This window comes from Mustela erminea, chromosome 11, assembly GCF_009829155.1.
Source record: "Mustela erminea isolate mMusErm1 chromosome 11, mMusErm1.Pri, whole genome shotgun sequence".
NCBI classification, from domain to species: Eukaryota; Metazoa; Chordata; class Mammalia; order Carnivora; family Mustelidae; genus Mustela; species Mustela erminea.
In genome coordinates this window covers 70,067,396-70,277,932 of record NC_045624.1, presented here as the reverse complement: position 1 = coordinate 70,277,932, position 210,537 = coordinate 70,067,396, and the positions used below count along the sequence as shown (strand labels likewise).

The 210,537-nt window shown below is 37.9% G+C and overlaps 1 protein-coding gene and 2 long non-coding RNA genes across 5 annotated transcripts; 2 read left to right on the top strand and 1 right to left on the bottom strand.

Annotated features, from left to right (window-relative positions):
- Positions 1-41,031: 41,031 nt before the first annotated feature.
- On the top strand, positions 41,032-57,060 carry LOC116569069. Of its 3 annotated transcripts, none has more exons than XR_004276843.1 (4): positions 41,032-42,471; positions 42,683-42,807; positions 46,401-46,494; positions 47,807-57,060. It is a non-coding gene; the product is annotated as an uncharacterized LOC116569069 (long non-coding RNA). The 3 variants fall into 3 exon arrangements; XR_004276844.1 differs by having other exon boundaries at positions 42,674-42,807; XR_004276842.1 differs by having other exon boundaries at positions 41,032-42,807.
- On the bottom strand, positions 47,828-198,689 carry CALCR (calcitonin receptor). The gene is made up of 14 exons (XM_032305042.1): positions 198,651-198,689; positions 198,243-198,461; positions 108,858-108,938; positions 101,864-102,020; positions 99,412-99,522; positions 94,639-94,751; positions 92,165-92,256; positions 84,507-84,633; positions 67,075-67,228; positions 61,903-61,963; positions 61,751-61,817; positions 58,944-59,162; positions 58,183-58,224; positions 47,828-48,110 (listed from the first exon to the last, which is right to left on the bottom strand). Exons 3-14 carry the CDS (start codon positions 108,906-108,908, stop codon positions 47,850-47,852), a joined length of 1,455 nt encoding a protein of 484 aa, XP_032160933.1. The 5' UTR covers positions 108,909-108,938; positions 198,243-198,461; positions 198,651-198,689; the 3' UTR covers positions 47,828-47,849.
- LOC116569070 lies at positions 156,204-205,405 on the top strand. The gene is made up of 3 exons (XR_004276845.1): positions 156,204-156,273; positions 183,050-183,162; positions 205,298-205,405. It is a non-coding gene; the product is annotated as an uncharacterized LOC116569070 (long non-coding RNA).
- Positions 205,406-210,537: the final 5,132 nt, after the last annotated feature.

Sequence of the window (210,537 nt, the reverse complement as noted above, 5' to 3'; positions counted from 1 at the left end):
GACTCTTAATTCTGCATGGTGTTCGTCCAGGTGTACTGGGCATGACCTTTAGCATCAGTAGCTCCCAGAATCCTGAAGCATCATCTCGTGAGAAATGGGCCTTGTGTCCTGTGAGTCTCCAGGGAACTGAGGCAGGGAAGTGGAGGGCGAAAGGTGGCCCATGGTCCAAGCGTGGAGGCGAATAAGAAGGTGATCGCCACTCTGCCTTTCCCTGCAGATATTCATAACTGGTGTAGTGTAATACAAAGCACTTTTAGAATATATCTCTGTATGGGTGTTAGTATGTGTGTCTGTACCATGAATTTTTTGTTTTCAGCCTCTCACTTTACAGTTCATTCACTGTTAATATTGCTGTAAAACTTTCCTCTTGTAAAAAGGTATGAACTGGATGCTGTGATGGTCTACTTGTGGCATTAGAGTGTGTACTTGTAAGGCAGATTCTGCCAGTAGCCATTCTCCATATGCAGCCACCGGAAGAAAACAAATATGAAATAAACTTGGTCCTTGTGTTTAAATGACACATTCAGCTGGGACATAAAGAGCTAATCAGCTCATTTATTTCTCAGTTGATTAGGAGCTGCTTTTTTCTTCTTGTTTACTTGGACTTTATAGTGGCTTTCTTTAATTTCTAGTTTAGTTTGCCTTAGGTAGTATGAATAGCAATTTACCTACCGGATAGAATGTTTTCCAGGATGATAGGAATTGAGACAAAAGAATTACTTGTTAGGGAATCAACTATGCAGTCAGGCAGAACTTTTAACTTACCCATATCCTGCTTTGATGAATATTTTTGAAAAAGCTTTTTTTTTTTAATTTTTTATTTCGGTATAGCTTAATAAGTGCTTATTAACATCAAACCAGTAACAGGAGACTTGAGTTGTGAAATTACCTAATAACAAGAGAATTACCAGACATTATAGGTGATAATGAATTATAACCATATAACATTTTGTGAAACTACTTTTAAGATAAATATAATTTAAGAGCTTGAGAATATAAATGGAATTATCTGTATTCCAAAATTTTTACTTTACAAAAATTTTTTTGTTTCTAAGTTTTCCTGAACTTTGACCTTTTCATATGAAAGTGTCCTATGAAATTCAAGATTTTAAGTTGTTATGGGAGCATGATAAAATAGCATGCCCTGAAAAAAGAATGATTATTTCTATAAATACATTGCTTGCATTTAAAAATGCTAGGGAGATAAGAAACAGTTCAAGTGAACTAGTTCGCTTCAGTTTATAAAGCCTACAGAGATCTTGTAAGTTCACTTTAACTAGTAAGCTCATTTGCTCAGCTTACAAAATGAAATAGAATTTTGCTTGAAGCCAGGACCATATAGTGTTTTATCATATCTTTAAGCAGAATTTCCTTTGAAAATTTCTATTTAGCTGAGTGCTAAAGTGAAACTTTAAGTTAAATTGAATAGCTTTTTCTTTACCTGCTCACTGAAATGTAGTCATAAAAAAGACATGTAATTCAATTCGCTTTGAAAGCATAGTTAATCTTTTGTAATGAAAAATTGGACCTGAAGATGAAATGCAGATTGTGCTCAGAGCAAAATGAAGACATCCAGAGGAAAATATTTATATTTCTATATTTATCCTTTGGAGTAATTTTTAATGCAGACTTAATAGTTAAGACAAATAATATTTAACTATTGAGAATGATTAATGACAAAAAAATTATTAATAATCTGGTATGATCTTTGTAAATATTAAGACTAGTGCAGCTTTCTGCAGATATTCTTTTTTAGAATTATGGAAGATATTTGCTCAGTTCTTATCATCCACAAATTTTTAAAGGCCATCAGAAAGTTCAAGATGCATGACATTTCCAAGGACAAAACTATGTCAGACTTTCTACATGAGAATTCTTGTAGAAGAATTGGAAATAATGAAAATAATTGAAAATAATGCAGAAAAATAGTTCATTAACTCTGATAGACTTTGTCTGGCTGGTGCATCCTTTTGTGAATATTGCTGAATATACCTGCATCATTTGTTCAGTTTGAAAACAAACCCATAATTACATTCTCTCCTTTATTTGCTAGGGATGTTAGGGAAAGCGGCAGGAATTTGGCGAAGGATAACTAATCCCTCTATGGAACTTTGGCACTTTTATTGATATGATTTATTTAGAACATTTGTTTTTGTTTTGCTTTTTTGTTTTTGATGAAGAACCATTTTTATGAACTCCTTTGGTGATTACTTCTTGATCTCAAGACTGGGAAGACCCCACCCAGCTGAGGATCTCCAGATTCCCTCTTCATAAAGTTTTTCACACTGAGCTGAGCCTTTCAATTTAGAAAAGAGATTTTTTTTTTCATCTACAACCTATATTTTCTGTTTCTTTCCCAGTCCCTTGTTTCTTGGTTCTACCTACCAGTAACCAAAAGGATTTATGTTTTAAAGAAAATACATTTCCATACTGTGGGCATTTTGGTCCAACTACCACAAATAGCATACTAATCTTTGCCTTAGACAGGAGGGACGTTTCAGTCAGGGTTTCCATTTCAGCAGAAGTCCCTTCTGGAGCCTCCACTAAAGTGTAATTACACCCTCAGTTAGCCATTGGAAGAGAATTTTTCTGACTGCCTGCTGTCTACCTTATTTCTACTTCCTATCACAGTTCCACCTTTAAGAACCCAACCAAGATGCTGTACATTGCATGAAATCTGTCCTTTTCAGGAATAGGTGCTATAGGGCAGAAGTGATAGGGAATGGTGGTGGTAGTAGTGGTAATAGAATTTTAACAAGGAAGATTGCAGAAGATCTCTCTTGGAAGGAAATGAGGAGGCAAGCCACACAGTTATCTCAGGGTGTCATAGGCTGAGATAGTAGTAAATGCAAAGTGAAGGTTTAGGGCCAATGTGTCTGTTCTGAGAACTCTCAGAGGAGGCCAGCATGGCCCACACGGCAAGTGAGAGAGAGTGGGAGTAGAAAGGGTGTGACAGGAGGAGTCACACAGAGTGAAGGCCTATGAACCATGGAAAGGACTTTGGATTTTACTTGCAGATAGGAAGTATTTGAAAGATTGTGAGCAGAGGGGACACCTGATTTCTGACTTAGATTTTATCAACATCACTCTACCTAGGTATTGAGAAAAGGCCATAGGGAGACGAGGACTGAAGCAAGGAGACAAATTAAGAAGCTAATACAGTAAACCAAGAGCAGCATAATGGAGGCCTACACCTCAGGAGCTTTGGTGGATATGGTGAGCAGTGATCACATTCTGGATGCATTTCAAAGGTAGAGACAGGGTTTGTTGATTGGTTGTGGTGGTGTTTGAGAAAAGAGGAATTAAAGATGATTCCAAGACTTTCGCTTGAGAAAGCAGAAGTCTCTGGGAGAACTGGATTTGTGAAGATGATAAAAGAACAGTTGGACAGCTGAGGTTAAGTGACCCTAAGATACACCATTGGAGGTACAGAAGAGGCAGCTGTGCACATGAGTCTGGAGAAGAGGTCAGGGCTGTAGATATAAGTATGGGAATCACTGGCATATAGCAAACCCAAAGCTTTATTTAGGAGGCAGAAAAGTAGAATTTAATTTTTTAATTTATAATTTAATTATTTTAATTAATAAGCATTGGTCATAGAGTTTTCGTCCCTTTAGAGTTGCCATCTGCCTTGCAATTGAGCTCAGGACAATTTCTACTTCACACAGGATAGGTTAAGGAAGAGGCTTTCTTGGAGAAACTCATAAGGCTGGGAGAGCAAAAAGTACAGGCATTGCCTCCCACCCCCTTGGCATTGTCACTAGGAGAAATGAGACAGGGCTGGGAGCAGGCAGAGAGTGTTGGGGGGAGGGGCGGTGTGAGGTATTAATAGCAAATGTGAGAACAGTTGGCCACCTAGAGACCTGAAGCCTGTGGACAGTGTAGTTATTTGGCTGGGAAGCGGAAGCCATCTCCTTGGGGCAGATGACTTCCGGTGCAGCCCTTTCCCTAGCTACCTCATCACTGAGGCAACCAGAGTGAGCTCGAGGGTCCTGTCTTTGTCATGCTGTGGCTGGGCTCTAGTGGACTGGACAAATAGTTCCTGTCCTCAGGAGTTTAAATCTAGTAGGATAAACTGATGTAAGACATATTCCATTCTGGGGAGTACCCCAAAGGAGAATTCTGGAGTGGGAGTCAGGAACACAGAGGAAGACGTGTTCCAGTGGAGACTAAAGAAGAACAGGTGTTAGGGGAGAAGGCTGATGGAAGAGCGTGCTTGGGGATCAGCAAGGGCAGAGTGGTTGGCACCTGGAAGGGGCAGGGAATGGGGCATGGAGAGGATGGAGGAGATGTGGCGATCTTAGATACCTTGTGCAGCCAAGCAGGAGACGCAAATGAATAAAGCCACAAATCTTATTCAGTAGTGTTTGGCAGGCATTTTGAGATATGGGCAATGTGGGCCCGGCTGTTCTGGCAGGCATTCTGATTCAAATTTTAATGTCTGCATCCAAAGGAATGAAAGAGCTCCACTGGCCCATCAGCTACAGGGAGAAAGGGATTTGTATAGAGGAGGGAATTCTCCAGAACATCTATCTCTGTGTTCTCCTGTACATCTTCACAGCACTTAGCACAGAATCTCACTTCACTCCGAACTATATGGTGGATGGAGTGGTCAAATGGAATGCAAACACTCAAGCCCTTTGAACTAGAATTCTGCCCTAAACTGTCCTGAAGTGCTGTTTGGTGTCTCTGGGGCAGGCGTGTCCCAAGTATGCTTCGATATACCCCAGAGCTCCTTGAACTAGGTCAGACATGTAATTGCTGTTTGTTTCTTGACTTCTTAGTATTGTAGAAGGACGATTAATTACTCAGATTGTTGAAGAGAAGTGCACACTAGCATTGGAACCAAAACATAAGCAGTTTAAAAAGACGCAATAACTCACTTCAATTCCTTAACACCTTAACACCTGCTGACTGCCTGGGATGAAGCTTGAGGTGTTTTAATAGACTGCCCTAGACCAGTGGTTCTCAAAAGGATGGTCCCAGATCAGCAGCCTCAGAATCATCTGGGAACTGGTTAGACAGACAAATTCTCTGGCCTCACCAAAGACCTATGGAATCAGAAACTCTGGGGGTAGAACTGTGCAGTTGTTTGTTTTAAGATTTTATTTACTTATTTGACAGAGAGAGAGATCACAAGTTGGCAGAGAGGCAGACAGAAGAACGGGAAAGCAGGCTCCCCGCTGATCAGAGAGCCCAATGCGGGGCTCAGTCTTGGACCCTGAGATCATGACCTGAGCCGAAGACAGAGGTTTAACCCACTGAGACACCCAGCTGCCCCTGCAATGGATTTTTTAACATCCTGCTACGTACTGAACTTTGAGATCACTGACTTCATTCAAAGACACAGTGGGATGAGGTGGTATTTGCCTGAAACTTCCTTTCCCCTCACAGGGCTATAGGATAGCTATTTCAGACAGACCACAGAGAAAGCACCCCCTCTTTCTTTTTTTCTTTTTTTCTTTTTTTTTTTTACTGTTTTCAGACAATATTTTATGTTTGAACAGGCTAACAAATAATGCATTTCCTTCACATTGACTTGAGTGGGAAGAGATTTTCCCAGATTTTTAATTGGTGCAAGAGTCATGTGCATTGAGACCATGGAACTGGAGGAATAATGTATCATTTTAGAGAGATTTGGTCTTTGATTCTCTCAGCAGCTAATTCAGTCAGATAGAGTGAGAAGTCAGTTGGTAGGGGAAGCTTAGTATGAGCTGGATGTGCGTTGGTGGCTGGGGTTCTACTGGGTTCATACTCTTGCCCCTTATCTAGTCTCTAGTTACCCTCCTGTGCCATCATTTTAAAGTATTTCTGTATCTCTAAGATGGAAACAGTAATAGTACCTACTTCATAGAGCTTTTGTTTTGTGCAGATGGTGACTGGGGGCAGGGAGCTGCAGCAGTTTTCCCAAAGTCGCACTGTAAGTGACGGGACCAGAACTTGAGTCCAGTGTTCCTCCTGTCAGTCCTTCTAGTAGCCGTGTGATCCACATGTTGGCCACTGGTGGACCTCTCATATTTCTTCAGAATGCTGGTCTGCCTGAATTGCATCGCAGGATCATGCCTCGGCCATACATTTGCCTCCTTTCTGAGGAGCTAGTTGGCACTCTGCAGAATGTACACTGGTCCGCAGTGGGATTCTAAACACTTTTAGTGCTTCCAGATTTAATAGCAGAGCCTATTAGGGGTGAGTGATATCTCTTGATTTGGGGAATTGAGAATCAGTGATTATCCCATTATGACTGGCAAATGCTCAAGAGTCTTCCTTCGTGCATGCTCTTGGTAAACCATCCAAGGGACCCTCTTCTGACCTCAAGAAATTCAGGTGTGATTCATGGGACAGTGGTAGTGTTTTTGCTGCCATATCAGCTTCTAAGGAAATTTCAGGTGTTCTGTTCAGTTCCACTTCAGGTGTGGGGAAGGTTTTCTCCATATGGGGTCTTAAGTCTGGGGCTTTCAAGTGGTAGGTGGCCCACAGATAACAGGAATGTCCGTACTAGGCACCTCAGCACTTAGTCCCTTCTCTGCTCTCTTACCCACATGCAGAATGGCCTTCCCTCTTTTCTGCTTAGCTCTCTCCAGACTTTCCTTTTCCATCCCAGTCACCCTATTGCAACCTCTTTCCCTAGCCCCAGTTTTGGGGAACAGAAGGAGATTTCTATAAGTGAGCATGTTTTTGTTCACACTTAAATTGGGAGTTTCTCAGACTCATTAGTGCAGCTTTTTTGAGGGTTGAAGGAGGAAGAATGGCACTTGGATCTGTGAGAAGCAAAGAAAAGCAACAGAAGCGCAGAAAACCAACAGAGGCATTAATGGAGGCATAACCCTGCCATTTATCAGTATCTTAAGATTGTCAGGAGAGTATTCTCAATTCTTTGAGTAGATTTCTTTGTAGTTTGTAAATTTATAAATGCAAGGACCTGATATTTTCCTCTCCAGGCTCATATGTTCACACACATCTCCCTGTGCCCCCCAACTTCATTGACTAAACAAACAAATGTACTACCTGGTATCTGTTTCTTCAGATAATGGAATGGTTGTGTTAAAATTTATTTGGGCTGAGGTCCATTGGTTACCCCTTCTGAGTCATTAATCTTTGAGACAAGTCTTGTTCCAAGCAAACTACCTGCAGTTTGGTCCCTGAGACTTAAGTATGTGTCAGTAATAAAATTGTAAATGAGATTATAATTAATGCACACCAGGGACCGAGATTTGGCAGTTCCTGATATACTTTTCTCAGTAAGTACTTTTGTCTTTATGTTTAAAAGCTCACTGGTTGGAAGCTGGTTTAAGTGCTTTTCTAAGCATCTTGTAGAGGAAAGCCAAGGTGATCCTCATAAGTGAAGTTCCATTGCTCACCATGAGCACATTACAGCCGTTTTCAACATGTTGGCAATTTGAAGTGTTGTTTGGCTGGTGTTTAACCATAATAATAGGAACTTGGCTCTTGTGGTTCAAGGCATTTTGATGGTTGCTTTTTTCATTTTAAGCCAAAATGACGAGTTGGAGAGTCAAAAAATAGTAAAAACGGGTAACAATTGAGCATCCAAAAAAAAAAAAGACAGAAATCTCTTCACTATAACTTGGAGAGTCTACAGTGGATCTGCAGAGTTGGGAAAGTGGCAAGCAGGCAGGAAGTGTCCAGGAGTCTTTTGTAAACCCGAAGTGCAGTAACATCCTGTTCATCCAGGATCCAGTGAATCTGTACTGGGGGCAGCATATGGGCTCGGCAGCAGGGTTCTCAATATGTATCCCCAAGGAATAAGAAAGCAAAGTGCTGAGAAGCTTCCAGAATAATATCTAAGAGTTTTGAAGCGAGTAAGGAGTTTAGAGGTCACCTAGTGCAACCTTCTAAAAAAGTTACAGATGACCATGGCTGTTCCCAGGGGAGGATATCCTTTACAGCATTCCTCCTCATCCTAGCTACTTCCTGAGAATTTCCAGCAACAGGTAACTCACATTTTGAAAAGCTATTATCATCAGAAATCTTCCTGGATCTGAAACTACACTCCGTGATTCCTATTCTCATTGTCTTCTATTGTGCGCTATAATCAAGAATATAGAAATGCATCTGTCATATCAGATAAAGGGCTATTATCCAAAATCTATAAAGAACTTATCAAATTCAACATCCAAATAATCCAGTCAAGAAATAGAAGACATGAACAGACATTTCTCCAGAGAAGACATCCAGATGGCCAACAGACACATGAAAAATGTTCTACATCACTTGGCATCAGAGAAATACAAATCAAAACCACAATGAGATACCACCTCACACCAGTCAGAATGGCTAAAATTAACAAGTCAGGAAATGACAGATGCTGGTGAGGATGTGGAGAAAGGGTAACTTTCTACACTTTTGGTGGGAATGCAAGCTGGTGTAGCCACTCAGGAAAACAGCATGGAGTTTCCTCAAAAAGTTGAAAATAGAGATGCCCTACAACCCATCAAGTGCACTGCTGGGTATTTACCATAAAGGTACAGATGTAGTAATCCGAAGGGGCACCTGCACCCCAATGTTTATAGCAACAATGTCCACAATTGCCAAACTATTGAAAGAGCCCAGATATCCATCGACAGATGAGTGGATATAGGAAGATCTGATATACACACACACACACACACACACACACACCTACACAATGGAATAGTACTCAGCCATCAAAAAAATAAAATCTTGCCACTTGCAATGACATGGATAGAAGAACTAGAAGGTATTGTGCTTAGTGAAATAAGTCAGTCAGAGAAAGACAATTATATGATCTCACTGATATGTGGAATTTAAGAAACAAAACAGGATCATAGGGGAAGAGAGAGAGAGAAAAATAAGACGAAACCAGAGAGGGAGAAAAACCATGAGAGACTCTTTACTATAGGAAACAAACTGGGGGTTGCTGGAGGGGAGGCAGGTAGAGGGGATGGGGTAACTGAGTGATGGACATTAAGGAGGGCACACGATGTTATGAGCACTGGGTGTTATATGAGACTGAGGAATCACTGATCTCTACCTCTGAAACCAATAATACATTATATGTTAATTTAAAAAAATAAAGATTATTGCTTGACTAAAAAAAAAGTGTCTGTCTTCGCTCCATTAATGCCACCAGTAGCCGCATTAACTGATGATAACCAGATCACAAGCATAATGTCAACTCACTTTGAACTTCTAGTCCACTACAGATCTTAAGTTTATTCAGTGCTGTCAAAATCCTGTCCTCTTCAGCATTTGTACAGTAGATTGTTTTAAATGCCAGTTTAAGATCTTCTGTAATTTTCATCTAAAAAATATTATTTTGTTACTTTGGGCCTTATTTCAGCCTGTTTAGGATTTTTTGGTTCCAGAGTCTTCATCTAGAATGTGAAGCATGCCCTACTTTGCTGTCCAAGCAATAAGGAGGTATTTCTCGTAGGTCCTCAGTCAAGTGGGCAAGAGTGAGTGGGACAGAACCAAGGACAGAGCTCTCAGCCCTGGCACGAGGCAGCCCCAGTAATCAGAACTCTCTGAACAAGTATATAAGAGCCATGAATGCACTACCTTTTGTCACTTTCCCCATATTTTTCCATTTTGGCCACAAGGTAATAGGAGATTTTGTGAAATTCTTTGCTGGGAATTTCCCCCAAAATGGAAAGTGAAAATATTTTGATAATTCTTGTCCTCAACAAAAGCCTCACATAAAGGCTTTTGATGATGACATTTTAAATGTTTAAGTGTGAATTCTGCCAAGTATTCTCTGGTGAGTTCACCAGACAGTTGTGTGGGAAGCCTAATTTCTTTCAATACATTAGAATGTTGTTCACCTAATTCCAGACTTCAGGCATTCCCTGCCATTCATATAATTGTTCAGAAATTTTTGCTAATTCTTGTTCCTTTCTCACCACAAGAGGAAAATTTGAACTCATGTAAATCTCTAGGTGTTTGTGTACTTTGAAATATTACCCATCTTTGATTTCCATTTGTCTTTTTTTAATTTAAATTCAGTTAATTAACATATAAGGTATTATTAGTTTCAGAGGTAATTTAGTGATTCATCAGTTGCATATAACACCCAGAGCTCATTACATCAAGTGCCCTCCCTCGTACCCATCACCCAGTTACCCCATCCCCCACCCCTGCCCCTCCAGCAACCCTCAGTTTCTTTGATTTCCATTTAATCATGTTTATGTTTCCCTTTCTTACTGTAATGAACATTCTTTTTTTAAAAAAATCTAATTAATATCACTCCATATGCTTCAAGCAGTGGTGTGTTTTCCTCCTCCTTTCTGCTTGGTGTAAAAACACGTAGAGTCCTCTTGGAGCTTCTTTATCTCAGGTCATACTATGCTTTGACCTGAAAGGTTCCTTGTGACTCCTGTATTTGTTTTTGGTTAGGCACCCACCTTTCTTTTCACCTTTTGTTATTTTTTGCAGTGAAATGAGCAGAATATTCCTTGGGAAGCCACCTGATCATCTTCAGACAATTCTGTCTCCTTCCTCAGAAGGATTGTAATGTAATGATTGCTGGGAACTCTGTAGTCAAACTTTCTTTCCTCCCCTACCCCCACCACCCCCAACTCTTTTAAAATGTTCTTTTAGAGCTGAATTTCCTTTCAGTCCCTGGACACAGGACTGTAGTATCTTTTCCTGACCATTTTCTGACACCTGCTCTCTTTGGGGGAAACAGTATATGGGATAGTGGTTAAGCAACTCAGCTTCAGAATCTGTAACATGCTAGGCAAACTCGGACAAGTTACTTAACCTCCTTGTAACTCAGTTTGCTCATCTGTAAAATTGGAATAATTGAATAGTAGGTCACATTTTGTGGAGAATTAAATGAGATATGTAAAATTCTTAGTAAAATGCCTAACATGAGATAATCTATATTAGTTATTATTGCCCAGGGGCTATTTTTGACCATGCTACCATGAATCCTAGGAATTTGGTTCCATTCTTCCAGCATTCTCTTCATCTTCACTTTATTAATCAGTTCTTGAAGTTCAAAAAAGCTGCCTCTAGAGCTGCACGTTGGGCCCTACACAACTGCAGGGGGCAGCACTCACATGGACTGCACTGGGAATAGTGCCTCCTACAGTTGTGCCATGCACCGCACACTCATCCTTACTCCTTCCTGAATGATGCAACCATCAGCAAGGCAAAGCAAGACTTCCTCAGGTGCCTCTGCCTGTAGTAGACTAAGCTTCATAGAATATGTGCTCAATTTGAAGTCCACTTCTATGGTATAGTTTCACTGGAGCAAGTAGAACCCAAATTGGAAAGAGGATGGGATCAATGAAGGATGAACCGGAATGCGGAATAGTCATACAAATAGAACCTGCAGTTAGGATTAGATATTTCACCTCCCTTGGGCAAACTGCTTCCTCTCCAAGTGTGCAGTGATTCCTGTTTCGTCACCCACGTCAGCCTCTCACACCCAGGCTGTGCAGTTGAAGACATATGTGATGCTGTATGTTCCATAGTTCTGCAGGTGGATAATAATGAGTTTAGCTGGCTTTGCGTCAACTTCCTAGACTTCTCTAAAAAGAATGTGTCTTTATGGGAAATGAGAAAGCCATTATGATGTCTCTAAGATGTGTTAACGTTTTTCTGAGTAACTAATAAACACTTTTTTAACCTTAAGCCCATGTAGGCTTTCTCTTTGTTTTAGGCAAGTTTCCATATTTTCCATTGACATGGGAGTATGGAAGCTTCCACCTGGGGCAAGGTGTTCCTCATACTCCATAGGGCACCAGTTCAAAGAGATGACAGTTTAGAAGGACTCCTCATATTTGCTGTACAGCAGTCATTATACAATTTGATAAAAAGTGGTGCTTTAGGATTTATTTTGAAAGCAAGCTGTATCAGCTAGTAAGTTATTAACTCTTAATTGGTGTTGGTTTTTCTGTTTTCCCTTTATCTTGATTTCTATTGGAAAATAGACTTGGTCACTGTATGAATTGGAAATTTTAACCTACAATAGAGCAAATAGGTAGCACAAGCCTTGATGCCTTGACCACTTAACGATGTCTTAGGAATCTTACAAGGCAGACCAAAACCCAACCCTCAAGTGCCTTTGTGTTGACATGTTCCTAGAGCCTGTCCAGGTTTGTAACGTAATTATACCTCTGTCTAGTGAGAGAAACATAACCCACATGTAATTTCTTTGTTAGCCTGTTGATGTGTAGATTAGTTTTATTTCTTTTGAATGCTGAACAGCCTTTTTGTCCCTGAAATAACCCCCCCCCCTTTGTCATGGTGTATAATTCTTTTTATATATCACTGAATTCTATTTGTTAATATTCTTGAGAGCTTGTTTGGAGGTTCTAGCAGGGGAGTGCAGCTGTTCATGTACCCTTGACCGAAGAACAGTCCTTCTCTCTCTCTGAAGGTCGTCCTCTTCAACCCAGCATGCAGCTTCAGAAGGGACACACACACAGCAGTGAGGTGGGGAGGGGACACCTGCCTAGCCAGCCAGATCAGCCAATCAGTTCTGGCGATTGGTGACAGATGTCACAGCCAGATAGCCCTCATATTCTGTTTGTTAATATTCTTAAGGATTTTTGTGTCTATGTTCATGAGGAAAACTATAGTTGGTCTATAATTTTCTTTCTTAAACTTTGTAAAGTGTTGATATCGGGATAATAATAACTTTATAGAATGAATTAGGAAATATTTTGTCCTCTTCTATTTTATGGAAGATTGTTTAGAATTGGTGTTCATTCATCAGTGAAACAATCTAGGCCTAGAGATCTCTTTTTGGGGATAATTACAAATTACAAAATTATAAATTACAAATGCAATTACAAATTACAATTTACAAATTACAAATTACAAATGCAATTTCCTTAACATATATAGGGCTATTCAATAATCTATTCCATAGTGAGTTATAGTAGCTTGTGTTTTCGAATATTTGCTTCATTTCTTGTAAACGGTCAAATATATTTGTATGGAATTCTTCGTAATTTTCCCTGATTAGCTGTTTGGTGTCTGCAGGGTCTCTAGTAATACCTTTGTTTCTCTCCTGATTCTTTTTTCTTGTTTCACTTTTAAGTCTGTTAGGGTTTGTCCATCTTACTGATCTTAGCAAAGAATCAGTCCTTTATTTCATTTACTTTGTTCTTTTTTCAATTTCATTGATTTCTACTCTTATTTTGTTATTTCTTCTTTCTGTTTGCTTTGATATACATGTTTTCATTTGGTTCAATTTATCTTTTGATTTTCCCTGAGAATTCCTCTTTGACATAAAGATTATGTAGAGATATGTTGGTTCGTTTCCAAGTGTTTAGAGATTTCCTATTATCTTTCTGCTATTGATTACATTTTAATTCCATTGGAGTCAGTTCAGTGGAGAAAGGATAATGCACGAAAGCATTTGAAAAAAATGCATCATTCATTATAAAAACTGTCAGAGAAAGGAATAGAGGGGAACTTACTCAGGTTGCTAAAGGGTACCTACAAAAATCCTATAAGTAATATTATAGTTAATAGTGACAGACTGAATTCTTGCTCCCTAAGATTGGGAACAAAGCAAGGATGTCTGCTCTCAATAGTCTTACTCACTTTGACTTCAAGACTTATTATATCCACAGTAATCAAGATGGTTTAGTAGTGCTGTCAGGATAGACATATAGACCAATGGGACAGACTGGAAATTCCAGAAACAGAACCACACACATATATGGTTATATATTGATTTTTAACAAAGTACAGAGACCATTTACTGGAGAAAGATAGTCTTTTCCACAAATGGTGCTAATTGAGCCATTGGAGATATATATATATATATATATATATATATATATATATATATATATATAAAAGAATTGATCCATAATTTGCATCATATATAAAAATTAGCTCAAAAAAGGGGCGCCTGGGTGGGCCCAGTCAGTTAAGCATCTGCCTTCAGCACAGGTAAGGATCAAGCCCTGCATTGGTTCCTTGCTCAATGGGGAGCCTGCTTCTCCCTCTCCCTCTGCCTGTCACTCCTCCTGCTGCTTATGCTTTCCCCCTCTCTTTCTCTCTGTCAAATAAATAAAATCTTAAAAAAAAATGTAGCTCAAAATGGGTCCTAGATCTAAATATAAAAACTTAAATGTTTAAAGTTCCATAATGAAACATAGGGAAAATTATTTGGAACTTTGGATCAAGCAAAGATTTTTATTTTTAAGATTTTATTTATTTGAAAGAGAGAGAGAGTATGTGAGAGAGTGAGCAAGGGTAGGGGGCCAGGGGGAAGGGCAGAAGGAGAGAGAGAAGCAATCTCCCCACTGAGCAGGAAGCCTGATACTGGACTAGAACTCAGGACCCTGGGATCATGATCTGAGCAGAAGGCAGATGCTTAGCCCACTGAGCCACCCAGGAGGCCCAGGGCAAAGATTTCTTTTCTTTCTTTCTTTTTTTTCTTTTTTTAAGATTTTATTTATTTATTCATGAAGGCAGAGAGAGAGAGAGGCAGAGAGAAGCAGCTTCCCTGTGGAGCAGAGAGCCTGATGTGGGACTCAACCCCAGGACCTGGGATCATGACCTGAGCTAAAGGCAGATGTTTAACCTACTGAGGCAACTCAGGTACCTGGGGCAAAGAGTTCTTAAATTGAATACCAAAAACATCCATAAAAGAAATTCATAAGTTGTACTGCATAAAAATTAAGAACTTTGAAAGACATTATTAAAAGAAAAAAAAGACAAGCCTACAGACTGAGAGAACATATTTGCAAATCACATATCTAATTAAGGAATTGTATCTAGAATACATTAGGAATCCTCAAAATGTGATAATTAGGAAACAAAATTCCAATCAAAAACTGAACAAAGTATGTGACTATATACTTTACCAAAAAAGATATATTTGATTGCCAGTTAAGTACATGGAAAGATGCTCTCATTCAGTAGCTATCAAAGAATTGCAAATGTGGTTTATTGTGTCAATTTTGCCTCATAAAGCTGTTAAAAAACTTAAATATATTCATGTTCCCACTTGTCAGGATAATAAGTTCGATTTCAGTTATGTTTCCTAGGGCCCTTGTTTCTACTAAGGCCGTGGAGGAATTACAGGGACTTGTGTGGCTCTGGAAAATGGGTCAAAGTCTGTTGACCTTGGCCGCTACAGATGTTGCTGCACAGTTTGATTCTTGGGTCTGTCTGTGTTCTTGGACTTTAGACTCAAGTCTACCTCAGAGAAAACCTACTCACCTTTCTTTTGTACATATCAAAGGCTCAGACCCAGAGGCTGCCACAGCACCTAAGGGCTCTATAGCCACCCTCTCTAAGCTCCTTGCCTTCATATCCCATCCAGAGTCCTACACAAAACTGGGCCATAAAGGGATTGTCTACCCTTTCACAGGTGAGGCCATTTCTTCCTTCGTCCGTCCCTGGAGTCCTTTCCTCTCTTAGAAAGTCAGCTTTATTCCCCTGCATGAGCCTGAACCCAACCAAAAATCCCATGAGCTTTTGCTTTTTTTGAGGACCAATTAAACAGGAAGACCCTTTTTCATAGCTTGATATACTCCTATATGTCAGCATGTTTAATATCACTGAGGCCTGTCTGACTCTAAAACTCAAACTGCATCTGTAAACCCTTTGGGCTTGATATTTATTGACAAGATATTTCCAAGTATCTCAGTCTAGTAAATGAACACTCATTGGTACATATTTGAGGGGTTTTTGTTGTTATTTGTTTGACAATGATTAAAGACGTAATTCATAGTCATCACTCTCAAAATTCTCATTCAACCATGTCAATATAGTTGTAAGAGATGAACTGTATCTGTCTTCTCTTGTGGGTTGGCATTTTGACTAAATGTCATGATTTGTGCTTCATTAACTGTGTTTCTTTCTTCTAAAAAAAATGTTGGGAAATGCTATTTCATCAAAGCTTCTGATTATTTGAGATTTTACATTATGGGTTTTGTTTTTTGTTTTTAGATTTTATTTATTTATTTGAGAGAGAGAAGGATCAGGGGAAGGGGCAGAAGGAGAGAGAGAAACTCAAGTGGACTCCATGCTGAGCAGGGAGCCCAGTGCAGGACTCAGTCCCTCGACCCTGAGATCATGAGCTGAGTGGAAATCAAGAGTTGGACGCTAAAGGGACTGAGCCACCCAGCCACCCCTAGGCTATTTGGTTCTTCATGAAGGAAGCTTACAAGTTTCTTAAAGTTAGGGACAGTGAGACTCCCCAGCTTCAAATAATCTTAATGAATCTCAGTTGCACAAAATTTCATGAGGTATAATCTAGGTTGTGCAAAAAAAAATTCATAGCATAGAAATTCCAGTATTTCCAGGGAACACACTTAACCTCTGAAAATGTCCTGAGTAAAGTCCTTATTGAACTCAAACTTGTCCGTGTACCTCAGGCAGAGTAAGCCAAGGTCTAAGACACCGGTTTTGAAGACAAGAAAGCTTCATTATCAGAACTGCAGGGGATCACTCCCAACGCTGCCTTGCCCTGTTGAGCCTAGGGGCAGTTTACATACATGAGAAGAGGTTAAGGGGTTTCTTGAAACCTTAGGGGGAAGGATCTTGAAACAATTAGGAGGTATGCATTCTTCAGGACAGTGAGACTCTCTATTCAAGAGCTGGTAAGATCAGATACATCAGATAATTTGAAGACAAATGTTACAGTCCGGTCCCCATCAGGTGTCTACAGTGAGTAGGTACACAGAGGGTGGGGGTGAAAAAGCAAAAGGAGTCATTGATTGTGTGTAAGGTTAAAAGGTGCATAGAACAGGTAGGGGCCACAACAGAATGTGGGTGGGAGGAGAAGGGGCTAAAGAAGGAAATTGGAAGAAAACAGAGAAACCACAGCAGTTCCTTAAAGTAGTTCCTTTGGAGTTCATTCAAAGCTTAGAGTTAGGGTATCATGTCCCTTTCCAGAGGGATACTCTCCGGGGTTTCCTTTGTGTCTCTCAAATTGTGAGGTGACTACCTCTCTTTTAGTGAAGTGTTCAAACAAGCACATAGGAAGAAATGCCATCATGCTTAATCTCTGGGCAGGCTGGTGGTGAGACTTTCTTCCCCTGGCCTTCTTTTCCATTTCAGCTGGTCTTCACTTCACCCTCATTATGTGGGGCATCCATGGGAGTTAAAAGATCATTCACTGTTGGGGTGCCTGGGTAGCTCAGTGGGTTAAAGCCTCTGCCTTCGGCTCAGGTCATGATCTCATGGTCCTGGGATTGAGCCCCACATCATGCTCTCTGCTCAGCGGGGAGTCTGCTTCCTCCTCTCTCTCTGCCTGCCTCTGCCTCCTTGGATCTCTCTCTCTATGTCAAGTAAATAAATAAAATCTTAAAAAAAAAAGATCATTCACTGTTAAGTGGGGCATGCCTATTTCCCCTGCATGATTTGACCATTTTTCACACAGCAGCATTGTTCATGATGATTATGTGCAAATTAAAGAGTTCCAAAAAGTCACAAAATATTCAACAAAGAATGATATCTTCAGCAAGAGATTGGTTATGTTCTAGTCTTCCAAGTAAACTGCCCCATATCATCATAAATGCGGGGAGGAAAACCTCGCAGTCCATCTTTGGAGTTTACATTTGCTTCTGTGTCTTCCAGGCAGAGCTGTGTCAAGGCCACTGTAGGTTATTATTACACTAGCCTCACTTCTTGGATTCTTGGGACAGTTTTTGCTCAAGGGCATGATCTCTCATTATTAAAAAAAAACAGTTAAAATGTACAGCAATATGAGATTTGCTTTTCATATAATTATGTTTTTTTTTTCTAATGACAATAAATACAAACATCTGAAAAATTATCCTTAGTAGACCACGGCCTTGTTTTCAGAAAGCGTGGTCCAACCTGGTTCTCTGATGCCATCTGTTGAGCATGCCCTGTGCACCTCTCTGGCTTCAGCTGATGCTCTGGTTTTGCTCAGTCTGATCCAGCCACACTGTTCTCCCTGCTACCCACACATAGCAACCTCTCACTCCTTCCAGACCTCTGCCAATGCTTTTCGACCTGATCTTCCCATGGCTGGCTCTTGCCTGTTAGTGAGGACTCAGTGCAAATGCCATTTCCTTAGACATGCTTTCCTGGCAACCCTATCGGTAGTATCATACCTCCTGCAGCAGCCTAGTTTTTCCCTATTACATTCCCTTGTTTTGTGATCTTTTTCATAGCATTATCACTACTGGAAAAGTTTCACTTACTGTTATTCCTATCTACTGCTTGTTTTATTCCACTTGAATATAAGGTTCTCAATGGGGACTGTCATTTGTATCTGTCGCTGAACCCCTAGAGCTTAGTATCCAATAAATAAATTTTGAATGAATTAAAGTATACATTCAAAAATAAATATTGAGTGAGTTAATGAATTCCAGGCACTGTGTTTACTTGGCAGAGGATTTTTAGTCTTGGGAAGTCAAGACTTACCAGAATTTCTTCATTAAGCTGATGACAAATCTGAGACAAAGCGCTGTCTTCCCAGAAAACTGCAGAGGCCCCTGGAAGTCTGCTCGGGAAAGCCCGAGCCTGATAGTATAAGGAGCTCTGGAGTTGGACAGGCCAAGGTTTGTGGCCTTAAATGAATCGCTGGGCTTGTCTATACCTTGGTTTTCATAAATGAAAACCAGGAATGTTAATGACAGTAGCTCTGACACTGACCATCTCACCAGATTACTTTGCATAGCATGGACGGCAACAGAAATTTCAGGTTCTCTTTGGGTAAAAAATGGCTCTTTGGTTCTTTCTTCCTTTTGTGTCACTGGGAGTTTGTAGAGTTTTTTTGTATCAAAATTTGATACTTTTTTTTTTTTTTTGGAGGTTTTAAGTACTCTCTGTACCCAGCATGGGGCTTGAACTTACAACCCTGAGATCAAGAATCATAGGCTCCACTGACTGAACCAGCCAGGTGCCCCAACACATACATATGTGAGGTAAAACACATACATATCTTGAGGTATAATAGCTTCTACTGAACCATGGATTTGTTTCTCGACATCCCTTGATACAGAAAAACTCCTGAAAGATCTTCTAATTTGTGTGTAGTAGGAATGAGTGAGCCCATAAGGAATAAAATGTAGGGTCTAAAAAGTATTTTCTGGCTTGATATTTATCTAAAGTATTTTAATATTGTATTTTGTTGTAACGTATGCTCCATCCTGCTTCCAAAAGTAATTTGAAGCAGTCTGTTAGTAAAATATACATATAAAAAATAAATCAGGTATCATATGAAGAGAGAAAAAAGCTGTGCAGTTTCACCTTCCAGAGAAATAATGAAATGATACAAAAGAATTTGTGTCACCTTTTTGGCAGTCAAAGAAAAAGGGAAAATTGGATATGTCACATCGATACCAAGTCTACTTTCAGGCTAATCCAGGTGCATTTATAGGTACCAGAAAAAAATGATCCTCATTCCCTCTTAGGCAACTTTTTAATTTTTTAATTTTAATTTTTTTTTTTTAAACAAGACAGCTTTGCATTGGAGGATAACCACTCCTTGCAGGCAGGGCCCAGAGAAGAGGCCTTGGAGAACCTACCTGTTCATTAGAATACAGTTACTACAGGGATGTTTGTTTATCTTTCTATTTATTTAATTCTTTCTATTTATTTCTTTTGGAGATATGGAAGGTATAGGGACCATAATAGAATAGAACCTTGTAATGTGCTGTGATAACAAATCTGGACATTTACTGTTCCATTTGCCCTGCCTTCTTTCTCTCTTCTTTTGGGAATTGTATCTCTCATCTTCTGGAAGCCATTCTTTCCAGTCCAACAATGAGGGCACTTTCATGGTTTTATCTAGAATTCTGGTCTTGCTGGCCCAGTGACTGTTTTAATTATTGGGTCATAGAAAGACAGGCCTTGCTGTTCTCCTACCCTGCCTGTGATTGATTTGATTTTCTGACCCAAAACTCCCCATTCATTATCTAAGTTAGAACTGGGGTTGTTACATGGTCAAAGGGTCCTGACTACTTTTGATAGAGATCTGTACTTTTCACTTGCCCAGGACTCTTCTCTCCTTTTCTAGTAACAGCACTTTGATTTTACTTTTGGGAACCACCCCACCTTGGTCCTTGTAGATGGGGTCACAGGACTCTGACTCACAACCCCTCTGGTTGCAAGCATGGAAATAGGATTCAGGCATGGCAAGTGAGACTTATTTTCTGGATTCTAATTGGAACTAGGGGGGAAGAGAAGCTGGAAGTACCAGGAATTATTAAATGAAGAGGGCCTGCTGTCAATAAAGCTAACACAGAAAAGTAAAATTCAGAGAGGAGCAAGGGAAACTAAGTCCAGTTGATAACTTGAACTTTGGATCTTTCTATGCCTAAATTGAACCAACTTTGGCTTTTTCAGCTACATGAGCCAGTTGTTCCTTTTTCCCCCCTCACACTGGTTTGAGTTGGCTTTCTATCACTTGCAATTAAAATCCTTGGTTAATAACAATATCTGAAGTCAGCCTTACATTAATTGAGTATTAAGTGACTAGAGAGGGAAGCCCCAAAGCATCTTTATTCCATACACTAATTTAGGAATTTTCTTATGCTAAGAAAATTCTACCTTATGCTAAAGGTAGAAAACCAGATTTAAATAAGCCAGAAACTGGCACCATGGAATGTTGTTAATTGATGTCTATCCAGAAATAATTTCAAACTTCCTTAGTGAGAGAGCTACCAATAAGCCACTTAAAACCAGACCGTGCTATTTACACCATGGGAAGAATAAATTTATTGCAGTATATATCTTTTTTGTCAAAGGCACAGGAGTTACATTCCTTTCTACTCAAGTCTTTCCTAGGAGGATGCTTGGTCTTAACCCATTTTTATTATATTTGATCTACTATGTGGTAATGAACATAGAATATTCTAAAATCTTTTGGCTGAAAAATGAGTCAGTGCTTCAGTTAAAATGAAATGAATCAATGTTGTTCTTTGGCAGGGACTGACTTGTGATTTATTTTTTTAAAAAAAGGAAAAACATTCCCTGCCAGATCTATGTAGACAGACATTTTTCTGATATAATTTCTCCTTTATGAATAATTTCTTAGTCCTCATTCATTGTTGATAAATATCCTGTTCATTATCCAAAGGCACCTTTTGGAAATGTTTTAAGGCTTGGCAATGACAACTTTAACATATCACAGCTTCTTGTTTTTGAGAGTTTTTTTTTTTCTTTTTTAAGGTATTTCTTTTCTTTTTAAAAAATATTTTACTTATTTATTTATTTGACAGACAGAGATCTCAGGTAGGCAGAGACAGGCAGAGAGCCTGAGCAGAGAGCCTGATGTGGGGCTTGATCCCAGGACCCTGGGATCATGACCTGAGCTGAAGGCAGAGGCTTAACCCGCTGAGCCACCCAGGTGCCCCTTTTTGAGAATTCTTTTGTACTTTTAAGACCTTTTTTTAATGACGGCGTGTTTCCTCACTTTTGGTAAAACTTTCGGTCTTTGGTGAACTGATGTTACTCTGCCTGTCTCTGCTGCCTGGATAGATAAGAAAGTGTTTATTTGTTTGCTTGTTTTTTGTGTGTTTTAATGGAACCAGTGGGTTTTTTTTTTTCGTATTTACTATGGCACACAGAGTACTTTCCTATTCTTAAAAAAATCAGTAAGAACTTACATCCTTTTTGAATTCGTAATATCTTTGTAAAATTATTTTTATTGATTATTTCACATTGCCTAAAAATTCTAAGATTATATGAACTTCTTTAATTCAGAGTGTCAGGACTAGAATAATCACTCTTAGGCATGATACATTTGAGAGCTTCTTTCCCCAACAAAGCAAATGAGGAGGATGTAAATTGCAAAGCACTTTGTTATTTTGACGCTGTGTCAAAGCAAAAGGTTAATTATAATGTGTTTTAATCCTATTTTAAAAGGTAATTTGTAAAAAAAAAATAAGGTAATTTGTAGGAATTTGTTATGTAAATAAATTTAGTTCAGCACTCTCTAAACAAGGTGACTTCTAAGACAGTGTTCCTAAAAGAGTTCACTTTTTAGAGAGTACTTTTTAATTTTCACTTATGCAAAACTTAGGTCATGCTCAGATTGAAATATACTTTTTGAAAATTGGAAATTTAAAAATTAAGAATATTGAAATGAAATATTCAATATTTCATTATTTCAGTATTGAAATGATAAAAAGAATATTGAAGTGTTACAATACTTCCAGAGAAATACTTTCACAAAGAACTTTTTTTTTTCCTGAAGATTTTATTTATTTATTTGAAAGAAAGAGAGAGATCACAAAGGCAGAGGGAGAAGAAGAAGCAGACTTGCTGCTAAGCAGAAAGCCCAATCTGGGGCTTGATCCCAAGACCCAGAGATCATGACCTGAGCTGAAGGCAGGTGCTTAACCAACTGAGCCACCAAGGCACCCTAATAAATTTTAAACTAAAAAAATAAACCCAGAGAACAAAAACCCAATTGAAGTTATTAGTACACAGAAAATTATATTCAAATCTTAAATGGGAGATGGATTTTTTAAAATTATTTAAAAGCATAGCCAGGGATGCCTGGGTGCCTCAGTTGGTTAACATCTGCTTTTGGCTCAGGTCCTGATCCCAGGGTCCTGGGTTTGAGTCCCATATCGGGCTCCTTGCTCAGCAGGTGGCCTGTTTCTCCCTCTGCCTGCCACACCCCCTGCTTGTGCTCTCTGTCTCTAACAAATATATAAATAAAATCTTAAAAAGAAAGCAACCCCCCCAAAACAAAAACCAAAAACCATAGCTGAGGGAATTCCATACTTTTGGGAAGCAGATGTTCTTTCCATCCTACTCTAGAGAGTAATGTGTTCAGTCTTGACCATCTCATTACCTGAGAGATGTTGGCAAAATTGGAAGGAGTTCAGAGAGAAGTAGCGGATATGACCAATAGCCTGAAAATCTAATCCACAGGGAAAGATAGAGCAAAAGGCCGATAGCCTGCCTGGAAAGACTGGACAAGCAATTTGAGCAGACACTGGGTAGTGGTGGGGGGGAGGATAATCAGGGTCATAGCAGGAAGCAGCAGGGTGGAGGAAACAAAGTGGAGTGAGCCAGATCCATTAAGTCTCAGAATGGGAACCCACTGGGATTGTGGAAAGGATAAGACCGAATAGTTACACCTGGATAAATAAACTCACAAGCATGTGAAGGACTTTCAAAGGATAAACTCAGGCACATTAAGAAATTTTTAAGAGCTTACCTGAACAGAAATCAGTTCAAACCAGACATCACCAAAGCCAGAAGAGGTTAGGCGCACCCCAAGACAGGAGCTGGGGGTGAGACTTGTATAAACAAAGTGCTAGGGCAAGGAAAGGCCATTACTTGACTGACTAGAGCTCAAAGCCCAGTTTGCTGTTTGTGGTTGGTTGTCCTTAGGGTTTTGATTTTGTAACTTTCATAATCCAAGCCATTTGTAGCCTTAGATGTTGGTCTAGTTACCATGGTAGTGGAACCATCACGGGAAATTTATATGTACCCCATTTTTTTTGAAAGTGGAAGTTAACAGCATGCTTTCCTCTAAACATGGATTCGCCACATGTCTTTGTTAGAGGCAAGATGACCTGCTGCTTAGTTTCCAAAGTGTGGGCTAAATGAGTGTCAGTTTTCTGTCTTCTCAGCCAGCGTGGGGTCAACTCTGTACATTGGGTTTCTGTTTGTTAACATGATTAAACATGATCCTGACTTCAGAATGCTTTTTGACAGTTGAGTGGCTCTTTTTGAGTGTCTTCTCAATTGGAATAAAAAGTTGAAGCCCAAGCTTTGTCTTTTGGCTCTTCTCAACTGGGCTGTCCTCCTTCTTATTTGGGGAGATCTAAAATACCAATAGTCTTCCACTCCCTCCTTCAGACATAAAAGACTTAACAGGAAATTATCAGTTAAGCCTAAATTCCTTCTTCTCTTGAGGGCTACTCTGTTTGTCTTCTACATAGCCACAAGATCTAAAGTCTGGTGACCCTCTGTGATGATACCCTGCTCTTCACAGAGTTCTGGTAAGACCTTGGCTCTTGCTCTTTTCTATCGAATTTCTGTTTTCTCAAATTCTTGCATATTTATAATTACATGCATGGTATTTAGTATTGTGTTAACCTTTCTCCTTAACAAATTTGCATCTGACAATAGTCTTTCTCATACAGAGTCTTAATACAAAATGACTTACAAGGTGGGAATTTCAAACAATATGACATATTGACTACATTTAGTCCTATACCAGCTAGTTTTTTAGTCTCTAAGAGGAGGTAGTTTTCAAACAGAAAAATCAAAGGACTGTTTTCACAAGGGATTTTGTGAGGCTCAGAGGACACAAAGTAACACTTAGGTCCAGGTACTGGATCTCTTAGGAAATGCTCAGAGTACATTGTAATCTTTTCTTACCTAGAGAAGGACATTGCATCTGTCTGGTATATATCACTTCAGTGACTGTGTCATGTCACAACAGAAAGTTGGCTGTATGGACAAAAACCTACTATGTTTTTATAATATTTTATTTTTAAGTAATCTCTACACCCAGTGCGGGGCTCAAGCTCACAGCCCCAAGATCAAGAGTCACATGCTTTACTGACTGATCCAGACAGGCACACCAAAACTTAGTGTTTTGAACATTATCTTAGGGGGATTTCCTACTCATTAAAAAATCTTTAAGGAACTCTCTAGGGAATGCTAAAGTCAGGTCTTTTTTAAGTAACATAATTTGTCTTTCTATAGTTTCTTGGCTCCTTTCCTCCAAGATGAAAATAGGATGAAAATGTAAAGAGTCAAAAGGTAGTGGTTTGGGGAAGGAAGGACACTTTTTGGGGGGAGAAATCTGTTCTCTTATTAACTAGGAACTTATTTACTTAGGAAGTAGAACTTCCTGGGGGTAAAACTGTCCTTACAAGGGATGCAGGAAATTGCAGACCTTGGAACATTCTTACAGATGTGCAGATACGTCTGTGTTTATTGTCGATCTCATAGGAACAATTTTCAGAAATCAGAGACCCTCAACACAGGAGATTTTAAAACATGCCATTTGAACCACTCACAAGCAATCCCAAGGATCAGAAATGTAAGGTTCACTGAGGCACACATTTGAGTGACTTTCCACAGGAAGAATGAGTGAGGAAGGGTATTCCTTATCTGTGTAGGTAGATTAACAGACATTCAGATTGGGGAAAAGAAGGGCAGAGTTAAGTTATGAGAACACAGGAGCTCAAAGGTGGGATACTCCTGCTCACCTATAGAGCTGGTGCTTGGATCTCTGAGGTGAGGGCACAAAGCAGTGGTGCTTGGATCTTCCAAGGGGGAGAACTCAACAGGTGGTGTGCAGTGTGGTTGGTGCGGATGCTTCCGGGGCCCACACTGCATAGTGCTTGGATCCCTGATGCAGAGCAGTTGGCTGATGATCTGGAGGGTCTTAGGGTAGCTGGTCCTGGATGGGAGTGCTGAGAGAAGCTAGAGCTGGAGGGTCACCTGCAGTGGAGGAGGGATGCTGAGAGAATCTGGTCACCAGCTGGTGACTCCTACTGAACATCTTAGTAGGTGTCCAGCTGTCAAGGAATCTGGAGTCCCAGACTCAGTGTCCTAGAGCAGAATACATTTGAGAGGCTTAGTCCTGAGAGGCAGTTAGCCAGTAGCCCACACAGTAGCTCCACCCCATCTGTAGAAAGATTGGCTAACTTGTGTAAAGTTACAGCTAGAATGTAGAACAGTTAGGGTTCTTGGGTCAGTACATGGGTTGGAAGAAACCATTCTTTTTTTATGATACCCAGCTTCTGAGTGAAGAAAGTGTTCTGCTTTTAATTTGTTTTCCTGAAAAGAAATACCAATGAACCACATTAAAAATGCAACATATCTCAATGGTGGCACAAATAGCTATTAACAATATATGTACCTTATTGTTGGGATTGAATAGAGAGGAAATTTTTCATGGATACTACGTAATATATATTATTGAAATATATATTGAAATGTACTGTGGTCTGCTTTATTTTTCAAATTTGAAATGGCATTTTATGAATATAAGACTAATAGGTGCTTACCACGAAAATTCAGGAAAAAAACAGAAGTATTTAAAGAAGAAAATAAAAATCCCTAAATAGTTTAGGCCACCAACTAGGGGTAACCTCTGCTAACTTTCAGTAACTATCTTTCAGTATGGTGTGCTGTAAAATGAAAACAATCACCACATTCATTATTAAATATATATTTGAAATAAAATGAGCCGATTGCCAAATAACATAAATAACATATTTTATAACTATATTTTATAAAACAAAACAGTTTAATGAGAAGAAAAGCATTATCTTACATTTTTTAATCTCTCCCCCATGACTAGCTTAATGAAGACAACTGGATTCTTAGATCTGCTTCTTCATTCAACCTGTTGAAATAGATTGTTTTTGGTTGAAGTATATTAAAAAAATCTAGCCTCACACAGATATGTAGTAGAAAAAGGAAGAGTATTTTAATAACTCTTTTGGATAATTGTGGCTATTCTTTAATTCATAACCTAATGTCTTAAAGGTTAGGTGCAATGCAATCACAGTGTTTATGTTTTTTGAAGTTTTATCATTGCTAAAGAAAATTCTTCACACAGTCAAGAACTATAAAGCCAGAAGGAGCTTCATCTCAGATATGGAAATCAAGACACAGTATGTGAAAGAGCCAGGTTGAGAACACTGCTATTGGGACCCCCAAACCATGACCCTTTCAACAGGCTCCCCATCACCTCAAGTTTATCCAGCATGGTTTTTTGCCAAAAGGAATCTTTCCTTTTCAAGAAAATAAACATATTGATAAATTGTATTTTTTTAAATAATAGATAATAAGTTTCATTTTTCATGTCTGCTTCCTCCAAGTGACTCAGCTTTTTGAAGGCAGCAAGAGAGTTGGTTGAGTATTGCAGACTCTGAATCGAGCTTTTGGGGTCCTCTCTCCTAGAGGAGGTCCTATGGTGCAGTACCACACTTTTACCACTAGTAGGCACTCAAATACCTGTCTAACTGAGTCCATAAATAAAGAACAGACTGAAAATACCCTCGCAAAACTTTTTTTTTTTTTTTTTTAGGATTTTATTTTTAAGTAATTTCTACCCCCAAGGTGGGGATTAACCTACAACCCCGAGATCAAAAGTCACATGGTCCACCAATTGAGCCAGCCAGGTACCCCTGCAAAATGCTTTTCTGATGAAGTGCGTTATGAAGTTAACTTTATTCTTTAAAATTTTGTCACCTAATAATTAATGTAAGTAAGGCAGAAAATTTTTGTGAAATTGAGAATCATTTAGTTGTACTATTGTTCAGGAAGAAACACTTAAAAACATCTGGATTCTGCTTTCTTGACTTATGATATTAGTTTATTGTATTGCTTTATTTTCTTGTAGGTGGTAAAATAGTGATTCAAAGAATAGGATAAAATACAAATGTGACTCTTCTTTTTAGGTCCTTACTAACAGAGAAGGGGATCTTTTTCAGATTTTTTAAAGTTTTATTTATTTAAGTAATCTCTCCACCCAGTGGGCGGCTGAACTCATGACCTTGAGATCAAGAAGTGCTGGCCCCACCAACTGAGCCAGCCAGGCATTGCTTCAGATTTTTAGAGGGCTAGTTTATTCAGCAACTTTTTAATATTTAGGATTCAGTAAAACTCAATTTGGGTTTGGTTTCGTACTTCTATTTGTAATCTTTGATGTTGCATCCCTTTCAGGACTAATGTGATATGTGTGTTTGATTCATGAGTACTAAAAAATCCATAAACATTATAAATTAATAAATATGACAGAATTTCAAGCATGAAAAGTATTTCTATTAATAAAGATAAGGATTTTACCTTCAGTAAATAAAGTATGGCATGAGCTTACCTCCCCCAGAATCTGTTCAGAAATCTCAGAATTTGAACACTATTTTTCCTCTCCTTTGCTTCATATTCCTTTTGGGAAAATTCCTTCAACTATAATGTAAAGAAATCTAAAAGAAATACAAAGAAAGTCTCTTTAGTTTGGTTTTATTTTCTTCCATTTGGTTTTTCAAAATCTTAGTTGGAATTAAGAATAACTGCTCTCTCCTGGTGAAAATGTCTCTTGCCACCTACTGGTCGTGTGTCATTGAGCACCTTAGCTGGCTGAGGCTTTTGTGATCTGTAAAATGGTAATAATATCTTCCCTGTTAGAGTGTATGGGGGTATAAAATGAAATAATGTATATATAGCACTTAACCTAGCATGTGATCAAAGTAAAACTTCATATGTCATTATTGAAGAAACTTCTGATTTTCCAGATGAACCTGTATTCTTCCTTTCCTATGTAAAACACACTAGCAGATAGATAACCATGGCATGCTGAATGCTCCTGGCTAGAAAACACTCAAGAATGTGTGGTCAGGGACTAACAGCATTGGGATCACTGGCATTACCTTGTTAGAAATGCAGATTTTTAGGGGTATATAGGTGGTCCAGTCAATGGAGCGTCAGTGAGATCATGGTCTCAGGGTCCTGAGATCAAAGCCCTGAGTCAGGTTCCATGCTCAGTGGGGAGTCTGCTTGAAGATTCTCTGTCCCTCTACCCCTCTCCCTGCTCACATGCTTGCTCTCTTTCTCTCTCTCTCACATAAATAAATAAATAAATCTTTAAAAAAGAAAAGGAAATAGAGATTTTTTAGGTCTCAACCCCAGCCCTGCTGAATAGGATTCTATTTTAATGACCCTCTCCCTTCCCCAGGTGATTTGGAAACAGAGCTAAGTTTGAGAAGTACTAGGACAAGGACATCTGCTTAGCAAAAGTTTGCTTCAAAATCATGAGATACCAGTTCTTGCTTTTGTAGTTATATAATTTAACCGAGCATCACATAAAGCTAAATAAGCATATGAAAACAGTGTTGTCTTTAAGAAAACTAAGTTAAATGCTTTGAAACAACAATAATGGTGAATGAGTCATTAAAATTGCTCTTGAAATAAGTAAGGGTGAGACAACTGTAAAGATTGGAAAAATGGTAATAAAAAATTTATTGCAAACAGTAAAAACTTATCAAATTTGAGCTTTGAGTTCTTCTCTTGCATGTGTTAGCTTCTAGACTTCACTTTAAAGAAATTGAGCCATTTAGTCACTTTGTTGGCTGGGGCTGCTCTGAGAAGAGTATGTGCTCAGCTCAAAAGATAAGGTGAGCCTTATCTTTTGGGGATATTAACAGCTGATGGCTGCCAGCTCACCTTCCTAAAGGAAGAAACAAACAACACTCGCATTGTTTGCCACAAGCTCAATCTGTTTCTCTTTTGGCTTTTAAATCTGTAAACTGATGGATACATGCATGGTATAAATAATAACCCCATGAGACCAGTGTCTTATATACTTTGTTGGCCACAGAGTCTTACAAATGTGTGGACTTTGAATATCCTGAGTGCAAAAATAATTATGCATTTTAATGATGGTGTTTGGAATTTGACACTCAGTCATGCTCTCTGGATACGAGTCCCTATAAATATAGTCATCAGCAGCCATCCCCAGAACTACAAATTAAATCTTAACTGATTTTCAAATTATTTTGAATTTACTAATCAAAATTCTGCACACAAGTGGGCTCACTCAGGATGCATGATATACATCTAAACCACCAAGGAAATATCTGAGCAGAGTCAGCAGTTTGTCTTCTACCATCTCTACTAAATTTTACAGATGAGTAATAGCCAGTGGAGAAGAATGTTATATTATGCAAACGACATATCTGTTAAAGGGTTAGTATCCAAAATCTATAAAGAACTTACCAAACTTAACACCCCAAAAACAAATAACCCAGTTAAGAAGTGGGCAGAAGACATGAATAGACACTTTTCTAAAGAAGACATCCAGATGGCTAACAGACACATGAAAAGATGCTCAACATCACTCATCATCAGGGAAATACAATCAAAACCACGGTGAGATACCACCTCACACCTGTCAGAATGGCTAAAACTAATAACACAGGAAACAAAAGGTGTTGGCAAGAATGTGGAGAAAGGGGAACCCTCTTTCACTGTTGGTCAGAATGCAAATGTGCAGGCACTCTGGAGAACAGTTTGGAGGTTCCTCAAAAAGTTAAAAATAGAATTACCCTATAATCCAGCAATTGCACTATTAAGGATTTACCCAAAGGATACAAAAATACAGATTTGAAGACGTACATACACTCCAATGTTTATAACAGCATTACCAACAATAGTCAAACTAGGAGACAGCCCAAATATCTGTCAACTGATGAATGGGTAAAGAAGATGTGGGATATATATATGGAGTAGTACTCAGCCATCAAAAAGAATGAAATCTTGCCATTTGCAATGATGTAGATGGAGCTAGAGTAAATTATGCTAAGCAAAATAAGTCAGAGAAATACAAATATGATCTCACTTATATGTAGAATTTAAGAAAGGAAACAAATGAATGGGTGGGAAGGGGGTAAAGAAAATAGAGAGAGGGAAACAAGCCATAGGTGACACTTAATGATAGAGAATTGAGGGTTACTATAGGAAGGTGGGTGGGGAAGGGCTAGATGGGTGATAGGTATTAAGGTATTAAGGAAGGATTGTTGGGATGAGCACTGGGTGATGTATATAAGTGATGAGTCACTGCATTCTCTCAAAACCAATATTGTGCTGTATGTTAACTAACTAGAATTTGAATTAAAAAAAAAAACAAAACAAGGGGTGCCTGGGTGGCTCAGTGGGTTAAAGCCTCTGCCTTCAGCTCAGGTCATGATCTCAGGGTCCTGGGATCAAGCCCCGCATCGGGCTCTCTGCTCAGCAGGAGCCTGCTTCCCTCTCTCTCTCTGCCTGCCTCGCTGCCTACTTGGATCTCTGTCTGTCAAATAAATATATAAAATCTTAAACAAACAAACAAACAAACAAACAAACAAGGAAAGACAGATGTTAGGTGAAACATCTACCACAACCTCAAGCTTTCTCATGAAAACAAGCTGGTGTAAAAATAGTGACACTTAAAATGAGAAGACCTATTTTTAAGAACAGCCTCTATTATTTAGTTCCTAACTTAGTGTCATTAGGAAACGATTGATCAGTCTTCACAAATTGGCTTTGCACAGGAAAAAACACCACCAAATCAGTCTGGCTAGAGATTCTGGGGCCCTCCCAAACCTTTTCTGTTGAAGTATATTTTCTGGATTTGTGTGCATAAATTCTCAATTAGAAGTATTTACTCCGCCCCTCCCCCCACCGCTGCCAGGAGTTTGTAATCTATTCCCCCCTCTGGTGTCTGTCTGCAGTATTGCAGGTTCTCTGGAGCTGCTGCAAACCTGGCAGCTTTCTTTTGTTCTCAGCAGCCCCCAGGCTCCTAGAGTATTCTGGTCCCATCAGTGCCCCCAGTGAGTGAGACAGAAACAAGTCTCTCGGGCATTCCCTGGCCCCAAAAGCTGGAACATTAGAGGTACGCTCCAACTTTTTCTTTTCCCAGGGAGAAGCCTCTAGCTGAGTTGCTTAATAGACTTTCCCAGAATAATTCCGCCTTTGGTTAATTTTCAGAGTTTTGAAAATATTGATTTTGACAGATTTTGCCAGTGTTCTCATTGCTTTTATGGAGGAGCAGATTTTTGGAAGTCCTTACTCTGCCATTCTGGATATGCCTCTTCTCTATTTTGCCTTCATTCTTAAAAGATCCTTTGAATTCATGCATAATCTAGGTTGATATTAACTTTATTTTTATCTTATTGATTCTCTCATTCTGCTGTCTTCCATTGTTAATGTGGAGAACTAACTAATTCACTCATTAGGAAGTTAGTCTGTTTATTGTCATTGGTTTCTTTTTAAGAGTTCCTATTTTTGGATTCCTGTGAATTTAGTCTGTATGACTATGAATTTCTTTTTATTTAGTCTTCTTGGCCTTTATTGGGCTCCTTATGTCTGTGGATTAATGTGTGTGAAGTTTATGGAAAATTCTAAGTCATTATCTCTTCAAATACTACTTGCAATTCATTCTCTATTTTCATCCTTTTTGGAGCTCTGATTAAACAGATGTTAGACCTTCTCACATTTCTTAGCTTCTCTTCTACCTATTTCTCCTATCAAATTGTGTGAACTCCAGATATTTTTTTCTCACTCTTCTTTTAGTCTATGAATCCTCTATATCTCTGCCTTATCATCCATTAAACTCATCTACTGTCTCTCAAATATATTTTTCATAACAGAAATTATATTTGATTCTTTTACATACTATTCTTATTTTTTTATAATTTTTTATCTTCTGTAGATATCTTCATTCTTTTTTATATGTATCACATAGTCAGCAAAATTATTTCATAGTCTATAAAGTTTCAATATTGGTGTCTTTGCAAGTCTGTTTCTTTTCCTGTTCTCCTCATGAAACCTAGTTCTATGTGCCTAGTCATTTTTGGCTGTGTGCTGCACAGCATTTATTATTTTCCCCCGCTATGGGCAAAACTTATACTTACATTAAAAAAAAAGAACATTTGAGTTTGTTTTTGCTAAACCACAAGTGGATAGCACAAGTGTTTCTTTTTTTTTTAATTTATTTTTTATTTATTTCCAGCATAACAGTATTCATTATTTTTGCACCACACCCAGTGCTCCATGCAATCCATGCCCTCTATAATGCCCACCACCTGGTACCCCAACCTCCCACCCCCCACCCCTTTAAAACCCTCAGATTGTTTTTCAGAGTCCATAGTCTCTCATGGTTCACCTCCCCTTCCAATTTCCCCCAACTCCCTTCTCCTCTTTATCTCCCCATGTCCTTCATGTTATTTGTTATGTTCCACAAATAAGTGAAGCCATATGATAATTGATTCCTCTGCTTGACTTATTTCACTCAGCATAATCTCTTCCAGTCCTGTCCATGTTGCTATAAAAGTTGGGTATTGGTCCTTTCTGATGGAGGCATAATACTCCATAGTGTATATGGACCACATCTTCCTTATCCATTCGTCCGTTGAAGGGCATCTTGGTTCTTTCCATAGTTTGGCGACCGTGGCCATTGCTGCTATAAACATTGGGGTACAGATGGCCCTTCTTTTCACGACATCTGTATCTTTGGGTTAAATACCCAGGAGTGCAATTGCAGGGTCATAGGGAAGCTCTATTTTTAATTTCTTGAGGAATCTCCACACTGTTCTCCAAAGAGGCTGCACCAACTTGCATTCCCAACAATAGTGTAAGAGGGTTCCCCTTTCTCCACATCCCCTCCAACACATGTTGTTTCCTGTCTTGCTAATTTTGGCCATTCTAACTGGTGTAAGGTGGTATCTCAATGTGGTTTTAATTTGAATCTTCCTGATGGCTAGTGATGATGAACATTTTTTCATGTGTCTGATAGCCATTTGTATGTCTTCATTGGAGAAGTGTCTGTTCATATCTTCTGCCCATTTTTTGATATGCTTGTCTGTTTTGTGTGTGTTGAGTTTGAGGAGTTCTTTATAGATCCTGGATATCAACCTTTTGTCTGTACTGTCATTTGCAAATATCTTCTCCCATTCCGTGGGTTGCCTCTTTGTTTTGTTGACTGTTTCCTTTGCTGTGCAGAAGCTTTTGATTTTGATGAAGTCCCAAAAGTTCATTTTCGCTTTTGTTTCCTTTGCCTTTGGAGACATATCTTGAAAGAAGTTGCTGTGGCTGATATCGAAGAGATTACTGCCTATGTTCTCCTCTAGAATTCTGATGGATTCCTGTCTCACATTGAGGTCTTTTATCCATTTTGAATTTATCTTTGTGTACGGTGTAAGAGAATGGTCGAGTTTCATTCTTCTACATATAGCTGCCCAGTTTTCCCAGCACCATTTACTGAAGAGACTGTCTTTTTTCCACTGTATATTTTTTCCTGTTTTGTCAAAGATTATTTGACCATAGAGTTGAGGGCTCTCTACTATCTGGGCTCTCTACTCTGTTCCACTGGTTTATGCGTCTATTTTTATGCCAGTACCATGCTGTCTTGGTGATCACAACTTTGTAGTAAAGCTTAAAATCAGGTAACGTGATGCCCCCGTTTTATTTTTGTTTTTCAACATTTCCTTAGCGATTCGGGGTCTCTTCTGATTCCATACAAATTTTTGGATTATTTGCTCCAGCTCTTTGAAGAATACTGGTGGAATTTTGATTGGAATAGCATTAAAAGTATAGATTGCTCTAGGCAGTATAGACATAGAACAATATCTAGTAAAAAGATTGAAGCAGTGATCAAAAACCTCCCAAAAAACAAGAGCCCAGGACCTGATGGATTCCATCGGGGAATTCTACCAAGCTTTCAAAGAAGAAATAACACCTATTCTCCTGAAGCTGTTTCAAAATATTGAAGCAGAAGGAAAACTTCCAGACTCTTTCTATGAAGCCAGCATTACCTTGATCCCCAAACCAGGCAAAGGCCCTACCAAAAAGGAGAATTTCAGACCAATATCACTGATGAATATGGATGCTAAGATTCTCAACAAGATCCTAGCAAACAAGGGGGCACCTGGGTGGCTCAGTGAGTTAAAGATCCTAGCAAATAGGATCCAACAGCACATTAAAAAGATTATCCACCATGACCAGGTGGGATTCATCCCTGGGCTACAAGGATGGTTCAACATTCGCAAATCAATCAATGTGATAGAATAAATTAATAGGAGAAGAAAGAAGAACCACATGGTCCTCTCAATTGATGCAGAAAAAGCATTTGACAAAATCCAGCATCCGTTCCTGATTAAAACACTTCAAAGTATAGGGACAGAGGGAGTATTCCTGAACTTCATAAAATCTATCTATGAAAGACCCACAGCAAATATCATCCTCAATGGGAAAAAGCTTGCAGCCTTCCCATTGAGATCAGGAACACAAGGATGCCCACTCTCACCACTCTTGTTCAACACAGTATTAGAAGTCCTAGCAACAGCAATCAGACAACAAAGAGAAATAAAAGGTATCAAAATTGGCCACTCTCTCTCTTTGCAGATGACATGATTCTTTATATGGAAAACCCAAAAGACTCCACAACCAAACTACTAGAACTCACACAACAATTCAGCAACGTGGCAGGATACAAAGTCAGTGTACAGAATCAGTGGCTTTCTTATACACTAATAATGAAAATACAGAAAGGGAAATTAGAGAATCGATTCCATTTACTACGGCACCAAGAACCATAAGATACCTGGGAATAAACCTAACCAAAGAGGTAAAGGATCTGTCCTCAATGAACTACAGAACACTCATAAAAGAAATTGAAGAAGACACAAAAAGATGGAAGACCATTCCATGCTCTTGGATTGGAAGAATAAACATTGTTAAAATGTCTATACTGCCTAGAGCACAAATGTTTCTAAAGAACATAAACTGAATTCAAGAATTGAAATTCTCTAGTTTATCCTGAAGAGTGGGTTGGAATGTAATTCACCTTATGTAATGTATTTCACCTTAATTCACCCTCATCCTGAATCCTGACAGGTTAGCCTTTGGGGGATGAGTGCTTATTGTGGGGAAGGATTTCTTTTGTTAGTTGTTAGTTGTCTGTCTTCTATCAAAATTCAGGTTCACATCAGCAAATCACCTCAGTGTGTGAGTGGCTTCTGAGAGCACTTAACCATTTTGGGTTATTGTTTTCCATTGACTCTTGATTTTGTGTGTTGGTTTTTTTCTTCTTTTCATTTTTATGTTTTTAACAAGATGATTTTGTTATTTTATCAAAGTTTTTAGTGTTTTTCTGAAAAACTAGTCTGAACTACCTAACAAACCATTAATATAAATAAGAATTCTAGGGGTGCCTAGGTGGCTCAGTTCATTAAGCATCTGCTTTCAGCTCAGGTCATGATCTGAGTCCAGGTATCAAGCTCCAAATTGGGCTCCCTGCCCACTAGGGAGTTTACTCCCCCCCCCCCGCCCCTCCTCACCCCTTCTCATGCTTGCATTCTCTCTCTCTAAAATAAAATAAAATAAAGAAATAGAAATTCTAGTTGAACATATTTCTTCATAATGTGTTGTATCTCTGAGAGCTTCCTGAATACCATGCTGATTTCTTTAGACGCTCTTTCTCCCTTCCTCATTAGGTCTATTATTGGTTTTATAGGCATATCGATTATTTTTCCATATATTTTCAATATACTATTCTGGTCTTTCATTTCTTTGATAGTTGAGTTAAAATATATGTATACAATAAAGTTAAAATATATGTATAAAATATATGTATACAATAAATGTTTGATATCATTATACACACATATGCACACACACACACACATACGCACATGACATCACATCTTTCTACTGTTGACTCTCCAACTTTCTGTAACATGCATATGACAGTACTTCTCTTCTCAGAAATGTGTTAACATTTCTGATTCACTTTGTTACTGCCCCACTTCACATGTCATATAGTCTTTGTAGGATATAAGAATTATTTCTGACTTTCCTCCCAGATACTTTTCCATGAAATATATCCTGTTCTTCTTCAGTTTACTTTATTGGGCATACTAGGGTCCTCCAGAGAAGGTTGTGGAGCTATATCTGGGCACTATTCTTCCTTTTATTTTTCAGTTCAAAAATTTTTTTATTTTACCGATAGGTTTTCTGCCCAGTAGAATCCTCTCAGCCTGTAGGTTGAGCAGGCAGGTCCTCAGCAGACTCAATGTACTGTTGTAACTAAGATTCAGAAAACCAAATTCATTTTTCACTCAAATCCTCTTATTTTATCTTCTTTCCCTGACAAAGCTACTACCGTCATTTGGAAGAAGAAATGAAAACCATCTGTGCTTCCATGACCCTCAGCTTCTTACCTAAAACCCTCTGACAGGGATCATTTTTTATGACATTACTATTTATTCTTATAGGAGTAAGAAGAGTATGTCTGATGTATTTAATGAGCCTTGGCAAGCTTTTGTTCAAGGCTTAGACATATGTTCTAAGAAGCCAATTATCTTAGTCAGGGCACATTGTGATATTTGGACAGGAATCCACTGAAATTATTTCAAGGAAAAGAGCAATTAATTGTAAGAATACATGGCAATATTATAGAATCCAATTGTTGGAAATAAAGTCAGGTCTCTTGAGAGATAGAAAGCAATCAGGCAGCTATTTTTTCCATTTTTCTCTTCCTCTCTCCCCGTCCCTCCCTCCCAGCCTCTCTCTCTCTCTCTCTCTCTCTCTCATTCCTTGTCTCATTCCCTCAGTGTGTCTGTTTTGTTCTCCTGGTTCTCTTTCTTATCTATCACTGTATATCTGGCAAATATATCCGCCAACTCAGAATCTTTGGGGACTTTTATCTCCAAAGTCCATCACCGTGTAATTAATAATGTTTATGTTTCTTAGTTAGGATTCCTGAGACAGAGTTTGATTAGTTCAGGTTAGGTTATTTATCTGCTCATGGTCCAATGTACTGTGACAAAGACAGTGAGATCATGTGGTCTAAACAGAGCTGCCAAAGCATGGATGGGAGACAGATTCTCTTAGAGGTTTGGTGTGAATGGAGATGTGATGATTGGCTTATCAGTTCATCAACATACTGTTCTAGAATGGAGATTTATCCACTTCTTAAATGCACAAAGTATCTTCTCTGATTCAATTATTTCAGTATATGCCAAGTACAAGGGTAGACAGATTTTGTCTTGTTACTGAGTTTTAGATTGGTGGGGTTCTTGGTTGTCATTGCTGATTAAATGCTTAATAGATGTCATATAAATCAGGTCAAGAGTTATCTTTTTTAAAAGTATGCTTTACTAGTCACTAGGTTCCAAACTTTGGCTTTGCTTCCTTTCTAGACTTTCAGAATTTTTTCTTTCTAGTCTTCCACTGAACTGGAGGAGGGCTGCTTTCCCCCCAATACCTGTCAGTCCTAAAATATATAACATCTGTGAAAGTTTTGAATCAGTAAAAAATAATGCCCACTTTGCAGGTTTCCCTCTCTCACAAGATGAACTACAGACCTTGGTGGTTCTCCCTGGAAGCAGGCATGTTTCCATGTCTAATAGTGGCCCTGTTGTTCTGGTAAGGACTTCTCTGCTAACTAAGGAATCTGTGCATATCTCCATATACTTTTTAACCTTTTGGATGACCTCTTCTGTAACTTGCTTGTGCATATCCTATGCCAATATTTTTCTTGTTAATTTGCTGAAGTTCTTTTTATGTTCTAGGTATTAACTCAGTTTTATATTCCATCCTATCATTTGTCAGTTAGAGATATCTATTTAACAAGGGGACACTATTCCTTGTTGAACAGGTATATTGCTTTTGATGTAAACAAACTCACTGTTTTGTTTTATTTATTTATTTATTTTGACTTTTAGTTTATGGTATTTCTTTAAGAAGTCTTTCCCTGCCCTTAAGCCATTTGCTTACATATTCTTTTCATTCATGCATATATTTATCTTTCATAGTTAGATATTTAATAATATCCCTGGACTCTATCTTTTTATGTAGGATTAATAAGAGATCCAGTTTTATTGTTTCATGTTGTAAGCCAGTTTTTCTAACACCATCTATTAAACAAATCATTGTTTTCCCCTGATTTGTGGTACCATCTTTATTATATATTTTGGAAAATCTTATATATTTGGAAAATATTTTATGGTAGAAATGAACAATCCCTCAACAAATTTGATGTAACATACCTATAAAACCATCTAAGACTGTGGTTTTTGACTAGTTTATTCAAGTATTCTGTTTTTGCTGCCCAATTTGTCCATTTTTATCTATTTTTTCTGGAAATTTAGTTGTTTCTTTTAAGTTTTTCAAATTTATTAGTGTATGTTGGACTTTGAACATATACATATAGACATTATAATGCTCTTACTCTTTTTATAATCTCTGTGGTATCTTAATTATTCATCATTTTATTATTATTTTTTAAACTAAGCGTACTCTCTCTTTTTTCCTTAATCAGTCTTGTTAGAGGCCTTTTTAAAAAAATTTTTTTTCAAATAACCAAGTATTTGGTTTTGTTGCTCTTTTTTTTTTTTCATTATTGACTTCTGCTCTGAAACTTATATCCCTCTGTAATAGGTGTTTGATTGTTAGAACATTCAGTTCTTCCAGAGAAGACGAGGAAAGTAAATGAGAGGTATGAATAAAAAGTAGATTAGCAATCTGTGAGATACACTAGAATAATTTGCATAGAGCATTTGTGTGTTTAACATAGACTATAAGATATGGAGGAACCACAAGACACAAAGTATATATGCTATACCAAATATACCAAGGCATACAAACCCCGATATTAATGGTAACCTACGTATGCATGAGGCTTCTAAGACATTCAATAATCATGAGATTAAATATACTGCCCACATGACATCTATTCTAGTTCCTGTGTCCTCTGCCCAAGAAATACAGATAAAACCCATAGCTGTTAATTATGGTCATTGGCAAGCTGCGACTGTAGCCATGAGTCCTTCATCTCCCTGGTAGAGCAAGCACAGTGTGTTGACTCTAGGCATCCTCCCTCTTCTGTGCCCCTTTGCTCAAACCTCAACTCTATGCTTTTGGCAGGGAATATGTGGCCTAGAGAGGAAACATGATAGTATGGTTAGTGTATCCTGCTATACTCTACCATAAGATCTTCTTCTATAAGCTTCTCACTCTTTTCAGTTGATTAAATAAACTGCATGAATTGAGCATCTTAACTTGGTCTGTTAAGTCTTTTCAGGCCATGACTTCTGAGTTAGCCTGCCTGACAGTGTACTTGGAGAATACCATCACCTCAGGGGAATTTCTCATGTAACTTTTTCCTTCTTATGTTTTTCTGCTTTCATTCTGTTGCTCACCATCTTATTTCCTCTCGGATAAATATATCTAAAGTGTCCTCCCACTACCCTATGAGATCCACAGCACTGGTTTGAACTATGAGTTTGCCCATAGGCCAGAAGCATACATGGAACCTTAAGCTCACCTTCCTTATTTGTATCAAATGATGACCAGTATACTGATCTCCCATCCCTTTGCTTATGGCAAGAGATGGCTTCACTTAGATTGGAAAAAAAAAAAAAAGTTTAAGTGTCCTTCAAGGAACTGCTTTTGTATGCCCTGTAAATTTAGAGATGTGGTGCTAAATAGCATTAATGGTTAAAAACTAGTTATGACAGTAATGTAAGACAGTCACCATCCTATAATTTTAAATATTCTTTTAAAAATAAGGGTTATATTAAAATATTTATTTTCAACATAAGGCTGCTGAACCTATGATTTTGATATTTATTTCTAATCCTATTGCTTTATGGTCAGAGATCTTCTGAATGGTATTAGTCATTTGGAATTAATAGAGGTTTTCTTTATGATCTTAAAGATGGCATTTTTGTACATTCTGTGTATATGCAAAAGGAATGTGTATTTCCTGTTTGTTGAGCATAGCTAATGTATTTTCAATAGCTTGAGTTTGGTAATTATATTTTCCAGATATTTTTGTAACACTTCTAACATTTTATTTGCTTCATCTGTCAGATTCTGAGGCAGGTATGTTAAAATCATCAACTACAATTGGGGCACCTGGTGGTTCAGTCAGTTAAGCTTTGGATTCTTGATTTTAGTTTGGGTCATGATCTCAGGATCACAGTCTCAGAGTCATGAGATCAAGCCCCATGGGGATCCCTGTGCTCATTTGAGAATCTGCTTGAGATTCTCCTTCCTTTTCCCTCTGCCCCTTTCCCCCCAAATAAATAAACAAAACTTAAAAAAAACCCAACATTATAGTTGATAAATTACATATTTTTTCCTGGAGTTCTTTCAGTATTTATGCATTTTAAAGCTGTATTTTAGAATGTGTATAAATTTATGATGGTTATAATCTTGTTCAATTATTTCTTTTACTGGCACATGATTTCCCTTATGATTTTTTTGTCTTAAATTCTATTTAGTCAGACATTAAGAAACAACCCCATATTTCTTGGGTTCACATTTCCCTAACAAAACTTTTCCCACCGATTTTCAACCTTTTATTTTCTTTTTGTCTTATGGTCTTATGTGTATCTCTTGTTGCCTGTATGTTGTGGGGCTTTATTTTTTTTTAAATTTGAGATTCTCTGTTTTAATTGGTGACCACAACTGCTGTATTATAATTAATGATATATTAAGACTGTTTCATACATGTTAAGACCCATATTCATGTTTATTTACCCATATTGCTTTCTTTCTTCTTCTTCTTTTTTATTTTTTAAAGATTTTATTTATTTGACAGACAGAGATCACAAGTAGGCAGAGGGCAGAGAGAGAGGGGGAGACAGGCTCCCCGCCGAGCAGAGAGCCTGATGCGGGGCTTGATCCCAGGACCCTGAGATTTTAGCGCTGTTTGTCATAAGACTTTCACTTACTGATTTTCAAGAAGGGAGGCCTGCACAGAGAGGACAATAAAGACCACGGACATGAACTCACCCATGGAACTCAGCGTCAGGTGATGAAGAGAGGCAGAGTGGAGAAGGAAAAGGTTCGAGGAACTGTAGCACCATCTCCACCTCTAGAAATTGACCCTGGAGAAACTACAGAAATGGAGGGCACACATGCCGAAGGCAGAGGCTTTAACCCACGGACCCAGGTGCCCCAAGCCCATATTGCTTTCTTAATTACCCCAATCTCGATCCTCCTCTCTCCCCCCACCAAAAAACTCAGAAAAGCTTCAGCTACTTGGTATGTTGCTCTTGTCCCCAGTCTTGTCAATATCAATAAGAATTCTAGTTTGGGGTATTTATTTAGTAACACTTGAGTTTTCTTATTTGAGGTCTCTTTAATTAATTAAAAAAATATATTTGTATGTTTTTGGTCTCCTTCTGGGACTCCTGTTGTCTACACACTGGCACTTCCACCTCTGTTTTCTATTTTCTGTCTTTTCTGTTTTCTATCTCTTTATTCTTTCCTGCTTCCTCTGGGGGATATTCCTAATCAGATCTTCTTACTAATTCATTTAAAAGCTGTGTCCACCTTACTAATTAACTGTTATTCATTGCAATTATTGCATGTAGTGTGATTTATTTCAGCCATTGCATTTATTCATAAACAGTATTCCCCTGGGTTCTTTTGTATTCTTTCTTGTTCCTTGCTGTATTGTTAATAATCTTTCCTTATGTCCTTCAATATATGTTTTCAAGCTTATTTGGAATTTTTAATCAGCATTTCCTAATCACACTGGTTTATTGTAGACTTTGTTTAGTTTGTTGGCTCTCCTTGGGAATGGTTCTATTCTGGAGACGTTGAATTGTCTTGGCCTATGAGCCTCTGACTTTGGAGTAATTGGTCTCTAAAGTTTCTTGGGGAGTGGCCAAAGACCAAGCCACGGCTTTCTGGATCCTGGTGAATTTAAGGACAATGGGGGAGTGAGTCCCAGGGTAAAGACCAAGTCACCTTGGGGTATCCTGGATACTTTCCTGGGCTGCTACTCCACAGGAACACTTACACCTGGCCACTAAAGGAAAGTATTGGGATAAGACACTCCCCTCCCCACCCCACCCAAGTTATAATGCACCAGTCTAGCCGTGCTGGAGAGGAAACGAAGGGCAGGAATGGATGCCCAGGGTAGCAACTTAGTGCAAACTTACTTGTTTTCATGAACCCCTTACTCCTTTAAGGTTCTTATGCTGCTGTGAGAGTATTCTGTGGACCCTGGGACCAGCAGTGAGGCCTGTGGCTGTAGGGGAGGTCCCAAGCCCTGAGAAGGTGAAGAGCAGAACACAATAAAAGTCTGTCCTGTGCTCTATTGCTGTGGCATCCAGCCGTTGTCTAGACCCCTTCCTCTCCTCAAAGTGGTGTACTCATTTGAGAAACCTAGAGTTTTTCGTTTTTATTTCTTTTTTCCTTTTCCTTTTTTCCCCATTAAATGCTAATTCCTAAAATGCATGTGTGCCCTCCATTTCTGTAGTTTCTCCAGGGTCAATTTCTGGAGGTGGAGCCAGCAGCCCTAACTACTTTGCCCTGTTGGCTGGTGCTACAGTTCCTCGAACCTTTTCCTCCTCCACTCTGCCTCACTTCATCACCTGACGCTGAGTTCCATGGGTGAGTTCATGTCCGTGGTCTTTATTGTCCTCTCTGTGCAGGCCTCCCTTCTTGAAAATCAGTAAGTGAAAGTCTTATGACAAACAGCGCTAAAATCAGCCCTCCTTCCTCTTCTTCCGCTCTGCCGCAGGTCTCAAGTTAGGCCTGGGGTGTCCACTGAGAATTTCCCAAAGCATGTTTTTTTCTCCCTAATGTCTGCACAAAGACTCCATCTTGAAATGGAAAAGCTGCAGACTGGCACTGTGTGAAAAAAAAAATGAAGAAACCCTTTAAGCTGTAGAAAGCTGAATTTCATCTAAAGACTACTCATTTTTTTTAAGGAATCCATGGACCATGAATTAAGTTAATTTTGGACCAAAAGAGAAACATGTTATGAACAATCTCTATCCTCTTGGCCAACAGGAGACAATGATCTGTATCCTTTAGAGTCAAGAGGGGAACGGACAGTCTTTCTTTGAGAGACAGGATGGTGGGACCACCCAACCAAGAAGGCAGTTTCAAAAACAAAGGCACTGGCTACTCTTGATTCAAATCCTAGCCTGGCCACTTACTACTAATTGTGTGACTGTGGTAGGTGCATTATTTAACTCCTCCTTCACTTAGTTTCCTCATCACTAAAATGGGGGATAAAACCAGTTTCAGTGATTACAAAGAGTAAGTAAGCTAGTGTCTAGGAGTCCATTCATATCGACTACAGTATTTCCGTGATTGGAGTTCCTTTCTTTTGTCTTCTTCTTTTTTTTTCTTTTGTCTTCTTAAATCATCTCTATTTAAGGGATGCTCTCCATAACATGAACCACCCCTGACAATACCCCTCTTCTGATGACAGCACGCAGAAGCTGTCATGCTCGAGCACAGGAGGGAAATGTTTGCAGCCATGAGAGTAGCCACACACCGTGCTGTGTGCACATGTTGGGACGTCGCAGCTGGGTGTACGCTTTGGTGCAGGGCGTCTGTGTGAGACAAGTCTGTGTGAGCACTAGCCTCGATTAGCCAGTCTGGCAGGGGTGTGTGGACACGGACTTCCTGTCTCTTCTGAATGCATTTTCTTTCCTCCCCTCTTTAAAGACATCTCAACTGGTTTTACTGAATTTCTGTTCAGCACTTCTCTTGTAGTACTTCGAGATTTTGTTGGGAAGTGATTTCTCCAAATTAAAATAAGATAAGTCTCTTAAGTAGAGGAGATGGCAGTGACATGCAGCTGCATTGCTGGTCAGTCAGCCAAGAGGGTTTCTGGAAAGTTAGAGACAAGGCATTGAATTTCTGTAAGTGGAAATTTCTGTAAGTTGGATCAGTGACCTGAGAGCCTGGTTGGTCAATGTTTAAGATAATGGAAAATCTCTGAAATCTTTCAGAGATGCTCACTAATCCAAATGGAGGAAGGCATGTTATTAGAAAATCTTCCTGACCTGAGTTACGCTGAGTTTTCACTCCTTCAGTGCTTCATATTACTTACAGGGGGTAAACAGATGTTAATCCTGTGTCCCGAAGAACAAAAATAATCAGAAGGATAGCTCTTACTTTTCAAATGTGTTTTTTCCTCGTTACTTGACTCTCACAGGCACGTATCATTCTTTCTTTTATGTTTCCAGTTATTGTTTTCTCCCCTCTCGCCCCGCTGCAGACACATAAATTACCCATGGATTAATTCACTAAAATCAATCTTATGTAAGCTTAAGCTAGGAGTGAGCCATCTTGTCTCCCCTCTCAAAATAATAAATGGAGTCTACTTCTGAGTGTACCTGATTGTGTTTCTAAATATGGCTTCTGATCTCACCTCTTCAGGCATAACCTTATATTAAACTCTAAAGCATTAACTCCCCTGATAAGCAGTTGAATGGTAATCTAGCCAATGGAAGAATCACTGTTTCAGGCCTTGTTCTTAAGAAAATGAATTTATGCAGAGATCTTGTTCTGAGAATGTTTCTAATAGCTTGAGCTGCCCCACTGAGCACTAATAAAGAGGAAAGGTCACATTCAGCTACCAGTTCCAACCGCACGGGTCCCTTCGTTCTTCCCCTCCAAAGATGTCAGTGGTTATGGCTTTAGGGTAATGGTTCACTTAGTCGGTTTTGATTTGTACCATTGACTCAGGAAAGAAGCAGTCACCACTGCCAAGAAACTTTGCCAGGATAACTACTGTTAATAACTATTTGTTGTGGAGCTAGATGAAAAGTGTCTGAAATGTCTGTTGAATCAATGATAATGAATGAAGGAATGAATGAACAGGGTTGGAGCTCCATAACAATAGTGTTTCTGTCATTTCTTTTTCAACATCTTTCCCTCTTTCAAGAACCATGATATCTTTCAAAGGTCTGTTTTGTAGTGGGGATCAAAGCAGGTGGGAAACTGACCATCTGAGTTAAAGCTGTCCTCTTGAAGAATCAGGTTTTATGGTATGATGGAAAATTACTTTTGTTTTTCAGGATCACAAGGGTAATAATATCTATCTGTATTGTCTACTGGGACACAAAGGGAAAGACGTAGTCCTTATGTATCTTTTCTGGAAAAGTTCTCCAGCTCTCAGGAGGACAGTAGTTGAATAGTACGCAGAACCTACACATCCTTCCTGTTCCCCTTTATTTGCCTATCACAGTTCTCATTTAATCCTCATTTTTTCCATTTTATGCTTTCTAGATCTGAAAATCTTTCCAATAGTGGTCTTTATGCATTCTAATGACATTTAATTAGTCGCCTTCGGTCCCATCTTAGTCTCTCTCCCAGACTATATTAAAAATCAATGATTGTGACAATTCTAATGATCTGATGTGATGTTGGACAGTTCAAGTCTGGTCCCAGAATAATGAAAAAAAAAAAAAAAGTCTAGAACAATAAAAGGATACTTCTTGCCCTAGATTTCTTTGCTGTGCTCCCCAAATTTACACTGTAGAGATCAACAGTTGTGTGTGGTTTTTGCATTTTCCAGGGTATGAGAACTGTGCTTTGGAGTTTATAGCAAAGTTGAAGATGGAAGCTGATTACACTGACAAAGACAATAACCTCAATGTTTTTACATTTGGTTTTCTAACCTATTTGGATTATCTTTCCCCTTCCTGCTACCCAAATTAAGTGGGATGTTAGCCGCGCATGACTGAAATGAAAAAATGAGCATGGAATGAGCTGGAGACATGATGAATGAATGAAAGATGACAATATATTTCTGTAGAAAAATATGCACATATACATCTTTTTGCTTTTAACATACTCTGTATTAATTTATACATATACATAGCGTAAGCAGTTCACATCATTTTGGCACTATGTATAATTCTACGGTAAGCTGTGTTGTTTCGTCAGCCCCTACTATAATAGCACAATAATGTTTAGAATATCTAGCAATATATTATCACATTTGTACTAGAGCTGCCTCAAATACTCTGTTTTCCATGTTTGTAAACGAAAATAGGAACACCACTACATAAATACTGTGATTGGAAAAATACCTTCTCTTCAATTCCTCCCTTACATTCAGTAAAGGAGACATAAACCACTTTAGTATCCAAAATACATTTTCACTGAAGGAATATAATTTTCTTTGGGTGCACTAAATATCTAACCGTAAACAAATCAACTTTTTGTTTTTCCACAACTAGATCACCTCTGAAAGGCAGTGGCATCGACATAGATGAGATCTGGGATTTGAAGGGTTTCAATGGATCTCCCCGTTTGGCACAAAATCAAATGATGGTAACTCTGATTACTGTTGCAAATCCACAAATGAACTTTAGGTGCTGGTAACGATAACTGGTTTGTTCAGGGATTTTTGAAGATTTTTTGATGAGGATGTAAGGAGAGATATGGGAATATAATATTGGGCTTTAATAAGACCCTCTACTTTTATTTTAAATGAACTGGTAGATGGTTCAACTCGTAGCAGTTACTTTTCCTCCTCCTATTTTGCTAATAGCATCAAACCAAAGGTCAACTACAAACTGATTTCTAATTAGCCCTACTGAATCTTCCTGGAAAAGACCGAGATCTTGTTAAGCTTTGAAGCTGGGTGGAAGGCAGTTAATGGATTTATATGGAGTCTTTTAATTACCAGTCTTAAACAAATTTATCTTTTACTGCTAGATAGCACCCAAGGGCAAGAGGTAATCTGCTTTATAAACCTTAGAGTGATTTGCTTTATAAATCCTGGAGCTTAAGAAAGTGAAAAACTCTCTTTAAAGAGAATATTCTCTTCCACTAGAAATTATATTTTTGGCAGTTTTGTGAAAAATTTAGTGATGGATTCTTTGTGACCTCCCAATTTATAAATGTCAGCAACCAAAGCACACTCAACGTGAGGGCCAGTTCTTACGGCAGTTAGGGCCTGTTTGACAGACAGGATTATCCAAAACCACGCTGAGCATACGATATTAATAAACCAGTTAACAAACTGGCCCATCTAATGTTTTAAGCAAATTGACGCTAAATTTCTTTTTCATCCAAAACATTACCTCTTCCTGCCAAATGCAGGTCTCCCCTCTACCTTCTTAGTCATCTCTATGTAAGAAAGCCACTTGGTCTTGCAGAGGTCATGTAATTTGTGCGGTTTACATTGTGAGGATGGTAAAACATCTGAGTAACATCAGAATTGATTGAAATAAAAAAATTAAAAATCAGATCCATAGCCAAATACAGAAATATTCTAATTCAAAGTCTAGAGTTAAAAAGAAAAATAGTGACCGTGCTTTTAATTTTTCAAAGTTATAAATGGCTCAAGATTAACAAGGAGCACCCTGTTTCTGAACTAGGTCAATTTAATTGTGTTTTTCTTGGATACTTTGCTTGCATTACTAAGACAACTGCATCTCAGTCCCAGATGAAAGATGGGGTTCACAAGGGATGCAGTGGGAGACCCCATTCCTAGACTGTCTCCCACAGCAATAGTACCAAGGATAACTTTCTCCAGATTTACTATGGACAAATTCACTTAATAATTCTTCACAAATGATATGCTCAGCTCCTGGGAGGATGGGGATCACTTTAAACGGATGGTCTGTCTGTCTCCCAGGAAATGAAGGCTCAGTGATCACGATGCTGCGCTAGCTTCACATTCAAGCGGATGACTCTTGCTCAATGATTTCCAAAGCAATGACCTCGGCACCCCCTTCGCCCAGGTTGTCGGCGGCTTCGTTCCTCGGCTCCTGGTGGCAGATGTAAACCGGGATGTCCCCGGCTTCGGCCGCGGCGGCGGCAGCGGCGGCGGCGGCGGCGGCAGCGGCATTGGCCGCGGAGCGGCGGGGGTTCCTTCGCCCCCAGCGCTGATCCCACTGGGTTTTAAACTGCGCCCATTGGCGCTTCACGGTGGTTTGGACCTGAAAGAGAAAAGGGAACCTTGTTTTGGTATAATTGTCGGAAACGACCCAAGCCAAGCTTATGGCCACAGTTCGTGGAGCTTATCAGAGGCCAAAGGAGGCTGAGTTGTAATTCTGATCCGAAGGACCCTGCAGTACACACGCTCTGGTTGGGGAATATATACCATCTTGGGAGAAGAATCTTTAAGTCAGAGAAACGAGTTGCTTGCCTAAGCTACCAGGGGCAAGGTCGTTTGCTCTTTTTGAGCAAAAGTCTCTTCTTTAGCTCTCCTGTCCAATGAATGAAAATTGCCTTGGTTTTATTATATCCATTATGGTATAGGTGTCCTATCAGAGGAAAAGATTTTTGAAAAGTTTTTATCTGCTACCACCTCTGATAATGCAGAAATTTTTATCTAAACCTAAACATATTACTGTTTACATACATATACATATACATATACATATACATATGCATGTACCACAGCACAGCCCGGGGTTTCATTATAAGGGCTTCATACTGTGGATTTTCCTTTCTCCAGCATGGCTTGAGATGGGACACCCCGGATAAAACTCTGGTTAATGTAGTACGAAGCTTTTAAGAATAAAATTTCAATCTCTTCCTATGAAAAAAATTCTAATATGTAAACAAACTTACCAAACTTGCTTTACAAATATGATAAACTGTATAGTAGAGAAGGAAAAGATGCTAAAGTCAGGAAGTTCTAAATACAAAAACCGCAATAACCACCGCGGAAAAGCAGTAATGCTGCTTGTCTAGCTCTGCTTTCTTCAGAACTGAGTTCAGTTTAGTCTTTAAGTTCCTCTTCCCTGTCATCTCCTAACTTCTGGCTTTTCTCTATAGCTGAGCAAGACCAAAAGAGAGATTATTGCTGCAGTATCTATTTTACATTTCTGATTTTCTATGGCTCAGTACAGGAGATATGCTTTTATACAAAATATTTGCATCGATTTATTAATACATCTTTCGTTATCTTGCTACCAAACTTGACTGTAAGACCTAACCATTCTGGGGGCACAGAAGGGGGAATCCGGCAACAGTATGACCTGAGATAAAGCATGTAACGAGTTAATTGTGAAGAGCCAAATTTGTCTGAATCTAAAAGAAGATATAAATGATAGTACAACATACTAATGTTATAAACCGATATGCATGATAGAAGGCTGAATAATTTCTGTGGCAAATACATTTTCTGTGTATCATAGCAGAACAGTCTTTCCAAATAATTATTCGTATTTGTCATATCCTTTTAAATATTTTACTCAGAAAAAGGCAAAACAGTCAAATGATTCATCACAGACAAGAGGGTATGAAACTTGTCACTGAGGAGAGGTTCTTCTTCATATCGCAGAGCAGCCATCAAGTTCAAGATGACAAATGGTAGACGAATTTGGTAATCCAATCATTCGGAATTACTGTGGCAACAAACTGTTTTTGTGTTTTTAGTTTTTTGGAGGTGATGAGTGTGTGAGTGTACTCTCTAATGTGCATCTATCTAATTTTATTTAAAAGAGACAAACACCAAAACTTTAAGTGCCATGGTCAAGCTGTGCACCTTGTATCCGAACCTTGTGTTGACAAAAGACGTACTGAGGGTCATGGACAGCATGAAAACTTGGAGCTGTCGCTGTTATTTTCTGAGGGCTTACCACATGCCATTTTCCAGGCTCTTGTTTAGCATGAACTTATTTAATCCTGCTGATTTAATGGCTTTTGTTCCCTTCACTTTCCATATGGGGGCTGAGGTTATGTAACGTGTCCAGGGTCAGAACCGCTGGAATGTGGTGGAACCACCACACCAGGGGAAGCTCGTGGCTCCTGACCATGTGCTTGGCCACAGTACACACTGTAGATAGCTGATCCTCAAGTTCTGAACTGAACTGAAAATAGAATTTGTTTCTTGTGGTCATTGCTTAGGCAGGATGAGAGCACTAAGTGTTGACACATCGACTCCAAAGACTGTGCTCTTTGGGTTTGGGTCCCAGCTTATTGCCTGCATAGGCTTTTTTGTCTTTTGGTTTTTTGTTTTTTTCTTTCTTAGATTTTTCTCCTTTGTAAAAAGGAGATCAGGACATGAATTCAGTTATGAGTAAGATTTACTGAGGTTATTTGAATCACCTCATACGATGTTGGTGCGTAGCAGCAGTAATTTCCTACTTTTTCTCCCATTCTCACCCCTTGCTAACCCCACCTCCCACCACCTCCAAGGTTCTGCCAGTCAATGTGGCTGGATTTGAGAGTCAGGTATCTCCCTTTTGATAGTCTGACACCTTCAGGCTCCTCTCCAGCCTAGTTCTTTATTAGGGCTATTTACTGGTTGAAAATTAATTCATATAAGTGTTTTGCTTCCTTTGCTTTCCTAAGCACATTAGTGCAAGAGGTACAGATGGAAGGTGTAACACAGCTGGAAGGGACAAGATGGATTGGAGGAATAGAAGAGGCAGAGATGAGGAAGAATGAAACAGTAAAGAAGAAAAGCAATTAGGACAGTTTATCTGCATTTAGTGCCGAATAACTGAGCATTGACTAGTTTGTTCCCCCTCTGTGACATTTCTGTCTAGAGGTCAAGACACAAAGAGAAGATAAAGTCTGAAGGATTGGGTCCATTTACTCTCTCTAATTGAAACAATGTGCTCTTGCTCACAGCGGCTTCCTGCACTCGGCTGCTGCCATTCAAAACAGCAGTAAGGGGGACATACTCCGAATGGGCTGAACTGGACTGGGGTTACTCTCTTCAGAAGGAATTCAGTCCATACCCAGAGTGACCTGAAATCTTGGTTTGATGGTTTTGTCCTTTAGCTATTTACCCCAAATGCCTCTATTTCAGTCACCCGGCCAGCACAGATAGAAGGGATTCAGGTTCTGTAAGAGCACTTAGACACCAGGCACAGAGCTGCTATCAGGGGCAGGAGTGGAAAATTCCTGTCATTCTACTGCTTTTGTCTGAGTTGGCTCATCTCTCTGCCAGAGTGGTTTTAAGCCACTTATGGCCTTGACCTGAATTCTCCAAAATTAACAAACTGCTTGTCTCTCTCCACCAGCTATATCGTTTCTTCCCATCAGGTCTCTCTGCTCATGCTGCTCCCTCTGACCGGAATGGCCCTCTCCCACCCTTCACTGGTGCCCAAACTTGTTTTTCAGGACTCAACTCTGTTTCTGTAGGAAACTTTTCTTGATCCTTTGATACAGACAGAGTCAGGAGTCTCTCTTCCGTGCTCTTGTTGCAGTAACCTATACTCATTATTGCTCTTACTGCGCTATAACATTGTGACTTGCTGTGTCTCTCTCTCCTCCTGTACAAGAAAATTCTGAAAAGCAGGAACCATGTCTTGTCCATTTTTGTATTCCCAGAACATGTCATGCTGTTGGGCATACAGCAGTTCTTCAACAAATACTTGCGGACTGTCAACATCCATTCTAGAATGAGTTCATAACTCTTTCTGCCAAGAAAATGATCACTAATGACCATAATTAGTGCACTGATATCCGGTGGTACCAGGGTGGGGAGCTGAAAGCATCTAGGACAAACCTTATGGAGAAATTGAAATGTTCTTTCATGGGTTTTGATATGAGACCTAGAATCATTGCTTTTTGAGAACTTGAATTCCTTCCAGAGGTAAACCGTAAGCTACTGGGTGTTGGATCACCTACAACTGTTGCTAGGTCTTCTCTCATGCCATGGAGTGTGTTTTTGGGAACTGCTCTTGAGCTCCAATGAGTTGCTACTTTTGGAAATGAGCAGAAGCAGGCACTTGTTGGCAACCAGCTGGGCAGGGAAGGAAGAATGTCATTGGGTCACATCACACCACCTTTCTGTTCTTTTTCCACCTATAGCATCATTTCCCTAGGTCTCATTCGATGCCATGAAAGAAAGGACTGAACTTTGGGTCAAGAAACTCACTCTGCCCACATTAGCCTTGTAATCTTGGGTAGGATAGTTAACCTCTTTGAGACTCCTTTCTTCAATACAATTCTTCTACCTCACCTTGCTGTTGGAAGGATTAAATTGTGACAGTATATATCAAAGTGGCATCTAAGCTTTAAAGTACTACACAGGGAGGCTACTGTTATTATTGCTATTACTGTACTGTTATTACGGCAGGATGGTGACCTCAAGTCTTCAGACTAAAATGAAACTCTTCTGTCATATTCTTTTTTGGAGGGTGGTAGTGCTAAGAAAATACAAAGACCTCTCAATGACACACATAGTTGCTGATCTCATACATTCTACACTAGGTCTCTACAGAGTGCTCCATGGCCCAGGCTTGCTACTTCCTGGATTTCTTTTGGATTTCTATACCATTTATTTTTCTGTTGGGACTAGCCAAGAGATGGCATGGTTTTATTTGGGTCATACTATCTATTAAATGTAGGTCCTTAATGCTTTAAATGCCAGGTTTATAATCTAGGAACCATCAAATGCCCTGTTGAGGAATTAGGAAATATACTGCTTCAGCATATTTTTGGAGAAGCGATGTCCCTAGACAAAGGGAATTGACAGTTTCCGTGGATTCAGCATCTCTCAAATACCAACACTGTCTTTATAGATAAAACTCACACGGATATTTAGAGGTATTCGAAGCAGACAGTTTAAGTTTAGAGTGAGTTTGTAAAAGTGCCCAGAGGACGAAAAAAAAAAAAAAAAGGCTTTGTTTCTCCTCACGTTTTAAGAAAATAATCCCCATTGGCATATCCATGCGTATTAATGAAGTACCCTGCCCAGCATGAGGCCAAAGGGTTTGAGGCCTATTTTATGTTTTTAATATTATTATTATTACAGAAATGTTCATAGCCTTCTATAATTGCATTCCCGAATTATAATCTATTCTTTTGTGTGGAGATGGCAATCTGCTTCAATTTGTAAACCACACATATAAGAATAGGCCCTTAGCAGGATGTAAAAGACACTTGAATAATTATAGTTTAATAGGGCAATTATCTCCTACAATACCACAGGTTGAGCTTGATGCTGCTTTGATCACTAAAATAAGGTCATTGAATCTGTTTGGGGAAAAAAAAAAGACCAGGGAGACTTTTCATTGCTCTTGAAAAGCATCAGAAATGTTAGGAGTTACCAATGTGGTAAATATAACATACAAAGTTTTGAATTATATAGATTCATCACTCCTTATAAAAGCAATTAACACAGATCACTTTACATTTTCCCTAATTATATCAGTTTCTTTATTAACCACTTTAAAAAATAGAGCCCTGATCTGATGGTTTGAAGTCATAAGTATTACACCTGGCTCTAGCATTAACCATCTATATGAGGTTGGTATATTTGGGCCTCAGTTTCTACATCTGTGAAAAAGAAAATCAGGTCAGAATCTTCACAGTTGGACTTGAATGCTTTCATCTTTGGCCTTAGTTTTCCTCAAGTTCAGCATAAGCACCAGAAGTTATATACTGTTGAGTGGAAGGTGGGATTTATTCCTAGGAGTTTTGATCCATTGGATAGAAAGATTTTTCAAACCTGCTCCCTCATACCTTCACTTGCTGATGCCACAACTCAACAGGCCTGCTGCAATCGAAATTTAAGATTAAAAATCATGAACTTTAAAAACATTTTAGATCCACTTGGAGGTATGCTTTAAATGCTTTTATATGACTTTCTGAGGTGGAACCCCTATTAAACCCTGTTAATTAGATACTGAGGGATGCTTCTGAATATTATTCATAAAGTTGTCACTGATATTTTTTTCACCTTTTGGAGCATTATCTTTACTGATCTTTTTCTTACAGAATGTACATGCCCTACAGTTTGAGATAAATTGGGTACTTCATGATCATAAGACCAGGCTTTCTAATTCCCATTCACTATGTACTCTTCTAGTCTGTAGAAGCTTTCTTGTTCTAGAAGACACCAACAAATAAATATCATCTATGATAAGGTTAATATTTTTGAAAATATTTAACTATTATATTTCCTAAATAACATTACCCTGCAACTCCCTAGTTTATTAAGTCATGGCCATTCATTGCTTGAAGAACAAATTAGATTTTGCCTAGAGTGGGTTCTCAAAGTGTGTTCTCTGATCAGCAGCATCAGCTTCACCTGGAAACCTGTCAGAAATGCAAATTCCTCAGGCCTCATCCCTGTCCTCCTGAATAGGAAACTCTTCTGAGGGGCCAAGCACTCTATGTTTTAACAAACTTTCCCTGGCAATTCTGATGCACACGAAAGTTTGAGAATACTGGTCTGGAACAAAGAAATCACTGTTTAGCTTTGAGTCTCAAAGCTGACTTTCTTGAATCTCTAGAAGGACAACAGCTTTGAAAACCAGGTTTTATTGAGTGAGAAAAAGAATTTCTAAATAGAAAAGCTTATCTTTGCATTATGAAGTGAAAACTATGCTACCCTGGAAAAAGAATTTTACTAAAAGCCATAGTATAGAGGACACACAAGATACAGTGTAGGGAGAGTCCCCTGAGGATAGGAAGGAGCCGTGGTTAGTACAAAGCCCTTCCAGTCCTGAGGGGGAGAGAGATATACAGAGACACAAATGACCTTGCATTTCCCCTTCATGGTGGGAATACCTGGGGAAATGGGGAGAAGACACTCAACAGTATATAACTTCTGGTGCTTATGCTTATACCCCAGTATAGCAAGTCTTTCTCTTTGATTCTGAGAGCACAGTCTAGAAATTGATAGCCATGTAAAGAAGTCCCACACTTGGCTTGGAACCATGTCCAAGCTGGTGCCTGAGCGGTGGAGTGGGAATGGCTATGACATGTGCTAAAGACAGACTCGTAGGCCCTTCACAGTGTGAAGAAAGGAGGCTGACCCTCTGGGGTCCTTGGGTGGGTAGAAAAGAGAACTGGTGAGGCAGAACAAGGCTAGGGCCTGGTCAAGGAAGCGACACACTAGAAGGATCTCTAGGCTCCTCAGGAGTGAGGGAGCCACCCTGAGTGTCAGCAGGGCCTACCAACTGCACCTTTGGATGAAGGCTTTGGAACCAAATATTTTCTAGAAAGAGACTGCCGTCTCTTAGAAGCTGGTGGGATGGGCTCTCTAAAGCAAGACAAGTTACAACAAAAAAAAGCAGTGGTAGTTTCCATCCACTCCAATCTGTTACTGTTAAATTGAGATCTTTCTGATCATGCTACTTTGATCGACAAACGATTTTGCCCACAGTGCATGGACAATAGCAAGACCCATGGAAAGGGAGAACAACCACTGTCTTGTTGGTGCTCTCTCTATTTTTAAGATGTGACTCAGAACCGCTGGGCATCTTTGTAGCCGTCATCATCTCTTTGAGGTCCCTTACATACTTAATAATACATGGTCAACATCCATACTCTTAGAAGACTTGTAGGAAATACGTGATCCATAAGCATGCCCTCGTGGGTGCTTCCTGATTCCTACTCCTGTCATTCTCCAAATTCCTTCCCTGCTTCTAGTCTATCTGTCGGTATTTGACCAATTTCCATAATGGGAATCACTGACAACATGCAGGTAAGAAATGAAAATGAAAACCTCCTTCTGCACTGTCGAGCTGCCATCTCAGCCCCCTAGATCTTTGCTAAAACTCAACGTGCTCCCAGCCAAGCCCACACACTTCTCTGGCAGTGGCAGTGGCAGCTTCGAGACCCACCTGCAGGGCTGCATGCCCTGCCGGGTTGATGGGGGTATAGACAGCACCTTCACAGAAGGCCCAGTGGAGAGCTGCAAATCTAAAATTCATGGGGCTGTGATGTTACATTTGGCACAGTACAAAATTTCTATCTTATTAGAAATGTCACACTGGTAGCTTCCCCAGTAAAAGAATCCTAATTAAAATGGAGATGGTTTCTTGGCTTTGAAAAGCAGAGATAACATACTCAAATGAAATAGAAATGTTCAATTGTTAGGAGGACTTCTTGTCTTGCTCTCTATGCCTGATGCTTCAAAGACAGTGTCATGGTTAAAACAGAGGAAGGGGGGTGAAGTATTTTTGCAAATGCCTACAATCCTCTCATGTTTTCAAGGTATGCCCCTTCTGAACCTGATTTTTATGTTAGCCCTATAGAGATATTGCTTTAGGTGGAAAATTTATTTGTATGGCACCTGAAATAACTTATAAGACAGATTATGCATTCATAGAAATTGATATAAAGAGAGGATGTCCTAAACCATATTTATTTATTTATTTGGTTTTTGCTATTCTTAAAACAAACAAAAAAACCAAAGAGACACTAACAGCTGACAGCAGAAGGGTGACTTTTCATTTCTACCCCAGGCCTTCAGTCTAGCCCCTAGTGATGGTGAATGGACGATCTATTTCTGCTGAATGAAGGAATGAGGTTGTGGGTGAATGGATGAAGGGAGGAGTAAAATGTACCAATTAAAAAGTAGAATGAGAGCGACAAAAATCTTATAAAGCAGTGACAAGGTTGGAGATAAATAATACGTCATAGAACAGCAAAATCTTATAGGTGCTCCCTGATAACCGAAGAAATACAGAGTAGAGAATTAAAGATCAATTGATTCTGGTTAGAAAACTTTCTAATTACTAATAGGAAAAATCTTAACATTTGTTGATCTCTTCACCAAATGGTATTTTTCTTGGTATAGAATTATTCTAAATAGGGATCAACGTAAAGTGACAAAAAATAATTGCACATTACAATTCATGTGGTATATAACTAGAAAAAGTATATGAGCAAAGCTCCAGGGAGGAATCATAGACATATTATAGTGTAGTGGAATATTTAGTTCATTTAATTAAGAATCAGGAAATCTAGGTTCTAGTCCTGGTTGTGGAACTATGACTGTGACATTGTACCAGTCACACGTTCTTCCTAGAGTGTAGGCTTCTCACCTGAAAAATGAGGGAGCTTACAAACTGTGTTTCTTGAAAGCCTGGGTCTTCTTTGGTACAAATTTAAGCAGCTCCACTTTTTTTTTTTTTTTAAAGATTCCATCTATTCACTTGACAGACAGAGATCACAAGCAGGCAGAGAGGCAGGCAGAGAGAGAGAGAGAGGAGGAAGCAGGCTCCCCGCAGAGCAGAGAGCCCGATGCGGGGCTCGATCCCAGGACCCTGGGATCACGACTGGGGCTGAAGGCAGAGGCTTTAACCCACTGAGCCACCCAGCCGCCCCAAAGCAGCTCCACTTTTAAAAAAGAAATTCCAGTGTAATTAACATATATGTTGCAAATGGCAAGATTTTACTGTTTTATGTCTGAGTAATATTCCATTGTATGTATGTACCAGAACTACTTTATCCTTTCATCCTTCAAGGGACACTTGGGCTGCTTCCATTTCTTGGCTATTATAAATAATGCTGCTATAAACATAGGGGTACATATATCTCTTTGAATAAGTGTTTTCATATTCTTTGGGTAAATAGCCAGTAGTGGAATTACCAGATCATATGATAGTTCTATTTCTAATTTTCCAAGGAGCCTCCATGCTATTTCCCACAGTGGCTGCACCAGTTTGCATTAGGGAGTAAGCAGCTTCATGTTTCTACTTCACAGTTGGGGTCCCAGGCAAGAAGATTTCATTGCAAGAAAGGGCACTCTGGCTAACCTCCCCCTGACAACACTGGCCATGTGGATCTCTAGATTTCACTGAGCTAAATATTCAGATAATAAATTACTTATATGAGGCTCCTTTTGGGGTCTTAACTTCAGGAGGACTGCCACCATCTCGAAGACGTGGTGTGACACTGGCACCAAGCAACAGGACAAGAAAGCGGTGAACCAGTTCACACTGGCTGGATCCTGGCTCAGCCCCAGGGAGGAGCTGAGTCTTCCAAAAGGATGGCAGCATGACTTCTCTTTCTAGGAGAATCCAGAATAGCTCTCACTCTTGCTGCTCCAGGGACTGACCAGCTTAAGATGCCATCCAATGAAATCAGAACATAGCTGCCCATGTGGGTCATATCTACAATTCTCCCATAGAAACACAGATAAGATTCATGTGAAGTAGTGGAAAAATACATGATCCTGTATGTCACGAAACCCCGTGAGGTCAACTGCAGAAGTGAGAGCAAATGAAATGTGACCAGAGGCCCTTTGGGAACTGTAAAGTGCTGGCTTTGTATCAACGAGTGATGGTATTCTGTGAAATGCACGCTTACCTCGTTGTTGCAGAAGCAGTAGATCACGGCGACAAAGAATCCCTTAAAAGAGAAGGAAAAATAGAACTGAGATTATTTTGGGGTGCGTTACATTGTTTAGGAATCAATATTAATAGACAGCCTGAAGAGGAGCATTTCACTATTGCATTAGCAAGTCAAGGCTCGATGAAAGACAATTACTAGCACACTCATATTCAGTGCTTCACTATAAGAATATTCTAGTTTAAGGGGGTACAGCTTCCACCTTGGGGTCCACTGGAGACATTTCCTACTGACAGGAACATCTGCCTCATGGCATTGGTGACTGTGTTTTCATGGCATTGGTGACTGTGATGCTAGCTATCAGGTTGGGAAACTGATTGGCAGTGGTTATGTTGATCTTCAAAACTCCCCCTCATAAAGGCAAAACAAATGTGCTTTCCCTCGAACTACTGGGTAGGGGAAGGAAAGGTTGAAAGGACGGTGGGAATAGAAACTCTGTCCTCAGTACTCAGTGCTGTGCAGTGGGTCAGTCCCTGGACAAGTATTTGTCCTCAGAAAGATGTGTTCTCAAAGCTCATCCTCCCCCTGTTTTCCTTCCTTGGTTTCGAGATTCAAAAATAAAAGGGGGAAACAGGTAATGAGAAAAAGAGAAGCTGTATCCCTTCCAGGTTATATATATTTGCAAAGGTCCTTCTGATCACAGATGGACCTTAGAAGTGCTTCTGCCTACATCAACTAGCTGAGCAAACAGCTGATCAATACACCACCGGCTTCTTTACCTGGAAGTGAATCAGAGAGTGCATCAGGTAATCGTAGATCTTCCCAAGCATCTTGTTGGAAGGCCTCCAGGGAAAGACGACAAACTGGATTCCGAGCAGGGGCACCAGGATCAGAGTGGCCCTCACGGCCTTCAGATACATGTGCGATTCCGCCTCCTGGGTCTCCCTCAGCTTGCTCACGAGCACCCGGACGATGTTGAGCAGGAAGAAGAAATTGACCTGCAAAGATGTGACGTTATGAGCAAATCATCCAGGTCCGGCCAACTTAAGGATGACTGCTTTCCTTGACTCTTGTTGATCTCAGCCTGGGAGCAGATGTCACAGGACAGGAGAGACGGCGTGTGAGTTGGTGTAATAAGCTCGGCATTACCGGGTGCAGCCGTAAAACCAAAGACCCTCTCCAGACCTGAATTAATGTTTCCCTTTTTTTTTTATTTTTGTCCAAATGAGAAAACATTTTTTTTGCATAAGTAAATAAATTAAATTTAATCCCAATGAGGGTAGTTTATTCATCACTTTGATTTTTATGATTTTTCCGAAGGAGAGTCATAACCAACACTTTCAGATCTTGTTTTCTGGTCATTTCATTACAGAGATTTTCCCCTTAGGCAGGACTACTTCCCAGAAAGTGAAATGAGGACCGAAGAATTCATCTCTGAAGTTTATGTAGTAGAGACAGCTCTCCCAGCCCTCTTTTCTTTCTAATAACATTTTTTAAAGAACATGACTTCATTCAGGTGTAAGGCACATTCAGTAAATTAGAGACTTTAAGTTTACATTCAAGAAGTTTAGAGAAATGTAGGTATCTGGGTAGCAACCCCTCCCAACAAGACAAGAGCATTTTCATTACCCTAGAAAGTTCTCTCCCGCTTCAACAACCCCTCCACCTCAATCGACCACTAATTTCTATTACCACAGAAGTGGAGTGTTATACAGTATGTACTCTTTCATGTCTGGCTTCTTTGGCTTGACATATTATCTGTGAGATTCATTCACATTGTGTATATTGGCATTTCATTCCTTTTTATTGCTGAGTAGTACTCCATTACATGGATAATACACATAATTTGTTTATTCATTCTATTGTTGATGGAAATTGGCAAGGTTTCACAATTTGACTATTACAAATTAACATGCTATGATTATTTGTATACAAGTCTTTGTGTGGACCTATGTTTTTGTGTCTCTTGAGTAAGAGAGTACTCTTGAAGTACTTCTTCAGGAGTCGAACTGCCTGTTGATATGATAAATGTATATTTAACTTTATAAGAAACTGGCAAACTGTCTTCCAAAGAAGTGGCTTCATTTTACATCCCCTCTAGCTCTAGCTGAGCATTCCAGTTGTTCTCTACCCTTGCCAAGTCTTGGTATGGTCACACTTTTTAATATTAGCCATTGCAGTGGGTCCCAAACTACTTTTGGCTATGGAGATTAATTTTGAAACCAAAGTTGTTTTTATTTTTTTTTTTTTATTTTTTTTTTTTAAAGATTTTTTTTATTTATTTGTCAGAGAGAGAGAGAGGGAGAGAGAGTGAGCACAGGTAGACAGAATGGCAGGCAGAGGCAGAGGGAGAAGCAGGCTCCCTGCCGAGCAAGGAGCCCAATGTGGGACTCGATCCCAGGACGCTGGGATCATGACCTGAGCCGAAGGCCGCTGCTTAACCAACTGAGCCAAGTTGTTTTTAAAATTTAATTGATGATTTATTTTTAAGTGATTAGTGTGATTTTTCCACCCAGAAAAGAAATAAACATAGTTGCCCCCAAAACTCAAGAAAGAAGAGAGACCTTTAGTAATAATTGAACTCTTATGAGGTATTGAAATATTCAAGATCCACATCCATGGGTCTTTGTCAGCACAGTTGGGCTCTGAAGGAGGGCAAAAGAAATTGAGTGTGCACTGGAGAGACTGGGGCAGTGGGAAGTCAGGTTGGATGATGACTTGGTTTGACCAGTTTCTAATGGATACTTCTTCAGTACATGAGCAGAACATGGTTTATGACTCGGACTGTTTTCGTTTTTCTTTTTCCAAGGGAAAAGCACTGCTTTTGAGGCTAGTGGGAAAAAATAGTGTCTAAATATTAAATGGGCTGGTTGTCATGCTCACTACCATAGAGTAAACCTTGGGTAAAAACAAAGAGCTTGGAAATACATGCAGATGGTCATGTTCTCCTCAACCCCAACTTTTTACTAGTCATGTAATTTGGGAATGCATTTACTTGAATCTTTGGGTCTAGTTTTCTTAATGAGTACCAATAGTCCTGATGCATCTACTTCGAAGGGCTGCTGTTAGGAAGAGCCTGGCAATGTACATGCAGGCAGTGTACAATCCTGAAGTGTATGCTCAGTGGTAGTTCCCACAATGGCTCACGGACCAGAGATGAAATGAGAGATGGTTTTGTTTGGCAGAGACCAGGGAAAAAGGTGCAGAGGGACTCTGATTTTTTACTTTCTTTCTCAGTAACATTCTTCAGTCCCTTGATCTTTGCCTTTAATGAGGAGCACGTAGGTATAGCGTTGTTTCAAGAAAACTGTATTTTTGTGACGGCGGGTATAGAAATGAACTTAATGCAACCCTTCCCCAACGGTGTTAAATAAAAATTGTTTTTTTCATTTAAAGATCCTCAAATCGAATTGTTACAGATGATCTCATTACAGATCATCATTACCTTAGCCTAATTTTGAAGTCCTGAGCCATATGGGACACAGGGCCATCTTTACAGAAATCTTCACAAAGAGATAACACTTAATAATGGATTTAAAAAGCAATTCTCAACAACAACAACAAGATAAATAAAAGCAATTCTCACCACCAGTGCGGCCATGACGGGACCGTGGATGATGTAAAGCAGATGGGTTTCCACACTCAGCCAGCAGCTGAAAACAAGGAGGGAGGGAATACATGAATATAAATGCATTTTACTTACAAATACGTTCACTTGAAAACCACCCAAATACGTACTTGTCATTGAAGTACAGAGCCCGAGTAATCGCATGGATAGTGGTTGGCACCAGCGGGAACCCTAAAAATGTGAAAAAGCAGAAATCACACCTGATTTCTTGATCTTAAGCTACAACAGTGATTGCGTGGAAAATGGTAGTTTATCTTCAAAATAGGTGGCAAATTTTAATATCTCTGTCAAGATACTTCCCTGATGTTTTTACACAAACTATTTTTGGTCAATCCCGATAATTATTCTCTTGGTTAGAACATCACGTGCTTTCAGTGAAGAGCATCTTTTGTGCTCTTTTGTGAAGAGCATCCAGGTAATTAAAAGTCTTTAACAGATATTCCAGGATGGTAGGTACCTTGTTACTCTCACTGTGACCATTACACCATCGTTATGTCTGTGGTGATGACTGTTAGTTGAGACCACAAAGCTCTTCACTGCATGCGAGCTAGACTCTTTAATAGACGGAGTTAGGTCACCACGGAGGGCAATGACTTGGGATAGCTTACGGAGACAATAGCCTGATTGCTCTGAAATCCTTGTTGATGTTCATAATATTTCTTGTAGGCTTTTCTTTTTCCTGTCTGTTTATATCACATGTATCGATTCCATTGTCTTTCCATTAGAATATTTCAGGGCACGACTGCCTTCCCTGCCCTCTGTAAGTTCTGCCTGTGGAACCTCTATGAAGGCAACTTGGAGTCTACCTCCCTCACTGAACTCTAAGTTCTAGTAAAAAGCAACTTTGAATTTATAAACAGAATGATAGGGGTCATTATTGGCAATGCATTCTGTCAGGGTACCTCTTTTTAAAATCAATTTTCATTCTATAAGTGTCATCTAGAATACAGTTGTGGTTCTTGCAAAATAGTTTTTTTTCCCCCTCAGATATACCCCAGCCCAACAGAATATTGCTTGATTTGGTTGAGACATTTGTAGAAAGAGCTTTTAGAATTATCATCAGATTGAGAAATGTATCTCAGAAGTGAGTTAGACCTCCACATTTTTATTTTCTGTGAATTCTATGCAAAAAGACATTGCCTCAGAATATTGAGTTTTCACCTGAGAACAACCTCAGCTTCTTAACCCGTGAAGCATATAATTCAATAAGGCCATTGATTAAATGCTTGGCCTGAGAGAATTTTGAGTTAGACTCTTTACACAAAACATAATTGTGTTTTATTCACGGCAGTTCTAACATATCATTTCCCCACTTGGGTTTTAGAAACAGAAATTCATTTTCTCAATATATTCTGAAACATACGTTTTAGAATTAGCAGAAGAAGCATATGGAGTTCTCCCTCCCACCTCATCATTTTGTAGAGAGGAGGATGTGTTCCTTATTGTACAGAGGAGTGCAGACCCCAACTCTGCTCATTCCTAGTGCTCTTTGCCTTGTTTGAGGCAGTTTGTTTTCCCTTCCTCTTCCTCTTATCCCCCAGGCCCCAAGAACCCTAAAGGCCCTTCCTGCCACCGAAGTTGAAGAGTGTAAAAATAATCCCTTCTCCCTAGGATTCTTTTTTTTTTTTTTTTAAAGGGGGACTAGATAAATTCTGTGTGTTCATTGTAAGAGTCCACAGAGGGAATTTCCTTCTTTAATTTATAAGAAGAGGAGAAAGAGCAAGGCGAAGAATCAATCAGGAGGGGGCTGTAAAACAAATAATTTACTTCTGAGAACTAAACCTCACTATTTGAAGTTGCTTCGATTTGAGAGAAATCAACTAGTAAGTGGCCCTGTGCAGATTTGTAAGGGAGTAACTACCAAAAAAAAAAAAAAAAAAGCATTCTTTCAATTTCTGTTGGGGAGAATTACACCACTGGACACTTTCCTCCAAGAGGGTGATGTTCCTTATGTCTTTTATAATTTTTAGGATCTGTTCCAGATCCTGGAGTGGGTAATACTATTCACAGCTGACAAGAATGGATGGGACATACGTCACCTGTAAACAAAGTCACATCTTCGGGCACAGCTTTCTTGCACCAAATCTTCGGCTGTCCCACTCTCACACTCCTTTCAAAGCACAGGTTTTACCTTATTTCATGGCACCATAAAATTTAGGAACTATCATACTTTTTAGGTGTGAAAATAATTTCAAAAGGACAATAAAAATATTACCCAGTAGAAATTTCTTCCTCTCTGCTCCACTAGAAATTCTTTAAAGATTCTGTGACACTATTTTTCTTGAGGCATTATTTCAGTTGTGCCTTTAGCTGTTTTCCTCCTACCCAAAGACAATGCTTGCCCAAATTCTAGGACAGAACTATTGCTTCAAAAGACATCATCATGGTTGTCTCTCAGTTTTGTTCTCAAACACGGTAAAGGGTTTGGTGGAATTTTGGAGCAAGTGCACGCACGCGCATGTGTGCAGGGGTAGAGTAAGATAGATTTAGGTCTGACCTGCTAAAAAATAATTACATTTTAGAACTATATTGGTTGACTATTTGTCTTTCCAAACATCTGTCTAGGGGGAAGTGCAAATTCTCATTCTTTTAAATTTATGATTCCATGCTTACCTTACTGAGTGAGTGTAATGTTCCTTAGGATCCCACTTCAATCATTCTGATAAAGTTTTAAGTATTTTCTGATTAAGGAAGGTTCAGGGATCCCATAAATATTTTTACTTATTTTTATTACCTTCTTTTTGATACAGCTGAACAGCTTGTTCCATTTTCCCTTTGAATTGTTTATGCGTGTTAAGCAGATGTCTTCATCGAGCTGTCTATGATGATGTCAAAAGTTTCATAACTAATTCACAATGCATCAGAATGGAAAGAGTAATTATAAATTGTGCCTTCCAGGGTGCCCTCATCTCTGTTGAATGTCACAGGCAAGAATAAATTTATAGCCTTTTTCCTCCATGGAAAAATTTCTGAGTATGGTAGATAGATGTTTTTGAATAGTCAAAACCAGTATAAGAAATACGCCATAGATTTTATTTTAAAGGAAAAAAGTAAAATACATCCCACAGAAATGGTGTGTGTGTGTGTGTGTGTGTGTGTGTGTGTGTGTGTGGCAGGCCAGGGGTGGGATGTTATTTTCAGGTCTTCAGTTGGAAGGCATCTGACCAGCACCAATCATTACTATTGTAATGATCAGAATTACTATTGGGGGGCATTGAACTGTATTCAGTTGATTCCTGGTATGATTAGCTTTGGAGGACAAGAAATCTCTGACAAGGTACATATGAGGCTGAGAAGGTCAGTTAAAGGTAAGATCAGCCTCTTTGTGGAAGGTTGCGACTAAAAGAAAAAAAATAATGAAAGGCCATTTTGTTCTTTGTATTCTATGTGTTTTGAGGTCAAGGAAGAGCAAGAGAACCTAGCACTGGACGTGAGACTGGCAGGACAGTCACAAGCCTGCTTTCTAATCTCGCTGGATGGTTAAGGTAACAGAATGAGGAGATCATGGGGGAACAGTGGTGAGGTGGTTTGGGGAATATTCTAGATGGGCTGTCCAGGTCACAAAGACCCCTCTCCCCTTTTTTTGGATGGGTCACACATTTCCAGACATGTTTGCACTATGTGATCATCTCCCTCTCAAAGTCCGTAGCCATGATTCTTTGAGCCAGGTCTGGCCCCTGAGTTTAGTTGGACTGATCAGATTCTCTTGTCCTGCTATTCAGAATTGGGACTTAAAGACAAGCATCTAGTCTTTTTATGTATCTGGAACAGAAAAATGTGAGCTCAGGAAAATCTGGGGTAGCTTGTACTGGCCATTAGGATTGGAGACCCTGTGATCCATGGTCTATAGAAACAGAGAAGGATAAAACGATGCTTAGGGGAAAACAAAACAAAACAGAAAAAAAGATAGAGGGAGAGTGCTCCTTTTCTAGTCCCAGTGTGCAACCCTTTTAGTAGCTTTGGTGGCATTTCAGCCCTTGACTTCCAGGAGATACTATAGATTCTCTTTTTGCTTAAGTTAGAAAATCTTGTTCTCTGTTACTTGCAACCATGATCAGTTCATTGATGACACACCCCAAATATCTGCTCCACTAACCCACCATTATACATTTGTCCTATTGGTTTGGGGTCATATGTTTTGTTAAAGTCCATATACACCTGTTAGGAAGGGTGTTACTGAAACAAGTATCACATAGGACCAGGCCTGGTGTAGATTGTGAAAGACTTTAGGTCACTTACATGACTTCCCAGATATATTTCCATACCTTGGTGACAATGCCTGTTGAGTAGGGGTTTAAGTACAAAGGTTCATGTTTTCAGGAAACCTTTGGATTATCTTCTCATTAACTCTTTCCTTTTCTATCAATATTTTTAGGGGCTCTCCCAAATGCCACATGAAAGAGTGGGCTTAACTGAGGATAATCCACAGCTTCTGCTCCAAGAGCCACAGTCACTAATCAGTGAACAATAAGGGCAAACGTTTGGCTCTACAGTCAGGAACTTTCTCTGGTATGGGAGGTTCACAGGATGGGTCTTTTTGTTTTGTTTTGTTTTGTTTTTGACAGCATGCTTTTTGGTTTCAGACCTTTTCCCCTCTCCCTGGTTTCCTTCCATCAGAGTGAGCTAGACTTTAGCATCCCCTGGGGGAAGGGGAGAAATTTTAGAGTGGCCTCATTGACCTCAGCACCCTACCTTAGTCAATCTGTGCAGAAGCAACGATGATTTAAGCAACCAGCTACAGGCTTTTCAAAGCCATTGCCATGCACTGTGGAGTCCCGTGAGGTTATTTATGTCTATTGTTCGGTGATAGTGTACCTCCTGACCTTTCACTGGAGGAGTCCTGCTGATGGATTGATAGGAAGGAATGTTTTTGAGGGAGGGAAGTCGTGCCCGAATGGAGGAGATACAGAATCGAAAATGTGAAACTCTATTTTGCACTACAAACAGGTGATAAATAAAACTGAAGGGAGAGTCTGATCAGATCTTCTCTCAGTCAAGGCACATTTGTCCATCTGTACTTGGGGTCTGCTTCCTGGTGAAACACATAACCACACTCCTCCTTCTCTGTCCTGACTCCCACACTGATCACAATCCATATGAACCTATTAAAGGGCTTCTACCAAGCTCTCTTGGAGACTGAACTCCTGCCCCAACCTGTGTCGCATCATTCCTCGCAAGACCTAGACTCCTGATCATTTTTTGAGACCAAGACTAGAAGAAGACTGTAAATTTACAGAGAGTGGTGAAGGTGACTCAAAACTCAGCTGAAAAAAAATACATACCCCAGCCCAAGAGATAATACCAGCGCAGGTGCTGCTCCTCGGTGAACACGGCCACCACGATGAGGGTGTGCAGATAGATTCCTTCACAGAGCATCCAGAAATAATTGCATGCCATCATGTACTGGTGAAAGAAATGCAAAATCTTGCAGCTCAGCTGTCAGAAAGAAAGGGAAGAAGTCAGTGGAAGGTATTGGCAAGAGTGTGACTGTGAACAGAGGGTAAATGTTTAATACGAACCAAAGGATTTGCATTCAACCTGTCCCAGGCATCTGTGGACATGTGCCACCCTCTGTCCCCACAAATCAGAATGACAGTGCATAGACCATTAGTATTGCATTCGTATTACAGGTAAACAGCCATTTAGGGCAATGGAAGCCATGTCCTCAAAGTGTTCTTTTCCTGTTACATTCTGGTGACTTATATAGACTCAACAGGTTGATTTCCCTGCATTGTTTCTGAGCCTATAGTTTTTGAGCATCCAAGGATTTTTCACATGACTTTTATGGCCCCTTTTCTGTGGCCAATGAGGCGAATAACCCAGAAATTGTTTATGATGCTCCTAAAGTCCATTGATCTGTTGATGATGTCTCATTAGCAATACAGAGGAGAGAACCAAGTGATAAATTTCTCATGTAGGAGCCAGGACCTATGCTGAACCCATCTGATGTGAGTGATTTTATTTTCATATGGGAGGCTTAGCTTCTAAATTGGGATCCACATGTTTGGTGCACAGAGATTAGGAATAGATCCTTGTTTAGTACTAAGTGTAGAGGTAGGAACCACATCTCTGGGGAATCAGATCAGGTACATATTGTCTGTATAGAAATAATTATTGCTTAAACTGCATAACAGAACATCCTAAATTATTTCATAGTCACCTTTAGAATAGGTCTTCTCATTTTGGTACCACGAATATTTTGGACTAGATGATTTATTGTCATTCTTATGAGGTGCTGTCCTGTGCATTGTTGGGCACTTAGGCTCATTCCTGACCTCTGTCCATTAGACACCAGTAACAGCCCTGACCCATTCGTAACATCAAAAATGTCTCCAGACATTTCCAAATATACTATGGGGAGCAAAATGTTCCTGGTTGAGGAGCGCTACCCTAAGATATTTAACTGCACTTAACTCTCTGTAGCAACAACGACAACAACAACAGACGTTAGGTTTTAGAGATAATTTTTTGCATTATTATTTTGCCAACTTCTCTGCTTTACATCATGTTGCTCCCTATTGCATTTTGAATCTGACTGATTTCAGGCTTTCTTTTTTACAAAGTAAGAAAGCCATAACATGACTTTCAGTGCTGCACTAACCTTTTCAGGACTGCACATTTCTATTTAATGCATAGCCGTAATAATTTATTTACTGAGAATCCAATGTGCTCAATCCTTCTGGGACTCATAGAACATAGGAAAATGCCAGCTGGGTTCACAAGAAAGCAAATACTGCATTTTTCAGAGACAGAAGCAACTTCTGATTCTGACCAAAGTGGAAGAGCAGTGCACAGAATTCAAAACATCAGGTGACCCAAAATAATTTATATTTGGCTTAGGAAGGCACTGACTTTTTTTTTTGTTTTTTCCTCTATCTGAACACCTTCCTGAGTGGAATTATTTGATTTAATTTTATATGAGTTTGCATTTGCTAAGCAAATACTTGTTAGGTGCACATGAACTCAAACATATAGCTGAAATAAGAAATGCAGTTGATACTCTGCATTCATTTTGAAGACTACTCTTATTTGAAAGCTCTATGCCTTCCGGGTCGAGAATCCCAGTGTAGAATACTTAGGTGGCTGCCACTCAAAGAGGAAGAGAGAGGAAAAAGATAAAGACAACAGCCCTGTGCAAAGAGGTGGCTCTTTGTCACCCGGAGCAGTCTGGCTTATGTTTTATATACAGTCACTTCTCATTATTCACAATAGTTATGTTCTGCAAAGTTACTGCAAAAACTAAATTAGCAAATACTGAGCTATTGTTCCAAAGGGAAATACAGGGTCAGGTTCCTCTAAGCCTCTGGTCTAAATATTTTCATCCACCAATCAATATATAACTTTTATTTGTTTCTGTTTAAAGAGAACTTATTTATTTTATTTTGTTCATTTACTAACATTGAACTCATGGCTAACAACACTATAACTTCTGCCTGAGGGAGACTCATCTAACATACCTATTTTTTTTTTTCTGTTAGATACATCATAGCCTTCTTGTGTTTAGGAAGATGATAGCATTTAGGCATTGCGCTTGGGGATCATTTTAAGTAATTAAATCACTAACAAAAAGCACAAAAATGTGGAATTAAATAGACTGTGAAAAGGACATTTACACTATGTGAGATGAAATAAGAAGACAGAGTGTTGCCTTGTACAGAATGTGTACATCAAGTGACTCAGTGTTTTTGCTACTCTGTGGATGTCTGTGAATGACCATGAAAACCCTGAGAATATGGATTTTGGACTTACAAGTAAATTTTTAGCAAGTAAGCAAATTTTCAAATATGGAATCTTTGAATAAAGAGGATCATTTGTATTTGGGTTCAGGGTAAGATATTTTTTGAGGCTAAATGGCTCAAAAGTTCACAAAAAGTCTGAAAATCAACAGTCTATTAGTTTTTCCTCCCAATATATCATGGACATAATTTGATATATCTAGATGATCAAGATGATTATTAAAATTTTTATAAAATTCATCACCACTTAGATCAGTGGTTCATAACTAGGGTTGTTCATCAGTATCACCTGGGGAACACTTACGAAATACGTGTAACTAGACCTAACTCCCTTGTGTATTTTCAAAATATTTTAGGAGTTTCTAATTTAGGTTCCTAGTAAAGAATCACATGCCTGAGATATTCAAGGTCATTCAGGTGCATTCAACAAACATTTATGGAAAACCTATTATGAGACAAGAACTCTAGTATCTCTGTGAATATCAAGATAAATAAGGTATAGTCATATAATCTCTGACTTGATTACAACTCTTCCCTCAAGGATGGAGTAAACCAGGCATTCAACAAAGAGACAGGTCCTCTTGCCTAAGGTTAGTCCTCCCCATCATTCTGGGATGGTTTTCTGCTTAGCAGCATCAGGTAATAAGAGATTAATTCTGAGATTAAATTAGCTAAACAGCTCTTTGACTATTATTCCAGGAAGCAGTCATAATACTATAATTTTGTATAGATTAATGATTTCCTAAATTGCAAGAAATAATCCATATTCAAATACAACTAGACTACTCCCAAGTAAAACAACAAATGTTCCAAGTCAAAAATATATGGAATTTGTGAATTATGCTCTATTTTATTTTCTTTATTATTATGGGCAAAAAAGAGATAATTCTGTGAATGATATGTATCCTAAGAAGTAAAAGCAGTACTATCCACTTTGGCTTCAGATGAATTGTATCACCATTCAGTGTCTTCATTATCTGTTTGTATTTCAATAAAATATAAGATTTTTTGAGCAATAATGTCACTATCAAGAGAAGAGATCCTATAGTTTTCTTGATTTAGTATATTCATTAGACAAATCTATGTTTTCATCACATGGCATGAAGAGCCTTTATAGTAATTTGATTAAAAATGGAATTGGAATTATAGCAAAAAGATTTTCTTTAGTCTAATCAATTAAGTCAACCTCAAAATTTTATGGAATGTTGATGTTCAGTTGCGCATTTTATTCCAATTATATCTCTCAACCACACTTAAGAATAATTCTTCTCATCTGCATAGCATAGAAAATAATGTGTGTCAGTGTTTTTAAGAACAATTCAGTGGGGACACCTGGGTGGCTCAGTTGGTTAAGCATCTGACTCTGGGTTTCAGTTCAGGTCATGATCTCAGGGTTGTGGGATCAAGCCCTGTGTCAGGGTCCATGCTCAGCTCAGAGTCTCCTTGGGATTCTCTCTCTCCCTTCCTCTGCCCTTACTCATGACCATTTTCTCTCTCTCTCTCTCTCTCTCTCTCTCTCAAATAAATAAATAAATCTTTAAACAAAAACATTCAATGGGGGAAAGAATGCCTCCATAAGAAAGCTGCCTTGGAATTTTTTGGCTTTTTAGAAAAGACCAACCTAAGAACAGGTGGTCAATATTTTGAGGTGTTCTTTGATTGTGCTGGGGACAAGGGAAGGGTTTGGGGATAAGAAGTAGAAAGGAAATCAGCACTGATATATGGAAGCAATTCAGGTAACAGTAGGTCACAGCCTATATCCTACTTTTAAGCCATTGAAGAATCTACCATGAACCATTCTTGGTACCTTTGCCCTATGGGTATGTTACCAGGTCTGAAAGGGAGCTAGGGAATACCATCTCACTTCTCAGAACTCACTCCACCATCTTCGAAATGTTTGATATGTCACATAATTTCATTTCTTTAGTTTAAGACTATTTCCTTATTAAAATGCCATACCTCTGGAAAGGATTACACATTTAATCCTATCATTCATAGAAACCTTAGAGTGGAAGGACTGAAGACATTAAAGGGAATGGGAATGGAGAACCATAGGAAATGCAGATGGGGAATGTGGCATAACAGATACTTCTTACTCTTGGACTGGATTACAGGCGTTAGGTTGGAAGATTAAAGTCGTCAAACAGCAACCATACTCCCAAGAAACCTAGAGTCTTGAAGGCCCAGAGAAGTGCTGCCAAAGGTAAGCTTTCTACACTGGAAATCTTTGGCAAGGGCCAAGCCAGTACGTATTTCGTTCACATAATATATTATATATGTGACAAAAAACTCTTCTCTTCTACAAAATACTTGCAATTTCTGCCTTTCATTGGTAAAATGAAGTATCAGGTGAACAGGTCCAGCTTCTTATTAATTCTGTCAAGTCAAAGCTGCCAGGTTTGTTATGTTTTAAAGTAGAAAGTTTAAAGTTTCCTCTAGGTTCAGAGTGATTTCCAGTGATTAAGCATGATTATTTATGTTTCCCTGAAGCTTCAAAAAAGGTTTCTCATCAGTTCATTTTAGCACAGAAGGAAGGGTGCAAAGTTATATTTACTTGAGCCAGGGAAGAAGAATCGATAAGTCAATCTAGATACTTGCTGGAAGGAAAAGACATTTTTAGAAATGCTGTTTAATAAAGAATTGTGGTCTACATTGGTTAAATTTGCCAGGTTAATTTTTTATTATATTTTACTTAATGGACATTTAGATTACATATTAAGTGAACATGTAATTGCTATTAAATATGTGTCTACTTGATCATCTTTTTGTCTCTGCAGTTTCTCCTATCTGGACCCTCAGAATTTAAACCCAGTAACATTTATTTATTTATTTATTTATCTTTTTAATTATCTATTATTCATGAGAGACACACAGAGAGAGGCAGAGGCAGAGGGAGAAGCAGGCTGCTTGCTGAGCAGGGAGCCCGACACGGGACTCAGTCCCAGGACGTTGGGATCATGATCCGAGCTAAAGACAGATGCTTAAGCATCTGAGTGATGCAGGCGCCCCAACTCAATAATATTTATACAAAAGGTGAGCAGTAGATGCCAATTAAATCTAAATGAATATGGTTTTGGGTAGTGTTTATAATGTTGTTCACTAAAAATATTTTGATACCTACTTTGATTTTTTCTCAGGTATCAAAATAAGAGCTGCTTAATCAAGATTTGGCAAATAAATTCCAGAGTCCTTTTTTCCTAACAGACCTATGGTTCTTGCAAATGTCTGAAGGGGTCAGGCTATTGACATCAATAAAAAACCTACAGTGCTGGACAGGATCCCTGTTAGGGGTGCCCCCCTGAGTCTCTGCCATGTTCTTCTAAGTTTTGATATCTTTAGAAGGTAGCATTCCCAACATCAGCAATTCCCTGTCCTTTATACCCTATGGCCCTGCTAAAGCAGTTCCTTTTCTTTGCACAGAGGTCTTCAAGCTGGGCATACAAAGTCTTCTTTCTGAAAACACTTCCAATTTTCATGATTTGCAGTTTATCTTAATATATTCCCTGGCTTGAGATAATGGTAAAATAACATATTTTAAAATATAGTCACCTATAAACCTGGTAGTTTAATTTTGATAATATACCTCCTTTTTACTCTGTCACAGTGGTTCACATTTTTCAATTATTTACACCGCATGCAAATCATCCAGAACTTTTCAAGGCCTTTGAGCTTATTACATGTAAAATCCATAATCATTTTTTTCTCATAAAGGAGAGATGCAAGACTTATTTATCAGCTGAGTTCAATTGCATGTGACAGGAAGACGGATGCTCTCTATTGAAGTACTATTTATGTATGCAGTTGAAACATTTTTCTACAATGGCCATCGTTATATGAGACCTATTTAAAAAGTATGTCTTTTGCTGCTTCCCTTATCATTTCAATTAAAAGAAAACAAGGTTTTGTCTGAGTCAAATATGCTCAGTATCTCTTCTACCCACCCCATCATTCCAAATAGCACTTCTTTAGAAAACAGAAAATCAAAAGAAAACATGCTCTCAAATGATTGAAAAAGGTCCTACGTTATGGGACCTTTCATCAGTCTGCCCCCTATCTGTGAGAAGGAATTTCGATTTCAGGATCATTTTGAAGTATTATTATTGGAGAAGGGTTTCCATAATTAGCTTTTGGTTTTACGTGAAGAAGTTTACAAGTGTTCCCGTTCTCTGTGATATGATGGGAAGTGTGTGTTTATTTCTCATTCATTATAAACACTACTGAACCCAGTTATAAGACCAAAATAAAACAGGAGATCCTAGATCAGATGAGATGAGGGATGCTGAGAAGAGTTTTATTTCCCTTACTTAATTATTTGAGGTTGTGAATTGTCTTGAGACATGTCATGAGGGAATGAGGTATCTGAATATTTTGGTAGATAATCAAAGGAAGAGAAATTATTTTACATTTTTAGAGTTAAGGACTTACTTTTTCAATCTTTTCTATTACTTTTCTTTTCTAAAACAATATCAGTTTTACAAAGTCTCCCAAACAGTATCCATTTTACAAAGTTTCCAAAAAGACTTGGCAAAAAATTAGTGATGTTATTTATCACTGCCATTTTCTCCCTTTTGTAAGTGGTTCCTTATTATTCTGGAAGCTATCTGAAAGCAAGGAACTCAGCACTCCAAGGAGAGAAAGTTGCTCAGAAAAACAACCCATCCTCAAACTTTTGTGTGCCTAAGCATTTCTGTAGAGGAAAGTATATTGTACTTGATAGATGATTTAAGGGATGTTTGAGGATAATTTTGGTTATTTGAGAATGTTATTTTTATAGGCAAATGTTAATATCCAACACAGCTACTATACAACTCCACAATACTGCCTCTCTCTTTAGGTCTTCATTTTAAGGATGATAATCTATAAATTTATAAGCAAAACTTTATATTGTTTTTTAAAGATTTTTATTTTGGGGGGAGAGAGAGAGTGAGAGCATAAGAGGGGGGAGGGTCAGAGGGAGAAGCAGACTCCCCACTGATCAGGGAGCCCAAAGTGGGGCTCAATCCCAGGACCCTGGGATCATGACCTGAGCCAAAGGCAGAAGCTTAACCAACTGAGCCACCCAGGTGCCCCAAAACTTTATATTCTTTAAATCAATTTCTTTATTAGGTGACTGATCATTTCCTGCTATTAGGAATGTTATGTTTCCCTAACATATCAACCATTGGACTACATTCCAAATGTGCAGAGTTTAGAGGGAGAAATGAGAACGTTTCTCTGGAATGTGATATATTTATATCAAAGGTAGCTTACATCTGGCCTGGTGCCTCATGACCTCAAATTTCAGTTTTCAGTGAAGATTTTCACTTTCTTGTTTTCTTCATAGGTTTTTCCTGCCTATTGTATGTCTGCTTTTCAGACTAGCATTTAACTTGCTCTAGTCATAGGACTGTAAATTTTCTTTTCTTGGGTGTTTTTATTTCTAAATGTTAATTTCTAAATCCCCAAGGTCTCTTTATCTTCCTAGGAGGGAGATTTTTTGATTACTTTTTTCAGGGCAACTTCTCTTTAGAGCTTTTTGGGGAGCTTTAGTAGTGCTACCCCAGAGAAGTTTTTCTGTGTCATTCACAGTTATCTGAGGATGTTATGTGAATCAGGAAAAACTGGAGAGGATTTCCTCCAGTTTCTCTAAGAAAATATGACATACTGGGCCCAGGTGCAAGGGAAGAAGTGTTTTATACTTTCAGAGTCAATGTGGGGTTTCCTCTGGAAAAAGCAGTCAGGGCTGTAGGGGCAATGCTGTCTCCTGTGAATGACTGCTTGGATTAGGACTTTATCTATGTTCTAATCACTTCCACACAGACCACCAGGATTGGTTACAGGTGAAAACTGGGATGAAACCATCCAGAAAAACTAGGAGATGGGGAGGAGTGGTGAGTAAAAATATAGAGAAAAAAATCCTTGTGGGAGAGAGGTAGGTTAATCACAACTAAAAGCCAAAACAAAAAGGATTCCGATCTTCTGGCTGATTTTGTTGGAGTCTGTTAAGTTTCTGGAAATCACATTTTTGTTCGTCTGTGAATGTTCCAGAAGATCTGGCCAACAGATATATGTATGTCAACAAGGCACCAGCTGGTTCTGTGTCTCTGGCTTGTTTTGTCTCTTGTATCTACGTGATGTGTAGATCATTCTGTCTTGTATGGGCATAAACTTTTGGGACATGAAGGCTTCATCTCCGTGATCTTCCTTGAATTATTTGGAACTGAAGTGAATGCCACTGTGAATTTTGGACAAACATTTTGTTTGTCTACCAGGGAGGATGGATTAAATGAGACTGACATTGAGTAAGGTTGGTAATTTCCCCAGCTCTCTTCTATTGAAGTGAGAGGGTTATTTTGATACATGGAGAACTCAAAAGGAATATTGCTTAACTTTTCCTCTCCATCCCTTCATATATCTCACAAGGTTGAAAATGCCCTTTAATCTACTCCTTTAGAAAAAATATTTATTTATTTTAGAAAGGGAAGTGGCAGAGGGAGGGAGAAAGAGAGAGAGAATCTCAAGCAGACTCTGTGTTGAGTGTGAAGCCCTATGTGGGACTTGATCCCACACACGGAGATCATGACTGGAGCCAAAACCAAGAGTTGAATGCTCAACCAACTTGTGCAACCAAAGTGCCCCTAATCTACTCTTTGATATTAAATTCTAAAAGGGGTAGCTATGGTTTACTTACAGGAATCTGAGTTCCTGAAAGCATTTTAAAATGCAACCCTGCAAATATGTCCAGGTCAAATGTAAATAATGAAAGCATCCATAGTCATTATCTTCCTATCGGGGTGATTTTCTGAAATATTAGGATGCATCAAAATCACTGGCAGAGCCTGTTAAAACACAGGTTCTTGGGCTCTAGCAGAAGAGATCATGATTTAGAAGGTCTAACATGGGACCTGAGATTCTACACTTCCAGGGAGCATGTGGGCATCCTGATGCTGTTGGTCCATGGGCCACTCTGAATCGGTTTAGATTATAGAAGGAAATTCTTCAGTATCTGATTCCTGTTTTGGTTACTCACTGGTCCTCCAGTGTTTATAATGCTAATTACCTGTGTTTCAGTAGAAGCACAATGCAGTGGGGCAAGTCCCGACTTAGATGCACATGTACACCAAAACCTCATGAGGAGGGATCACAGTACTTTTTGTCAAGACGGCAGGGCAGTTGATAAATGAAGGAGCAAAAGGCACTCATATAAACTCAAAAACTGTCTTTAAAGCTAGCTGAATGAAGGAGTAAAATCCCCCAGTCAGAAAGTCAGCATTAAATAACTTTGTAAGGAAGTACTGCAGTCTTTCTCCAGAGGAATTTAAGAATGTAACATTTGCAATTAAATGTGAGTCTGTCAGGCAGTCCTGGGCTGATTTCTGATAAAGCGTCAGAGAAAATGAGCTTGAGTCTATGGAACGGTTGGGATTCGGTGTTTAGGGGGAAAGAAGGCACGGGAGATAAAAGTCCCAACTAAGATAAGAATGTTGGAAGATGACCTACAGATTGGCAAAGGAAGCACTCTGGAAGTGTTCAGAAAACAAAGCCACAGTAAACAGAACAGCAGGATACACACATGATGGGAAAAAAAAACACAGCTTGTTAAGAATGCAACAGGGGAATACAAATTAACAGCTTGCCACGCTCAAGGGTGTTTCTCTATATGGTATAATGAGGATATTATGTCATTCTTCACTAGAGGTTCTCAAGCCATGACTGACTGAATTTTATTTTCTCAGACCACTGCCCTTTCGGTGATTTCCGATTTACTAACCTCTGAGTATTCTCTGTATTCTGTTTTTCCACTTAGTCCCTTTTAGATTGAAGCAGTTTTATTTTATTTATTTATTTGTTTGTTTGTTTATTTATTTATTTTTACAAATGCTCTTAAGTTTCCAAATTTATGCTGTGTAATGCAGAAATGAAACTAGGTGCCCCGGGAGAAAATGACAGTGCTTAAGGCCTACCAACCATGATAACAACTATCATATAAATAACAATAGCTAACATTTGAGAGTTGTTCTGTGCCAGAACGCTCTGAAGATTTTTAGGTGTATCCGTTCATTTAACCCTCGCAAACGACTCTGTGAGGAAGGTGCGATTATCATCTGCACTTTACACGTTAGAAAAGTGAGGTTAAGGACATTGCTTAACGGCGCAGAATAATCTGTACATTAGGTTTAAGAGCTAAGGATTTGAGATCCTGTAAGACCAGTAAGATCAATGCTACAGTACTGGGAGCAATCCTGCTACGTACAAACTGACTGGGCTCCTTAGCCTTCTAGCAATGAACCAACAGAATGTACCACCACTGGAGGGTACAAAATTCTTTCTATCGCAACTATAAGCTTTTTTTTTTTTTTTTTTTAATTTAATTTTAGAGTCCATAGTCTCTCATGGTTCACCTCCCCTTCCAATTTCCCCCAACTCCCTTCTCCACTCTAAGTCCCCATGTCCTCCATGCTATTTGTAAATTTTATTTTTATTTTATTTTATTTTTTTTTAAATTTTTTATTTTTTATAAACATATATTTTTATCCCCAGGGGTACAGGTCTGTGAATCACCAGGTTTACACACTTCACAGCACTCACCAAAGCACATACCCTCCCCAATGTCCATAATCCCACCCCCTTCTCCCAAACCCCCTCCCCCCAGCAACCCTCAGTTTGTTTTGTGAGATTAAGAGTCACTTATGGTTTGTCTCCCTCCCAATCCCATCTTGTTTCATTTATTCATGCTTAGCGAAATAAGTCAAGCAGAGAAAGACAACTATCATATGATCTCCCTGATATGAGGAAGTGGTGATGCAACATGGGGGCTTAAGTGGGTAGGAGAAGAATAAAAGCAACTATAAGCTTTTTGAGAGTGAAAACAAATCTGTAAGAAATTCATAATAGCGTAGCGGCAAATGTTGACATGAAGCCTCACTACCTAAACCATCTCACAAGGTACCATTTGTAATCACTGATTTCCTATGAAGAGGAACCACCCAGATTGGCCCGATGAGAGAAAATACAGGTTGGGTTGATGTTTTATAGCCATTTTTAGCAATAAGTTCTTCAAATCCATATAGGAAAGTGGTCTCTTATAAATAACAAATTTTAAAGGAAATAAAGCAATCCTCCATACTTCTCTGCACCATATGAACTTGGATAAAATACCACTTATTGGTTTCGATGTCTAAATGAAATAGCATAAATGACCAGAGTAGGCTATTTCCTTACCACCATTCTCCTGCATTGTCCTTCAAATCCAACATACTTTTTCATTCCCAGTCTAATTTCTTCCATAGGCTACTAAAGTGAATAATTTCAATATATTTTTACCTGCAGTGATCTCTCTCGTCTCAAAAACTGCTGTCCCTGTCACCTCTCTCACACTGAGATGCCCTCCCTGGTACCAGCCTCCTCTGGACTGGGTATGAGGAGTCCTGTTTCCAACCTGGGTTTCATCTGTCTCTGGTGTCTCAGTTCTGGGCATCCATTCCAAACTGAGCTTCCTACAGCTAGGATGAAGTTCTGACATAGTCTGGTGGCTCAACTGTCCCAAACAAATTAGAATTAGAAGAAATTCACTTTGTTTTTCACAACTTAGGACTGATTTGACTTTACTTATGTAAGAGGCTACAGAAAATGTGACTGGATGATTTTGACTTTTGAAGTGCAAAGTGCCCAGTTTCCCAGTAAAATCTAATCTCCCTGTATTGTCCCTTTTAGACCTGGAGAAAAAGTGCAGAGAGATATTTCTTTCTAGAAAATGACAAATATGCTGCCAGCTTCCTTTAGATGCAGTAAGAACAATGCTTTTAATTCTGCCTCCTGACTCTCTACATGAAGATCATCAAATAAGCAGAAAGAACAAGAAAATGAAATTTTAGATATTATGGAAATGAAATGCTCAAATGACACAAATGACAATGGGCAATTTTCACATCACTCAATAAACTGAGGCTCTATTCAGCCCTTATTTATGCCATGAGTTATTTTGAGTTTAACTTTTTAAAAAAGAATGTCAAGGAATGAAATTCTCACCCTTGGTTTTACAGCAGAGAATCTGCCTAACTTAAAAAAATTTCAAGGAATGAAACTAACTACTTAGATGGGTAAGGGGGCACAAACCCAAGGGGATTCCCTACTGAGGAGTGAGAACATTGTTTTCTTTTTCCCCCCCAAAAATAAACTCTTATAGAAGTAGTACAACAGCATTTGGGAGGATGCAGCCTCCTTTCACAAGAAATAACTTTCTTTTTAATATATTCCCTTGGGCACTGGGAAGGAAAATCTTTTTGCCTCTTAACTGCTGATTCAGTGACCTGAGAATTGGGTCAAAATGAAAAAAATGATCCACAACGCTGCTTTCAGTTTGCTTAAGAGAAAAAGTATCTTTAAATTATATATATATATATATATATATATATATATATATATATATATATATGACACATACCTGAATCATAGGTAAATGGAATGCTGATAAAAATGCCTTAATTTATGGCTGCAGTTATATATTTTTTGTTAGTTATCATTTCAATTGATATGTGTAATTTGACAATATCCAATAACTTCCCTTTTTCAAAAATTTCTTGTGGGTTTGGTTTTTGGTTTTTTGTTTTTTGTTGTTGTTGTTGTTGTTTTTGGTGGGAGCCTTTTCTTGGGTTTTTCTTTAATATCTCCACTCTTCTTGGCTATGGAGAACCTTAATCTAAGTTTCCTGGAATGTCGCTTTTTCAAGAAAAATATATTTTAAATAATTTAGTTAAAATACATTTTAAATATACAATTTTGCATGTGACTTAGTAATATATTGATGACCTGATTCTCAGTGTTGAGACGTTATTTTGTCTGGCTCTTTAGAGATGGAGAACTTTACCCTTAGGAAAGATGGGGCTTTCCTACTTAAACTTTTCCTACTTCTTCTTTATCCCCTATAAATTTAATTATATTACAACAGGGAAATTTCTCCTTTCTTGATGCCTGGATTTATGGTTTCAACTGCAGTTCACTTTCAGAGTCTGCTGGATGGGAAGCAATACTTAATAAATTGGGCCTCTATGAACCCATTTATAACAGAATATCTATTTTCAAGAGGAGCTATAACACAGATTTTGTCTCTCTTGGAAATAAACAGTTCAAGGTTGAGTATCATATAAAACATCCTACTCAAGGGTTCTTTCTTGCCCTTTGTTGAACTTTGTTTGCTTAGACAGAGCAGCCCTGTGTTGTTTGCATATGAGAAAAGATTTAGCAAGATCCCACTGGAAAACAATGACTGTTGCAAATAGAAAACATACTAAACACAAATGACATCGTTTTGGGGGGCCAAGTGCATTATGCTTCACAACTTGCAAACATGAATTAATTTTTGTCATTGTAGCCATTTCTTTTTAGCCAACACTATTTGTATGTATTTGGTAAACAGGGCAAATTTCCAAATTTTGTCTTATGGAATAAAAAGACTTTTGGAAATGTGAAAGGGGGCACAGGGTGTTCACACATTATGACTGTTTCCTGTTTCCCACTGTCAGTGGCTTATTATTGGTGGCTTATTTTCATTTTGTCTGCCCTCAGAGGAGATGAGGCTTCTCTTTCAGGCACACAGACCTTTTGCTCCTTTGTTTTCCATTAAAAAAAAAAAAATTACAAACACTTGGAAATAGGTAAACAAAGGGCTGAACCCCTCATGTATGGTTATGAGACATAGGAAACTGTTTCCACATGAGGTGTGGTCCATTTCTAGGGATTATCGTAAATAGCGATGTTCCCCAAATGCTATGAAATTCAGTTTAGCTTAAAGACTAAAATTTGAGTTTGGGGCACTCAATAAACACTTGATTGATTGGATTAGATTCTACCTTTCAAGATTTTACAATTTTGTTTCCTAGGAAGTTTGTTCTTGGATAGCTTAAGTAACAATTCTGTTAGGTTAACAATATATTGGTTGGCAGAACCAGGTGTTAGTCATGCCATAAAGATAAGCTTCTTTCCTTTTTTTCAAACTTAGGTCACTGAGAGTCCCTAATGTGTGCAACAGAGCCAACCTCACTCCTCTATAAGAAAGCTTACTCTTAATTTCTCTGTCTCCTCTATGCTCACACTTCTCTTCTCCCAGGAGATCAGCTGCCTTGTACTTGAACTGGGTCCCTAGACATCTGCTTACAGGCTTTATTATAGGTTTCCAAGTAATAGAGAAGCTACAAGGCAAAGTCAGGTTGACCTGGTGGTGGCTAGCAGGCAGTGTGTGCATGGTGACTGGCCAAGTATACAGGCACGTCTGCCCCTAAAGTATCCTATGAAAGTGAAAACATCCAGTGATAACTCATGAGCTGTTAAGAGCAATGAGTAAACTAATAGATGAGTTAGGGAAGCCAAGTGCAGAGACCAAGGGCATTAGTTACAGGGCAAGAGTTAGCAATCACTTGTGAGCAATCACTTGCAATATTGTGCCCTCGGGAATTTTTAAAAGCTTTATGCTTCTTTTGGGACTCCAAGACAAGTTCTTGGAAGTAAGCAGGGCAGTTTTTATTTTTCTTGTTGATGGATAAGGTTAAATGGCTTCTGTAATTCAATAGTGAATCTGAAAGAATCCTGAATTTAGACTATTTAGGGAAGATAGTATGTTTAGTATGGTCTTACAATGGATGAAAAGCCCCTTCACCCTACAAGCCTCTAGAGAGTGGGCTGTGGAATGATACAGGAGATGGGTAGGAGACCCCCACAAAAGTGATGGGAGAAAGCCTTCTCAAGAATTTACAATACTTCATAATGTGACCACTGAGCACTGCATTGATTCTTTAATGACTCAGTGCCATTTCCTGGCCTCCTCCATACAGATAGTAACTTTTTCAGGATTTCCACACTTAATGGGGTATGGGAAACCAAAACTTTGAATCTTTTTTGCTGAGAAATGCTTAGTTAATTGCTTCTACATCTTAATAGGAGTTAGCGTCCCTAATTAAATATATGTATTCGATTATGGACAATTACCACTTTGGAATGGCTCAGCCCATTTCTTTCTTTCTTTCTTTCTTTCTTTCTTTCTTTCTTTCTTTCTTTCTTTCTTTCTTTCTTTCTTTTTTAACTTTTTAAAAAATTTAAATACAATTAACATATAATATATTAATGACTTCAGGGGTAGAGGTCAGTGATTTCATCAGTCTTATAGAATACCCAGTGCTCATTACATCACGTGCCCTCCTTAATGTTCATCACCCACTTACCCTACCCCCCACCCCCTCCCTTCCAGCAACCTTCAGTTTGTTTCCTATGATTAAGAATCTCTTATGGTTTGTCTCCTTCTCCGATTTTGTCTTGTTTTATTTTTTCCTCTCTTCCTCTATGATCCTGTTTTGTTTCTTAAATTCCATATATGAGTGAGATCATATGGTAATTGTCTTTATGTGATTGACTTATTTCACTTAGCTTAATACTCTCTAGTTCCAACCACTTTGTTGGAACTTTTATTTATTTATTTATTTATTTTGATTGAGGCCATTTCTTTAAGAACAATTCTTCCTAAGGAAATAAATCAAGAGCACAATGTGGTATATAGAAGAGAGGATGGGCTTCTGAGTGAGACATGTCTGGGTTTGAGTCCCATCTCTAAATAACCACAGGACAGAGGACCCATCCCTTCACTGAATCTCAGTGTACTCAGTTAATAATGGGAATAATATCCATCCTTTGCTGGAGTCTTGGGAAGACTAGATGAAACGAAATTATTTTTATTGAAATCAGTTGACATTAAAAAAGAAAACTCATTGGGGCATCTGGGTGGCACAGTCTGTTAGGCCTCTGCCTTCAGCTCAGGTCATGATCTCAGGGTCCTGGGATCGAGCCCAGCATCAGGCTCTCTGCTCAGCAGAGAGCCTGCTTCCCGCTCTCTCTCTGCCTGCCTCTCTGCCTACTTATGATCTCTCTCTCTCTGTCAAATAAATAAATAAAATCTTAAAAAAAAAAACATAAAAAAGAAAACTCATGAAGATAAACCCATTGGAACACATTCTGCAGGTAAGCTAAGAAGAGATGCCATGGTTTTAAAAGATGGACCATAATATCCTTCTAAATACATTCACAGTGCAAAAATGATTAGCAGTGTGGATTTGTTAGAAGCCAAATTAAGCTGCTTTCCCATGCCATGCCACTGTCACGCAGGATGCATGCTCTGGGCAGATTTCACGCATTTTTGTCTTTGGGTTGGCGGAGCTGTCAAACGCCAGTTTTGAAAGATGAGGCTATCTACAGATGCTTGCATAACACAGTTAAGCAGAGAAACAAAAATGAAAATATCCTTGGTCATTCACTGGGTGCTAGATAGCTCCTGTTAGTGCTTTCAGATGCACTCTTCACCCTGCTCCCACCGCCCTGGGCCCAGAGAAACCCATCTGTACATCTCCACCAGGGCTTCCTTGTCCTCTGGTTTATGATTGAGCTCAGTCAATGGGGATCAACAGCAGAGACTGGGAGAATACACTGACTAAGCTCAGAGTATTTAAAACCTTTTCAAGCCATACAGACATAAAATATGACAGTATTTATATGGCTTACCAGGTAGATACATAGCTACTTATAGCTCAGTTGGCTGGCACAAGCCCAGCCCAGTGCCAGGACACGAAGGGGATTCCTATATAGGCTTACCTGTAACCCATTAGTGACACACTGAGGCATTGCCTTAGTACACCTCGTATTACCTATATTCATAAGTTGTGCTCAGTAAACTTCCCATAGATGTGAATACATTTTTTATTAGTAGTAAAAAGTCTTGATTTGTTGTACAATTCTTATTTGGTTATGACTGAATTACTCCCAACTCTTTACTACTGCATATAGCAATTAGTTCCAATAACTGGATAGAAATGATACACCATGCTTTTTGCAAAACTCAACTGTAAAAGTCAGTATGATCACACATGTAGCTCTCTAAGTCAGACAAATAGCATCACATTCACTATTTACAGGGACTAGGTCCTTAAGAATAAATCACGAACGAATCATGCAATGCTTACAGGATCCCTTCTCACAAGCTCTCCATTGGGTACGACTTCAACCAGGTGGATGATGATAATCATGGAATTCAGAATGTAAGTCAGAAACATGTTCTTGTGCAGAGTCACCCTTTGACAGCCAAGGCTCCTGGAAGAAAATGTAACAGAAAGCATTATCTAGTGCCAAAATGTTGAAGTACCTGGAAAAAAAGTTTTGGTAATATTTGTAATATTTCCTTTAACAATAGGTGAGAGTTCTGTAGAAATAAGTGAGGCTGGTCCCAGCTTAAAGGCTTATCACCACTTTTCTGCCTGATTTTTAAAAAACAAGTTTCCAGTCACGGAAGCTCCTAGTTTTCAGCCCTCAGCATGACTTCATACAATAACTGAAAGAGTGAGTGATAAAATCACTTTTAATTATAGCAAATGTCATGAAATTAATTAAGAGAAGGACTCTTACAAGAGAAACCATTAGGGTTGGGAGGGTGCTTCTGATGAAAAGTCGAATATTCATTGATGTAACCAGGCAGAAATCGTGTGGCAAATGGGATAACAGAGCATGAAGTCAGAACCAAGGCTGCCCTTGACAAAGTACTGAATTTGTGTCCTTGACCGATCCCAGACTTTATTAAATCTCCATCATTCTTCTCTTTTGCCATTTCTTCTATCATTTTCTTATTTCTCATAACTAGAATCAATTCTGTGGTTCTCCCTTTCCACATCCTCCTGATGGTGGAGCTCAGACACAGTCAGAGAATTCTAAATAGGCTCAAATTTGATCTCATTAGGAGGCATATTGTGGTTTCCATCTGAGGAAACCCATCCAAGTTCTGCCGATTATTGGCATAGCCATTTCCCACCTTTTGGGTACTAAACAATTTGTTGGATTTTTCATTCCTCTCTCCTCCACTTCATAAGCTTGTACATATGTATTTGTGTGAATGAGCACATAAATAAATATTAGTTTGAATATCCTATTTTACTTCTCGATGCAAACAGAGAGAATCCTGTAGGATGGCTATAACAAAATTGGAATGATTATCCTTGATGAACAAAAATCTTGCATTTACCATAATTGATCCTGTCAAAAAATGTTTAACATAATATGAAAATTCAAAACATTCAGTTAATGATGCCAATGATTGATCACAGTAACTATTTCTAAAAAATTTTTCATGGAAGGAAATTAGGATTCTAGGAATTTTGAAAAGGGAATTCTGGGGAAAGATGAAATATGAGAATGGTCTGGGTTTATTTACAATGCTTTCCTAAATTTCAAATCAAAAGAAAATGTAATTATCTGTAGTAAAAAGTATATTTAAGTAATGAGATCATCTGTTAGGGCATTTTTTGATTATTGTAGCTACATCTTCCAACTTTCAGGAAGCAAAGCCATTCATAAATAGTAAATACAGAATATTTTAAAATTTGCATCTTGTTGATCAGGGATAGAATGCAGAACTTAATATCCAGGAAGGGTTTAGAGAAGAACTTACACACACACACACATCCATGTACTACTTTATTTGGCAGCAGAAAGCTCTGTTAAATAAACCAAATATAATTGGTTTTATAATAGTATTATAAAAGTAGGTTGCAAACTTAAGGCTTTAAAAAGAAAAAATTATTTATGCAAAACATCATACCCATTTATCCTGCATAAACTCTTCATTATTGAGACTGCTACATTAAACATGTGACCTGCCATTTTTCATAGAGTCATAATAGCATTTTATAATTCTTCTCACTGCGGGGCAAGTATCTGTGGTCTCATTATTGGATTCAGCCTGGATAAATCAACAGCAGTTGACATGATCCAGAACTAAAGAGTATAGATAGATGCATCAAAGAGCGTCGCTATTCTCATGCCTGTTTTTCTTTTGACCAGGTAGAGTTCAATAATCTGCCAATGTACGACATCAGTGTAAAGGACTGGTTAATACTCAAAACTCAAAAATCAAAATCAGAAATATACTTCCTTCGCTTCTAGCTTATTACTCCATCACCCTCTTGTCCCTGCTTTATTATTTTTTGTTCTTAACACCACCTCCTGACATATCATCTATCTGTTTATTTGCCTCTTATTTTCTCTGTTTCTGTCACCAGAGTGGGGGTGCTAAAGGAATTCATTCTGTCCACCTAGAAGAGGGTCTGATATCCTACAGGGTTTGATACTCATGTTTTTAAATTAAAAATCTTTACATAAGAGCTGTTTGCTTCTTCACGCTGTGACCAGTAAACAGCTTTCTAGTACCTCAAAGAATTACTTAAATGCTAGATTGTCTCATATCTTATACTTTGTATCATACTGAACACTTGCCAAGTTCTTGCTGTAGGTATTAACTAACTAATATTGGACATTATGCTGTTGTTCAACAGTAGCAAAAACCTCTATCTAGTGCAGTATTATGTACATAATGAGAAAATGATCTGGTTTAAAGCTGTTAGGTTCCAAAGGAAGAATATGACTAGTATAGAATATGAGTTTCTGTGTCTTAAAGTTTCAATATAATTTCTGCTTATTGAGTTTAAAAAATTTTATTACACTTACTTGATGACATTTACACTAAGCTTTTTGAAGCAAGTTAGAGGTACTTTAAGTTTATTAAAATTCACTCAGTAATCCAACACATATTACTGTGTACCCATTTGATAATCCAACACACACTACTGTATGATTCAGACCTTCTGGTAGATACTAGGGATATATGGGTGAACAAAACAGACAGCTTCTGTCTACGGGGACCTTATATGCTACATAATTATTTATTTACTCTTATTAGGATAACTGTTCTGAAGGAGAGGCACAGGATGCTAAAGAGGTTAACTGAACTTAACATAAGGAATTAGGTGTTCAATTGTTTTCAATGCGAATATTTTGTTGCTTGAATGAACATGATCTGTCAGATCTGAAATGTCTTAAGTAGAAAACAGCACAAAACTGATATTAGCTATTCTTCATGCCTCTTTTTTTTTTCTTTTTAAGATTTTATTTATTTGACAGAAAGATCACAAGTAGGCAGAGAGGCAGGCAGAGAAAGAGGAGGAAGTAGGCTCCCTGCTGAGCAGAGAGCCCGACTCAGGGCTCAGGGCTCGATCCCAGGACCCTGAGATCATGACCTGAGCCAGAGGCAGAGGCTTAATCCACTGAGCCACCCAGAGGCCCCTATACTTCATGCCTCTTGATGAAAATAGGTATTTATTTAGATAGACCAAACATTCCTTGCTTTTTGAATGGCAGGGAACCCCAAGTACTATAGATTCTTTTTTTTTTTTTTTTTAATAGCAGGATGATAAGACAACATCTACTTCTGTCTTGGCCCAACCAAAGTGTCATTCAGATGTGAGGAAGCGATAATGATTTACTTAGATATGACTCTCAAGATGCCATATTTTAAGGCTCAAACTTAATGTTATTTTCATGGTTTTAGTTTACTCGGTGTGAATCTTCCACAGTGAAAAATGTTTCAAGTAATTGGGACATTAGATATGCATGTGTGTGATTTGGGGGAGCTTGTAGTTGTATGAGAAGGCATTTAATATTTGCCTTAAGTTTTGCAGATTGTGTAAACCAGTTTGATATCACAGGATAAGGAACAGCAGTGTTCAGTTCTTTGTAAGACTGTAATGATAATCATATGCAAAGTAAATAAGGAAAGAAGTCAGTCATAAACCAAGTAAAAGCTGTTTTGAGTTTACTGGTACATGTGAAAATATGCATTGCAATACCTGCTGTGATTGATACAAGCAGTTGTAGCTTTCTGTGTAACTCAAAGTTTTCTTTACCTGGCTATCCTATCTTGTTCACAATGGACAAGACAAGTGAGGGGAAGGGAGGGAATGTGGAATGGATTGCATTAAAACTCCTAGAAAAATTCGACACCCAGTGTCTTATACATCTTTCCTCTCTGACAAGAGACTTTATACTTTTTGATTTAACACAGAATCTTTTTCCTTACGGAACTCCTTTTCAATCATTATTCTTGTCTCTTTTCCTATTACTGCTGTTTTGTGAGGGAAGAGTTTGCCAAGACATGAGCAACAGTTATCTTTTGTGTCCTGTCATGTCAAGGGTGGGTTGGGAGAAAGGAGGCCGGCTGTCTTTGGTGCCATTGATTGAGTGGTGTTTCTGGAGCACTAGGAAGGCAACCAGAGATGTATAATAGTGGCTACTCTACAAGTACAAGATAAAGTGTTAACTCTTCATCCACTTTGTAGATGTGACAGAGAGTAACAGTGCATAGTGAGTGTGTAGCGAGGAATCAGTATTGCTTCTGGAGGTCCCCGTGGAAGCCCTGTTTTTGTATTGATACGGCCAAGGTAATGTAACATAGACAATGCAGAGCAATAAAGACACCCCCTGTCTTCCAACATAGATCTCTATCCACTTTCAGGCAAGAGTAATTAATATTCAAAATTCAACAATCAGTAAGGCATGAGTATCAAACAGTCAAAATGGATGTTAATGAATGTTTGATTGTGGTGATTTTTTGAGAGAAAACAGTGAGATGTTTTAGTAATTTAGGATGATTCCACAGAAATGTCAATTGGTAAATTCCAAGTGGAACTGATGGGGTAAGTGAATTTTATTGCAAACTTGCTTAAAATGGTCAGGGAACAAACACAGATAAATGCACTTATGGGACTTTCTCAAGACCGTCTTCCCTAAGGGGATCTTCATCTTAACTCTCTTGTTGACATTTACTATGGCATCTAGTAGTGAGGGAGTCTTGCTGAATAAATTTGATGTTTCTATTTAATCCCTCTCCATATTGTTGCTTCTAACTATTTTTCCTGCAAAGAAAATGAGTATATATGTGAGTAATCTCCCAGATTTTTAGCAGCAAAGTAATGGCAGTTCCACAGCCTCCTGTATATTTAGTAACTGTAAATTCCTCTGCAGGCTTTCTTAGCCTGCTGGTTTGAGGGGGACACCTGCAGGGTTATTCCTTTTTATAGACCCTATAAGGCATATTTTATGAGTTGAGAGTGAGATTTCAGTGGGATGATTATGAATGGGGCATTAGGTCTCAAAAGTGGAGCTGGGTGTAACTTCTCATTTTGGTTTCATGAAAGTTTTATGAAATTGATTAGATTTTGCAGAATAACTCTAGCCTGGGAATGCAGAATTAAGCAAGGGAGTGATGATTATATTTTTGCTCAGGTTTCACACAGATGATGCCACTTAAGCACATAAATCATAAAAGCTTCCATTGTAATGTGCAGTAAAGACGTTAAGGCTGATGTTGAGAATTTGAAAACAATTCTGGGGAAATGTTGCTAATTAAAAGATAAAATCCAGTGATAGATCAGAATTACCTTTCATTTTTTGCTTTTAATATTTATGAAATGCAAATATACAGAAAAAATCTGAACATTCAGAAATATACTTTAATTTTTTTTCATACTTTAATTTGAAGAAAACAGATGCCCTTGATATTTTTAATTTGGGTAGGTTTAAGATAAAATTAAGAACAAGTATTAAAATCAGATGTGACTGCTTTTCGATCTTAATATTGGTATCTCAGCATGTATGTTTTTCATATCCTATCTGTCTCTGGTTGTGTGTACTCTGGAGAACAAGCTATTTCAGTTTCTGTCTTCCCATTACCGTATTCAGATTATAAATCAATAAGACTTGATTTTCCTCCTAAGATTTAAGTTGCTGTTTGGTAGGCTTCTGGAATTGAGAGACAGTAGGACAAAATTAGGTGCTTTCTAGACAATCTGCCCCCAGATTCTCTCAGGGGTTTGATCAGACTAATTCTGTTCTGGGTCTAACTGGACCAGTTGAGAAATACTTTACTTACGTGCTGTACTTTTAAACACACATCTTCCATGAAGATAGAAATTAGTATTAATATAGAAATGAGTGCTGAAGGAATATTCTTATTTTCTTTGCTGATTTGGCTCTCACGTCTCACTGATTTAAGTGACTTATTTAAGTGACTGTAGAAATAAGGAACTAAGAAATATCCCATTGACACTTTATTATCTTTAAACTCCTGAATACATGTATTAGTTACACCATTACCAATTTGGGGGCTGTTTCTTTCAGTTTTTTTCCTTTCAATTTTTTTATGGTTATATTAAAAATTTTAAAGGATAGAATTTTAGTGACAGACTTTTTAATCAAAGTTATATGGGAGCCATGATGATATATTTATTCACCATGGTCAAGTGCAGTTGAAAAATGGATAGAAATTCCAAGATTAATCATGCTATGTGTTTACTCTGAGATATATATATATATATATATATATATATATATATATATATATATATATATATATCTTTCTCCAGTTAAACCACATATGGAAGGAGCTTATTCTCTGTTTATTTAAATTATTATTTATTTACTATTACTTAATTATTATTATTCAGTTAACAAAAAATTGCTACTCAGTTACATTGCTTGGTCAGAGTAAGAACTTTGACTATGTAAGATATAGACCTAATGTGACAGTGGTATAAGATGAAGGCAAAGATTAAAAAGGGTCAAAGGAAAAATAATAATAGTGGTTGTGTTCAGATGTGCTTACAGGTGTTCAGCTTAATTTTCTTTAGTAGTAGCATGATAATATCTTGACAAAAATCAAATTAAGATTCTGTTATACTATGTATGAATCACTGTATATTTACTTACATTATATATCTAGTTATATTATCACCTCTTTAAAGTGTGGAGGATTATTTGTAGTCTGAGCCTATGAAGGAGCTTTTCTTGACCCTTTGTATAATTCCACACAACTAAAGAACATATTAGTTGAAGGAGACAGCCCAGAAGTTTAGACATTATTCAGAGTTCTCATGAAAGAGTAATATAGTGCCTCCTGCCTTTGATTCACAGAAATCACACTAAATATAGGACATGTCTAGGACTGAATTGAACACACATTACCATCTCACACGTATGATGCAGTCATTCCTGAAAAACAGATTCAATGCTTCCAATTCTCCTTTATTACAAAATCAATACTTATATCAACTTAATCATTTTGCCATAGATTCTGCAATCAAGTGCCTAGACATGGCCTTGAAATAGAAACCTCCCTGGGATTTTACTCCTCAGAGTGTTAGAAGATAACTGGTTGATGATGCTCGGCTTGCAAGGGCAAAATATTGACACTTAACTCTTCTTCCAGAATCTGCTTGGTCCCAGCTGAGTGAGTCAGGACCAGAAGGGAGCCTTACCTTCCTTCTATGGCTAAACACCATTCTGCGCTCACTAGCTACACTTCTCTTCCGGCCGAATCCACCTGTGACAAGCTCACAATTAGACACGGTGCATTTGAGTCTCTGGCCATGGCCTCCATATTTTAGGAAGAGGGTGAAAGAAGGAAGAGGAGCCTCTCCTGAGTAGTTCTGCAACTTTAGCCGTGGTAAGTGGAGCCTTTCACTTGTTAACCCAATGTACCTACAGGCTCACAGGACTATTTCATTTGGGGAAGAAGTCATATTACCTTTGAAAATTATATGAATGCATCTTATTTTCCTCAGAGATAGGGTTAAAAAGCCTGTTTTAAGTAATTCCACTTTCCTTACTACTCCATGATTCCCAGTGTTGCATTTCTCTTGTGGTTTGCAGAAGACGACCCTTATCCTAACTCGTACAGTTAACCATTTATTTCAGTACCTTAAAGAAGAAAATAAAAAGCAGATGCTATAAGGGTACTTACTTGAAAAACACGAAAATCCCCAGCGAAATCACCAAGGTGAAAATCGACAAAGAATGGCCCACAATAGCCAAGTAGTACAGAACGTACGCATTCTGGAACAACAATAACAAAACAGTTATAAAAATGAACAGGCAAATAAATGATAATAGAGGAGGGAAAATAGTTTATATCTTTAATACCAGTGTAAATCAACAATTGTTCTCATCCTTTAAAAAATCCACTAAAATTACAACAAATGTTTCAGAGAATTAAATTATATTGGGGTTAACAGGTTAAAATTTTACAAGATTATCAGTTATATTAGAAGATGCATGATGTGGTGGGAAGAACATCAGACTGGATTCATTAGTACTGTTCTTTACTCAGAGTACTAATCATTAAGCCTTTGTGTGACTCTCATAAGTCAGTCACTTCGCCCCTCTGGATCTCGGTAGGCCTCATCTCTAAAATAGTTTGGTCAAAACTAAATGATTTTTAAAACAATTATCTGCTGTGTATAAGAAACATCATTAACTACTGGGATACAGACATTCTGAACATAAAAGGACAGGAAAAGATGATCTATGCAAACACTAACCACAAGAAAACTGGTATTATATCATAGAGTCCAGATGTTAAGTCAGGAAGACAGAACAATTTTTAATTTCTATTAACTTAATAATATAAACTTAAACCACATAAAGCATAAAGCAAAAAGTGACACCATGCTCAATAGAATGTTTCTGAACATATGATACAAATGCAGTGTAGATAAGTTGGATCATTTCTATGCAGTTTTTTTAATTCCTGGGAGAAATGTGGCAGTTAGGTATAGATCATTATGCTTCAACATTTGATTCTTGTGAATTTCCTTGTGAAGAGCCTGATATGGAAGCACTGATTCTGCTAAAAAGCTCTCAAAGCACGCAGTCTTTTGTTTGTTGATATGCATTTTTGCTGGACAGAAACAAATATTGCCTTTCTAGGCTTTAGAATTTCAAAATGAACTAATCAACTTCTCCTGAATGGTGGCTGTTGTACCTCTTGATGGGGCATTTACATATTATTATTTGCCAATTTCATTGATAACTACCTTCCTAATGGCACCATTTTTATCCTTGCAGAAATGATGACAAAGTTGGAATAGTTGGTTTATAGCCAGAGCTGATAAAGACTTCAAAATAGCGTACACTCCCCTTCTTAGAAAGTATTTAGGAGTCTCTGCACGAAAACAAATACTCAGCTCCTGTCTTTTCTCCCACCAGTTTATTTTCTGGCTACTTTTCTGACTTCACCAACTAGATAAAACTAGGAGTGGCACTTTCTAAGAGTTCCTTCTTTTAAACAGTTCACGATATAGAATCCTCTTGCCATTTAAAATACTGTTTTTAATTTGGATATATAGCTGTGCCCCTAACCTCTGTCACTATTTTATTTTTATCTCTGTATATTTTATTTTTTTATTTTTTTTTAATTTATTTTTTTATTATTATTATTATTTTTTAATATTTAATTAATTTTTTTTTAATTTCCAGCATAACAGTATTCATTATTTTTGCACCACACCCCGTGCTCCATGCAATCCGTGCCCTCTATAATACCCACCACCTGGTACCCCAACCTCCCACCCCCCGTCCCTTCAAAACCCTCAGATTGTTTTTCAGAGTCCATAGTCTCTCATGGTATATTTTATTTTTAAGAAAACTTTATATAACAATAGGTTTCCACTGTAGCACCAGGAGGCTGCTCATGGCGTAGCCTGTGTGGTTAAATACTGACTGACTCTTTCCCCCAGCACCTTGGGGAGAGGAGGCTAACTGTGGGCTTGGTGAGGTTTTTGTTGTTGTTGTTGTTGTTGTTGTTTTCCGATTTCTCATGCATTTGGAGAGTACGTATCTGGGTTTTTCCCATTGGCTTAAATGTTTCTGAGTTGAGACGATATTACGAATATTTAACAGGGGGTAAGACATAAATACTAACAAATCAGAATAGACAAAACTGCCACACCTGTATCAACAGGTAGCTGAGAAGTCTCATTCTAAGTGTTCCTTCAAAGCCTGATAGGAAAACTATAATGGGCATCCTCAGGCAGGGAACTGGGGGCAACTGTCACTTTCTGACTTGGGGAAAAAATTTGTGATTTTCGCACTCTTCTGGTAGAAGACCTAAGATCTTAGATCTTAGAGAGTCCTTGGAAATGCTGCCTAACATCTGGCATCGTGAGAAATCCCATCATCTCTTCCATGGACAATATTTCCCTCGTTATAAATGGCCTGATTCTCTTGGAACTCTTCGACACTAAGTTCCAACCAAGAAGTAAAATGTCATTTTCTCTAATGCTATTTCAGAAAGTCCCTAGAACTCACAGGCCATGATATAATTTTCTTCTAGAGAACCGTTTGGCTTCTTGGTAGCAGGTATTTTAGTTATGCATACATTTCTATGTAAAAATAATGACATTCTCACCCAATACCCAAACTGGAAATGAAACCCACCTTCAGTTTCTCAGGAGTGAAAGCGTTACACATAGTATAGTTGGACCAGGTTCGATTGTTCTCAGGATGCTTATACCACTCCCCGTTCTCATCACAGTATTTTGTAACCTTTTCTGTTAATTAGACATAACAGTTATTACATTGCGATCTCAAAACACCAAGAAGGAAAAATAAGGCTTACAAGCCATTCCACAGCATTAATTACTTTATAGAACTTGAACATGAATATAGGTCAAAGGAGACTACCATGAATCATTCATTTTACAAGATGTTTTAGTACGTGTTGTCTCGTTTTATCTTCAGCAAAGCCAAGTAAAGCAGAGGTTGCTATCTCCGCTTTACAAACAGGAAACAGAGTGAGAGAGGTTATAGAGTCTGAAGTCACCAGAGAGTGGGTCAGCTGGGATCTAATCTCAGGCCCATCGCATTCAGAAGTGCTACCTCTACTGTACCTCATATTTTTTAACAAACCCTACATTTCTGATTTTAGATAGGAACTATGTGGGACTGGCAAGACCATACTTATGCTTAATGTAAATTTGTTAGAAAGTTACATAGAAGAATTTTAAATTGTGAATTTGCTGAGACAGTCATCAGACAAAAACTATTTAAAGAATCACAATTGGACCCCAACAATATTTCAGAAAGGGTTAGGACTAATCAACATAGAAAAACTGATAGTGACAACGGGTCCATGGTTTTGCTAATGTTATTTGTCAATGATGACCATTCCAAGCTTATTTGCAATTTTAAAAAAGTGGCTTGTAATGAAGCATTTTATCTTTATTGCATTGTCAGAAAGTAGCTTACTATTTTATCAAAAGGAAATAAATTCTGACAAAGCTATTTAGCTACAAAAGACAAATTCTATGGAAGAGGGTGGGATGTTCCCCCTGAAAAAGTCTGTTCCAATCATGGACAAGACTGTAGGAGATATTAATTTGTTCTGATGTCACCAAAGTCTGGGTCTAGGCATTTCCTGGTTCTACCCATTGCAGCTATAAGAACTTGTCCTTCTCCACCTGGCAAATCTTTAAGTATTTGATGAAAGGATATGTCTACTCTAACTTCCTTTTCCAAACCAAACATCCCCATTTACTCACAATATACAGTTTGGTGTCCCTTCACTGCCTGGAGCCACTCGGCATGTGCTCGATATTGGTATTTCTCTCTGAAATACTCTGTTTGGACTGCCCCATGATGAGGACAGCTTGCTGGGGTGCCTGGGTGGCTCAGTGGCTTAACCCACTGCCTTCGGCTCAGGTCATGATCTCAGGGTCCTGGGATCGAGCCCCACATTGGGCTCTCTGCTCAGCGGGGAGCCTGCTTCTTCCTCTCTCTCTGTCTGCCTCTCTGCCTGCTTGTGATCTCTCTGTCAAATAAATAAAATCTTAAAAAAAAAAAAAAAAAGAGGACAACATGCTCAGAATTTCACTCCAAGGGGGAGCTTTTTACAGATTCTCAGGCCCAATCCCCAGAGATTCAAATTTGCTTATCTGAAGAGGTAACCAGGCATCAGCATTTAAAAAAAAACTCAACAATTCCGAAGGGTATCAAGGTTGAGAATCATGGTCCTAAACTGTATATTGACCTTCTTGCCTCTTTGCCATTAACGTTGATTGAGTGTTTGACATTAAGAGCAGCGCCCTAAGCATATCCTTGTTAAATGTGCTTTTTACATTCTAGCATATTCCTATAGGCTACCAGCCTCTTTTGAATTTCAGTGCTGTTATTCACTCTATCACAACCTGTCTTTTACCAAACACTTCATCTTAAAATGAAATCTCTGTCATTTCATTAAACTGTTTTGTTTATTATTAAAATATAGCCTTGGGTCAATGGTAAAATCCTAAGAATTTAAGTGTGTTGGATATACATATTTTTACGTTTTTTTTTCTTTTGAAGTAGATTCCCCCACCACCACACGCCCGCCCCCCCCCCCCACAACTTGAGAGGGTTCTTTCTAAAAACCAGGCTGATAAGATGGATCTATGCCTGGAAATCCATGTTTTGCTGACCAAAAGCTTGCCTTTTAGTCAATAATTATAGCCACTTTGGCAAGAGCCCATTGCTGCTCTGTAACGGCCTTGTAGCCTCTATTACAGAAAAGCTCTTTATGCCAATCAAGTTATCTCTAATGTAGTTGTCAAGTCCAGATGAATGAAGCATCATTTATTGGGAAGAGTCAGTAAAAGCCAAAAAGATGATCATCAAACAGCCCTGAGTTGGAGTTTACAGGAAAGTAGTGCTGAGGAGGGCAGGGCACTCAGCCCTGCCTCTGCACAATGAAAATTTTCAGAAGTGGCTGGCTTGAATTGGTCTTTAAAGTAGTCCCCTGTAATCTCATTTTCATTATCTCTGTCTTACTCGGGTAGAATTTCAGATCTCATCCTTGCTGGAAGCGCCAAAGCATTTCTTAAACACTGACACAGGGATAGATGAATTTCTCTGCTTTAATCTGGATTCTGGAAACTTTCTTGCCTAGATTTTACCATTTGACGATTGTTTTCTATCTTAACTGAAATTCTCACTTTTGTAACCTCTTGTCATTCATACTCAGTGAGCAAAGGAACACAGATGGATGGACTGGTTGACCATGAAAGGTGGTAGAAACTCTGACCAAGAAACTTGTGGAAAAATCTGAAAGTCAGGGTTGTTTTTTCCAAGTCTCTTACACGTGAAACAAACACTGATTCCTCTCTTTAAAATGCTATTTCTAGTTCAGACCAGATAATTCAGTGAAGATCTTCTTATCAGGACCTTCCCTTCTACTGACTGAATGTTCCTCTTCCATGGAACCACTTCCAAAAGGATACTGAGGGAAGGAGGAAAATGAGCACCGTGAAGTGCGGAGGGCTCACTGTGTTCTTCTTTATCACATCTTGTGAGAAGAGGTCTGGAGCTTGAAGTGGAATGACCCGCTCCCCTGGGGCCCCGCCAGCCAGTTCATCCTGTGGGGCAGCTTAAACACACTCTGCAGCCTCAGGCTCGCTCTACTCTCCCCAGCAAACCTCGCCTGTTAACTGGGGCTTAACTGTGCCTGTAGCTTCCATTCATCATGGGGGTCTCTTTTATAACTAAGATACATACTCCCTTTTCAGTCTCTTAATCTCGGTTAATGCTTCAATGGGACAGATTTTCTATCTAGTTTCTCGGAACAAAGTTTTTCTGGCCCCAACACCGCTAGTCCCTGAAGCTAGCTGGCTACTGCTTTTTACCTCTCTGGGACCCGCCTTCCTCCATTGTCTGTATCACTCTCATCTGATGCCGCTGGTACAGCTACTCAGTGTACTGGCTGAACTTTCCAGGCATCTGCCTCTTTCTTTATTTTTCTTTATTTTATTTTATTTTCTTAACACACTTTCATCTTGACTGCATGTTTCATCACAAGCAGAACTTTAAGAGATCTTCATGTCCAGGTTATACTCCAAACTAATTAATTCAGAATGTCTGGGGTGGTACAAGGCATCAGGATTTTGATAAGTTTTCAAGGTTCTTAGCCAAGTCGAGAATCACTCACCACCAGCCCCTATCCAAATCCATTCCCGGTCCTTCATGTGTCTACTCTCTGGCCTGAGGCTGTAAGACAAACTCAGATACCTCTTTCCACATTCTTTGCGTTGCTCCTGACCACTAACCACTGAGCATCATGGATTCCAGACCTCGAATCTATCTGGATAGCTGACGTTTCTGAGATACGTCGCATCAGCCCCCCTAGCTTCTTCCTTACTCCACTTGGTAGATGGTACCCCTAGACTCTCATCCTCTCCATGTATCCTGATTCAATTTCCAGTTATACCAGTGTGGCTAGATGAAGGCCTGAAGGAAAAACATGTCTTCCCTAGGAAATTAACATTTTTTTTTTTTAAGTATTCTAAGTGCTTTTAATCTGCATGAGTGAGTGTGCATGGGGAATTAGCAATACTGTTTCTCAAATGCTTTTCCAAGGCTGTTGTACTGACTTGTAAAGAGAGGGTTAGGTAAGAGCTCAGGAGACTTGGTTCGCTTGCAATTTTGTATCAAATATTGTGTGAGTATATACATTTAGATAATATACATGAAATTGTTTTGAAAAGTAAAAAATGATACTCAATGAGAAGTATTCCTATGTTACTTTTATAACTAAAATGAATTTGGTGTCACTTATTTATTTAACACACATTTGTTGACCGCTCACGTTGTACAGGGCCTGGAGGGGGATGTTAGTATGATCCATTCATTTTATCATTAGTTTTATTTACCAAACATATATTAATAATTTACTGTTGGAAAAGAAATCTAGCAAGTGTCTAGAGTTACTATCTTCTGATTTCTTTTCCTTTACACATGACAGTTTTATATAACTTCCAGTGTTACATAAAATTTCCATTGTGTGTACTCTACCAGTCTCATATACAGAAAGTCTAGATCAAGTATTTGCATAAGTCATCAAACGTGTGACAGCTGAAAACTGAAAAACAACCACCTTTAAGTAAAACCTCAAGAGTTAAAAAATTAATTTAAAATTAAGTATTTGAAATATATAAAAATCTAACTTTCATTTAGAATTGGAGACCCATGTGCACATTGGACCAGTAACATGACCTAAAAAATAAGGAGAGCTTGAAATACTTGTACAACTGGGTGATATTTCACGTGAAGAAAGGCTTCAGAAAGTGCTGAAACACATAGAGTATGATTAGATAGGTATCCTTTACATCGGATTTTCTTTTCAGAACCATGAAAATTCTAAAGGCTTTATAGCAAAATATGAAATAAAAAGAAATATTTTACCTGTTGGATCAAAGTCTGGAAAGTAATCTGGGCAGTACTGATGGGACAATACTCCAGCCGGTGTATCATCCCAACACAGCCATCCATCCCAGGTACGGTTGCAATACGGACCTGATGATTCAGAAAGAAATTAATATTGACGTTGGAAAAAGTTGCAGAATCATCAACAGGACTTAACAGTGTTCGATAGGATCTAGCCATTTAACAGTTATTCTGGAGCTCTCTATGTGCATATAGAAATGTTAGAAAGAACAGCAGCAGCAACAAAATAAAGATATTAACTTTACCAACTCTTAATCAAATTTACATTTTTATAGGTTTTCTCCATTTGCTCTTCAAAAGACATGCATGTCGTCTGTATGGAATCTTTCCTCCAAAATCTTTCCTTTAAAATATCTTCAGAGGGGTGCCTGGGTGGCTCAGTGGGCTAAAGCCTCTGCCTTGGGCTCAGGGTCCTGGGATCAAACCCTGCATCAGAATCTCTGCTCAGCGGGGAGCCTGCTTCCATTCCTCTCTGCCTACCTCTCTGCCTGCTTGTGGTCTCTGTCTGTCAAATAAATGAATAAAATCTTTTTTTTAAAAAAAGAAAATATCTTCAGAAATGCTGCAAAGAAATCTTGCGCAAGTATATGCAATATCACCCCTGGATAAGAGGCTTAATTTGAAAAAATTCTATGGCTTTAGAACATACAGATCTTCCTAAACATTAACTTAAAATTGGTTGCCTTGGATGGCTCTATTCTTAATTTTTTTAAAGATCTATTTATTTTCTTGAGAGAGAGAGAGCAAGAGAGTACACACAAGAGCAGGGGAGGAGCAGAGGGAGAAGGCAAGAGAAAATCCTCAGACTCCCCGCTGAGTACAGAGCCTGACTCAGGGCTTAATCCCACAACCCTGAGATCATGATCTGAACAGAAATCTGGAGTCAGATGCTTAACAGACTGAGCCGCCCAGGCATCCCTTGGATAATTCTATTCTTAATCCAAGGGTTTAAAATTCAATTGTTCAAAATTCCTATTGGAGTTGCATTTGTAGACAGTTAACAGATTACGTATAAAACTAGTCTTATTATTTTAGAATCACACTTTATTAGTGACCAAAGCAATGCTCAGTTTGAGCAGTTTATGTATTTATCAGCTTTGGCTCCAAGTAGTTTCTCACTCCTTTCAAAATTTAATCTACCCTAACACGTGAAGATTTGCCTCTATAAAGCTATCCAAAAGAATAAGACTCAGCCTTGGAAGTCAGTTCTTAGAGAGAAAGAGAGAGAGAAAGGAAGGAAGGAAAGAAGGAAGGAAGGACGGACAAGAAAGGAAGAGAGGGAGACAGATGGGGACGGTGGGAGGGAGGGAGGAGAAAGAAAGGAATAGAAAAGAAAAGAGCAAAAAGATTAAAAAGAAAAGAAAAAAATCTCAATATAATGATCACAGTATGAAAGTTCAGCCTCCCCAAATGATTAGGTGTGAAGTAGTGCAGGAGCCTGCTCTCACTTGGTCTCCAAAAATAAATTTCGTGTTTCTATGATTTCATTTGTTTCAGAGGAATGGTTTGTCTGTGGGCAGAGCCACATCTAATAACTTTTCAGGTTCTTAAAAAAACATTAAAACTATGCAGACGGAAGAATAACATGTACCTGTCTTTTAATTGTCTTGAGTTTTGTTTAAAGGAAAATGCTAAAAATAGGAACTAGAAATTAAAACTTTAACTATTTGAAGACAAACCACACGTAGAAATAGAATATACTTAAAAAATATTCCCCCTACCAAGCGGTGTTATCTTAGAATATACAAGGGTACACATGGTCTTGTTGGGACTTTTCAAATGCTTTAGGGGACAGGGGAGAGAACTGGATGTAGTAATGTTTGGCAATCACATAGCCTTCTATAGCTAATAGAATGAGCTTGGTTCTGAAAATATTTGAACAGTCCCACAGAGCATTCTAGAGAAGGTGATAGATAAACAACGCCTGCCTAGGAGACAGATTTTACTAGTTCCTCTGAGAACTGGGGGTAGAAAAGAGAAAGGAATAGCCAGAGTTGCCAACCCATTGACAGTTAAGGAAAGATACTGCCTCATTAACCCAAGCCAGACAGGGTTTTGACAGGATTGACCTGAGGCTAATTCTCTGCCCAATATTTTCCACTTCACTTCCTGTCATTTTCCAGTTCGTTTCCATCACTTAGCCCTGTATTGTTCCTCCGTGCCAGGTGTGAATACTGAGTTATTATAGTAATTTTGTCATAGGTGCTGCTGTTAGCCCAAAACCAGTTGGGTGAGCCTGGGCAAAGAAAGTAGACATGTCTCCAACATGAAATACACAAACATACCATAATTTGAAAACCACTGTTAAAAATGCTGGCATATTAAAATTAGTCAAAACATATTTATCCATGGAAGAAAATGAGCCTTTAATGATGCTTGAAAACATATTTGCGGAGATCCATCTTCTTACCTTCTCCTTGGTATGGGGGTAACTGCTGCATGCGGTCATAGCATTTGTACTGCGCATCCGACATTTTCTTTCGTCCTAGGACGTACAGAAATGGCTCGGACTTCATATTGGGAGGATAGGTGTTATTCGAATTGGCAGGAAGAATTGGGGTTGGGTGCTGTATTTAAAAAAAAAAACATTGGTTACTTACACAGAGCGGGAATGGGTGAATGCAAAAATAAATGAAACAATCAAAAAGTTTGAAAACATTTTCCTTCATGAGTAACAATTATGAATAGTCTCCACATAGGATATTTTTCTTCGTAACTAAAATGTATATTTATATTTCATCTACAAATTCCACCTACAAATTTCACATTTGTATTTGTTCCATTCACTGCTAAAAATGTATAGCACCCACCCAAACCCACGCACCTCTTTATCATATAAGAGTGTTTTAATTTTATTATCACTGTAAAGTTTATAAGTAAACAAAACAAATAACCTGATTTCCAAAAAATACTAACATTACATCAATTTTGCCCTCTTTGGAACTTCTAATAATCATGAGTCATACTATTAAAAATAGATATATTACTGCAATAAATAAGCTTTTATATTAGATTATTTTAGCTTTTTAAAAATTTGTGCTTAGAATATGTACACTGCCAAAAATTCACCCCAGTTTTTCCACAGAACAAACAAAATCTGTTCTTCTGAGATATTCTGCGTTTGATGCTTGGCCTCAATATCTTTAATTTGGTTTCATCAGCAGATGATTTACACAGGGTATTTATTCTCATTGCTGAAAACCAATGTAAATCTTAAATATTTCTCCTAGTGCTTCTGCTTTTTTGGTTCAGGTGGACAAGGGTCACGATCACCATCTGACCCATCGTCCCAAGTTGTGTTTATTTAGAGTTCAATCTCTTTTGTGGCTGTGATGTTTTTGGTGGTGCCTGAATCTGTGATTTTCTATATCTGTTTTCCACATAGAGACTTTTTTCAGAGAAGACTGCAAGCTTCAGCCCGCACTGACTTTTCTTCTTCTAAAGTTAAGAATACTCCTTGCTCTTTTTCTATCACACCTGTTAAACACACTGTTTATTTGGCCTTATTCTGTCTAAATTATTCTAAGATTAAAGTTTCCCCAAATGTACCGATGGCAGAAATAGCGTTGGGTACTTTTTTTTTTAATGCCTCACAGTCTCTAAAACAAACTCGTTTTTATTAACTTGAGCTGTATAGGTCAGGCGACTCATAGGAGAACCACCTTGTTTTCCAGTGTGTGTCATCGTGAAGACGGGCGTCCTGTCCTCTAAGATAGTGTGGCACTAAATGCTAAACTATACAGTGCATGATACAGCAACAATTCAGAACAGACAGAGGGCAGAGAGCAAGAACAGTCAGGGATGACTACAGATAACAAGGGAGACTTGGAATTGGACTTCGAGTGCCTGTCCAAGCCGAGGAGAGGGAAAGCTTTCTGGATGGAGGGAAAGCAACGCATCTAAGTTCCAGAGGTAGGAAGTGACATGTGTGAGACACTGCAAGGAAACCATCCTTCCTGGAGGGGAGCATCTTTGGGGGTTAGTAATAAATGGAGTCAAGGAAAATCAGGAAATACAGAGCCCTAAGAAAATAAATACAAAGTGCATGGTGCAATGAAAGGTTCAATACATTTTAGCTAATGTTACTACAACGTGACTAAAATAAAAATCTCATGCCAGTTTTTGATCAGTGAAGGTTGCGAAAGGAAAGTGTTAGGAAAATTCATGTGGTGGGCATCAGATGTCCACAGATCAGAGCTGGGGAGGGAGCCAGGAAGCCCAAGGCGTGACTGGATCACAGCAGGAGGGAGCAGGGAAGCACAGCCCTCAGCATTCTCTCAAATAATAAAAAGATATATTTGAATGTAAGGAAATACAAGGAAAGGAGAACAGTAATAGTCTGATAGCTCTGATATTTTAACCCATATAATGGAAAAAGTGGGAGTGCCCTGAGAAGGGAGAAGTTGGGCAAAGAAAACCCTTAGAGGGGGAAGAAGGTAAGTTCTCTTTTGTACTTGTTTTGAAGGTGCCAGCAAGCCATCGAGGCAGAAATTGCTTACCAACAGAAGAGGTTCTGAATACTTGATACTTCTAACTCTAGATGGACACTTACTGTGAGTATGGCTGATACTACTCTTTAACTATTAGGATTATTTCTAATTTTAATGCCTCTTGAGTGTATGACAATGAAAAGAGAAATTAATGTACTGGCAGAAATTATTTAAAAATGTACAGATCCTTTACCAATGTAGTTGAACATCATTGTGCCGTCATATAACCCTTTCTTACTTATTTTAAGACCAACCAATTGGCAAATAGTCGTTGTTTGCTAGGAAGTCAAGCATTATGCTAGAAACTGAGGATACAGTGCTGGATAAAACAAGCATAGATCCTGCCCTCGTGGAGCTTACAGACTAGCAAGAAGGAGCAACATCATAAAATATTTTCAGACACCAGAAATTGTGACAGTAAAGAATCATCAATCACTGAATGCTCAGAAATTCCTTCAGGAATTGGAATGTGTTTTGGGAGTAACAAAGACTTATTTTGAAGAGATTTCATGTTAAGACTTCATTTTGAAATATTTATTTCAAAATGAAGTCTTAACATGAAATCTCTTCAAATATTTCTTTATTAAAATTTTAGGTCAGATCTCAACTCCTTTATTAAACTTCTAAAATATAATTCATCACATTATCCTAAAAAAAAAAAAGACTTCATTTTGGATTGTATCAACCTACATTTGTATGAACACACGTGTCTGTGCATGTTTTAATAATCTCACTAGAGATCACCATAACCATGGTCTTTAATAGATCATTGTGTTCCTTACAATAAGAGATATTAATTACAGGTTAACCTTGGGCATCTATTTTACATTTTTTGTGCCTCTATTCTTAGAATCTTTCATTGACATGAGAATTATCATTTCATGTATTACTTATTTATGGGCCGTCTTTCTCACCATATGCAAATCATATTAGAGGATGGAATGTGATGTCATATATAAAATTTATATTTTAGATATTAGGGACTATTTTTTTTAAGTTTGGCATTCTTTCCAGAAGTAACGTTCTGAATTCTATCTTTAAATGGACTGGGCAGCCAGTTAAGAAATGTTCCTGGAAACCATGGTGGGGGGCATTATGTACAAAGATATCAAGAGGAAAACCCTGTACTTGTAGTTTCAATTACAGCATTATTTGTTCTAATGCAGTTTTAACACCAGTAACAGTATAGATATGACCATCTGAAAGAGCAGGTGTCAATCATGTGGACGATAGTAGCATCAATCCTACCATTCTTGCAATATTGAAACAAACTCCAGTGAACTTGGTTTGGAGCCTGGTTCCATAGAGATTGTTTCAACACTGAAGGAATGAGAAATTAGAACTCCTGTTGTAGATAAGCCATAGTGGTCTGAGTCTGCTCCTTGTCTGGTTCGTGTGTGAGCTTGATGATGGAATCTTTCCAGTGGTAACTGAATGTTTCAGTGATTTTTTTTCTGAAAATAACATACACATTGAGGAATTCTGTCTATGTAGGTGGACATAGACAATTCTTTTTATGTATATATATACATTATTATTATTATTTATGTGTATATACATAAATATATATTTTTTATGTATATATATTATATATATATATAATTCCAAAAATGGAATTACTACTGCTTGACAATAATACATATACAAATTTCATAAAGTTCATTGGACATACACACTTTTTGCTGACAATTTTGTACCAATAAAAATGGCTAGTGAGGTGGTAGAGTTTTCAGCAATATAGAGGCAAAATAGAAGCATAGTGAGTAGATAAGACCACCAAGAAATGTGAAAGATTTAAAAAAATTTTACCTATCATAAGTATTACATTTATGTTATATATTTGGGGTGTAAATAAATATTTTATGCTCACGTGAGGGTAGAGATGAGATGTTAAGGGCACATTGCTTTTGTGGATAACGATTGGTACTCAAAGGTTTACATACATCTTACATGATTTTACATGATTTTTCCAAAGCAAAACAAAAACCAACCTCTTAATTGTTGTCCTGTGCAGCAGTTTAGCCACCGTATATGTGATGTCACTCCTAAAGGTGCAAGCAAATGGCGCCACAAATACGACTGCCAAGCTGCCACCAATACCTGTAGTCCTCAGCCGAAACACCGCTGGTTCTTTCGGGTAATAAATACTCTGCTTCCCACATGCCGGGTACTGTTCTAGGTGCTGGAGACTCAGCAGTGAAGAAGACTAGCCAGGTCCCTGCCCTCATGGGGCTTACATTCTAGGTTTCGTGCACACTTGTCATGGAGTTTAGTGGAAAGCAATCTGGTTTGAATGGTCATGGAGTCAAGGAATTCCTACTTTGATGTAAGACAACCAGCCTACTTTTGGGTTACAGGTGGTTTCTAGAAGCACAGAGACAAAAATAATTACAGGACTGTTCTGTGTAAAACTTTAAGAAACGGTCCATCTCTTCAGTGGTTTAAACCTAATGAACGTGGGAACCCATGCAATGGTGCTAGCATAGGGAAAGATTCCTAATGATTGTCAGAGACAGAACTACTCTAAAAGGAACATGATTCTAGAATCCACAACCTGATAGAACCAACAGGATTCTGATGTCGCCATCCTTAATACTGACAATGTAGATGTTAGGATTTTATTTGTAGGTTTCAGTTACTTACACTTTTCAAAATAACAATGGATAAAACAGAACTTTGTAAAGTATTAGCCCTGGTTTTTCCAGATAGCATCAGATGGTTGGTGTCCTATGTACTTTCTATGTAAGCATTATATAAACAACAAAACTGCTGCATAATTTTAAATTCTAAGCAAATAAGGGAATGCAGCTTAATTAACAACAGAATGCTTCTCCAAAGAATCTAGTTTTTCTATGTCCTCATCATCGTTGTTATAATTATCATCATCACTACATTTTTGAGGCTCGCTATGTGTCAAGCCCTGTCCTAAGTCTATTTATTGCATTACTGTAGGTAAGGGAGAGAAAGTGAGGGGATGGTTTTGCTTAATGTAAACTTAGGCTCATGGAATGTGGTAACAAACTGATACTTTAAAGAGCATTTGGAAATCAGGTTGGTAGAATTCAACAGACACACTCATAGTGGTTTTTCAAACCAATGTACTTAAGAAATAATATTTTATAGTGATTTAAATCAATATCGCTTTATTAAAAAATTTATTTTCTTGGAGGAGTATCCATTGTGAAACACAATGAATGTTTTAGGAGGAAACCAACATATCAAAAATTTTTTATGGTAGAATTCTCCAAATCAAATATATGAACCAAATACAGGATAAAGAAGCAAATTTCTCTTTGTCACAGCAGAGAGCACAAAATCACTCAGGTACCTGTGCAGCATGTTTGCTAGCAAAGAGATGCTCACAAATCAGAAAACTTTTTTGTCCATGGCTCAAATACATGAAATTCTTTTAATGTCTGAATTATAAGATATATTGGGTAAAAGTTTTGAATAACATATCAGAAATGATCTCTCATCTTTGCAGTAGTATTCAAACTGTCTTATTTGTATCGAGTAAGTTACTTTAGTAACTTAGTAACTACTTTTGTTCTGTCACTGTTGAATATAATTATATGGTTTATGAAATAAAATTATTTAGAAATATTTACATGTAATTGATCACAAGGGTTTAATTTAGCTCTAAAAATAATAATATCAATTATGAATTGGCATATACCACTATTTCTGCAACTATAGAATCTCATATAAGTCATGGGCAGTTAGAGACAAAATTAAATATGCTAGTAGTTCCTAAAATATTCTTGTTTAAGTGTTTTTATTATATTTACAATGACATGAAGTTACTTCCATTTCCAAATACTGGATTACTTTTAGAAAATTATACTGTATTTTATCTAAAGATTAAAATAATACAACAATATTACATAATAAAATAGACTATACTCATTATCCAAGTAGATACAAAAGGGCCACATTAACAATCATACCCATAGACCATTTATTTAATGTATATCACTACAAAATAAAAATTCCCTTAAAAATGAGATGAACATTTTTGGAATATTAGTACTTTTCCCTGAATAATGTTAAGAGAAATAGTTTATGCAAACTTGTAAGCCTATGACTACTCGTGAATTAAAAAGGTAGGTTCTGGAACCCTGGGAGAGTTTTGTTTAGGTGACTATAATAATATCAGGTACTGACTGATTTTTATTGCCCTTATGATTCATTGGTCACTGTTGTTCTGATGTGCTAGAAAGGATAAGGATAAAGACAACTCCTAATTTATTTATGTAAAATTTACTCATCTCTCTTTCATGTGTGTTGTGGAAGCTGATATGATGGTGGGTTAGTGAAGTCAACACAAATAAATAGACAGGCCCCGGTAGCATTTTCTAAGATAATTGCAGTTCTGACTTCTTGCTAACCATTTAGAAATAAAACAATATAAAAGCTCATAAATTGGACATGATTTAAAAGGTTAGAGAAGGAGTTATGAAGTGACATTGGTCTGTTAAGACTTAAGATTATTAGTTTTTTTGAGGGATGCATTTAAAATTAATAACCTGACTGAAAGTGTTCAGATGTTTGAAAAAGACAGGAGCCTAGAAACTGTGTTTCAAATCCACCTGTCTAACATGAAAAATGTTTTACCCAGGAACATTATTAACCTTTCATGTTAAATTCCAAGATAATGTGGATATGTTTCAAGTTAATGCTAAAGTTTTGTAAACAAAGCTCACATTTCTCAGGGAACCATAACACTAATCTAAATTGGGAAAATTCAGAGTGTGGATCTGTTAACAAAATATCAAGAAAAGGACAGTTTTGAGGAACTTATGGCTGGTGGAACTTAGTTTTGGCAAGATGTCTACCCTTCCAAATGTCTATTCAATCGTACGCTCTATTTCAGCATTCTTGATTAATGTAGCTTAAAAATGATGTTTTACTTACATTTAGAAAGATGAAGAGTACCAAGCACCGGCGTGTGAATGTGAACTTCATTTTTGGTTTTTGAAGATGGTCGTCCAAATCCTAGAAAAACATAAATGTAACAAAGACATTTACATTAATAAATACAGCTTTAATCTTGACTAGAGTTCATTTCTTTTTCTTCTCTTTCTATTTCACTTGGAGAGGATCATGTCCCAAGACACTCTACATAAAATTCATGTATGTAAGCAATATGCTGGGGATGCAAATATAGTCGCATGTTCTACGCCCCTTCCTTCCAGCCAGGGAGGACTGGTGTCTGGTCGTTGTCAAAAGTCCTTTTATGAAATTCCGGAGCCACCTTTACCTATCAGGACCAAAATAAAGGATTCGGAGAAATCAAGAGCAGCCAATGTGGACTTCAGTTAGTCCGTGGCATCAGTAAAACTACTGAAAATTTCAGTGGAAACATCCACAAAGAAATCATTTCACTGGACAGGAACAAATACGACCTAACGATTTGTGAAGGATCATTAGTCATCCCTCTAGGTAATTTAAGGCCACCTTTGACTTGAGTAGTCTTATTTAGAGCCTTGAGCATTTTTCTTTCCTACAAAATTTTCTACAAGCTTCAAGTTGCTACTAAGAATGAATTTCTTCGCCCTGGATCATTGAATTGAAACTTTAATTTCTGCTGTTGGCTGTTAATAATTTCGATTATTTATGTTTATAAATGATACAGATCTGTTTACAAGGTTTGTAGATACTTTTTTTGTTCCTGTTCATAGATGGGAAGCTTCCTTATAACTGATGCAGAGAAAAATTAGTCCTTCAAATACTGCTGTATTTTCAGGAAAACAAAAAAAGGGGTGTTTCTATTGAAACTGTACTAAATTTTTGCCTACAATTTACCTTGTTAAATACTGTAGATAAATTGCTAAGACTCATAGCCAAATAGATAACACTAATGCTTTGTTTAAAAAAAACCAAAAAAAAAAAACCAAACAAACAAAACAAAAAAAAACATGAGCAGTGGTGTTTAATGAAGTTACGGCATCTGTCCTAATTAGTTTCTTAAATACATTTACTACTTAATGGTTTTGAAACAACTGTTTAATTTTTAAAATTTTTGAAAACTTGCTAATAACCTTTGTTCAGAATTTAGTAGACTGTTTAATGTGGGACATCAAGTACATAATGAAAGATGCTTGAAATGCTTTTGTTATTTCAGGCAAATCAAATTAAATCAAACTATCAAACTTAAAAAAAAAAAAAAAAAGAATGAATTTCTTCAATAGCAAGGATTGACTATGTCACCCAACAGCTCACCATTCCTTCTCACAAGCATGTAAGAGAAACATGCGGCTGTGTCACAAATAACAATTTTTCGTGACTGTGCAGATAATTTTACACAAGGAAAGATAATAAAAAAGCAAAAAATTAAATATGTATATATATATATATTTTTTTTTTCATCAGTGATATTTGTGTGAAACTGTATTTCACCTAAGGGTGAGTGGTTATGACTGCATCATATGTCTTATACTTTCTCCCAGGTCTAAGTTAGTATCTACATTGTTTGCCTGGTTTACTGGCTCCCAAACGAGTAAGTTGTATTCCATTTATATATTAGTACTATGGGAAGAGAAAATGAAGAAGAAATTAAAGTTTTCTCCCAGTTTGCTAGCCCGGGTAAAAGGACGGACAGTGAAGGAATTCAAGAAGACAAGGAGGGGAAAGAGAAGGAGATTTTAATTTGTCTTCTCCCTCAATGGAAAATATTGCTACCTGAGTATTAGATGAGTCTTATTCTGGGGTGAAAGGTAGGACTTTTGAAATGTATTATGGGGGGGAAAAAAGAAATGTATTATGGGTACTCATGAAATTAACACAGCTTCCCTTAACTAGATCCTGCTTTTTTAGAGGGAAATTATAGACATACATTGAATTTCTAAAGGTCTGCTGCTTATGGTGGTCCTATGATTTAGCCTCTGAGAGAAGCAGGATGTGTGGAACATGATGGGTGCCAGAATTAAAAGCCAGATCTCTTCTTCAGATGATAGTCCTACTCATTAATTCCAAATGTGAGGGCTAAGCACAGTGAGAAGTCAGCTTTTCTATGAAGGTGAATATGGGGTGATTAGGCAGTTAATTGGCTTGTTCTATCTATGTCATATATTTGATGTCATTTGACAGTTGCTAGGTTTTGGCTCAACAGTATTGTTACCATGAGGAGCATTAGAGGTTGTGGGACAATTGCCCCCTTGAAGGTGAGTGAGGCTTCCCAGTCATTTTGCTATAGGGAAGGGAAGCCCCATGGTTTCATAGCCCCACACACTGCTTTTATGATTGTACCATGAACAACTAAGGGGAATGAAAATAGTATGGACATGGAGCTCAGTGAGTATTTGGAGATGACAGAGTGGTTTAGTCAAAAAACAGAGTCCTTTCCTTTTTCCTATTAAGTGAAGAGGTCTATAACTTTAAATATTCTTGCCTTATTTTGAACTATAACAAATTTCTCATGTGCAACTTTATAGAAGATCTGGGCTATACTGAACCTGCCTCTAGTCAGAAAGGTTCAGTTGTAATTCTCCCAGGTTAAAACAGCACTTTTCAGATATGCCTCTCTTTGAGAGAAGTATTTCATGGTGATCTGAGAAGAGGAGAAGGAGAACATGGAAGTAGAAATAGTGAATAAAGACAGGGCTTCATGAATTTAAGGGAGAAAAACATGGCAAAAAAAAAAAAAGGTAGAATCAGAATGGAGAATGAAGGGGCACCTGGGTGGTTCAGTGGGTTAAAGCCTCTGCCTTCGGCTTGGGTCATGGTCCCGGGGTCCTGGGATTGAGCCCTGTGTTGGGTTTTCTGCTCTGCTGGGAGCCTGCTTCCTCTTCTCTCTCTCTGCCTGCCTCTCTGCCTGCCTCTTTGCCTGCCTCTCTGCCTACTTGTGATCTCTGTCAAATAAATTAATAAAATCCTAAAAAAAAAAAAAAAAGAATGGAGAATGAAGTAATTCACCTTCACGAAGATTCTTTCAAGGAAAGAGGGAAAAAAAAGGATGAAGTTAAAAAGAATGACAGACATGGAGAACCCAAACGAACTAACAGAGACCTATAGCTTAGTTGAATGGATGATTAAAGAACGGATAGATTGCAGTGTGGACTCTCAGGAAAGACTAACCTGGAAAGACTGACCTGAAATTTCCAACAGGTAGGGTTCAGAATTCAGTGACTCTGAAGAGAACTGTTTTAGCCTAAGGCTTAGAGAGTTAAACCTGCACCCAAACAGGAAAGGACAAAGTCGGGCAAACAGCGGCTAATGGAGATAAATATGAAACTTGGAAATGTTCGATTTGGAGTGGTATTTCTGAGACAGGTAGCCTGTGATCAGACAGTCATCTGGAATCCTGGAAAATGACTCTGAGAAACCAGAACAAAGCTTGACTTTGACATTAGATGATTTATTTGTTTACTTCCTGATGTTTTCCCTATTCCTTCTCTACAGGAAGGACTTTATTCAGTTTTGCCACCCAAGAACCTAGAAAGAAATCTGGAACACAGTAAGCGCTCTGTGAATGTTGGTTGCTTAGTTTAAGGGGTGATGTAGGGTCAGAATGTGGTAAGACAGCAAGCATTATTCTTTTCCCAAAGAGCCCTAATTGTAGAGCCAAGAGATTCTAATTTCTACTTTTACTTTTATGATTTCTTTTATTTTGGACAAGTAGCTTCACCTCTATGCCACTTCCCTGTCTATGTAAAGACTCCTTGGCCAGTCCTCCTTTGACTAGAAGAACACACTTCCATATGTGAAACATATTGATTCCCCTGGATCTGTCCAGCAGTCTAATTACTTAGTGCAGTGGTTTCTAAGATGTCTTTTAGGCACCCTTTTTAAAAAAAAGATAAAAGCTTGGGGCGCCTGGGTGGCTCAATGGGTTAAAGCCTCTCTGCCTTCAGCTCAGGTCATGATTTCAGGGTCCTGGAATCAAGCCCCGCATCGAGCCTCTGCTCAGCAGGGAGCCTGCTTCCTCCTCTCTCTCTATCTCTCTCTCTTTGCCTGCCTCTCTGCCTACTTGTGATCTCTATCTGTCAAATAAATAAATAAAACCTTAAAAAAATAAAAAAATAAAAAAGATAAAAGCTATTATGGAAGCCCCATATAGAAACCAGATGAAGGTAGAGTCTAAAAACTTGAGTGTGGAGTTTGATACAGAACATGGAAATGAAATAACCTTGGACAGTGGTTCAGCTACTGGGTAGGACAACAGAATCTGCCCTGGTTTGAATCCACAAAGGAGCACTCATCACTAATCTGCTCCCTAGAAAATTGTATTCCTTTGTTCCAGGGATGAGCTGGTCAGTGGAAACCACTTCTATTAATACACTCAGTCTAAATCACTAATTCAATGATGATGATTGAATAGAATAATCTTCATTTAAGGAGAACAAATTTCCTTGACATGTAAAGTTACATTGTATTTATTTATTTATTTTTTGTGGAAAGAATATGAAATGTCAAAGTCTGAAAATAATGTGTCTATTCTCATAGATCAGCATTTCCAAAAGTGTATTCCATAGAATAGCAGTAATCCCATGAGAAGCAGCATAAAATAAAGTTTCCATGGCCAAAAATGTTTAGGAAATTAAGCATTTCCTATATTCTTCTTAGAGATCTACCATAGACATTAGCACATTAAAGTAGCTAATTTTCCTGTACCAAAACCACTAGTTTGACTTCATTAAGTCTTCATTCTCCAAGCCTGTTTGACGATGAAAAAAAACCTTTTTTTTTTGTAATCACGGTTATTAGCCCATCTACAGAATATACTTTGGAAAATGCTCTTTTGGCTCGATGGCAATTTCTAACCCACCATAGTCTATTAAGTTTGCAAGTCATGAGAAAGAGCTGCCCTTTTACTTAAAAATTTCTTTTTTCTTCTCCATGGAGCAAAAGTGGAATTTCTGAGGTCTTAAATATTCCCCAGCCTTGGTACAAAGCCCAAAGCTATAAAAGGCATCTCAGAGGCAATTGCTCCTTTGGAGCATTATTCTTTAAGATCCTCTCCCCTAATACCCTGGCTATGAGAACAGGAGAGGGATGGGGGTATGGGCAAAGAGCAGGAAGGAGAAGAAACAGGCACTGCTTATCTCAGAGTAGCTATAGCCTTTTGTCTATAATCCATTTTGTCTATAATCCATTGTCTATATAATCCATTTTGCCTAGAATCCATTGCCTAGAATCCATTTCAAATCTGAAATTTGACATTTGTTTTGAAGACAGATCTATCTAGTAAGCTTCTGTAGGTATAGTCCAAGTGGACAGGTAAATAAATATATTTTGTGAAGCCACAAGGTCTGCTGGTTTGTTGCCTTAACAATGCCTTCTGTTTGGATAACGCCTTGATTACATGATCTATTTGGAAATCGTTCTTCATTACTACAGGAACTCACTTGCCAAGATACAATGTCATCATAAACCCAATTTCTGTTGGCCTATTATGCAAAGCAAAACAACTTTTTGCTTCTCATCATGGGTTTAAAATGCTCATCTGACTCCAAGCTCCAAGTTTAGTTAGTAAGAATTGGTATTTCTGCCTTGGGGAGCTGTTTTTGGTAAACAGGTTGGCACGTCATGTAAAAGAGTCTAGATGAGAAGGGAAGCAGAATAAAAATGATGTCATATTGGAAAAAAATGACTTTTCCTTTGACTCTTGTCAAGGGCCCGATGTAGTAAGTGTTCAATAAACATTTATCGAATGAAAAAGATAGATTGCCTCTAAGCAGTTGGCTAGGCAACATTAATCAGTGAGAAATCTTGGAGAAGTGGTTCAGAATCATGTGCAGTTCAAAACTGTGACATTACTCAAATGGATACTATTAATGAATAATTAGGTAGTACTTCATTAATTAAGACTAATTTGAGGAAAAGGCATTGTGACCTCATCAATCCTTTCTAGTACTGGATCTACAATAGCAGCCATGATAGAGAAAGGAAAGACAGGAACTGTTTGGCTCAAATCAGTTTAATTAAAAGCACATCATGCACTTATTATGTGTGTTTTAATACCATCTCAGGATAAAGTTTAACTTCAATATGTGAGAGGTTAGAAGAAAAATAGTCCAGTTTAAAGAATCAGCATGAGCAAAGATGAGGATGTGGGTATCATTGACTATATTGAAGAAACTCTAATTGGGCTGATTTTGAAGTTCATGTTCTTAGTCATTACACATATACTGCCATCTGACATGAAAGGAATACTCAGCTTTGGACAAATGGAATTTGAGTTGTCAACAGGGTCATACGTATGGAGAACCTAAAATGCACCTGATTTTTTTTTAGAGATTTTATTTATTTGCTAGAGAGAGAAAGAGAGAGAGTACTAGCAAGGGGGGAGTGGCAGACAGAGGGAGAGGGAGAAGCAGGCTCTCTGCTGAGCAGGGAGCCTGACATGGAGTTTGATCCCAGGACCCTGGGATCATGATCTGAGCTGAAGGCAGCCATTTAACTGACTGAGCCACACAGCCACCCCCAAATGCACCTGATTGTAAATAACAGCTTTACAGCTTCTGTATAAATTCATAACTTAATACGCTCATGGTTTCTGTTGAGATCAGCTATGGTGAATATGGTAAGAGGAGTCATTGCAGTGTAATAGAAAAAAAAATCTTGGGCTAAGGAATAAGGAATCTACATTCTAATCCTAAAATAACCTCAAACTCATCATGTGACTCTTTTTAACATTTTTAAATTTTTTTTATTAACATATAATGTATTATTAGCCCCAGGGGTACAGGTCTGTGAATCGCCAGGTTTATACACTTCACAGCACTCACCATAGTACATAACCTCCCCAATGTCCATAACCCCACCACCTTCTCCCTACTCATCATATGACTCTTAAGCATGTTACTGCACCTTTCTGGACCTCAATTTAATTATCTATAAATTAGACAATTGGACTATAATTAAGGGTTCTTCATACTCCAACATTGGCTCTAAATGGAACTGTAATAAAATATAAAAAAGACATTTTGGAGAAAGGGAAACCATAGCAATTAGATAAATATTGGGTCTTTCTGACCCTCCAATAGAAAATAAACAAAGACATCATTTTTCACATTATGTTCTCTAAAATATGACCATTGTGACCACTCATTTAATAATGAAAAAGGAAGGAGTAGTTCACAAGGACAAGGTTTGAGAAATATGGAACACTATGTGGTCTTTTCTGGAAAAAAATTTTATATTTATGTTAGGATACTAAAGTTTCTGAGAAGTCCTGCAACAATGGACCCTCTAACAAATTCACTTAAGTTAGCTCTTGTTATCAATTACTTCACCATTAATAATGTGTAATTAACACTCAAGGAATGGACAGGCAAATTTAACTAATGGTTGACTTTCACTGATTTCAGTGAATGAAAGCTATGCTACTCTTTAGGAGCAGAAAGACTGTAGTTACAGGCAACTGTTACAGATTTATTAGCATCTCTTTATTATACTGGAATAGAAATGACAGGTCTTTGCCACAACTTATCTAGATTTCTGTAACTCTGATGAATAGATGATTTAGTTGAATATGTTGGTGCTATTACAGCATAGGGAGTACAGCCAAATATATATATATATATATATATATATATATATATATATATATATCCTTTGTTTTGAAAGTCTGCTTTCACAAATATGGATATATGAAAAGTGTTCTTCTTTCTTACCCAGAAGACTTCCTGCTAGGTGATGTACTGCTTGATTCAAATTATAAACTCTTTTAAGTCAAATAGTCCAACACACATCAAACCATCCTATAAATACCAACAGGAATTCAAAATTGTGGGTTTATGATTTGGTCCTTATTTACACATTATTGTGTCCTAATACACCTTTGACAAACTTCTTCTTTCAGAAAAAGATATGCCTGATTTCACTGGGTGGTGGAACTGGAAGAGACTCCAGAATTCAGATTTTCCAAAACTCTCACTATAGAGGTGAGTTAACGAAAGCCTACTGAAGTGATTTCCCTCAAATTGGTTAGGAGGCTAGTGGAAGAGCTCTAGTTAAACCCCTGTTATATTCCCAAATGGGTGTACACTGTAAACCCCTACAATGCCTCACCTCAAAGGTTTTTTCTAGCTTCAGCCTTCTGCTAGTAAAGCCTGTAAGGTCCAGTCTAGTTGGGATAGAAATAATCCACAACCACAGCTCATCCTTGTGCCAGTGTGTTTCCTCTTATTCACCCTCATGAGTTCCATTTGGTTCTGATTTCAAAGATACCTTGGGGAAGAAGATGCTTAGGCCTGAATAAAGTGGATTAAATAAAGGAATACCCTGTGGTATTATTCAAAATGGCTAACAGTGGCTGCTATTTCCACATCCACCAATCAGAACAACCACTGACTATTAACCACAGCTCTGTTGTGCCAGTGCTCACCAGCTGTAGGCCAGCGGTGGAGTTCTCCTCTTCCCTCCTCTATCCCATGGTGCTGGTGTTCACTGTGCATGTATCTCCGTATGTTTGTGTTTGCAGAAATGAAGGGGGAGTGGAATGAAGCAGAGAGCTCTTATTGTATTTATAAATTCACTCATCAAATATTTACTGAGTCAGATGTACTTTTTGCTCTTAGGCGCCATTATGTACTACAGAGAATGCCTGAGTGGGAACTACTCTTATGGACCCCCTTTATTTATATATTCTTCCCAATCCCTTCACCATTTCTGGGATTGTACATGAAGATATTTCACTGAGAACCTTACAAGGGACAAGTCTCTTCCTGTTTTTCCAATTCTAGTAGCATATATTTACTAATAGAGAAAGGCACTATCGGATATAATTTAATCATTACAAAGCTTTCCTTTTCTTCCTATTAAATTATTTAAGGGCCCATTTCCCTGAAATCTGAGTGCCTTGGAAATTATCCTTTTTGCAGGGCTATGTAAGCAGTTCAAAGTTTCTGTAAAATTAGCTGGATTCCCTCAAAAAACAGAGATTCAGTGGGATTAATGACATCAGGGATGGCCAGCCAAGCTGGAACCCTCAATGTCAGCCATGATGATGCAAATGGTTTTCACCATAGCAGTTGTTTCCCACCATGACCTTAACAGCTAATATTCAAGATGGCAGTCTAAGGAACTTGTCTAAAAGGATGGTATCAAAGTAAATTTCAATATGAGAATTTAGTATTTCAGGTGAAGCCAACATTTTGCAACCTGCTTTATTAAACAAAGCTTTGTACTTTCTTTTTAAGATTTTATTTATTGATTTGTGAGAGAAAGAGAGAGAGAGAGAATAAATAGTGGGGAGGACCAGAAGGGGGAGAGAGTGAGAGAGAAAGAGAGAGGCAGACTCCCTGCTGAGCAGGGGGCGTGATGCGGGGCTCAATCCCAGGACCCTGGAATCATGACCTGGGCCAAAGGCAGACACTTAACCAACTGAGCCACTCAGGAACCTTGGTACTTTCTTTATTAAAATAAAACTTGCATGTGACTCACTTTGTCAATTCACTTTTTTAAAATTATATATGTGAAGAAGCTTTGGTCCCTAAAATAAGACTTGGCCAATCTGACATTTAATTAGGAATACCAAAGAAGTAATCTTAATGCATGTGATTTGGTTTGGGGATATAGATGGGACAATAACTGAGAAGCAGGCAGCCAAGTTCAGTGAATTCAGAATGTGTCTGGGAGACATCTAGATAATCTCCATCCATACGTAATCCTTATTCATATTTTCCCAATCTGTGGCTGAATTTCTATGACAGCTCTTTGTACTTCCCCTGCCTCCCTCTGGTGGTTTGCATTCAGTGATAGTAGCTAACAGAAACACTGGAGAGGTTAAGTGCTAGAATTCATGTTGTGCCAATGAAGTGAACTGGAGTAACTGAGTTGACCAAGAGTTTACTCAAACAGGACCTGTGACTCTTTCCAAAGGAAACTTGACTGGCAACTGCTTCTCTAATGTCAGCTGACTAACATAAGTTCACTGCTCTGCTGTTGCTATTGGGCAGAATAGCTAATGGGCAGGTCTTCCTGGGACCTGAACTAACTGCTGGCAGGAAGGGGATAGGTAATAGAGCTCTTCCCTTAGCCTCTCTGTTCTCTGCTGAACTTAAGGCTTTAGGTTCAGGAAAGTGTTTTTTTTTTTTTTTTTTTTTTTTTTTTTAAGATTTTATTTATTTGTTTGAGAGAGAGAGATTGAGAGTGAGAGAGAACATGAGAGATGAGAAGGTCAGGGGGAGAAGCAGAGTCCCCATGGAGCTGGGAGCCCAAAGCAGGACTTGATCCAAGAATTCCAGGATCATGACCTAAGCAGAAAGCAGTCCCCCAGCCAACTGAGCCACCCAGGCGCCCTCAGTTAAGTTTTGATATTCTTTGCAAAGATATAAATGGAACCTACTGTTTATTAAGAAAACCTATTATTATCATGGCTGATTGATACACAGGACTATATAGTACTCTTTAGCCAAAGTAAAATACGTATTAAAATGGACTTATTATTATTTTTTTTTAAAGAAAGGACTGATGGGAAAGGAAGGAAGGAAACTAAAATGAACCGAGTGCACACCAAGAGCTGGGTAATTATATTTATAACATTATCCTCACATCAAATGCAAATAAACATTATCCCCACTTTATGCATAAGGAAACAAAAGTTTGCAGATGTTAAGTGATTTTACTAAGTTCTCACAGTCAATGAGGGGGGCAGAGACAAAATTTGAAAACAGTGCTTCAAAACCACACTCTTCATATTTTACACTGATTCTAGAAGTACAGACATTTAAAATCAATATTAGGTAATGACAGTTTGAAAATAAGTTGTCAGTAATTTTTATTTTTTAGAAAGAATTGTCTGTGCTTTAAAAAGTGTGTGAAATTTTGCTTTGGAAAATGTGTAGAAGTTTGGTAGACATTTATTGCCTCTTAAATTGACAATTTGAAGATCGTTAAATATATTTAACACATATTTCATTCTTTCTCTTGGTTTAGATATTATACATTATATTTTATAGAATTCTAATTTGTCATATGTTTTTAATAATTAATTACAAATAATGACAATATATTTCCCTTTAGAGCCTCTTCATGAATATTCCTTGTTGAAGGTTTTTGGTGGTTATAATGGATGAAAACTAAGAATCCTTATTGGCCCATAATCTAAAAAACATTAAGAGATTTATGACCACTCATTTAAAAATCATTAGATGGGACACCAGGGGTGGCTCAGTCAGTTAAGCCTCCAACTCTAAATTTTGGCTCAGGTCCTGATCTCAGGGTTGTGAGACAGAATGTCTCATTGGGCTCCATACTGGGTGTGAAGCCTGCTTAAGATCCTCTCTGTCTCTCTCCCTCTGCCCCTCCCTCCCAACCAAATAAAACTGTTAGACAAATATTATTTTCCTAGGTCAACTGTATTAACTATACTGACTTTTACCTAAATCATACAAGTAAACTAACAATCATACTTTGGAATGATTATTGCTTAATGACAAATGTAAATTATTTATATTCTTTTTTCATACTTCTCTGTATTGAAGCAATTATTCACAAGTGCTTCAATGTCAGTTTCAAGGTTGCTCTCTGTGGAGTTGTGCTAATTCCAAAGTTGGTCACCAAGGTGAATATTGGGCTAGATTACAACTAATACTCCTCAATTAACTGCTTCAATATTCTTACAATACGTAATTTAAAAATGCAGTACTATATTCTCTCCTTCTATCAGAATTAAATGCAGAGTCTATACACACAAAGATAATTAAGATCAAAATCAAAATACTCAATTCATCAAGGATCTTCTTAGCCCTGTATCAGTGGTAAGGCTAATGTTGATCCCAGGGCTCTCCTAAACCAAAGAACTGGGGGAAATAGAGCCAGCCAAATGTTTCCATCTGGTCCATAACACATAACAAAGAAACTTTCAAACATAAAAAACAACAATTTTAGGGGGTGCCTGGGTGGCTCAGTTGGTTAAGCCTCTGCCTTCGGCTCAGGTCATGATCCCAGGGTCCTGGGATCGAGCCCCACATTGGGCTCCCTGTTCAACAAAGAGCCTGCTTCTCTGTCTGCCCTTCTGCTCTTTCTCTCTCTCTCTCAAATAAATAAATAAATAAAATCTTTTAAAAAATGTTTTAAAAAAATGCAACACCTTTAGGAGTGGTTTGCTCATATTGCCATCAGTTAATACTTTGCTAAATGCCTCGGAGGTTCATAATTCAGGGCACTGGATCAATTGCAGTTCAATTCTAATTTGTCTCCCTAGAACAGAGATGTTTCTTATGGAGCTCTGTGCAAATTCGAAACTTGAAACGGGCAGCAAACATCACTGTAAAGTGCCCAAGCCCACCTACTATATATATATGTGCGCATGTATATATACACATATATACACACACACATATATATACATATATATATCCACATATACATACATATATGTATACATATATATATACCCACAACTGACAGAAAGTTGACATGACCCCATGGGCTGACAATATTTACTAGAACGGGAAACAAAATCAATAGCACAATTGGAAACATAGTCTAGAAACTGTTACCTTGACTTATTTTTAAGACTAGGATATTTATCACAGTTTTTTAATTAAAACTCGGTGTTTCTTGAAAAATAAAATAGCAAAAGTCCTATTCAATTATAAGAAGACAATATGGAAGAACTTGATTGTCATATAGATGAGTCCTATGGCAAAAATGTGGTTTGCTATTTTCACACAATACTATCAAAGACACAAAATTCAACGGCACCCCATTTAAGAGCAATGATAATATTATGATCAGCAGCACATTTTTCCTTGTATCAACATAAATTTTAGATGCTTAGAAAACAAATCAGAATATGTCTCTTTTGGCTAATTTAGTGGAAGCAGGAAAAAATACTGCAACATAAGGGTTCATGCATTTTAACATAATTTCTTGATGGGATTTTACCACAGGAAAGCTTAAATATTATAAGCATTATACTAATGGGGATATATAACTATCTTCTGGCAAAGTTTTGCTTTATTAACTGCATAAGTTTGTAAACTATAAACAACTTTACAATATGTGTCAAAATCCTTAAAACATGGAGATCCTTTGATGTGATTTTTTTCTAAATATATAATCATAAATTGGCTCATATTTAATTATAGAAATAGCCATTATAATATTGTCTACTGTGGTGGAATTTGGAAATAATCTAAATGCTCAAAATAATGGATTTGTTAAATAAACTTTAGTACATCGACGCTATGGAAATCTGTGCAGCCATTGAAAATTGTATTAGGATATTTAATTATCTTATTACATATTTATTACATTAACACTTCTGAAAAGGACTACAAATTGAATGTACTGCATAATCTTGTTTTTGTAAAAAAATATATATATATATGCACAGAAGAACAACTTGAAGAATAGAATAAAATGTATTTTCTGAGTTCTTTTTTTTTTTTTAAGATTTTATTTATTTGAGAGAGAGAGACAGAGCATGAGCAGAGGGGAGAAGACAGAGGGAGAAGCAGACTCCCCGCTGAGCAGGGAGCCTATTGCGGGACCCAGGGATCGTGACCTGAGCCGAAGGCAGACGCTTAACCGGCTGAGCCACCCAGGTGCCCTCGTGTTCTGAGTTCTTCTTAGGCAGCAGGCACTATCAATGTACTATTTTCCTTAATTCCTTCAGTAGCCTTTCTGGGCAGATAATATTGTTATTATAATTTTGTAGCTGTGGAAACTGAGCCTTAGGGGCTAGGTAAAATATTAGATTGGCTGTGTAATAAACAACCCCCCAAGTCTCAGTGGCCTAAAATTACAGGTATTTATTATTACTATTATTATGTTTTGCTCAAGTGACTTGGAGCTACGGGGCAGCTGAGGCTCCCTCCCTAGATCTCCTTCCTCCGAGACTTTTTTTCTGTGACCAAGGCTGAAGGAGCAGCAGGGAACCTGATCGTGTTGCTGTCCTGGCAGGGGGTTGTCAGGCCAGAGAAGCCAAACTACAAAATGGCATTTCAAACTTCGCTCCGATGGGGTAAGACACAGCTTCTCAGTCACCTCGCACTGACCTAAGCAAGTCACAACATGAAGCCCAAAGTCAATGTATCAGGAACAAATAATCCTTTTCTGAGAGAGAAAGTAAATAATTAGAAACACACACACACACACACACACACACACACACGCACCCCGGGACAACTGCACAAATTTTCACAGTAGAGTCATGGCAAAGAGGATACTAAAACCTCACCAGGAGGTGGGTTTGCAGGTGATTTTCTTTTGCTTATCTGCATTTTCTAACTTCTATAATGTGTAGGAATTGCATGTGAAATATAGAGGGAGGGGGGGAGAGAACACAAAATAAACTAACTTGGATTTATTCTGGGCTTTATTTGGTGTTGCTAATAGGAAGTTCCCTGTGGTGTAGCGGAGAATAAGAATGCTTTACAGAGGAGAAGAGAAAGTGACGCTCATCTCACCTTAATTGTTTGGCCCTGCTTTTAATCTGTTTTCTGGTAACTGGAAAAATACTTTAAAAAAATGTTTGACAATAATCCCCGATAAGGAATACCCCACAGATTAAAAGAGGGCACTTCAACCAAGTGGGAGTGCCATTTCGGAGCGGCCCATTCTCTGTAATTAAAGCTTCATTCATGATACCAAAGTAAGTTGCAATTAAAAAAATGAGTTAGTACTAAATTAGCAATATGTTTAAGACAGAATGTCTGCTGGTCTTTCTAATTACATCTCTTAAGAGTGTCCTGATGGTGATTAGCTGTTAAAAATATATTTCACAGCCTGATGATTCACAGACCTGTACCCCTGGGGCAAATAATACATTATATGTTAATAAAAAAATAATAATAAATATATTTATTTATTACATTCACAAATGTAATTACTAAACTATAAAGGGAAATGAATCTCAGTGGCCAATGAGGAATAGTCATAATATACCCATAAAAACAACTGCAAACAAAAGCGGAACACGTTTGGTGATATTATAGAAAATTGCCCAAGTTTTCCATTTTACCTCTTATCACTGTTTTGCTTCTTTGGAAATTCCCACAAGCAGGAGAAAAAAAAAAACACAACATATTCTATCTTACATTTCATATCTGCCTTTCCTAATGAGCATTATGGTAACATTACTTAAATGTAGCTAAAAATAGGTAAATTTTGCAACATCTGTGTTTGAAATAAAGGCAAGGCCTGACTGCAAAATAACAGACCATAAGATAGTTACAGTATCTAACCTCAGCAATAACTGGTACTCAAAGAATGCCAGCAGGAATTCTTTAACCACATACTGTTTTCTCTATTCAGCAATATTTTTCCTTTCTCTCACTGCATGTGAAATCTGTGATCTGCCATCTTGGACAGACACTCAAATAATACTTGTAAATAAGATAGGCTTCTATATCTATATAGTCCTTAAGATTATAAGATCAAAAAGAGAGAAATGTTCAAAATGTTCAATGACTAGGCTTGTGATATCTATCGGACGGAAAAAAAAAAGCCCCATTGGCAGCTCTGTGTAAATTACACCCATGGTATATCTTGAAATGGTATTTTTTTTAGCATGACATTTCTCAGGAAGAGAGAGGTGTTACATAAACGTTCAAAAAACAAAACTAAAAAAAAAAAAAAAAAAGCCAACCCTCAGCCACACCATCAAAAAACTACAATAAAAAATAAGCAAAGCACTTGAATGGAAATGTCTCCAAAGAAGAAATACAAATGGCCAATAAGCACATGAAAAGATGCTCAACATCACTAATCACGAGGGAAATACAAATCAAAACCACAGTGAGATACCACCTCGGTGGGAAATTAGAGAGGTTACTGTTTCATGGGTACACCATTTCAGTTCTGCAGGATAAAAAAAGTTCTGGAGATGGATGGTGGTGCTCGTTACACAGCTAGGTGAATGTACTTAATGCCATGGAACTGTGTACTTAAAAATGGTTAAGATGGTGAATTCTGTGTTATGTGTATTTCACCACAGTGAAAAATAAAAATAATAGAAGAAAAGACAACAGAAAAAAAAAAAAAAGAAGAAGCTCTGAATAGTCTCATTTTGAGTTCATCACTGACATGATGGGAAAGGATGAAGTAACTGCCTGGGATGGGGTTGAGGGGGGGATAGGAAGTGCCAGGTTGCACATAAGGATTCAAGACCCAGCTCTGCGATCCACTGCTTGTGGGAATCTGGGCAAGACAGGACTGTGGATGTGTACAATAAGAAACCACACTATAAGCGCCCTGACTTCTAGTAACTCTACAATTGTATGAAGATGGAGAATGATGAACAGAGAATTAAGCTCCACAATACTCAGTGACTGGGGACAAAGGAAGAAGGAGACCAAAGATTTCCTAGGGCCTAGAGGATACATTGTGTACTCTTCTCTCTCCCTATCAGGCAAGATCCCTTCTCCCCTCTGGAGGACAGCGTGCCAAACATGGAAAACTCAGTTCCATGACATAGCTTAGAGAGGAGCAGATGTCTTGCTTCCCTAGAGAATGGTTTGGAAAGAATCATAAGGACATCCATTCCTGGATAGCTCCAGAACGTGGCCAAGAAATAGAAGACATTCAATCAGGGCTATTAGCTATTTCAATAGCTCTTCTCTTTTCCTTGTGGGCATTACACAATTCCTAGTGAAAGTGCAGTGACAGCTGCCTTGTGCCACCATCAGAAACGGAGTGCTGTGTCATCAAAATGCTTCACTGGGTGGTTTTGCCCAGTTAATAAGCACATGAGTGCTGAAATCATCATAAAAAAGAAACAACAACAACAAAAAAAGCATAAAACAAAACTGAATCATACACTAAGACAAAAAAACAGTAAGATTCTCAATAGAAACTAGTCAAATCTCCAATGTACTTAGGTCAACAAAAGAGAAGACCAAGTCAAAGCAAAATGTAATATATATTTTCCAGTTGTCTATATTGGAAGTATGGCTATCAGAAGGCATGTGGACTAACAAAGGAGGGTGGGCTTTTTTTTTTTTTAATACACTCCTATTAAAGCATCAAAGCAATTGTTTTTAAAGCAATTTAACTGAATTTAAGCCTTGATTCTGTTTCCACTGACATTGAATTCTCACATAGCAATGAACAAAATGAAAGTCATAACTGTAAAGAGTTGAGTGGTCTAGTGGGTTGGGTCATTACAATATATTTAATTAACCCAATCTGAAATGAAGCCCATCAGGGGCATCACAGATAGAGGGACATATGGAGCTATTTGTATGCTAACCACTGTGTGCCTAGGGCAGTGCTTAAGGCCTTCACTCACATCACCTGAATTAACTCCACAGCCACAAGAGGGGAGGTTCATAGGTGAGAAAGTGGCAGATCTGGGATTCAATATCAGATCGTAAGATCTTGCACTCCAGGGACCCAGTGAATTTGTAGTAAACTCTCCCTGATTTTAATTTCCACAGAGTTGGGTTAAAATTTGGGAAATTGAGTTCCTCTTTCCTGCTTCCTTGTTCAAAATTAAACAAACTGGGACTCAGTACAGAAAACAACTGGCTATGTCTTTTCTACTTCTCACTAGTCACAAAACGACTGACATAAGCTGTGCATTCTGACAGTCAGGAGTATTTGGAGAATTAATTTCAAATAGATTGCACTTATATTATGCCAAAATAAGTGTCAGGAGAGAGTAAATCAATTAATGAAGTGAAAATTTCAGACACACTAGGAGTTAGATATTAGGTAGATATGTGGTTCTCACATCAGTTTATGGGTGACTTGAGCAAAGGAATTCAAGAATCATTTGTCCCACCCATTTAGTCTTCTACTCCATGTGTGTACACAAATGTGGACTCATATACGTATTCTTTTTTGGATTTGACCGGAAAAAGATGTTATTTGTTCATGCTAAGAATGAAAGTGTGGGAAGTGATTATAGACCAAAATTTCATAAGCATCAGTGTTACAAGAAAGAAGTTCATGAGCCATCTAAAAAGCTTTGTGACCTTCATTTATAAAAGAAGAACTTTAGATATTTTCCCAAACAGGTCACTAAATTTTAAATACACCAGAATTATAGGGACTCTGATAAATAGATTGTAAGAAATGTTTGATATGATCTAAGATTTTCATTTTTATAGGATATAATATATAATAATTATCATGATTGGGTAATGTGTAAAGCTTTCAACATTGCCTTTATATTATGGTATCAAGGAAAATTTTATACATGTACTTCTTTATGAATGTATTTTTAGAATTAAGTTAGTTTTGAAGGACTCTTCAGTTGAGATTTGACTTAAGGGTCATTCAGTTAATGATGCTTGAGTCAAGGACTCTGTCCCAGTTACATTTTTAATTCAAGGACTATGTTTTACATTCTAAAAATATTAGAAAATGATTTCCAAAATAAATTGATAGAAGTTTCAAAAAGGACTTGGACCATCTCCTTGTTTAGTGGTTAGAAAGGATGAATTAATAAAGAGGTTCTTCTTGGGACCTATACAACAAAATAACTTTGACATCAGATTGAAAGAATTAGAAAGATTTTTCATCTTATTTTTTAATACTGTGTCTTTGTGTATGTATTTAAGTTATTCTATGGAGTATAATGAGAGATGGTTAAAAAAGATAACAACAGTGGCTCCTTGTGTCAGTAGCCAAACTGGTAATAGCATGTCAAAACCATTTGAATCTACTAAATTATGTTGATATTTGCCCAACTATAACAGCAACAGTAGGGCTGAAAAAAGAAAAAACAAAACAAAAAGGAAAGAAAGAAATAGACTATTTTCCAAAACAAGATGTCATTGTAGTAAGTTTAAAAACAAAAATAAGGGTGCCTGGGTGGCTCAGTGGGTTAAGCCTCTGCCTTCAGCTCAGGTCATGATCCCAGGGTCCAGGGATGGAGCCCCGCATCAGGATCCCTGCAGGGAGCCTGCTTTCCCCTCTGTCTCTGCTCCCCTCTCTGCCTACTTGTGATCTCTCTCTCTCTCTGTCAAAAAAATAAATAAAATCTTTTAAAAAATAAAAAAAATAAAAAGTAAAACTAAGGTTTCCCATCAAGAAATCAAATTGGCTAGATGTTTTAAAATGTTTTAACTTTTCTGGTTATTTTGCATTAATCACAGTAGAAAATAATATCCTGTTGGGTTAAAAATTTGTCGATGATTCCTATCTTTCAACATTCAGATATATATATTTTTTAATATTCTTAAATAATGAGAAATTTTCTAATATACCTTTATATAATAAGTTTCTCATGGGTTTGGACTATGAACCTGCTTATTCATATTGGAAATAAAGCCAATAAAATTCTACTTCTCTCCTATGAATAAATAGGAGGAAAAAATTACAATGTTAATAAAAAGAAGTCTTTTTATATTTTTCAGCATGTATATACTCTGCAATGTTTCTGAAAGATAAAATGGTTCAGTGTATATATTGACATATATATGTTGACATATAATAACATACATATGCATTGTGTTAAGGACTATGCCGGCACTAGAAACGCAACTGTGAGTAAAAAAGGCACAAGCAATTCTCTCTCAGAGTTACATTCTATATAAAGATATAGAGAAGAAAAGATGTAAGTTCTAGGTTCTAGGAGACATTTAGTTGCCTTACTTCACTCAAATGCCCAAGATGTATGGCAATTATTTCCTGACTTCTTGAGAAGTCACGATGGGGCTAAAGTCCCTCTCATTTCCCAAATGCTGTGGAAAATAATAAAGAGAAAATTGTCGTTATTTTTTTTTTCAAGAGTCTTACTTAACCATCATTTATATAGCATTAATAAGCCAGAGTGTGAAGCTAGAGCATAAAATCAGAACACTAAATGTGGAGGGTATATACTGGGTATATGTGGGTTTTTTTGAGGGCATATGTTGCTTAAGCTTGACTGGCTTTAGGCTTTTCAGAGATATATTCTTGATGGAGTTGTACTCTCTTGCCTCATTTATATAAAATGATGATGGACATTGTTTTCAACTTGTACCGGGCTCCCATAAATAGTCTCTGACTTGTGGCAGAAAGTATTCTCCCCAGCCCCACATTATCTTCTTACAATGTGATGTGGACACTTTTCTAAGAGTTGGGGACTATGGTCCCTCCTCTTGAATCTGGGTACTTCAGTAACTGACCTGGCCCTTGGGAGTGTGGCAGAAGTAACTCTTCATGCCTTTCCAAGCTCGTCTAATTTTTCTTGGCTCTCTCTTTTTCTTGAGACACTTGCTCCTGCACTCAGCCACCATGCAGTAAGGAAGCCCAGACCACAACACAGGGAAGGGCCAAGTATGGCTGTTGTGATCATTAGTCCGAGCACTAGCAGCCACAGATGTAATGAATTAGCCTTCGGATGATGATTCTAGCCTGCTACCTATGAGACTTCCCGCTGAAGCTTCAGACATCAAGGAACAAAGTCAAGTTGTTTCCACTATGCCCTATCTAAATTCCTGGTCCACAGAAATGGTGAGATATAATAAATGATTTTTATTGTTTGAAGCTACTAAATGTTAGGGTAATTTTTTTATGCAACAATAGTTAGCCATATTAAAATATGGCTCAAGGACTTCAGGTAAAAGTTTAAGTTGCTCTGCCACTAACTAGATGTTTTAGTCTAGTATAACAAAGTCTTGCATAAGCCGCAATACCTTCTGGGTCTCAGTTTCTCCAACTTCTAGTTGAGAAAATTGAAACAGGTCCCTTTTAGCCTTAGGATCCAAGATTCTGTGATGGGGGCATTCTAAATAAGGGCGTATCAAGAGATGTACCCAATGGGTATTTGTTGAATGAATGAACAACTCAAAAGTAAAATAATAGCCATTAACCAAATGCTTTAGAGTGAATGGAGTGGAATCAATATATTGATTGTCCTAAACACAGTGATACACATTTACAACATTCTCAAACACAATGAAATGCTATACGGAAGATAGATGTTTTTGCTTGTGGTTTTCAGGATGGAAGGAAGGTAGACCAGTGGTCATTACCCACCACCTTCATTTTACAGACACAAAAACAGGATAGACAATATTAAAAGTCACACAGGTAAAATGCAGTAGCAAGTGCAAGCTGCAGATCCAAGCGGTATTCTGTATTGCGTCATGGTTAGAAGCTCCAGGGTTTCTCAAGCCTCGATGCAGATTAGAATCACCTGGGGAACGTTCAAAACACACTAGTGTCCTGGCTTCTCATTCAGGACTCTGACTCTCCGGGTGTGGCCCAGGTGTTGGTAAGGAAACATCCCAGAGAGAAGCCTGGCTAGAGCTAAAATTAACTCTTAGCTCTTCGTTTTACTCTTGCTTTTCACTTTTCCTGAGTCTCTACCTGGAGAGAGACAGAGAAGAGAGGAAAAGGGAACTTCTCTGTCAGGAGGAGGCATTTGGTATCTTCTTTATTTTTAAACAAAATGATCCTTTAAAAAAATTTTTTTTAAAGATTTTATTTATTTATTTGAGAGAGGGGGAGAGAGAGAGCACAGGCTGGGGAAGGAGCATAGGGAGAGGGAGAAGCAGCACCCCGCTGAACAGAGAGCCAGATGTGAGGTTCCATCCCAGGACCCCGGGACCCGTGGGGCTCGAGCCCAGCACCCCAGGATCATGACCTCAGTTGAAGGCAGATGATTAACCAAGTGAGCCACCTAGGGGCCCCAGAAACAAAATGATCCTTAACTTAAATGAAGGAACTAGTTAAAGGGAACAAAATGACACGAAAATCCTAGAATTCGTCTTTCTTGATCACAGAAAACCCAACTTCTGTGTTAAAAATCCTGTGTGGCAGAAACAGAGTGGGACACAAAGGAAAAGACCACCCTGCAAGACTGTGACTCAGCTGACCCAGAATGAAGATCTACACCAGGTAAGTGGGCATCAATTTGTCATTCTCAGAACCATTAGCCAGGAAATACGACCTTCAGCTAATCAGACCAAATGTTTTTGCTTGAAAGATGACCTGGTTTTAGTGAGACAGCATAAAGTTTTGGTTCTAGGAGTTGGACTCAGCCTGTGGGATCTCTGAGACTAAGCTAAGGGAAGAGCAAGGCACAGTGGCACCGGGTTGGTTCAGATGAAAGCATGGCAAAAAGGAATCCCATAGATTCGGGGAAAAGAATTTTGCCTATAGATTCGTGGGCAAAATTCTTTTTCCCAAATCTCTTAAACTGTCCCCAATGCTATTCATTATTAGGCAGGAAATAATCTTATCTTGCACATTTCTGAAAATCTAATTTGGGGAGCCATTCTCTCAAGAGTTGCTGGCAACTCTGGGACTCGAGTTATTAGAAATGTGATATTGTTATCAGGATAAGAGAAGATCCTAATAGGGTATTTAAGAGCTAACAGGCTTCCTAACCTCATATCATATAAATAAACTAATGCCCTAGGTCCTTTTGGACCTTTTAGTACGTATGACAAAAACAAAACAAAATGAAAAAACTTTCAAGACAACTCAGCAAAAAATTCCAATTTAGAATCAATCTAAAACTTTGGAGGTCAGCTGCTTTCAAAGCAGAAACTTGCTTTATTTTCTTTCTAAAGACTTTGGTCAAAGCAACGTTTGGAAAACTCACATTTGGATATTAACTTTTTGCCAAATACAGAAGTTCTTAGTTTATTTTCTCAATGGAAATCATCCCATTAGGTGAATCTGATTTATTCCAGTAATAGTATTGCATTTATAGACTATGTCCCTAAGGACTTAGCACCAAATAAATTACATATATGGTATCAGTATATCATGAAAGTTTAAATACAAAACTAAAAAAAATCTCTATTGTAAAAGTAGTAATATTTAATTCTAAATAGAAAATGTGAATATGCATAGTCTAAAAACAAAAATTTGGTTTCCCTACATCATTAGTTTAACTTAAAGCTTCCCTATAAGTCATATTAATTAAGCATTATATTTATAGTACTTTTACTAATTTTTTAATATAGAAGGGATTTTCAGAGCTGATTTGGAATGATCTGTAGCTTAAAAAAAAAAAAAAAGGGCAAAACCAGAAGTCTTTTCTAAAGGCTTTTGAGTTGTTTTTCCCTGTCATAAGCAAAGGCATTTAATTCTGTTATTTCACTGGAACTCGGGTGGAGTCATGAGAACTCTATAGTTATTTACATATTTACATGGATGATATAAAAATGTGTCTTCCCTTAAAAACTATAGTTTGAAGTCAGAGCTGGTCAGCAATTCTGCTCCGTATCTTCCTGGTTCAGAGTAACATGAACTAAGACCTTCCAGAAGGAGGCATTCAGCAGGAGTAGCGGGGCTTTCCTAAGGGAGCTTCAATCAGTCTTTTCAGAAAAGTTAGGAGTAACTCTGCAGTTTGCATATGTCGCTTCAAATCCTTCATCTCTAAGCCCGGACCAAGAGAACTAGGGAGTCACTAGAGTGTTAACTGGGGGAGCGGTGGGATTCTGCTTTAGAGAATGGATTGGGGAAAAGCAGTTCTAGTGGCAGGGACAGTCAGGGAGCCGAAGCCTGGGGCATTGGGAAAGACTTCAAGGGGGAGATGAGAAGAGAAAGTTAAGTACAAAAATATGCAAGATGGTAAAAAAAAAATGCTTAAGGACACAAACACATGCAATGAAGAAAATCACAGAGATCATAAGTAGACATTTTAGAAGAACAAATAATAGTTACTTCCGAGGGGGAAGGGAATCAGGCGAGATGGGGGGAGGAGTCATAGGGTACTGCTCATGATCTTCCTAAACTCAAAACTGTCGGAGACCTGGTATGGCCAGGCATCGTGCTAGTTACCTTCCTGACAACCCTGTGTGGGACACAGCCTCTTCATTTTATTGAGGAAGACACTGCATCCCAGAGAGATTAAGAGATTTATTCAAAGTCTTCCATTTAGGAAGAGGCAGAGTTTAAATTCAAACCCAAGTTTTTCTGACTCGACAGCCTCTGTTTTCATTGTCCAATAGTACCTCATGGTGGTTTTCTCATTTTAGAAAAGCATTTCTTTTGTTTTATGGTACCACAACTTGTAATAAAAGTAATTCAGAGCCTTAAAAGTATACGTAACATGAGATTTTTTTGCAATGTACAGGGGATCAACGATCATTTGGTGAATATAAACATGGGGGTACCCTCTTGCTTAAACAAATCCAGCTGGAGATCCTCAAATATTTAAGATAATTATATTTTTGATACTATGAATTATTACGACTTACACAGACAACCTGAAAAGTCTAATTAAAAAGCAACCCTCAGCGTGGAAGAGGCTCTCCAGCAACTCTTCAACAGCGCCATGCATTTGACAGCATCTGCCCCTTACACACACAAGAGTGTTCTGTGATTCCATAGAAAATTATCTGGTTCTAAATAGCACTCATAAATTTTTTTTTCTCAATAAATGGGAACACTGACATAATTTATGATAACTACTTTCCTTCCAACATATGATTACTGTACTTAGGAACTGGCATCTAACGAATCAGGCTGGAAGCTGGGCATGTAACAAAATATTAGGGTAAACCAGAGGCTCCACAGAGGCCAGGAGTGACATAAACACTCTCCAAATACATGTGCACCCCCAAATCCCGACACTGAGGTGCTGCAGGAGGCTGCTCTTCCCCAGGGCTCTGTGCTTCCCAAAGGCCCAAGACTTGCCTTCACCTTCATCCTGACTCTTCTCCTCTTGCTGTGCTTCTGGGATGGTCTTTTTTTTCTCTTCTTTTAAAGATTTTATTTATCCATATGACAGAGATCACCAGTAGGCAGAGAGGCAGTCAGAGAGAGAGGGGGAAGCAGGCTCCCTGCTGAGCAGAGAGCCTGATATGGGGCTTGATCCCAGGACGCTGAGATCATGACCCGGAGCGTAAGACAGAGGCTTAACACACTGAGCCACCCAGGCGTCCCTGGGATGGTCTTAAAGTAATACTGCTTTCAAAGGAAACTGGGGTGAGTAATCCCAAAGGACAATTAGAAGTCTCAAATATTCCACAGAGGATGTGAAAACAAATTATTTATTTTCATAGAAGAAAAAAATTATGTATTTTCACAGAAGATCAAACTGATCATTCGTGTTAATACAAGTTAAAATGGAAAAAAAAAATCTTGCTAACAACATCTGCTCAGAGTAAAAGTATGTATGTGTTTATTTGCTGGGATATTCTGTTGAATACTGCAATACAGAACCACAGGTTTCTTCCAGAACAACTGACTTATTTATTTTTTAAAGATTTTGAGAGAGTGAGATAGAAAGAGAGAACAGCTGGTATGAAAGATATTTCTTCTGTTTTTATATTTCCATTCACTTGAATTTTTCTTTTGTGTTTTATTCTTAATATTTCTACATATTTTTAAAAGGTGATATTTTCTAGAATGTTGTGTTTTCAGTAAAACCTCTTGAAGTATCGGCATGGCATCGTGAAATGACCAACAAGGTTTGAAACCCCGCTGAGGCATTTAGGGGCTGTGTGACCTTGGGAAAGTCAGTCAATCTCTCTGAGGCGCCATTTTCTTATTTGAAAAATGGGGATCATAATACTTGTCTTCCAGTGTTAATGTGAACTTCAAGGAGGTTGGGTCCATAAAACATTTGACATGCAATAAACTATTCAATATATGGACACATTTTTATTGTGACCTGAGCCTGTTCCACTTCTCTTTGAGAACAAACTATAATTTGAGAATGTAGCCTCTAGAAAGCCTGAGAAGTCAGGGAGAGAAGGCCCAGATACAGTCAGGGAAGTAGAAAGTCCTTAGAAAGCATATAGAATTGAGATAATAACCTTTAAGTCTTTGTGCAGTAAGATTATTAGGAGAGAGTTATATATTTATGGGGTTGTTTTTGCATATTCCTGGTAAATTTTTTCCTTTTATAACAAAATAAAATTTTACACATTAAGAAGAAAAGTTCTTTTCAGACACCTACAATCCTCTACACCATCTTATCTTATTATAATGATAAAGAAAAAATTTCAATGGGATCTTAAAATTATTCTGCTGTTAAACCAGGCTTTTCAAATAATCTCAAATATGCTATTGATGCTATTAGCCAGGTTTTTCCATGTGCCCTGTGAATAGCCTTATATCTTAAAAAGTGATATCTTGGGGTGCCTGGGAGGCTCAATCAGTTAAGTGTTTGCCTTCAGCTCAGGTCATGATCCCAGTGTCCTGGGATCCAGCCCTGTGTCAGAGTCCCTGCTCAGTGGGGAGTCTGCTTCTTCCTCCCCCTGCTCTTGTGCTCTCTTCTCTCTCTCCCTCCCTCTCAAATAAATAAATAAAATCTTAAAAAAAAAAAAAAACACTGATATCTTACTGACACTCCCTGAAGAAAGGATTCAGCAAATAACAGTGGTGGTAATAATAGCTAATATTATTAGCATTTGCTATGTATTAACAATGTTCAAAGTGCTTTAAGTATGTTGTCTCATTTAACTCTCACAGTAATGGATGGAGTAAGTATTACTGTTACTCCCATTTTACAGATTAAAAAATGAGGCACAGAGAGATTAAGAAGAGAAGGAGTAACTGACATATGTTCTGAGAACATCAGTGTTAAGGCATATTGCTCTAGATATCCTGGAAGCAAAGGAGCGAAGACCTTTCAAATTAAAGAAATAAGGAGAAAGGGAGTGTGACAATGAGAACAATAGAACACAGCATTCCTATCTTTCTTCTTCCTTTCTATGGAAAGCTTCCTTTGAGTATATAATCCATATGTAGAACCAGTTCTGTATCCCGAACAGATGGAGAAAGCATTTTAGGGAGTGCCCTAGGTAGTCATGAGGTAGTGTTTATAAGTAAAATTAGAAGGAAACTTTTAAAAATGTAAATAACTATTAGAGTTACAAATATTAATATTTAAGTGATATTACTGATCCATACTTTTGTCCTGGTTTTACCACTTACTGTACCTATATCATCTCAGGCTAGTCAATGAATGGCTCTAGTTCCCCATCTATAAAATGAAAGTGCTTTATTAGCTGCTATCTAAGGTCCCTAGAAACTTGACATTCTCTGGTTCTTGTAACAGCTCAGGAAACTTCATCCTAAAATTTATATGATGTTCTGATCTTTAATATATTTTGAGACCAAGGTCCTTATCAAATTGCACTTGACCTCTACCCACAAGGCCAACTTCTTGTCTTAGTCATTGAAACTAAGTCATGAGAGATTTCATTTGCCTTGAAAACAGGGAAAATGATACTGACATCCTATAGATCTAATCTGCTCCACTCTGGCTGCTGACTGGGTTATTTCTGTTGTGATTCTGGTCTAATAAAAAAATTAGTATGTTCCAGTTGTGGCCACAATGAAGAGAACCCATCTTAGGGGAATTATGCATACCTTTGACATAATGAGAATAAACTACTGGTTAACTCCTAGGGGAAGGGAGGAGATGGAAGACTTCTTTACTATTATATGGTAGGATGAAATTTTTATTTTAAAGTCCCAATGTTTCTGCAGAATAATTAGCACATTTGCTTGTGTCATTCCCAATCTTCTTACATACCAAGAGTAGATCCCTCATGCCAGAAGAGATCAGAAAGGTACAGGCAGGATTCATCTGAAGATTAGCATTCCTAAGAGTGAATCACTCTGAATCTTGAATCTTATGCTACATTATATTTTGCAATTGATTACTATATCCATGATCTTAACTGTACCTCATGACAGCACTTAATGGGGAGAACAAATGGAAATATGTTCATTATATAGATAAGGAAATGAGGCTTAGATAAATGGAACTTGCTCACATTTTACCACATACACAAAGGCTAGATATAGCCATTATTACCCAAATTATAAGTGCTAGAAACAGGACTAGAACCTAGATCTTTCCATTAGATGGCCCATTTTCTTTTGCACTATCACATGTATATGTTTGTATATATATGTGTGTGTGTGTGTATACAGATTAAGATTATTTATCTCTTTTTGGAGGATGATAGGTGATGTTTCCCATAATGCTACCTATTTTCCAAAAGGAACTAAATAACCAAAAAATAACAATCAGTTACTAAAAGTCTTTCATAAAATACAAATGGCCCTGAAAAGAGTATTGTGTTGTATCACTCAAATAATCATGGGTTTCCGGAGACCACTTTAAGATGCAGAGCTCTAAAAGCATAGCATTGACAGTAAAAAGGAGTTATGTATCAGAGCTGAGAGTAAGTCCAAGGAGGACAGGCTTGGGAAGACACTGGGATGTTTTTGCCCATTAGAACCAGGAGAACGTGCAATCGTCGGTGTTTGAGAAGAGGATACTACAAAGTTGCCAATAGGGTATCAAGATAAGCCATTATTCACAGCTTTGCCTCTGCCTAAACTATAAGGGGCTTCACGAGTCATTCCATCTTAACACAGGGAGCTAGAACTGAAGGTTTTTCCTATAACCCAAAGTCTTATCATAGTACCATACATAGCCCAAACTCTGAAAATGCTTTTACACTTAGGAAATTTGGAATACTGGAAAAGCCTGTGCATTATTATTCTGAAAAGATCTGGGTTTGATTTGGGATCTCTCTCTTTTTTTTTTTTATTTGCTAGCCATATGGTCCTGGATCAATGACCTGTATCTTTGAGACAGATATCAATCCTATAGAATTTAGATGACATTGATAATTATCATGCCTCTTCACATGGGAAGATTAAATAATTATATACAATAAATTATATAGGATAAACTATGATTGATTAGTGCACATAAATTATTACTATTTCTATTTTTCAAAAACACTTTTTAAATATAGCATAGTAATTCATAACAATCCATAACAATGCCCTCTTTTACAAGACAAAGAACTAAGAGCAGATGGAACTATATAGAGAGAAAAGACAACTTTAAATTATTCTCATATTCAAGCTACTAAAACTTTAAGGATTTGAGATATTAAATACACACACACACACACACACACACACCACACTTCTCTGTACATAGTTACTGTGAAGGCAGCCTGACTCCTAAACCCCTTAGGATTACTTTCTATCTTATAGCTATAATGAAGATATATTTTCTATCCAAGATAGGAAATCTTGTTGAGTAAAATACTGACTGAAGGAGAACTTTAAAAGGGATTATTTCAGTACAACTATATAGAAAATCCAGAAATAAGTCCAACTCCACGTGGGAATTTATTATAGGGTAAGGGTGGCATCTGATGTCAGTAGGGAAAAGACGGATTACTTAATAAATGGTGCTAGAACAACTGAAAAGCCATTTGGGGAAAAACTGGGTTCTTCTTCATTCCCTACTTAATCGTATTTTAGATAAATAAAATAAGTAAATGTAAAAACACACAACATTAAAAATAACAAACATATGATTGTTTTTATAATCATGGAATAGAAAAAACTCCACCAGGCGTGTCAAACTCAGGAGGCATAAAAAACAAGATTGGTAATTCAGACAAGATAGGAATTTAAAACTTCTTCACAACACCACATACATACAGCAAAACATAAATAAGCAGAACACAAACTAGGAACTAGGGAAAATATTCATGACTTATATGACAGAAAATACTCTAAAATCTTTAACAAAAACAAAAATCAGTAAGATGAAAAACTCAATAAAAACAGACAAAATAAAATAGAAATGACCAATTCAAATATGGGAAAACTCCACTCATAATTAATGAAATACTTATGTTGTTAATAATTAATTATTATTATTAAGCTCTATTCATAATTAAATAACTGAAAATTAATGTGAGGAACTTTCCCACCTGTTAGTTCAGCAAAGACTAAAATGTCTTATTATCCAGCACTTTTCCTTGTTGTTGGGAGTATAGGGGTACAATTTTCTTGAAGGGCATTAACTATAAAAATTTAACCCATCTAGTTCCAAGAATTTTTCTGTAGGGTTAACTAGTATGAGCATGTGCAGACCATCAAGAATGTTTGGTTACAGCAGTTTTTAAAGCAGACAAAATTTGGAAACAGTCTAGAATAGTTATTTTTCATCAATGAAATGGAGCATTAACTATTAAAAAGGAGCTCAATCTGTATGGGATAATATGGAAAGATCTTCATGATTCACTAAGTTAAAAATACATAACACTTTTTATATTTGATCTCATTTATGTTTAACATAAACATATATTTGCATTTACCAAAAAAGCATCCAGAAAGGTACAAAAATTAGGGACGCCTGGGTGGCTCAGTCATTGTCTGCCTTCGGCTTAGGTCATGATCCCAGAGTCCTGGAATCGAACCCTACATCAGGCTCCCTGCTCAGTGGGGAGGTGTGCTTCTCCCTCTCCCACTCCCATTGTGTTCCCTCACTCACTGTGCCTCTCTCTGTCAAATAATAAATAAAATCTTAAAAAAAAAATTGTTTACAGTAGATTCTTCTGGGCAGTTGAGTTGTAGAATTGAGAGAAAAAACTTCCATTTTTATGTAAATCTTCTACATCATTTACTTTTTAAAAAAAGATTTTATTTATTTATTTGACAGAGAGAGAGAGAGAGGGAGAGAGCAAAAACAAGCAGGGGAATTACAGGCAGGGGAGAAGCAGGCTCCCGCTCAGCAAGGAGCCTGATGTGGGGCTTGATCCCAGGGCACTGGGATCATGACCTGAGCCAAAGGCATGGCTTAACTGACTGAGCCACCCAGGCACAAACCCCATCATGTACTTTTTAGTGACCAAGTTTATTTTATAATAACAAACTTAAACCATGCTAAATGAATGTGAGTTACGTTCATTAACTGCTATTCATAATCTTCTAGGGGACTTAGAGTCTTATATGAAGACCTTTCCTGTAGACTTTAAAGACTTCTAGTCTTCCCTCATAACATACCGATCTTTTCCTCTGCTTTATCTGTTCTATGAATTTAATTTTTATAAATTTGGTTGTCATTTTATCTAGAATTCTTTATATTGTCATAATTACTTGATTGCTTTAATATTATTAGCCTAAATAAAAATTGATTATCTACCATCAAAATAATAATTTTAAAATAAATTATTTATAAGGCAATGATTCTAGAATTAGACTTTCCCCCCTTATATATTCTTTCTCACAAAAAATAAATCATTAATTAATTTAAAAAAGAAAGATATTATGCCACCTGAAAACCGTCTGGAGGTAAATAACAAAGGATAGAGCATCATCAACTTATTTTTAATTAGCTTATTCCTGTTTTGTTCGTTTGTGTAAAATAGGCTAAGAAAATTGAGGTGACTTAGCCATTACATTATTAATGTTAATGTTTTAAAGTAGCATTACTAAAAATGTTGCTTCATAATAGTGAGCTCCTTGAAATGTAATAGAATAGAGGAATTTAAAAGTTAACCCCTTCAAATGAACACTAGAGAATACTTCATCCATGAATGTGTCCCTGGCTTCAGCACATTCTTCATTTATCTCCTTTCTTATCACTTAAAACCTAGAAAAATTATTTTGAGTTTTTTTTCTCCAATAGTTTCAAATACAAACAGTTGCCTACTTCATTCTACATGGTAAATTCCTCTCCATAAAGACTTAATTTTGACAAGCTTCTACAGCCCTCACTTTTCTTTTTGGTGGTGTTCTTGGTAGCTACACAAAGGGTGCTTAGTGAAAGCTTTAAAAATGAACTAGAGATAAAAGGATGGATAAATGAGTGTATTTGTACCATAATCACTAGGTTTCCTACTAGCTGCTCTAACTTGACTATGACGTTATCTATAGCAGGGACTGCTTTCTGTCGACCACTGTGTTCCTGTCATCTACTAGGTATTCGATAATGTGTGCTGAATGAACCAATGAATCAAGTCTATCACTTTTAGGTCTTCAATTTTTTTCGGCTTTTATTTGGGTATGTGTCTCATGTCTTCAACTATATCAGTAACTCTTAAGAGAGTGGGACTATATTTTATTGGTCTTGTGCTTAGCAGAGTGCCTTGAACAAAGCAACACTTCCAAACTCAATGCAAAACATTCCCCTTGATTGGTTTTTTAAACCTAGAGATTGTTCCTTTATTTTTAAGTCTAAACCATAACAGTGAGATAAAACTTAGGTCAACATAAAAAAGTTTTCAATAAGTAGATATTAAAAATCCAATATCAAGTTCCAATATCTAATATTTTGATAATGAGGTAGATTTCCCTTTGAAGTCGTTTGTTTCTAAGTTCTCAAATCTAACAAATATGCATAATAATGCCTAGAAATTTCTATAATGGATGCCCATACTTTATAGAAATTTATTTTAGATAATATATTTATAACTCTAAGACTCTCTGATTATAGCATTCTGTAATTACATTTCCTATTTCCATACTTAAATATTTTTCATCATAGAGGTAACAACCACTCATTAAATAAAATGGAAAAAATATGTAGAATGAAGAAAATTGGCTAGAGTCCCACCACCCCAACACAACTACCTCCAATATTTCAGTCTATTTTTTCCAATGTATTTTTGTACACATATTTATAATTTTCTCTTCTAAGTTATAATCAAATTATAATCTTATATCTCATATGTTTTATTTATTAAGTTTATTTCTGCTTAAGGAAAAAAAAATGCCTTCTAGTACTAAGTAAGCAAATTTAATTTCAAGTTGTTCCCAAAACTTACTGATTGTGTTCTCCTTTGCCAAGGAACTCATATATGCAATTGACTTCAAAGAATTATCAAAATAAATAAAAACAAAATAAATAAAAGTGAAATTATAAAAAAAACCAAAATAAATAAAAGTGAAACTAATGTATGTCTGTCAGAGAGTGTGTATAATTTTTACAGATAGCTGTATCTTTAGTTCTTTGTCCCTAAGTAGATAATGAGACTATTAACTTTTTCAGAAAACGAATTCCAAAGGTACTCATAATAAAGTATCTTTTAAAGAAAGTGAATTTTGTGTCCCTATTGGTTTTTACTATAAAACTGAAATTTTTAGGTCAAGTCATATGACCTCTGCAAGCATAGGCTCTTCATCTTTAAAAATAAAAGGCTAATATAAACATTCACCTTATACGTTTGAAGAATTAAAGTAACTAATGCTTGTGATGTACTTAGAGAAGTGCCTGAACACATAAAAAGTGCTTCATAAACGTCAATTATAATGATCATTAGTGGGCAAGTTACATGGTCAAATAGTAACCTCAGATCTTGAGGTTGAATTTTTTCCTTTCCTGGCTTCAATTAAATAGAAAATTATAATCTTCTTCTTCTTTTTACATATTTTTTACATATTGCTCTTTTAGAAATCACTTAAATATTCCTGTCTTTCCCATTCTATACTTTCCTATCTTCCCAATTTGACCAATTCAAAAAATATTCAAAAACATGACCTTTAACACTGACTCTCTGCTGTACCTTTCTCCAATTATTTGCATTTCTTACAGAATCTGGATTTAGTATAACAGAAGTTGGTAGGCTATTAGAGATATGTAAGCTATCTCAGAAGGTACCTGGTTGGATTTCTCAGAACTATGTTCACACTAATAACATGAAATAACTGGGGCACCCGGGTGGCTCAGTCCTTAAGCGTCTGCCTTCAGCTCAGGTCATGGTCTTGGGTCCTGGGATAGAGTCCTACACATAGGGCTCCCAGCTCAGCGGGAAGCCTGCTTCTCCCTCTCACACTCCCCCTGCTCATGTTCCCTCTCTTGCTGTGTCTCTCTCTGTCAAATAAATAAATAAAATCTTAAAAAGAAGAAAAGGAAAGAAATAACTATCCCATCAAAGGTAGAGAGCTTTTCAAATTAAGGTTGAGAGCAGCAGACGATATAGAGCAGATAATAGTGTATATGCTAGACACAAAACAAAGGAAACCAGGAGCCAGGAACTCAAGTTGTGTCTGCCTTGCCACATGGCAATCTATCCCTTCCAGTATCAGGACCACACTATACTCATTGATATCAAGGCTGGAGATTTTGCCATAGGGATTTAAGTCAGTAGGTCTGTCAATTTGAAAGTTTAGGAATTTAGGCCAGTTAGGAATTAGATTGACAACAGTTAATCAGTGTCGATCCTTAGGTTATCTTCCTTCCTCCTTCACTTTTTAGCTTTCTCAGAAACAGCTTTATTACAAGTGTTCTTAAACACTTTACATGCATTACAGTAGGTGTATTAACTTCCTATCAGATTATTTCTTTGACTATGGAATATTTCAGTAGCAGTTTCAATATTTCTTTTGGGTAATGTTCTTTATGTGTTTAGAGACTTGTTTCATATTAAGTTAATCTAAACGTGAATGCTCTTTGGAAAAGAATTATCATGTGTAGGAAAAATCAGCGTTCAATCTCAGTGGAACAAGTTAGCAAACTTGGAATTCACATTTTTGCTTTCATTGTCACTTCTAGTCATAGGAAATGAACAAGGATAGACGAAATGTGATTGGAATCAATGGACATTTGTCAATGAACTAATTTGATGAGGAGCCGATATAAAGATTAGAAACCACTATTCCAAAAGGATTCATGGGCAGTGAAACACAGACTGAGGCTTTAGCACCTATCTGTGTGAATTGGATTGTTTTTTGTTTGTTCAGGTGAGAAAACTTAGACCCTGAGTTTACAAAGCAATTTTCCCCAAGATGACCCTGATGTACAATAGCAGGGAATGGTGGAGACAACACCTCTTTTGGCATTTATTCTTTTGTTTGTATCAATTCATCATACTGTTATTATCCTTTGGAGATAAGTGGTCAATACAGAACAGTGTAAAGAAGGGGGAAAAATAAAGTATTACTGATACTGATTCAGAGACAAGACAAAGAAAAAATTAGCTTGCAATTTATAATGAATATTTTGAATTGCTTAGATTTGTATAGGGGTTCTATTGCAGTAGGGTCATAAAGACTTTCAGGATATGGAGAGACTATAAAATAATGTAAGATGATAACTTAAGAAATATTATTTCAATTAGGCAGATCATACAGTTTATATTATTGCAAAAAGAAGCAAAATGACTCCATGTTATTTGTCAATATAGAGAGAGTACAAGATGTTAGTTCTTATAACTATGTAAGTATTAGAAGTTTATTCAACAGCATAGCTCCTTATGACTTAAATAAAAATTTTTTCTAAAGAGTAGAGAGAGAATCTATGTTTGACAGTGTAAATTTACGAGCAGACGTAAGATACCAAAATTCTAGCTTTGGGTCTTTCATTCCCAGAATACATGACAATAGGTTAGCTATTCTTTTGATATAAGGTGAACTAAATTACTCCAATAACATAAAACTATGAGTCAAAATAAAATAGTTCTGAGAAAAAAAAATCTATTCTTCATAACTGCTTTTCTCCCCAAATTTAGATTTGTATTATGGAATGAATTTTTATTTATAAAGAGTGATCATATATAAAAGTAGCTTTAAAACTTTTAGCTGAACTTCAAATTCACTCAATAATGTATATTCCTCATTCTCTGTCAAATAGATGGCTTGGCAAAAGAGTGAATTTTAAGTATATATATAAATAAAAAATACTGATATGTATTTCAGATTCACATATTTATAGACAGTAAAATGACTTCATACAAATCTACATTTATACAAATTCAAATAAATACATATTTATATCAACTTATAAATTTACACAAATTTACATATAACTTTTAAAAGTTAATTTATATTATGTACTATTCATTAAAAAGCATGCATTTATATTTAAATTTTATATCTAAATATTATTCATCTATTTAAAGGGTGTCCCAAAAATATTCATATAGTTTTAAATTTTAATCACTTCTGAACCATAAATGCTATAAATTTACAAAAGTAACACTCGAAAATTTAATTACTTAAATTTATTTTATACTTATTTAGTACTGTGATTTTCTAGTAATAAATTTTTTACCAAAATAAAATTTTTTAGATCCTCTGATTAAAGATGACAAACAACTGAAGTAGGTAGACATCTTCAGAAAAATGACTGACTCTTGGAAAAAAGCATCCAAAACAAAGTATACCCACTTCAAAACAACGTCGAGGGTTAACTCTGTTTATAGGCTTCTGAAACAAAACAAAGCCCGCAGCCATTATAAAAGATAGACATAAACAACAGAAGCACTTCACCAAACAGAAGCCTATTTCACCGGGGCAGAATTCTGTATTTCATGCAGGTTTGCTCTAGTGGGGACGGAAATACTATGTTGGGGTCAAAACGACTGAAGGTGATATATCTTTGCAGGAAACAGACCTGCACAGGTTTAATGACAGATATGGGGTTTTTGTTGTTCATTTCCTCAAGGTGACCATTTTCAGTTTAACTTAGTAAGCTTACTCAAAAAGCATAGTGGTCTACTGGCTTATTTGAGGTTCCAGAGTATAAGATACTGCTAGCTACTGCCCTGAAATATTGGTCTTTTTTTGTTCAAAATGTCTGCAACTACTTAATAAGTGCCCTGACACCCGTGTGATTAGTCCAAAAATTAAGTCTATGTTCAAATAGATTCTGTAGCTTACTAACAAAGATTATCAGTTAGTCTGAACACTTTCAGGCACACTTCTGCACTCATTTCTACATTACCAGCACCTTGTACATTGTTTGGTCCAAAGTATACCCTCAATAATGTTTGGGAAGTTGCTGTGAAATTTTAAATTTTATGGTGTAATATAAATAACTTCTAAAAGAGTATTGTTCATTTAAATACATCAAAACCATTTTATTTGAAAAAATTATTTGAAAAGACTTCAATGGGAAAAAATTAGAATATATCTTACTCATATTTGGCCTTTAAAGAACAAATTAAACCCTAACAAAAAGCCATGCTGAAACGTTCTAGTCAAAGTTTCATAATACCTATTTTACCTTAAAGTACTTGTCCCTGAATAAAGCTTCTTTTTTTTTTCAAATATTTTATTTATTCATTTGACAGAGAGAGAGAGAGAGATCACAAGTAGGCCGAGCAGTAGGCAGAGAGAGAGGGGGAAGCAGGCTCCCCACAGAGCAGAGAGCCCGATGCGGGGCTGAATCCCAGGACCCTGCGATCATGATCTGAGCCGAAGGCAGAGGCTTAACCCACTGAGCCACCCTGGTGCCCCTGAGTAAAACTTCTGATTTACCCTCACTTATGTTACTAACTTAGCCTGAAATATAAATATAAATATAAATATATATATATATATATATATATATATAGAGAGAGAGAGAGAGAGAGAGAGAGAGTATTTAACCAACTTTATTGGAGATTTTGTGAAAGAGGAATGTTTGGCTTTATTTTTGTGGGAAATGATGATCTTCAACTTCTCTGGGAGGGATGCTGTGTTCTATAGCTGTAGGCACTGGCCTGAAATATGATCATAGGCAAATTAGTTTATTTCAATGCCTGTTGCATGCATTGCATGCGTGGATAACTCTATGAAGTGAATGAAATTTGACAAGCAGCTACATGATAAAGATAGAAGTATGTATTTCACATAGTTTCAAAGTAAAGAAACAATTTGAAGAACCATAAAACTGCATATTTGATCTGATTTTTTCACTTATTTTAAGTCATCCCATAAGTAACAGAAATCCTTTCATTTGTCTTCCTTATTCCTTTTTAATTCCATGTTTGAATATCTTGTATCTGGGACTTACAACTGTGATTAAAATGTAGGGTCATGGGACAGTTTCAACCACAGTTCAGCTAGAACACTAAGTATTTATTCAATGAATGAATGGATGAATGAAAAAGCTTTGGGCAAGGTCAGTAATTACCACTCTAAAAATACTTAGAGTGGTCATTGGAAAGATAGTACAGTAAAAGTAATGCATGTGAAGGCAAAATTTTCTTCTATGGTTAGATTAATGGTTCAATTTGTACTCTCCTTAAAATAACAAAAGCCTCACGGACATCACTATTTGTACATGTGAAACAGAGTTCTTTTTTTTTTTTTTTTACTTCTATCAGTACTCATGTTTTACAGCATGAACTCTCAAGAAAACTGGTTTATCAAATTGAGCAAAGATACAGTAATAAGTGCTTTGACCATTATTCTAGAAAGTTAAGTTCTGAAAGGAGCTCTTTTCTATTAAAAATGTTCTCACAAAACTATGTAATTGTTCCTCCTATGTAATTGGGGAAATACAGTGTTTGAGAGGTTAGGTGATCCTCATTAGGAAGTCCGTGGCAGACAGAGGTAGTAAATTTATAAATCAAAATATTCAGATTTTTGCTGAGTTTCAGTTTGTCCAATTCCATTTTGCTTAGTTTCAGTTTGTCCAATTCCATTTTCACTGTCCAATTCCATTGCTCTCCTGCCAGTGGAGAATAGTCCCTAGTCCTTAAGTGCTAGACTGAACTGGGGTCTCAGCAGGTAGGCCAGTTTTTTCATTCTAGAAACTGTGTAGATTGCATGACTATAGACTTTATTCCCACCTCTTAATTAATGCCGCATCATACAAAAGAGTTGGCTCAATTTCATTTATTTGGATTTGTGCAATATATTAGACAGGAGGTCCATAATTTCCCTTACATAAGAAGTGCTTAAGATCATCCACCAGTGGTGCATTTTAAAATTCATTAAAGATCTCTGACATGTTCTTCTATTAGCAAGGTTCCAGAGAGCACAGATGGCAATTAGTCACACAGGTGTTTAGTGGTTAACTTCTTTGATTGAGGAGAGTAGCACCATCCATGAAAAGAAACTCTAAATCTCCAGAAACATTCAAAGTATTAGATGTTGTTCAGAGCGTCTCTTATCAGTATTCTAACTTTCTAGATTCTTATATAAATTCGCTGCTTATAATAAGTGACACCTTGTACACCTTAAACTTATGTAATGTTGTATGTCAATTATATCTCAATAATGCAGAGGAACATAAGTCTTTATTCATTTGCAAGCTTTCAAAATGGCTGATTGATGGAAAATGCCATCCTGGCAGGATGGAGGGTCCTTTAAGCCAGTGGTTCTCCAAGTGTAGTCCCTGGATCAGCATTATCTGCATCACTTGGGAGCTGGTTAGAAATGCAAATTCGTTGGCCCCACCCCAGGCCTCTTGAGCCAGAAACTGGTGAGGATGCCCAGCAATCAGGCTTTTACAAACCCTGCAGATGATTCCCATGCAAGCGAAAATTTGAGAACCCCTGTTGTCAGCTGGTTGGAGGTGCCCGGAAAAAGGGCTCTCCAGAGAGAACACAGTAGAATGTAAAAATTAAAGTATTATTACAATTTATATTATATTTAAGTTATAAAACATTGGTCATGAACAGGATGTTTAATTCTTATTTTAATTTCTTCATTTTGAATTCAATAGAATTAATGGATTTGAATTAATAATTGAGGACTATGAGGATGGTAAAGTGACTTCACTTTGTGAACAATTGGCTTAGGCAACGGGGATGGAAGTCAGTGAGTGTGGGAACCTAGACTGAGTTGCTGTTCAAGTCTGCACGTTGGCAGGGGCCTGAGATGCTAAATTATCACCTTTGGTGTTCCACGTGTCCCTCTAGCATGTCATATGACTTCAGGAATATTTCCTTCAATCATACATTGCCTTTACATATCACAAAATAGAGGTGAAAATTAAAAAACATTTTGGAAGATGGAAAAATTAGCCAATTTTCAATCTCGTGAGCCAATTACGAAAAAGTATTTCTTTTCCTTGAGTTAATTTTTACATATTCTTCAAAGCAATTCCAGAACTTCATGGCAGTATGAATGGATGTGGCCATACAATTATATTTACATTCTTTTAGTCCTTATTTCTTTTATTCTGTTCATCTTTGTATTGGTTTCCAGGTCAACAGTGCCAACAGTGAAAGCCACCACTATTAGAAGCTTAAGAACAAACAAAAAAGGACTCTTCTAGTTTTAGGATAATTGAAACAACCCCAATAATATGGTGGCCAAAGTATTAATCAAAATTCAGTATGTAGCTAAAATTTTAATATGTTGAAATCATCATCAACAAATTGTCACAGAAGTTGTCTTTAAATTGCAGCTGAAGAATATTTAATATACCAAATAAATAAATCAACAAAACTCATAATGCTGTTAATATTCACTCCAAATTAAAAAGAGCACTCGTGGGCGTCTGGATGGCTCAGTGGGTTGAGCCTCTGCCTTCAGCTCAGGTCATGATCTCAGGGTTCTGGGATCGAGTCCTGCATCGGGCTCTCTGCTCAGTGGGTAGCCTCCTTCCTCCTCTTTCTCTCTTTGCCTGCCTCTCCGCTTACTTGTGATTTCTGTCAAATAAATAAATAAAATCTTTAAAAAAAAGAGCACTCTTTCTGAGATTTTAAAAAACTACTTATATATATAAACTGTAAGAAGAGTCTGAGTCTTACTGTTCTAGTCACTACTGAGTACTCTCCAATACTGTCTACAAATAGCCATGCAGAAATCATGATCGTAACTGTGTGATATGAACAAAAGACAATAGTAGTCAAGTAATCAATATTCTCACTACTTCAGAACTTCTCTCTTTCTCAGTTTTGGGAAAGATACTGCATGATTAAGTCTATCCAAAGGCAAGTGCAGGCTCTATAATAAATAGCTATACCTACAAGCCCTGAAGAGATTATGTCTGCTGTTGGAAAGGTATAGCTCCAAGGGTGTGATGCTAAAGACAGGAAGAAAACTCTCGTCAGTCTTTCAGTCCACTCCACTATCCACCGGTCACTAGTCTATCTCTAGAAGCCCTTCTGTTGCACGTGTTGCTGTCTGCTGCATCGCCTTTCACCTTAGGCAGAATAGAATAATATTCAGGAGGTTAAAAAAGACCCCAAGCCAGCAGAAAATGTGGTTTATTGACAGGACGCTTTACAGATGGATAATGATAGTAATGAGAAAGCTGCATAATTGCTCTTTGTGGTGGGCCAAAACCTCAGTCAATGGCTGATACACACGGAACAAAATTATTAAGGCACTTTATTTCAGAGCTGGAATGGTTTCCAAATTAGAACAGACCCGCTAACAGTCCATCTGGCTAGGTTTTGGAACGGTAGACAGATTGCGGCCTATGGATGCAATTCTTTAGAATAAAAACAAACGGCAGAGGTGCTCCTTTGCCAAAAAACCCAACGGATTTTTGCAGGGATTTCATAAACACCTACATCATAGAGCCATGATTGCTCATGTCCAAAGCAGAAAAATCTCAGGAAAGATGTGAGTATTCAATGTCATTGGTGTGAAAGATAATTTCCCATTTTCTGGTAAATGCAGAAATGCTTGGCAAACTAGGTCGGAGATCAGTTTATCTGGCTGGTATGCTTTACAAAAGATCAACATACTGCCAAACCAGTCGGGAAAAGTGGCGCTCTGGCTTTCCTTTATAGGATTCTGGTATACACAAGAGCCGTAGAGAACCAAGACTTGTTTGGATCATGGTTAAAACTAGAGCTGGCCTTATATTTAGGAAGAGCGTGATCATATGATCCAGTTGGTTAACTATCAACTCCTTTAGTTAGTTTTGCCAATTTCAAATAGTCCCTTTCTGCTCAGAGAGAGAATATGGAATAAAAACGTCCAAAGGATCTACAGTTCCGTATCAAAGAGAAGAGCTCAGATTTGTTTGTTTTAGGCACATGCAATCCAACCCAGGGAACATAGCCCAGGGGAGACCACCCTATAGACGGGTGAGGGGTGGCTCTAGGGGGCTTCTGAACTTTGTGGTAAAATGCAAATTGGAGGAACCAAAGCCCTCTTTGTCTCCCTCCTTGGTTAACTCCCGGCATTCATGCATTAAAGGGTTGCACAACCCCTTTTGTCTTTCCACATCAAGGCCAAGCAGAGAGGAAAGACTACACTAAAAATGAGGAAAGCCCAGTGGCACAGGATAGGTGACCTGGCTCACACCAGGCAGTCAGTAAACAGACCACAGAACAGGATGAATTAATTCTAGCCTCAGTGCTGCTGATAACTACCTAGTCAAGCTTAACTACTTTCCTTTTCTGAGGAAAGGGATGATAACTGCGCTTACCTCCCAGGACAAGTATGAAGTGGAACAATACCTAGAAACACATCTTAGGAAGTCTGAGGGATTAAAGATGTTATGTCTTTAAAAGTCACCCAGGAACTACCATTTTAGAGGATAAAAGTGGCTCATTTTCTCATTGTTATTCCTGTTTTATTCAATAAAATAGATAATCTAAATCGAAGAATATTTTTTCCCATGATTTTCATTTTGAATAAGCCATAACTGTATTTGACAGACACTTTCATTTTTCCTTGAATTAACCAAAATACCCAAGACACGGCTCAGCACCAATTATCCAATATGACTTTATTTTTGCAAAAAGTTCTAATCATCTTCCTAATCTGGCAATCTTTCCTCCAAAAGCCTGACATTTTTTTTTTTAAAAAACAAATTATGCTTCATGTTTTCAATTGAAATCTTAGCCTTTGACCTCTGCTGAAATGCAAAGACCAAGGAGGGATAAAGCACTAAGCTGCTATTGGTTTTTGTGTTTTTTGTTTTTTTTGTTTTTTTATGTGGCAATGAAAGGGGAGGTCTCAATGGGGGAGGATATTGAAGAAAAGACAAAAAAGACTTGGCACTGTTGGATGAGGAGACATGGACTGGGAAGTGAGGTGGGGGGACACGCTGTAATAAAAAACCACTCATTTCATCCTTTTACTGTGGATGCACCCTGATTGAAGAAGAATGGAAACATGAATCCTTTGCTCACAGGTTTAGTAGCTAAGTAGATCTAAAATGTACAGAGATAAGCTATTAACATTTTATGAGTCTTTTCCCCCCTTGCCCAGTAAAGTCAGAAAGTACTTTTTCTTTTCTTTCCTTCCTTTCTTTTTTTTTTTTTTGCTATGTTATTTCTTTGAGAAATAAATTTGGGGGGTCATTGCTCAAGGTCAGTCTGTTCTGACCTTTCCGATGTTTATTTAGCAGTTGGCATACTCTTACCATCCTGGAGACCCCTCTCTATCCCATATTTCAAAGTGGAAAACAAACCAAGCACCACTAGCTAACAAAAGATCCCTTTATCTAACAGAGGGATGATTTTGAAGATGGAGCTTTTAAAAGAATGCTATAAAAGAGAAGGCTAACTATGAGCATTTTGTCCATGTCAGAAAGCTTTGTATCAAAATAGCTAAAAATAAAACCAAGAAACATGATTTTACTATACACCTATCACATGTTTGGCAAGTATTCCATATTACCAGTAATATTTTCCACAGCCCTAAAAAGTATGAATTAGTAGTTTCTGTTGAAATGGTTGAACGTCAAGCTGAGCAAGTGTAAAAAGCATGGTCCAAACTGTACAGGGAGCAAATGGAGGCTTTGGGATTTGTAAATTAGAGGAATATGCCTCCAAAGCCCATTTACTTCCCACTACACTATGCTGCCTCTTACAATACGATCTCTTTTCCTTTGAATAAAGATGCAAATGTAGGTAGGCATTACTTCTGTTTCTACCCATGTTAGCACCCCTTCAAATAAAATTCAGAAGTTTTACAAAGTATGGTATAAAAAGAAACCATTCTTACGAAGAATTTGCATTTCTTTGAGTGATAATGAGGGATTACTAAACTCACATGTAACAGTGATTGCAGAACTGAGGATAATATTTTTGTGAAACAAGTTTCATTACATTTTTTCTTCCCCATTTTTCAGTAAAATTATATCAGAAGGCTTTAGTGAAGAAAAACACAGATACTACAAGAAATATTCACCTTTACACAAGTCCAAAGAGCATACAGTATTTAGAAATACATAAATAATCCCATATAGAACTAATTATATACTCATACAAAAGAGATAACATTCACTGAGTTATATTAGGTATTTTATGCAAGGGTCAGTCTATATAAAAACCAAAGGAGACTGATTACTATCCTTATCTTAACAGATGAGAAAACAGATTCAGAGAATTAAAAATTTGCCCAACATCGCTAACTTAGTCAATGATAGGGTTATAATGCTAATCTTAATTCAGTAAATTGCCTCTCGACATTATTTATAGTTATTTTATGGCTATTCACAATAATTCTCCTGTAATTATTCATGTGAATATATGAAAAAAAAAGTATAAATTTCACTGTCATTGAATCTGGCTGACTTATAATTTTTTAACTCTATACTTTTGCTCTATTTTTCCAAGTTGATCAGCCTTTCTTCCAATCATAATATATGGCTTATCTGAGACCCTGGCAATTGTATAACTAAAATATACTAGATAATTCATACCAAACAAGCTGAAATACAAATTTTATTCTTCATATTTAACAAAAATTCCACCTAGCTGGGTATTTTACCATGCAACCTTAACTTCCTTGAGTACACAGGGCTGTCTTGTTTAACATTTTATTCTTGTAAGCACTTGTAAAATGGAGACATTGAGAACCTCTGTCTTACAGGAGTTAAGTATGAGGATTACTTGACATGATGTATGCTAAAGTCTTTTTTAAATTGAAAACTAGTATACAGATAAAGATAATTATCTTGCTGCTGCTTCCATCAATAAGCTCAAGTTTACAGCTTTTGAATGAGTGAATGAATGAATTAATGTTCTCACAGAGACCAAACACTGTCTGTCCTTGGCTCAGTAGTTTTCACTTGAGATATAGAGAACATTGCCAAAGAATTTGAAAATTGAAAGATTTCCTATTGAAACCCCGAAGTAAATAACCTTGGCTGATCTATTCAGGGCTGTAAATACTCTTTAAGCACTTGCTCTTGGCCTAAGAGGCAGTGTGATCATTTTTCTGACCTAATTATGAAGTTGGATGCAGACTGAGCCACAGTGTAGGACTTTTGGAATACTAAAGCAGACTGAACTCTGTTAACTAATGCCATGACATCTAAAGTTCTCTGGTGAGAAACAGATTTTTCAATTTTTAAAAAACCTTTGCACTTGTTATTTGCATCTTCTCAAATCTCAATCTTCTTTTTTTAAATTTTATTTTATTTATTTATTTTTAAAGATTTTATTTATTTGACAGACAGAGATCACAAGTAGGCAGAGAGGCAGGCAGAGAGAGAGAGGGGTGGAAGCAGGCTCCCCGCGGAGCAGAGAGCACAAAGCGCGGCTCGATCCCAGGACCCCAGGATCATGACCTGAGCCAAAGGCAGAGGCCTTAACCCACTGAGCCACCCAGGCATCCCAAATCTCAATTTTCTTAACCTTTGTTGAGTTGCATGATTTTACCTCCTTGTTTAATATCATATATGTTTATGTGCATGCACCAAGATGGAAAATTCCTTCAGGTTAGTATTTTGCTATTCTGTCTAAGAAGGAGTAAGTTAATTGGCGAGGCTGTCCAGAAGTTCTTTCTTACATCTAGTCATCGATTTTAAGTGGTGAGGGCATGGAAGAAGTATAAGAGCATTTTAAAAGTGCGAAATAAATCCTGATAGCTGTTTTCTACGTTAAATGCTTTTTGCCCCTAGACAGACACATGCTATTTCATGGAAGTGAGTGGCACACTTTGTGACCAGTCCTGGGCATTAATTTTGTTCCTGCTCTATTGATCAGTGTAAAGAGATCTATCTTATGTGCCACGCACTTCTGTTTAAGAAAGGTTAATGGTTCCTGTTTAACTGGTTTTGGAAAGAAAAGCTAGAGATCTTAGAGAAAACTTCTGAGCTCTTATTACATTATATAAAAAAAAACCAAACAAACCTGAAAGTCTCTAAAAAATCATAGAGAATTGTAAAGAGCACCATTTCCCCCCACCCAAGGGTAAAGCAGTTTTTTTGTTTTTGTTTTTTTTTTTTTTAAAAACATGTTTAATGACTTCTTTATATTCTTGTATATTTTCAGAAAGTTTCTTTTGGGTCATTTTTGTTATAAGGAATTAGTGAGGAATTTAAATACGGACCCTGGATTAAAGAAATAGTATTGTTAAATAGTCATATTGTTAAATAAATACCACTGCTAAATGATGTGTGGCTATGTAAGAGGATGTACTTATTTTTAGAAAATGCACCCTGAGGTATTTAAGGGTAAAGGAGTGCAGTGTTTTCAGTTTACTCATAAATGGCCCCAAAATAATTATAAAAAATGATAAAATGAGTTGGTAAATTGGCATGAAGGATATATAGGAGTTCCTTATATTATTCTTGTGTCTTTTTTGCAAGTTTGAGGTTTTTTGAAAATAAACTAAAGAAATACACTGATACTAAGGAAAAGTTATGAAACCATTTTCTTCATTTCAAATAAGCATTTGTAAAACATTTATTAAGCCATAAGTAATGTAAAGTTTAGTGAAGGAATAAGAAGATTTTTCTTCTCTTAAACTCTGGTCCAGATTTTAGGCTAAAGTATGATTCTCTGAATGACCATTTTCTAATATGGCTAGTGCTTTAGGGAGATTCAGCTCTTTGAGGGAGAAAGTGCTCGTGAGGCTCCTCCATGGAACCATGGTGTATTAGAAAAATTAAAACAAAAGCTGGTGGTAGAAGTCAGAGTAGAGTTCAAGTTTTAGAACAGGTTATTATTGCCATTTTACTCTGCTCAGTGGACAAGGTCCTGGGCGTTTGTGTATCACCTGGTAAGCAGGGTTTTCTTAGTCTTGTTCTACATCACACACTTTTTCCACTTTTCAACCTTTCTCTTTGGTATTAATACAATTAAATGAAATTATACTTCAAACATTCTAAAACTTATAGATACAACTTATAGATAAATGAAATGAAAACTTATAGATACAACTATCCATTTCATCCTTTTCTTAAACTTTGTAGAATCCCATAGCTTTTCAATGTCACTCCATTTTTTTCCCTACTACAAGTTTAAGGTTAGTCTATGTAATTAGCTTCTTATTTGATTTTTAAAATAATTTTATATTAAGAATTAACAAAAATAATTCTATCAGTCATGTAATCAGCTCTTTACAATTCTTTGAATGAATCACTTTCTTCAAATATATATACTCAAACCATTTGAATGAAAAATCAACATTTTTGTTCTCTTGCATAAGAGAACAAACAACATGTTTGATAGATTTTTTTTTTCCTCAACAAATTAATGAGGTTAGCTGGTTATTATGGACTCTTAGTCAAAGCCCAGGACAATTTATACTATTCCACTGATAAATGTCCATTTACTTTATTTAGAACGGGTATGATGAAAAATAAAACTTTATCTTTTTCTAGTAGAAAATTAGCCAGGCAATATATGCTCAACACATGCCTTTTAAAATAGCACTAACTGATCCACTAAACTGTAGCACTGATCATTTTGCTATCATAATGGATAATTAACGAAGGACATAGAAAACATAATAAGGAGCTGACTTAAAATTTAATTTTTAATAAACCTAAACATTCAAAATACAAATAAAAATAAAATGTCATAAAGTCTCTTCCTTTATTAGGACCACTGCGGTTACTGCCATAACCAAAAACAGTCCAAAATGCATAATTCTATTTTCTGCTGAAAAAGCAGACAGACCTGAATCATCAATCTTTTAGTGTGTCTGACTTTCTGGATGGATGATTATCTAGTTTATTCCCACCCTCTGGGGTATTCCCGGCAGTTTTAGTGTGAGAAAGTATTTATTTCCTGTCTCAGTTCCTCCTGCTGCAGTTTTATGACGCTTACTCTTCTTCCGCAGAGGTGGTGGACGTGTGGTTGGCCTCGTCATCCATTTAACATCACTGCCTGCTCACGTCCACCCTCAGGTCATTGTTCTCGCCTGGGCAAGATAGTTCTGATCCCCTTCACACTGAAAACATCCCATTTCTCTTTCCTTAAAATGTCCTTGCCTTCTTTCCTGTATTCCAGTGATTCTTAACAATTTGGGGGGGGTGGTTTCCACATCTTTTCAAGAATTTTTTTTTTTAAGATTTTATTTATTTGTTAGAGAGTGTGCATAAGCAGGGGGAGCTGTAGTCAAGGAGTCCACTGAGCAAGGAGCCCCATGCGGGACTCAGTCCTAGGACCCTGGGATCATGACCTGAGCTGGAGTCATATGCTTAATGGACTGAGCCACCCAGGCGTCCCCCCCTTTTGAGAATCAGATGGAAGCCTTGGAGCCTCCCTCCAAGCAGATGGCCACATATGTTCAAGACTTTGTATGCTGTTTCAGGATTTGTTCTACCTGGTAGCCTGTATGTGCACCCTTCAGGAAAGCAGTTATTGAGATAAGAATGTCCTTTAGTCAGTTGTTTAAATAAGTTTAAGCTGGGTTCCTCAGACCAACCCTCTGAGATACTAACTGAGTAGAGCCACAGAGGGACTTAGCATCTGCATGGTAACAAAGTCTCGGTGACACTGATGTTTGAAGACCACAGCACACTCCAAGAAAGACTCCTCTGGGGTCGAGGAGCCTCAGCTGAGTTATTTCCACTCCCTGCCCTCTCTAGATTTTGTGTTTCTTACCTCCTAGAAAATTTAAACTTAGAGAACCTATATACTTTATTTAGTTTACAACATGCTATGTTGTTGTATGTTATTGTGTTTCAAAAAAAAGGCTCCCCAGATAATTTTCTTTTATATGTAAAAAGTTCACTCTAATCCCCAGCATAAGGATTTATGAAAATCCAATCAATTGCAGCAAAGTCCCATTTCCTTTCTGAAGTTTTCTGTGGAATTTTTAGCTCATAATGGTCTAAATTTATTGACCACTTGTTTGGCAAGTGTATTACATTTTGGGCATTCGAGACCTTAATTGCTATTTAGAAAAAATATATGATATCTTATTTCTCCCATTTTTTTAAACTGAGGTATAATTGATATATAACATTGTATTAGCTTCAACAGCATAATAAGTTGATATTTGTATACATGGCAAAATAATCACCATAATGTCTAGTTATCTCTCACCATTCATAGTTACCAATTTTTTTTCTTCTGATGAGAATTTTTAAGATCTGGGGATGCATGGATGGCTTAGTAGGTTAAGCATTTTCTGAATTCAGCTCAGGTCATGATCTCAGGGTCTTGGGATCAAACCCCACATGGGGCTCCCTGCTAAGCAGGGAGCCTCTTTCTCCCTCTCCTCCCTGCTTGTGCTCTCTCTCACTATCTCTCTCTCTCTCTCTCAAATAAATAAATAAAATCTTTTTTTTTTAAAAAGAACTTCTAAGATCTATTCTCTTAATAATATGGTGATTTTAATTAATACTGTATTGTATACAAGCACTTTCAAAGACAAGGATTTAGTACAGATCTGTATAACTACTTATTGCTCAGCCCAGTGTCCCAGGAAGTGAGGAACTTAATAAATCTTTGTTGGTTGATAAATGTATGATTAAGGGAAGAAATGTTCCCCTGAAATCAGTAATTTTCCTTAAAAGTCTATGACAGTGTACTCTTTGGCCAGTGACATCCAGTAAGTTATTTCTTCATGGCATAGGTTCCTCGAGTCAGACATATCTGACCTAGGATTACATCAACTCTGATACTTGTTTGTTGTGTGTTCTTGGGCAAGTTAGTGAATGCCTCAGAAGGTACTCAGTAAATTATTTGATTTCTTGGTGATGTTGGACTTTTCTTTCTTTCTTTCTTTCTTTCTTTCTTTCTTTCTTTCTTTCTTTTAAAAGATTTTAAAAGGGGATGCATGGATGGCTGGGGGCAGGCAGAGGGAGAGGGAGAAGCAGGTTCCCCCCTCAGCAGAGAGCCCAATGTGGGGCTTGATCCCAGGACTCAGGATCATGACCCAAGCCAAAGGCAGACACTTAACCAACTGAGCCACCCAGGCACACCAATGTTGGCCTTTTATAGCATGTGGTAAGCAAAATTGTAAGATGACCCCCAAGATTCTTTCCCCACTGGTGTACTGTCCCAGTATAATACATGCCCCTTGAGTGTGAGCAGGATTATGAATATATTCTAATTCAGTCCCATGATTAGACAGTGCCATGTGACTAGAGTGAAGAGTTTTTGAAAATATAATTAAGGTTTCAATTCTGCTGACTTTGACTTAATCAAATTGAAGATTTTCCTGGGTGGGCCTGAGTTACTCAGAAGAACTGGACCTTTCTAGAAATCAAAAACTAGAAGAATAAAAGGACCTAAGACAGGGGTCACATGATAGGGAACTATTAGCACCCTTTAAGAGCTAAGAGAGATCCCTGGTCTATAGCAAGCAAGAAAGTTGGGATTTCAATCCTGCAACCATCAAGAAAACAGGAATTCCTATCCTATAATAATAGGAAACTAAATTCTTCCAACAACCTTGAAACATCCTTGGGAAAGCCCGCCCCCCACCCCAACTCTGATGAGACCCGAGCAGGGCTGATACCATGATTTCAACCTTGGAGGACCATGATCAGAGAAGAAAGCTAGTAATAGAAAGCTAAGACATTGCATAACAAGCTTATGAATGATGATTTAAGTGGGAAAAACCACAAGTTATACCTTGAAGTTTTCAAATCCAAATAAAAAACTTAAAAATAAGAGAAAGAAACAGATAAATGGACCACTTTCTCTTCCTGTAAGCTTCCTTTAAGATTTCTATTCTGATTTGGCATTGTAAGCTGATCTTCCTAATGCCAAACTGAATATGTGTTAGTCATTTATTGTATAGAACATCATAGTGTTCCACTAGGAAACAATTTATGGTCACTTTTTTTCTGTGACACATAAATAAATTTTGAAGCATTTTTCTATGTTTAATACATTTTCATAATTTTCAGAATAAAACATACTTCTGAAAGCACTTCTACAGTAGAATCATGACATTTCCTTGCTGGGTGTACAAACCCAGTCTATAATAAAGGTTCCATTCTTTTTCAGTGTAATATAGTTAATAAAATTTCTAAGTATGGGTCATTATATCTTATTAACCATGAAAACCAGACTAAGAGTTCAATTCTTATTTGCCATCTCAGTGATTAGCATTTAACGGGGGAAAAATAATCAGCGAAACAGGACAGCTAAGAGTTTGTCTTCCACATTAAACTGAAATAAATTGAGGTTGGGAAGTGTTGATTAAGTTTGCACCAGCCTTTAGGAAGCTCTCTGAGAAGCCACCATCTTTTAAAAGGGGACAAGAAGCAAGCAGATGTTAGCAATTATAGCAGAATGCCTCATATTTAGTGAAATGTCTCTGGGTCCTTTGCTTATATGAATTAAAATATGATCCCACCCCCCACCCCCTGCCTAAAGTAGAGTAGTTGAGATTTTAACTAAGTCTTTAGAAAAGATAGCATGTATAGGTATAATTTAGAGCTGTGGCTACATATTTTGGCCACTATTAACTTAAAAATTCCTTTCAGGGCAGGAATTTTATAAAGAAAAGCATTTATTGTGTTGACTTTACTGAGGAAACAACATGAGAGTTCATTGAGAAGTACCTCCTCGAGGAACCTAATATATAGTTAGGTAACTTAAGTATAAAGTTAGACCCTCATTCTATTTGCTCCTGCCATATGAGATACTGAACGTCCGGTAAAATGAGTAAGAATGTGAAGGGCGCCATTAGAGAAAGACCACTGAAGCCCTAAAGAATTTCACTAGGTCCTTTAATGCGAATTATTAAGAAAAAAATTCCAAACGATCATAGAAAAATTGAGCTGGAACTTGTTTTCTAAAAAGAATTGCCAATTTAGCTCAATTTTGATTCTGACCGTTTTAAGTGTCTGGGAAGGTATCATTTTCTTTGTTTTCACAGTATAACTGACAACTGTCATTTCAGGTTATTTCTCAAATATTTTTGCTAAGATTTAATTAACAGGCATACCAAAACATTGTGGGCTGTTTTTCTTTTCTTTTTCTTTTTTTTTTTTTTTTTATCATCAGGCGATACTGTTTTGCAAAAAATGCAACTGATCATTGATAAGAAAATGGTCATTAACAATCCCAGGTGTCACTAAAATCTCATGGAGGAACAAATAAGGGGAAAATAATGAAGGGGATTTCATTGATAAAGAAAAATATTACACAACACACACACACACACACAGAACTATGAATAATATATTTTAAAAGTAAAAGTGGAATTAGCTATAATCCTAAAAGCAATATTTGTATTTAAGTGTTCTATAGGAAGATTATCACTTGGCTGTGGTGTGTTAGACTAAGCTTTAAAAATTTGATGGACTTTGGTTCAGGTAGTTTTTTCTTTTTTAAAGATTTTATTTGTTTATTTGAAAGAGAGAGAGAGACAGAGAGAGAACATGAGGGCAGGAGGAAGGGGCAGAAGGAGAGGGAGACACAGGTTCTCGGCTCAGCAGGGGCTTGATCCCAGGACCCTGAGACCTGAGCTGAAGGCAGCGGTGTAACTAACTGAGCCAACCAGGAGCCCCAGTTCAGGTGGTTTTTAAAATATATTATTTGTCTATATTAAATGCAGAGATTATATATTTATTTATTTGTTTTTTAAAGATTTTATTTATCAGATAGAGATCACAAGTAGGCAGAGAGGCAGGCAGAGAGAGAGAGGGAGAAGTAGGCTCCCTGCTGAGCAGAGAGCACTCGGGGCTCAATCCCAGGACCCTGGGATCACGACCTGAGCTGAAGGCAGAGGCTTTAACCCACTGAGCCACCCAGGCGCCCCTATATATTTAATTAGAATTTTATTGAAACAAGTAAAGGCAGATGTGGTGGATCATAATGATATGGAAATCTTGTATAAAAAGAAGGAAAAAATGAGCAATCAATCCTGAGAACATATGTATGAAATTGAAGGAAAATTTTTAAGAGCATTTCCTTTAAGATGTCTCCTTATGTAAATCATCTGGGAGCATTTACTATCCGGAGAAATAAAATGGCCATTGCAGTTCCCATTACCGTCTTGAGCTGAATTCGGTAATGTGGTGTGTTAGACTAAGATGGCCATTGCAGTTCCCATTACCGTCTTGAGCTGAATTCTCCTGGAGCTCCAGGATTCCATTCATCTCATTCCACTCTATTAGAACCTCAAAGATTTTAAACATTGCATTAGGAGTTTCTGCATATCCACAGAAACAGAGTGTGCAACAACTGGTTCAGTTATTTCTGGCACCCTTCTGAATTGAATCCTGGGGACTGGCAAACTAGCATGAGTGTCCGAAGGAGGCCGGATGTTAAGTGTGAAGTGCGGAGTGCTGCCCTGCCTAACATATTAACATTTAAAAAAAGCTAATTAAAAACTCTACCAGTCCAAATGTGCCAAATCTGGTGTGCAGATTACTCTTTGAGGGATGAGGGTGATCTCATTTTCTATCATAGCCACTCTTCTAGTTCAGGTTCTCAGTGTTTTGGGTTCTTTGGATGTACTATGGAGCTGGAACATATTCTGATTCCTTTGGATCAGAACACTGACTCCTTGTCCTTTGGAGAGCTCAGCTGAAATAACACCTTCTCAGGCACACCTTCTCTGACCACCTGAGCTCCTCCTATTATCCTTTAACCTATCACTTTCCTCTCTTGTATTTATCATAATGCATAATTATATATTCCTCATTGACCACAAGCTTCATGAAGGAAGGGATCAGTGTTCACTCAGTACTCAGCGCTGTGTGTGGCACACGGTAACTACTTAGTAAATGTAGGTGAAATGAATGAATGAATTATTTAAGAATTAAGAAAAAGTATGGAGGAAATGACTTTTAAGTTGAAAACCCAAGGATCCCTAAGAGTTAGCAAGGCAAAGGGACACTGAGTTGGGCGGGGTAGGAGTGGAGAATTCCATGGCAAAGGCTATGATGGGAAGAGAGCATGGAATGCTCTGGGAATTGAAAGAAGCCTTCCTTTGACAAGACTCCAGAGAGTAAGTAGAAAGAGGCAGTTCATACGTTTTATGGTCTGAACTGGAAGACCCATGTCAAAGAAGGATCTATGGGACAATTGTCTGCTGCCATGGATATCTCAGGTTTGCAGTGGAATGAAGCAGATGAGCAGAGAGCAGCAGAGATGAGAGCTAGAGAGTACTGCCAGGCTTCCTCAAAGCTTTCAATGTCTAGTTCCATTCCCTAGAGTGGGGGGCAAAAGAGGGAATTAGAGAGTAGCTTCTTTAAGCTGCCCTATGATCCTTCCAACAAAACACCAGTCACTAAGGTGACTGCAAATTAGTTTCTGTTGGTGTGAAATAAAAAGCACTGATTAATTCAACAGGATTTGAGGGGCAGGTGGCTCAATCTTGGGCTTGGTGAGTTTTCAGTACTTGTGAAAAAGTTGCATAAGTACATTAACTAGGAAGACAGGAGTCAACCATTAGGATACGGTTCTCATATATGAAGGTTCTACTTAAATACAGTCACTCTGTCTTTGGCAAAGTTGGTTGAAAGTATTTTGTGCTGATGCTCAACATTTTTCATAAGTGGAAACATGATCAAATTTTGTTTGAATTGAGATTTGGCAAAAAGTTTATCTTTGCTGATATACTTCCTATTTTGATCTCAGTATAATTCAGTGTGCTTGTTTGTATTTACTGCAGGAAAACTGAATGCAAACTTAATACCCAGTGGTAATCAATTTATCTTAAATGCCTAGTGAACTCCAATTTTCCTTATTCCCTTTAAATAATTTATATTGTTTTATCCCCAATTGTCCTGTTTTTAAAATATGCTCAAACTTTAAGAGCGCTAAAGATGTATGCATTCATTATATTTAAGTGGTATCACAGAGAATGGGAATATATAAATATCAGCATTCCTCTATAAATCAACTTAGCTCAACTTCTCTCTCCATTTATAATCAATAAGGGAGGAGTCAATCAAAGTAGAGTACAATATTGGTAGCAAAAAAATCTATTTCATTAAGAAAAATGACAAGTGATTTGTTATTAAAACTCATTGTAGCCTTATAAAGAGCCTTAAAATTTCAGATGTGTTTTGAGTTTATAATTTGTACCTATGATTGCCATGCAAATTCATTCCACTGGGCTGAACAATAGATACAAATTGGATTATAAACTCCAAAGTAACAAAATCAAATTATGGCTTTGTAAATGAAACATGAAACTGAGCACTGAATTCTTTTTAGCATAAAAGAGCAACAGAATTGAAGCTAAGCGATAGAAACTGGGAGAAGAGAGTTCACTGCTGCATTTGCATTAAGAATTGAGTTTAGAACAATACATTGCAAGGTTTTATAATTAAAAAATCAGTTGCTGGAGTATTTTATGTTCTTTTGGGATATGCTAAACAATCTGTGGATGAGAGGGCATCTCAAGGTTATGATCGGTATAAGAACATATGAAAACAGTTTGGCAGAGTGCAGGTCAAGTTCCCGTCCGTCCATTTGTCCATCCACAAATACCATGTTTACTGCGAGGCTGGAACTAGTCACCCTTCTTAAAGGGCTTGGCCTGTGACCATTCATTGTAAACTGGGTCCTTGGACTTCTAATTAATTGCTATAATCTGCTACATGGCATCGTAAGAGTTTCTGTTGTTTTTGCTTTCTGAGCTCATTGCTTTCTGAGAAGTCCATTGATAAGCATGTTGAAATTCAATTTAGTGGTTGATTTGGGATTATAAAAATAGTTTGAAGTCATTACATAAATTTGGAGAAATGTGAAAAATGCAGTAGAGAAAAAAATACCCATATCTGATAAATAGGTGACAATCATTGTTGTCATTTTGATATTTACCTCTCAGTCTTTCTCATATAAATACTATAATGTATATATATACATACACATACATTTGGGATCTTACTGTACTAGTTTTTTTCTTGGTCAAGTTTTGATTATGAGTTTTTTTGCATGCTAAAAATTTTTAAAAATAAATTCTTAGCAATTATAAAACAGTCTATCAAATTGTTAAACCTCCTATATTTAGTCTTTTTTGTTACTGATTATTTTTTTCCAGTAATGGCCTATTATTATTACAACTAGTAATTAGTAATTGCCACATGTGATAGAAATTACTATAGGACTTCTAAATTTTAAATTCAATAGAAATTAAAACTAAATAAAACATAGACACAGCAGAGTAGAGAGAAACTGGAAAATATACAGCAAAACTTATGATCAGTCATGCCAATTATGACAACAAACATAGTTGGAATATATTTCTCCATTGAAAGACACTAACTTTGGGTTTGGTTATAAAATTTTACTATATGCTGCTTACACTGATAAGAAATGAAATAAAATGATATAAAAATGAATACATAAAATAGATAAAATATGGTCTGATGCCAAATAAAATGGAAAAAGTTGAAAATTGAAATCAGGTGGTACAGAGTCTCCCCTCTCCACATCCGAGTGTAAGCTGGATGTTATAATTTAAAAAGAAAAAAAAATGTCTTCAGTTTTATGAGCAAGTATAGCACATATATTTTTTATACTAATTTACATATCTCTCAGTGAATTTCACATATTTTAAGACTTTTTCCACCCTTTTGAGGATTTGTTTTCCATTTTCTTTGCATAGTTTCATATCAGTTTGACTCAGTTTTTGAAAGAATTTTAAAACACTCCACATAGTTGTGTTGTTAATAATTTGTCACACAGATTATAATTTTGCCTTTGTCTATGTAAATTTTTGCTTATGGAGTTTTTTTGAACATACAGAAGAGCTCAAGAGTTTGTGGTCCAAAACTGTGGTCCAGTTTTGAGCTTTGTGATTTTTTTTCTTTTGTTCTTTTCCTTAGAATGGCCTGAGATACGTGTTCACCTTTCTCTAATTCTTTTTCATGAGTCTTTTAACTGGAAGTTGGGACAAGACTCATCAGACTCCCTAGCAATGGTGTGGCCTGTATGGCCGTTTCCTTATAAAGGCAGACTTGGCCAGGGGGAGCTTGTGGCAAATCTTCCCACAGCCTTCTTCCAACTGCGAAACAGCAAAGATATTTATGTCACTGGGAATCTCTACACCTGTGGTCAGGGATTTCATGCTGCTCAGGGCTCATTTCATGCAGAGCAGCAGGAAAGGCTGCTGTCCCACTTTCCCAGGGCTGACCATGAACTCATCTTCTCGTGAGCTGTCCCACACTCTCCCTGGCCTGCCAGAGGAGGGCTGGACACATGTTGCATGGTACTGCTGTCTGGCCTTTCTCTGTAGGCTGCTTCGTGCACGAGGTTGGACCTGCATGTTAAATTGGCGGAACTGAGAGAATAAAATGTCCATGAGATAATGGATCTTGGCTGACTTTGTAAACTGGGAGGCCCTGATATTATTATCAGGAAAGAAAAAAGTCACCTATTGGGCCCTTCGGTAAAATGTGACTTTTGGGTATGCTGTTGCTTTTTATGTCCCAAAGCCCCAAATCCTGTCCTCTTGCCAAGTGTAGAGTGCTAGCTAGTTGGTTAAATTTAGACTTAGAAGGGTGAGGTAATTTTGATAAAAGAATGTGAACTATGCACTGTAAATTCTGCTTCTAGATGCACAGGCTCAAATGAAGCAAGCATTGGCTAAGAAATTGCATTTAGCAGAAACTTAACGCGGTGTCTCCTAGAACCGGCATGATACCGAACTGAGAAATCCAGGTCTGAAGGTCTTGTCTGCCGGATTTCGATGATGTTTTGCCAAAGAAATGATGGAAGTCCCATCTTTGGGGCAGCTGACGCGAGGCTGGCCAGGACCTTGAGAACATGTTTTTAAAAGACCCTATGCTGGCAAGAGGTATAGAGATGACTTCATGGGACTTCTGAGTCTGGAATTTTTTTGCTTCTATTACCAATTATTTTTGCTAGATTTTTGACACCGTGTTTTTAATTTTTAAAATCTAAATAAAAATAACTGTCAACTTCCTGAAGTTAAGCCTCAGTCCCGTTGCTGGTATGGGACTGACCTCATATCACCCCTCTCTCATCATCAGACAAGGGTGGGGATTGGAACAAACACAAGGAGGCTTCTCGCTACACTCCATGCTTGCATTTCTCTTGCAAAAAGTGAGAGTAGGTAGGGGCTAAATAAGTGAGCACACTTTCTTTCCTTTTGCTTCAAAAAAAAAAAAAAAAAAAACCCTCCTGCAAAAGAACAAACTCAAACTACTAATAAGGAAAGGGAATGTCCTGTTCTCAGAAATTTTTGACCATAATCCCTCAGGCAATTTAGGAGTATATATTATTAGCTCATTCTAGGAAGATGCCAGGCTTCACACCAGGTGTCTTATGAGAGGGCAATCCTATACAATCTATATTACTCAGGAAAGTCCTGGCTTATTCCTGTTGTCCTGATGTAATTATTAATGAACAACACTGTTCACTCACAAAAGTGTACCAGTCTGAACAATAATATATAGTCAGACAGTCATACATAAGCCTATGTGACTTACCTTTTCCCTTAGTAAGAACCATGAGAAAGATGCTCTTATGATGCTCTCCAATTCTGCAGATGAGTTACTGATTTAGTGAAAAGTTAAGTAATTTATCTGAAGCCACAGTTTGTAAGTGGCAGAGGCTGGAAGTCAAACCCAGGCAGTCTGGCCTCAGAGCTTGTCAGGGTGGGTCCCCAAGATTTGCCCTAAGTGGGGTGACTTCTAATTTACAGTGTATTCCTAGAGTGGAGAAGAATCTGGGTTCAGCTTTGGGTTCTCTTCATCAGGACAAGCTGCTGCGCGTGCTTTCATGCTCTTGTCTCAGACAGTGGTGCAATGAGAGGACAAGCTCTCAGGAGCTCAAGTCTGCCTGTCCTCAGAGAACAAAGTGCAGAACAGGAATTTAAATTCTCCCACTTGAGCCTAGGGACTTCCAGGATGCAAGGGAAAAGACCATGATCTCATGGTCACAGACCCCTCAGCAATGGTTATTTGGCTTATGGGAACTCTGCTCTTGAGGCATTAGCAGCCTGACTTGGATTAAAAGGTAGAGTTTGCACAATCTGCTTGTATTTAGGGCGCCCAGATAGTGTGGTGTGAGGACAATGTATATTCATGTAGAGAACGCATTTTCTTTGGAAGTTTACGTTTTACAGCGGGACAGATACTACTTTTTGTTGATACCTGACTTCTGAATACAGAAAACTCTTTTGAGTATATGAAGAAAAAAATGGAGTCTGCTAAGGAAATTGCAGTTTTTTATTTAAAATGTAGTTATTATTATGTTAACTAGCTTACTTTTTTGATCCTTAAAACTTCTGGTGCCTTAAAAATGAGGAGCATAATATTTTATTGTAATAGGTTTCATTTTGTGCAGTTTTGCCCATGACAACCACGTTTGTATTATTCTTCTTCAACAAAGAATTTGAAGTAGGCCATGATTAATTAACTCCTCTCTTTTATGGGTGGGAAAATGAAGAAGTTTAGTGATCTACTAGTAGTCACACAGATCAATCATGTGGAATTGGAATTAGGATGTGAATGCCCTTCTCCCAATCATAGCACTGGCTAATCCCACACAATTATGTTTCATTATATTTGAAAAGTCAAACCTGACTGTTCAGAGCAAGTAATTGGTCCCAATAACTTAATGTGCTGGAATCAGCCATTTCTGGATCCATTGGACCGCTGTCCTGTGGGCTCTCAGGTGCGCCATCTTATTAAAACCTTGCAACACTGTGTGGAGGGAAATCTGCTTCTAAAGAAAGGGTTTGTGGAATTGCCCTGATTGCTTAGTATGAGAACAAATGGCTATTTCATGGGTGTACTCCTCTGGCTCTAGAATGTTGCTCACCCTGAGGCTTCTCTAAGTGGTCTTCAAATGGGTATACACAGAACCTGGCAACATGAACACTTTCTAAGGTGGAGCGCCTATGAGTAACTTTGACTATAAATTTCTCCATTTTCAATTTCTATACATCCTCTTTCCTAATGCTGATAGGCCTTCAAATCTGTCTTACGTGTACCAAGTTTGTCTCTAACTGCTTTTCACAAGCACCTTCTCCCACTTTGCAAAGAACAAATGAGCAAACAAAATACAAAAGCCCACCTTAGCCCATCGCTAAGAACCTTCCTGGCTCGAAATATTGGTGCGGTGTTGGTAGAGTGAGTGACTGTAATGTTTGCCTAACAGATCTTTCTGCAAGTCAGGTGGAGTCATTCCTTGCTTTTCACAAAGTTGTAGGGGGATCTAAATAAGTTAAGCTGAAAAACAATTAGACATAATTCTTATTTAAAGATCAATTATCATGTGATTTTTTTACTTACAACAAGGAAGAATTCAAAGAACTAAGGGATAGAACTATAATAAAACTCCTCTATCCTACTTACTTTCTAATGTAAATAAATTTTCTCAGCACCTCACTTGGAAAAAACAAAAATAGGAGTAGAATTGATGCTGAAATTTGTATACTTCTATCAATATATAATCTTTCTATGTATGATGTACATGACATAATATATTATGATATCCATACAGCATATGGACATATGAACTAATTAGAACAAGAAAAACAGAAAAATAAAACCCCACAAACAAAATACTTCATCCATCTCATTCAGTGAGGCATTTGCAATAGAGCTTTACTTTAGATATTCAGTAATTATTAAAATTCATGATATATTTATGTTGTCTTGCACAACTGTAAATTGATAATACTTGTGATGGTAACTCAATCCAGAAGAAATTATTTTCATGTGTGTCTATATAAATTTTTATTCCCTCAGATTCTTGTTAAGATTTAAAATTGTACATTTTTTCCCCCTTCGGAGGATCAGAATGATGTGATTATCACAATCTTCAAGTTAAAATTATTTTCAAGTAAAAAAGTGTTACCTTGGGTTTAAGTTATTTCCTTATTTTCAGAAATTGAAATGGGAAGCATGAGTTAAAGCATATGATAAAAATAAATGATGTGGAATTTCCAACTGTTAAATTTCTACCTATTATTCAAGGAAGGATATCTGGCTGATCACATGGTCTTTTGGCCTTCATTTTCTCAGGTATACAATGAAGGGGTTGGATGAAATTCATTTATTATTTTAGCTGCTTAGCTTTTTATTCAGATGGAATTTTAGGTAGAGAATAAAAAGCTGAGTTGCTTGGTGGGAACTGGCCATAGCTAAGAGCCCTGCCACACTCTCACTGCCAGGGTAACCTTTGAAGAGCAGTTGCAGAATTCCCATGGAAAAGGACTCCATTTGGAGATCAGGGGTTCAACAACGCCCTTCCTGAGTCAAAACCTATAACTAGAAAGACACAATTATTTCTAGTCTTCAACCTCATGTGGTGCAACAGTCTTAAATGAGAACGTGTTTATGTATTAATTGGTGGTATGATTGGCCCTTTTGTTTGATATGCAAGGACAAGAAGTAGGATTTAGTAGACTCTCGGGGGAAGTTTACTTTAGGGGACAGCAGATATTCTAAACGTTGACACTTTGGAGTCTTCTCCTTGTATCTAGGGAACACAGGGCTTGCTTTTGGTAAACCTTACTGGATTGCCAATAATTCATTACAAGAAATGTGCAGTTTGATGTAACGATTTAATTTGCCTAAAACATTTATAATACTATCACCCAGCCAAACAGGTTCTTTTAATATTCTAATTTTAATTAAACTACTTGCTGTTCTGTCTCTAGTGTACAATGAGACAAAACCCACATACACTGCATATGTACTAGGATTCCCCTAAAGATTTATGTAAGTGTTAGAGACTGAATGATGATAAAGTACTTTTAGGCCTCCTGTTTTCTATATTTAAGGGCAATAACATTTTTTAGGTGATTCCCATATTTCTCAATTCTATGCCCCTTTCAACTAGGAAAGGTGGAGAGAGAAAGAGGGGAAATCTGGTAGAAAATAAAGAACAAAAGCCTCTCAACTACTGAACTTCCCAGTTTGTTTCTTGAGATTCTCAGCTTGTGGACCATTTAAACTCAACAGTTTAGGAAATGGACATTAGATTATATGAAGACAGTTACTCTGGAGGCTAAAGATAGTCACTATTTGTCATAGAAAGTTACCCAAGAGAATAATTTTAGGTGAAGATTTGCAGTTAGGTATTAATATGAAAAGATCAAAGTAAAAAAAATTAAGAGGTTGATCTTAGAATTCATCCAGATCATCTGACTAGATAAACCTCTGCTGATTGAAGCCTTGCTCCAGATCTTATTAAGTCAAGTTAATGGGAAACACAAAGCTTATGCAGTTCTTTATCTTAGTAACTCAATTGAGATGTAAAGACCATGAGCAATGTTTAAATATTATTACAATGACAAGTACATTCGAGAGGGCCTATCCAGGAGCTAATCCATCCCAAACTTTGGCAAGCTGCTGATGGACCAGTGCTTTAAATAGGGCAAATAGGCAATTCAGTTTCAATCACTAAAAAACTTATCTTCCGGAGAGATCAGACTGGCGACATAATTAAATGCAATGATTTGCTTCAGAACATAATTATAGAGTTCATCATTTGTTGCACTTTAGCTAAATACAACACTGTGTCAAAATGTGAGGTGGAATCTTTTTTATTTTTCCCAGTACAGAATATTTAATCAGCTTTGTTTCTCAAAATAATGACTTGGTTAGACAATGTTTACTAAATAGTGTACAATGTGGTTTCTTTTTCTTTTTAAAGACAAATTGGTGGAGAAATTTATCAATTTGATCAAGGTTGGCAAACGTTAGTTTCTTTAGAATTTATATTTACTGTAAACAAGAACTTCTGTTTGGGCTAAATACACATGAGAGAATGAGATGTGGGACCTGAGGCAATCGGGAAAGGGTATTTAGGTAAGTATGGTATCTGGATGGATTAAAGATGGCAAAATGACTACCTGAAATATTCAAAAATCTACTTTCAATCTATTTCTGCTTTTACTTAATTCTATGGAAAAAATAATTAGAAGTGTATAATACAAATATTTGGAGGAAGAAGGCATAAGGAGTTAACAAACACGACCCAAACATGGGTACGTGATACATAAGCTCAAAAAATGTTTAATCTTGAAATGTATTCCCCAAAATGAAATAAGTATGTTGCTTGTATGTTTAAACACCATAAACATACAGCAAGTCTTTTCCTGAGATTGTTTCTCAACCAAATTTAAGAAAATCTCTTTCAACACGAAAAGCCATTAACAGAGTGTTAACACTCTGCCACCTACTGGACAACTTGTCAACTCCCAAGAAATGCGCTCAGGAACTTGAAATGTGTATTTCAATGGTGAGGCTTCTGAAAGCCGTAGGTAGGAAGTAAAGCTCTGGGATACACACAGGCAAACTTTTCCAACTCATCTGATAACAAGCTACTTCCCCATTTGTTGTTAAAGGCTGTTTGCTAACAATGACGCATGTGTTCAGAATCAGCCTCTTAATGTTCAAACAATAACAACAACTACTACTACAACAACCACCTCCTGCAGGAGTTTTTGGGCACAGCTAGTTTAGCATCCATAACAACTTTATCGGCCACAAGTAAAGGGCACAGAAGGTTCCAGCACCTCTGCTTTCAGCAAAGTGTGCCTGTAGCTTAAAGCTTCAGGTGTCAAATTCTATAATGTTTAACTTTATTTCACAGATACAACCAATGTAAAATTAAATCACGGTGATACGGTATATGTAGCCAACCCAAGTAGAAATTACATAATCTGGCAAGTCTGACTGAAATAAATGTTGAGTACAGATAATACAAATTAAGAAAAAGGCCAGCCAGCAGTGAAGCAGATACTACTAATAATAGAATAGGACATGATATTTAAATATTTACACTGAATTCAAGAACATCAAAGTTACAAAGGATATAGAGAGCCTGTGGACCTCACTTCTACAGAGAAGTAAACTAAGACTCTGGATGTTAAGTGATGGAAACAGTTCAATGCAGAGAATGGCTGTGTCAAACTTTAGCTTTGTCATTTTGCATCTGGATGGTCCTGGCCATAGTTAATTAGACTCTCAGAGGTTTATTTCCCTCATTTGTACTAGGTAAATTGTATTATCTAACTTACAAAATGGCTATAAAGACTAAATGAGATAAAATACCGGGCTCGATTTCTCAAAGCCAAACAGGTGCTCAATAAACTGTTACCCAAAGTCACAAAACCTATTGGCAGAGCTGGAGCTAGAACCCAAATGTCCTGACTGTTGATTCCATGCCTTTTGCAAGGTCGCCCTGTTTCAGAGCTTAAATTTAAGGAATTTAAAAACTAAGATTCAGCTCCATTGGTATGTATGTGAATAGGCATAGAAGTGTGACTTCCACCAAACCAAGGTCAAGGCTGGACCTTTGTGAATCAATTGATTGGCTATATTTCATTCAGCCCCATCTTTGCAAAGTCACTTTCATAGCCTGAAATATGGGCCAATCAGGTTTGATATTAATTCTTTATATAAAACCACATCTTTATAATTCTCTGTGTTTCCATCCTCTTAGGAGGACATAACTAGATTAATTTCAAAGTTAATCTTTGATAATTAGCATATCTTCATATATGCAGCAGCACATTAATAGATTGTTATATCAAAGAGAATTTGTGAATCTCAAACAACAAGCAATGGAGGGACATCATAAGAAGAAATGCTCAAGTAGAGCTCCCCTCTCTCTATAGCAGCCCATCCCCAGTGAAAAAGCGATCACTTTTGTCCAGTTGGACATGGTGGATCATATTTGGTGGAGTATGACAACCTTGGGAAAAGCCAAAGAAGTTCTTCCTCTTTGGGTGGGATAAAGAATCTGTTTCTACGGTGCTAGCAAAAAGTGTCCACCTTTTTAAGCTACTGAATAGAAATATAACCCTAACCACCTCCTTCTTCTGAAATGTACAGTATTGGCTTAGAAGGAGGAAGTTTTTAAATACAATGGCCTTTCACTAAATTACGGGTTGTTTTTAAAATCCGCCTCTTTGCTTATCAAATTTCACTCATGGTGCAGACACTTCCCTGCCATTCTGTGGTATAGATTGGTTTGCTCCATAGAGAACACAAGGAGGGTCAAAGGTATGACTCACAGGGGTCAAAGGTATGACTCACAGGGGTGTAGGTTTGGGCTCAATATGGCAAAGGGTTTGAGGAGCTGTTCAATAAGGGGAGAACCTGGAGACACTGAGAGGGGACTGTGTACGAGGGACTGAATTTTTTAACAGGTGGGAGTTTAGTCCAGATAACCAGTAAGATGCCTTCCCACACTAAGATTTTATGATACTAGGTTTACAAAACTCATGCTGTAGAAAGACATTTATGAAAATGTACTTTCCATTATTTTTCTGCACAAAAAACTCTGGAGGCATATTAGTATAGTAGTAAGGATGGAGTGTGGAACCAGACTTCCCGACAGTACTGCCAGTGAGTTTTGCTCACGATTAGCTGCATTTCTTCAGGCAAATTACTGATGTTTTTCTGTGCCTGAAATGTCCCCATCTGTAAAATGGGGTTAATAATAGCATGTTACTTTTTAGGGTTATGGTATCGATTCAGTGAGTGACTACAATGTGAAGTGCTTTGAATATGTCTGATTCAGAATAATCCTTGTCCCCCTCCCCAAATGTCAGTGCAGCCTCTCTTTTCTACAAAATGCATATCATACTCGGACAACACTAAGGCAATATATGTGTGATCCAAAATCAAGCCGGTAACCATGAGATACAAATGTGGCAATGATGTGGCCCAAATCCCATCATTTTCCAATCCTATAGCCATGATAAATGCTAATCTTCTAGGATGGCACTCAGTGCCACTGTGCTTAGATAGTACCTCAGCATCCTTCTCAACACAGAGCTCTAGAATAGACAAGTGAGAAGAAACCCATTCTGTTCATGTATTCATGATGTTTGAATCTAAACTTTAACTGTAAAACTTGTCAGGATCCAAAGACAAAACTTAAGACTGACACATCCACTCCACTTGTTGCTTTAGTGTGATATTTTTCATGGTGGCTTTAGTAAATTCCCACAAGACTTTGGTTTTACCTGTTTCTTTCTTCATATGCAAAGATGTGCATTTTTAATGAGCCATTATGAATACTGGTATATGAAAATGCGCTTTTGTGCTTTGTTAGAGGTGCATTCTATTAGAAGTCATCTGTTTGACAGTATACTCACTTCTCATGATATTCTATTTTTTAGGGATTGGAAAGAGGTTTTCAACACTTGCTAGAAGAGATCTGTTCCTATTATAAATGAAAAACCATCTTACAGATGCACACTATTCTCAAAGAAAGGAACCTACATGCACAGAGATCAAGAAATAGAAGCTAGATAGCAGGAGTGATCTAAATTATTGAAGATGACCCTGTCATAATTTGTTTTCAAAAAGAGATTGATCTTTTTCATTGGCCTTTGCTAAGATTAAGATGAGTAAACCTAGGGAAGTGAGGGGTCTATGGTCTGTTGGGAAGAACAGAAAGTCTAGCCATTCTGTCCTCTCTGCCCCAAGAGTAATAATCCCCTAGGGGTCCCATTCCTCCCCATTAAAAAGCACAGCTGAGAAACACTTTATGGGAAGTTTAAGACCAACTAGCAGTAGGCTATTTCTATTGGAAGCTAAGCTGTCTATTCCAAAGGGAAGTCTCAGCTGCAGGGATGGGACAGATGGCAGAATTCTGAAGGTAGAGCTCCTGCTGGACCAAATATAAGTACATGTCATTTTACAAAATACATAATATCATTAATATTTGAGCACTTATTCTGAACCAGACACTATGCTAAAGTTCTTACTCATTCAATCTTTATTGACACAATAACTCTGAGAGGTAGGGACTAGCATCCCTGTTGAATGTATGAGAAAACTGAGGTGTAGGAAGGTTAAATTGTTTGCCTCGGGACGTGTTGCCAGTAACAGGCAAGGTTAGGACTTGATCTTGGTATCCTTGACTCCAGAGTCTCTGTACGTAACTACACTGAGGGTCCTTGTGCTTATGGGATAACTGCCAAGTCCCATCCTGCTAGGTCTCAATGGCTAGTGAGAATTTCTATGCAGGCAGGTACTAGCAGATGACAGAGGATGTCAGAAACAGCTATTACTCAGGGGTCAATACTCTACATGGGGCTGGAGAACCTTCTGGATAAATAGAAGGTCAGGAACTTGATCGTCAGGGAGGATTTTGATCTGATGAGCCTCCAGCAATGCCCTATGCCCTACATGCTCCAAAGCAAAGCAGACACTGTTAACTCAGGGACCTTAGGGTGGGCTAGACAAAGATGGACCTTAGGGTGGGCTAGACAAAGATGGACTTACTATCCTTAAACTGGCTGTAAAGAAGAAATGACAGGCCTGTATACCCTTGGGATCATCTGGAATAGCCCAGATGGGACTAGGGCTAGTAACCCCAAATAAATTTGACAGTAGTTTTAACAGCAAAAATCACTTACGAAGCATATTAAACGCACACATTTAGAATAATGTCTCCCTTCAATTAGTTTTGAAGGGATAGGCATGTATCGAAGGGAAAATACTGTATTCCAAACTTGTGAAATAGTTTGATACAAGTCAATGACTATACCAAAGGGGCACAGATTAAGCACAGCACTGAGCTTATCACAGGTTTATTAAAACAGGTAGAAATATCAAGTTAATGTCTAATCTAAAATCTTATCTTTAAAAACAGGTCTTGAAAAATAAGAACTTGATAGTGAAGAGACAAAACTAGAGGCTGATTGGTAGACAGACAAGGTTTATCTTTTTCTTAATGAGTGAACAACTATTTATGCTCAATTTTAACCTAATTAAAACATCCAATATTCACTGAGGTCCTTTTCACTGATGGTGAAAAGAATGAAATTGATCTGTATAACAGGTGAGTGGCCAAATGTTAGGAGCAGGTGGTTCATACCACATGGCTTACCTTAACCAAATACTACATCCTGCAAACAAAAAATGAAAATTAAAATGGGCATGTAATTCTTTCTGAATCCGTTAAGGTTATCCTCATGGCACCAAGATATCTGGGGACAGTTAAATTTGTGTTGTTGTTGTTTTTTGAAGGCAAGCATTTGTTTTGTAACAGCAGAGTAGCAAGGGAGGATGAACATGGAAATGGAATTTGGATTGCTCTTATTATCAGTGGCTTGGAAAAGTTTAAAAGCTAAGCATGGCCTTCAAGGGTATTGAAATCCGTCAGTCAGACATAAATGGCAAGTATTTTCCTTACATTCAGACATCCTGTTCAAAAGGAAAGGGTCTATGCTGTTTTACTTGGAATGTCTTTGATATGTTTTTACCTTTTAATTAAAATTTATTTTTAAAATACGCAAGTTAAAGTTCTCCCTCATAACCATCCTACTTTTCCAATATACTTGCTCAGAAGTAAGAACCATTAGCAATTTGAAGTTTACCATTCTGGATACTTTTCTGTGCACATAGATCTGAGTAAAATGTTTAATTTTACAAAACAGGATCTATTTATCTATCTAGATACATTCTCCCGAAACTTCCTTTTTTTCTTAGTATATGACGAACACTTTTCCCTCTTAGTGTATACAGATCCACTTCATTATTTTTAATGGCTGTCTCGTATTGTACAGTCTGGGTATGCCAAAATACATTTACTATTCCCTATTGATTAGTGTTTAGGGAATACCGATCTTTGAAGTATTACAGATAATATTGCAAAGAACATTAGAGAGGTACTGAAGGATACATACAGAAAGACCATTTCTCTACAGTAGATAATAAGTAAAAATGCTGGGCCAAGGCATATGAGCATTTGTAATTTTGACAAGTAATAGTAAATCGCCTGCTTTTCCTTGATCGTTAGTGAGGCTGAATGCCTTAGTATAATGACCTTGGCCATTTGGTCATCTTCCATGGATTTATAACTGTTTGTCATTTTAAAAAAATGAGTTATCTTTCTTTTTTCTTTTGGATTTATAGGAGCTCTTTGCATCTTGATGCTTAGTAACAAATTCTGGAGTCAGGGAGATCTGAGTTTAAGTCCCAGTTTTGCTTCTTTCTTATTAGATGACATTGGCATTTTGTCTAAAGTCTCCAGTCCTCAGAGTGTTTATATAAAAAACAAGGATAACAAGACTACACACATGATAGATTTTTCTTGAGTTTTGAAAATAATACAGTGTTGGGGCACCTGGGTGGCTCAGTCAGTCGTTAAGCGTCTGCCTTCTGCTCAGGTCATGATCCCAGGGTCCTTGGATCGAGCCCCGAATGGGGTTCCCTGCTCAGTGGGAGGCCTGCTTCTTCCTCTCCCACTCCCCCTGCTTACGTTCCCTCTCTCGCTATGTCTTTCTCTGTCAAATAAATAAATAAAATCTTTTAAAAAATAAGAAAAATAATAGTGTTTGTTAGATTTTAAGATGATGCTTGGTACAGATGCAATCTTTATGCAATAAAGATTATTTGTTCTTTATGTTGCAACTACTTTCCTCATGTTGCTAGTTGACTTAAGATTTTGTTTGCAGGGGGCGCCTGGGTGGCTCAGTGGGTTAAGCCGCTGCCTTCGGCTCAGGTCATAATCTCAGGGTCCTGGGATTGAGTCCCGCATCGGGCTCTCTGCTCAGCAGGGAGCCTGCTTCCCTCTCTCTCTCTCTGCCTGCCTCTCTGCCTGCGTCTCTGTCTACTGTGATCTCTCTCTGTCAAATAAATAAATAAAATCTTTAAAAAAAAAAAAAAGACTTTGTTTGCAGAAATTACCACTTTACAGAAATTTTGCATTTAGATATAGTCAAATCTCTCACTACCCCTGTCCTCCTTTTGGGCTTTTGGGTTTTGCATAATGCTAAGAATACCTAGATTATGGGGGTACCTGGGTGGCTCAGTGGGTTAAGCCTCTGCCTTCGGCTCAGGTCGTAATCTCAGGGTCCTGGGATCAAGCCCCGCATCTGGCTCTCTGCTCAGCGGGGAGCCTGCTTCCCCCTCTCTCTCTCTGCCTGTCTCTCTGCCTACTTGTGATCTCTGTCTGTCAAATAAATAATAAAATCTTTGGGGGAAAAAAAAGAATACCTAGATTATGAACAAATATATTCTCTTAAATTCCTCACAGCACATTTACAGTTTCAATTTTTGTACTTTACATCACTATTTGTTTCTGAGCATGGTGCCAAGTTGTTCTGTATTTTGAGGTTCCTATTATTTTATCACTCATTTGAAATGCAGATGTCATCATCTACCAAATTCCAAGGTATTTCTGCACTCTTTATTTTAGTCCCTTTACCTATTTACCCTCTTCTGTGTCAGCACCATGGCATTTTAGCTACTTATCTCATGGTATGCTTTGACCCTTGATAAGGCAAGACCCTAACTCTTTTTATCTTTTGGTTATATTTATTCGTCACCGATCTTCTACATTAGAATGCATCCAGACAAGTGTGGCCTTGTTTGTCTTTCCTTGTTGCATCTCCATTGACTAAAACAACACTTAGCCCAGAATAGGCATTCCATATATATGATTTGAGTAAACAAACTTAAATCTAACAGTCTTTTTTACACCCATACATTTTTTTGCCTTTCTTTAAAAATTTTTATTGTTAAGTAAATACAAAAAACCAATGTAGAACAAAAGTATAGACACCCTTGTAACGATTATCCTATATCTAATTTTTAGGAAAAAAAATAAAGCAATTCTGCCTTCTATGTAATTACTGCACCAGCTATAGTAGTTTTAAAAGCAGTCGTATTGGTAAGATCTTTATTTCTTTGTATATGAAGATTTGACGATTATGTACTGTTCGTACTAGTAAAAGGATATTATGTAGTCCGCTATTTTTTTTCTAGGAAGAACAAACAGCTACTCCTTGGAACTTCCACCTTCCGTGAGCTAGATGAATGCCATTGACATAAATAGAGCTTCAGGTTCTTTCTGTATCTCTCAAAGACTGGTGAGATGTTCAGAGTGGAGGGCAGATTTCATATGGCTTTCTGTTCTTGATTATCTTTTAAATAAAAGTTTAATTATTTTAATTATAAAAATTTTATGACACTAACATTTAAATGGAATGAAGAAAAATAAGGGAGGAAAACAATTCATTTTTCTTCTTCACCGGCTATTTCTGATATCAATTTGGAAATACTGGAAAGAAAGTACTGGAAATATTGGAAGGAAAGAGAATATCAGAGACATGGGCAGTGAGGAGGTGAAGCACCTGAAATGCTTCACTCCAAATATAGCTTCATGTTGTTGATGTTTTGCTGACACTGGCCAGGGAAATGCTCAGGCTGATGTAAGGTTGGATAGACAAGGGCATGACGGACTCAGACTGAAAACCCTGAACTACAGAAGGGGTGGGAAAGAGAGCCTGTTGAAAGGGATACCTGAGAGGTATCTGTGACCCTGACGGCTGGACTAAAATCACCTGCATCACCTGCGAACTGATTAGAAATGCACATTTTGGGGTCCCACCTTAGACCGAATCAGAGACTTTGTGGTGGGAACAGCAATCCATGTTTAAACAAGCCCTCCAAGTGACTCCATTGCTGGCAGAAGTTTGAGAACTACTGTTTCAGTGCAAAAGAAGGGGATATGGGGAGTTAAAGAATCTGACAACTAATAAAATCCTTGTCTCTGTCATCAACTTCCATGTCATGAGGATAAAAGAGAAGTTGGGACGAATTATTTGAGAAAATATGGCAAGACTGGCCGTCGGCTGTAACTTTAGGAACTGGTAGGCAAGTTAGGTACTTTCTATAGTGCCTCCTTCTTAGCAAGATTCACATACACTGTCATGGGGCAGAACTGTTTAACTGGATTTTAATAAACCAAAACTTTTCTGCTCCCTGCCCTGAGCCCCTATGACAACAAACCATTCCCATGATTGCAGCTCAGCAAAACTAGGCTGTTGTGGTTTTCCATAGCTTGCCTATTGAGAAGTGCCTTCTAACACATAGCATGACGACTATAGTTAATACTACTGTATTGTGTACCTGAAATTTGCAAAGAAAGTGGATCTTCAGCATTCTCTCTCTTAAAAAAAATAAAATAGAAAATGGTAGGGGCCCCCTGGATGGCTCAGTCAGTTAAGCGTCCTGCTTTTGATTTTAGCTCAGGTCATGATCTCAGGATCATTCGATTGAGCCCTGAGTCTGGCTCCAGGCTGGGAGTGGAACCTACTTGGGATTCTCTCCCCTTCTCTCTCTGCCCCTCCCTACTTGCAGGAAGGCATGCAGATGCCCTCTCCCTCCCTTCCTCTCTCTCTCTCTCTCTCTCAAATAAAAGTAAAGATGTTGAGAGCAAAGACAAAAAAGAAGTGCCTTCTCCAGCCACATGGGTTCTGGACTGAGGCCATTGCCCTTTTGTGGCTTAGCAAAATGACTTACTGCTAATATCAGTCAAGTCGACGACTTCATCTAAAATATTTACATTACCTGAAATAAACCTGCAAGGCCCCAAACTATGCTCTGACTCTCTCCACTTTGCCACCTTGAGGAGTGCTGGTTGAGTTGCTGGCAAGATACTCAGGCACTTGGAAAAAAAGTTTTTTGACTATTTCTACTCATTCCTTTTAATGGAGGAAAGTGAAGCTTTAAAGAAATATGTTGGACTTTAATATAAATGTTTTCAATCCATTGTCATGAATCGGTGCAACAGGTAAGATTCTCAGCCATTATCTCCTGCTGTCTCTCACTCTCACTGGTGTCCCTGTCTCTTGTGTAGCCCTTAACTTCCGCTTTGGAGATCCAGCCTTGTTATGGTCCCCATCTGGTGGCTGACACACCATGTGACATGCTCTCTGTTGCAAATTTGCACGCTAAATCACAGGAAGAGATGGAACTCAATTAATAACCGTTATGTTTTTTAAGTTCAAGATCCGCATTCTTACAACACAGTGTATATTCAGTCTACACTTGTCTCTGTATATTTTAGAAGTAACTATTTAAGATCCAGATTTCTGGTGAATTCAAAACAAGAGACGGAACTCTAGAGTGTGTTTTATTAAGAGAAAATCCCTCTGAAAGAAAAGAAAAGGAATTGGCTTTCCTTCCTCATTTGCTGGCCTCTGAGGTCTGAAATATGTCATACTTCTCCTTTCTCTTTAAAAAGACAGAAACTTCTTATTCTTTAGGATTGTGAGGAAAACAAAGCTTTTTTTTGACTAAGGAATCAGTGAGATGCCCACTTTTCTTAATCTCCCATTGACAATTAAAGCCACTCTCTATCCCAGGGAGATGAAGCCACTCTTCAGGTAGTTTAAATAAAAACAAAACAAAACAAAACACACAACACACTGACCACTGGTGTCTTGTAATTTGGGAAAATATATCTGCTGGTATGCAATAGTCACACAATAAGCCCTTTTTATAGATGTAAAAATTATGGGTTCACTTTAAGTTTAATCCTCCTATTAAACTGATGACCTTTGGCTACTGTCTCCTTTATGCACTGCAGGATCTTACTTTTCATATCATCTGGTGATCTTTACAATTTCCATTCCGACTTGTACTTGTTTTAATGTTAGTTTTCTTGGACTGATATACACAATACATCATTTTAAATCTCATCTGATTTTCCTTCTGAGAGGTTTATGTGCTGTGTCCATATGGACAGCATCATCGAAAGAATGATGGAGGCACGTTTAAATCAAAGGCACTTCTCAGGTTTTTCCCATTATCGGAGTTGTGGGGTGGGATAGGGAAAAGAAGGTTTGGGATTCATATAGAATTGCAGGTAAGAAAGAACCAAAAGAAGCTTTGGGATATGGGTAGAAGTGGGTTCAAGCCCAACTCTGTCACTGGACTACTTAACTAGATGAACTATGTTGGCTCATTTTAATCTGAGCTATAGTTTTCTCCTCTATAAAATAAATATCATAATAATTACAAGAATAAACAGCAGTTATTGACTGCTATATGCCTTATTCCATGTGTGGAACTTTTCTTAGTTTATTTGAAATCCATGAAATAGTCCTGTGAGATAGAAATAATTTTTCTCCTAGAGGAAATCAAGGCTAAGAGGGGCCATCAAGGCTAAGAGGATATATAATAAGGAATATATCCTGTTGTGTCCTCTAAAGACAACACCCTTCCTGTTAAAATAGTACCAGGGTTGGAAGTCTGTGTACAGGTCAAATGAGAGGCTGAATTTGAAGCATTTTCTAAACTGTGTACATAGTAGTTCCACCAAAGCTCATGTGCTTTGTGTACGTAGTGTGCTTTTCTAGAAAAATATATTTATATACTGATAATTTTAAGGGTAACATGCTTCTTTGTAAGATGTTTAAAAACTAAAAAGTGGGGCGCCTGGGTGGCTCAGTGGGTTAAGCCGCTGCCTTCGGCTCAGGTCATGATCTCAGGGTCCTGGGATCGAGTGCCGCATCGGGCTCTCTGCTCAGCAGGGAGCCTGCTTCCCTCTCTCTCTCTCTGCCTGCCTCTCTGCCTACTTGTGATCTCTGTCTGTCAAATAAATAAATAAAATCTTTAAAAAAAAAAAAACTAAAAAGTGATACCCACGAACACAACGGTTAGTCTTGGGCAAATTTGTAGTTTGCTTCATGTACTACTCCTCATTCCCTAACAGCAGGCTTTTTCTTTTATAAAAGGGCCCCAAATTTTAAATTTTATGAATATATAAAATTCCTTGTCCATTGTCCCTCATGTGAGGTAGGGGAGGGGGTCGTAGTGTTGATCAATTCCTAATTTTAAAATAAAGAATTTTTTAAAGTATAATCAATTATCATCATCATTAGATGAAAAGAAGGGATATTTTTGCTCCAGAAAAGGAAGAATGTAATCTCAGAACAAAGTGTGGTCCTTTAAACTGAACACACTTAGTAGTAGGAGAAACTCTTGACATTGTCTTTGATCTTTTTATTTTGCTGCCAAACAGGGAAACTCCATCATGGATCAACATGGGTCACCAGACCAAATTTGAAGATCATTATTTTAAAAGCCATGAAGGAAGCTGAAAAACTAGGGACGGAAAGCAAACAGACCTACTAGGTGAGAATGCATGTTTGCTTTTAGTAGTTCAGGATAGCAATTCAAACCATGGGCTCCACGCTTAGGCTGCCCAGGTGTAAATCCTCCCTCTTCTTCGAGATATACCGACTTTCTTTAAGTTCCTAAGTCTCACTATTCTCTGCAGGTAACATGAATATAATAATAATGCCTGTGATTATTGTGAAAATTAAACAGGATAATTTGTCCAGGAACCAATATAATTAGCCCTCAAAAATTTTAGTTTTAAAATTAACTTATTGTTAACATGTTATTATTAATAATTATAATTCTTTTATTCTTATTTCTTCTTCTTATTATTAATTTATTTAGCTTCTTTGATTTTCTGTGTTCCCATCTGTAAAATGGAGATAAAAATAACCAGCTTGGAGGGCTGTTGTGCAGCTTAAATGAGATGATGTCTTTGGCTCTTCCCAACCCCTCTTTTCTACCCTACTTGGAATTCTGTCCCAGGTTCCACCCAATCCCCCTATCATGTTACCTGTTCCATTTGTTTGTCCCTTAAAGTCCTGTATGCATGAAGGCAATTTCATCAATATACCACCTTGGGAAAGTTTTAAACAAGCACACTAAAAATCCTAAAAGCAAAACACATGCATGTTGATCACTTAAAAAACTCTGTGATGTCTATTTTGGAGCTCTGCTTAAAAAGAATTATTATGAATATGAAAGAAAAAAAATCTCCAGCTTGGATACAATAAATAATAGTAAGACCACAGGTCTGCTTTCTTTCCTACCTAAATCTATATTTTTAGATGTTCACTAGCCTGGGCAACTCAGAGAGTCAGCCGTGATGCTGCGCATCTCCCTTACCTCTTGCCCACCTGTCACCATGGCTGTTATGTCTGGATTGTGACCCTTCTTTTGATTAATTTAGGGTGGAGTCTGAGATCTGGACAGTGATGGAGTCAAAAAAGGAGGGATAGACAGCCTATATACCTATATTGCTATAATCATGGCTCCTCAATGAAGAAAGTCTTATTTTTTTTCTAACACATATCTCTCTATTCAAATCTAAAATTGTTTAATCCACCATGCGATGGAACTGATACACCTGTGTGATACTGGAGAAGTCCTGTCACTTTTATTTCTTCACTTACATGATGAAGAAGTTGGATTAGGACCTCTAAGATCTGCTTTAATCATCCACAAGAATGTGTACTGAGGAGTAGGGAATGGTACGAGGTTATTTTAGAAGACTACAAGTAAGTGACTGAGAAGAGGGAACATGATAGAGAGGTATTATGCTCCTTTGAAAATTCCTCAAATATACAAGTAAATCATGGGCTAACATAAATTAACATGAGTAGAACTTAAAAATCCAAATGAAGGCGGGGAATGGGTATGCATATGTAAAGTTGATGGTGAGAGATAACTTTTATTGGCAAACCCCAGTATATTAAAACTAGAGGTTTTATCCTGAACTTTTGAGGTGGGCACTTTTTTTTTTTTAAGATTTTAGTTATTTATTTGATACAGAGAGAGAGATCACAAGTAGGCAGAGAGGCAGGCAGAGAGAGGAGGGGGAAAGCAGGCTCCCCGCTGAGCAGAGAGCCCGATCCGGGACTCAATCTCAGGACCCTGAGATCATGACCCAAGCCAAAGGCCCAACCCACTGAGCCACCCAGGTGCCCAAGGTGGGCTCTTTTAACAAATATGAAGAAGAGCTCAAATGTATTGTTCTTGTTATGTTAGAGGTGGCAGGGTTGGGGTTGGGGGGGGGTGGGAAGAGCTTAGAAAAATCCATGACTGTTAAATCAAGAGAGAAGTAGAAAAGAAAGTAAGCTCTGTCTCATCTTTCGAGGTTCAACATGCTATCACCAGTCAGTCTGCTCTGAATCATAACCTTTCCAAGTTTGTCAACTTTGAATTTCTGGATGGGAAAAATTTAAGCAGGGAAAAATGAATTCTATAATGTAATGTTTATGAACCTCTGGGCTTCTGCTAAATTGATTTGACTAATTTACTTGTTTGAGGGTTACCTAAACTGAATGGAATGGTGACCTGTCCTCTTCTATTAGGGACACTGACCAATCTTCAAAAGCATTCAAGACAAGTTTCTGTTAAAGACCAAGTGCTTTTATTGTTTTTTTTTCCTATCCTAAGGGGATATTTTGCATTACTGAGGATAATATAAATATTATCCTGTAATAGTTTGAGGTTGAGAAAGGGCAAAGATCCTAAAGTGTTTTTTTCTGTAGTGCTTAGAATATAGCATCATGTCAAATTGACAGAAGAAATGTTAAGAGTAGATTTTCTTTTCCAGCTACATTGAAGTAAAACATATGAAAGTATCTCTTTGTGCTGTATACACATTTTTTCTTCTATTCTCTTCCCCCATGAATTTGATTACACTTTCCTGCAACTTTGGAGGATAAAAGCTTCTCACTTTCTGGAGCATTCATTTCCTGGCCTTCTCTCTACTGCTGGAAAAATGAGTTGATTCACAGGGAAATTGGATAATCTAATGTAAAGCAGTTAGGTTCTAGATCAATATTCTGTGAAATATCCCTGACACACATGTTTTCTTATTCTTTCTTTCATTATTCTTAAAATGAGCTGTAACAGTGGGGGTGGGGGTGGGAAGCTTTCAAGTAAAACACATTACACAATAGAATGCATGAAAAATTTAAGAGCAATAAGTAAGAGAACTGAAATATTAGCAAATAAAATAACTTCAGATACAGTAATAAATTAAAACAGATTGGAGATGGCAAATAAAAATCACTTGCAAGTAACTGAGCATCTTGAACATGGAAGTACACACAGATTTTCCTTTGAGTATCTGATCAGATCTCTCCCGTTGCACAAGTACTCCGAGTGCCAACATAGTCATCGCATAGGGAAATGAGACCACTTAGAACACATGGAAAAGAATTGGCATGCTCCAAAATAGATCTTGGAAAGTTTATCATCTCCAAGTGAGTGAATAGGAAACTTGACCATTTTTAGGCTAATTAAAATTTGATGTATTTGTACTTGCCATTTTTAGACCATGTTTCCCCCTACATCATTAAGACCATATATATCATGGGTTTCTGACTAATTTTCATGTAAGTAATCAGAATGTAGTTTGGAAATTCTATTTAAAATCATATTTTGTTAAGAGGTGTGTTTTGCATTTTTACAGCAGAAGTTACAATAATAAAAGCAGATTAAGTTTTTAAATTTGACTCTGCTTTTTATGAATGAGGTGTCAGCTTGGCAAAGTACAATTTCCTCTTCTTGTAAACCACAGGGCAGCGTGGAATACTATTAGCATGGGTATATCTCATGACTGCTGTAAAGATTCATATTTAGAACAAATTAGAAAAACCACTATTTAATTCATTTATTTTCTGAGAAAAAGAGAGAACTCCATGGATCTGCTGTTGAGAAATACGTAAGAATGCAAAACTGAAAGACACATTATATCATTATAACAAGCTTTGTTAAGATTTTAACATTAATTTATAACAAGCACATTCCCCTTTTTGCATTTACTTACTCTGGAGCCAGACCTCCTTGATTTCATTTCCAGAGCTGTCATGGGTTAGCTGTGTGTTCTTCCATTGGTGACTTACCTCTCTGTGCTTTAGTTTCTTCATTGGGCAAAAAGATAATAATGGTACCTACCTGAGAGGCCTGCTGTGAAGATGAAGTATATTAACATCTATAATATATTTATATTTTTATATACATTTATGTAATATACACAAATATGTACATATGTACATATTTGTGTATATACATAAATATGTATATATTACTGGCTCATAGTAAGTTCTATGTAAATGCTACTATTACCATTATCACCATTATTAAAATAGTTCAATAAATATATATATTTTTTTCAATAAATACATTTTTTATCTAAGTTTCCTAGAAGGGTTTTAAAAGATACTCTTTTTAAAAACTGGAAATTACCTTGTTGGGAGTCTGATATTGATCAAAATTTTGCACTGGGCTCCATTTAGACTATGGTCTGGTCAACACCAACACCATAATTTAATTGTTAAGACCCTACCTTGTATAAATTGGCTATAATAAAGGGGTGTCCTCATTCCAGCTAGTTTCACATACTATAACTTGAAATACTTATTTTAAAAAAAATCTCATCTGAACCAAAGAATTTGTGAAAAGTTCTTACTTAGAAATGTCTGCCTTTAGGGATGCCTGGGTGGCTCAGTTGGTTGGGCAGCTGCCTTCGGCTCAGGTCATGATCCCAGCGTCCTGGGATCGAGTCCCACATCGGGCTCCTTGCTCAGCAGGGAGCCTGCTTCTCCCTCTGCCTCTGCCTGTGCTCACTCTCTCCCCACCTCTCTCTCTGATAAATAAATAAAATCTTAAAAAAAAAAATTTAAAGAAATGTCTGCCTTTAAATACAGGCAAGAAGGCAGCCAGATGAAATACATAGTTGACAAAAAACTTTAGATACAATAAAGGCCATGAACAGCAGATATAGTTAAATAACTTACAAAAGTGATTTGGTTTTTAAAAACTCCATGTCCTCCAAGGGTAATATAGGTTAAAATCAGCTCTTATAAACTTGGGTATAGTTTTGTCTTGCAGGGTACTGGTCCCCTTTAATCTTGTTGATATGACACCAGATGGTCAATCCTACTATGAAAAGTTTCATGGAGATTGGAATTTTATCAAAAAGGCTCACCTTCCCCCAAGTCACACTTGCATCACTACTTAAAATTCCTGCTATTATCTTTACTTCCTTTCAAAAAGGCAGATTTTCTGAAGATTTTCAGCTAGATACCAAGAGTTGGTATACCATAAGAAGATCTTATAGGTCACATAAATTGAGAAGTGCCATGGATAGGACAAGATTAAATGGATGTATGCCTTCACTTTGTTGAATAGACATTTATTTAGAGCGCTGGCAATTAAGAGAGTCAACAAGACAGACCTCATGGAATTTATATTCTAATGCTGGTGAGAGAAAAATAAAAGATAGAGTAAAGAAAAGAAAAGAAATGTGGAGTCAGACACAAAACTAAAATGCTCACAAACTGCATTGACTAGAAGGAAATAAGCAAGTTGCTGAGGTAGAGGTTAGTAAGGCAAAGCATACGTCAGAAAGTGCGGGGACTATGGCGGGCCTCCTTGTGGGAGTGACAGCTAAGCTAAGGTCTGAAGTAAGAGACGCAGTTAACCATGGGTGAAAATGGATGAAAGAACATTCCAGATGGAGGAAAGGGCTGGGGTGAGGGCACAGTGGAGTGAGTGGTCCAGGTAGATGAGGCTGCAACAGTAGGCTGTGGCTGCCGGGTCACAGAGGAACCTGAGGCCACAGTGACGAATGTGAGCATGGGTTCAGGTGTCCTTAGAAGCTGTTCAATGGTTGTGGACAGAGGGGATACCTGATCTGGGTTACATCTGAAGATTCCCTTTGGGTGCTGAGCAGAGGACATGGCGGGCAGAGGCACAAGACCTCACCAGCAGACCACATAGGAAGTTGTTGTGGTGGCCTGGGCAAGAGAAGACAGCAAGGGTCTGCATTACAAGTGATGGATAAGCAGCGAAGCCCACTTCTCACAGCTTTCAGTAGGCTGATGTGTAGTATAAAGTTTCAAGCTTGGGAATAAAGATCCAAACTGATTTGATCGAAGAGCACACAGCAGGAAATGCCAGGTTCAAGAGTAAGCTCTTAAATCATTGATAATGCAAATATTATTTTTTTCCTAAAGGGAATAAAGTTTTATTCGATGACTATATTACCTGTAGGCAGCAGTGTTTATAGAAATAGAGTAAGAAAAAAGCAATTGATTTTGGCAAGCAAAGAGGAGCTGAGGGGAAGGTTGTAGAAAGACTTAAGCAGTGGGGGTTTTCCTTAGGAAAGCAGGCTTCTGGAATAAATGGGAATGCTATGAGTGGGAGGTGCTCGGGAAGCTAAGAGAAGAGAAGAGACACTAGAGACAGGCTCTGCCTCTTATGCAATATAGTTTAGGGCATCTTATTTATGTGTTCAACCTTCCTTGTGGTTATGCATGAGGCCATTCATGTGAAGTGTGTGTGTGTGTGTGTGTGTGTGTGTGTGTGTGTGAATGTTCATGACTTCCTGAAATTCTGCAGCTTCTCAAGGAGAGCACTGGACATGGAGTCCAAAGACTAGAGTTCTCAAGGCAGCACTGTCACCTACCGATGGAGAAATAATAAATATGTCATCTCTACCTCAGTTCCTCTTTCATGAGAGCACTGAACTCCTGATCAATAATAAGGATAAAATATTAGTTACCAAGAAAATGTATGACGTTACCTCATATACAAGGAATGCCTCTTTAACAAATTAAAATGCAACTCAATGAGGCTATAACTTCCAGTTTTGATATTTGCTGACTCCAAGTCGCTACTCCTCAAATTTGCCCAGATTATTAATATTTTAGTAGCTAAGAAGAAATGCCAAGTTTCTCATTGACCTTCTATTTACTAAAATAATATATCTAATTTGCAAGAATATACATTTTTCTCATTGGATGCAATAAAATTATTTTCATTTTGAATGGGAAGAAAAGCAACCCAGTAAATTCTTGTTTTTCCTGAATTGGCCCTCGAGCAACAATGATCACTCACCACTTTGCTGGGATTTTGCCTTAATGCCATCTTTGCAGTCTATATGATGTTAAGAATGAAAAAGTGTTCTAATATTGTCCTGACCTTTTAACCCTGTAGTAGGCCCAGGGAATGAGGTGCTAAAGCAATTTGCATTATTGTGTTCTCTGTGTCATGAATTTCTTTGAATCTTGGGCTAAAGAGATCCCATCTCAATGTCTGTAAACATAGATCTCTTCTACAATAACCCTTCAAGCTTGCAAGAATTCTGTCTATCAGACTTAAGGTTAGAGACAAATAATTATGCTGAAGTTTGGGTTAATTAATATATGAGTCACGTGCATTTGAAATTTAAATTTGGCAGCAGGGCAGTTTGCCTTTCCCTTTTCCCTAGCTGCCCCAGTTGACTTTTTGAACACCTGCGAGAGAGGAGATTTCCTCAAACAGCAGAGCCTTCCTTTAACAATTATTATTATCGAAGAGGCTTTTTTTCCCTCTTAAGATGGTCCTGCCATAAGTGCCATTACTTTTGGGCTCCAGGAAAGGATAAATATAGCTTTCATATTTGGCTGACACCAAATTCATCTGTGTTCATAAAAATTAATTTAACAGGTACTTCGTAGAACTAAGTTAGGGTTGGGCAAAAAAAGCCCAAGTTCCTAGAACTGTATCACTCCTCACATTTTTATCGTGGTGCCAGACGTTCCAGCATATGTGCGTCGTCGTCTGGAACATCCCCTTGCTCCAGAGCAGGAACCTGGACTACCACAGGGTATCCCAAAAGGCCAGGTCGTGGTGGTCAGTGTCATAACCACAGCTCCCGCAGCTCCACACAGTTAGAAAGCTGAGCTGAAAGCCTTCAGAAAGAGTGACTTTAAAGTCCATGAAGAGGGGCTCCTAGTTCTCTTATTGAAGGCTCTGATGATTCAAGACAATATATACAAATTATAACAAAAAGATCTCCAAATCATCATCAAGATGTCATTTGACTACAGTGGTGGAGCACAATCTTTTGGCATTAGGTAAACTTAGGTTTGAATTCAAGCCCTGGTGCTTCAGTGATGCGTGAACCTGGGAGCGTCACGTAAGATTTCTGAGTCTGTCTTCTTGTGGAATGGGCTGCATAGCTCCTCATGTGATTGTCATGATAATGACTAAGCATCGAGGAATCCAGCACGCAGTCAGGCCTCAATGACCTGTAGCTGGGTTTGTTATTATTTTAGTGGTATTCCTAAAGTCTCGGAGACATTAACTTGCTGACGACCAGTGATACAAACAATTTAAGATTAATTGCTTCCAGGGCTTTGGTCCATACTGGGAGTATGAGAAGGAAAGTCCAGTTTTTATTCCTCTGCCCACAGAGGTATAAATACTAGCTGACTAGCTTCAGTCTAGTGCAAGAGGCAGGGAGACAAAGATGTATATACTTTGTGCCTAAGAAAGTGTATGGGGGGCAGCTGGAAAACAGTTCTGCATGCTTAAGATGAATGCAATGTTCTGAATATGTGAGCTATGTTTTAATGTAATATATGATATTTATTTTAATGTAATATGTGATATTACTTCTTGCCTGGGGAGGGGGCTGGTCACTGACCACCCAGGTAAGGCTTGCTGACTGAAGAAAACAGAGTTGGTTCTTCGAGTCAACACTGACTCAAGCCAAAAATAATAGTTCCCGGGGTGAGAAATGTGGATGATTTACTGATTTGGAGGATGCCAGAAAGAAGGGGATGAAATCTCTGGAATAACAGTTAGTTGATACCTTAAAAGAGGAAACATATAAGGCTTAATGTGACAAAAATAATTTCAGGGGGAAAAAAGGCACCATATCTAGGGCAACATTTAGGTAAATTTAACTTGTGTCACTAAGAGAAAAGAAACTCTCTTCTACGTGCTGCAGAATACGGAAGAAAAGGTTGACTGTACTTTTTAATCTAGTAAGGAAATAAGAAAAATTAACAGAGCTCCACAACAGAAAAGGGAGAATAAAGTACCAGAAGACAAGTAGAAAATGGTATAATATCTGACTCAGAAAGTGATATTTTCCCCTGAAAAATTCACCTGTGCAACTTCTGGGTGGACAAATACTCTAAGAAATATTTGGATGCAGAAATGCTGGGATTTCTAAATTGTAATCCCTGAAGGTAGGGGCTTATGAAACCCATGTTTACCCCCCCATTACCCTATTATAAAAAAGACATTAAGAGAGTTTATTTCAATGAATGAATGACAAAAAGGAATACTTTACACACACACACACACACACGCACACGTGTGTGCATGCTGCGTGGTACTTCTAGAAGCTCTAAGGAAAGAGATATCAGGATGTGATATTACATCTTGCCTGGGTGGGGGCGGTCACTGACCACGCAGGTAAGGCTAACAGAAGGAAGCAGCATTTAAGTTAAGCTCTAGTGGACTGTAAAATTTCAAAGGGAGATAAAATTAAAAGTCCACATCAAAGTGACTGAAATTATTGTGGACACTTGGTGTCTCCGTTTCCTCCCTTCTCCTTTCTTTCTCAACCCACTACTGAAACTGCTCTTGATTCAATCCAACTGCAATCTCTCACTTCCTACTCCACTTGATTGACTTGTGATGTCCTGCTTAGGTGCCCACTTTTTTTCTCCATGGCTTCCACAACACCACTTGCTCCTGTGCTTCTTCCTCTCACCTAGCCTATAATTTCCATATTTTTTTGCAGACCCTTGTACCTTAAAAAAACAAAACAAAAACTGGTGTTCCTGGGATTCTGACCTAGATGATTTTCTTTTTTGAATTTTTTTCTGGCTTTTTTTTTTTTTAAACTTCCTTTTTCTCTCTCAGTTTTTACTTCTCCGAGGGTGAAATCCTCCATTCTTTCACCATCAGCTGAAACAGAGAGACAGACTTCTGTCTCCCAAATCCATATCTCTAAAACAAAATGCTGTCTCCAGCCACAACTTTCTGTGTCTACTTTTACTGGATATGGTCACATGAATAAGTTGAATGCATCACATTCCAAGTTAAATTCTTTACCTTCCGTCCCTAAAATATTCCTTGTCCCGACGATGTGAATGACGTCCATCTCTCCTATTATTTGTGAAAGAAATACTATCGCCTATTTTCCTCAGTCGTGCCACCTCCATTTTCTACCATATACCCACTTCCACCAAAGCTATCCCTACAATAATCTCCTGATTGTTTTCTTTCGTTTTCTATCTCCCCTTCCACCCAGTTAGGTGACCCGAACTGTTTATCCCCTCTGTTAGTGCAATAAGGCTCCGGGCTTCCAGTTAATTTGTATCCATTGCTCTTTCAATCTAATATCCCTCCTGTCTTCCTGCTGCAGTGATCTACCAGAATAGCAGATCTGATTATTTCGGTCCCCTTCTTTAACTCCTTCAAGAAGCCCCACTGTCTTCATGATAAAATGCAAATCCTTTTAGCAAGACAGGCTCGCAAGTCTCTCAGTGACCCATGGCCCATTACCTCACCAGCACCAGCCCAAATGCCCATGGCTTCCCAAAATCACCATGTTGTTTCAAACATCCAGGCTTTTTAGAGCCTCATGTCCTGCCTCTAACACACTTCATCGCTTTCCCTCCTTATTCGACTCGTTCTGCTTTGTCATATCAATGCCGAGTCATGTCCCCTTTAGGGTCATCTCCCTCAGAAAGCTTCCCGGATGCCCGGCTGGGTGCTCTTCCTCCCGGCTTCCAGAACATTCATGAAATTTCTTTATTGGAGTACTTACCAGATGGTTGTGTAACTGTCTCTTGGTCTGTCTGTGTCCTGCAGTCCCCAGGAAGCCAGGAACTGTAACCTGTCACAATAACCCCTGACTAGGACATAACAGGCATTTAGTAAATATGTACTGAGCTTAAAAATATGAACAAAGCTCTAACAAGAGAAATTTGTTGGATGTATTACGGAGAATGAGTAAGACATTTTGCGTGATGGAGGAAGGTAAGATTTGAAAGGTTGAATTTTGAACTAGCAGACAAGGAGAAGGCAGGGAGGGGGACTAAGGCTGTGGGAAGAAGCAAAAATCAAAGCAATGCAGCTTTACCACTGAACCCCAGATGGAAGGGGCTCCACCAGACTACCCACCTCAATTTTGAGGCAATAGAATATAAACTGAGGTTGACAGGCAAGGGCCCAAGGGTTGAGTGTGAAGGATGGATTCCACGCTGGGAGTCAATTTTTGCTGCGTCATTATGGCTTCAGAGCTGGAATCAGGGAGTCATTGCAGTTTCCCACTTGACTTGGTTGGAAAAGGTAAAATGGAATTATAACATAAAATATCTTAAATGCTAGGCTAAAGAGGGGTTCTAAGTCTTATGGTTCCTTAGCAATTACCGAATAATTATGGATCAAGGGTGACAAAATGGGAGCTTAGAACGTAAGTCCGACTGTGTTGTATAACACTGACTGCGTCACAGAGGCTGAATGTGACCAAACATTAGGAGAATATTTAATTATTTTGTTAAAAATAACAAGAAAAGCTCAAAATAAAGGAATGGCAGTGAAAGTAGGAGGAAGAAAAATGCAGCATTTGTGAGGAAAACTGGGAATAGCCTTGAGACTTGGTAAGAGAGAAGAAAGACATATATTTGCAAACAGAAATGGCAATGAGGGAGAATGGTTAAATATTGATTGCAAAAACAGAAACTATTTCACCGAGCTAGGGACTTTGTTTCTTTGAGAAACAGCTCCTTAGGTTTAGAGCACTGTCTTCTTCATTTAAAAAAGTACCAAATTATATACTATTTTTAATAAAGAAAGGCTTTTCATTTGAACAAAGACAGACTTAGACCTCAGGCATTCACAGGCACCCTGGAGGTATCATGCGACAGGTATCATGTGACACAAGGCAGGGGCACGAAATGGCAGGCATGATGGTAGAAACATAGCCAGCTCCAATGAGATACTCTTGCCGGGCCAGCCCGGTGTTAGAGACCTTTCACTGGACTCCTTGATCAACATTTCCTACCTTAAAATAATTTTCCAAAACAAAATTTAAAAAAACCCCAAGAACCCCAAACTACATTCCAATCAGATAACACTCTTTTCAGAAAACCAATGCATGAAAATGGCACTTAGAAGTATTGAGAAGAAATTCTGAGGACATTTTCTACCAATTCTTTGCTTCTAAATTATTCTCTAAATTGCCTCTAAATATTAAAATAAAATTTTAGAGACCCCAAACCTTTCCATATTACCAGTTTTCTAAACTGATAAAGTAAAGCCAGAAACAGATGTTAATTAATATTTGTTCCTGTGTTTTGATAGAATTGAAAGCAAATGAATACCACTCTGACAGTACAATATATTACCAATTGGTTTAATAATACTCCTTATATGGAGCCCTGAAAGATCATATTAACATTGAAAACCACACAGTTGTCACACAAAATAATTGCTTTTGATTATAATTAAACTGGAAGAAAATCTCACACCAGAGTGGAACAATTATTTATGTATTGGTCATTCTCTGTTAGACACAGAATCCTTGAGTATAGGGGCATGACTTATTTGTTTATGTTATCTTCAGGCTTAATGTGAGGCTTGGCATATAATAAACAATCAAAAATATTTTTTAATGAATGACACTTTAAAAAATATAACACATAGAACTTACTATGCACCAGGCACCTATCCACAGTGACTTACAAATATTAACTCATTTAATTCTCATTAGAGAAACCTCCTTTTACAAAGGAAATTAAGGCACGGGGAGGTTAGATTACTTGCCCCAAAATGGACAGCTTCTTAGAAAATGATGGAGCCAGGCTGAAAACACAAGCAGAGCCATTCTAGAATCTGTGCTCTTAACCAATATTATTTTTTTATAAATGCTGCCTTTAAATTAAAAAAAAAAAGTATATACATATATATGTTATAATAGTATTAAACTTAGAATAAGAAGACTTGGGTTCAAACACATGCCAAATTTGTTTGGTTTATGGCTTTGAGCAAGTTCATTAACTTGATGGGTCCTTAATTTCCTCATATGTAAAATGAAAATAATAGCTGGTACCTCATAAAGCTATTGTGAGCCTTGAAATAATTTATGTGAAAATGCTAGAACATAGTTGGCACCCAGGGTATGTTAGTTGGTGTGCCAAAGAGAATGGTAGTACTTTCCTCCTTCTGTCCTTCAAAAGGGTACATATTTGCACATTACGCATCATTCAGGTCTTAGAAAAAATGAAATCAAATTCTATGTTTCATAAAGAATTATTTCCAACATCACTTAAAGCTAGAGCTAATTTATGAAACCATTTTATGGATGGTCAGGTAAGCTTCAAACTCAATAGCTTGTTTTCTGGAGAGAAAAAAAAAATGTTTTTCCCGGAAGCTATTATGGTTTAAACATCTACCATCGGGGAAAAAATCCTCTTTTTCTTCTAATTGGGAAATCAAATTAGATATATTTTCTTAAAGAAAAAAGATTAGAACAACAGTAGAACATATGGCATTTATTTTCATCAAGACCCCCCCAAAATTAACAGGCTCTACCAAATCTAACGGGAACCATCTCAATCAGTGGTTCCAAATCATGGCTGCACATTAAATCATGTAAAGAAAAAGCAAAAGAAAAATGTGGACCCCTTTCCTTAGATATTCTGATTTAACTGGCTTGGGGAAGGGTCTGGATTGACTTATAATTTTTTTGAAAGCTCTCCCATTGATTCTAATTTGCAGCCCGAGTTGAGAACACTGGTTTAGGTTATCATTGAAAATATCACGTCTCCTATTTCCAATTTATTTTTAATGTAATAAAAACCAACAGTAGATAATATCTTTATTCATGTCAATATTTAAAGGATCTAAGAAGTTCACCAAGAACACAGTAGCCATGACACTACTATACTAAGCTTTAGCTCCATCTCTTTAACTGACTGAAGCAAATGCTACCTTTATCCATCCATTGTCATTCATTATCCGGAATTCAGAAACATAATAAAATGGGAAACAGAAGCCATATTTATATCAGCTAATTTTCTTGAACTCCAAGCATCATGAAAACAATACAACTCTAAGATTATTTATGTGTTCTTGTGAATAAGTTATAATAAGGATTTCATGTTTACTCAATGTATTGGTGTGGTCAATAAGTAATCTTAGAGCATTTTACAATATAACTGAATATTATTCTTGTGGCTCTAGTTCCTAAAATTAACTGTAGATTAGAGGCATTGAACCAAAACAAATCCCAGCTGACGGATGTTTTCAGCTATGTTAAAATATTGAGTAGAAATGAGTGCCCACTGAGAATACTGAGGTAAACTACAAAGATGTTTGCAAATCCAATCACCTTAGCTCCCTTCATGATGCTAGTGTAGAAAACCAGCAATCTCCACTTTTAAAAGCCGAATTCTTTAAGAGAACACGTAGTAGGCTAGCAACATGCTATTAAAAGTCCCACAATACTAAAAAGCATCCCTACTTTGTCTTCACCGGTAAGCCAAAGTGGCCCAAATGTATAAAATACTTGCTTTCTCTTATCATTTAAGACACACTCAAACTTGGACACTCTGCTGTTTAAAGATTAGTTTCAGTAAATACATGGTCACACTTTGATTTCTTTTCAACATTTCATTTTCCATCACCCAATAATTTTCAACAAATAGCCTTGAACAGCTGTCTTAGGTTAGGCTAACTAGAGCCACCCAATCGTTGGGGGTCTCCAGAAGATCGGCAGATGGAACCTTGCCTTCTTGTCTTGCATATACCATATAACATTAGGTAAAGCTTTCAGATAGAACTTTTCTTAGGTAGATTTGCAAAGTAAAGCCTGAATAATGAGTTAAAAATCTAACCGGATTCTTGATTTTTGACTTTGATTGGATTTCCTTGCACCTCAAGGAAAATGACTGTTAGAGCTGTTCTTGATGTCTTTCACCCAGGCTTGGAAAGAGCATCATGAAAAAAGAGTACCCTTTTGGAAACTACGCACACAACATATTTTTCCTAATAGGTGTGAAGAATGGCTGCTATGCATAAATGATTGTTGGAAAATAATTCTCTGTAAAACATGACTTAACAAGCAACGCCATTCACCACTGTACTCATTTCCAATATCCAGAACAACCATGACACATCACATAGATGCCGATATTATCTGTTTGTTAGCTAATAAACCCCTCTTGGAAAAAATCCACAACTCTCAGCCCCGTAATTTTCATACCCAATAAATTGGAAAATAAAAGTTTTTAGAAAAAATTGATATTAGAAACATAGAGAAAGTCACCAAAAAAAAAAAAAAAAAAAAAAAGAAGAGAAAAAAGAAAATCAGGAGTCTTCAATAGAAAATCCTAAGTTGTAGCACCCTCCCAGGACAACCAGCTTTTCTCTAGTCAAGGGTAAAGTGAGGCAACCGAGACTAAGGGGACCCTACATCTGAACCTTAAGCACCACAATCAAACTGCAGTTTTGCAATCAAAAAACAAGGTACCTTGTGCCCCTCCACTGTTCACCATTCCCGGGGAACATCCCAAAGCTTTAAGTTCTCTCCATTCCCAGACCCTCCTTACCTGGAATAGTCTCACAGGGCGGCTGGGTACAGCTCCGGAGAAGCGAAGGACATTCGCAGGTGGTGGCTCCAGAGACTCAGGAACTCAAGCTCCAGCGCCCATCTCCTGGGCCGGAGATGTCAGCCGCCGGGTAAGGTGCAGACGGTGCGCACCTCTCCAACCCAGGAAGGTCCGCGAGCCGCGCGGCGCAGCCCACCCAGTGCCTGGGGGGCTGGCTTCCTAGTTTGACGTGAGAGCAAACTGCGTTAGTCCAGAGCCCTCCCTCTCCTGACCCCCTCCCGATTTCCTGACACTTTACTTCTGCTTTAAGTGATGGTTTAAACCTAGACCCAGCTTGTATTATAGGCTAAAAGGTAACTGTTTTTATCCCATGCCTATTTCCACCTCCCCAAAGTCCAGGAGGCTCACCTTCCGGGCGCCTTCCCTCGCCCAGCTCTGAGCTGTGCGCAAACTTCTCCCGACTTAAGAGTCTTAATGCTCGCCCGCGTTCCCGCCCCACCCCCGGTCGCCTCCCCCCGGGCTGCAGAGGAGGTGGCAGCGGAATTGATGAGCGTCAGCCCCCCCGCCCCTGAACCCTCCCACCCCCGCCAGCCCCCTCCAGTCCCTGGAGAGGGAGGGGCGAGCAGGAGAGCTCCGAGCGCCTCGATGCCCGCCCCTCTAGCCCCGGCCCGCAAGTGGGGCTACGCCCGCGGCAGCTGCCCTGCTCGGGTCCCGGCTGGGGCTCACCCCACGGGTCCCGGAGACTAAAACGCGGCGTAAACACGGGGAGTGGGAGAGAGATTCGAGTTAGACCTTGGGTAGGGAGGAATGGGCGGGGGGGCGACAGTCTGGGAGGGGGGATTCGTAGCCAGTCCCCAGATGCAGGTTTCTGGGAGCCCTGTCCCTTCCCCGGAGGATGCAAATTCCGGAGGGAGCTGAGTTTCCAAAAGAACCCACACCCAGAAACCGTGCCACCCTGGCTCCTACAGCCACTACTCGGGGGACAGCACCACCTGAGAGCCTGTGGAGAGAGGGTCGGTAGTGAGCGAGGTAGTGAAAGTGGGATGAGGATGGGTGGGAACACGCTTGGCTAGGAGCTGGGGTGCTGAGAGGAGGCAAGAAAAGGAGCCGGGAGACAGGAGGAAAGAAGAAGAACCATGGGGGTCCGGCAAACCCTGGGAGAGCGTTCGGAGTTGGAGAGCTGTCCGGAGCTGGGGGCGCAGGCTGCCTTTGGGGGAACAGCGCCCTCCACACAGGGGACTGATGGTGGGCACAGTAACCTAGGGTGAGTGAGCGCAGTGAGGACGGCGCTGGAAGACGGGGGTCTGGAGTGCCACACTTGGTACTGGGGACTGCGACTCCTCTCTTCCCTCCTAAAGCCCTGGATACCAGAAGGAACCCGGGACAATCCGATTCCAGGCAAGGCGCAAAAACCAGGCTGGCTGGAGCGCCCTGGGAGGCGGGCAAGTTGGTTCCAAGGACGCACAGCCCTTAACATCCTTTAGCCCACCTCTGGATAGAGCAAGGCAGCAGCGGACACTTTTTTTCTAACTCTGTTGAAGTGCTGTTGGGCTAAGAAAGCGGCATCTCGCGCGTCCCGGGACTGCAAAGTGGCCGTAGACCATCCAGGTTACCAGGGGCTCCGCAAAAGAAGTGATGGTAACAACAACATATTAGGACGGGAAGAAAGCCAGACGGCAATTCAGCACCCTTTTCCTGGTAGTTCGAGTCTCTCCTAAGCACTCAGGAGACAGAGGTTCTCTGTGAATGGGACTGCAACCTGCACCCACCCGTTCTCCGATCCCTTCCCTGGAGAGGTTAGTCACTATAGGCAAAAGGTGTGTGTGTCTCTGTCCTAGTTTGAGCTTCTACTCTGCATCTCAGGGGGGACGTCAAGGTCCCCACTTTTGTGTATGAGGGTGTCAGGGGACCCAATAGAAGACAGAGTTCGGGACAGAGCAGCTCTCTCACTAGACCTTCCAGGGGGTTTGTTTTTCCAGGCTCTCTCTTCCCTCCATAGCACCCCCCCTTTCTTCCCTGCCACCTCCAGTCTGGTGACCCAGAGGGCTGTGTGTGACTCACCATGTATTCAGACCCTACAGCACAGCCCCCCTGCAGGGGAATATTCTACTGTCCCTTCATTCCTGTTATCTAAATGGGAATGTTAGCAATAAAAAAATGTGACTAGGAAAGGAACCCAGGCAATGGGAGAAGTATCTTGGAAGGAAACACACACACACACACACACACACACACACACACAATAAAACACAAGAAACCTGAATTCAGGATTTAGATAAGAAATTCATTCTGTGCTTTGACATCTGTCCTGGGTTCAATAAATTCCTGCATCCCAGCTGCTACTAACCAGCCTATACCTGACAATGCCCTCCCTTAAGAATTCTCTTTCAGAACAATAATTGCCCTTTTTTGGTCGTAAACAAGCAGAAAATTTACTAATATTGTGTATCTACTGTATTCAATTGCTGGGGGCCAACCTTTGAGAATTTCCTCATTGTAACCCCAATCATGGAAATAACATTGACTCAGAGAGATTTTTGCCGAGTGGAGGGTGCTGCTGTCCTCTGCATTGTGTGTCAGAGCAAGCACAGAGATTTTTCTGTTGGAGGTTAATCCTAGGGCATCCTACATCACTGACTGAAAATCAGTATTCCGAGAACAAGATGGGCTTGGTGGGGTAAAGCTACTAAAGATGTGTGGGACATAGTCCTCATCCATAACTTAGAGACGAAGTCTAAAAATTAGTGAGAAAAATGGCATAAGTATGTTATAAACCCGAACTGATGTTGTATAAGCATCCAAGACCTAGACTGATCCAAGTGCTAAATTTATTAGAGATAATATCCGGGGGGAAAGGAGAGTTTTTCTGTAGGCAGGAGATTTCAGGGACGGTGACAAGGTATAGGTAGGATTAAAGATGAGACCCCTCTAAGGCCCCTGGATGGCTCAGTTGGTTAAGTGACTGCCTGCAGCTCAGGTCATGATTCCAGGACCCTGGGATCAAGCCCCTTAAGGGGCAGGGGGACTCCTTGCTCAGTTGGGAGTCTGCTTCTCCCTTTACCTGCTACTCCACCTGCTTGTTCTCTCTCTCTCTCTCTCTCTGTAAAATAAATAGTTAAAAAATCTTTAAAAAAAAGAGACCCTCCTGTCTTTCAAGAAGACAAAATTAGCTTTATCAGTATCAGATGTTTATTGACACCAAAAGGGTCTCCACCTGTTAGAAGCACTTGGGATTTACTGAAATTTAACTCTACTGCTATCTTACCAGTATCAAAATATTTTCTATGTAGGAACACTGTTGTAGATCCTTGGAGGGTAAATATTAACCTGGGGATGATCTAGTAAGAGTAATAAGCATTTTTGGAAATGGCATGAGACCTATTCGTGGGTTCTGAAATCAATGTAGTGGGCACAAGCTATATTTTAAAAATGACGTGGAATAGAAAATAATAGAGTTTATCTCCTGTGACAGGTGTGAGCATAGTTTTTTGAAACTTAGTTTTGTACTAAATATGTATATGTGTACAGACATGCAAAGTAGAGTATATTTCTGTGACTCACAATCGAAAGTATCTTCAGATCCTTGGTTACAATAAACCATTCTTCAAATAGAATACCTTATATTTGCAGATAAACCTCTAAATGAATTTACTTCACATTCAGGGAATAAGCATCTTAAAATGTGGTGGCACACATTTCTGGTATTTTCACTTCTCACTTAGAACTTTAAAATTCTCTGTCTTATTGAGACGTGGCCTCCTCTGTCCCTCTTCTTTTTAAATGGTTTCCCCTTTCGGCAGATATTAATTTAGGGAGGATCCTGTTGTAGACCTTGTATTTCATGTTTGGATGCTATAGAACAGCCTTTAGATGCAAACTCCACTTCAGTCCTCGAACCCTCCATTCTCATTGCGGAGGAAGTAAAGTCCTCCCCATTAACCGTAGAAAGGTTGTGTGACCTCTCAACTCTGTTTCTCCAAAACAAAGGTCACTCATCTGCAAAGCCAGGGTTCAGACCGTATCACTTTATTGCCACTTATGGTTATTGAATCCAGTGACTTTTCTATAAAATCATGATGTTTTTGAATTGCAGTGAGTAGAAGGAAGATTGCCCTTTTTGTTAAAAACTAACTTTACGGGGCACCTGGGTGGCTTGGTGGGTTGAGCCTCTGCCTTCGACTTGGGTCATGGCCTCGGGGTTCTGGGATCGAGCCCCATGTCGGGCTCTCTGCTTGGCGGGGAGCCTGCTTCTCCCTCTCTCTCTGCCTGCTTGTGATCTCTCTCTCTCTCTGTCAAATAAATAAATAAAATCTTTAAAGTAAAAAAAAAAAACCAAAAAACTAACTTTACCACAACTTGTTCTTGTATAATATAGTAATGTGGGGAGGTTATATTTTGAAGGGACTGAGAAAAGTCATGCATAGAAAAATGTGTCCATTTTGTTACATTTGGGGAAAAAATCAGTTAACAGGATAACTGAATTAGGAATTTCCCCTCTTTTGAAAAGAAATTCAGAGAAGAAATTTCTGGCCTCTCTCAGGAACCCGATTTCTAGCTTTAAGTAACTCCCTAATCAGGGATTTTTCCTTGCATTGAAATACAGCCCAATCCCTCACACGTATATGCAGGCAATTTAATGCATGCTTAATTATTATCTTATGTCACAATACATTGGGGCTGTCACTCATGGGAGACCCCAAAATATATGTAAACTGCAGCCCCTACTCTCAAGGAACCCACAATCTGTTTGAGGGCATTTGTTTCTTCTTCTTGTAGCCTCTTTCCAAATAGACAACAGCTGGTGATTATCTTTTATATATTACCCTTCACAGATTTAAAGACCTCACCCTGACAGAGAGAATAATAATTTACCTGGGTGAAAAATACATATTTTCCTTTTGAAACCATTTGAACTTCCCCTGGATAGATCAAGCTCTCTTGAGAGTAGTCTTCTGCTTCGATTTTCCGCCTTTTTTCCAGAAAGAGGAGCTGATGCACTTGTAAGTCTCTCTCCCCTTTTCATCTTTCAAAGGTGTAACACAGTTGTGTTTCTCTACAGAATATGTCTCCTGGCAGGGGAAAAAAAATTCTGCTTAAACTAGGAAGTGTCTTTCTAGATTGTACTTGCATAAACTTCACTTGAGTTAACGGTTAACTTTATGAATAAATAAGTCCAGGTTGGGGGCAGGTGTGGCAGGGACATAGAGCATTCAGTAGTAGCAATGGACACTAACTGTTTCATCTTTGATGAAGCTGGGAAATATCCAGATACTTTCTAGCTTCCAGAGAGAATTCTAGAGGGAAACTCAGGAACCAGGAGAAAAACTGCAGAAGTGTATCAGTGCATATATCCATTCAGTAATTCACTGAATACCTAATGAATAATTGAGTTTTTAAAAGTTTACATTCTAGTTGAAGGTGGAAAGAGATAATAAACAAAATAAGAATAACTTGTTGATTTCAGATACCGACAATTATACAGATCACAGACAGAGAACTGAGAGGCAGGCATGGGTCACTGATGCCCTAGAATGCTCAGGGAAAGCCTTCCCTGAGCTGCAGTGTGAGGGAGAAGGAGCCAGTCCTTCGGAGCTCCCTTGTAAAATGCTCATACAGTGCTATTTCTCCCTCCCCCCAATTAAATGAAAGCAAATACCACTGGGGTCTGGAATATACTCTTTTTGTAACTGTGTGTGTGTATCTGTGTATGCCTTTGTCAAGTGCTTTCTGTAATATAGTCGTATTTAGCCTGTGATCAGGAGTCTGAGACATGGGAGGTTTTCAGCTTGCACTAAGTGGATAGGTAGTGGAAATTTCAGTACTTTGGGGGCTGGTCCATATGAGGTTAAATCAGGAGAGGACCCTCACATAGCAGTAGACTTTTAACTTGGATTGTCTTGGGATATGTTGGCAGAGTGCTAAAATACAAGACAATATACAACTTGCCTCAGAACTAAAGCAAAATTTGACTTGTCTTTAAAATCTACTATTTTTAGGTTTCCATTTTCTGATTAAAAATCAATAACTTTATTGATTTTTGTTTTATTGAACATGTACCACCTACTCTATGCTAGGCATTGTATTAATCATTTTAATGCATTATCTCATTGTCATTTTGTGAAGTAGGTACAGTTATTATCCCTATTGTACCGGTGCAGAGACTGATGTTCAATGGGTTAAATGATTTGATTCTATGAAATGATTCTAACACAGGCAACATATATATTAATTTTGCATATATACTAATATATATTGGACTAACCTTGGTTTAGTAATTACTCAGCACAGATTTATATATATTTATTGATTAAAAATAGTGAGGCATAAGATTATTTTAATAGGCAATCCTGTACAGATTCACATATTTTTTAAATGACTGATTAAAAAATCTTTTGACAAATAATTTCTGTTTCAGCCAACCACAGACTGAACACCTAGCCATCTGAATTACAGGGGATTTTTGCCTTCTAGGCACAGTATAGTCTAATAGAGGAATCAAACCATTTAAACAATTAATAATAATTCAAATATCTGAAGCAGAAGTATGTTCCAGTGCCCTGGGAGCTCAGAAGAGAGGGGATTAATTCTGCCTGGGAAGAGATTTGTTTTTACTAGGTATCGTCTCTCTGAAATCGAATACTCTGGCACTAACAGACTCTGTTGTGGGTGGGCAAGTGTTAGAAACACCGAGCTTTACGTGACCCGGAAATAGAATTTTCCTTTCTTGGTATAAAATAAGAGGTGACATTTTAAATTACGTGGTAAATATACATGAATGAAATCACGTAACAGTAGAATATACTGTCCACACAACTTCTCTTTGATTATTGTATTTAACTATTTATAACAGATTTTTTTCCAGTTCACAGTTTAAGCAAAAATGTTATTTTGATGATAATTTGCAAGGCCAGGACACGTAAAGGATAGAAAATGAAATGAAATCGGGCTAAAACACTGAGAAAAAAGATATTTAAAGGCAAAATAAAAACAGGGAGAGGAAAAATTGGCCCAGTTGCTAAAGTTGAGGCCTTAAACGCACGAAAATGTTTTTATAGGATTTGGAATCTGCTGCCCCACCAGCACCAGTCCCGGGTGGCAGGAGAAGACCAGGGCAGACCACGGAGACACCGTTTTCTACGGCGTGAAGAATCCGATGGACGGCTTTAGGTCAGGTAGGCCTCTCTAATTTCCTAAAATCCCGATTCCCTGAAGGAGAGGCCCATGGTAGGCATCTATACAAACTTCAAAAATTGATTTTGATTGCATGCGTTTTTCAGCGAGGGACGATGATAACAAGGGTGCACGCATGTTTCCAAGGTGGAAACTGAAAAGATAAAGGAGACTTTCAGCATAAAGAGAAAGAGCATGACCAGGAGCAAGGATTCACACAGAGGAAGGGGCTAGGAGATCAGGTATTTCATCCCTGGGGTGATTCTTAAGCTACCTTAGTCACCGAGGTTGTTGTTCTTAAAAATTGACTACAGAGTACTAATTTGATTATAGATCACTAGATACAGCAGGGCGGGAGTGAAAAACACGTCTTTAGAACCTCATTAACAGCCTCTGCCACTTTAGAGCGTCAGCTTTTACCAGCTTTCCCTTCTCTACTTCAAAGGGGGGCAGCATTTTCCCATGTCCTCTTTATTTCTGTTCTATTTAAAGAATGTTTTCTCTATGTCATTGTTTCTTTCAAATAACTGCTCCTATTTTACCTTGTTTTTTTTTTAACCCTTTTCTGATATTGCTTTCCCATATACCCCAAATTTCTCCTCTTAGAGAAGCTTGCCTTCCCCTTTCTAAGAAAGAATGCATGTTTTCATTTCCAGAACTCAGTCATCAGCCAGCTAGTTTCTTAGCTTTTTAAAAACAGCTGTATATTATTATTTAAAAATAAATGTTTTTATGTTCCTTGTAAGTCCAAGTGAGCTCCTCAAAAAAATGGACAAATAAAAATCACCCATTGCTATATGCAGAATGACGGATTTGATTAAAGGGATTTAGGGTAGGGCTTCTCAAATTTTAATGTGTTACAGATCACCTGGGGCTCTTGTTAAAATGCAGATTCTGATTTATCAGATCAAGGGCCTGAGACTTTGCCTTTCTAACATGCTCCCATGCCCATGAAGCTGGCTTATGGATCATCCTTTGAGTAGTAAGGAGTATTTAAGGGAAAGTATTTCCCTTAAATATGCCCTTCATCTTATACACTTATTCTTTTAAAATGTAGAAATATTCTTCATCTATAAAATATATTACCAAATGGCTTTGGAAATAGGATTAATTCTGTCTTCTTGATCTCAAAATATCTTAGCAATTATTTGTAAGACAAATAGTTGTCCTGGGAAGGGAGGGCTGTTGATGAGGACATGCCCCTTGTTAGGAGAAATTTGGTGATGTTATGAATATAAATTATTTTTTCTGGAAGGATATTTGGTTTAAAGAAACCAGTCCTCCTAAAAGAAGAGAGCAGTGTTGGTGATGAAGTATTACTGGTGGTGGTGGTGGTTGTGGGTGTATCTGTGACAGCCATTATAGTATGATAATGTAGGAGGAGGTGGTTGTGGTATCCATATTGGTGATGGCAGTATTACTAGTGGTTGTGATGATGGTGGTGGTGGTGAAGATGCGGGCAGAAATGGTACTGGTAGTGATGTTACCAGTTTGCACTAAATAACAAAGCAGCAAAGATTGGTTTTCAGTCCCTGTTCAAGCTGTTTAACATTGCTGTATACTTGACCACTTACTATTTCTGAGCCTCAGTTTTCTTATTTGAAAAACGGTGATAAATAAAATACTTAGCTATGATGATGATATGGGGTTAATTAAAATAAACATGTGGTGCCTTTAGCAAAGGCAAACTATAGCCCATACTTAATAAACATGTTGATTATTTATCAGTGGAATTGACTGACTCCACATTCATTTCCAACTTGTGACCGTCCAACCAGACCATTTTTTTATGTAGTTTATGAGGTTTTCTTTTCCTTTTTTTTTCAATTTTCCTGAAAACATCCTTACTTGCTCAAAATGAGAAGTCATAGATTTGACATTGACCTTTAGATGATAAATGAATAAAGGCAGTTCAATCATTTCCTATTTAAAAAATTACTTTTTATAATTTCAGCCTTTAAAAAATCGACACTTCCAGAATATAATAATGGACTTTTTAAAGATTTTGTTTATTTATTTGACAGAGAGAGATCACAGTAGGAGAGAGGAAGGGAAGAGATCACAGAGAGAGAGGAAGGGAAACAGGCCCCCCGCCGAGCAGAGAGCCCGATGTGGGACTCGATCCCAGGACCCTGAGATCATGACCTGAGCCGAAGGCAGCGGCTTAACCCACTGAGCCACCCAGGCGCCCCATATAATAATGGACTCTTTATCCAGAAAATTCAACAGTCCTGTAAACTGGGATGTCGGAGTCAGTGTCCTTGTAAATGGATTTAGATTGTTTTCCGTATATCCTTATTATTTAGCCCAGAATCCTCTCTCAGTACCATCTTCCTCCTGACTGCCACATGAGTGCTCATGAAACTCGTACAAGTTTAATACTGACTATAGACATACAAAACTCCTTCTTTGAAAACTTTAACTTCATTAAAAAATCCAGATTTTCTGTCCTGACATTTAAGATCTTCCCAAGTTGTATCTTCACTACCTCTGTTGTCAATCATTGTCCATTTCTCCCCTATCCTGACATGTTTTGGCCAAACTAGGCTATTCACCCATTAGTAGCGAGAGCTTCCGTTACCCACTATGTGTCAGATACTGTATTCAGCATTTTACATGATCTTATTTGATCTTCATTTTAACCCTGCAAGGTACATGCTGTTATTCTTAACTTATAGATAATTAAAGTTTTGAGTACTGAGGCAAATTTACTATTGTCACAAAATAAAGGAATATTCCAAATATTCCACAAAATAAATAAATATTCCAAAACTCTTGTATTTTGGTCCAAGGACATACTCTTTCTGGGATCACTTACTGCCTCCCTAAAGCCCTCTTGCTCACCTACTTCTCTGCCCTTGCAACATGGTGAGTTTCCATTCTGGAAATTACTCCTTTTTTCATTATTACATATAGGATCCTAAAAATCTTTCAAGGCTTCACTCAGATGATACTGTCTGGAGAGTGCCTGGATTTGAATCCTGGTCATGTCACCTGAAGCGACTTACCTTTCTTTCTTTTTTATTTTTTAAAGATTTTTTTGTTTATTTATTTGACAGAGAGAGATCACAAGTAGATAGAGAGGCAGGTAGAGAGAGAGAGAGGGAAGCAGGCTCCCCGCGGAGCAGAGAGCCCGATGTGGGACTCGATCCCAGGACTCCAGGATCATGACCTGAGCCGAAGGCAGAGGCTTAACCCACTGAGCCACCCAGGCACCCCGCGACTTACCTTTCTGAGCTTCAGCTCCTCACAGGAAAATGAGACTGATAATTGCATTTGTAATTTAAGGTTAATATGAGGGTTAAACACATCTATGCCCTTATTCTATGTATCACACATACACTCTCTTCATATGTATCTGTAGCTATGAAGAAATTAGATCAGTTCTTACATGAAATACTATATCAGTGTCTGTTATAAAAGCAGAAGTTACCTTAGAGATCATCTGGGAAAATCCTCCTAATTGGAAAAATGGTGAATCTGAAACTCGGAAAGGATCTTTAACCCTGTTGTGGGTCACATAGTTACCTGGACAGCCAACTCTAGAGTTCATAATTTGCATTTCCGCTACCAGAATGTTTCTTTATATCTCTCCACTGAAATACTCTGTCCCGTGAAACCTTTCTTAATTTTTCCTTGAACTTCACTGTGCTGTGTTCTTCTCTTACGAAGAACGTTGCATGGTCACTATTTGGGTGTATGTCTTAGTCCTCTAACTCAATTGTGATGTTCTTGGGTGTGGGGAGACTTTCCCATTTATCTTTGTTTCCCACACAGCACTGATGCCCAATGTGCACTTATATAGCATTTCATGAATTGATTGAACATCTGCTATTACAATGATAGGAACTGATTATTCATCTGCTAGAAATTGAAATCCACATGCTTTCACATCAATTTTCAGTTCTCTCAGCAGCTCTGAGTGATGGGTACAATTTCATACAATTTCACAGAGGAGGAAACTGAAGTTCAAAGGCTCAGAGAAGGAAAGGTCAGAAGGCTAATCGCATAGGTGTTCTAAAACTAACCAAAGTGAAATTGAACACTGAGTCATTTGCTCTTTAAGGGGGCTATGTCTTTGTTGTCTTCTTTTAATGCGGATAAATGAGAACTGTTGATCTCTTCTTTGCTCTTAATTGCTGTGCCACGTTGATTTTCCTCATATTTTTCATCCTACATGTTTTCTTTATTTAATCAAGTTTTTCAGGAACTTGAATTATGCATTTTTTTCCTGTTTTCAAAAGTAATAAATGTTTGTTGTAGAATATTTAGAAAATAAAAAGGAAGAAATAAATCACCTATAACTTCACCAGTCAGAGATAAGCAACATTAACATTCTGGCTCTTTTCTCCCCAGTAGTTTTTCCATGTTTGAAATATTAATTGTATCTGCTTATCTTCCTCTTATTTTAAATTACATTTAAATTGGGATTGTAATTCTCTGTGCAACTTACCTCCTCCAGTCATCATGTAGGATCTGATGACTAGAAGTGTTTTATATAAAAATAGGAATGAAGTGAATTACTCCAAACCCAGGGTGTTATATTTAGGGTGACATATGATAGGAAGTTCAAAATATAGATTACATGGTTTTCATGCATGGTGGTGACTCTTTTCAGATTTCGCCCAGTCTGGAATCTGTTTTTTTTTTCCCCAGCCACAACAATGGCAGCCTAAACAACATCAACTACCACTCCAGTGAAGTCTATGTAGAAACTATGCTTAACAAGGTAGCTAAAGAAAGTTAGTTTTTCAGGTAATAGGCTCGAACATTTAGCACAAAGCGCACTAAAATTTTTACCATTTAAGTCTACTATAGATATTAGTACTAATCAGAATTAGGAAAAATAAAAGGGCGAAAGGGTCCGTATAGCATTTGAGGTCTATGCTTTTGAACAGTTGCAGAGAAGAGACTAATACTTCTTTTTACATTTTGAGTAACTTCCTACAGTAAATAAATATGATCAGTCCCGAAGCCGATTCCATGGTGAAGAGAAGTGAACAGTGCAGAATCTGGATGTGTAGGGAGGGGCCTCTGTGAGACAAGGGTATTGACGTTGATGTTGGGTGGACCTGAAGAGGCCTGTTGCCTATTGAGTAGGCCTGGAAGTTAGATCAGTAGGAAT

Coding starts and splice junctions, on each gene's coding strand:
- CALCR (XM_032305042.1), bottom strand. CDS start 108,908: ATGAAGTTCACATTCACACGCCGGTGCTTGGTACTCTTCATCTTTCTA. Junction 102,021..108,857: donor TACTCTTCATCTTTCTAAAT/GTAAGTAAAACA, acceptor TTTTAAATACAG/CACCCAACCCCAATTCTTCC. Junction 84,634..92,164: donor GGGATTTTCGTGTTTTTCAA/GTAAGTACCCTT, acceptor ATTTTCTTCCAG/GAGCCTTGGCTGTCAAAGGG.